General features: G+C 40.7%; 1 protein-coding gene across 1 annotated transcript; it reads right to left on the bottom strand.

Moving 5' to 3' along the window:
- Window positions 1-23852: 23852 nt before the first annotated feature.
- On the bottom strand, window positions 23853-198749 carry LOC124773404 (trypsin-1-like). The gene is made up of 8 exons (XM_047249402.1): window positions 198692-198749; window positions 136733-136774; window positions 131000-131038; window positions 128126-128253; window positions 89011-89102; window positions 65042-65151; window positions 42031-42212; window positions 23853-24014 (listed from the first exon to the last, which is right to left on the bottom strand). The coding sequence occupies exons 1-8, from the start codon at window positions 198747-198749 to the stop codon at window positions 23853-23855; spliced, it is 813 nt and encodes a 270-aa protein (XP_047105358.1).
- Between the last annotated feature and the right edge of the window lie 38122 nt (window positions 198750-236871).

Raw genomic sequence — 236871 nt, 5'->3', positions numbered from 1 at the left:
TACTGTGTCCGAAGGAGATTACTTAGAGATCTATAATGGAATCTGAATAAAAGTGAGCAGTATTTTTCACTAAATAAATAAATCCAACTATGTTTTGAGATCCCCTCATATTTCTGTCTAACAAAAATTCAAGGTTTACTAAAAAAATATCAAAGAGGCACACTGTTTATCCCGATGTGCCTTCAGCGAGAGTGCCAGTGCAGCATTCTGACAGCTGTCCAGTTCCTTCAAGAACTTCAGATCAAATTCGGAGTAACAGTCAAGTAAGTAGTGTTGAAGAAATATTATGTACTACAACAGAAGATCCTCTATATCACTGTGCAAGTGAGTCATCACCGTATTTACTAACACATTCAGATTTAAATGATTTAATGTGCGATCTATGACTGAGTAAACAAAAGGCATAACCGATTGGTTTGAAATTACAAGAGTATAATCTATTTGACCAAAGTACTAAAATCACCGGGTTTAGGCACAGGTAACATGTCTTTATTTCTTATTTTGCGGCTAACGAAGTGCTGATATTTTGTATTAATGTTACTTGCCTATTGAAATTTCACCTACAGTTCACAGGCGGTGGAAAAAATCTCAAGGGTGTTTTGCTCCACAGTGTAAATAAAATGCTCTCTGTTGCAGCTGCATATGCCAGCTTGACTAAGAGAATTATGAATTTTTGCAAAGGATGCTAAATTCATAACAATACAATGAATATAAAGGGAAAATATGTTGATTTCAAAGTAATTGCTATGATATTGGGAATGCAACAAGGCTACACAAAATATGTATACTTTCTTTGCGAGTGGGACAGTCATGACAGAAATTCTCAGTACATGAAAAAGAAATAGTAGTGGAAGTGGAAAGTGGACGAAAAGAATGTGCAATGTGAAAGTCTGGTAGCTCCTCAAGGTGAACTACTTCCACCACATCACATCAAATTTGTCCTAATGAAACAGTTCGTAAAGGCCGTGAATTCAACAGGTGGTGGATTTGCATGTCTAAAGGAAAGTGTATTTGTGGGCCCGCAAATCAATTAGCTGCAGAAAGATGCAAATTTTGAAGCATGTTTAACTGTCAAAGAAAAGAGATCATGGGAGTGTTTCAAGATTGTATCATAAACTTCGTCAGAAGAAGAGGAGCTAGCAACTACAAAGCTATGGTGAATGACATGATCAAAACAATCAAGGTCTGGGGTGCAATGTGTCTCTGAAGGTACCTACGAAGGACCCTCATCTGGACAACTTCACAGAGAGTTGTTGTGGCTTATCGGATGAACATGGCAAAAGATTCCATAAAGATATTTCTACAATAGAAAGAAATTATGAAAGGGAAGTGGGTATCTCCTATGCCAGCAGAATATTGCTGTACTATCATTTGAGAGAGCAACAATTTTCAGCACAAGAAAAAAAGTGGCATGCATTACTATATGGTGGCTCATTTTTTGTCAATTTTCTGTAACTCCCTATGTGAAATAAATGCTACAAAGCATGATTAATGTGACAGACATAATAACACCATTAAAAAATCTGAGGTCTTGAATTTCATCTAATGTGTTCTGCACTTTATCAGAAACATAAAGAAAAAGAAAATTGAGAGTACTCATAAATCATCCCTGACAGAAATAAACTAAGAACAGGTTTGAATTACACACTCAAAGTAAAACTAGGAACACAATGTATTTTTTCAGAAACAGAAAAAAAAATTCTATTTTATTTTTCAGATACAGTTCCCCACAGTCGTTTAATGAACAAAGTAAGAGCATATGGACTATCAGACCAATTGTGTGATTGGATTGAAGAGTTCCTAGATAGCAGAACGCAGCAGGTCATTCTCAATGGAGAGAAGTCTACCGAAGTAAGAGTGATTTCAGGTGTGCCGCAGGGGAGTGTCGTAGGACTGTTGCTATTCACAATATACATAAATGACCTTGTGGATGACATCGGAAGTTCACTGGGGCTTTATGCGGATGATGCTGTGGTATATCGAGAGGTTGTAACAATGGCAAATTGTACTGAAATGCAGGAGGATCTGCAGCAAATTGACGCATGGTGCAGGAAATGACAATTGAATCTCAATCTAGACAAGTGTAATGTGCTGCGAATACATAGAAAGAAAGATCCCTTATCATTTAGCTACAATTCAGCAGGTCAGCAACTGTAAGTAGTTAATTCCATAAATTATCTGGGAGTAGGCATTAGGAGTGATTTAAAATGGAATGATAATATAAAGTTGATTGTCGGTAAAGCAGATGCCAGACTGAGATTCATTGGAAGAATCCTAAGGAAATGCAATCCGTAAACAAAGGAAGTAGGATACAGTACGCTTGTTCACCCACTGCTTGAATACTGCTCAGCAGTGTGGGATCCTTACCAGATAGGGTTGATAGAAGAGATAGAGAAGATCCAACGGAGAGCAGTGCACTTCGTTACAGGATCATTTAGTAATCGCGAAAGCGTTACGGAGATGATAGATAAACTCCAGTGGGAGACTCTGCAGGAGAGATGCTCAGTAGCTCGGTACGGGCTTTTGTTGAAGTTTCGAGAACATACCTTCACCGAGGAGTCAAACAGTATATTGATCCCTCCTACGTATATCTCACGAAGAGACCATGAGGATAAAATCAGAGAGATTAGAGCCCACACAGAGGCATACCGACAATCCTTTCCACAAACAATACGAGATTGGAATAGAAGGGAGAACCGATTGAGGTACTCAAGGTACCCTCCGCCACACACCGAGAGCTGGCTTGCGGAGTATTGATGTAGATTTAGATGTAGAAGAGTATAAATGAAATCGTATTCGCAAGAAATTACCATTAAGTTGTGTTAAGTCACAATTCAGATGAGAAGTGAAATTTTTGGGACATACACACACCAAAAAAAAAAAGGTTTGCATCACCTTGGTTCTGAGAGTTCTGGAACCTGTACAGAAAATTCAAATATAAATCAACATAAACATCATTTCCAACCTTTTTATTGCTCATGAAAACCACACATTGCATGTTGTTCCACCATGCAGCAAGACCTCCAGAGGCAGTGGTCCAGATTGCTGTACACACCAGTACCTCAAATACCCAGCAGCACATCAACTTGCATTAGTGCATACCTGTATTCATCATTGCATACTATCCACAAGTTCATCAAGGCACTGTTGGTCCAGATTGTCCCATTCCTCAATGGCAATTAGGTGTAGCACCCTCAGACTGGTTGGTGGCTCACGTCGTCAACAAACTACCCTTTTCAATCTATCCCAGCCATGTTTGGTAGGGTTCATGTCTGGAGAACGTGCTGGCCACTCTAGTCGGGCGACGTTGTTCCTGAAGGGAGTCATTCGCAAGATGTGCGCGATGGGGGCGCGAATTGCCGTCCATGAAAATGAATGCGTTCCCAATATGCCAGGATGGCATTCACATATCATACAGCCGTTACCCTCCCCCCCACAAACCATAGACCTTGCCGTTGGTGGGGAGGCTTGCATGCCTCAGAGATACAGATAGCCGTACCGTAGGTGCAACCACAATACAGGGGTACCTGTTGAGAGGCCAGACAAACGTATGGTTCCTGAAGAGGGGCAGCAGCCTTTTCAGTAGTTGCAGGGGCAACAGTCTGGGTGATTGACTGATCTGGCCTTGTAACAATAACCAAAATAGCCTTGCTTTGCTGGTACTGCGAACGGCTGAAAGCAAGGAGAAACTATGGCCGTATTTTTCCCGAGGGCATGCAGCTTTACTGTATGGTTAAATGACGATGGCGTCCTCTTGGGTAAAATATTCCAGAGGTAAAATAGTCCCCCATTCGGATCTCCGGGTGGGGACTACTCAGAACATCGTTATCAGGAGAAAGAAAACTGGCATTCTACGGATCAGAGCGTGGAATGTCAGATCCCTTAATCGGGCAGGTAGGTTAGAAAATTTAAAAAGGGAAATGGGTAGGTTAAAGTTGGATATAGTGGGAATTGGTGAGGTTCGGTGGCAGGAGGAACAAGACTTCTGGTCGGGTGAATACAGGGTTATAAATACAAAATCAAATAAGGGTAATGCAGGAGTAGGTTTAATAATGAATAGGAAAATAGGAATGCGGGTAAGCTACTACAAACAGCATAGTGAATGCATTATTGTGGCCAAGATAGATACGAAGCCCACACCTACTACAGTAGTACAAGTTTATATGCCAACTGGTTCTGCAGATGACGAAGAAATTGAAGAAATGTATGATGAAATAAAAGAAATTATTCAGATTGTGAAGGGAGACGAAAATTTAATAGTCATGGGTGACTGGAATTCGAGTGTAGGAAAAGGGAGAGAAGGAAACATAGTAGGTGAATATGGATTGGGGGACAGAAATGAAAGAGGAAGCCGCCTGGTAGAATTTTGCACAGAGCACAACATAATCATAACTAACACTTGGTTTAAGAATCATGAAAGAAGGTTGTATACATGGAAGAACCCTGGAGATACTAAAAGGTATCAGATAGATTATATAATGGTAAGACAGAGATTTAGGAACCAGGTTTTAAATTGTAAGACATTTCCAGGGGCAGATGTGGACTCTGAGCACAATCTGTTGGTTATGAACTGTAGTTAAAAATGAAGAAACTGCAAAAAAGTGGGAATTTAAGAAGATGGACCTGGATAAACTGACTAAACCAGAGGTTGTACAGAGTTTCAGGGAGAGCATAAGGGAACAATTGACAAGAATGGGGGAAGGAAATACAGTAGGAGAAGAATGGGTAGCTTTGAGGGATGAAGTAGTGAAGGCAGCAGAGGATCAAGTAGGTAAAAAGACGAGGGCTAGTAGAAATCCTTGGGTAACAGAAGAAATATTGAATTTAATTGATGAAAGGAGAAAATATAAAAATGCAGTAAGTGAAACAGGCAAAAAGGAATACAAACGTCTCAAAAATGAGATCGACAGGAAGTGCAAAATGGCTAAGCAGGGATGGCTAGAGGACAAATGTAAGGATGTAGAGGCTTATCTCACTAGGGGTAAGATAGATACTGCCTACAGGAAAATTAGAGAGACCTTTGGAGAAAAGAGAAACACTTCTATGAATATCAAGACCTCAGATGGAAACCCAGTTCTAATCAAAGAAAGGAAAGCAGAAAGGTGGAAGGAGTATATAGAGTGTCTATACAAGAGCGATGTACTTGAGGACAATGTTATAGAAATGGAAGAGGATGTAGATGAAGATGAAATGGGAGATTTGATACTGCGTGAAGAGTCTGATAGAACACTGAAAGACCTGAGTCGAAACAAGGCCCCGGGGCTAGATAACATTCCATTAGAATTACTGACAGCTTTGTGAGAGCCAGTCCTGACAAGCCTCTACCATCCGGTGAGCAAAATGTATGAAAAAGGCGAAATACCCTCAGACTACAAGAAGAATACAATAATTCCAATCCCAAAGAAAGCAGGTGTTGACAGATGTGACAATTACCGACCTGTGGTGGGCGCGGACCGCAGAGGGAACATCCAGAGCCGCAGCAGATGAAAAACGGAGCGGCAACGCTCCAACAGGTCGTGGTGAGCGGGTGCGGACCGCAGGGGGAACGCCTGGTACCCCAGACCGTAGATGAAACCCCCAGGAGCGCGTTTGGTGGGCGCGGACCGCAGAGGGAACACCTAGAACCGCAGCGGACGGAAAACGGAGCAGCAACGCTCCAGCAGGTCACAGGGAATGGGCGCGGACCACAGAGGAAGCGCCTGCAGCCGTTGGTGGAGGGGGAAGTCCATAGGCATAAATACTGGACCAGGTCCACTCGAGGAGCAGTCTCAGGTCGCACCTGATGAAGGTCTCGAGCTACGTGACCGAAATATCGTGCAAGTACGACGCTGATATCCGGCAGAACACCCGACAACCCAAGATGTCATTAGATCGCCGGGAAAGCCTGAAGAGTTACAGCTTTTGAAATGTTGAAAATAATGTTAGTGGTGTAGAATCAGAAGGAGAAATAGTAGGTTGAGATGCAGACAGTATTTGTTCGGTTATGAGGAGATAGATGGCAATAGTAATCATCATCGTGAGAATTTCCTGCCAGTGAGCCAGCTAGGAACTTTGTGAATGATATGCCTCCATTGGTTTCTGACCTGGTATAGCTTTTCTCTCTCCACTACATCCCATGTTACTCCTCTGTTTTTGAGATCTTCCATAACTTGGTCTATCCATCTCTTTCTAGGCTACCCAATTGGTCTTCCTGGTACCTCTATCTCCAAATACTGGCATGGAATTTGAGTCGGGTGCATTTGCTTCACACGAGACACTTCAATCTCAAAGCACTCATTCTCTCCTCTGTAGTCAATGTCACCTGCAGGTCTCTCCTTACATAATCATTCCTGACTCTGTCTCTCCTAGTTTTTTCTAGAGCTGACCTAAGGAACTTCATTTCACATGCTTGTACTTGACTCTCTTCTCTCTTATTTATGACACAGGCCTCTAGACTATACATCATGATTGGCAGGAGATAAGTTGTATACATAGTCTGTTTGGCTCTCGAGGGACTTTCTTGTCCCAGATTAGATTTCGTACTTGGTGGGAGAAGCTAGATCCTTTTGGTATTCTGTTTAAGACTTATAGTTTGGAACTTCCATCGTGTGATATGATGCTGCCCAGTTAATTGAAGCTTTTCACACAGTCAACATTCTACCCCTCTAGTATGATGTGACAAGGTGTGGGTGTCCTGCTCATTTTCATTGCCACTGCCTTGTTCCTACTCACAGTTAACTAGAATTTTTAAAATTTTGTGTTCCAGTAATCTAGTCTCCTCCGAACCTCCATTTCTCTCTCTCCCCAAATGGTGATGTCATCAGCAAAAATAAAAGTGTTGAAATCTTCATTTTCTTCTTCCTTGATTTCTTTCATGATTGTGTCCATAAGTGTAATGAAGAGTAAAGAGGAGAGAAACTGTCGTGCTGAACACCTCTCTTTGTCTTAAACCATTTTGATCTTCCACCTCCTACTTGTACACTGCTCTCTCAACCACCGTACAGCATCTGGACTTTTTTAATTAATGAATCAGGAACATTATGTTTTTTCAAGCATTCCCATATTTTATCCCTTGGTACACTGTCATATGCTTTTTCCAAATCCACAAATACTATTATCAAGTCCTTTCCTTTTTCCCAATATTTCTCCATTAACTGACGGAGGGAGAAAATGAGATCTATTGTTCCTCTATTTCTTCTGAACCCATGCTGTTGTTCCTCTAATTGGTGTTCTAGTATTTTCTGTAGTCTTTATTCTATGACCTTTCCCATTATCTTAAGGCATGGTGATAACAGTGTGATTCCATGGTAGTTGGTGCATTTCTTTCTCCTACCTTTCTTGAACAATGGTATTATAATTACTTTTTTCCATTCATCCGGCACTTTGTTTTCTTTCCACATCACCCCCAGCACCTGATGTAACCATTGTATTCCATGGATTCCTGCGGCTTTAATCATATCCGCTGCAGCTCATCTACTCCAGCTGCCTTCCCACTTTTCATCTGTTTCAGGGAATTCTCAGTTTCTAACCAAAAGACTGGATCCTGCCCTTCCTCTAATTCAATGACTTCAGTGTCACTTTCTTGTGCACCTTCCCCATTCAGTAAGATTTCTCAAAAATTCTTCATCTCTTCTCTGATACATTCCATGTCCTTGATAATATCCCTATCCTCTGTTTCAATCACTTTTCAATAACCCATAAAGCAGTTTTTGGTTCTCTTTGCTATCCTGCTCTAGTTTCTGGGTTAATATTTCCCAACTCTTCTCCTGTTCTTCTTTCATAATTCTCTTTGCTTGGAGTTTATTTTGTCGGTATTCCTTCTCCAGTGTTGTCACCTTGTGTTCATCTTTTGGTACCAGCCTCTGGTTCTGATTTCTTTTTTCAAACTCCACGTTTTTCTTTGCCATATAGCAATTGTACACGTGCGAAACTCTTTGGGGTGAAAATAGGTAGTCAGAAACTAGGCAGCAGGATTGGGAAAAAACTTGAAAAACAGGTTAAGAAAGTAGACAAAAAGTTGGGCCAAAAATGGAAAAAACTAGATCATTTGGATAAAAACTTGGAGAGGCAAGGTCAAGCACTAAGATGTATCAGAAAAGAGTTAGATGATGTCTGAGGTAGAGAAAACTGCAGAGCCAACTGGGGGATTAGAAGTAAATTTAATGATTTTGAAACACATGTAAATGCGGAGCAGAGCAAATTTGAAACATCTATTACTTCTGTACAAGACAGAACTGAGAAGGTCGAAGACAGACTGAGTGGTGAGACAGAGAACAATGACAGCAGCTTAAAAATCATACATTCTATGATTAAAAATCAGTGTGACAGTATTAATTTGAAATTGAATGAAACCAAGAGAATATTTAACAAAGAATTGTCTAAGGTAAGAAGTGATGTTGGTGCATGTGTTGGTGACATTTCAAATATAATAGAAAAAGTAGAAGAAATTGAAGAAAATGTTACAACTAGAAATTTTTGTAGTAACAATGATAGTACTTGGGATAACATACACTTAAATAATTTTTTGGGGGGAAAAACAAAGTCCACCTAGTGGACTTCATTTACCAGCGTAAGGATAATTTTACTAACAGTATGTCAGACAGTTTGAAAAATAAATCCGTAAAGAAAGTTTTAGATGGGGAGGTACTGTCATGAGATAGTCAGAATATACAGGTAAGTACATACATGACTTTTACAGAATTTGAAAAAAATTCTTGAACAAATTTTGGCCTGAAATTGAGTGAGCTAGGATCAGATCAGAATTTTTGAATGAGCCATGTTTCAGATAAGGCAGCTTTCACATTAAAGACTGTTGTGAACAGCAGTGTAAAACACTTTTATAAACCATTAGATGAAATAATACAAATAGGAGGATGAAACCGGCGATTGCCACATAAAGTACAGTGGAGGTTAGTATATGGACCGCATAATTCTACTGAATAATTTTTAAAATATGTTGATAAGCTAGATGTGGCATGGGAAAGAAATGAGAGATGATGGGGTAGGCAGGTAGAATATAGATTTTATCAGAAAGGGGGATGGCCCACTGACCATCATGGAGACAGACATTAAAGGAACAATTACCATGATAATAGCTGCGGGAGAGATAATCATTGGAATGTCAGATGCATGAATGATGACAGGAGAAATAATAATTGGAGTGTGATTCTTGAAGTTTTCCCAGCTTACTGAATATTCGATGAGTTTTTGGGATTGCAGCTGGATCATGTTGACTTCTTGTAACAATATTTCTGCTGGCAGCTGTCCAGCCATCTTCAGGGTAGTGTCCGCCACCTGGAGAATGCAAGTTCTTGGCGTTGGCTTTATAGCAAAAATTGGCGCGGAAATGCATGTGCATTGGCGGCCGTCACAGGAGAATCCTCTATCGAAATACGCGCCCTCTGCAAATACTGTTCTATCTGTGGCGTGCAGGCGCATGCATTGAGATGAAACTACACGTCCACCCTCTGACAGAATGCATGCATGCGTTGCTAAAACCATACGTCAGATGTGTCATTATGAATAAACTGTTTTCTTCTTAGGGAAAACAGTACTGATCTGTTTTTGCTAATTGCCTAAAACTAAAGGAGGACACTGTTACATATTTGTCACAGTAGACTTATTTTCTAAATTCATTACACTTTATCCAGTAAAGAAAGCTACTAGTAGAAAAGTTGTAACCAAGATTACACAAGACTGTTTTCACACTATTGATATTCCAAATGCTATTCTTTCTGGTAATGGAAATCAGTTAATGTCATTGGCCCAGAAAGGTTTTACAGATGATTACCACTTAAAACACATAATTATTTCTGTTTATTCACCATCTTGCAATCCCACTGAAAAATATATGAGGGAGATAGTCCATCTGTGCAGAACTAACATTAGCAAAGATCACTCAAATTGGATATATTGTACTGGTTGTTTCTAAGATGTACTAAACAGTTTACAACACACCACATCTGGAGTTTCGCCATATGGGATTTTATATAATATGAAAGCTGCCTACTTCATCAGTGAATTAGGTGAATTTCCACTGTTTAAGAATATTTCTGCAGCTGAGAAAGAATGCATGGTTAGGAAGACCATGGAATGACACTATAGTGAAAGGAAACAGAGACATAACAGCAGAGTGAAACACAAAGATTTTAAGATTGGAGATCTTGTATTAACTAAGAGTTATCCCAAATCATCAAAGTTATAAAAAGTGAGAGTAAGTTTTTTTACATATGTGTTGGACCATTTGAAATTTCAGAAAAGCCACATCCAAATGCTTGTAGACTTATCTACCCACAATATAGGAAGCTTTATGGAATGTAACACATTGGAAATTGTGCAAATATACAAACTGAACTGATGACTGATGTGCACTAATTTCTTTGTTTGAAACTTCATGGTATACCATACATTGCAGTGTCTCAAAGGGATGCATACTCATGCATGTAGCAAACACTAGGGCCCGAGCCATGTCACATTTACTTCCACAGTAACATATTTCTGATATCACTTTTTTTTAGACTGTCCTTTATCTCTGACTTACACACCTAAGTACATACTCTTCTCTATTTGATTTATACACCTTGGTTTTTGAATAGGCAATTACTTCACAGAAGATGGAACTTTGATTATGAAAATGTACTTGGCTTTCTTTGTCCCTATGCACACATAGTGCTGTTATAACATTTGTACTAGGAACAAATCTGCAATGTTATGATGCGATGATTTTGCTTACACTATAATATATGAATGTGTGGTGTCAGTTCTTTTTGACATGTCCTTATTGATTTGTGGACTAGATGTACACTGCCATGTGTCTCGCAAACTACTTGTGCAACCATTTCAGACTTTAACACCTCACCGCGTGGGATTAGCCGAGCGGTCTAAGGCGCTACAGTCATGGACTGTGTGGCTGGTCCTGGTGGATGTTCGAGTTCTCCCTCGGGCATGGGTGTATGTGTTTGTCCTTAGGATAATTTAGGTTAAGTGGTGTGTAAGTTTTGGGACTGATGACCTTAGCAGTTAAGTCCCATAAGATTTCACACGCATTTGAACATTTTTTTTAACACCTCTTACCGTAATGGTATACAATATTGGTCCATGAATAGAGTCTTACTGTGTTTGTCTTGCCAAGCAATGTGTTTCAAAACTCTCTGAACTACATACTCAGGTAATTAATTATTTCCAATTGTAACTACATGTTCAGCACCTATGGCATGGCCTCTACAATACATGCCTTGAGTGCACAGTTTCTTATAAGTGGAGGTTTTACTTGGCTATGTTGAGCACAATGATACACTGATGATTATGGATATTTTTTATTACACTACAGTATGGTACTCTGATTATGTGAAGGAGGAGATGATTCTATGTTTGTTTGTACAGCTCACTATTGCATTCAGCTCTCGTACTGTCGTGAATGATGAGAATTGAAAATACTTTACATTTGGTTTTAGATTATGAATTATGGGTTACAGTATTAAGACACAGGAGAGAGATTTATAATGAGGTTGTGAATTACTCTGCTACAGTTTGAGATATGTACTGTTATGTACCAGACTATGCATTGTTTCAAATTTCATTTATTTAGATAGAGTGTGTAGGTTTTGTGCTATTGCCTGCCAACATGATGGTTCCTGATTTTTACACAATTAGAGTGAAGGACATGATTCTGGTTTGTGAACTGCAATATATCCTTTAACATAGATGACACATAGTAGTTATGTTCATTGTTGTAGTTATATTCATTGTTAATTTCATCATAAGAAAATGGGAGAATGAAACTGATATAGGCATTCTGACATTATTCTTATGATTACTTATTCTGCCCTTACTAGTGAATACAATGAATTGATGCACTTCTCACCAGAAACATGTATATACATATTTGCTTTTATGAACGGTTTTATTGTCCAGTACTGGAAGAGAAGAGTTATTGATTGTGCTGTGGTGAGAAATTTTATACATTAGGAGAAAGTTTGATACACAACCAGATGTACACGTACCAGCCAGAACATTATGACAAACTACCTAATAGCCTGCATGCACTTCAATTGGAACTCATCACTGTGTTCCTTGAACCACTCCAGTGCACTCCTGGCCTTGTAACATGGTGCATTACCTTGCTGAAAAATGGCACTGCCGTTGGGAATCATGATCATGATGAAGGGGTGTACATGAACTGCAACTAGTGTATGACACTCCTTGACTGTCATGGCGCCTTGCACGACCTCATCTGGATCCATGAATTCCCACATGAATGTTCCCCAGAGCATAATGGAGCCACCACAAGCTTGCCTCTGTCCAACTGTACAGGTGTCAAGGAGCTGTTCCCCTGGAAAACAACGGATTCGTGTTCTCCCATTGACACGATAAAGAAGGTATCAGGATTCATCAGACCATGCAATGCTTTGCCACTGCGCCAATATCCAGTTCCTATGGTCATGTGCCCATTTCAGTTGCAGTTGCTGATGCCGTGGTGTAAAAATTGGCATACACGTGGGTTGTCAGCTACAGAGGCCCTACCCCAGCATTAACGTCTGGTGTTAGCTCCGCCACAGTCTGCCGCTTGCCCTGTTTTACCAGTCTGCACAGCCTATGACGTCAGGCATCTGGAATGACAGATGACTGCCCAGCCCCACAACATCTGGATGTGGTTTCACCTTGGTTTTGCCATGTGCTGAAGACACTCACCACAGCACTCTTCAAACACCCAACAAGTCATGCAGTTTCTGAAATGCTCATGCTGACCCTCCAGACCATCACAATGTGCCCTCGGTCAAACTCAAATAGATCGCGCACCTTCCCCGTGGACCACACACTCACTTGTAATGCATGAAGTGTGTTTGTGACTAGCAGTCATTCCTTGCCAAGTGACACTGCTATCGCCTGGATGGTTTATATCAATAGCAGGTTGTCATAATGTTCTGGCTGATCAATATATAACACAATAGTATTTACACATTCTTTGATACAAAGTTGACCATTCATGTCATTCCACTTTGATTATTCAGGAGCACAGGGATAGGAAATGTAGGCTCTGCTATTTCATGACCCATGCTATTTGAGTTATGTTTTGAGGAGTGGAGAGAAGAACAGGCTTTCTTTTGGTTTTATGTTTGAATCTTTAGCTTTTATTTGTTATGTAACCTGCAGCAACATCAGTAAGATTTAGGTGTAGTTCACATTACTGAAAGATTTAAATGTAAGGGGTATTAGTTATGTATAAATGTATTTGCTTAAATTGGAGATTAATTAAATAAACTTTTTTCGTTGCTTGACACATCTGGTGTGCAGCAACTCTACTTTATTAAGAAACAGAAGTTTTACTTGGGCTAGGTATAAGACATTTGTTGAATTCAGAGTAATCATTTGCAGCTATAGTGTGCACTAGCACAACTGATATAAACACAACTGATTTACATTACTTACCTTGTGTATAAGATTAATATTAAAATTATGTGATTTAACAAATTGAGAGTGTTTATTTCATGTTTACTTACACATACTGGAATCATCAAGTTCAAACAAAATTTACTGATGATTTGGTAAATATTAGAGGCTTTGTAGGGATGTTTATTTATTTATTTATTTGTCCAAGAATCATTTTAGTACTTTGTTTGTACATGTGATATAGGACAGTGATAAACCTAGTTAACTTACAATACAGCAGTCATTTGGACTACATTCTTGACATAATCAAATGCATAATAATGTAGGTTGGTGTACTACATTTCTTCTACATGTGAGAATAGCAGTTATTAAATGAGATGACATGATAAGCACAACATAAACTATATTGTTGTTATTGTTGTGGTCTTCAGTCCTGAGACTGGTTTGATGCAGCTCTCCATGCTACTCTATCCTGTGCAAGCTTTTTCATCTCCCAGTACCTACTGCAACCTACATCCTTCTGAATCTGCTTAGTGTATTCATCTCTTGGTCTCCCTCTACGATTTTTACCCTCCACGCTGCCCTCCAATACTAAATTGGTGATCCCTTGATGCCTCAGAACATGTCCTACCAACCGATCCCTTCTTCTGGTCAAGTTGTGCCACAAACTTCTCTTCTCCCCAATCCTATTCAATACTTCCTCATTAGTTATGTGATCTACCCATCTAATCTTCAGCATTCTTCTGTAGCACCACATTTTGAAAGCTTCTATTCTCTTCTTGTCCAAACTATTTATCGTCCATGTTTCACTTCCATACATGGCTACACTCCATACAAATACTTTCAGAAATAACTTTCTGACACTTAAATCTATACTCGATGTTAACAAATTTCTCTTCTTCAGAAACGCTTTCCTTGCCATTGCCAGCCTACATTTTATATCCTCTCTACTTCGACCATCATCAGTTATTTTGCTCCCCAAATAGCAAAACTCCTTTACTACTTTAAGTGCCTCATTTCCTAATCTAATTCCCTCAGCATCACCCGACTTAATTAGACTACATTCCATTATCCTTGTTTTGCTTTTGTTGATGTTCATCTTATATCCTCCTTTCAAGACACTGTCCATTCCATTCAACTGCTCTTCCAAGTCCTTTGCTGTCTCTGACAGAATTACAATGTCATCGGCGAACCTCAAAGTTTTTATTTCTTCTCCATGAATTTTAATACCTACTCCGAATTTTTCTTTTATTTCCTTTACTGCTTGCTCAATATACAGATTGAATAACATCGGGGAGAGGCTACAACCCTGTCTTACTCCCTTCCCAACCACTGCTTCCCTTTCATGTCCCTCGACTCTTATAACTGCCATCTGGTTTCTGTACAAATTGTAAATAGCCTTTCGCTCCCTGTATTTTACCCCTGCCACCTTTAGAATTTGAAAGAGAGTATTCCAGTCAACATTGTCAAAAGCTTTCTCTAAGTCTACAAATGCTAGAAACGTAGGTTTGCCTTTCCTTAATCTTTCTTCTAAGATAAGTCGTAAGGTCAGTATTGCCTCACGTGTTCCAGTGTTTCTACGGAATCCAAACTGATCTTCCCCGAGGTTGGCTTCTACTAGTTTTTCCATTCGTCTGTAAAGAATTCGTGTTAGTATTTTGCAGCTGTGACTTATTAAGCTGATAGTTCGGTAATTTTCACATCTGTCAACACCTGCTTTCTTTGGGATTGGAATTATTATATTCTTCTTGAAGTCTGAGGGTATTTCGCCTGTTTCATACATCTTGCTCACCAGATGGTAGAGTTTTGTCAGGACTGACTCTCCCACGGCCGTCAGTAGTTCCAATGGAATATTGTCTGCTCCGGGAGCCTTGTTTCGACTCAGGTCTTTCAGTGCTCTGTCATACTCTACACGCAGTATCATATCTCCCATTTCATCTTCATCTACATCCTCTTCCATTTCCATAATATTGTCCTCAAGTACATCGCCCTTGTATAAACCCTCTATATACTCCTTCCACCTTTCTGCCTTCCCTTCTTTGCTTAGAACTGGGTTTCCATCTGAGCTCTTGATATTCATACAAGTCATTCTCTTATCTCCAAAGGCCTCTTTAATTTTCCTGTAGGCGGTATCTATCTTACCCCTAGTGAGATAGGCCTCTACATCCTTACATTTGTCCTCTAGCCATCCCTGCTTAGCCATTTTGCACTTCCTGTCGATCTCATTTTTGAGACGTTTGTATTCCTTTTTGCCTGTTTCACTTACTGCATTTTTATATTTTCTCCTTTCATCAATTAAATTCAATATTTCTTCTGTTACCCAAGGATTTCTACTAGCCCTCGTCTTTTTACCTGCTTGATCCTCTGCTGCCTTCACTACTTCATCCCTCAGAGCTACCCATTCTTCTTCTACTGTACTTCTTTCCCCCGCTGCTGTCAATTGTTCCCTTATGCTCTCCCTGAAACTCTGCACAACCTCTGGTTTAGTCAGTTTATCCAGGTCCCATCTCCTTAAATTCCCACCTTTTTGCAGTTTCTTCAGTTTTAATCTACAGGTCAAAACCAATAGATTGTGGTCAGAGTCCACATCTGCCCCTGGAAATGTCTTACAATTTAAAACCTGGTTCCTAAATCTCTGTCTTACCATTATATAATCTATCTGATACCTTTTAGTATCTCCAGGGTTCTTCCATGTATACAATCTTCTTTCATGATTCTTAAACCAAGTGTTAGTTATGATTATGTTGTGCTCTGTGCAAAATTCGACCAGGCGGCTTCCTCTTTCATTTCTGTCTATATTATAAATTGACAATTAGTAAAATTTGGTAAGTGAGGTATATTAATTATGATGTTTCATAAATTCAGACACATAATAGAAGCAGTGGTCAAGAAAGAGCTGTTTTGATTTTATTTTAAATGCATTTAATGTTGGTATGCATTTAGGTAAGAAGGTAAATGGTTATATAACGTAGCTCCAGTATGATACACTCCTCTTTTGGATAAGTTTGTGTTTACTGTGTTCATGTGTATGTTCATCTTCTGCCTAGTTTCATAATTGTGTCTGAAGGAATTTTCCCTTTTTAAGGTGCTCCCTGTTGTGAAATGTAGTATTTCGTATAAATATAAGCAAGGTAGTGGCAATGTTTTGAGACTTTTAAAAAGGTTCTACAGGAATCCTTGGCCGGCCGCGGTGGTCTCGCGGTTCTAGGCGCGCAGTCCGGAACCGCGCGACTGCTACGGTCGCAGGTTCGAATCCTGCCTCGGGTATGGATGTGTGTGATGTCCTTAGGTTAGTTAGGTTTAAGTAGTTCTAAGTTCTAGGGGACTGATGACCACAGCTGTTAAGTCCCATAGTGCTCAGAGCCTTAGGAATCCTTGCATTTACCTTTTTTTATCACCCTGATACTCTTTTTTGTATTTTAAATGTTTTTTGTAGAATTTGTGGAATTCCCCCAAAAACTTTGTCCATACATAAGTAGCAACCATATACTACAATAGTACACTGTCAGTACTGATGAGCAGCTTGTATTCTGAGTGAGGATCCTAACAGCATATGCTAGTGAATTCAGTATGTTATTTAAATTGTTCAGGTGCACCTCCCACTTCAGATCTGAGTGAAAATAAATGCCTACAAATTTTGTGTGACTGACCTTCGACACATTTTTTCCTTCGATAATGAAAACAGGGTTTGCAGGATGGAGGTTTTGTGTGGTGTGGAAGTTAACTGCCACAGTCTTTACCAGCCTCCTGCAGATTTTACTCATTCTGTGATTTAATTAGAATATTAGTGTGATTCACAAAGAGTGCACTGGTTCCATCATGTATTTTACTATCCAAGTGATTTATATACAGTAGAAATAGGACAGGTCCCAGAACTAACCCTTGTGGGACTCCATACTTCATTTTCTCCTCATCACTCTAAAAACTAGAAAATTTTTGTGTTTCTCTATCTTTGTGTTTTATTTCTGTAATCTGATGACAATTACTGAGGTATGACTGGAACCACCTTTCAGACTGGCCTCTAATTCCATAATTACTTAATTTATGCAAGAGAATGCCATGATCAATAACATCGAAGGCTTTACTTGGATCCAGAAATACCACAGATACATGTTGCTTATCATCCACTGCTTTTAATACTTCATTTAAGGGCAAAATTATCTTGCCGAGTTGACTTCTGAACCCATGTTGGGAGTCGCTTATCAGCCTCTCTTTATTTAAGAAAACTGTTAATCTTCTAAGGAACATTTTTTCCGTAATTTTGCTGAAGCTTGACGATAATGAAACTGGCCTATAATTAGCATATCACTTTTTGCACCCTTCTTATGCTAAGGTGTTACTTTTGCAGTATTCAGATTATTTGGAAACACACTACTCTCAAAAGATGAATTAACTATGTCTGTTAGTGGTTCCACAATAAATGTTGTGCTAACTTTGATCATAGAATCTGGTATCTCATCAACACCCACTGCATATTTATTAGGTAATTCTTTTAGAATTCTTGACAGTTCCTCAGATGTTGCTCGATACATGAATAATGTGTTTGGATGAATTTTTTGATCTGAGTGACTGGGTGGCTGTTCATCAACGTGTATATTTATTAACCGCTGTGCTATATTAGAGAAATAATTATTGAAATCACTGGCCACATGTTTGTGGTGTTTTAGTTTATTTTTATTCATATTCAGCTCTATATTATTGTGATTAACCGGACTGGTGCCCATTTCTTTCCTTATAATTTGCCAGGTTACTTTAGTTTTATTCTTGGAATTACACAATATTTTGTCATTTTCTAGTTCTTTTGCTTTTGAAATAACTCATGTTATTGTTCTTTAGTATCTTTTGAAATGTGTAATAAAGTCAGGATGAGTATTTTGCTTGGAGTACTCATAGTCTCGTTTTATTTGGACGTGATATCCTTATCCCTTTTGTAATCCACGTTTGTTTTTTGAGTAGAGTTAAACGTAGTTATTTTCTTGAGAAAATGTGGCCATAAACTTATCATATTTCTCTTTGGTATCATTAGTCATATACATATTTCCAACTTTCACTCTTTACGAGAGAAGAAAAATATTCCACATTTTTTGTACTGAAATTCCTTACAATGTGTCATATTCTACTGGAAACTGAGTGTCCTGAAATATTCATTGTATGAATTTGAGCATTATGATCACTAAAACTCATGTTTACAACTTGTATGTTATAGGCATATTTGCATGTATTTATCAAGATCTGATCAATTATAGATGCAGAGGTTGGTGTTTCTTGAGTTGGTTCAGTTACCATTGCACAGATGTTCAATGATTGTAATAGACTTATAGTGTTATCTCTGAATTTATTGGATTTTGAGAAATCAATATTAAAGTCACCACATATAATTATATTTTTCTTGGAAGAGTGAATTTCTTCCAAGAGTTCCTCCATGTAATTGTAAAACACTTTTCTGTCTCCATCTGGTGACCTGTATGCACAAATAATACAAATAATTACTGTATTTTGCCTTGGTAGTTCAGTTCTAGAGAGTTCTATATCTCTTTCACAAGACAGTTTATGGTCTTTATTAACACTATTGAATTCAATATTTTCTCTAACATGCACACTGGTACCCACATGACTCGATATTTTCCTACAAAACATGCTTGCAAATTTGAACTGAGGAATGCATGTTTGCTCTAACATATCTTGTTTGAGCCAATGTTCTGTAAAGCATAGTACGGAAATATCATTTAGGCTGTTTAATGTTATTTCTATTTCATTTAGTTTATTCAAGAGTGACTGAACATTTTGATAGAGTAATTTAAAATTAGTTACAAGGAGTAAATCATTTCTTGTTTGACCACTTACCTCACTATTTGAGCTAGTGTACTTAGTGGGGAAAAATCCTCATGTTTTCCAGGGATGACATTCATGGTGTTTAACATATGGCTTGCTGGTTCACCATATGTGGGTTCCTGCCTTTCTTCTGTTGAAATGTTCCCAATTTCCACCTTTTTTTCGTCCTTTTTCACTCATCTGTCCATTAACGACTGCCTTGTTACTGCATTTGATAGCTTGAAATTTAACCTAGTAAGTTTGTTATTGTGACTTTTTTTGAGCTTATTTTTTGTTATATACTTGTCCATAACAGTTTTTTTGTGGGTGGCACTTTCACTTTGAGACTGGCATTTTTTTTATCCGAGTGTCTATTTGCGTACGTTTTCCTGTACCGATACTTGGTTTTTAGTTTTCACTGTGTGTATGAAAGAAGCAAGCCCATCACAAATGAGAATCTTTCCTTGCTTATTTAGATGTAAACATGAGTTGTATATTCACTTATTTTCAGGTGTTCGATCTCAAAATTCACAGATAATCTCTTCCTACATACACCTGTGGCATGACATTATCTAACATCTGATTTTTTTCACTTAGACATTGTGCGTCATGTCTAAGCAGTATTGGATGAATTATTACATTCGTTTTGTGGATAAGTTTAAGTATATACTCCATAGAATCTATCATGTTCTTTCAAAGTTCTTCCAGAGGTCTTTCAGTGTCATCTGTGCCACCAATAACTATTAATGTGTCGCTAGTGGAGAAGTTATCAGTTAATTTGACCATGTGTTTTACAACTTCTTTAACTGGCGCACCACTGAATTTTTTACCTAATTTGCCTTGTTGTATACACCCACTACATATAATATGGAATGATCACATAGGTGATAAATCAGGTACTAAACTTCAGTTTATTGGTAAAATACTGGCGAAGTGCAATCAGTCTACAAAGGTGATTGTTTATAAATCACTTGTGCCACCAGTTCTAGAATATTGCTCAACTGCTCATAGGAGATAGGACTGACAGGGAATACTGAACATATGCAGAGAAGGGCAGCATGGATGGTCACAAGTTTGTTTAATCCGATCCGAGGGAGAGTGTCACAGAGATACTGAAGGAACTGAATGGGAAGACTCTTGAAGATAGGCGTAAAATATCCTGAGAAAGTCTGTTAACAAAGTTTCAAGAAAAGGCTTTAAATGATTACTCCAGGAATATAGTACAACCGTGTATGTGTCACTCACATATGGATCATGAAGATAAGACTAGAATAATTAATGCACGCACAGAGGCATTCATACAATCATTCTTCCCACACTCCATATGTGAATGGAACAGGAAGAAACCCTAATAACTGGTGCAGATGGACATACCCTCTGCCATGCACCTCACAGTGATTTTCAGAGTATAGATGTAGATATGGAGAGATGATATTTTACTTGGAATGCTCTGTCGCAGGGAAAATAGAAAACTTACACTGATATGCTCTGTTTGGAAAGAAAATACTTATTTGACTGTAAATGATCTATGTTGGGTAGATATTGATAGCTGATTGTATGTTACACTGAGATTAGAGTAAACATGGAGAAATGATATACAGTAAATTGACTATTTGTATAGGGAGATCACGGAACCATCACTATCTGTTATGTTCGAAGTGAAAAATTAAAATAAGTGCTGTGCTTGCTTACCACAAAAAGAAAGTTAGGAGATACGTTAGTTTTGCCTGGCTCATTCCAACACTATTGAAAAATGAGTTACGTCATGAAAAAAAAGACTAATTTTGAAGTATGTAAGAGGAAGTTGAAAAAGTTTTATTCTATACATATTATTACTATTTCACATGACCAATTGCTATTAGAGGATGATTGCTGTTTGTGGACTGTCTACAAAGGTTTTGTCAAACCTGTGATGGTACAATATCGCAGAACAATAGCCTATCAGAGGAGATAATTAACATTGGTATAATACTACAGAATAAGATACCAGAGGAAATAATAATTTCTGTGTATCCAATATTTAAAATTAAACTAAAGGCATTTCTAATAAAGAAGTTCTGAATATGTAACAAAAAGTTACTTAAAAATTAAATTTTAACAATGAGTACTTATTTCTAATTTGCCTATTATTTGCTAAAACTATGTATTGTTGCAACTTTTCTTTGACCTGTCCAATATCAATGGTACATTTTGAACTATGTTTTAAAATTGGGCCAATAATAATAATAGTAATGGTAATAGTAATAGTAATCAATCAATCAGTACTTTGGGGGGGGGGGGGGGTTAATGAAATGTAACAGCTCATTTTTCATGTGATTTCAAAGCTAATTTGAATTGCGTGATCAACTGTTGTGTTATTAGGTAGATCCCATTTAAGTAATTTTGCCTTTTGAGCTCCATAATGCATTTTTCAACAATTTCATGTCAAAGTACTCACTAATATTACTTTCATCCATTGGTTGGAGCATGTATCGTCAATTCATTTAATTGCAGTTAGAGGTTTCCATTTATGAACAATCAGCTAAGAAATGAGATACTAAATATACTGCAGTTATGTTTGAAACATGATCAACTCAGATAACCACAGCATGATTACATTTTTTCTAACCTCAGCTAATTTACTGTATGAAACAATACATCAATCTTTAGCAGGTGCATATAACACCCACGAGAAATCATGTGGGAGGCCAGGATGATGTAAGATCTTGAGCAGCATTCTGTGATGTAATAAATTGTACACCAAAAACAATAACTGACTTTTCACACCATTTGAGAACCACTGGTCCACTCAAGAAACTTACAGGAAGCATCAGCTGCAGTGGAGCAATTAAATGAATATAAATTCTGGTCACCTATAATTATTTTGAACAAAGCGAGTTACACTCACTAAATTTCAAGAATATTTATGTCTGCTATCATTGAAAAAATCAAAGACATTTGATTTGATTTTTTTTTCTGATGACAATATTTATGCCCAGTAAGGCAATTACATCACATTCTGTAGTTAGCCTGGCACAGACAGTGCCAATGTTTTCTGCAATTACACTTTGGAGCACAGTACTGAGTGTGCCACTCAAATGGTTCAGATGGCTCTGAGCACTATGGGACTTAACATCTGAGGTCATCAGTACCCTAGACTTAGAACTACTTAAACCTAACCAACCTAAGGACATCACACACATCCATGCCTGGGGCAGGATTCGAACCTGGGACCGTAGCAGCAGTGCGGTGCCGGATGTGTGCCGTTCCAAGGACAACTTAGCAGTCGCTATTCACAGAGAATTAGAACAGTCAAACAGGCATGTGCATAATTACTTTCAGTCATAGTGACAGTATTATAGACAGCGAAGTTATTTAAATTTCTTTGGATTAGGTTTAGGACATCAAGTGCCACACATCAAACTGTTACTAAAGTTAAGCAAAGTTTTGTAAGATACTCTTAATAAATGTTGTTGGTTTTTTCTTACTGTGTTGTCACACTTCTGTTCTAGTGCCATCCTGTCAAGCAATTGTTTAATTAGAAATATTAGTTTGTGTGCTGCCACCCATTGTAATGATCTATATTAGGATAAGTTTCTGCTGGCATGGATGTTTGAGCTGAATTGATCGTAATATTCAGTTACAACATCCCTACAATATCACTACGAAAAATCCGTTTGATCAGCATTCTGGCTAGTGGTTTGCAACACAAAACATCTAATGTAATGTGGCATGTGAAGTTGCTACCAGCAGATTACTGTATAATAACAGATTTTTCTTTTTTTTAAAAAAAAAAAAAAACTGTAAGGGTCCTATGGTGTTATTGGAGACGATGCGACAGGGAAATCAAACACATGCTGTACAAGACAACAACCTGATAATGAAAAAAAAAAAGAATGGGTTTAAGGCATTTTTGTATGGGAGATAAGCCATTTTCTTTATGGCCACTAACAATTTGTTGAAGATTAAAACCTCAGTGAAATCATGACTTTAACCTGCAACAATATCATTTTCTTTAAAATTCTGCATTATGAAAGTTCATTTATTGATTACATGAAACTTGTTGATTTAAATGCAACTACCACACCTTAAGACAATGTAATTTCCATCCATCAGGTGCATTTTTTCTGATCACTACGGTTATCTAAGTTGTCTTAAGAGAAAACTGTGATCCAAGAACAAATTTGAAAATAATCACAAAATCTTCATCAAATTTATTATTAAAACTTGTACCCATTGTTCTTGCACAATTTGTCATGAGAAATTCTCAGTGTATTGTGTTCATTGCTATTGCATTATTTATTTTATAACTAACCCTAATTATTTGTCCATTTTGTTTTATCATCATCCTTCAGTGTGACAAATTAGATAAACCATTAACTGAATGTCTTTGTATTAATGTAATTGGATATTTTTTGAATCCTTGTTTTGTTGTGCCATTCTGCTGCTATTTTGCTCAGATGTATAACAGCCCAACTTATCACTGCATTAGCTGCAGCAATAATAAAGGAATAGGCATGGACTCACAGTTGTAAAACAACAATGGAACAGTGCAAGACAATGTTTTTTTTGTGGTTGGTGTACATTATACATAGGTGTGCCCACTCAAGAGTTAGAGAAAATAATGCTCAGTCAATAATCAACTTTAAAAAACAATTGTAAAATGAAAAATCAGAATACAGTATTAGTGTGTTTCAGTTTTTATTGTTTGCAATCCAGCTGAGGTATGCAGCAACATTAGTATAAATTCCTGGGTAGTCCTTCCTTCCACATCCCTGTCCTGCTGCTATTATACCACAGAGAAGAGGAGTTGTTGAACCAGACTCACTACATGTCATTGGCCCACCCGAGTCTCCCTGGAAAAAATGAGACAGAAGAAAATTTAAAGATACAAATATTATGTCATTTTCAGCATAAAATGCTAATGATAGTTACTGAAGATGGCCAGCTGTTCACGGATGTTTCTTCCTTAGTACAGAATGCTTACTAAATGGAAGAATTATAACAGATGAATAAAAATTAACTTCTTGGACAAAATAAAAAAATTAATTACAGTCCAAGAATAATGGCATTCAGAGAATCACACATGAAGGACAACACACTACAGTATGAAGATGCAAATATGATTCATTTCTAGTACTACAATTTATTTTAAAAGAATTTCATACATTGTGGATGTGTGGTTAAGAAAAGTAAATAAAACTTTTTTTATAAAAATAGTGTAAATATGAAAGGAAATTTTTAAAAGATCTGAGTGGTGTGAAACATTTAAGCACATCTATTAGAATACTCCCTGGATTTATTTGTAATAGTAAATTTTTCTCGTGTATAAAGGAAATATGACAAGACTTTTGTGGCTTCATGCTAGAATTATACCAAAGCAAAGAAATCTATAACTTGAGTGAGAAATGACTATCGGAATTCTAGTACGTAGTGTCTGCCTGAAGATATACCACAGCTTCTTTGATAATGAAGATGTAGGTATACTCCCAATGATATGGAATGTCTAATCTGAATTGTTCCACTTTTAGTTCATGTATCCTCAAAGCAAGTATTGGAAGTGTAACATTACCTGTCTGATATAAAATTCCCACTACACAGCAATGGTGTTTTTTTCACCACTGTGGTGGCGGGAAGGTGGGGCGGGGAGGGGAAGGGTGTTACAGGAAGTAGGAAAGGAAAAGAAAGATTAGGAAATTAAAACTGAACAAGGCATTTTTCATTCCTTTGCATATGTATATCTGCTATCTTTATTGCGGTTAATGTTCCCACAAGTGGTGATCCAGTGAAGAAGATGAACTCTGAGCAGACCATTAAATGTGACATAATAATGCCAATTATAACAGATAATATTCTATCAGGACAATCAGTTAGTGATTTGGATAGTGCACATAGTGATACTCACTCTCAACTAGCTCTAAATGATGGAATAGCATCTGCGTTACTGGTTTCGTGTCTCCTATGTTTATTTTGCTCATCATCTATATTGCATCAATCACACCACACAACGAAGTTGAGGTACCACCTTATCTTCCATAGCCGATAGACCTCTAGTTCAGAATGTTGGAACTTTCAGTCATCACTTTTTGTGTGTGTAGCAATGAAATGCAATGCATATTTACTATTAGTGCTTGGATGCTCAAACTTTAATTTTAGTGTCAGACATTACTCATGCTAATTGTGTACAATGTAAATATCAACATCTTAAAGACAATGTGCTTTGAGGATGCAAATCACAAGAGCAATGTATCCAGCAGGTACTGAACAGTGAACAGACAGAAGTGGTTGATTTAGGTTTCAAATTACCTTTACAGCTTAGCAGAAGTTACCAAACCTATTTTGGGTGCTGTGGTTTTGCATCACTATGGCACTAAAATACACTTGTGTTCAGTACATACCCAAATTGGGTCCAAAACTGTTAGAGGATTTCTAAGCAAGGCTGCCAAAACTTGTGCCTTGGAGTAGAAGACACAGTTCAGTACAAATGAACCTAGTGATACATACTCTACCAATACATTATGTGTACAGAGAAATGAGATGGATTCATGTAACTCACTTGTCACATCTTCAACTGCACATCTCATTATCTTTCAGTTTTGCAGCACAAATGTTGCAATATGCCAGAGAAATTAACATCCATCCAAGATGACAGCAAAAAAATTTGTACAGAAAATCAAGTATTGCTACCCAAATTCTGTTGAGCAATAAATCAGTTAAGACACTGCTCATGCAGAACTTCAAAAACTACAAAAAGAGTGTGCCTGACCTCAGCTCATGTCAATGGCATGCATGATTCATGCTGCACCTGATAATGGACAACCTTTGCCTACTTATGCCAATATGCACAACACGTCACCACATTCAAAGCTCGCCTGGCCCTCCCGTCACTTATAGAGTTCACAGACTGTTTGCCTGACAAATATACAGGCGGCAAAGGAGGACACAGATTAACTAGTAAGTGCAGGAATAATCTGCAATTCAAATAGCCCTTCTGGGTCACCATTGCAGCTTGTCAAGGAAAAAGATGGCTTATGGAGGCCTGGTGGAGATTATCATGAATTAAATTCATGCACCAATCCAGTACCAAACATCCAGAATTTTACCAATGCTATTGCTGGAGCAGTAGTTTTTAGTGCACCTGACTTTAAAAATGAATATCATATTATTGTGGCAATCCAACATATTCTTTGAAATTATCGCCTTTTCAGAGTGTCTGAATATTTGCATACGCTATCCGGCTTGAAAACTGTCCCATAGATGAGGCAGAGATTTGTGCACAGCTGCATTCTGTTTTGCTTATCTAGATTATGTCTTAGTGATTTTCAGTACAATCTTGGAGTATGACAGACATTTACAGACAGTTTTCAGCAGGCCCGCCAAATATCAGCTAATAGTAAATAAGGACAAATGCGTACTTAGTCAATGAAAAGTGGAGTTTTTACAGCACGTGGTCTCATCCTTTGACATCAGTCCCCTCCAAACTACGGTTGAATAAATGCAAACCGTGCCCCAACCTGAGGATTTCCAGCAACTGAGTAGGTTTTTAGGAATCAATAATTTCTATAGACAGCATCTTCCCTGTGCAGCAGCCACACAAGCACCACTGGGTGCCACCTCACCAGGACATAATAGTAGCAGTCAATGCTCCCTCACTTGGACACTGGATATGCAATAAGTCTTCTACCAGGCGAAAGCCAGCCTCAGTAATGCATCGCTGTTAGTTCATCCTGTACATACAGTGACACTAGCAGCCTCCAACACCAGCCAATTAACTATCAGAGTGGTGCTGCACCGGAAAGTAGGTGGATCATGGCAACTGCTTGGTGTTTTCTCTTGGAAACTGACCTCCTCCTGGACCAAAAGGAGTGTATATCACAGAGAACTGCTAGTCATTTATGACACTATTCAGCACATGTAGAGGCATACTCCTTTGTTGTTTCTATGAACAAGAAACCTATAACATTTGCCTTTACAAAACCAATGAAGTCTTTCTCACCCAGACAGTTTAGGTAGCTGGAGTTTATTAAACAATTCAATACAGACATTGAACCATGGGCCTTGCCGCTGGTGGGGGGCTTGCGTGCCTCAGCGATACAGATGGCCGTACCGTAGGTGCAACCACAATGGAGGGGTATCTGTTGAGAGGCCAGACAAATGTGTGGTTCCTGAAGAGGGGCAGCAGCCTTTTCAGTAGTTGCAGGGGCAACAGTCTGGATGATTGACTGATCTGGCCTTGTAACAATAACCAAAACGGCCTTGCTGTGCTGGTACTGTGAACGGCTGAAAGCAAGGGGAAACTACAGCCATAATTTTTCCCGGGGGCATGCAGCTTTACTGTATGGTTAAATGATGATGGCGTCCTATTGGGTAAAATATTCCGGAGGTAAAATAGTCCCCCATTCGGATCTCTGGGCGGGGACTACTCAAAAGGACGTTGTTATCAGGAGAAAGAAAACTGGCGTTCTACAGATTGGAGCGTTTGTATGTCAGATTCCTTAATCGAGCAGGTAGGTTAGAAAATTTAAAAAGGGAAATGGATAGCTTAAAGTTAGATATAGTGGGAATTAGTGAAGTTCGGTGGCAGGAGGAACATGACTTCTGGTCAGGTGACTACAGAGTTATAAATACAAAATCAAATAGGGGTAATGCAGGAGTAGGTTTAATAATGAATAAAAAAAATAGGAGTGCGGGTAAGCTACTACAAACAGCATAGTGAACGCATTATTGTGGCCAAGACAGACACGAAGCCCACGCCTACTACAGTAGTACAAGTTTATATGCCAACTAACTCTGCAGATGATGAAGAAATTGATGAAATGTATGATGAGATAAAAGAAAATATTCAGATAGTGAAGGGAGACGAAAATTTAATAGTCATGGGTGACTGGAATTCGAGTGTAGGAAAAGGGAGAGAAGGAAACATAGTAGGTGAATATGGATTGGGGGTAAGAAATGAAAGAGGAAGCCTTCTGGTAGAATTTTGCACAGAGCATAACTTAATCATAGCTAACACTTGGTTCAAGAATCATAAAAGAAGGTTGTATACATGGAAGAAGCCTGGTGATACTGACAGGTTTCACATAGATTATATAATGGTAAGACAGAGATTTAGGAACCAGGTTTTAAATTGTAAGACATTTCCAGGGGCAGATGTGGACTCTGACCACAATCTATTGCTTATGAACTGCGGATTAAAATTGAAGAAACTGCAAAAAGGTGGGAATTTAAGGAGATGGGACCTGGATAAACTGACTAAACCAGAGGTTGTGCAGAGTTTCAGGGAGAGCATAAGGGAACAATTGACAGCAGCGGGGGAAAGAAGTACAGTAGAAGAAGAATGGGTAGCTCTGAGGGATGAAGTAGTGAAGGCAGCAGAGGATCAAGCAGGTAAAAAGACGAGGGCTAGTAGAAATCCTTGGGTAACAGAAGAAATATTGAATTTAATTGATGAAAGGAGGAAACATAAAAATGCAGTAAATGAAGCAGACAAAAAGGAATACAAACGTCTCAAAAATGAGATCGACAGGAGGTGCAAAATGGCTAAGCAGGGATGGCTAGAGGACAAATGTAAGGATGTAGAGGCTTATCTCACTAGGGGTAAGATAGATACTGCCTACAGCAAAATTAGAGAGACCTTTGGAGAAAAGAGAAACACTTGTATGAATTTCAAGAGCTGAGATGGAAACCCAGTCCTAACCAAAGAAGGGAAAGCAGAAAGGTGGAAGGAGTATATAGAGGGTTTATACAAGGGCGATGTACTTGAGGACAATATTATAGAAATGGAAGAGAATGTGGATGAAGATGAAATGGGAGATATGATACTGCGTGAAGAGTTTGACAGAGCACTGAAAGACCTTAGCTGAAACAAGGCCCCGGGAGTAGACAACATTCCATTAGAACTACTGAGAGCCTTGGGAGAGCCAGTCCTGACAAAACTCTACCATCTGGTAAGTAGGACGTATGAGACAGGTAAAGTACCCGCAGACTTCAAGAAGAATATAATAATTCCAATCCCAAAGAAAGCAGGTGTTGACAGATGTGAAAATTACCGAACTATCAGTTTAATAAGTCACAGCTGCAAAATACTAACGCGAATTCTTTACAGACGAATGGAAAAACTGGTAGAAGCTGACCTCGGGGAAGATCAGTTTGGATTCCGTAGAAATATTGGAACACATGAGGCACTACTGACCTTACGACTTATCTTAGAAGAAAGATTAAGGAAAGGCAAACCTACATTTCTAGCATTTGTAGACTTAGAGAAAGCTTTTGACAATGTTGACTGGAATACTCTCTTTCAAATTCTAAAGGTGGCAGGGGTAAAATACAGGGAGCAAAAGGCTATTTACAATTTGTACAGAAACCAGATGGCAGTTATAAGAGTCGAGGCGCATGAAAAGGAAGCAGTCGTTGGGAAGGGAGTGAGACAGGGTTGTAGCCTCTTCCCAATGTTATTCAATCTGTATATTGAGCAAGCAGTAAAGGAAACATAAGAAAAATTTGGAGGAGGCATTAAAATCCATGGAGAAGAAATAAAAGCTTTGAAGTTCGCCGATGACATTGCAATTCTGTCAGAGACAGCAAAGGACTTGGAAGAGCAGTTGAACGGAATGGGCAGTGTCTTGAAAGGAGGGTATAAGATGAACATCAACAAAAGCAAAATGAGGACAATGGAATGTAGTCGAAGTAAGTTGGGTAATGCTGAGGGAATTACATTAGGAAATGAGACACTTAAAGTAGTAAAGGAGTTTGGCTATTTAGGGAGCAAAATAACTGATGATGGTCGAAGTAGAGAAGATATAAAATGTAGACTGGCAATGGCAAGGAAAGCGTTTCTGAAGAAGAGAAATTTGTTGACATCGAATATAGATTTAAGTGTCAGGAGGGAGACCAAGAGATGAATACACTAAGCAGATTCAGAAGGATGTAGGTTGCAGTAGGTATTGGGAGATGAAGAAACTTGCACAGGATAGGGTAGCATGGAGAGCTGCATCAAACCTGTCTCACGACTGAAGACCACAACAACAACAGACATTAGGCATGTAAAAAGTGTGGACTACTTGGTGGAAGATTACTTTCCCTGACTCGGTGATTCTAAAATCTTGTGGTGTGATATGTCTAAAAAAAGGCTTCATCCATATGTGACCCTAGTTTCAAAAGACAAGTGTTCAATTCTGTACATGACTTTGCACAGTCTGGAAAAACTGCACAGTTAGAATGATTACCAATGGATGTGTGTGGCCTTATGTTAAATGAGATTGGTGCACATTGTCAGATAGCAAAGGTAGTGTTACGCGTGCACATACCTGTTGGCAATTTCTCTGAACCTTTGCAGCAGTCACACAAATACATGTTGATTTAGGGGACACTCTACCCCCAGCATATTGATACTGGTATGTCTTTACCATCATCAACTGCTACACACACTTTAAGGAATCCATTCCCATTGCTGAAATCTCCACAGAGACTATCACGTAAACCTTTTTCTTTTTACTTGAACTGCTTGCTTTGGATGTCTAGCACATGTTACCACAGATCATGGTAGATAGTTTGAAACAACTCTGTTCCATGAACTTACCACATTGTACAGTTAATAGCTACACCTTGAAAGTAACAGGAAGATTAAGTGGTGGTACAAAACTCTTAAAGCAGCACTAATAATTTACAACTATTCTAGGATATTGGCACTAACATTGGTACTACTTGTACTTAGCACAGTGGCAAAAACGGATATTGGCACCTCTTCGGCACAATTTGCTATGGTGAAATACAGTGACTCCCATTGGAGTTTTTGAGGCAACAACAAATGCTTTTTTAACAGAAACCCTCATTCCTTCTTCAACAAGTGAAATACTGGATTTCTGAGTTCTGTCCACATGAATACCAATATTTTTGTTCACAAAACTTGCATATTTGTTCCCATGTGATGTTGAAAATGGACACAAATAGAGTGCCATTACCGCCTTTGAACCCAGGACCTTATTCAGTTCTGACATGCAGTGAATACAGAAAAAATTCTCCAAAACAGGGAGGGTACTACAGTGCCACTGGAGTATGTACTTTGCCTACCTGCTACCAGACAACATTCCACAGAAACCACTGCCTGCTGCCTATACTATCTGGTGCAGTTGACATACAAACACCACCATCCCCAACACAATCTTCATGTCAGTTGGATATTGTTCCTGTTTCACAGAATCGACTGCCTATTTGTATGGGCTGGCCAGGTGGTGCATCACAAGTACCCAGAGGTTAGCTTCCATGTTATTTTGATACGATTGTGATCTGTGTTCTGCTCAAGTATGAAATAAGTTTTGTTTGCTCCTTTGTGTCTGTATATGTCCTATCATTATTGTGTTCGAGGTTCCCACAATATCATATATCATACTTTGTATCCACTCCATATATGTGAGTACTAATGGTGTTTATGGCATGAATGAATGTCTTATGATTTTGTCAAGTGATCTAATACAAGGGGGCAAACTGTTTTGAAGTTATATAAACACAGGGGTTACTGATGACCATTCCTGTATATAGAATGTTAATGATTCGTGTAAATGGTTTTGCATCTTTGTATGTTTGTATTTTACATCTTTAATCAAGGTTAGGTTAGTTTGTTATGAACTGAGTTGGTCAGTAGTTTTTGTAGACTTGTGATACGTTTGGCATATTAAGAATGGTCATGGGGTAAGTCAGTGGGATCATACAGTAGCTAAGGCAAATCAGAAAATAATAACAATCAGTTGCTGAATTGCAACAAAGCACTAAAAAATAATTTGCAATCAGACAAGTGAGTTATTATGATATACTTATCTGTCAGCATCTATGCAAGAAGGGTGGGTGCAACAAATGTTATGTTGTATTGAATTGTGCATAATTTGGGCTGAAAACCATGAAATATGAATGCGCTATATGTTTTCAGTCATTTGAATACCACACTCAGTTTGAGCATCAAATTTAAACTGCCCCATGACTGAAACATCATGGGCACAACTGGTATGTGGGAACGGTGTGAAAATATCAATTCTATATAGAGTAGACAACCATATCAACCCAAAAGTTAATGGTATAATGAAAAAAAAGCAACAAATGGAAGCCAATACATAAGCTTATTAAATACTCCAATATAAATATATGTATGTACTTACAGATTATGCAATTTCCATTCCATGTAGGTAAATGTTTAAGGTTGGTAATATATTAGAATTTAATTTAAAATTATTTAACCATGTATTTTTGTAATAAGGTATAAACAGCAGCAGCAGCACCACACTCACACACACACACACACACACACACACACACACACACACACACTCTGATGATACAGTCACGCCATAATAAAATACCAAGTGAGGTGGGACAGTGGCTAGCACATTGGACTCGCATTCAGGAGGACGATGGTTCAATCTCGCATCCGGCCATCAAGTTTTGCATGATTTCCCTAAATTGCTCCAGGCAAATGCCGGGATGGTTCCTTTGAACGGGCATGGCTGACTTCCTTCCCCCATCCTTCCCTAATCCAATGAGACCGATGACCTTGCTACCAGGTCTCCTCCCCCAAACAAGCCAATCTATAATAAAAGTAAGCCTGTTTCATACCAGGAAGCCCGTAGTAAGTATCAAATATTCATACACTTTTGATTATATGTTTTATGTACACTTGAGCCACCATGAAACAGTTGACTACATGATACTAGAGATCTCATTTTCCAGACAACCACTTACATCACGATAACATTCACCATTGTAATCACTGTACACAATCCAGCCTCAAGTGATGCTAGTCGCACTGTAGGTTTTAGGTTCCTTTTCCTACTGTTAACAGGGGAATCCACGGTGAAGAATAACATTGGGTCAAATACTAACCAACAGACTTCTGCTTGATGGCTTTCTGATATATCGCTGACTATGCAGGCATTATATGAACATTTACCATCTGATAACTTGTACCATAAGTATTGCTCTGAAAATGTCTATGTGTGATTTCAAGTATGCTTCAGATACTGACTATCATAAATAGTTAACAGGAACACTTAATGATTGATGATTGTGCACGTAGACTCCTACAATTCGGCATGTCAGTAAGCCAAATAATCAGAGAAATCTGCCACATGAGTGTAAGTGTCACTGATGATCTATTGTATAAAGTTAATTTTTGCTGAAGCTGGAAGCAGTGTAACACCCCCTTTTTGCCTTTGCTTTATTTTGAGTACGGTTTTCATGTATGACTGTGCACTTGTGCATAATGATCTCATTTCGTATGCTGACATACACGAAAATTAATAAGGTGGTGTCTTTGGTAACATTTATCACTGCAAGGGGCCTACATTCATCTATTGCATGAAATGAAGAACAAAGAGTTCACTTGTTTGGTTATTAAGACATTTGAGATTTTGCTGTCTGGACTTGCTGGCATGTAGAATACCCATGTAGCCTTATTAAAAATAAAATGTAAATTTCTCCAACTCCACTGTGGCCATGGATCTTATTATTTATTTAAGTTAGGTCCTCAAGAATTAACTTTTGTAAGAAATTTCAGTAGTACCTTCCAGACATCAATGGCATTACTTCCCAAACTGCAGATGGGATTACAGACAAGCACATTTTTTGAATATTTAAGATTTTTACTTTGAGATTAACAGGATGGCTCGAAGAGTGATAAAGACCTCATGATGAGCTGTGAGGCATTTTCTCACTTTATGAGGGAGCCTCTAAGAGACTCTCTAAAACTCATACGAGGTAAGTTTGAGCCATTGTTAATCAAACTCTTTGAATTCCTGTTCTTGTCATCATACTTCCCATTTGATTGAAATTATTGTGAACAGACTGACAGAGTGGTGATGGACTACCCACTCACCAGTAATGGCTAACATATTATGAAACAATGGAAAATGCGGGATGCAATGTAACAATATTATGAAAAGGAAAGTTACTACTCACCATACAGCAGAGATGCTGTCACAGATAGACAACAAAATGATTCTGATAAGCATTAATTTTGAGAGTCTTTTTGTTATGACTATCTGCGACTTAACATATTTATGGGTGTATCTGAAGAAGAAACTCTAGAGCTAACAGTCTGCAAGCCCTCATATTTTTTTCAGATATGTAGACAGTCTGTTCACAATCTGGACACATAGGCAACATAACGTACAAGATGCTTTTCTACATCTGAGATCGATGCATTAAAAACTCAGGTTCACAATGCATATAAAAGCACATAATAGTTATTTATTTCTGGACAGGCTCTTTAAGTGAAACTGCATGGCACTCTTGAACACAGCATCTACTGTAAGCCAATGCACACAGACTTATACTTGCATGTCATTCAGCTATTATGCCTTTTCAAAATGAGAAGGTGTTCTAAGCATACACATGCAGAGGGCTCACAAGATCTCTGACTAAAAGAGTTTAGCCATGGAGGTATAGCACTTGCAGGCTGTTTTATGAAAGATCAATTGCAGCAACCCCAGATGCAGCATACTAAAAATTTGATGATGTCTAAGCCACAGACTGCAGAAGGAGAATATACACTTGTCCTATCAATGTTTATTCCTCCCTTCTGAAACATGTTAGTGAAAATTTGATTAATACTCTGGAAATATAACGTCAAAAGCCCATTATGCACACTGGTCAAGACAAAGGCCTTGTTGGTGTCTGCTGAAGATAGGCCAGCCTCTATTGATAGTACAAGAAAAATGTGCAGAGCATAAGTCTAATACAAATAAGGAACAACATAGTCAGCCGTTATGGAGCACGTAAAGGGCATATCATGAATTATGAAAGTACCAAGTTGTTACAACAGGCTAGTGTGTTCGAAGGTTGTATCTTAAAAGAAATTGTAGAGGTGCAGTATATGATGAACTTATAAATAATAACAGCACTTTTCCACTAGGCTTGAGACAGAACTCTGATCATGTCTGTGGGAAAATCTGCTCACATTATGGTAATGGAAGAGTCCAAAGCAAGATGGTGGTAACACAGGGACTAAGGGGCATAGCTCATGTCCCAGCTGCATATTTCTCTCTCCACCTTGTCAGCAGAACTACACCGATTCACAGTTGGCATGTTTACTGACAGCAAGAAGGATGGGATATGAAGACAGAACAGAGGAAGGCAATGAGTTATCAACACCACATGATTCCTACACTACCACTCTCTGAATATTGTCAGCTTGTGTAGTATAGTCCGTTCAAGTACTTCCCATGGGCAAAGATATTTCAAATAGAGAATAGGTGTATGTAAAACACAGCCACCTTACATGCGCACAGTAAAGTGCTGTTCGTGGGTATGCATAAATAATTTACTATTCACAAACAGCTGAAACTGTCCTGACAATTGCAAAGTTATTGGAAACTACTACAAATGGGAGTGTTGGCTGGGTAATTGACAAACGGGAAACACCAAAGATGTCTCAGATATTTTCCTCTACCATGGATATCATCTCCTCTCCAGGAAATATGAGACCTGTCACCACTGCTGACTTAACTGTGAGTAGTGAGTCAGTGAGAGGTCTTGGGACCCTTCACAGGAAGGGCACAGAACAGCCAGACTCAGAACTGTTCCCTTTTGCCTAAGCAAAAGGTTTGAGGTTGAGGGGGAAGGAATTGCAAAAGGGCTGGGGTCTATTAATCAGCAACACATTGAACTTAACGTGAATAAAGAGGAAGTGTAGTAACCAAGTAATACACAAAACCAGTCCAAGTAACACATATATGGTTTTATTCATAAACTACGTAACAATAACAAAAATAAACCTCTTGTGACTCCACACATAACAAGACAAAAGAAAGAATCATATAAGAGGTCCAACTTAAGTGATATGCAGAACAACTGATGTGAGTGGTACAATTGGAATAAATGTAGTGACAGTGAGTTGGTGCTGCTCCGTATGTGTATATGCACAAGTTGCTGGTAGATGGCATGGCGGAAACCATGCTATATGCGCGCTGGCCATGTCCTGGCCTCTAGTGGTCAACCCACACTGACAAGTTGGTGACTAATTTAAACACACACACATGGTGACATGACACTCAGTAGACACTCACTTGCACATACTAGTAGTGTGATATAGCACACCTCTTCCTCAAGTAAAGAGGGCACCCAAGTGATGGAGGAGATGCTCGCAACCCAACAAGAGACATATCCGGAGTGGTGGCAGCTGGTGCTGATGGTGGGGGTGGAATGATGTGTCAAGTGGGCACCAGAGCATATGGCTGGAACGAGCAGAGACATGGGCATGCCCAAGGGGGATGGGCCTGCTTGGAACCCAATGACAGCAACAGGAAAGAGGATGCCATTGCCACCTCTGTGTCATCATCAGCAGACAGGCCCCAGTTCGGAATGGAGATGGGGCTGGATCTACCGGCAATGATGGTGAGGGGGCCCCTGGATGCAGCTTGACTGGAACAGCAGGCTCTGGCAACGAACCTGAAGCCTCAGAAGGACTGGCACCAGGAAGCTGGAACCCCAGGGCGCTGCATGTGGAGGCGGCAGCCAATGGGATGGGGCACCTCCACAGCAGGTGATGATGGGCTTGAAGCAGAAGGCGGCAGGGCAGACTGTGACAATGGGAGCCGCATCCATGAAGCGGCAGCTGCTTCTGGCAGGGAGTAGGAGTGCAACTGATCAATTGGTGTGGCCTTATGGATGTCACAAAGACGGTGTTCCTGGTGGTGTTCAGCAGTGGCTGGTATCCATCTGGGCCTGTGAACAAACCCTGTCACCCACAGTGGCAATCCTGGCACACAGTGGCTGGACAAACCTGACTGTGGCAGGTGTGGCTCAGGCCAAAGAAGATTGAAGAGCATGTGTGACTGCCTCTGTGAAGCAACTCAGCCAGGCTCTGCTCCCCCACATGTGTGAAGTGATAGGTGTTCAGAAAAAGAAGAAGGGCATTATTCGGTGAAGAATTCACAACAAACTTTTCCATTAGGGACTTGAACATACACACTGTCATTCTGATTCACCATTTAATTGAAGATGGAATGGTGGAGCCATAACATGACAAATGCTGTGGCAGGAACAAAACAATTGAATGGTGTGAGAAACAAACTGGGGACCATTATTGGAAACTAAGGCACAAGGCAACCCCTCAACTGGAAAAACCCTCAAAAGTGCATGAATTGTGACCTCAGCTGACATTGACATATGCTGGAGAATGTAAAGATATTGGGAAAATGCATCCACAACCAAAGCCAATAGTAATTCAAGAAGGGACCCGCAAAGCCTATATGCGTGCTTGAAGCCGCTCATGGGACAGTGCGCTCTGGGAATTTCCTGTTGTCAGGCACACTGAACAATTTCACCATCAATCCCTGGCCAAACAACATGACTTCTAGCTAACAGTTTACTGTGCAAACCTTCCCAGTGACCCTGCGCAGAATCTTGTGCCATAATGTGACAGGAATGACTACTCTCTAGGAGAGAGGTCTTCCGTGGGCAACACCAAAACACTGTCAGAAACAAAGAAGCGATACTATAAGGAAAAGTAGTTGCACAGGGAGTTCAAAACCTGACACTGCAGTTTATCTGGCCAACCCTGATGAACAAACTGAACCATCTGGCGGAGAACCAGGTCGGCGGCAACAGCAGCTGCTATGCGTGAACTCATTATTGGGAAACCCTTGACCATGGCTTGCACTTCAATATCAAGATGGAAGCAAAGCAATTCTTCACGGTCAAAGTCAGGATTAGGACCCACAGGAAGGGGGAGGGTGTGGGAGGACAAGGCACTTGCATTGAAAGACTGCATACCATGCTCTTTTCTCTTCTCACTTGAACTATGGTATTAAAATTTGGGGGGCAACAACCAAAGCTAATATAGATAAGCTACTCATTCTTCAAAAAAGGGGTGTGAGAATAATCTGTGGAGCAAAATATAGGGAATCTTGTCACAACTTGTTTCCAAAAACAGAGGTGTTAACTGTTGTAAACACATACATTCTAAAAGCCATATTGCTTGTGAAAAGACTGCACCCAAACACTTATTCAGATTTCCACCAGTACAATACTAGAAATAAAGAAAGATTTTACATTGGCAGCCACAGAACAGCACTTTACGAAAAGGGGCCTCAGTACGCAGGTATAAAATTAGCTAATGCACTGCCTAGTGCAGTCATGGCTCTTCCTACAATTAAACTGAAACATCAGCCTAAGAAATTTTTAGTAAAACACCCTTTCTACACATTAGAAGAGTACCATACTTATATGAAGAACAACAAATGCTTTGTGAAATTATGTGATTAGAAATCAGTTAACATCTTATTGTAATTTTGTTGTAAATTAATGACGTATTCAGAAGAATGTGTCTTGTGTATTGTACAAATAACTTTAATCATTACTGTTTCTTTGTACATGTGCAGTGTACCATTTGATGTTGAATAAAGCTATTATTATTATTATCATTATTATTATTATTATAAATATTTAGATGTAGGTTGAAAATATATTTTGTAATTGTGGCAAGAGAAGGATAGTGCCCAGCGTTGTAGGTGGTGTGCTATCTTGTCAGGCAAGGAAGTGTGAGGGTTAAACAAGGATAGTTTACAGTCAGTAATAAGGCAAAACTTGGATCCATACAAAAAATATGATATTTATGGAGAGCATAGACTATGACAAGAGCCTCTTTTTCCACCCTGCAAGTAAAGCTGCTGGGCTGGAATTAGGGATTTAGAGGAAAAAGCAACAGGCCGTTCAGAGCCATTGGCATATTGGTAAGCTAGAAACACACCATGGCCATACTGTGAGGCATCAGTTACCAAAACTATGTGCTGGTCCATAGAGAATGTAGCTAAACAAGGGGCCAAGAGTAGTTTGGATCTCAACATTTGAGAAGCGTGTTCGCAGTCTGGACTCCAGCAAAAAAAGGTACATTCTTGTGTAACAATGCATGCAACAGGTAGGCCAATGTGGCCACCCATGGCAAGAATTTATGTTAATAGGCATCTTTTCCTAAAGAGGCCTGAAACTCCTTCATGGACGAGGGGCAAGGCATACATGTAACAGCGAAGATGAGGTCTGGCAGAGGGTGTACCCCATCCTGCAATAACTTGAACCACAAATAAACACTGGAAGATTGAAAAAACTGAGATATGAGATACTGTGAGGTTACACCATAAGACTGCTGACTCTTAGACAGAAAATAAAGTGCACAAATTGTTCAAGTGATCGCCTCTGGAGGAGCCCGTAGCAACAATAACATCCAGTTAATTAATGCAACCTGGGACAGGCTTAGTCAGTTGCTCTAAAAATCATTTTAAAATAGCAAACACCAAAAGGAAAGCACAAATACTGACAGAGACCAAAAGGATTATTCAAAACCAGAACTCGCTGAGGCTCTTTGTCCACAGGAACCTGCAGATACACTTCAGACAAATCAATTTTAGAAAAGCACTGGCCACCTGATTTTTTTTTTCCAACAGTTCATGCAAGCTGTCTGTCATCCTAGTGGTCACATCATGTGACACTACTGCCATATCGCCCCATGCTTCAATTTGGTCCCCCTGCTGCCTGATAAACTTCAAAAGATTGTGCTACTTGCAAAACTTCTGCCAACGGGGCGTTTTCACAAAGTAAAGTCTTCTGGAGCACTTCCTTGTTCAGAGCTCAATAGGTAATTGTGTCGCGCACTTTAGTATCTGGATAAGAGTCATTATGGGCATCAGTAACAAAGTGACACAGCTAAGGCCATGATGTTTGGCTACCCTGGCCCTGTATGACTGGTTTGGTTTCTTGTGGCATCGGTGAATTCAGTTTGTACCACTATGACATGCATTCATTTGCAATGGTACTTGGACAATTAACTGAACATGTGAAAAGTAAGAGCTACTGGTTCTTGCAAAGGGGCAATCTTGACACAGTAATTGATATACCTTCAAGAGAGGAATAAGGCTTTGCACAAATTTGAGTCTGTCACACCGAAGCCCAAAAAATGCTGTCCAAGTCTTATTTTCATAAGCTTCTGAATCCTTAGATGAATCATCATATGGAGAAAAAGTGGTTGATTAGACTGGTGGAACAGTAGCCTATCTGTTAACAGAAGCCGACAAAGTGGTCGCTGTTGAAGTAAGCTGTTGAATCAGGGCCGGTAGCACAGCATCCATAATGACTAAACCTTGTGAATTCGAACTTGACGACTGCACACACAGAAACTGTTCCAAACTCATCACTAGTCATGTACAAATCAAGTAATATGTGAAACACATCCAAGTAACACAAATATGGCTTTATTCATAGCCCTCTTAACAATAATGGAAATAAGCGTCTCATCACTCCACAAGTAATGAGACAAAATAATCATACAGAAGGTGGAACATAAGCAATACACAAAACAAGCAGCACAAACTAAAAGGACATGGTGAGAGTGAGTCAGTGCTGCTTGGTACAAACATGTGCGCAAGTTGCCCATAGAAGCTGCCTGTAGACAGGCGGGCGGAAACTGTGCTGTGTGCGATTTTCCTACCTCTAGTGGTCAGCCTTCACTGATACGGTTGGTGGTTGATTTAAGTACACACACATGGCAATATTGCACTTGGCGCACTCACACTTATATGCACTTGTAGCAGGATACTGCAGGAAGCCTTGGACCATTTATTTTGATGATTCTGTGAGTAGCTAGACTGCCACTTCCTAGACTTGTGCCATATGACTGAGAACTTAAGGGACCTATTAATTGAATCATGAATGTCCTTTGTCTATGCTTTTTCTGAAACATAAATAGTCAGGTAGTTGGTGATGTGTTGTCTTTAAGATCACTTATGTGTATGTCATGCTACCAGTGAATAAATAGAGCATCTTGTTATTTTTTCATAATTGAGGGTATTATTTTATTACATGATAGTTATTTTATTAACTGATAACCTTGTAGTTGAATATTAATGAACTCGAAGTTATTGAGGTATGACCCTAGCAATAACAATGTCTTTGGCACTGAGAAGTTGAATGTTAGATGTACAGACAATATTAAACAAATACATTCCAGAATGTAATTAACCAGAACTGCTATAAAATACGAGCTGGGTTAATAAAAAGAATTGTACACTCATGTTCTGAAGGTATCAGAATTGAACTGTGAGGTTTATCATTAACTATGCCTGAATAGTTCAGGTGGTAATACCATTACCTATAAAAGGCAGTGTTCTGGGTTCATGTACCAACCTGGCATACAGTTTTAATTGACAGAAAGTTTTAAAACAAGCACTGCTTTTTGAGTTATGCTTTCCACCTTCTATTTATGTACGTTGCACACTTCACATTTATGTTAGTACACAAATAATGATTCCTGCTACACAGTTATCTATGTACTGAAAATAGATAAATACTTATTTTACAACTCCTCATTACAGGAAAGGAATTTGTAAAAGGAGGTAGCAATGAAGTATAATTTCAGTTCACTTTGGAGTATTTTTGATACTACTTGTTTCTTGCCTTACATTTATGTACAACTTGAAACATGATTTTGCACCAAAATATGCATGTTCAAAGTCAGCATAATATTTTTTATATCTTCAGTTCTGCTTTCTTCATTACAGTCAGATTCTGATTTATTTCTATTGTTGAATAAACCGACTGGTATGAAAAAGTAAAATCTCAATCCCTCCCTACAGGTGCATGTGTGTGTGTGCACATATGTATGAATATATCTGTGTGAATTTTGCATTAGTTAGCTCTGAAGAACAGCATTGTTGAAAACATAGCAATACTTCCAGTCTTATTTATGTGCCTATTGACCACTGAAGACCTCAGCTATATTGTGATTTTTTTAAACTTCTTTCATTATTTATGAACGGTCACTCCTGCATCTTCAGTTTACAGTTTCGACTATTTGGAGGCGTTACTTGTATAGAGTTCTTAAAATCTGGTATTTACCTGGCAAGAATCCTTCCCTCCATCAGGGTAACCAGCACACAGTAGGATGTTTGTATCAAAATCTTCACCGTAATACTCTAGGCACATATCTGATGTCATTATTGGTACCTGTACTTTATACAGAAATTGAGAAGGCGCTCCATCCTCTTGAGTTGCACCCCAGCCACTATCTGTTGCTATGCCTGAAATTTGTAATCATTTATCACAGTTGTTTTCCTCTTTATATTTATTGTAGGACACTTTAAAATAAATGTAAATGTGAATGAAACTAGGTTAGATAAACTGATCAAGATGCTCAAACTTAAATATGTTCTCCTACCTGATGTATTACAACCTTTTGGTAGTAAAAGTTCACAGGTAAACATTTATTTATTATTGATGAAGGTTTCTCGGGTCTCCAGCCGGGTGGTAGCGTTGATATCTCGCGACGTTTCGGGAAGTGTCACACAACCCATCTTCTGGTGAAGTGTCGAGATTCACGGAGAGTGGGCTTTTTATATGCTCAGTCACCTCCCCCTCCACTAGACCTCGGGCGGCTGCGGTGGACCAGCGGCGTGTGCGTGGTGGTGGGGATGGCGGTCGCCCTCAGTGGCCACATTCGGTTCTTGGTGTAAGCATTCTGTCTGTGTCCGCGGCAAAAGACGTTGACGGGCGCGCTCCTGATGGATTGCCACTATCGCAGGGTTCCATGCTGCGCTGAGTAGGTATCCCTCAACTATGTTGACCAGATTGTCATGAATCCCTATTTCTATGGATTCTTTGATAACGCTTTCCCAGAAGCCAGATATTCGGCACGGTACCTTCGTGTTTTCGAAGTTGAAGGTGTGTTCTTCATTTATGCTGTGTTCTGCTATGGCTGATTTTTCTGCGTGACCTAGTCACACACATCTGATATGTTCTTCGCAGCGTTTAGATATGCAGTGCTGTGTTTGCCCAATGTATTGTTTTCCACATTCGCATGGTACACTGTATACTCCTGGTGTGTTAAGGTTCAGCGCATCTCTGGCAGAACCCAGGAGCTCCCTCGTCTTCGGTGGTGGTTGAAGAATGGTTTTGATGTTGTATTTGCCCAGAAGTTGTGCAATTTTGGCCGAGAGCGGACCCACATACGGAAGAAACGCGAGTAGTTTGTCTTCTTCTTCTTCATCATCTTCGTCTGGGGTTCTCACTGCTTCCTTCTTCCTTTTAAGCACCCTGTTGATCTGTGTTTCACTGTAGCCATTTTGATGGAAGACTTCCCTCAGGTGTCACAGCTCGAATGGTAGGCTGTCTTTGTCGCAGACGGCGCGCGCCCTATGTACCAGGGTGGTCAGTACTCTTTGGCTTTGTGCTGGATGGTGGCTCTAGTACCTTCCGCCGCGGAAGTCGAACACGCGGCAGAACAAATGGACGTGGTAAGCCCATAGAGAGCTCCGCCTCCGCAGCGGCTATACCGCGCAGCAGCTCTCGTGCACCGAGGGCGCCACCGCTAACCCACGTGCAGACAGCGGCCAATAGCCTCTCCCTCCAGTTTCATATATAGGGACCTGCTCTGCCCTAGTCCAGCCAGTCTGGTACTCTCTCTGGATTTTGTTTCTATCTCGGCAGTACTGCGTTCTGGTCGTTGCTCGTTGTTGACATTTGCCTGGCTCTGGTTCCGAGTGGATTTACGTTTGGTGTTGTGGTTTCCACAAGCCTCCGTTGTTTATCTCTTCCTTGTTTTGTCGCTCATAGTCGGTCGTGGTCGGTTGTTGTCAGTTGTTGCTGGTCTGTCGTCCGACTCGTCCTGTGTTTATCCGGTGGTGCGTGCTCCACGACCAGCGGCTTCCCCGCCTGGCGGCTCCGATCCGTGGCCCAAGGCATTCCCGCTGTTGGTTGTGGTTACTACAGTGGCATCTTGTTGCATGAAGGTCTTTGTGTGTCTTCTTTCGATGTACTGCATGGCCTAGTGAACCATCTGCCTCCCTCTTAATTAAAATATCAAGGAAGCGGAGGCATCCATTTTCCTCCATTTCCATTGTAAATTTGATGTTCGGATGGATGCTGTTGAGGTGTTCAAGAAACTCATCTAGCGCCTGTTTGCCATGTCCCCACATGACAAAAGTGCCGTCAACATAGTGGAAGAAGTTCTTTGGTTTCTGTCTGGCAGTTTCTAGGGCCACCTCTTCGAAATGTTCCATATAGAGGTCTGCAATCGCAGAAGCCAATGGGGAGCCCATGGCCACACCGTCGATCTGCTCAAAGAATTCCTCATTGCACTGAAAGTAGGTGGTTGTTAGTGCGTGTTCAAAGAGGCTGACTGTTTGTGGTTCAAAGTGCTGGACTAAAAGTGCCAAGGAGTCTTGAAGGGGCACTTTTGTGAAAAGCGACATCGTATCGAAGCTCACGAGTAGGTCCTCCCTTGGTAGTCACCGCTGGTCCACCGCAGCCACCTGAGGTCTAGTAGAGGGGGGGGGGGGGACTGCACATATAAATAGCCCATTCTCCACTAATCTTGACACTTTGCCAGAAGATGGGTAGTATGACACTTTCCGAAATGCCGTGAGATATCAATGCTACCACCCGGCAGGAGACCCGAGAAACCTTCATCAATAGTTTACACCGGGAAAGCCTACAGTGACATTTATTTATTATGTTTATTCTGACTGCCACTGTTACCACTCCCAAATTAACAAAATATTTGTCTTCCATAAAATGAAAATAAGTGAAGGAAGATGATGCTACAAATACTGTGTTGTGGCAAGATTTGTCTTATTTTCTTCCACCAGCTTTCTCTTTATGGGTTTCTTTGTCAACACAGTATACTTCCACATAGTGTTGTTACTCTAAACATGCAAGAGAAGCTTACTTTACATAAAGAAAAAGACTAATTGCAGAACTCACATTAATTTAACAGTGAACAAGAAAATAGTTAAAATTATCACAACAAATGACTATTGGTGCACTTGCTACAGTCAGTATCTATTACATTTTCAGACTGATGCATCAATTCAGTATCAGTCTGACTTCATTCCATATCTGTGTCCAACATCACTATCTTCTCTGAGGAAGAATGGGGTACCATTCTTCCACAGACATTTAGACACCTCTAAAATAGACACCAGCAGAGATCATGTCATCATAAAGGCGACGGGTGGATACATCCCAATTAATGTCCACTAATAGGTGCCTGGATATTTTTGATCAGACAGTGTACTATTCAGTAATCTGTAATTGCCTGCAGTGGCAAACTTTTTAATTTATAATTTACTTTTTAACTGGTCATATATTGTTGGAAGGTTACTCTTTCATCTAGCTCTAGCTCTAACTGTAAGTAGTGGCTCACCACACATCTAGAAGCAGAACTGTTTCTTGATTTTCCATTTGTAGAAACAGTGCTTCAGCAGCATGTATATTATTTTGCTAACAGTTACTACTCATAATAATGTATTGCCCTTGCACTTACACTACTGCACTCAGTTAGGGAAGCACTTGCCATCACTTCAAAAAATGTTATGCAGCCAACCCAAACCATGGACACTAAATTATGCACCCAACTGTTCACACAAGCGCGCGCGCACACACACACACACACACACACACACACACACACACACACACACACACACACACACACATGGTTTCTCTAAATCACTTCAGGCAAATGCTGGAGTGGTTCCTTTGAAAGAGCATGGCAGATTTTCTTCCCCATCCTTCCCTAATCCGATTGGACTGATGACCTCACTGTCTGGTCCTCTTCCCCAAATCAACCAACCATTTAATTATTTCACAATTGGCTGCACCCCACTCATATACCTGTCAGTAATCTCAGGGTTACTGAATGCAGTATCAGGAACTATGAAGATTTAAATGTACACATGTTGCATCCCACAAAAGTTACTGAAAGTGCTTGAAATATAAACTATGCATATGCATGCTTGTGGACCAGTTTATTGACTATCTGGTACACCTGTTTATCACTCATATAACAATCTTTCATTAAATAAAGTGAGCAAAGCAAAAGCATGAAAACTTTTTGCTTTCCAGCAAGCAGTCACACAGAAGATGTTCTTGACTATTACAAGAGAAGCAATGAGGAAAACAGACTTTTAAGATTTGCAGGCAACTAAGTACCTATATTCAGACAGCCAACACACAACTATCTATGGTCTTTTATCAAACTTCAGGAGCTTTGCCAGTCTTATACCTCTCCATTTAATAGTCCCATAAGAAAGTAAATGACTGATGCTATCAATTGGTGAAAAAAGTTATAAGTGAATACTAAACTATGTGAGCTAGTCAAGTGGTAAGACAATGTGTTGAAGTGAAGTGTTTGTACTACTGTAATCTGTATGCAGTGTAGCATTTCTCTGTCTTTTGTTGCTATTCTAAAGTATACGTCCCTTGTTGCAACATTCATGTTGTTCATGTGCTTTATATTGTGCCCATTTTTCTTAAAGTTTCTGCAGTAGGTTGTGGGCCCAGTCCATGGTTCAGGAAACAAATTGGGTACTGTAATTTAGCATTTCATGATGCCATAAATTCTATTGTGTGTACGCAACTACTGAATATTCTCCAGTGGAATTTTTGCAGCTGTAAATCTGAAATGTCTTATATAGCTGCAATGGATTTCCATGGTAATGAGAATCTGTGTGAGGCTGAAAATTTGACCATACAGAAGTTTGCAGTACAAAATTTATTATGTGCATCAGAAAGCTGATTGTGGAAGTCAGATCACTGTCGGAACTGTCAAAGCAAAAGTTATGGCAATCTTGGTTGCATGTAAAGATGCACAAGACATGTGGGACAAGCTAAATGCCATGTCTGAACAGAAAACAGAGCAAGCTGCATATTCTGTTCAGTCAGAATTCTTCAATTTTCACATGAGTTCAGACGATCACATGATGACACATCTCACTCATTTTGAAAACTTGGTTCTTTGAATGGAGCAATTCATGTGAAACCTGATGAATTATCATTAATGGTGTGATGGCTTTACACACTGCATGACACTTATGAATGTCTGTGACAGTCATGGTGGGTAATATCTGAAGATCAACAGACACTTAAAGCCTTTAATGGATGTGTTAACATTTAATGAAATTTGTTGTGCTTATCAGAGGGAGGAATGATGAGACAAGTTAGCTGCACTGTTCACTACCAAAACCAGCATTAAACAAATGAAAAATGGAGATGAGAACAGTGGTAGGAATATTACTTCATCGAATAAACACAAAAAGTTAACAAACAAAAAGAAAGAAGCCAAAAAATTTCGGTTTTGGTGGATTTGGCCATAGTAAAAAAATGTGTGCAAATGTCAAAAACAAACAAAAAACTGTCCATGATCAAAATAAATGTGAACTGTCTGACCAGGCTTTCATTGGTGAAGCAATGAGTGCAGAATTGGATGAGGACTCACGGATCACTGATTGTGGAGTGATGAATCACATGGCTAAAAAAACTGTGTACTAAGTTTCCAAACAACTGTGAATATGCATGGGCAGTGGTTGGACTAACTAAGTAAAGGGACTAAATATTTTGACGCTTTTGTCAATGGAGAATAGAAGTTATGCCATATGGATAATGTTTTGTATACTCCAGAATGGTGAAGAAGTGTGTTTTGTGTATCATCTGCTCTGGACAATGGATTAGACTTTTATTCATTGAAAGACAACAGTTAATTCTGAAACAATAGCATTGTAAAAGTGTGTGGTATATGCTTTGGCAACTTATTGAAGAGGCTGATTTGAGTGACAAAACAAATTCATACTCGTAATCCTGAAGTAAATCTTGTGTCAAAGGAATCGCTGGAAATTTGGCAAGAATGCTTGGGTCATCAGAATAAACGCCATATGCAACAGTTATGAAGCAACATCATGTTGAAATTAAAGACTTTGTGAAGAATTTTGCAAGACATGTGTTACGGGGAAGCAGCATTGGAGCAGTAGTCAGTCATGACAGCAGCATTCCACAGAACCTGGAGAAGTGATTCATGCTGTTGTACGTGGACTTACAGAGTGTAAATTGCTGGGAGGAGCTGGATAATTTCTCTGCTTTACTTGTGATTTTTCAAGATTATGCATGCTGTATTTTCTCAAGCAGTAGTCTGAGACTCCAGAGAAGATTACGGAAATGTTGAGTATTGTGAAGAATTTTTGTGATCAGCTACCAAAAGCATTCCAGTCTAATGGCAGACAAGAATTCGATAATACTGAAATTAAAGATTTGATTAAAGTAAATGGTGTAAAACTCACCATCACAAATTCTTACACTCCAGAACAGAACGGATGTGCTAAGCATACTAACAGAACTGTTGTGGAACTAGCTTTAAACCATGTTTATGTGTTGACCAGAACTGGCACAAATCATGTGAATGGCAGAACACCCTATGAGGTATTGACTTTATAGATTATACAGCTAAATAATCCTCATATTTGTGGAGCAAAGTGTTTTGTTTGCATTCTGAAGGAAAAGTGAAAGAAATGGGAACCATAAGGAAAACCAGAAATCTTTGTTGGTTATTCTGATGGCATTGATGGCTTTTGAGAGTGGACTGGATCAGAAAATTGGGTTATTTGGAGTAAGGATGTTGTTTTTGAACACAACAAAACCAGGACAATGGTATTACTCCCCAGCAATATGGGCAATTAAAAATTGAGGAATCATGATGAAGATGATGCAAGTGTATTTAAAAGACATACAGAAGCAAGTTATAGTGAAAGAGAATTGAGAGACAAACAACAAAACTCTGTAGGCCATGATTACCGAAGAAGAGCAATGGAGGAAGAAATGGCTTCATTGGAGGAAATTCCTATGTGGACTTTGGAACCTCTATCACCCATTACAAACAGCTGGATTTATAGAATTAAGGGTGTATCTGATGAAAAAATTGATCATTATAAAGCAAGACTAGTTGTTCATGGATTTTCTCAAGAAGAAGGTATGGTATTGACTATAATGAAATGTTAAGTCCTGTTACTAGATACAATACAGTTGGATCAACTTTGAGTACTGCTGTTAGCAGGCATCTTCACTTGGTACATTCTGATGTAAAATCTCCTTTTTTGAATGGCTTCTTAAATGAAGAGTTAGATGTGGAGCAGCCTGAGATAGTGATGGGACTTCTTGAGTGTGCAAGCTTCATAGAAGTTTACACTGACTAAAACAATATCCAAGGTGCTGAAACAATGGTTCACAACTTTCTTATTAATCTTGGGTTTGTGGCAAGTAAGGCAAATCTATGTCTGATCTATTGAGAAGACGGCAAAGACAGCTTGTGGTAGTCCTGCATGATGTTGATGGATTAACGTCACCAAGTAAGAAGAAGGGTCTTAAGTTTCCCTAAGAGAAATTCAAGATGACTTTAAGATTACTGTTGATCCATAGGCTATTTCTTAAATATTAATATTCTATGTCATGAGAATAAATCAATAGAGATTAATCTAGAAAGTTATGCTTTAGACATTCTTTGATGGTTTAACATTGCAAAGACAAATCCTCTGTCAACTCCAGTCAAGTGATATCTGCAGACAGATGAATTGACCAATGATAAACCCACTAATGCTCATTATCAAGAAGCAGATGGCTGTCTTATGTAGTTGGCTGTAGGTACAAGGCCTGATATAGCAATCGTAGTGAGCTGTGTGTCGCAATTTTTGGAGAGTCCTCAAGAAAATCACTTGTCTGTGATAAAAAGGATTCTAAAGTATATAAAAGCTTCAGTTCCATTAGGTATAATGTGTGATAACCATGCAAATGGAAGATTAGAAATACATACAATGCTGATTACACCAGTGATCAAGTAAATTAAAAAAAAGAAAAGAAAAGACGCTCAGGCAGCAGAGTGATTGCAAGGTTTTGTAAGTGGCAACAGTGTATGTCACTGTCAACAACCAAGTCAGAATATATGGCTGCCAGTGAATGAGTCAGAGAAGAAATATGGCTATCCAAGCTCCATGAAGAAACTTCACTACTGGAGATTGTCCCTGTTCTTCTTGTTGCTAATGCAAGTGCCATTAAAGTAGCCAGAAATCCTGGATTTCACAAGAGATTGAAGCATATTGATGTTCACATGCACTACATCCATGAGAAAGTTCAAGAAGGCCAGATAGCCATCAAGCATGTATTGGGCAATAAGCAAGCTGCAGATCTCACAAACCTGTGCCACCTGTTTGGCTTGAATACATAAAATCATTACATGGAATGTGTTAAGTACTGTATTTAACAATATAAACTTTTAGGGGAAGTGTTTAAGTGAAATGTTTATATTACTGTAACCTCCATGCAGTGTAGTGTGCCTCTGTCTTTTGATGCTGTTCAAAAATATATGTGTCTTGTAGCAACTACATTGTGCATGTGCCCTTTTATTTTGAAGTTTCCACAATACATTGATTTCACATACAAGAGAACCTAGGTTCAATTCCCCACACGGCTACCCAGATTTAGGTTAATTCAGGCAAATTTGGGACAGTTTGTTTGAAAAGGATATGTCCAGTTTCCTTTCCCATACTGTCCAGCCCAAACTTGTGCTCTCTTCCTAACAATCCTGTTACTGAAGGGATGATAGACCCTTCTTCATAAACAATTCCATGACCAGGAACATTCTTACAGTCTACCTTTGCTAATGGGTTTTTGTTGCATAAAGGCAAGTTATAAGCCTCTTGAAGGTTAGCTGTAGCCTGTGATGATGTGCCTCATCTGTGTTTTGTTTAATGACAAAGAGGAGTTTACATTGTAGACACTCTTCTGTTTGTCTCTGTTCCCACTTCATACGTCCTTCCATTGTCACACCAAAACATTGACTAAACCAGTGATGTTTTAACACTTCACAACAGGAGTCTGTATAACGTTCCTCACAGATCTCATGCAATATGTGGTTGAAGGTGATTAATTCTTACTCTGTTCTGTCTTGAAGAAAGCTTTGTGCTCTCTGTAGCTACATTCATGTGTAGACAATGTATTTTAGTAGAAGTCCCCTCAGTGCTTTGGTACTATTCCTTTGATTAGCTAACTACAGTGTCTGTAATGTTCAAGACTGAAGTGACCCTTCATTTTTTTCTCTCTGAAATTACCCAGCCATAACATGCACTGAGTAGCTGGTGCTAGCTTCTACTTACTTGAGTTGAAAGGCAGTTACCATTTGTCTTAGCTTGTTTTAATCAGTTCAGTTTAGGGTATATATATGATCCTATGAGTTTTTATAAGTGCAGTTCATTGTTTTCAATGATGTTTCTATGTAAATAGCACTGTGGTCACTGGGTGTACCACCATAGTACAATTGCATATTCTAGGAAATACTTCTGCAGACAATAGCAATGCCAACGTTGCTGCGTCTGTTCACTCTCTCTCAGTATGTGTGAAGTGTGTTCAGCACAATCGAGGCTCTAGCCCACCAGTTCTCTCAAAGCAAGTGCTTCTGTTACCATCTGTGTATTCAGTGTCTCAAAGGATAATGTGTGCATTAATATCTGATAATATTAGGAGTTTTTAATGAGTGAAGCAGTTCAGATCCCCATGTTGCCAGTCAGATTGAGGTTTTCTGAGGTCTCCCTATATCACTTAATGCGAATGCTTGTGTTTCTTGAGAAAATAAACTCTAATCTTGCTTCTTCTTATTAGGAGATTTTTTCCCTCAGGTATAAACTGCAACTTTCAGAATCATTCAAGTGTAAGGCTCAGGATAGTGGGACTGTCCGGTGTACATAGAAGATAACATCCATGTTTCGTCTCCACACTGAACTTCAAATGTTACAACATCCTGAAAACAGAACTGAATACTCAATATAACCCACTCTCTCCACCCACTTCAGACTTAGGTATTTGTGATTGTTGTGTGTCAGTGACAGCCTAGAATACAGTATGTCAAGCAAGCAGTTGTTTCTAGTGCTGTACAAATGTAAATTCATTCTATGTGTAAATTGTTGTGTATTTTATTTTACATATATTAAGCAGTTATACATATAGAAACTTGGGAGGGTCATTATGTTTAATAGGCTGAAATGCTCCTTACAGGTTTCTCTTGGACCCATTCTTAGTATACATCTAATTGCTTTTTTTGTCATTTGAATACACAGTTTGTGCCTGTTGAAATACCACGTAACAGAATCTCATATTGTAGCTGTGACTGAAAGAATGCATAGTAGCAAAGCATCAATAAACTTTTACTGACAGAATATCTCAGTTTATACAGCAGTAATATCACACGTGCAAGTTTGCCTGTCAGATAGCTTATGTGGTCATCCCGTGAGAGCCTTTGCTCTATTTTTAGTCCCAATAGTTTGACACTGTGATTCCCTTCTTTCCATACCTTCAGATTAAAATAAATATCCTCCATTTTTGTGCTGTTTATACATAACTGGTTAGCAATACACCACATTTTACACTTTTCAAGAAGTTCATTATTTTTTTACCACCTCTTGCATACTCTCACCTGTGGAGATCATGGTCATATCATCAGCATATAAGACATTTTTGCAGGTTATATAGTTTGAGAAGTCATGAACATAGACAATAAAGAGGTAGGGTCCAAGAATGGAGCCCTGTGGAATTCCTCTCATAATTTTCATTAGTTCTGACCTTTCACTGTGCACATGCACTAACTGTTGCCTGTTATTTAGGTATGACTTAATAAAATTAAGTGATTCATCTGCAATATCATAATATTCTAATTTTTTAACAATTATCTCATGTGATACTGAATCAAATGCTTTGCATAAGTCTATGAGTGTTACAAAGGTGGTCAGTTTCCTTTCAAAACATTGTGGATTTCAGTTATCAGGCTTTCAACAGCTTTTATTGTTGATTGATTAGTTCTAAATCCAATCTGGGTGCCATTTAAGAATTTATTGCTCTCAAAATACATGTAAATCTGTGTGTATGAACATCTCTCTATGATTTTGGCCAGTACGGGACAATTAATATTGGTCTACAGTTATCTGGTATTTCTCTGTCACCCTTTTTGTATATGGGGAGTGCAACCATAATTATAAGGCAATTAGGGAAAATGCTATCATCAAGGATTTTATTTGGAAGGCAGAGTAGAGGAGCTCTAATATACTTAATTATGGCCTTTATTTCCGTTCTAGAGTTATTCAGCCTGTTTACAGAGTTATTTATATCTGTAGCAGTATTCTACTCCAGTTAAATCTTTTATCTGTTTTATTCTGTGGTTGCAGAAGAAAAGCTTCCACATCAGTTAAATTGTAACTTTTTGGTACATGGGCATTTATTGAATTTATGAAGTGTTCATTAAGAGTGTTACAATTAATTGGGTTACTGATTTCTTCCTTTCCCATGTTTATCTAACTTTGAACTATGTTACAGGCAGTGTTACATTTGTTTTTAGAATTTAAAATATACTCTTCATTTGCTTTCATTTTTGCTGCTGTAATTTCAGATTTGTGTATTTTCCTTAAGTTTATATATCTATTTTTGTTTTCTTGACTGCCTTCAATTTTTTCCTTCAGCATGAGTAAAAGGATTCTGATTTTATTGAGGTGTGGGGTGTACCACTTTTTTTGTATGTTGTGGTTTATGCATATTGCTAGGGTTACATCTCTTAGTAATAAGAGGGCAGTTACTGTCTAATGTATTTTTTATATTGGATATGAATGCAAAAAGGCTGTCATGTATACCTTTGTCAATGGTTAGTATTCTATCCCATTCTATTCTACTCAGTACATTTCTCATTATTTCAATGTTCTCTTCCTTTAGAACTCTATATATAGTTAGCATCCCAGTATCATAAAGAATCAGATTTCCAATTTTGAGCCATATGCCATCATGGTCAAATAGTCCTAATTTGATAGTATCCCACTCTACTTGATTACTACTTACATACTAATTATATTGTCAAGGTATGCCTCCATTCTGGTCAGTTTTTCATTTAAGCAGTAGTAATTCATTGATCTTAAGATATTTAGGATGTGTACCACAGTTTTTCTCTTTACTCTTACATGTATATTAATGTCTACTGTGCTAAATGTTTTATATTGCTTGTATTTGGCAGTCAGTAAGATTAATTCAGAGAGTTTTTCTGTGAATATCTCCACATCAGAAGCTGGTGATCGGTAAACTGTTGCAATAATGAGTTTCTTAGAGTGTATAACCAAGGCAGATTCTTCAAGAAGTCCTTCAACAGCCAGGTTTGTGAGGTCTATGACAGAATATTTTAGGTTCAAATTTTTGTTGATATAAATGGACACTCCACCGTGGGCATTGTTTGAACTACAGTAGCTTGTTACCAGTGAGTATCCAAATAGTACAAATAAACTTATTTTTGCACTTTTAATCCAATGCTCATTCACACAGAGAATGTCACACTTAATTTCCTCAACCCAGTACTATAGTTCAGTGACTTTGTTTCTTAGGATTTGTACATTTATATGCAACAAAAGTAGTTCATTTTTGCTGCAGGGTGGTACATTGCTTACATTGGGCTTAGTTTGATTATTTAATTTAAGTGTGTCTTTTGTATTATGTTCTGAAGCTCTTTGTTTTGACCAAGTCTAACACATTTCAGGCTTGGTCAGCCTTATACATTTCTGTGATCTGGTTCTGAGTTTTGAGATATACATTCTAAATTGCTGATACAAGATAATTTATTATTTACCATACTAAGTATTTTTTGGGCCGGCAGTGTCTTTCCTAATCCGCCTAGGCTTTGACAATGTCTTGTATGACAAGTTTCGAGCAGTTGCAATTGTCAGAGGGTTGATGGTTGCAATCACGTCATTCCTTAGTATCTAAAAGCATTAAAATTTTAAACTGTTTGCAGATTGTTTCAAAATACTTGTTAGCTTTGGTTATTTCTCTGTTTACACATGATGATCCAATTAAATTGTAGCAATGATGTATTTTAAATAATATAACATCTGTATTTGTTAACTTGCCCAGTGTTAAGTTCAGAACTGTTGTTGCTGCAGCTGTTTCATTATGGTATACATCATTGTAACCACCTGTAAGAACTGAAAAGTCACTCTTTGACAGATTACTGCAACCTTCAGTGTTGGTGAGGATCTGGTTAGATCTTGCTCCAGGTTTCACTGTGCCTTTAATTTTAATGTTTTTTTTTTTTTTTTTTTTTTTGAGTCATCAGGGTCTTTGTTTTTGTAGCCATCCCTCTTCCAAAACCATTAGAGTAGATTATGAAGTGTGTTGTTTTTTCTCTTGGTATTTCTTGACTCTGTGTTCCATCTTGTTCTTTACCTGTTGCATTTGATACATTGTTTGTTTTACTCAATTTCAAAACAGGCACCATCACATCTGGGTTGGTGCAATATTTTTTGCTGTGGTTTTTATTAGGTGATTTAAATACATCTGCACTCTGTGCCACTATCCATGTTGTTCTGTTTCTTGTGTTGAGCTTCAGATGTGATTGTGTGAATTTCATTATCTTCAGGTCCATATATACTTTAGGCCTAATAGTTTTCGACCTACATTCATCATAGTTCAAGTTTTTTAAGATTATCTCCTGTCCCTTTAGTAAGAGATCTACTTTTGCACATCAAAAATGGTATATATTTTTCCACATTTCATACACTCAACACCACTTCTCACAGTTTTCTGTCGTTTTCGACAATGTTTGTTGATCCTGTTGCCTGTATTTTTACTAGTCAAATTTTCTATTACCACATCACTGTACAATGGAGATTCGCACTGTTGTTTTTGTTGTTCAAGTTCATCAATTTTTAGCTTTAACCCATGAATTTCACCTAATAGAATCGCTATAATATCGTCTTTAGTGTCTTTGCTGTTTACATTTACGTGCATTTCATCTTTACAGCAATTCAAAAAATACCAAGTCTTTCATTTTGGACTTATGTTTGCACACTTATAATGGTAAACTGTTTCACATTTAGACACATTATTCCTTTGTTGGCACAATACCAGAGGAAGATGTCCGATTTTCTTGCATGTTCAGAGTTGATCGTTGATGCTGCACACACAAGTTCATCTTCGTATTTTTCAGTGTTCGTGCTTCTTCTTTTATCAACTTTTTAAATAATATAACACACCAGACAAGTATTATCACAATAAGTACTTCTATCAGTCATCTGATTATGATACTGTAGACCCACAAAATGTAAAGTATACTGCTATTAAACTACAGCTAGTGAGAGGTAGCATTATCATAGCTTTATTATTAAAATTGATTTTTACTGTGAATAAACAACTACATTTACTCAGCAATTCTAATGATAAACTACTTGCTGCTGAAATGATCAGATCATGAAACCTTCCACTGAGTGGTGTCATGTAGTTTTCACTGAACCAATTTTCATGTACAGAATGTTCTTAACTTCTAGTGTGTTGTGCATTTTCCTTGTCACATACTGCAAAAACTGAACAAAAAATTTTAACTGTGAGTACAAAGTATAAATTAATCTTTCTTGTTGTATAACAAATGATGAAATTTATTTTCAGTGAATAATTCTGATTTTTTGCATAAAAAATTCTAATATAATTGTTGCATACAGCGGACACATTTCACTGTTGTAAATTTTTCAATAATAGGTGCCTTGATTCCTTTAGATGTGCAAACAACATTTTCTGGATAGTTCTTTCCTTCAGCTTCACTACATGCAATTGTTGCTTGAGCCCCCTGCCCGCTTTCTCTTAATCTCAATGACGCAGTTTATATTGCTGATGATCCATGTCCTTTTCATCTAAGATGATAAGTGTATTCCTCTTGCAGTATCTACCATTTTCTTAATCTGCCTATAATCCTTCATCCTCTTGCTATGTAACTGTTGATATTGAGTAGCGGTCTTTAATTTTGATTGTTGTTATAAATTCATTTTAATTTTTTCTTTTATCTTCAATTTTCTTTCTATGGCTGTAAATGCAAACTCTTTGGTGATGTCTGCTATCTCTGAATTTGTCCAATGCTACATTCTTTCACATCCTACTGATGAAAATTGCAATTGTTTTGTAAAACTTCACCCTTATTTGTTGCTGGATTTTGTTGTTTTAAATATCTGTTTATTGTTCCACATATATTCCTGAAATCAATAGCATTTTATCTAAATCTTTATCATAGTCATAGATAATGTCACAACCTAAATAATCCAAATTATTAACTTATTATATTATTTGAGTATTCACAACACCTTCCAGGTGTTGACAGATGTGAAAATTACCGAACTATCAGTTTAATAAGTCACGGCTGCAAAATACTAACGCGAATTATTTACAGACGAATGGAAAAACTGGTAGAAGCCGACCTCGGTGAATATCAGTTTGGATTCCGTAGAAATGTTGGAACACGTGAGGCAATACTGATTTAACGACTTATCTTAGAAGAAAGATTAAGGAAAGGCAAACCTAAGTTTCTAGCATTTGTAGACTTAGAGAAAGCTTTTGACAATGTTAACTGGAATACCCTCTTTCAAATTCTGAAGGTGGCAGGGGTAAAATACAGGGAACAAAAGGCTATTTACAAATTGTACATAAAGCAGATGGCAGTTATAAGAGTCGAGGGACATGAAAGGGAAGCAGTAGTTGGGAAGGGAGTGAGACAGGGTTGTAGCCTCTCCCCGATCCTATTCAATCTGTATATTGAGCAAGCAGTAAGGGAAACAAAAGAAAAGTTCAGATTAGGTATTTAAATCGATGGAGAAGAAATAAAAACTTTGAGGTTTGCTGATGACATTGTAATTCTGTCAGAGACAGCAATGGACTTGGAAGAGCAGTTGAATGGAATTGACAGTGTCTTGAAAGGAGGATATAAGATGATCATCAACAAAAGCAAAATGAGGATAATGGAATGTAGTCGAATTAAGTCGGGTGATGCTGAGGGAATTAGATTAGGAAATGAGACACTTAAAGTAGTAAAGGAGTTTTGCTATTTGGGGAACAAAATAACTGATGATGGTCGAAGTAGAGAGGATATAAAATGTAGACTGACAATGGCAAAGAAAACTTTTCTGAAGAAGAGATGTGTTAACATCGAGTATTGATTCAAGTGTCAGGAAGTCGTTTCTGAAAGTATTTGTATGGAGTGTAGCCATGTATGAAAGTGAAACATGGATGATAAATAGTTTGGACAAGAAGAGAATAGAAACTTTCGAAATGTGGTGCTACAGAAGAATGTTGAAGATTAGATGGGTAGATCACATAACTAATGAGGAGGTATTGAATAGAATTGGGGAGAAGAGGAGTTTGTGGCATAACTTGACTAGAAGAAGGGATCGGTTGGTAGGACATGTTCTGAGGCATCAAGGGGTCACCAATTTAGTACTGGAGTGAAGCGTGGAGGGTAAAAATCGTAGAGGGAGACCAAGAGATGAATACACTAAGCAGATTCAGAAGGATGTAGCTGCATCAAACCAGTCTCAGGACTGAAGATCACAACAACAACAACAACAAGGTCCTTTTCTTTGAATATTTTCAAATAATGTTTGTTACAAGCTTTTCCACATTATAGAGTTCCTTTTTTTCTGTTAGCTGTAAGACCGTCTGCCTATAAAAGACAGTTTAAAACAATGTATGTGTGTATACGTATGCCTTCATTGGAAATTGAGTTGCGAATCATGTCATCCAAATGTGTTCAAAAGTGTAGATGATATGCTACACTCTCATTTGATACTTTTGTATAGTGTGATACTTGTGCGCATTTCCCATTTAGATCTACAACTTGCCGTGTGTCAACAGTGACAAAATAGATGGCTATATGTGTAGTATTTGCCCTTGTCAGCAGCAGTGGATAGTATTTGTGTTGCAAATGAAAAATTAACATAATTGCTAAATACCTTACATATGTATTTAGCTGTTAAAGTTATCAAGATTTTTACAAGTTATTTCAATTTCTCAGCATTCTCTGTGGGGGTGGGGGTGGGGGAGGGGGGGTGTTGGCATTTTCTGTATGGATACTCATTGTCTTTATCTATTCAATTGTCCATGTTCTAGTCATACTATCTCATGATCACAGTGATATCGCCATTTATTGATAGGGCCGGTGATATAGAACACGGCGATGAATTAAACATTATATAATGGTCAACAAAAACCTTACCAAAAGCTAATCCCATATCCATAAATGTATCTATGCCATTCGCTTCAGCTAAACAAGGGAAAATCCAGGACTGACTGCAACAATATTATAAAAAGGATAGTTGCTACTCACTATATAGCACAGAGACGCTGAGCCTTCTCTTCATTCATGTGTCTAACTGGGTGTGTGACATACATTATTGGCACATCCAATACTGGAGGTCCTGCCTATCACACTTTGTAGTATTAATAATTTCAACACAAGTGTATTCCTGCGTAGCACTGCAATAGTATTCACAGGTTGCCTAAAGGCAACAGATTCATAAAGGAAGGAAAATACAGATAGCAATAACAGCTTCCAACGTAAATTGTGTGTTGTGTGGAAAGAAAATTACTGACTATACTATTCCAGGATCAAGATGGCCACAAATAATAAAGGGTATCAGATGAGCAGTTGTAGCAGGTATTGCAAGACAAGCTAATAAAGGTAATAATACACTTTGTGTATCTGAAAAAATGTCAGTGTCATGATCCTTAACAGTTTGTTTTGGTTAGCTTAAAATTCTGAATTATGTAAAGAGTTCCAGCAATAAAACTGGAGTCTTGGTAATTAACAGAATTATTCTCTCGAACATGGGTTTTGAGTGTCTTTGAAATAAGAAAAAGAGTACCATGCTGCAATACTGTTAAAGCAGTTTTCACTGCCACACCATCATGTAACTTAAAATTTAGTTCTTACACATTTTAGAAGACTTTGTTACATTACATCACTACTCATTCATAGATCATGAATATGCCATTTCGTAATGATGCAGAATATGTTGGTTTAACATAAGTTTAATTTACACAATATAATTATTTTATTTATTTATTTTTACAGTTACAACTTCATATCTAAAAATTAATCTATTGAGTAGAAGGAGCCGTCATGCTGAAATTATGTTAATTTCTTTTCAAATTTTGGCTGGCTATCAGTGAATATGCAGAGTTCCTTAAATAAATGTCTGCAAGGTGATCGTGGGTGGGCTCCAGCTATTATTCAGATTACGTGTTCTTGTGCTATGGATATCTTTTCTCTTAATGATGAATTACCTCAAAATTTGATGCCATTATGAAAGCAGTGAATGAAACTAGGCATAGTAGGCTAATTACTGATATGTTTATCACCAAACTTATCATCAGTGTGTTTCTTCCAATTCAATTTCTCATCAATGAACACAGAAAGAAATTTTGAATTTTCTGCCTTAGCAACAGCCTTTTAATTCTGTACATAATTGTATATACTGTGTTGTCTCAAAATATAGTATGTGTCCATTTGCAGAAAGACATTATTTGCGATTTCCCTGGCTGATTCTTGTTTGTTGAGTGTGATTACTATACTTGTATTGTCAGCAAAAAGAACTAACTTTGCATCTTCATCAATACAGAGTGGCAAGTCATTACTGTACACACACATCAAAACAAGTTTTGGATCACCTCGGTTCCGAGAGTTCTGGAACCTGAACAGAAAACTGAAATAGAGAACAACATGAACATCATTTCTGTCCTTTTTATTGCTCATGAAAACCACACATTGCATGTTGTACCATCATACAGTGAGATCTTCAGAGGTAGTGGTCCAGATTGCTGTAAACACCAGTACCTCTAATACTCAGTAGCATGTTTTCTTGCATTGATACATGCCCGTATTCATCGTGGCATACTATCCACAAGTTAATCAAGGCTCTGTTGCTCCAGATTGTCCCACTCCTCAATGACGATTTGGCATAGATCCCTCACAGTGGTTGGTGTCATCCATTAACAGCCTATCCCAGGCATGTTTGATAGGGTTCATGTCTAGAGAACATGTTGGCCATTCCAGTCGAGCAGTGTCGTTATCCTGAAGGAAGTCATTCACAAGATGTGCACGATGGGGGTGCAAATCGTCATCCATGAAGACCAGTGCCTCACCAATATGCTGCTGATATGGTTGCACTATCAGTCGGAGGATGGCATTCACATATCGTACAGACATTATGGTGCCTTCCATGACCATGGCGTACATCAGCCCCACATAATGCCACCCCAAAACAGCAGGGAACCTCCACTTTGTTGCACTTGCTTGACAGTGTGTCTAAGGCATTCAGCCTGACCGGGTTGCCTCCAAACATGTCTCTGACGTTTGTCTGGTTGAAGGCGTATGCGACACTTATCGGTGATGGGAACGTGATGCCAGTAATGAGCAGTCTATTTGGCAAGTTGTTGTGCTCATCTGTACCACACTACATGGTGTCATGGTTGCAAAGATGGACTTCGCCATGTACGTCGGCAGTGAAGTTGGGCATCAATGCAGCCTATTGCGCACAGTTTGAGTCATAACACGACATCCTGTTGCTGCACAAAAAGTATTATTCAACATGGTGGCGTTGCTGTCAGGGTTCCTCCGAGCCGTAATCCATTGGCAGTGGTCATCCACTGCAGTAGTAGCCCTTGGGTGAACTGAGCGAGGCATGTCATCGACAGTTCCTCTCTGTATCTCCTCCATGTCCGAACAGCATCGCTTTGGTTCACTCCGAGTTGCCTGGACACTTCCCTTGTCGAGAGCCCTTCCTGGCACAAAGTAACAATGCAGACAAGATCGAACCACGGTATTGACCATCTAGGCATGGTTGAACTACAGACAACACGAGCGGTGTACCTCCTTCCTGGTGGAATGACTGGAACTTATCGGCTGTCGGGACCCCTCCGTCAAATAGGTACTGCTCATGCATGGTTGTTTTCATCTTTGCGTGGGTTTAGTGACATCTCTGAACAGTCAAAGGGACTGTGTCTGTGATACAACATCCACAGTCAACGTTTATCTTCAGAAGTTCTGGGAACCAGGGTGATGCAAAACTTTTTTTTATGTGTGTATTAAGAACAATAAGAGACCTATGACTGAACCATGTGGGACACCATCCAGTTAGAGGACTCCGCTGTTTTTTGCAGACTATCTGTATTGTTAATTTCAACCTTCTGCATTCTCCCAGTTAAATATGAATTAAACCATTTGTTCATTATCACACTCATACCATAATAATTGAGGTTATCTAGAAGAATTTCATGATTCACACAGTCAAAAGTCTTTGAGAGATAACAAAATATCACAATGGTGATTTTCAGTTATTCAAAGCATTTAATATTTGATCAGTGAAAGCATATATAGCATTTTCTGTTGAAAAACCTTTCTGAAAACCAAATTAACGTTTTGTAGTACTTCAGTTTTAACAAACATGTGATGCTATTCTTGAATACATTACGTTTTCAAAAATTTTGGATAAAGCTGTCAGAAGTGAGACTGGCTGTAGTTGTTAGTATCAGACCTATCCCCTTTTTTGTGCAATGGTTTAACAATAGTGTATTTCAGTCTATCTGGTAAAATGCCCTGTTTCAGTGAGCTCCTATGTATGTGGATGAGAATCTTACTTATCTGCTGCGAACAAGCTTTTAGAACCCTGCTGTAATTGCCATCAATTCCATGTGTTTCTTTAGTTTTGAGTGAGTTTATTATTTTCCTAATTTCAGTAGGATAGGTGGGTTGAATTTCAATTTTATCAAATTGAATAGATATTGCCTCTTCCATATAATGCCTTGCATTTTCTATTGACCAGCTGGATCCTATTTTCTCTACAACACTTAAAAAAGATTATTAAAAACGTTTCCTACTTCTGACTTTTTGTTAACAAACTTTTCATTGAGTTTGATAGAAATACAGTCTTCCTCGGTTGTGCTGTTTCCCTTTTAACAATATTCCACTTTGTTTAAATTTTATTATCAGATGTGCTTATCTCAGACTAATACACATACATTTGGACTTTTTAATAACTTTTCTTAATACAGTCCCATGGTTTTTATAATGTTTCACTGTTTCTGGATCATTACTCCTTCTAGTTATAAGATCATTTCCCTTTTCTGTTTACAAGATATTTTTATCCCTTTAGTAAGCCATGGCATTTTAGATGGTTTCTTACAAATGTATTTCACTATTTTCTTAGGGAAACTGTTTTCAAATATACTCACAAAGGTATCATGATATAGATTAAATTTTAAATTAGCATCAGGTCCTTGTACACCTCATCCCAGTCTAACTGTTGCAGGTTTTCCCTAAAATTTTCAATTGTTAAATTGTTAATTGACTGCACTCTTTTGCAGGACTATTTTGCATTACTGTATGGAACTATGTCATACACTGTAACTACAGTAGCTGTGCATCATGATCAGACAAACCATTCTTTGCAGAAAAAGTTTATATTTGATTTAATTTATCTTGGTCTATAAAAACATTATCTATCAGTGTGCTGCTTTCCTGTACTATACGAGTAGGAAAATCAGTAACTGACATCAAATTGAAAGAACCAAGTAACACTTCAAAGGTCAAGCTTTTTATCAGACTCTTTCAGAAAATCTACACTGAAATCCCCAAAACAATAATTTGCTTCTCTCTGTCTGACAGATACTGTAGCATAACAAGGAATTCAAGTTTTACAAAAACAGCTAAAATTTCCCAATGGGGACCTACTCATGGCTATAATTATAAAAGTACCATTACTTAGTTTAAGCTCACCTATACATGCTTCTATAGGTTGCTCCACACAACATTTTTTACTTTCTGAATTTCTCACACTATGACAGATTTTAATGTATATGGCAACTCCTCCTCTCTCCATAGTGTCTCTACTTACATGTGCTGAAAGCTTATATCTGCCTACATTTACCTTTTCCATATCTGTGACTATACGATGTCCAAACAGGCACAGTACACTTATTCCACACTCAGTTTCTAAACTTATAAACAAACAAGAAGCTCGTCTACTCTGTTTTTTAATACCCTGATATTCTGATGCAATATACTAACATTATTTTTCACTGTGCTTTTATGAGAATCTTGTGACATACTAACACTATTTTTCAATGTACTTTTATGAGAATCTTGTGATGTTTTAACATCTCTAATATGTTCCTGTCTGAGCTTCTCATTAAGCTTAATTTCATTCAATGTTGACTCACTGGACACTGATCTTAGCCTAAAAAAGAGGTACTCCCATGAGTTTCAGTACCCCCACCCCCACCTACTGAGATGCAGGTCATGTCTTGTGAAGTCTCACCTACCAATACCATCAACAGGAACAAAACCTACGCCTGAAAAAGTAACCACCCAAATTAGCTGATCTAGCTTCATACTCACCCTCCTGACAGAACTATTCAATAGGGGTCAACCATGCAACATGAAAGCACGAACCAAGCCAACATTTGTACAGTTCATAGCAGATGCTATTTTTATCAGACCACACTCAATATTGTAGCCCTGATCCCTGTAAATACTGTTTCCCACTCTACCCACTACCACAACACAATCCTGCTTTGTAAAACCCTTGCACAATGATCCTACATGCTCTATCACTTGGCTAAGACATTCACTGGGCCTGAAAAAACTTGTGACCTGGTACCTGTCACCTAATTTTTCTTGCAAGATCTGGCACACACCACTTCCATGGCTAATGCCTAACAACAGAATTTTCCTCCTACTTTCTACTTTTTTTGAAACAGTTGGTTTACTGGTGAAAGTGCATTCAGTGCTGACTACACTTACATTTACCTGAGCCTCTTCCTTAGCTAACTGAGGTAGCAAGGCAAGTGAATTGTTTCTGCCAATATACTGTTCTCTTTCTGTGGCCCCTTTTCCTTGCTGTCACTTCCAACCAGTCTTCACCCTTGTCCCCCCTTAACCTCATCAGTTCCTCCCAAGCACTATCCAGTTCAGCCTTAGGGGCTCTAATCATAATATAACAACATAAGTAATAGCTTTATCTTTGTGTTATGCTTAATTCTTAAAGAAAATGACACATAAAAGTTTAAGAGTAAAAAAAGGATCTTTTCAGTGGAAAAGTACTGTACATAAAAAGTTAGACTGTTTATATCTAACTATACATACTACTTTTAAATGAAACTGATCTGATTTCTTTACTATACCTTTGTGCTTTGTAATAGTACATTTAGTTCTGGTTCATACAGAAGACAAGTTAAATAGAAAGATGTTACTAACCTTGTGCTTTGAAAGCAGAGCTAGTTGGAAGTGAAATAGCAGATACATAGCTATTCAGTGTGAAAGGAGTGCTCAGTTTCATCAGTGCAATATCATTTGGCAATTCATTCCTATAAAATAAGCAATTCATTTTATTTGCAACAAAATTGAGAAGGGGCATGAAAAACTATATACAGGGTGGAGCTGAGGAAACTCAAGTTTTTCACTATTGAATGACTGGGACACAGTTTGATAAAACAATATAAACAAGCATTTAAGTGATAGATTTTTAATGCAGTTTTGAAATATACATACTTTAAATAGGTTGCCCCCCCCCCCCCCCCCCCCCCCCCTCCCCATGAACCATGGACATTGCCGTTGGTGGGGAGGCTTGCATGTCTCAGCGATACAGATAGCTGTACCGTAGGTGCAACCACAATGGAGGGGTATCTGTTGAGAGGCCAGACAAACGTGTGGTTCCTGAAGAGGGGCAGCAGCCTTTTCAGTAGTTTCAGTGGCAACAGTCTGGATGATTGACTGATCTGGCCTTGTAACACTAACCAAAACGGCCTTGCTGTGCTGGTACTGCAAATGGCTGAAAGCAAGGGGACACTATAGCCGTAATATTTACCAAGGGCACGCAGCTTTACTGTATGGTTAAATGATGATGGCGTATGCTTGGGTAAAATATTCTGGAGCTAAAATAGTCCCCCATTTGGATCTTTTGGCGGGGACTACTCAGCACGACGTCGTTATGCGGAGGAGAAAGAAAACTGGTATTCTTCAGATCGGAGTGTGGAATGTCAGATCCATTAATTGGGCAGGTAGGTTAGAAAAAGCAGGGATGGCTAGAGGACAAATGTAAGGATGTAGAGGCATATCTCACTAGGGGTAAGATAGATACTGCCTAAAGGAAAATTAAAGAGACCTTTGGAGAAAAGAGAACCACTTGTATGACCATCAACAGCTCAGATGGAAACCCAGTTCTAAGTAAAGAAGCAAAAGCTGAAAGGTGGAAGGAGTATATAGAGGGTATATACAAGGGCAATGTACTTGAGGACAATATTATGGAAATGGGAAATGATGTAGATGAGGATGCAATGGGACATAAGATACTGCGTGAAGAGTTTGACAGAGCACTGAAAGACTTAAGTTGAAACAAGGCCCCAGGAGTAGACAACATTCCATTAGGACTACTGATAGCCTTGGAAGAGCCAGTCCTGACAAAACTCTACCATCTGGTGAGCAAGATGTATGAGACAGGTGAAATACCCTCAGACTTCAAGAAAAATATAATAATTCCAATCACAAAAAAGCAGGTATTGACAGATGTGAAAATTACTGAACTATCAGTTTAATAAGTCACGGCTGCAAAATACTAACATGAATTCTTTACAAACAAATGGAAAAACTGATAGAAGCCGACAATGGGGAAGATAAATTTGGACTCCACGGAAATGTTAGAATATGTGAGACAATACTGACCCTACGACTTCTCTTAGAAGATAGATTAAGGAAAGGCAAACCTACGTTTCTAGCATTTGTAGACTTAGAGAAAGCTTTTGACAATGTTGACTAGAATACCCTCTTTCAAATTCTGTAGGTGGCAGGGGTAAAACACAGGGACCAACAGGCTATTTGCAATTTGTACAGAAACCAGATGGCAGTTCTAAGAGTAGAGGTACATGAAAGGGAAGCAGTGGTTGGGAAGGGAGTGAGACAGGGTTGCAGCCTATTACACCAATGTTATTCAATCTGTATATGGAGAAAGCAGTAAAGGAAACAAAAGAAAAATTTGGAGTAGGAATTAAAATCCATGGAGAAGAAATTAAAACTTTGAAGTTCGCCAGTGACATTGTAATTCTGCCAGAGACAGCAAAGGACCTGAAAAGCAGTTGAACAGAATGGAAAGTGTCTTGAAAGGAGGATATAAGATGAACATCAACAAAAGAAAAATGAGGATAATGTAGTCTAATGAATGGAGTCTAATTAAATCGGGTGACGCTGAGGGAATTATATAAGGAAATGAGACACTTAAAGTAGTAAATGAGTTTTGCTATTTGGGGAGCAAAATAATTGATGATGGCTGAAGTAGAGAGGATATGAAATGTAGACTGGCAATGGCAAGCAAAGCGTTTCTGTAGAAGAGAAATTTGTTAACATCGAGTATAGATTTAAGTGCCAGGAAGTCTGAAAGTATTATGGAGTGTAGCCATGTAAACAAGTGAAACATGGACGACAAATAGTTTAGACAAGAAGAGAATAGAAGCTTTCAAAATGTGGTGCTACAGAAGAATGCTGAAGATTAGATGGGTAGATCACATAACTGATGAGGAGGTACTGAATAGAATTGGGGAGAAGAGAAATTTGTGGCACAACTTGACTAGAAGAAGGGACTTGTTGGTAGGACATGTTCTGAGGCATCGAGGGATCACCAATTTAGTATTGGAGGGAAGTGTGGAGGGTAAAAATTGTAGAGGGAGACCAAGAGATGAAAACAGTAAGCAGATTCAAAGAATGTAGGTTGCAGTAGATACTGGGAGATGAAGGAGTTTGCACAGGATAGAGTAGTGTGGAGAGCTGCATCAAACCAGTCTCTGGACTGAACACCACAACAACAACAATTAGGTTCAAAAGATAATGTCTTGGAGATGACGTCCTTCTTGCTGGATACAAATTTGGATCCCCTCCCAAAAGTTACACATGGCTCTCTCCAACATTTCATTCAGCACTGCTTCAATTTCCTGATGAATGGAATTATTCTTCACATCATCGATTGTGCGAGGCTTGTTCATGTAGACTTTTGATTTTAAATATCCCCACAAAAAGAAGTCGCATATCGACAAATCAGGTGAGCAAGGGGACCAGTAAACATCACCATATCTTGAAATAACATGTCCTGGGAACATTCATCGAACCACTTCCATGGATGCTCTCACCGTGTGAGCTGTGGCACCATCCTGCTGAAACCATATTTCTCTCATGTTCACTTGACGCCTTTCAAGTTCTGGATGAAGAAAGTAGTTTAACATTTTAACGTAGCGTTCTGATGTCACAGTAACTGCAGTTCCTTCCTCTTCAAAAAAATAGGGTCCAACAATTCCCATCTTTGAAATGCAGCACTACACTGTTACTTTTAAACTGTGGAGAGGTCTTTGGCGTAATTCATGTGGGTTCTCTGGCGCCCAATACTGACAATTTTGAACACTGACGTAACCATCTACATGAAAATGTGCTTCATCACTCATGGAGGCTGTAGCATCTGCATCTTCCGTAAAAATTTTGTCCATTACGTGACAAAACTCTCTGCACTGCACAAAATCTCCTTCACTAAGCTGCTGGACGATCATTATCTTGTACGGGTGAAACTTAAGATCATCATGTAAGATGCAGTAAAGTGAACGACGTGACATACCCAGCACTACAGCCTGTCGTCTAGCTGATCGTTTCGTACTACCAAGAACTGCCATTCTCACTCGGTCTACATTTTCCGGAGTACGAACTGAACGGGGAAGACTAGGTGGTTTCTTTTTCATTACAGATCCAGTACTTCTAAATGCTGCAACCCATCGGAGTACAGTATTTTGATCAGGCACTGCACCTCGACGTCCAACTCTAAAATTTTGATGGATTAGACACTGTGGCTACAGAATCATTGTTTCTAAAGCACTGCTCAACAATGAACACACGATGCTCTACACTCCAACTCTCCATAGTGACTAAAACTACATTGTAAGGGCAGTCTGCCAACATTCATTCAAGGTCAACACCTTGCCACGTACTTGTGGTTCAAAAAACATGTGTTTCCTCTGCTCCACCCTGTTTTATTTACATTACCATCACCTTAGTAAGCCAAATTTCTGGTGAAATATGATGAAACTGTCTTTGTTATATTCTTATGGTAATCTCATAGTAAAAAGAAATGACCTTACATTCATCATAATCTGTAGATTCTATCAAGAAGAACTTTTATGGATTTAGGAAAGATTTAAGGGATATGCTAACAAAAGACAAGTTACTTGTAGAAACATATTATGTACATTGTATTAATAATAAGCTATCAATAATGCTACTTGACACTATCTGTGCTTAGGCCAGATAAATGTAACTTGGCAAATTAGGAAGAAAGCAGCTTCCTTGAAAGAATTTGAGGCTTCCTCAGCTACAGTGAATAACTGCTGTTCATCTTTTATCTGTAATGGAATGCTTATTTGATCACATTAATATTTTTTCAAGGAAAACAACCCTGTTTGCAGATCATTACTATTGTCATGGTGGTTATTAATGAACACAGCTATTTGCCATGTAGCTGATAGTAACTTTTATGCTTGAATGTATTCCATTTGTTGAAAGGGGTGGCTACTGAGGCATATTTTTAATTTTCTTTTATATTGGTAGAGTGTCATATTTTATTGTTTTGTGTTAAACTGGAGCTTGTTGGTATCTCTGCACCAGAATACATAATTCCCCTCTGAATCTTTCATAGTCTTAGTAGAATTTAACAAAAAATGATTTAATACAAAATGGTCATGCACAGCCTTCTCACATACTAACCGAGACACTGAAAGTAAAATTCGTGAGGACCAGTTGGAAAACAATTCAAAATGGAGTCAATACAGACATAAAGTTAATTGAGAAGCTCAGTTCAGTATGTTTTGCTTTTTGTGTTGAAAGTAGTTAGTAACAGCTATAACAACACAGACCTGTCTACATTACCACATTACTTGCTGTACTGTTTAAAAATAAAACACTGCTTTTTGCCGTGTAGCTAACAGATTTGTCTCAAGATAATTCCATAAGAACATAGGGATTGTAAATGTACAAAAGAAGCAAAAACCCTTTTACTTAGGTTGTAAGCACCACCACCGATGTAATAGAAGTGTACACTGGACATTGGTGATCATTCTATGACAAATGTCAAGCCATAATATGCTTATTCTTTGTTTTCTTGGCAGAGAGAGCTCCATTTCTTTACACTTTACTTCACTTTTCTCAGTTTGCAAAATAAAGAGTTAGGTCAACCTCAAGTTTTTTTATCTCTAAATAAGTCAAGCATAGGCTAAAGTTGTGACCCTGTAAACTAACAGTAAACAAGAAGAAGAACTATGATCGAGATTATCGAATCCAGAGGCTTTACAGAAGATCATGGAGATGCAGTTAGTCTCCAAGGGGGGGGGGGGGGGGGGCATGCACACACACACACAAAAGGGGGGGGGAGGGGAAGCAACTTGAAGAACTTAAACTGACATTAGACATGCAAACTACTTCAATGACAAACATACACACATCAGTAGACAACAGCAGCATGATGAAAAACAAGCAACAGATAAAAGATGGACATTACAGTTCATAGTGGAAAAAAGAGAACTCTGTTTCGCAATGACTAAACTCACTTTTGCTCAGAATGAGATCATCGATGAACACATGAAGTTCCCAATGACAGGGATTGCGCTTGACGCCGGAGTAACAGCAATGGGAGAGAACATGATACTCTGACCTCCAGCTCAATGCCCATATACAATGTTTTTTTTTTGTAAAAAAAAAAAAACTTAATTAACAGAATGCATAAACTGTTGAGTCACCAAATACAGGAATTGTCAAGGAGGAACATATAGGGGATAGGTCACCTTCAAAATATTGGAGACATGTTTAGGCAACAAGATGTGGTGCTAGGAGGCTGTATGGAAGTACTATGAAGTGGGAGAGAGGAAAATATGTGCCTCTCTATAGTAGTGCGGAGGGAGAGGAGGGGGGAGAGAGAGGGGGGGGGGGGCGGAGGAGTATAATGTTAAGAAAGTGGAATGGGTTCGAAAATGATAGGGGAGGAAAAGGTGAGAGCAGAGAAATGGTTAGTAGAGAGCTGAGGTCACAGGTCCATGGAAGTTGAGGTAAAGGGTGTTGTGTGTACAGAGTGTGTGCTAGAGGGACAGCTAAACAGTTCAGAGATGGTGCTTGGAGAATCTTAAACTAACATGGGTGTTGAAGCAGCTGTTCGAATCCTAAGTTAACAGCATTTTGGTGTGCAGCAAATTCAATAACCAGCTGATTCACTTAATGGTAATCCATAGTTTGGTGATGGCCATTGTATGAATCGACAACTAGTTTCTTGTAGTATCCACAATTTTTGTTCTTATTCACGCACATTATCTGTGCGAATACTGGAAGGCCTACAATGCACATACTAGCAGTTACATGAACCATGGACCTTGCTGTTGGTGGGGAGGCTTGCGGGCCTCAGCAAAACAGATAGCCTTACCGTAGGTGCAACCCCAACAGAGGGGTATCTGTTGAGAGACCAGACAAACTTGTAGTTCCTGAAGAGGAACAACAGCCTTTCCAGTAGTTGAGTCTGGATGACTGACTGATCTGGCCTTGTAACTTCAACCAAAATGGCCTTGTACTGCGAATGGATAAAAGCAAGGGGAAACTACAACCGTAATTTTTCCCGAGGACATGCAGCTTTTCTGTATGGTTAAATGATGATGGCGTCTTCTTGGGTAAAATATTCCAGAGGCAAAATAGTCCCCATTCAGATCTCTGGCCAGGGACTACTCAGAAGGATGTTGTTATCAGCAGAAACAAAACTGGCATTCTATGGATCAGAGCTTGGAATGTCAGACCCCTTAGTCGGACAGGTAGATTAGAAAATTTAAAAAAGGAAATGGATAGGTTAAAGTTAGATATAATGGGAATTAGTGAAGTTCTGTGGAAGGAAGAAAAAGATTTCTGGTCATGTGAATACAGGGTTATAAATGCCAAATCAAGTAAGGGTAATGAAGAAGTAGGTTTAATAATGAATACGAAAAATAGGATTGCAGATATGCTACTATGAACAGCATAGTGAACACATTATTGTAGCCAAGATAGACATGAAGCCCATGCCTACCACAGTAGTACAAGTTTATATGTCAACTAGCTGCGCAGATGATGAAGAGATTGAAGAAATGTATGATGCAATAAAAAAAATTATTCAGATAGTTAAGGTAGACGAAAATATAATTGTCATGGGGGACTGGAATTTGATAGTAGGAAAAGGAAGAGAAGGAAAAGTAATAGGTGAATATGGACTGGGAGTAAAGAATGAAAGAGGAAGTCGCCAGGCAGAATTTTGCACAGAGCATAACTGAATCATAGCTAACACTTCATTTAATAATCATGAGAGAATGTTGTATACATGGAAGAGGCCTGGAGACACTGGAAGGTTTCAGATAGATTATATAATGGTAAGACAGAGATTTAGGAGCCAGGTTTTAAACTGCAAGACATTTCCAAGGACAGATGTGGAGTCTGACCAAAATTTATTAGTTACGAACTGTAGGCAAAAACTGAAGAAACTGCAAAAAAGTATGAATTTAAGGAGATGCGACTTGGATAAACTGAAAGAACCAGAGGTTGTAGAGAGTTTCAGAGAGAGCATTAGGGCACAATTGACAAGAACAGAGGAAAAGAGATACAGTAGAAGAAGAATTGGTAGCTTTGAGAGATGAAATAGTAAAGGCAGCAGAGGATCAAGTAGGTAAAAAGATAAGGGCTAGTAGAAATCCATGGGTAACAGAGGATATATTGAATTTAATTGATAATAGGAGAAAATATAAAAATGCACAAAATGAAGCACGTAAAAAGGAATACAAATGTTCAGAAATGAGATTGGCAGGAAGTGCAAAATGGCAAAGCTGATATGGCTAGAGGACAAATGTAAGGATGCAGAAGCACGTTTCACAAGGGGTAAGATAGATACTGTCTGCAGGGAAATTAAAGAGACATTTGAAGAAAAGAGGAGCACCTGTATGAATATCAAGAGCTCAGATGAAAAACCAGTCCTAAGCAAAGAAGGGAAAGCATCAAGGTGGAGCCTCTGGATCACGGGGTCCTGGGTTCGATTCCCGGCCGGGTTGGAGATTTTCTCTGCCTAGGGATGTTTGTGTAGTCCTCATCACTTCATAATCATCATTTGTGACAGTGGCTAGACTGGACTGTGCACAAATTGGACTGTGAACACATTGGGACTTTTTACGGATGTCAATGACCATGCAGTTGACCGCTCCACAAACCAAACCTCATCATCATCATCATCATCATCATCATAAAGGTGGAAGGAGTATAAAGAGGGTCTATACAAGGACGATGTACTTGAGGGCAATATTATAGAAATGGAAGAGGATGTAGATGGATATGAAATGGGAGATATGATACTGCATGAAGAATTTGACAGAGCACTGAAAGACCAAAGTCGAAACAAGGCCCTGGGAGTAGACAACATTCCATTAGAACTATTGATAGCCTTGGGAGAGCCAACCACCAGAAAACTCTTCCATCTGGTGAACAAGGTTTATGAGACAGGCAAAATACCCTCACACTTCAAGAAGAATATAATTCCAATCCCAAAAGAAGAACACAATTCCAATCCCAACAAAAGCAGGTGTTGACAGTTGTGAAAATTACTGAATTATCAGTTTAATAAATCACAGTTGCAAAATACTAACATGAAATCTTTACAGATGAATGGAAAAACTGAAAGAAGCCAACCTCGGGGAAGATCAGTTTGGATTCCGTAGAAATGTTGGAACACGTGAGGCAATACTGACCTTACGACTTATCTTAGAAGAAAGATTAAGGAAAGGCAAACCTACATTTCTAGAATTTGTAGGCACAGAGGAAGCTTTTGACAATGGAGTAGGAATTAAAATACATGGAGAAGAAATAAAATCTTTGAGGTTTGCCAATGACATTGTACTTCTGCCAGAGACAGCAAAGGACCTGGAAGAGCAGCTGAACAGAAAGGACAGTGTCTTAAATGGAATAAGATCAACATCAACAAAAGCAAAATGAGAATAATGGAATGTAGTTGAATTAAATCAGGTGATGCTGAGGGAATAAGATTAGGAAGTGATACACTTAAAGAAGTAAATGAGTTTGCTACTTGGGAAGGAAATAACTGATGACTGTCAAAGTAGGGAGGATATAAAATGTAGACTGACTATGGCAAGGAAAGCGTTTTTGAAGAAGAGAAATTTGTTAACATTGAGTATAGATTTAAGGGTCAGGAAGTCTTTTTCTGAAAATATTTGTATGGAGTGTAGCCATGTAAGGACGTGAAACATGCACGATAACTAGTTTAGACAAGAAGAGAATAGAAGCTTTCGAAATTTGGTGCTACAGAAGAATGCTGAAGATTAAATGGTTAGATCATGTAACTAATGAGGAAGTACTGAATAGAATTGAGTAGAAGAGGAATCTGTGAAACAACTTGACTACATGAAGGGATCGGTTAGTAGGACACATTCTAAGGCATCAAGGGGTCACCAATTTAGTACGGGAGTGAAGTGTGTGTGTGTGGGGGGGGTTACAATCATAGAGGGAGGCTGAGAGATGAATACATTAAGCAGATTCAGAAAGATGTAGAGTGCAGTACTTACTCAGAGATGAAGAGGCTTGCACAGGATATAATAGCATGGATAGCTGCATCAAACCAGTCTCTGAACTGAAGGTCACAACAACAACAACAATGATAATGACAGTGCTAACAGTATCTGAAAGTTGTACAATAGTTTCAACTTTAATTTGAAATGGCAGATATGACAAGAACTGTACATTAATGTTGTCAGCTGATTTATGACATTTTATGAGAAAAGTTAAGGGGCATCTGCCATAGCTTCCATCAACATCTCAATGATGCTACATGAAGAAACAGAGAAGAAAACTGTAGGGGTGGAAAAAATTAGAATGTGCACAATAGATTATCATGAATGTTGAATGTAGAGATAGGAAGATTATCTCAAAACAGGAAGAGATGGTAATGATATCAAACTAGGTCAATTAATTTTTTAAGAAGCAGCTTCTCACAAACAAGGAAGAATTTATCAAGCAAAATCTTCTACAACAAAGACAATATGATATAATGTATTGACCTTGTATGTGTTAAAACCCTTTCACATTAATATGAATCCTAACTGAAATAATTCACTGTGCAGTTTGACTGCATTCTAAAGTAAACTTCTAAAATAAAAAAGAATACTTAAGGAACAAAACCGTCATGAAAACGATTGGAATGTTAATCTGGGAACATCTGTTATATTACAAAACTTGTGGCTCTCTTTGCTAAAAATCCTGAAGGACATTGAATTCACTATGTCACCTACATATCTTCTGAGAGGAGAACTATCAGCTGAGAAAAGTAGAGGTAACATCACTTGCAGATTATTTCCCTGTGGGTGTAATCTGCACATGTTTTGAAAGTTGGGAAATATGTGGCTATACCCTATATGTCTATCATAAACCAATACACAGAAAGTGTTAGTGAAAAGGTGAACAGGAGAGTTGTTGCATCTACTTTTCTCATGAATTAATCAATGGACTGAGATTGGTGGATTTAAATAAATTTGTCTCTTCAGTTTCAGGCACACAGGTAGTTTTTATATGTCCTCGGTCCCAGCATTTGTTTTCAGAGCACCGGCTTGGTGACTCCAGGGTTCTTGAGCTGAGGACTGGTAAGTGCAACCAGGTCTTTGTACCATAAGCTCTGGAAATGCTTCAGTGACCACTGTACAGCATGGCAGAGGAATGCTATGTGTCACAGGGAATGGGAATCTTGACTTGACCACCAGGATCACAAGGATCGTAAAAATCTCCCAAGGTATGTTGTGGACCTATGAGATGTGTGGATGTTGAGGTGGAACAGTTTTTAGTGGGCAACCTCTAGGGAATTTGCTGCACCTCAATTATATGATTTACTTAGGCTTGTGGGGCTCTGTCAAGGTGGACTTTTAGTCACACTGTACCAGTTATTAGGGTTTCTTCCCTTTCCATTCACTTATGGAGCATGGGAAGAATGATTGTTTGAATACCTCTGTGTGTGCTGTAATTATTCCAATCTTACTTTCATGATTCCTGTATAAGTAATACATAGGGGGTTGTAGTATATTCCTAGAGTCATCATTTAAAGCTGGTTCCTGAAAATTTGTTAACAGATTTTCTCAGGATAGTTTATGTCCATCTTCAAGACTCTGCCAGTTCAGTTCTTTCAGTATGTCTGTGTCACTTTCCCATGGATCAAACAACCGTTCATGCTGCCCTTCTCTGTATATGTTCAATATCCCCTATTAGCTCTAACTGGTATGTGTCCCACACACTTGAGCAATATTCTAGAACCAGTCATATGAGTGATCTGTAAGTCATCTCCTTTGTAGACTGCACTTCCACAGTATTCTACCAATAAACCGAAGTCTATCCCCACTTTACCCATGACTGTGCCTATGCGATGATTCCACTTCAGATCACTGCAAAGTCGTACACCCAGTTATTTCTATGAATTGGTTGACTCCAGTGGTGACTCATTGACATTAGAGTCATAGGATATTACGTTTTTTCGTTTTTTGAAGTGCACCATTTTACATTTTTGAACATTTAAAGCAAGTTGCCAGTCTTTGCAGCACTGTTAAATCTTATCTAGATCTGACTGAATATATATGCAGCTTCTTTCAGACAGTACTTCATTACAGATAACTTCATTACTGGTAAAAAGTCTGAGGTTATTATTAATGTTGTCTGCAAGGTTATTAATACACAACATGAACATCAAGGGTCCCAATATACTTCCCTGGAGCACATCTGAAATTATTTCTACATCTGATGATGACTCTCCATCCAAGATAGCATGCTGCATCCTCCTACCATTAAGCCCTCAATCCAGTCACAAATTTCGCTTGATACCATGGATAATCGTACTTTTGGCAATAAGTGTAGGTGCAGTACTGATTCAAATGCTTTTTGGACATCAAGAAATGTTGCATCTTTCTGACTTCCTTGATCTAAAGCTTTCAGTATGTCTTGTGAGAAAGGTGTGATTTGGATTTCACAAGACTTATGTTCTCAGAATCCATGCTGGTTATCATGGAGGATGTCATTCTGTTCAAGATATGCCATTATGTTTGACCTCAGTATATGTTACATGATTCTTTAACAAATCAATGTCAAGGGTACTGGACAGTAGTTTTACGGATCACTTCTACTATCCTTCTTGTAGACAGGTGTGATCTGCACTTTTTTCCAACAACTGGGCACCATTTTTTGTTCAAGGGATCTATGATAGATTATGGTTACAAGAGGAGCTAACTCAGCTGCAAAAATGTCTTCCTTGTCATAACCATTCTCTCTGAACACATCTCCAATGCTGCAGTTCATACTGTAAGTGGTTGTCATCACAAATAATCTTTGCTCTGTGTAGTAATGTGTTCAGGATTGCTTTCTTGTGTACCAGATGGTGAAAACTATAGGCATTCAAATATCGATCAGTGTTCATTGGCTTGCTGTACACCGAATGACCAAGCCAGCCTCCTGCCTTTCACTCAACTAAAACATCTAAGAATGATAACTTGCTACCCTTCCCAACTCTTTAGTAAAATTAACTAGCACGGTTGACGTGTGGTGTACCATGCACAAGCAACATATTAGACAAAGGGAGCTTGACAAGTTGGGCATAGCTGAGAATTGCCTGGAAAACAGGCACAAAATACAGTTTGATAAGGTAAGTCTTGGCTCATGCATCAAGACACTGCGATTCCATTACAAAAGTGGCAGCTGAGATTAGAATAAACAGCAACAATTTTAACAGAGACAAGTACACACTTAGTAGGGCTTGGGGATGGGCACCGGATACTGAGAGAAAGCAAAGACAGATGCTTGATGTTTGTAGGGAGGCATGAGTGGGAGTTTGAAACATGGTGCCAGCCCCTCATGCCACTTGACATCACTCAGTCTCATGGCAGGCCAGAGCTGCGAAGATTTGCTCAACTTGTCTTCTGTGTAAATGTTGTTTTCGCCCTCTCTGGTTGGTGCCATAGCCTACAATCATGCTTATATGAGTGGAAAACTGTACCAGCCCCAGCAATCAGTGCTTTTTACTCCTGATGACAATGCTGGAGATAGCCATTGAAAGCTTGGGTATTTTATTTAGATTGACATAGTTGAAAACCAAGAAGATTTTGTTTTGACATGCTGCTGTGAGGACTACAAGGTCTTGTACTATAATCATCAATAGTAACCTTAATCATGCTTTATAGATACTTTTGGCCACATTTCATTATATTTATGTGGAAAAAGTATATTTCTGATAAGTTTTGGATGCTTGCAAATGTTTATTTTTGAGAAAAATTGTAAATTATGAGTGTTGTGCATAACTTATTTCACAGTCACTATAAATAATCACAGATTATAAAAGTGAATCAGCAAGCTTAATTTAAAGTTATTTGTTTACTGTTCTGAAAAATATTGCACCTAGGGCAATACAGCCCCACTGTGTCTGCTTTTCTTGGGTACATAATGAGTTAATTGCTATTCATAAGCAGCTGGAAATTGGCCAGGCTACAGTCAAGCAATTGGAACTTGCTGTGAATGGACGTGTTGGAAAGGCTACCAAGAGTCATGTACCAGATATACCTCAAATGATAACCTGTTCCGTGGACATTGTCTCTTCTGTAGGAAATACAGGATCTAGCACTAGTCATCCACTTGACTGTGAATGGTTCATGAGTGGTAGGTCTAGACATCCTACACAAGGGAGATACAGACCAAGGAGAACTCAGGATGTTACACCCATTGTAATTGAAGCTGTACCAATGAGTCTCACTTCACATGCTGGTAAATGTGCTGCCTCTGGTCAAAGGGGAAAAAGGGGGGCGGGGGGTAGGGGTCTATTAATCATCGGCAGTTCAAATGTATGGCAAATAATGGTACTCTTAAATGAAATTGCAGATGAAAAGGAACACCATGTACATTCAATGTGTATGCCTAGGGGCCTCATTCAGTATTTTGGAGAGACTATTCCAGCAGCCATTGAGTGAACAGTGTGCAACCATTGCAGGTTGTGGCACATGCTGAGACAAACAATGCCTGCCATCTGGGCTCCGAGGTCATACTTGGATCATTCTAGTGACTGGCACAGAAGGTTGAGAATATCAGCTTGCTCATGGAGTTTCAAAAAAGCTCACAATCTGCAACATTGTCCCCTGAACAGATTGTGACCTCTGGTACTGAGTCAAGTTGAAGACTTAAACCAGACACTGCAAAGGTTCTGTGAAGAGCTAGGCAGTGACTTCCTGGACTTGTGGCATAGGATTGAGAACTACAAGGGCCCCATAAATGAGGTCAGATGTGCACTACACATCAGTGGCTGTTACCCAGATAGCTGGCTCTGTGATGGGTGGACATAAGAGATTTTTTTGGATTAAGCAACCCTCCATGGTAATGATAGCTGCAAGAGACCTCGAAGTATCAGTGAAAGATCCAAAGAAATACACCAAAGATGAGTGTATTAAAATTCTAGTGTTTAATTGCTGAAGCATTCACAAGAAAATGCCCCATTCACAAGAAAATGCCAGAGTTTGAAGTGCTCCTAAAAAACAGTGAAGTTCATATTGTACTAGGTACAGAAAGCTGGTTAAAACCTGAAGTTGACAACAAGGAGATTTCATGGAAAATTTGAGCATATGTTGAAAGGATAGGATAATGGGAAATGGATGTGGCATACTTGTCACAGTAGACAAGAAACTCAAATCCATCAAGGCAGAAATTGCAGTTGCACGCAAGATTGTTTAGGCAAGGCTTAGTATTGGGGGAGATTATAAATGGATCCTTCAATTAACCACCAGCCTCACATCCTCATGTAACCCAGAACTTCATTTTTCTTGTATGTACATTCCCCCAATCATTCTGCAAACATTGGAAAGACTTTAATTACCCAATAATCAATAGAGATAATTACAGTTTGGGATTTGTTAGTGGTACACATGACAAGACATTCTTTTAAACATTATCAAATGCCTTCTCTGAAAATTGTATACAGAAAATAGTCAGGATCCCTCTCATAATGGAAATATATTAGATCTAATGCAAAAAATACATGATGTCTGCATTGAAACTGATATCAGTGATGATGAGACAGTTATAGCAACAATGATTACCAAAGCACAAAAGGCAACTAAAACAAGTAAAATGATTTATGAAACTTCCTGGCAGATTAAAACTGTGTGCCGGACCAAGACTCGAACTCGGGACCTTTGCCTTTTGCGGGCAAGTGCTCTACGAGCTGAGCTACCCAAGCATGACTCACGCCCCATTCTCACAGCTTTACTGCAGGAGAGCTTCTGTAGAGTTTGGAACGTAGGAGACGAGGCACTAGCAGAAGTAAAGCTGTGTGAACTGGGTGTGAGTCGTGCTTGGGTAGCTCAGTTGGTAGAGCACTTGCCCGCAAAAGGCAAAGATCCCGAGTTCGAGTCTCAGTCCGGCACACAGTTTTAATATGCCAGGAAGTTTCATATCAGCGCACACTACGCTACAGAGTGAAAATCTCACTCTGGAAAATGATTTATATTTTCAGCAAACTAGATAAAGAGGTAGTAGTGTCATATCTTAAGGAGGAACTTTAAAATTTTTGCTCAAGACAGAGCATACAGAGGAATGATGACTCATGTTTACGAGAATAATTGACAATGAACAGGATAGATATGTACCCAGTAGAACAATTCCATGTTATAGAGTCACTGTAAAGAAACTTCTAAAATCAGAGAAAACTACACAATAGGTATAAAACAATGTATAGGGTTATAGATTGATGTTGAATGAAATGAATTTGGCTGTCAAGAAATCAATGTGTGAAACTATCAGTGACTACTGTAGCAGAATATTATTGAAAAGTCTTTCACAAAACCCAAAGAAATTCTCGCCATATGTAAAGGCTGTTAGTAACACCTAAATTAGTGTCTAGTCACACACGGACTGAAGTTGAGGATAGAATTTTCAACAGTTCCTTTACAAAGAAAAACCCTGGAGTACTGTCCCAGTTTAATTTTCATACCACTGAAAAGATGAGTGTCAGTGGTATTGAGAAACAGTCAAAATTATTAAAAATTAACACTTGTTGAAAGATTTCCGAGCTTTATAGAGAAGAGCCTGCCACTGAATGATGTTATCATAAAAGTCAGAATACCTCATTTTATAATTATAACAACAAAAATAATAAATTTTTGACAATATAATGTAACTGTATAAATAAAAAAAAATACTCTCCAAGGAGTGACAGGCGAACACACACATAAAAAATGGTTTTACTTACTTGAGCTTCCGGAGACAGTGGCTCCTTCTTCTGGTGGAAGGGTTGAAGGGGAAGGAAGATGGGTGAAGAAAAAGAATTGGAGATATTTAGGGAAAGGGGTAGAGTTCATAAAAGTCACCCAGAACTCTGGGTTGGGTAGTCTTACCAGATGGGGTGAGAAGGAAAGATACGTCTCATCCCATCCAGTAGGTCCCTGTTTTTTTATGCATCTGCTCGGGGAGTAGACTTTTTTATAATTTTGTAATTAAGAACACATTTTACTATTGACTGAACTATTGATACTTGTAATCTATTACATTTCCCAGACCACTGGTCATTCCTTAGAGTGAATACTCTTTCCACACTAGCATTGTGTTCGTGAACACTGAAGATGAACTGGACCGATTTAGTAATTGCAATTACTGCTCTATACACCCACACTGTTCAGAGAAATTGGTCTATGCCTCCTGACATGATTTGATGGCCAATTATCACTATTACTGCCGTCGAAGTTGAGGAAGCAAAACTGGCCAAACAATGCACTATTGTCTATCGATTACCCTTTATCTTGCAGAAATATTGCTGTCTTTATCACTTCATTCAAAACAGGCTCTGAGCCAGCAACACCCACTTGAAATTGGCAAATCCTTTCAAGTTCATTGACCATTTTTTAAAATAATCCACAAACGTTTTGTAAAACTGTTCAATATGATAATGAAATTTCTGAATTTCCCTAGCTGATGCCCCATGAACCATAGACCTTGCCGTTGGTGGGGAGGCTTGCGTGACTCACTGATACAGATAGCCGTACCGTAGGTGCAACCACAACAGAAGGGTATCTGTTGAGAGGCCAGACAAATGTGTGGTTCCTGAAGAGGGGCAGCAGCCTTTTCAGTAGTTGCAGGGGCAACAGTCTGGATGATTGACTGATCTGGCCTTGTAACATTAACCAAAACGGCCTTGCTGTGCTGGTACTGCGAACGGCTGAAAGCAAGAGGAAACTACAGCCGTAATTTTTCCCGAGGGCATGCAGCTTTACTGTATGGTTAAATGATCATGGCATCTTCTTGGGTAAAATATTCCGGAGGTAAAATAGTCCCCCATTCGGAACTCCGGGCGGGGACTACCCAAGAGGACGTCGTTATCAGGAGAAAGAAAACTGGCATTCTACGGATCGCAGTGTGGAATGTCAGATCCCTTAATCGAGCAGGTAGGTTAGAAAATTTAAAAAGGGAAATGGATAGGTTAAAGTTAGATATAGTGGGAGTTAGTGAAGTTTGATGGCAGGAGGAACAAGACTTCTGGTCAGGTGAATACAGGGCTATAAATACAAAATCAAATAGAGGTAATGCAGGAGTAGGTTTAATAATGAATAAAAAAATAGGAGTGCGGGTAAGCTACTACAAACAGCATAGTGAACGTATTATAGTGGCCAAGATAAACACAAAGCCCATGCCTACCACAGTAGTACAAGTTTATATGCCAACTAGCTCTGCAGATGATGAAGAAATTGAAGAAATGTATGATGAAATAAAAGAAATTATTCAGGTAGTGAAGGGACACGAAAATTTAATAGTCATGGGTGACTGGAATTCGACAGTAGGAAAAGAAGAGAAGGAAACATAGTAGGTGAATATGGATTGGGGCTAAGAAATGAAAGAGGAAGTCGTCTGTTAGAATTTTGCACAGAGCATAACTTAATCATAGCTAACACTTGGTTCAAGAATCATAAAAGAAGGTTGTATACATGGAAGACTCCTGGAGATACTAAAAGGTATCAGACAGATTATATAACGGTAAGACAGAGATGTAAGAACCAGGTTTTAAAATGTAGGAAATTTCCAGGGGCAGATGTGGACTCTGACCACAATCTACTAGTAGATTAAAACTGAAGAACTTGCAAAAAGGTGGGAATTTAAGGAGATGCGACCTGGATAAACTGAAAGAACCAGAGGTTGTACAGAGTTTCAGGGATAGCATAAGGGAACAATTGAAAGGAATGGGGAAAAGAAATACAGTAGAAGATGAATGGGTAGCTTTGAGGGATGAAGTAGTGAAGGCAGCAGAGGATCAAATAGGTAAAAAGACGAGGGCTAGTAGAAATCCTTGGGTAACAGAAGAAATATTGAATTTAATTGATGAAAGGAGAAAATATAAAAATGCAGTAAATGAAGCAGGCAAAAAGGAATACAAATGTCTCAAAAATGAGATCGACAGAAAGTGCAAAATGGCTAAGCAGGCATGGCTAGAGGACAAATGTAAGGATGTAGAGGCTTATCTCACTAGAGGTAAGATAGATACTGCCTACAGGAAAATTAAAGAGACCTTTGGAGAAAAGAGAGCCACTTGTATGAATATCAAGAGTTCAGATGGAAACCCAGTTCTAAGTAATGAGGGGAAAGCAGAAAGGTGGAAGGAGTATATAGAGGGTCTATACAAGGGCGATGTACTTGAAGACAATATTATGGAAATGGAAGAGGATGTAGATGAAGATGAAATGGGAGATGCGATACTGCGTGAAGAGTTTGACAGAGCACTGAAAGATCTGAGTCGAAACAAGGCCCCGGGAGTAGATAACATTCTATTAGAACTACTGACAGCCTTGGGAGAGCCAGTCCTTGACAAAACTCTACCATCTGGTGAGCAAGATGTACGAGACAGGCGAAATACCATCAGACTTCAAGAAGAATATAATAATTCCAATCCCAAAGAAAGCAGGTGTTGACAGATGTGAAAATTACCGAACTATCAGTTTAATAAGTCACAGCTGCAAAATACTAACCCGAATTATTTACAGGCGAATGGAAAAACTGGTAGAAGCCGACCTCGGGGAAGATCAGTTTGGATTCCATAGAAATGTTGGAACACGTGAGGCAATACTGACCTTACGACTTATCTTAGAAGAAAGATTAAGGAAAGGCAAACCTACATTTCTAGCATTTGTAGACTTAGAGAAAGCTTTTGACAATGTTGACTGGAATACTCTCTTTCAAATTCTAAAGGTGGCAGGGGTAAAATACAGGGAGCGAAAGGCTATTTACAATTTTTACAGAAAGCAGATGGCAGTTATAAGAGTCGAGGGGCATGAAAGGGAAGCAGTGGTTGGGAAGGGAGTGAGACAGGGTTGTAGCCTCTCCTCAATGTTATTCAATCTGTATATTGAGCAAGCAGTAAAGGCAACAAAAGAAAAAGTTGGAAGAAGGTATTAAAATCCATGGAGAAGAAATAAAAACTTTGAGGTTCGCCGATGACATTGTAATTCTGTCAGAGACAGCAAAGGACTTGGAAGAGCACTTGAACGGAATGGACAGTGGCTTGAAAGGAAGATATAAGATGAATATCAACAAAAGCAAAACAAGGATAACAGAATGTAGTCGAATTAAGTCATGTGATGCTGAGGGAATTAGATTAGGAAATGAGACACTTAAAGTAGTAAAGGAGTTTTGCTATTTGTGGAGCAAAATAACTGATGATGGTCGAAGTAGAGAGGATATAAAATGTAGACTGGCAATGGCAAGCAAAGCGTTTTTGAAGAAGAGAAATTTGTTAATATCGAGTATAGATTTAAGTGTCAGGAAGTCGTTTCTGAACGTATTTGTATGGAGTGAAGCCCTGTATGGGAGTGAAACATGGACAATAAATAGTTTGGACAAGAAGAGAATAGAAGCTTTCGAAAAGTGGTGCTACAGAAGAATGTTGAAGATTAGGTGTGTAGATCACGTAACTAATGAGGAGATATTGAATAGGATTGGGGAGAAGAGAAGTTTGTGGCACAACTTGACTAGAAGAAGGGATCGGTTGGTAGGACATGTCCTGAGGCATCAAGGGATCACAAATTTAGCATTGGAGGGCAGTATGGAGGGTAAAAATCGTAGAGGGAGACCAAGAGATGAATACACTAAGCAGATTCAGTAGGATGTAGGTTGCAGTAGGTACTGGGAGATGAAGGAGCTTGCACAGGATAGATTAGCATGGAGAGCTGCATCAAATCAGTCTCAGACTGAAGACCACAAGCCGGTCGGTGTGGCCGTGCGGTTCTAAGCGCTTCAGTTTGGAGCCGCGTGACCGCTACGGTCGCAGGTTTGAATCCTGCCTCGGGCATGGATGTGTGTGATGTCCTTAGGTTAGTTAGGTTTAAGTAGTTCTAAGTTCTAGGGGACTGATGACCTTAGAAGTTAAGTCCCATAGTGCTCAGAGCCATTTTTTTGAAGACCACAACAACACCAACAACAGATGTCATTTTGAGTGGCACAAATTTTTACTCTTTATGCCATCATATAACTCCGACATCTTCCAAAATTACAGCTAATTCTCTAATACTGCTATCTGTCTTCTTGAGTTCAAGTATTTATCTCTGAAATACACTCATATGACAGTCCAAAAGCCCATAAATGTTGTTCTTTCAGAGGATGCTGAAACAGAGTTGTCAGAAATTTAGATGCTTTTCTCTTTTGAGAGGAAGAATGGCTTAAGAACATCATATAATTTCAGTACTCTCTCTACTGCAACAAACAAAGATAACCACCTTGTTTTCGTATGTGACAACACTGCACGATACTCTGTGTCAATAAATGCACAAAATTCTTTCAGACACTCCATTCATACTGTGTATATGGAGAAGTAACTGGGAAGTTTAGCATTTCCACATCAGCACTCTCATATCAGCAGCTGCCTTTGCAGCATTAAGTAATACATGTGTGGGAAATCCAACTCCTACAAGATTTTCACTAACTTCACTTTTCAATTTTGTGAAGACGTTGTTTGTACCAGCTACTTACACTCACACAAAATTAGTGTTGGCACAGCCACCACAAAATGCTAAGCACTTACTTTTATTAATTTTGTTTTCCTCTATGGCAGTGATGCAAAACTTGCTTATTACAGAGGCAGTTTGATTTGGAAGAGAGGGAATTTCAGTAGAATGCGATTTGATGCCACAAAATACTGAATAGTTAATGAAAATATTTTCTCAGCTTTGTGATTACTAGCACCTGTAACTACACCAAAATAACAGGCCTTGGAAAGATCATTGCATATTTGTTCGACAGTAATGGGTGCTAACGCTGGTTTCATAACTGCTGTTGATTTTGTTCAGCCCAATGTCACATTTTTCGCTACTCCGGAATCATTACAAAGTTTGGAGCTTATCCTAGAAGTACAGTCCACTGATTTCAAAGACATATGTTGTATAACTGTATGATAGCATGCTGCTAATTTTGCTGTGTCACTAATTTGGCCTGTTTAAATGAATTTGAAACAAAATAAGTGTCCACTTTGTTCAAAGTGCTTGCAGAGTACAAGTCTGATTTATGCTGTATGCTAGCTTAATGATCCTTAATATCTGCTCTTCCCCCATGTAAAACTGAAGCACAGCACCTACAAATTACACATTCTACTTCATAGTCACTTCTCCCTTGTTTTATCAAAAACCATCCTCCTGAATATTTTTCTAGGAATGAACACTTTCTTTTGGCATTTTGAGTTTTCTTGTAACAACCAAATACTTTAATAACAAATTAACCATGATATGACTCAGACAGAGAAAAAGAGAACCACATTATTACAAAGTTTGAACTGAACCAAGATATGGGACAATAATGGAAATTCAGCAACACTGCCATGCAATGATACTCCTTAAGGGACTGTCAGCTTCAATAATAAAAACTTTCATTATTTAGCTAATATAGGCCCCCACAATAATTTTGAGAAAAAATAGGTATGAGAATATTTCTCTGATATCCGGAACAAACTGCCAGCTGAAAAATATTTTTTTGGGACATTGATTTCTCTAATCCGAAACTGGGACGAACACAGAAAACTGGCACATCTGGTAATCCTAATATACCTCATGCTCTTTTCTGAATTACAAATATTCTTTTTAAGTAGTTACCTTATGCATGTACCCATACATAAATTGAGCAGGACACATGTGGGAGCACAAGTCCATAGTAAATTGACCAGAGAGTTTTATTATACACAACTTTTACCATGTCGCTTATGAGGAAAATTTGTTTGTTTATCTTTTACACAGTAAAAGGCAAATGACAAATTCTTCTCAATAATAGTTCTTAAAAATGTTTTACAGTGTACTTAATTAATTACCTTTCTATTTATTTTAAAATTTAGACTGTACATTTCACTCTGTTTAGTCTGGGACTCTACATATGTTGTTTTAGACAAATTCATAATTAAAGACGGTTTTGTAGTACATATTTTCATTTTCAATACTCAGGACTGCTTCTTTTTCAAGCAATTCCTTTGTCTAAGCTGCACAGGTCATTGTTGTTTTATCAGCTTACATTGTAAGTATCTGATTTACATTGTCTGAGAAATCAGTTAAATAGAGAATAGATAGTGCTGCCCTGAGTACAGGACCTTGTGGCACACCACTTTCAACAGTTTGTAACTCAAGCATGTAACTGTTCATATTTCTTCCATTAGTATCTTCGGTTTCGGTTTCCATGCACTGTTTGCTATCCAGAATGTACAACTTTTTTATGAAATGAGATTTCCTTCAAATCTCATACTGATGCAGTTTCTCCACTGGCTTGAAATGATTCGTGCACTCAAATGCTTTAGAGAGGTCCATGAAGATCTCACAAGTTTTCTATTGCCTGCTAACCAAACTCAACACTTGTTCAATGAAATCTCTTGTGTCCCAGTAAAAGTAGCTCATCCGTTATTTATAATTCTGATTTTTGAATTTATAATACTAAATTTACAGGACAATTGTGAGCTTAGTAACACTGACATAGACTATCTGGTATCAAGTTAGAATGTTTCAAGAACAAATTTAATGAAGTTTTTAAATGTATAATTCGCTGAACATGCAGTCGCTTCAGGTGTGCTTTGTTTAATATGAGAAGCAAGAAACAACATTTTGCGCTTACTTCAATGTTTTGATATTTTTTAGGCTCATAATACCTTTTACTTAGTGCATGTTATAGAACACAATACTTGATTCAATGCTTATACATGCATTAAGACACAGAGTTTAAGAAGATTATGGACAAAAATTTTATACCATTCTTACTGCAAAATAGCAGAAAGTTCATGAAACAATGATGGAGGTGGATACTGCTCTCCAAAGTAGACCAAAAGACTCAATAATATTGAGATCTGGTGACTGTGATGGCCAAGGGAGATGCGTCATTTCATACTTGTGCTCACAAAACTGTTCTGACCTATGTGAGCTGTATGAACGGGGGCCTTGTCATTGGGAAACACACGTTGTACTATGGAATAGATCTGACCAAAAAAAATGGCTATATAATCCTTAGCAGTAATGTGATCTTGCAGAGTAACCAAGAGGCCCTTGGAATACCACTATATGGCTGCCCAATCATCATCGAACCACCGCTATGTGTCACTCTTGGGATGCAAACTTGACCAGGAGCTGGAAACAAATGGTTCAAATGGCTCTGAGCACTATGGGACTTAACATCTGAGGTCATCAGTCCCCTAGAACTTAGAACTACTTAAACCTAACTAACCTACGGACGTCACTCACATCCATGCCCGAGGCAGGATTCGAACCTGCGACCGTAGCAGTCACGCGGTTCCGGACTGAAGTGCCTAGAACCAGTCGGCCACATTGGCCGGCAGCTGGAAACAGTCTAAAATAAAACTTATCCAATCAAATGACATTCTTTCACTGCTCCATAGTCCAGGTTTTAAGGCTTCGGCACCGTGCTTTCCTGTTATGGACATTTGCATTAGTGATAAGAGGTTTGAATTCCAGCTCACCTGACATTTCCCTGCTTCTGGAGCTCCCTTCATGTTACAGTAATTATTGTAAAAAGAACTGACATCAGCTTATTTCTACAACTTCTAATTAATGATATTGTGTGACATATAACTGTTATTGAACAGAATTGTTACATTAAAAAATAATTTTACTTACATGATGTATCCCTCATGTGTGATGATTTTTGTAACACTGGAATTTTGCAGTGTACTGCCAGGATTGTTTTGGTCAATAAAACCGGCTTTTACCTGTGGAGTTAAAAATAAGCATTTTTATGATAATCAGCAGTTACACACTAAAGATACAAAATGATTATTATGGTCTTTAAATACTTTCATGGGTCAGCAATTTGATTCCAGACATTAATCTGAAAATACTAAAACTTGGATAGTTTTCATTTATTTTTCACAAGTCTAAAAAAGAACAACATGTATTAAAACCTTCTGTATTTGGCACTAGTTCAGTCTCTTCAGAAATCAAATTCAACCAAAATGTGTGTTTATCTGTTTTCCATCTTGGACAATGCTACCATCATTTATACTTAGAACATAAGTTGCTGACACTTCTTGTGTTGGTGAATATCAAAACTTTCTTTACGCTCTTCACACAGGTTCTTTGTTTCTCAGTTGTCAATAAATGTTTGTCAAATATGTCTCCACAAATTCCTCCTGTATTTTAGCATTATTTCATTATGATTAGCCAGAATCCTTAAAAGATAATGTATGAACACAAGCTTCCAACCACATGCAAATCCTTGACTTTTGTGGGCTAATTAAAGAAAAATCTGAAATTGTGGCTGTAATACTATAGTCTACAGAATACTGAGCCAATGCAGGAAGGAACTTAGTTGACCAGGTAATTTTCACCAGAGAGGCACATAGATTATTGATATCACACTCCTCTATCGTAGCCCAATATTTTGGCCATAAAACAACATACAACTTTTTAAAAAATTCCCTTTATATTTCCCTGTGGTATTGTATTTTGCTAGGTTTCTCTAGAATACTCTACACAAAAAAACTGGTACTGCTGAAATTCTTGAAGAACTCAGTCATTGAGGAATAGTGGGATTCAATTGGATTAGAACTGGAATCCAGTACCATCTTTAATCCACTCTCAAAAGTAGTGGCGAAAATACTAAGAAAATCATATAATTCTGGGAATTTTAAACCTTCCTCAACAATTATTAAATTGATGGAAAATAGTAAGGAGGTATATGTCCCATTCAGACACACAAAACTGCATTACTTCCTAACTTACCTAAGGTATCAAAAAGGAATGCCAAATTTCATTAAAATCACAGTATTATGTCAATCAGATCAGTGAATTAGTGAATTAGCAGTCTAGTTAAAAGTTGATTACTTGACTCTCTACAGTAAATTGTTAATTTCTTAGGATGGATAGGATGTGTGACTGCTGTGTATGGACACAGGAGGAGCTGGACACTGTTTGCGAACAGCTGAACATGCTGATGGCCGCAGTCAGCCACCTTCAGGCTGCTGCCTCGGAGTGTAGCGGCAGTGGAGAGTCTGGTGCGTCACATGGTACACCTCAGGTGTTACATACTTCACCCACAGTCCCTGCTGTCGAGACATATTTGTGGGTACCGGGTGTGGTTGGGCCACCCTCTCCCCAAGGGGAGTGGCGGGTTCAATGGCGTTCGTGTCGCTTGAGGCGGAGGGTCAATGTGAAGGCTGGCCATGTGACATCGCCCACTCTGCCTGTGAGTGGACATGTGGCCACTCCTTCAGCAAGGTCTGAGCAGGCACACGGGAGGAGAGGTTTATTAGTGATTGGGAGCTCCAATGTTAGGCAGGTGATGGAAATAGTGGAAAGGTCAGGGAAGAAGGCCAGGGTTCACTCTGTCTGCTTGCCAGGGGGGGGTCTCATCCGAGATGTGGAGGAGGCCCTGCCGGCAGTGAAAGAGAGCACTGGGTGCACCCGACTGAAAATTGTTGCTCGTGGCTTCTATTCTTTGTCTGAGTTTATGGAACATCATAATAAGTAAACCTCATTTACCAAATTTCACTAATTGTCAATTCATATTATAGTTTACATTGTGCTTATCATGTCGTCTCACTTAATAACTGCTTTTGTCACATGGAGAATCAATCTAGTACACCAACCTACATTATTGTGCATTTTTATTATGTCAACAGTGTAGTCAAAATGACTTCTGTATTGGAAACTAACTAGGATTACCACTGTCCTATATCACATGTACAAACCATGTATGAAACTGATTCTTGGAACAATTCTTGGACCATGTGGGCACCAGTGACTCCTGCCGTCTGGATTCAGAGGTCATCCTCAGTTCATACAGTCGGTTGGCAGAGTTGGTGAAGGCAGAAAGCCTCGCTCGTTGGGTGGAATCTGAGCTAACTATTTGTAGTGTCGTTCCCAGAACCAATCGCGGTCCTCTGGTTTCGAGCCGAGGGGGAAGGCTTAAACCAGAGGCTCAGACGATTCTGCGGAGATCTGCGGTGCAAATTTCTCGACCTTCGCTATCGGGTGGAGAACTATAGGGTCCTCCTGCATAGGTCAGGCGCGCACTACACGCAGGAAGTGGCTACAAGGGTAGCGGAGTACATGTGCAGTGCACCTGTGGGGTTTTTAGGTTAGAGAATTCCCTCCCTAGGCCCAACAAGATGCCTCCAGAGACACGACAAGGTGCTGTTGTGGTCTTCAGTCCTGAGACTGGTTTGATGCAGCTCTCCATGCTACCCTATCCTGTGCAAGTTTCTTCATCTCCCAGTACCTACTGCAACCTACATCCTTCTGAATCTACTTAGCGTATTCATCTACTGGTCTCCCTCTACAATTTTTACCCTCCACACTGCCCTCCAATGCTAAATTTGTGATCACTTGATGCCTCAGAACATGTCCTACCGACTGGTCCCTTCTTCTAGTCAAATTGTGCCACAAACTTATCTTCTAGCCCAATCCTACTCAATACCTCCTCATTAGTTATGTGATCTACCCACCTTATCTACAACATTTTTCTGTAGCACCACATTTCGAAAGCTTCTATTCTCTTCTTGTCCAAACTATTTATTGTCCATGTTTCACTTCCATACATGGCTACACTCCATACAAATACTTTCAGAAACGACTTCCTGACACTTAAACCTATACTCGATAATAACATATTTCTCTTCTTCAGAAACGCTTTCCTTGCCATTGCCAGTCTACATTTTATATCCTCTCTACTTCGACCATCATCAGTTATTTTGCTCCCCAAATAGCAAACCTCCTTCACTACTTTAAGTGTCTCATTTCCTAATCTAATTCCCTCAGCATCACCTGACTTAATTCGACTACATTCCATTATCCTCGTTTTACTTTTGTTGATGTTCATCTTATATCCTCCTTTCAAGACACTGTCCATTCCGTTCAACTGCTCTTCCAAGTCCTTTGCTGTCTCTGACAGAATTACAATGTCATCGGCGAACCTCAAAGTTTTTATTTCTTCTCCATGGATTTTAATACCTACTCCAACTTTTTCTTTTGTTTCCTTTACTGCTTGCTCAATATACAGACTGAATAACATTGGGGAGAGGCTACAACCCCGTCTCACTCCCTTCCCAACCACTGCTTCCCTTTCATGCCCCTCGACTCTTATGCCTGCTTAGCCATTTTGCACTTCCTGTCGATCTCATTTTTGAGACATTTGTATTCCTTTTTGCCTGCTTCATTTACTGCATTTTTATATTTTCTCCTTTCATCAATTAAATTCAATATTTCTTCTGTTACCCAAGGATTTCTACTAACCCTTGTCTTTTTACCTATTTGATCCTCTGCTGCCTTCACTACTTCATCCCTCAGAGCTACCCATTCGTCTTCTACTGTATTTCTTTCCCCCATTCCTGTCAATTGTTCCCTTATGCTATCCCTGAAACTCTGTACAACCTCTGGTTCTTTCAGTTTATCCAGGTCCCATCTCCTTAAATTCCCACCTTTTTGCAATTTCTTCAGTTTTAATCTACTAATAGATTGTGGTCAAAGTCCACATCTGCCCCTGGAAATGTCCTACAATTTAAAACCTGGTTCCTAAATCTCTGTCTTACCATTATATAATCTGTCTGATACCTTTTAGTATCTCCAGGAGTCTTCCATGTATACAACCTTCTTTTATGATTCTTGAACCAAGTGTTAGCTATGATTAAGTTATGCTCTGTGCAAAATTCTACGAGACGGCTTCCTCTTTCATTTCTTAGCCCCAATCCATATTCACCTACTATGTTTCCTTCTCTCCCTTTTCCTACTGTCGAATTCCAGTCGCCCATGACTATTAAATTTTCGTCTCCCTTCACTACCTGAATAATTTCTTTTATTTCATCATACATTTCTTCAATTTCTTCGTCATCTGCAGAGCTTGTTGGCATATAAACTTGTACTACTGTAGTAGGCATGGGCTTCATGTCTATCTTGGCCACTATAATACGTTCATTATGCTGTTTGTAGTAGCTTACCCGCACTCCTATTTTTTTATTCATTATTAAACCTACTCCTGCATTACCCTTATTTGATTTTGTATTTATAACCCTGTATTCACCTGACCAGAAGTCTTGTTCCTCCTGCCACCGAACTTCGCTAATTCCCACTATATCTAACTTTAACCTATCCATTTCCCTTTTTAATTTTTCTAACCTACCTGCTCGATTAAGGGATCTGACATTCCACACTCCGATCCGTAGAATGCCAGTTTTCTTTCTCCTGATAATGACATCCTCTTGGGTAGTCCCCGCCCAGAGATCCGAATGGGGGACTATTTTACCTCCGGAATATTTTACCCATGAGGACACCATCATCATTTAACCATACAGTAAAGCTGCATGCCCTCGGGAAAAATTACGGCTGTAGTTTCCCCTTGCTTTCAGCCGTTCGCAGTACCACAACAGCAAGGCCGTTTTGGTTAGTGTTACAAGGCCAGATCAGTCAATCATCCAGACTGTTGCCCCTGTAACTACTGAAAAGGCTGCTGCCCCTCTTCAGGAACCACATGTTTGTCTGGCCTCTCAACAGATACCCCTCCGTTGTGGTTGCACCTACGGTACAGCTATCTGTATCGTTGAGGCACGCAAGCCTCCCCACCAACGGCAAGGTCCATGGTTCATGGGGGGAGGAGGGAACTTCACAGCAAACATAAACACAGCCAAAGCCTTGCAGACAAACAAAAATTACACGAAGCAAATTGTAGTGTGAGGAGGGCTATGTGAGAGGCGTTCAACGAATTCGAAAGTAAAGTTCTATGTATTGACTTGGCAGAAAATCCTAAGAAATTTTGGTGTTATGTCAAAGTGGTAGGCGGATCAAAACAAAATGTCCAGACACTCTGTGACCAAAATGGTACTGAAACAGAGGATGACAGACTAAAGGCCAAAATGCTAAATGTCTTTTTCCAGAGCTGTTTCACAGAGGAAGACTGCACTGTAGTTCCTTCTCTAGATTGTCGCACAGATAACAAAATGGTAGATATCAAAATAGATGACAGAGGGATAGAAAAACAATTAAAATTACTCAAAAGAGGAAAGGCCACTGGACCTGATGGGATACCAGTTCGATTTTACACAGAGTACACGAAGGAAGTTGGCCCCCTTCTTGCAGAGGTGTACCGTAGGTCTCTAGAAGAGCATATCATTCCAAAAGATTGGAAAAGGGCACAGAACATCCCCATTTTCAAGAAAGGACGTCGAACAGGTGAGCAGAACTATAGACCTATATCCCTAACATCGATCAGTTGTAGAATTTTGGAACATGTATTATTTTCGAGTATAATGACTTTTCTGGAGACTAGAAATCTACTCTATAGGAATCAGCATGGTTTTCGAAAAAGATGATCATATGAAAACCAGCTTGCGCTATTCGTCCACGAGACTCAGAGGGCCATAGACACGGGTTTCCAGGTAGATGCTGTGTTTCTTGACTTTCGCAAGACGTTTGATACAGTTCCCCACAGTCGTTTAATGAACAAAGTAAGAGCATATGTACTATCAAACCAATAGTGTGATTGGATTGAAGAGTTTCTAGATAACAGAATGCAGTATGTCATTCTCAATGGAGAGAAGTCTTCTGAAGTAGGAGTGATTTCAGGTGTGCCGCAGGGGAGTGTTGTAGGACTGTTGCTATTCATAATATATATAAATGACCTTGTGGATAACATTGAAAGTTCACTGAGGCTTTTTGCAGATGATGCTGTAGTATATCGAGAGGTTGTAACCATGGAAAATTGTACTGAAATGCAGGAGGATCTGCAACGAATTGACGCACGGTGCAAGGAATGGCAATTGAATCTCAATGTAGACAAGTGTAATGTCCTGCAAATACATAGAAAGAAAGATCCTTTATCATTTAGCTACAATATAGCAGATCAGCAACTGGAAGCAGTTAATTCCATAAATTATCTGAGAGTAGGCATTAGGAGTGATTTAAAATGGAATGACCATATAAAATTAATTGTCGGTAAAGCAGATGCCAGACTGAGATTCATTGGAATAATTCTACGGAAATGCAATCTGAAAACAAAGGAAGTACACCTGTTCGCCCACTGCTTGAATACTGCTCACCGGTGTGGGATCCATACCAGATAGGGTTGACAGAAGAGATAGAGAAGATCCAATGGAGAGCAGCGCACTTCGTTACGGGATCATTCAGTAGTTGCAGAGATGATAGATAAACTTCAGTGGAAGACTCTGCAAGAGAGACACTCAGTAGCTTGGTATGGGTTTTTGTTGAAGTTTCGAGAACATACCTTCACCGAGGAGTCAAGTAGTATATTGCTCCTTCCTACATATATCTTGCGAAGAGACCATGAGGATAAAATCAGAGAGATTAGAGCCCACACAGAGGCATACCGACAATCTTTCTTTCCATGAACAATACAAGACTGGAATAGAAGGGAGAACCGATAGAGGCACTCAAGGTACCCTCTACCACACACCGTCAGGTGGCTTGCGGAGAATGGATGTAGATGTAGATGATTCCAGCAATGTTAGTAAAACAGTCTGGAAATGTAAATAAGAGATCTGAGAATAAATAGTATATAGGCTACAGTAGTAGGAGGAATTGGAATATTGATGACTGAGAAAAAGTATTTCCAAGAGATTTGTACAACAATTTAGTAAGACATACAAGGAGGAAGTGAATGAACCAACACCAGCAATAAACTCAACTGAAATGAGTAATTCTTTTTTCCTGAAGGCTGTTAGAAAATGTGGCATATTGAAAAATACTTCAAAGCCCAAAATAAAAACATTCCATGCCTGAAATGAAATATTATCTAGATTACTTAAAGAATATGGAAATGAATGGGCATAACTGCTGATAAATGCAATACATAGATCAGTGGGCCAGTTGACTGTGGACTTCCATGACCTTTTAAGAATCACTTATTTTTGGCCGGTACATGAAAGGGAAGTAACTACTGACTAAGAATTACAGGTCAATTTCTTTGGCCTCAAACATTGTCAATAACTGAAAGAGTAACTACTGACCAAAGGAAATCTTTTTTCCTATAAATATAACCTGCTAAATGAATTCCAGCATGAATTCTGAAAAATTCTATCCTCCATAACATCAGTAGCAACTTTTGCCCATGAAACAGATGGGACTAAAAAAACAAAGTCACTGGAAAATGACTGTGAACATACAGGTCTACTGAATACACAGTTTTTGTATGGAAGTACTCCAACATAAAATATGTTGTTTTGACCTAAGGGTACAGGTAATTATCAGACAACAGTGTAGTAGTGTGACCAGAGACTACATTAGCACAAATGATGCAATGTCACTCACAGCATCGTTGTTTCCATGACATCATATAATACAGGACATACTTCTACACAGTCTCTCTTCCATAGACTGTCCAATATAAATGCCATATCTCTATCAAATTTGCTGACACTCTTTATAACTTCCGCAGCTTCTTTGATGATTCACTGAGTTCCAGAAGCAACAGCAGATTTTTCTATATTATTTTACCCAATGTACCACTCAGTGCAATAATTCTCCCTCTCCATGGAACCATAATATTAAATTGTCATCAAAGTATCTTGAAATGTGTGCACACATAGTCAAAATTCATGTACTGAAGGAGTCGACCCAAATCTTTGGTATATCTCACAATAAAAAACTTCTAATGTATAATCTGATGCAGATGATCACATTGTAGTATATATTTCATTCAGTATATGTCGTAACTAATAGAAGAATTTATTCTGCATTATTGTTGAACATACACTGAGATGACAATGGGACAGTGATATGCACATATACAGATGGTGATAGTATTGTGTACACATGGTAAAAAAATGGGCAGTGCATTGGCAGAGCTGCCATTCGTACTCAGGTGATTCACTTGAAAAGTTTCTGACATGACTATGGCTACATGACGGGAATTAACAGACTTAGAATGCAGAATGGTATTTGGAGCAATAAGGAGCATTCAAAAAGAAATGAGCCGGAGTCTGGAATGTGCAAACCAGTGACAGGATGGTAATATCGTGGCGTGTGTAATGAGGTGTGGTTCCAATCAGAGCGTGGAAGTTCACAGCCTGTCGCTAGAGGGCAGGGGTGCACTTCACGTGACTATACAAAGCTAACAGCAACATGCATCAGTTGTCCAACGCTGCCGGTCACACTGCAAACAGTGACATGGAGGCATCAAAAGAAGAGCAAAGAAGTGTTGCTCATTTTCTGACAGTGGAAGGAGTAGGAGGAATAGAAATTCATCAACAAATGTCACAAGTGCACGGTGAACACTGCGTGTCCCTTGCAAGGGTCAAGGCATGGCACAAGCGCTTCAGGGAAGGAGTGGTGTCGTTAGCTGATGATACACAGTCTGGAGCACTACATTGCATTACCTATGACATTGTCCAGCTGATGGATGCACTAATTATCCAGGACTGCCGAGTGACAGTGAAAGCCATAGCCGCTGTGGTCGGATTGAGCATCGGAGGTGTTCACACCATCATGAAGGAATGACTGCACATGTGCAAAGTGTGTACCCAATGGGTGCCCCACAGTCTTAACCACACCAGCAAGCATGTCAAATGGCCCACTGCCTTGCTCATCTGCAGCGCTATTCTCGGGAAAGGAATGCGTTCCTGGCACGAGTGGTGGCTGGAGATGAGTCATGGTGTCACCTTCTCGAACCAGAATCAAAATGTTCAAGTCTCCAGTGGAAGCATCCAGGGTCACCACCACCAAAAAAAGCCAAAGCCATCCACATGAGTGCAGGAAAGGTTATGCTGACATTCTTCTTTGACCAAGATGACCCCCTTCTGATTCACTTCTTGCAGAATGGGACAACAGTGAATGCACAGCATTACTCGCAAACCTTGATCACCTTTCACCAAGCGATCAGATCAAAACGACCAGGCACTCTCACCCGTGGGGTCATTCTGCTCCATGACAATGCAAAGCCTCATACAGCCAACACAGTTGCAGAACACCTGCAGAAATTAAAATTGGAGGTTCTTGGCTCCCTCCATACAGTCCGGACCTCTCTCCTTGTGATTACGCCATTTTTGGTCCCCTTAAAAAGGCTCTGAGGGGCAAACAAATCACCTCAGACAATGATGTCCAGCTGTATGTGAGGAACTGGTTAACATCACAGCCCCATAAATTTTATGAGACAGCCATTCACTACCTTGTGTCACAGCGGGACAAGTGTCTCAACAGCCATGGTCAGTACTTCTAGCATACAGGTATTGGTTTTTGTAATTGTGCCTCTGGCTTCTTTTGTTTTGAATGCCCCTTATAGATGCGTGGGACATTCCATTTCAGAAATCATTAGGAATTTCATATTCAGAGATCCACCATGGCAAGAATACTGCATGTCAGGCATTACCTCTCACCAAGGGCAACACATGACCGATGCCATTCACTTAATGACAGAGAGTAGTGTTGTTCATGTAGAGTTGTCAGTGCTGATGGTAGGGTGCAAGTGCACCACAGATCCAAGCTGTTAAAAAGGCATGGTGCAGGCTGGAGGTGGCTCCATAATGGTGTGCACAGGCATTCACAAGTTTAGCTGTGGGACGGAGATGAATCTTGTAGTTCTACCAACAGAGGAACAGTGCCCAATGTTGAAGGCGATGTCAGTCTGGAGCCAGGTTTTGATCAGAATGAGTTACTATGTTTCCACATTGATAAATGCACTCAACAAACTGTTGGTTTTCCACGTCATGCAGGCTAGATCTATCAATTCGATTTTACAGAAAGTGAAACATTGCTTGTAACATGAATGGACTGAGGCACCTCCATTGCGGGCATCTGACACTCACCTTAACTTCTATGTGTTTCAGCATCATTTCTCTGCCATTGGTGGTGTTCTACTTTTTGATACAGACTATTCAGCCCCTCATGTAGTGGTTCCCCCTGCTCCCTCTTTGGAGATCCTGCAATTGCTGACTCTTATCATTGTCAGGCAACAAGGCATTAGCCCATGTAGTGGGACGAAATTAAACGTCACCCATCCACCAAGTCAGCCCAGTTTGCAGGTGACTATAAGTTTAATTTAGTTTTTGTTTATGTGTTTTCTTATTATTTGTAATAAATGTGAATTATCCAAAAGTTTTGTATTTTTTTTATGTGTTTCATGTACGGAGAGATCGGCGCAACGTACGGGGACAGCATCTTCGTTGCCGCGACCAGAGAGGAAATTGCTGGCCGCTATACGTCGCGGGTCGACAGCCAAGGAGCAACAGAAGATCCTGGAACCGAGTTGTTGCGTCGTGTTTCTAAAAATTAAAAATGAATTTTTATACTCTTTTTGTACAACAATGACGAGCTTAATCTTATTGAGAAGTCAGTCACTGTCTGTCAACGCTCAAGTTCACATCTGTATGTGTAGGAAGCTAATAAAATAGTGTATGCTATTAAAATTGAAACACGTGTCTTGAAGATTTATTTATGAAGAGTTATGTGAACGGATTAATAATATATTTTGACAAGATTATTGATTCAGACAGCGTTGGCCGAAACTTTGAGTCTAAAAAAAAGTTTATTTAATGTGTGATTCTGATATCGATTAGATCAAGATAACGTGTGTCGATATAATTTTCTGAGGAGAAACAAACGAAATTTAAATTGGGAAAAAGTTACGAAAACCAATTGGCCCAAGTGATGTAATTCTCTGCACACGACTCAACTGATGTTTTGCAGTTTCGTTCAAGAACCATTCTATGACAATTTAAAAAGAATATGAATCATTTTTGAAGTGGGTTGTAACTGACGTAGGTGACGAAGTCTGCACATGGTCATACATATATCAAACGAAAACCGAAATACGTCGTTACACCGCACCCACCGTCACATTTTCTGGCCTAGTTTGGACAGCGACATCACTCATTTGGTTATGGCATATTCTCAATGCGCATCGCAGTAAGCTGCCCCGTGGGTAATGTTGTCTCCATGACCAAAACCTTCACAGACCTGAGACCGCCTCCACATCGATTTCACCAGCCCTTTCCTTAATGCATACTGGCTAATAGTAATTGATGCATACAGTCGGTTCCCATACATTTTTAATTGCCTGTCAACTTCAGCCTCTGCCGCTGTGGCAATCCTGTCAACAATTTTTTCCATTGAAGGACTTCCAGCAATGTTGGTTCTGATAATGGCCCTCAGTTTGTGTTGCAAGAGTTTGCCTCCTTCTGCAATGCCTGTGGGATTCGCCGCACTTTTGCCGCAACCTCCCACCCACAGACCAATGGTGAGACTGAAAGGTTAGTTAGAACATTCAAAATGAAAATGAAAAAGTATTTGACTCAGTCCTTGTGTGACGTTGCCTTGGATCAATTTCTATCTTCCTATCGCCTCAGGCCATTCAGCAATGACAGCTCTGCCAAACTGCTCCATGGGCATCAACCACGGATGCTCTGCATCTCCTGCAGCCAGACCAGGGACACCAACCCATGCAGCCATTGTCCCGTTCTGGCCGGGGATGGTTGTCTGGGCAGGTGGGTTTCGTAGTCACCCAAAAGGATTCCTGTCATCTTCTCCCAGTGCTGCGGCCGCCATCTCTGTGACGTCCATATGGAGAAGGGCCTGAGTGCACATCATTATGACCAATTGTGCATGCGTCTGGACAACTGGATAACCCTAGCAAAGACACCAACATCACCATTTGAGTCAGTGTCACATGACAGATCATCTGATGAGACTGGGAACCTGCCATGGCATATGAGGGGTCGCCTGTCACCGATGACGTATCTGACACAGCTTCTCCAATACCGCTAACAGCACCAATGCAGCTGCCATCCACACCAGAGCCATCTCCTCCACCTCAGCCACCAAATGTGTGGGCCCCACCATCACCAGGCCCTGGACTTGATGTTGACATGGTACTCACACTGGCGTCAAGCATCCTACTGTATGGGTTGACACGAGACGATGGACTGCAATGCTGCCCGCACCACAAGTACTTCCAACCATACACCACAGTATCAGTATGTCATCTCAGTCAGAGAAAGACGCCAAGGACTTCTTGCAAATTTTAGCTGTTCCCCATGGGAAGAGGAGTGAGGTAATGCACTCACACCAGAAAGCTATATGCATTAGCAGTGTGACGTCATTCGTGAGGGTGTGCTCCAAAAGAGCAATACTGTGAATTCCTGATGGAGCCTGCCACAGGCGAGTGCCTATTTAAATCCTGTCGCACTACGCTTGCGCTCAGTTATCATGTTATTACTGCTTACATACTTCAGCTGTATATCTTACTGTGTTCAGTACATGTTATGGTGATTGGTGTACATGCTACAGTCTAAAAGGTTGTACTAACATTCTGCTCCATGACAATGCAAAGCCTCATACAGCCAACACAGTTGCAGAACACCTGCAGAAATTAAAATTGGAGGTTCTTGGCTCCCTCCATACAGTCCGGACCTCTCTCCTTGTGATTACGCCATTTTTGGTCCCCTTAAAAAGGCTCTGAGGGGCAAACAAATCACCTCAGACAATGATGTCCAGCTGTATGTGAGGAACTGGTTAACATCACAGCCCCATAAATTTTATGAGACAGCCATTCACTACCTTGTGTCACAGCGGGACAAGTGTCTCAACAGCCATGGTCAGTACTTCTAGCATACAGGTATTGGTTTTTGTAATTGTGCCTCTGGCTTCTTTTGTTTTGAATGCCCCTTATAGATGCGTGGGACATTCCATTTCAGAAATCATTAGGAATTTCATATTCAGAGATCCACCATGGCAAGAATACTGCATGTCAGGCATTACCTCTCACCAAGGGCAACACATGACCGATGCCATTCACTTAATGACAGAGAGTAGTGTTGTTCATGTAGAGTTGTCAGTGCTGATGGTAGGGTGCAAGTGCACCACAGATCCAAGCTGTTAAAAAGGCATGGTGCAGGCTGGAGGTGGCTCCATAATGGTGTGCACAGGCATTCACAAGTTTAGCTGTGGGACGGAGATGAATCTTGTAGTTCTACCAACAGAGGAACAGTGCCCAATGTTGAAGGCGATGTCAGTCTGGAGCCAGGTTTTGATCAGAATGAGTTACTATGTTTCCACATTGATAAATGCACTCAACAAACTGTTGGTTTTCCACGTCATGCAGGCTAGATCTATCAATTCGATTTTACAGAAAGTGAAACATTGCTTGTAACATGAATGGACTGAGGCACCTCCATTGCGGGCATCTGACACTCACCTTAACTTCTATGTGTTTCAGCATCATTTCTCTGCCATTGGTGGTGTTCTACTTTTTGATACAGACTATTCAGCCCCTCATGTAGTGGTTCCCCCTGCTCCCTCTTTGGAGATCCTGCAATTGCTGACTCTTATCATTGTCAGGCAACAAGGCATTAGCCCATGTAGTGGGACGAAATTAAACGTCACCCATCCACCAAGTCAGCCCAGTTTGCAGGTGACTATAAGTTTAATTTAGTTTTTGTTTATGTGTTTTCTTATTATTTGTAATAAATGTGAATTATCCAAAAGTTTTGTATTTTTTTTATGTGTTTCATGTACGGAGAGATCGGCGCAACGTACGGGGACAGCATCTTCGTTGCCGCGACCAGAGAGGAAATTGCTGGCCGCTATACGTCGCGGGTCGACAGCCAAGGAGCAACAGAAGATCCTGGAACCGAGTTGTTGCGTCGTGTTTCTAAAAATTAAAAATGAATTTTTATACTCTTTTTGTACAACAATGACGAGCTTAATCTTATTGAGAAGTCAGTCACTGTCTGTCAACGCTCAAGTTCACATCTGTATGTGTAGGAAGCTAATAAAATAGTGTATGCTATTAAAATTGAAACACGTGTCTTGAAGATTTATTTATGAAGAGTTATGTGAACGGATTAATAATATATTTTGACAAGATTATTGATTCAGACAGCGTTGGCCGAAACTTTGAGTCTAAAAAAAAGTTTATTTAATGTGTGATTCTGATATCGATTAGATCAAGATAACGTGTGTCGATATAATTTTCTGAGGAGAAACAAACGAAATTTAAATTGGGAAAAAGTTACGAAAACCAATTGGCCCAAGTGATGTAATTCTCTGCACACGACTCAACTGATGTTTTGCAGTTTCGTTCAAGAACCATTCTATGACAATTTAAAAAGAATATGAATCATTTTTGAAGTGGGTTGTAACTGACGTAGGTGACGAAGTCTGCACATGGTCATACATATATCAAACGAAAACCGAAATACGTCGTTACACCGCACCGTGGCGACCTTAGAAACAGGACTTGTGTGCAACTAAGGCACACAGGTACGAAACAAAACATCAAGAGTCCTTCGGAAGTCAACGCGAGTTTTCGTGGAGCCTTCACCAGCCAGCGGCGACTTCGCGGGTGTGGGCATCTGACGGAGTGCAGCCAAGCAGTACGGTCACGCAGTTGTTCCACGAGAAGGCGCGTCTGTTGGGCAGCAGCTGAACGCTGCAAAACCCCGACAACCTTTTTTCTCCCTAAACTAATAGGCCCAGTACGTCAGCTGCGGGGCGTTCCTCCGGCTGGTATTAGAGGTGTTGCTGAGGGCTTCGCCTGTCTACGGCGGTGCCGGGCGTGGTTGCAGCCAGCGACGTTTCCGGTGTTCGACTCAGCGTCCTGCCGGTTGCGGAAGCGGGGTCGCAGCATCTCAGCGGCTGCATCGACGGCTGTTACATCTGCAGCCCATAGCAGCACACTGATCATCGAGAACTACAAATTACAATATTAGTGTCCGGTGAGTTTGTTTCAAGTTGGAAGTGGAGTGTTGTACATAGGAAGTGTGCTTTTATAGGATTGTTGATTACAAGTTTGCGTGTGTAAATAGTTAATATCTTACAATAATGTCGGGAAGTGAAATGTCAGACGAAGAGCAATCTATGTCCGATAGGAGCATGAGATCCCTTTTTAGGGCGATAGCTAAATTAAAACAATCTAACGGGGATTTCCTAGCTGAATTAAAACAGTCTAACGAAGAATCTACTGCTAGATTAAAAGAGGAATTAAAACAGTCTAACGAGGAATCTACTGCTAGATTGAAACAGGAACTAAAACAGGAATTAAAACAGTCTAACGAGGAATCTACTGCTAGACTTAAAGGGGAGCTAACAAAATCAACAGACAGGTTGCAGGAATATCTTAATGAAACCAGTCGAGAATTAAGTGATAAAATAGAGTCTTCTAAAGTTGAAATGCAGGAAAAATTAGTGGGACTTAGTAATAAGATTGCTGATAATTGTAAAAGGTTAGAAGAACATATCCAGGAATCGCGCGAGGAAAAAGCTCGCATGCGACACGATATTACTGACTTATCCGAGAGACTAGATAGTGTCAATATCTTAGTTGTAAATGAAATACAGAAAAATAACGATATGTTACGAGATGAATTTTCTATGCAAACAGAAACTGTTCGCAGAGAGTTATTGAAATCTATTAAAGAGGTCTCTACCAAACCTGTAGAGATTTCTTCAATAGATAATGTAGAATTAGAAACATTAACTCATCAAGTAGAAAAGGACCATACCGAAATCGAAAACATGAAATTTTTAATTACTGAGATATGCAGTAACCTTGAGACTGCCAAAGATAATAACATTGATGGAGGTACAGAGCGTTCACATCGTGAGCACAGTGAAGAATCGATATTAGCTAATCGCGTATCCAATACAGAAATGCGGATACAGGAAATTACGAAACGGTTATCGGAATTAGATAATAACGAGAACATTTCAGGTAGCAGAGGTAATAACATAATCAGAGACAACAGTCGCATCGAATTTGCTAGCACGGATGACAACAATATGAATAAGGCAATCACGGCAAGCCAATCCGATGCAACTCCGTCTCTGCCAGCTAAACAAAATCCGACTATTTCTCTCGCAGAATGTCTGGATGACATAACAACAAATTCACATGTAGCAAGTCGATTTCCTGTATTCAAACCTGGAGGCGAACTGCATCCTATAATCTTTATAAAAGCTTTTGAAACATCATTATCTCCTAAATGGAGTAATGAAAAACGCATTCAATTTGTAATAGGACATTTAGAAGCAGAAGCTGCGGAGTGGGCAGTACTGCATAGAACTGAATTCAGGGATTGGGATGATTTTGTTAAGCAGTTTAAACAAAATTATTGGTCAAGAGGAAAACAACAACACTTAACTTTAGAGTTGTTAGACCCTCCTCCATATTCTAAACGGTGGGGAGGTTATAGGAATTATTTTGAATGGCATTTAAACCGTGCTAAATTAATTGAAAGTCATGTAATACGAGTCCTAATTAGTGGATTACCGTATTACATAAAGGAAAGAAAAATGTTATTCTACGAATTATACAAAACCTTAATAATGGGGACGAAACAGTTAACACCCGGGGTGTGTGGTTATATTTTAACGACTTGTTGTATTGGAAAGCACAGAGGGAACACCAGAGATGGAAAATCTGCATTCCGAAAACTGTTGTGGACGAGTTAATTACTTATATTCATGAAGGTTACGGGCATTTTGGAATTCATAAATGTATTAAACATCTAATGAAGTATTATTATTTCAAAAATATGTCCCGTATTGTGAGAAGTATTATTAGGGCTTGTGAAACCTGTCAAAAGGTTAAAGTTAATAACAAATCCAAGCGTTATAAATTATATGCTGTAATTCCTCGAGGTTTGTGGGATCTACTGTCATTAGATTTTTTCGGCCCTCTGCCTCGGAGTTCAGGAGGATTAACATATGTGTTTGTTGTAATGGAATGTTGGTCCAAACATGTGAAACTGTATACTTTGAAAAGAGCGAATACAGCAAGCGTTATACGCTGCCTCACCCGAAATTACTTTGTTAACTGGGGCATTCCTAAACGACTTGTGTCTGACAACGGTAGTGCCTTTATTAGTCAAAGATTTCAAGATATGATAAGACAATATGGAATCAAACATATCTTAATTTCGAAATATCATCCTCAAAGTAATTTAGTAGAAAGAGTCATGAAAGAATTAGGACGATTATGTAGAACTTATTGTGCACATAAACATACTCGGTGGGCCAAACTAATGCCTGAATTCGAAAAGATATTAAATGAATTGCCTCACCTAACGACGGGATTATCACCTATAGAAATTTTAGGCAAACGAATTATAGGTGAGCCTTTACTAGCTGCTTTACCTTGGCCACCAGTAAATGAGATCCAACAATGTATCCCAGACGAAAAAGTTTGCGAACAGATTGTAAAAAAATGCCGAACGGAGAATTAAAAGTTATAATCAACAGGCTGTAGAACCCTCATTTCAGGTAGGAGATCTGGTGCTAGTACGATCTCATCCTAAAAGTTCTAAGATCGATAAGGAATGTAGAAAATTCTTCTTTATCTTTGAAGGTCCATATGTTGTACATAAGATTGTACATCCCAAAGCATTACTTCTTATGGAACCTTCATCAGGTGTAATTAAAGGATTATATAGTGTTGATCAAATGAAACTCTTCATTCCTAAATAAGTTAATATTTAGTATATGTTACACACGGAAGAGCGTTCATAGTTTATTCATGTGAAGTTTTCGTGATAGTTACGTGTTATTTTAAATAAATGACAGAAAGCTTAAACATGCGTTCTACAATAATCTACTGGTACTTCAAAAAGAGAAAGATAACCAAAAGGGGGATTTATATGGAGGAAACTTTGCTCTTAGGTCAAAAGGAATTTTGCATATTTTAAATTTACTCGGATAGTAGGAACCAAAGGGGATGGTTAATAATTTTAGGGACCATGGGCGTCCAGAGCTATATGGCTCACGAGAACATAGCAGAGTGCCTTTAATAGAGGTTTGCAATAGTGTTAATATAGAACCCACCAAACGGGGCTCTCTCGCTTGTTTCTCCTAAATAAATGGCCATTACCCAACAAGGTGTCCGAAGGTAAAGAAAGCCGTGCCGAGAGTCTAAAGAAAGTTTTGCTTGATTTCTTCTTGACCTCAGGCATAAATAAGGCATTAGGGAAGAGGATGACGTAAAGTAAATAGTACTATTAGTTATTGTGAGAAACGTATTAGTAATATACATTCTTGGAAAGAATAACTCTAGTAAATAAATGAAACTGGAACTAATCTATCACAATTTGAACGCTCTGTCCTGATGTACAACGTTAAAGAACGTACTAAATTAGTATTTATTAGCAACTATTAACTGAAGAGGAGCAATCTCCCTATATTCGGTTACGAATTACCATAAGAGCACAATTAAGAGTAAATGACAAATAGTCACAACGGTATCGTGTTAAAAGGATTAAATCTATATAATAGCAAGGACTTGAGGTTACGTAAAATGTGAGGAAAATGTATTAACAGTTAAATATTGTATATTGAACAGTTTTAATTCCGGTTAAAACCTGACAAACTGAGCTTGTGGGTGGGGTATGTAGTGGGACGAAATTAAACGTCACCCATCCACCAAGTCAGCCCAGTTTGCAGGTGACTATAAGTTTAATTTAGTTTTTGTTTATGTGTTTTCTTATTATTTGTAATAAATGTGAATTATCCAAAAGTTTTGTATTTTTTTTATGTGTTTCATGTACGGAGAGATCGGCGCAACGTACGGGGACAGCATCTTCGTTGCCGCGACCAGAGAGGAAATTGCTGGCCGCTATACGTCGCGGGTCGACAGCCAAGGAGCAACAGAAGATCCTGGAACCGAGTTGTTGCGTCGTGTTTCTAAAAATTAAAAATGAATTTTTATACTCTTTTTGTACAACAATGACGAGCTTAATCTTATTGAGAAGTCAGTCACTGTCTGTCAACGCTCAAGTTCACATCTGTATGTGTAGGAAGCTAATAAAATAGTGTATGCTATTAAAATTGAAACACGTGTCTTGAAGATTTATTTATGAAGAGTTATGTGAACGGATTAATAATATATTTTGACAAGATTATTGATTCAGACAGCGTTGGCCGAAACTTTGAGTCTAAAAAAAAGTTTATTTAATGTGTGATTCTGATATCGATTAGATCAAGATAACGTGTGTCGATATAATTTTCTGAGGAGAAACAAACGAAATTTAAATTGGGAAAAAGTTACGAAAACCAATTGGCCCAAGTGATGTAATTCTCTGCACACGACTCAACTGATGTTTTGCAGTTTCGTTCAAGAACCATTCTATGACAATTTAAAAAGAATATGAATCATTTTTGAAGTGGGTTGTAACTGACGTAGGTGACGAAGTCTGCACATGGTCATACATATATCAAACGAAAACCGAAATACGTCGTTACACCGCACCCACCGTCACATTTTCTGGCCTAGTTTGGACAGCGACATCACTCATTTGGTTATGGCATATTCTCAATGCGCATCGCAGTAAGCTGCCCCGTGGGTAATGTTGTCTCCATGACCAAAACCTTCACAGACCTGAGACCGCCTCCACATCGATTTCACCAGCCCTTTCCTTAATGCATACTGGCTAATAGTAATTGATGCATACAGTCGGTTCCCATACATTTTTAATTGCCTGTCAACTTCAGCCTCTGCCGCTGTGGCAATCCTGTCAACAATTTTTTCCATTGAAGGACTTCCAGCAATGTTGGTTCTGATAATGGCCCTCAGTTTGTGTTGCAAGAGTTTGCCTCCTTCTGCAATGCCTGTGGGATTCGCCGCACTTTTGCCGCAACCTCCCACCCACAGACCAATGGTGAGACTGAAAGGTTAGTTAGAACATTCAAAATGAAAATGAAAAAGTATTTGACTCAGTCCTTGTGTGACGTTGCCTTGGATCAATTTCTATCTTCCTATCGCCTCAGGCCATTCAGCAATGACAGCTCTGCCAAACTGCTCCATGGGCATCAACCACGGATGCTCTGCATCTCCTGCAGCCAGACCAGGGACACCAACCCATGCAGCCATTGTCCCGTTCTGGCCGGGGATGGTTGTCTGGGCAGGCGGGTTTCGTAGTCACCCAAAAGGATTCCTGTCATCTTCTCCCAGTGCTGCGGCCGCCATCTCTGTGACGTCCATATGGAGAAGGGCCTGAGTGCACATCATTATGACCAATTGTGCATGCGTCTGGACAACTGGATAACCCTAGCAAAGACACCAACATCACCATTTGAGTCAGTGTCACATGACAGATCATCTGATGAGACTGGGAACCTGCCATGGCATATGAGGGGTCGCCTGTCACCGATGACGTATCTGACACAGCTTCTCCAATACCGCTAACAGCACCAATGCAGCTGCCATCCACACCAGAGCCATCTCCTCCACCTCAGCCACCAAATGTGTGGGCCCCACCATCACCAGGCCCTGGACTTGATGTTGACATGGTACTCACACTGGCGTCAAGCATCCTACTGTATGGGTTGACACGAGACGATGGACTGCAATGCTGCCCGCACCACAAGTACTTCCAACCATACACCACAGTATCAGTATGTCATCTCAGTCAGAGAAAGACGCCAAGGACTTCTTGCAAATTTTAGCTGTTCCCCATGGGAAGAGGAGTGAGGTAATGCACTCACACCAGAAAGCTATATGCATTAGCAGTGTGACGTCATTCGTGAGGGTGTGCTCCAAAAGAGCAATACTGTGAATTCCTGATGGAGCCTGCCACAGGCGAGTGCCTATTTAAATCCTGTCGCACTACGCTTGCGCTCAGTTATCATGTTATTACTGCTTACATACTTCAGCTGTATATCTTACTGTGTTCAGTACATGTTATGGTGATTGGTGTACATGCTACAGTCTAAAAGGTTGTACTAACATTCCTGGTTGTGTTGTGTGTCCATGTTACAATAAATATGTCGTATCGGTGAGCTTTATTAATTTTTAGAACATGTAAGGTAGGAGGAACTGAGCTGTATAGTGTTAATCTTCACATAACATTTGTGAAAGCAGTACAGAATTTAACACTGATGATATTTTTCTTTCAACTCTACTTGCAGGAATTATTTCAGTCTTGTTTCACTCCACACACAGATCCTCTTATTGTTAACATCCCCTTCAGACTAACCCAATAAAATGCAAGAATTAAAAAAATTATATATTCATGATAAGATTGTTAAAAATACAATAAATTATCATAAGAACTCACAGTGCTACATTAGTCTGCAGAATGATTATTGCTAATCCAGAAATGAAATGCTTTGAATAGTTTTAACTGAAGGAATCTGATATTTTAAAATTGTCAGATTTTAATAGGGTTTGTCATTTGTTTGTATTGCGGGTGATTTTGTAGTATCTTTTGTACTTTGAGATCTAATGGGAGTCAAGACAAGAGTAGCAGGCAAATTTCGGTAATTAAAATAGCTGATACTAGGCAAAACTCCACCTCTTACTCTAATTCTTGCAGTCCAGATGGATTTAATGAATATTTTATAAACACAGTGGAAAGCAGAGTTGGTGATATTCCTAGTTATAGAATAGATCCTACAGTTGCTGCGAAATTTGGAAATAAATTCAGCATGGTGATGCGAAAGAGAGTGTATCCAAAAGACATACTGTAAAAGTGTAAAAACACTCAGGAATCCCTGATATTTACTCAGGGAACCCTGATATTTACGGCATGCCCTGTAATATATTAAAAGTTATAATCTGTAAAGTTGCTCAACCTCTGTCAATACTAATACATAAATGCATTCATGCCATGCCAGAGAATTTTAAGACATGTTGAAAGCAGCATGCACATACCTGTTCACAAAAAAGGTAATCCACATGAAGTGCCAAGCTACAGGCCTATGTCTATAACAGTACAGTTAAGGTGATAAACTCCATAATGAAGTATCAGCTATTAAGTTAATTTCAAGGAAATAACACCATTTATGATACACAGCATGACATTTGGAAGGGAAAGTTTACTAGAAGAGTACTTGTCTCAGTTATAAATTTATGTAAGCCAGGATTTTGAAGATAAGGAGTTTATAGCAGTGGTACTCTGTGACCTTAGTAAGGCGTTTGATTGTATCCAATATAAGGCCCTGCTCAGCAAGCTAAAAGCATATGATATGGGGGGAGCTGTTCTGCAAACTCTAAAATCCTACCTAAGTAACAGGTTGTATCGGTGAGGAGCACACTCATGTGAAATGAAGTTAAAACATGATGTGCCACAGGGATCCATAATAGGGCCCCTGTTGTTCTTAATTTTCATTAATGACATAGACTGCAATGGACACATCTTGTAGTTTGCAGGTAATACAACTTTGTTCTCAAAATGGGAGGATGTATTTCAGGCTGCTCAACAAGTAGAAGGCCTATTCATGAACAAGACAAAAATTAATGAAGACAGAATACACAGGATGATTTGCAGCCTCAGTGATACTGGAGCACTGGGTGACACAGCAACTGTAAAGCTACTGGGCTTTTTCATTAATACGAAGTTAACTTGGTAACAGCACACTAAACATATATGTTCCAAACTCTTACAGGTTCTATACTTCTTAAAGAAGCTAAAGGTGTTATTTCACAACAGCAACTCCTAACAGTATCCTATGCAATGCTCCACAGCCACATCAGCTATGAGCTCTTACTGTGGGATCTTTCTGCAGACTGCAAGAATGTGCTTTTATTGCAAAATAAAGCAATAAGGCTCATTACCTCAAGGTAAATTTTTTCCAGATTATGAGTTCTAACTATTTTCAGCCAATATATTTTTAGTTGCCTTGTTCACGGAAAGACAAGTTAATTTGCAATGTGAATGTAAAATGACTCATTCCACATCATTACGATCCATCGTGCAAAATGATCCATGAAACAAGTAACTAAGTAACTGAGATCTACAGAAAGAGAAATGAAGTTCCTCAACACCGCACTCACTACAAACACAGTATAGACATGCCAAGGTGTTGATTAACTAAGATGCAGAACAGCTTCCCAATGGTGGTCCTAAAAATATTTAATGATTTATCTAAGGATATTCAGTCTTTACCAATCAAACAATTTAGAACTAAATTTTTGTGTATATTAATAGAGCAACATTTGTACAGTACTGAAGAATACTTCTCTGGTGATGGAACAATGTCTACCTGAGTTGCAGCTCACTGCCAAAGATAACAGCAGTAGCTCTTGTATTTTACTACACTGTGTTCTAATATTGATTGTCTTATTAGTGTAAGGTATACTGTAATCTAGTTCTTAACTTCACGTTTTATAGTGACCTCTTTAATATCATACTGAATTTGTTTTATACTAGTAATATTATTGTAAACTTGACACTGTCTGTCCAACCATGGCTAGTGAATGACATAGAATTGGTAATAAAGTAATAGCTAACAGGTTCTGTACTGTAATGTGTGATACAGATGATAACATATAAGTGGCGAGTGTCTATGTACTGACATGACACTTGCATGTGATGAAGTGGGTGATACATTTATCCATGCCTTCTTTGAGATATCATCAATCGGTCAGTTTTGTAATCAGTAAACGTGTTTATATTAAGTGACGTGTCTATTACGAATTATCTGTAATCACAGAAAGATTCAGAATTACATATGAATTATCTAAGTCCTTATTCCGGTGGTTTGTTTCTAAATTTTATTATCTATCTAGTTTACAGCCTGCTGAAGACAATATGTTAATTAGTTCATGCAGAACCATGTTATATAAAGAAATACTTGGAACTTATGATTAATCAAGTGCACTTCAAAATTTGACCCAACTAATAATTGTTAGTTTCAGGATTGATATACTTTCCTTGAAAGCCCGCATTTTCCCCTTTCAAAGCAACATTTTACTTTTTCCAAGAATTTTGTAATTCAGTAGTTATTCCAATTAAAAATAATCATATTCTAGAATGTCTGACTTTTAAAATGTAATGAGAATTTCAGCATTATTTTCTTCTAACCATAAATTTTCTGTTTCCAAAAATGTATATTTTTACCAAAATAATATGTTAATTAATGAAATACTCAAATCATAATGTTTAACTTTGCAGAATATTCTTGGTGGGCTTTTGTAGAACCAACTTCAAACCTTAACTTCTGTCCCATATAAATAAGTCATTATTTACACCAATTTAAGGGTTTTCATACAACAGTTAAAAAAACAGCATTTCTGCCAAATGTTTTTGTGTACTTCTTTTCTTTTCTGTATGTTATGTTGTATCTAACCATTTTGTACAGATCTACATGTGTCTTTAATTAGGCACTACAAACAAAGCCTGATTTATATTGTGTTGATAACTCTCAGGGTACAATCACTACACAATCTAGTCTTGTATTCAGTTTCTGTGGTGTACTTGCACCACCACTATCAAATTTCAAAAGCCAATAAATGTATAAAACATGCATAACTGAGCCTGAGTAGGCTTCCCCACCCTAATCTTCTTGATAACATGACTCAATATTTTGGCAACTTGTCTGCCTGGCACCTTGCATCTGAACCCAAATTTAAATATTTTAAGAGACAATATTTACAGTCATATTACATCATACCAATCACACAAACCCTACCACAAGCTTCTTTGAAGGTGACTGATACATAGCCAAAGTATTCCAACGGGACTATACATCCACAGCATGTTAAACTGTAGATATTAAGAGACACAACTGTTAAAAAATTTACAAAATTTCAGTTGAACCTGAAATACAGGCACAGTGCAAACAAACCTACTTTTCTCAAAATGACTATAAGGCAGTTGAAATTTTACTTTTTTTCTGGATATCTGTCAGACAGTTGAACAAGAATATGCTTTAATTGACTGAAAATTAATTCTAACCATAGTATAAACTGAGTTGTCCTATTTCTGAATGTGTGCAGTAGCAAGTTTCCCCTTAAAGAGTTGACCGATTAGGTATATTCTAATATAACACTAGGCAGGAGGCTGGTGAAGTGACACAGCAACTAAGAGTCAAATATTTTGTGAACAGTTTCAGTGGTTCACACGTGTCACATCAGATAATGTGGTGAAAGCTGCACAGTATTTCAATGAGACAGGTGCTCATCATCTTCAGGTGTTTACAGACTTGTTGCTGCAGTGGCTCACTGGCTTGCTAAAAAAGTGCAGGCACCAAGGGTTAGGACTGTAATGCCATCGTACATGAATCAAGGAGGATAACAACACGCAGTAACCCCTGCCAGAGGGCACTGTCTCCACATACATGACACAGAGAAAGTACAGCCACTAATCATGGCCCACTGCACATGTGGGCAGTGTGTTAGTACTTAGTCTAAGTATCTCCTGCATTGCTCATGTGAATGTAGTGGCCCATTTCTCTGAGGAGAGCATTGGATGTCGTCATCCTCCATGATTCATGTACGATGCCGTTACAGCGCTACCCCCTTGGCACCCACACTTTTCTAGTGAGCCTCACATATATTGGTGGGCCATTGCAAAAACACGTCATAGGCTCCTGAAGAAGACACGCAGCTGACTTAATGAACAGCACATATTGTGAACAATCTAAAAAGACTTTTAATGCTTTGGACATTAAATAATGCAGTGAACTGTAAAAACGTAGTTTTGTAACTTTATTCGTTTGTCATATTTTACAGATCCTATCACAAAAGGGAATCTAAGAGGATGTGAAAAGAATAAATTACACATAAACATAGAGAAATAACAGTAAGAAACTGCATTAATAATTACCTCAATAAATTGTTGTAGATTATTTGTACTTGCTCATGTCAAATCATCATAGAATAATTAGCAAAGTAGTTGCTACTTTGAAAATGCTCCAGCTTCTTGTTTGATAAGAAGTAATTGCTGTTTACCTCCAGTGTAAGCTTAACATGTACCTGACTACAATTATACAGAAGTGCCAAAGAAACTGGTATAAGCATGTGTATTGAAATACAGAGATATGTAAACAGTCAGAAGATGGCGCTGTGATCGGCTATACCTTTAAAAGATAAGTGTCTGGCGCAGTTGTTAGATTAGTTACTGCTTCTACAATGGCAGGTTATCAAGATTTAAGTGAGTTTGAACATGGTGTTATGGTTGGCGCATGAGCGATGGAACACAGCATCTCCAAGGTGGCGATGAAGTGGGGATTTTCCCATACAACCATTTCACGAGTGTACCGTGAATATCAGGCATTCGGTAAAACATCAAATCTTTGACATCGCTGCAGTCGTACAAAGATCCTGCAGGAACGGGACCAATCATGACTGAAGAGAAATGTTCAGCATGACAGAAGAGCAACCCTTCTACAAATTGCTGCAGATTTCAGTGCTAGGCCATCAGTAAGTGTCGGTGTGTGAACCATTCAATGCAACATCATCGATATGGGCTTTCAGAGCCAAAGGCCCGCTCGTATACCCTTGATGACTGCATGACACAAAGCTTTATGCCTCGCCTGGTTCTGTCAGTACTGACATTGGACTGCTGATGCCTGGAAACGTGTCACCTGGTCAGACAAGTCTCATTTCAAATTGTATCGATCAGATGGATGTGTACAGGTATGGAGAGAACCTCATGAATCCATGGACCCTACATGTCAGCAGGGGACTGTTCAAGCTGGTGGAGGCTCTGTAATGGTGTGGATTGTACACAGTTGGAGTGATATGGCACCCCTGACACATCTAGATATGATTCTGACAGGTGACAGATACATAAGCATCCTGTCTGATCACATGTATCCATTCATGTCCATTGTGCATTCCGATGGTCTTGGGCAATTCCAGCAGGACAATGCAACACACCATAAGTCTAGAATTGCTACAGAGTGGCTCCAAGAACACTCTTCTGAGTTTAAACACTCCTGCTGGCCACTGAACTCCCTAGACATGAACATTACTGAAGATATCTGGGACACCTCGCAATATGCCATTCAGAATAGATCTCCGCTTCATCATATTCTTATGGATTTAAGGACAGCCCTGCAGGATTCATGGTGTCAGTTCCCTCCAGCACTACTTCAGACATTAACTGAGTCCATGCCACGTCATGTTGCAGCACTTCTGCATGATTGCAGGGAACCTACACGATATTAGGCAGGGCACCAATTATCTATATTTGAAAAAAACATAAACCAGTTTAAAATGACAGTTCTTATTTTACAAACAACTGATGATAATTTACAGTCCTTGAGTATAGATCATCAGATAATTTGTAGGAGTTGCTGATACAATAATTTTCTATCTGTCTGGCTGAAGAAGATGGTAATAACAAATTCTTGCTTTATAATGATGGGAGCTTGATGAAAACCAGAATACTGTACCCCACAATGAGTCCAATACAAAGAAGCAAAGTCTACGTATATGAGATGCTGAGTCGCAGACAGGCACAACAAAAAGACTGTCACAAAAAAAGCTTTCGGCCAGTAAGGCCTTCATCAAAAATAGAGAACACACACACACACACACACACACACACACACACACACACACACACACCGCGCTCACACACACACACACACACACACACACACACACACACACACACACACACATACGCAAATGCAACTCTCATACATGACTGCAGTCTCAGGCAACTGAAACCCCAATGCAGTGTGGTTTCAGTTGCCTGAGACTGCAGTGTGGTTTCATTTGCCTGAAACTGCAGTCATGTGTGAGAGTTGCATTTGCATGTGTGTGTGTGTGTGTGTGTGTGTGTGTGTGTGTGTGTGTGTGTGCGTGTGTGTGTGTCTGTCATTGATTTTTGATGCAGGCCATACTGGCCGAAAGCTTTATTTGTGACATTCTTTTTGTTGTGCCTATCTGTGACTCAGCTATATGGTGAGTAGCAACTTGCTTTTCATAATATTGCTACATTCCATCCTGGATTTTCCATTGTTTGATCAAAGTCTATATGAAAATTATTCATATATCTTTCCATAACAATCATAAATCCAGAGCTTTGGAATCACTGAACAGAGATCCAGTCACATACATGTGTGACTGATGGTGAGTAACAACTTTCCTTTTCATAATATTGTTACTACATTCCATCCTGGATTTTCCATTGTTTGATCAAAGTCTATATGAAAATTATTCATATATCTTTCCATTACAATCATAAATGCAGAGCTTTGGAATCACTGAACAAGAGAGCCAGTCACATACAGGTGTGATTGATGCATTGCTCCTCATATCATCACACCACACATGGCATGATCTACATGTGGATGTTTCCAGTAAGAGGTTGCTTTGGATGACTAATTTCCAGAAGCATTCAGTGAAGCCACAGCACTGTCTGTCCAATCCCAATAATTTTTAATATTTTCAACAGGCCTTCTTCAGGTAAATGCTTCGGAAAGACAGAGCTGCTAAATAACTACACACACAGTTGCAACTTACAGTGGAGAAACAAAGAATAGTAACCTGGACAGTACAAAAAGTAAAATGATAATACATTTGAACTTTTCCATTAAAACATAAAGAGCCAATTAAATAAGAAAGACGAACTTCTCATATCAATACAAAAAAGATCCTGAGCAGTGAGAAATGAGCACTGACATGGGGGAGCGGCATTTAAAGGTAATTTTTTATGTTCTTCTCAAACAACTTAAAAACTGCTAAGCCAGAGACTGTGGTCAGGCAGTTCTAGGCACTTCAGTCCAGAACCGTGCTGCTGCTACAGTCACAGGTTCGAATCCTGCCTTGGGCATGGATGTGTGTGATGTCCTTAGGTTAGTTAGGTTTAAGTAGTTCTAAGCCTAGGGGACTGATGACCTCCGATGCTAAGTCCCATAGTGCTTAGAGCCATTTGAACCATTTTTTGAAAACTGCTGCTTCTAGCAAATATGTTTCCCAGTACAAAATTAATCTAAATTAAATTTCCTACAAAAAAAATCCTATTCATTTTTTTTTTCAAGGACTAATAGTTTCCACATTGCAGGAATGTGGAAAAATTGCATATTATTCAAAATATTGTTTTAATGGTATGAAATTAATGTATAACTTTAAATGAAGTTGTTAAAAACAATATTAAATGTGTGTATCATCTCTGATCACAGCAGAACCATATTATGGGATAAAATGTGTAACAGGCTGAAGGGGGCATGTGTGGGATAGCAGCAGAAGGAAGGTAAACCTTGCTGGTTTGTGTTCATGCACTTATGAGCCACTGGTGATGCAGTACACAGGCAACTCTGGGGACGTTTATTTTCCGCAAAATGTGTCAGCACTACGTGGAATGCAGGTATGAGGTTACTAATAACACTAACTCAAGAATCACATATAGACAGAAGCTACGTAAATATCTGTGCACTGTTCTATGCTGCTAGAGGGGAAATTGCTTCTTAAGTCATCCTGAATGGCAGCTGTGGTATTCTTCCGGGATGCCACTATGACCCCTGCATGATATTCAATTTACAGACAGATAACACATTCTGAGCATTTTGTGTCCAGTTCTCTTATGTGAGCAGACAAAACAACTTCACTGAGCTCATATTTATGTTGTGGAGTTATTTTCAGTTTATTAAATGAATAATTTTTGCAGGTGTTAAGTGAGCTTTTATGTAAAATACAGTCCTGTAAACAATGGCTGAGAAGTATGTAATCAGTAAGTGCGATGTTGTCAGTGACCTATGTAATATTGGTGGGAAAGGGACTGGACTGATAAATGTTGTGAGGGGAAGTTGCCTTTCCCATAAAAATATTATAGGTACAATACGGGATGACTAAGAAGCAATTTCACCTCTAGCAGTGTACAATAGTGAGCAGAGATTTATGTAGAAACTATCCTTACTGGTGTTAGTATTATGAGTATATATCCATATTTCATTTAATGTTAATGCAGTTTTTGTGAAATAAACATCCCTCGGCACGTCTGCACACTGCGTCACCAATGACTTATAAGGTGTGCTGTGGAGAATCGGCATATCTTTATGAGACACCCTGTAGTTGCTTCTTGTGGCATAATGGAGTAGATAGGGTGGGGGCTTACCTGCTCGATCTTCAGCTTGTAGATCTATGAAGGATGGAAGAGTGTGAGTACAATCAAGCAACCTACCTTCCCCTCATGCTTCTACCCTACACATCTTCCCCTTCACCCTCTTACAACCACGGCACACAATTTATCCATTAATATGGCTCTACTGCACTTACATGTGGTACATATACTTAACATCTGTCTTTAATACACTTCATTTAAAGATAAAAATTAATTTTACACTGTTAAAACTATATTTTTAATAATTTGCTATTTTCCATTCCCTGTGAAGTGGAACCAATGAGTCCTAGAGAAAAAATGAATAGGACCTTTGTTGTAGGAAATTTAATGTAGTTTAATTTTGTACTGGGAAACATTTTTGATAGGAGCCATGGCTTTTGAGTTAGTCAAGAAAAACATAAAAAAGTGCGCTTTAAATTACCCCCCCCCCCCCTCCCCGCCCCCTCTTCAACCCACATGGCCCAATGTTCAGGATTTTTAGTATGTTATTCAGGACCCTCTCCCCTAGCACTGTGCAAAAATTTGTGACTACACGATTTTTTCCCCTATTTTTCCTTCTTTGGCTGGACTACTAACTCTTCTGGCTACAATGCTATTTCAGCTAAAACATTAAAATTTGTGAAGATTTGGTCGTCATCCTTGATTAACTTCACAGATAATCAATGGATTGAGGTGTATTTCCTGAAAGACTGAAGTATGTGACAGTAACAACCATTTATAAAAGTGGATAAAGCAACTGACATCTAATTTTAGACCCATCTCCCTCCTTCCATGCTCTTAAACTTTTTTTGAAAAGGTAGCTTCACAACTAAATATTGAACCATATTTCTGAGATAACCTTTTAACAACACAGTTTGGCTTCTGCGAAGAGAAAGTGCTGTATGAGCTAATGAACACAATTATGCTGGAATCAAACAAGAAAAAATACTCTGTTGGCAATTTATGTTAGTGAGAGGCTGAGCCCCTGAGCCCAGAGGGCAGAGCCAGGACCCTGCGATGAGGGCCCTGATGGGCGTTCATCGAGCAGCATGAGCAGGTACAGTGGGGCGCTTTGCTGATGACCATGGAACATCTTGGCTGGTCTCCAATCCCCCACTGCTGTAAACCTGTAAGGACTCAAGAAGCATGTCAAGGTATTGTCCAAGGAGGAGTCTGTGACATACTTCTTCATTTGAACCTTGAACATGGAGATGAGACATTCCGCCTTGCCATTAGAATGGTAGTGAAAAGGAGGAGCAGTCACAACGCACAGAAATCGTGCAGGGTCTGAGACACAAACTGTGGACCATTATCTGCCACAAGCATAGAAGGAAATCCTTCAATAGAAAAAAAATTTGGAGAGGGTCTGAATCACAGACACAGCTGACATTGAAGTACAGTGGATAAGATATGCAAATTTAGACAAAGCATTGACAACCAGGAAGAATGTAGGACGGGTCCCACAAAATTAACAGGACACATTTCCATGGATGCTGCAGTGTGGGTCACAGAGAGAGCACCACCCACTGTGCCACCTATTAGGCAGCACACTAATAGTAGGCAGCAACAAAATGTCACCATCAATGCCGTGGTGAAACACAAGCTGATGGGTCAATAACTTGGTAAATGAGAACCCTCAGTGTTCCTGACGTACGAGCTGGAACACATCCCACTGCAGAATGGCTAGGCCATGATCATGACCCATCTGTAGCTAAGAGAATAACACCATCAAATACTGAAAGGTGGTGACAGAGGGCAAAATAGTCATGCAAAGGATCAGGAGCTCTGCCCTGAAGCCTGTCAGGCCACCCATGCTGATTGAGGTGAACAACTTGTTGCAAAACTGTATCAGCAGTAACAGCAAATGAGATCTGGGAGGCTGTAATAGGAAACCCATTCACTGTAAATTGCGACTCAACATCTAAGTGAAAACAAAGGAGTTCTTCCTGATCAAAAGCAGGATCCGAACCCGTCGGAAGCCGGCACAATGATTTAGCTTTAGTGAGTTGTGCAGTAGGTCGAAAATGTATTTCATAGTTGTAGCAATACAGAAAAAAGGTCAAATCTGTAGGTTATGTACTGCTTTGTCAGGCAATGAAGCAGAACGATTAAACAAGGGCTTGTGGTCAGTAACGAGGTGGAATTTAGACCCATGCAAGAACACAGGAAACTTTTTTGAGGGCACAGACATTACCAAGTGCTTCCTTTTCCAATTTGGGAATAACACTGCTGAGCAGTGTTGATTTTTTTGATGCCTAAGCTGTAAGATGTTTGGAAACATCCTCACACTGATGTCCGAGAATGGCTCCAAGTCCACACTGAGAGGCATCCGTAGCCAAAACCAGGTTGTGGCCAGGATGGAAAAGTAGCCTAGCAAGCAGTAGAACGTAATTCAGATTTCAAAAGCATGAACGTGTGCTTGCAGGCTGGCATCCACTGAAAAGGAATGTTCTTATGGAGCAACTTGTGGAAGGGATCAACCAATGTGGCCACGCCCAGGAAATATTGGTAACAGTAAGCAAATTTACCTAAAAAATGCTTGGAGTTCTTTGGCATTTGTAGGGTGAAGCAGAGTTGTGACAGCAGCAACAAACCAATGTGGCCACGTCCAGGAAAAATTTGTGACAGTAAGCAAATTTACCTAAAAAATGCTTGGAGTTCTTTGGCATTTGTAGGGTGAAGCAGAGTTGTGACAGCAGCAACATGATGATGTACAGGCTTAACACATCCCTGAGAAAACCAAAATACACAATGTATGGCTGAAAATAGTGTTACTTGGCCAAGTTTCATTTCAACCCTGCAGTATGTAAGACTGTGAACAAGGTGTATGAGTTACATAAATACTCTTTGATGGATGCAACCATCATGATGATGTCATTGAGACAGTTGATGCACCTTGAATGGACGTTTCCAATTGTTCCAAAAAATGCTAAAAAATTGCCAGGATGCTAGCTGCGCCAAACAGGAGGCACTGATATTGGTACAACCTGAAGGACTTGTTAATCACTAGGAGCCAATTAGAATCCTCATAAATGGAAACTGTAAACAGGCTTCAGGTAAATCAATTTTGGAGAAAATCTGCCCCCCCCCTCCCCCCCCTGGTAAATTTAGTGAATAACTCGTCCGGGACAAGGCAAAGGGTGAGTGTCAATGATAGATTCAGCATTAACCCCATTTAAAAGTCACCACAGAGGCGAAGCTGACCAGATTTTTTTTTTCCCCCAGTTGCAAGGGGTGTGGACTAATCACTCAATGTAATTGGCCATATGACCCCCAATGACACCAGCCTGTTCAGTTATGATTTCACCTGACCACACAAAGCCACTGGAATTGGGTGTGCCATAGGTTTCAGGATAATTGGGCTGCAAAATTAGCAGACCACTGAAGGCGGTCTCTGGCAGCCGACCTGTGTACATGCCACTGGTGGAATATTTTAAGTGTAGCGTGCCAGCAGCCTAGTGCCACGATGTGTATTCAGATATTACTACAGAATTATAACAAAAAAGATTGTTTATTCTACAGAATCACTCAATACGACTATTGTGTAAAGTTGATAACCAAATAGCTGCAGGGACTACAAATTTTTATACTTATACATCAATATATATACTCTCGAAAAGTATTTGTCATTGAAAACGAGTGAATCTAGGATAAACTCTGCTATTCACTATCACAACACTAGAAGAAAACATAATTTTCATTTAAACTTCACACTCCCTCTAGGGTTCAGAATGAAGTGTTGTACTCCAATGCAAAAAGCCATAACAGGTTGCTAGTGGATATCAGGCAAGAAATTTAAAATCCCCATATAGTCAAACCAAAAATAAAAGAATATGTTGCCGGCCACTCCCACAGTTTATCAAATTATTTAGACTCAGTAAATTTTGTATAACTCTATAAAGTTTTCATCAAACAGATATTTACTTTTCCAGGATAGAGACACCTGATAGCAGCCTGTATGAAGTTACATAAATACTTTGCTTCAAGTATTGGGTAAAAGAAGGGACAATGGCTTTGTTTCAAAGTAATTGTTTTTCATCTAACATGCACATACAAAGTAACCTAGAAATGATTCCCACAATTATTGGTAACAGTAGATTAGCACTAGTCATAAACTGAGTCTTGTGACGAGTGGTATGACACTGGACTCGTATTCTAATGGACAACTGTTCAAGTACCTGTCCAGCCATCCAGATTTAGGTTTCCCATGATCTCTATAAATTGCTTCAGGTGAATGCCAAGACGGTTCATTTGGAATGGCAGAGCCATTCACCTTCCTTATCCTTCCACAATTTGAGCTTCTGTCCCTAATGACCTCACTGTTGGCTTAAGTTAAACCCTAATCTTCCTTCTTCCTTTGCTAGTCCTAATAGAACTAGTAAGTAGAGATTGCTTTTGCCAGATAATGTATGACTTGACTCATTCAAAGTCCGTGAAGGCTCTTCTCCACGACTGGATTTACGGAACATAATATATGAATGGATGAATGAACGAATGCATGAATTGATGGAACATGGTTGTTTGAATCATAGTTCAACTAAAAATGACTTTTATTGTTAGCAACAGATACCAGTAATCCTCCAAGTGGATATTTTGAACGCAAGTACGTATGCCTCAAAGGGTAATTTCTCCTATTGCAGGTTGCTGCTGTCGTACCATGTGTCCTGCTCACTGATAAGACCTACCTGTGTTGATTTTAATTTATGAATCAAAATTAAAAATGATTGTGTCCTTTCCAGTATAAACAGTTAAGTCCTGCATATAACTAGAACAGTTTTACAGAACAAAGAATAAAAATAAATAAATAAATAAAAATTATGCCAAATCTAGTATTTCTTTGAAGGAACAAACTTTCTCCATCCAATATATTATTTTTAGAGCAAGAGAGATTTATCAAATGTAATGCCACTTGGTGGCATACAAAGCTGAACATATACCTCAGATGTTCCATAATCAACTGTACTTTGAAACCAAGCAAAATGACACTATTGTTAGCACACTGCACTCACATTCGGAAGGCTGACGGTTCAGATCCACATCCCATTTTCTGTGATTTGCCTAAATCACTCCACGCAAATGCTGGGATGCAGTTTTATATCTTGCCAGTTAAAAACCCTATAACTTCTGCTGAATTTAGGTGAGAAGCTACATAGTCATAAACAAATAAGTTCATTTGGTCAGCAGTTGTTTTTGTTTTACACAGAGCCACCTGCATAAGACAAAGTAACTGATCACACCATTCTGTACTAGTGGCGCATTTATAACACTCCTACTAGTAAACAAAAAGTAATGGTAAGCTGACGTAACAAGCATAACTTAACAAGCATAACTTCATGTTGTAGCACTTGTTGCTTTGCTGCATATTTTCATTTCCCTCTGTGTCTATGTCTTGCCAACTCTCAGATCTGACACTAAAGTTGCTGTCACTTTCTAAAAGCTGCTGACTCCAACAACTGACATTTTTTCACCACTGTTAGAGGTCATCATTAGTATACAAAAAGAAAAGTGCAATTTTTGGCTGCCACCTGCACAAAGTGCAGTCATGAGAATAATGTTAGACTAATGTCTTGACTAATGTGGCCTATTGATGCTGCAGTTTATTGTCTGACAGTACTGCTGCTCACATTGATCACAATCAAACGATTGTCATGCACAGTTGGAAAAAGCACCTGGAGCAACATTGACTGTCTGCATAGCAACAATTTTTGTTGCTTTCCTTGACTTAGCAGCAGTGAGAAGTGAACTGACATTGGTACATCTGATGACTGACAATGCTGAATACAGGGGTGGTGCCACATCATATTTTCAGATACGTGCCAGTTCTGTGTAGTGAATTACAGTGGATGTATCTGTATGTGCAGGCTCTGAGGAAAATAAAAATTGTTAGATTAAATCCGTCATTGTCACATGGTTCCAGCATCTTGTGTAATGTTATGAAGTGCTCTTGGGTATACAGTATGATCACAACTGGTTCATAGAGCTCGTTATTTGAACAGCAACCATTATGTGTCTGATTTGTTAAGCTCAATGTCTGAGCCCTATCTTCAATGTCTCCATCATGTTCTCTTTCGACAGTTAACACAAGACAACATGCTGTATGTGCTGTTCTGATCTCAGTATAGAGGGTATTCAACTTTAGCCCTGTTCATCAAATTCTCCAGATCTCTCACCATTGAAAACATCTGGTCATGAGTTGCTGAGCAACTTGTAGACCACCAATTACCAGCTACTTAACTTTGACACAGAGTTTACAAAGAGTTGAAGTGGTATAAAGTTTCATACCAATATCTGCCATCCAAGTCCAGTTTCACTCAATGTCATCGAGTTAGAGCCACTGTGACTACCAGCTTCTGTATATTGAAGTTTCCACCATGCACACTTGCAAATCAGCTATGTATTTATTCACATACTCTTTCTGGTGTACTGTATATGTACAATAAGCAAAATTTTTCTTATTTAATATATAAGACAATAACTTGGATCTCAAGACAATTGATATATAGAGTGTGCCTGGTGTCCTCAACAAATAGCATAAGCTACCTATTGTTACTACAGCTTTTCAACCACAGTGGCAGTGTCACTATCTATTAGTATTGTTGAATGTCAAGTTTCATCCCATATGCAGTCAGTAATCATGTTGTACTGGTTGAAGTAGCATTGTGCATTGGTGGGGACTGCTATTTTCACTACAGCAAATATGTCATGCACATGTAACGTGCCTTTCATAACCATTTCAAGATTCAGCTGCAACATCCAAATCCTGCTTGTGAAGTAATATTCAATTGGGTGAAAAAATTCTGTACAACTGCCAGAAAAGCAAACTGAAAGTCAACTGGCCCTAAAAAAACTGTCCAAATGCACATGAATCAAATGACTGCCTCACCCACCTGATTTCACCATGCCAGACTTTTAGCTACAGGGTTATTTGAAGGTGAGAGTGTACTCTGAGTGGCAGAGAAGCTTGCAAAATTTAAAGATCAGATTCATTGAGAAATTTCCAGAATTTTTCCAGATGTTATGAAAGACGTGATCAAAAACTGGATGAAACATCTCGAGTATTGTGTAGCTGCAATGGGTAATCATCTGTCCAATGTAGTATTTCATAATTAAATGTTGTACACTATGTAAAATGCTCAACTTTGTTTTGTGATTAGTTTGTGTGCCATTCAAATTCGAAATCATCAAAATCTTGTGAAACACACTGTATATAATGATTTTGTCTTTTTAGAATTTGTTATGTTGCAGCTGGTTTTGTTAATATCATTTTCTGTGTTTTCCTCACAATATACAAGGCATGAGGTTTTTACATCACATTTTAGTTCTGATGCTTTATGCTAATACTGGGAAGAATCTAGTGAGTATAATTTTTGTTATTATATTTATTTAATTTCTTTTTAATTGTGCACCGGAAGTTTTTGCTTTATTTTTAGTTTTTATAAATATGAATATAATTTTTAAATATTTTGTGACATGCTCATGAATTTTAAAGCACTGTCCATGTTCTTAGTTCTCAATTAAGTATAGTCTCCTTATTTCTACTGAGTTATTTCCTCTTGATAAATTGCTCCTAGATATCTGTTTAAATTGAACTTAGATATGTCTTCTACTTTTTCTTTTACAATTTAACCCTTGGGCCTGTCAGAGGAGGAAATGGGACTTAAAGTGCCACATGGGTATATGTAAGAAGGGATTAAATTTTTTGTCTACAATTTCTGCTTCAAAAATTTTTGCCACTATTTGTCTGTAACTTCTCTCCATTTGTTACGTCTTTATTTATGATTCTGTGAAAAGCATTTTTCTTATAACTATGTTTTGTTACAATTTGATTATCACTTTAAAGTGGAATTTATTAAAGCAGCTTTACTAAGGAGTGTATTGTTATGCTACCTTCTCCTGTCCTCATATGAAAAATATTAATCCTGAGAAAATGACAAAGCTCAATAATAACAATTCAAGAATTTCCAGCACTTACTCCACAACCTCTGTAATACACTGAGAAATGGCAACTAAATGACTGGATCTGAATCTTTTTCATTAATATCTTAACATTAAAGACCTGTCCCATACATCTTCCTACCACCACCTCCAGTCACTAACATTACCTGTCACATCAAAGGCATGGCTACCTGTGAAACCAGTCATGTGATCTACAAGCTCAGCTGCAACGATTGTGCTGCATTCTATGTAGGCATGACAACCAACAAGCTGTCTGTCCGCATGAACGGCCACTGACAAACTGTGGCCAAAAAACAAGTGGACCACCCTATAGCTGAACACGCTGCCAAACATGATACCCCTCATCTCAGTGACTGCTTCACAGCCTGTGCCATATGAATTCTTCCCACCAACACCAGCTTTTCTGAATTGCACAGGTGGGAACTTTCCATGCAATACATCCTATGTTCCCGTAACCCTCCTGGCCTCAACCTTTGTTAGTCACTGTCCTCACCCATCCAGCCCCCTCCCTGTTCCCATTCCAGCACTACACAGCCATCATTTCACCACCACGCCCAGTCTTTTAATTTCTTTTATTTTTATTTTTATTTCTCTCCTTTCCGCTACTTATGCCCTCCACACCTTCTCTCCAACCCTCCGTCTAAACTGCAACACTTCACTGTCTGCCACTCCCACCATACTATCGCTCCCCCTCCCTGACCCAGCCAACTCCTTACCCCCCACCCCATCACCACTCCCATCATGCACTGGTGCTGCTGCTCGCAGTGTAGTTTCAGCTCTCTGAGACTGCAGATGTGTGTGCAGGTTGTACTTGCGTGTGTGTGCGTGTGTGTGTGTGTGTGTGTGTGTGTGTGTGTGTGTGTGTGTGTGTGTGTGTGTGTGTATGTGTGTCTACTGCTGACAAAGGCCTTAATGGCTGAAAGCTATGATTGTGTGAATCTTTTTATTGTGCCTATCGCAGCTCAGCATCTCTGCTATATGGTGAGTAGCAACTTTCCTTCTCTCGTATTGTTACATTCCATAATGGATTTTTCATTGTTGAAATGTTGGTTTTTCGCACAAATGTTACTTACGAGGTATGGACTAGGGTTGTTATCCAGAAAGCAATGTGCCGCTGTCAGCACCCACTCAGAGTCCAAAATAGAGCCACCACATAGATGTCTATTGTTTTCGTGTATTGACACTTGCCACGGAATCTCTCCTGGAAGTAAAATTTAAATGTCATAATATATTACTCCAGATTTAATGACTAATTTATAGATAAACCTAAGATCTCCAGCAGATGCATTAAAGTTATTAAATAAGAAATTTGATGGATATGAGAAGTTCAACTCTCATGATATTCTATATCTTGTGTGTACCATTCCCTAGAATCTGCCTAACCTCATCACTCACTTACTGCTTCTCTAGAGCACTGAAACAAAAACATTCTGATTTCACACACACAAAATTATAAAAGGTAGCAACAATGTCTAAATTGTATAGCCAAGTTTTTATGTTTTGTTCTCAAAAGCTGTATATTTTATTCCTGTGCTATCCTACTGATGCTTATAAATGCTGCATTTAATGCAATAAAATCAGTAGAAACACCACTACTGCTGTTTCCTCAATTATATTAATCACCTGCTTTGTACCTTTTACTGTGTGACTGTACTAATATTAATCAAACAATAAGTGAGTATCATGCAAGAGCAGTACAAAACCATTCACTATGAACACTTTTACATGTCCTGCTGCTGGCAGATATCTTGAATACCTTACTTTAAACTGGATAATAAGATAATTTGCAGAAAGATGCTAATACAGTATTTTTCATAATATGAATTTCTAGGGATTTACAACTGATGATGGTTTGTTGAAGTCTTTTCCAAAAAGTACAGTGCATCTCCCTCATATGTAGGAAAGGAGGCAAAGTATAAATTAAAATTATTTTGAATCTCATATTGGTGGTGTATGAATCTTTGCTCAGCTCAAGCTTATTTTTATTATTAGCAAAACCTATAATTAAAAGTAAATAGAGTGGAAAATGAATGTAAGAATTTTGAAACGTACAGAGAAACCTTTGTAACATGTGTAGTTTTGACTTTATACAATGTTCTTACTGCTCACTTCTGTTGAATAAATACTTTAATTACTTCAGCTGCAGAGACGCAGAAGATAATTCCATAAGATAGCAGGGAGTGAGAGGATACAAATAAATTAAGTCTCATTTCCAAGCAAACAAAATCTCAAGTACTTAAAAGTGCAAAACATACCATACCAAAATAATTTTTTTGAGTAGTTTATCTATGTGTTGATTTCAGTTTAGCATGCCATTCAGTTGGACACCACAGAATTTCAGTTACATATTTAATTCAGGGTATGACCATTATATGTCTTTATCTGGTACTACTGGAAGAACTTTAGTGAGATTAAGACTTAAAATGACTGTTGTGAACTAGTTGTAGATGCATCCATCTACCATTTTCACTCTGTCTGGTATAACTGAGTTTGAGCCCTTACTTAGAATAATTTACTTGTGTGACCAATAAACATTGTAGCCTAGATTTAGACCAGTCATGTAAGTCATTGGACGGTCACTTATTCAGATTCACAACAGGCTCAACACCATGCTTCATGGAACTTCATATCTGATGTCCCCACACACAGAGCTGATGGAGTGAAGTTGTTTATCATGACTGAGCTATAAAAGTCATGCGCCCCCCCCCCCCCCCCACTGCCCCCTCCCCCACCCCACACACACACACATCTGCTGCACCCAGAGATGCCTAATGGATGAAAATGACATGGTGGCTGGTCATATGTTGGACCTTCGCAGCCTGTTCAGACAGTATTTGTTTGTTTGTCTCTTGCTTAGGTTACTGTGTATCAAGTGTGAATAAAATGAAGCTTTTCTATCTTATAAACATTCCAGTTTATGTACTTTATTAGTTTATTAGTCATATACATTTATTTATTTACTGATTTGTTTCTACCAGCTACTAAGGTTCTTCTGAATTTTTTAATGTTTCCATATTTCATATCTATGGCTGTGGTCAGATTAATTCTGCAAAAATTTACAACCAAGTAGCTCCATGGTTCATCTCTGTACTACAGAAAATTCATGAGTTGACATAGCACTGCGTAGAAAACTATTCTACAGGTCAGCAAACAGTACTTTGCCATGTACGGGTGACGTGCAGAAACTGTGGGAAGGATTTAATGCACACATCACTGTGGGACAGAAGATAATAAGCAATTCTTTTCTTGCAACTAACATTTACCTGATTTTATTTTAATAGTAGATAAGCCCTGTATAACATAATTGTTGAATATTACACTGATGAGCCACTGCTTTTCTTGTAACTAACAGTTACCTGATTTTATTTTAAGAGTACATAAGCTGTGTATAACATAATTGTCGAATATTAAACTGATTAGCCAAAACATTATGACCACTGCCCTTCGCAAGGTTGAGTGCCATCTGGCACTAGCGTCCCTTCCCTTCCACATCCATAGCCAGCAAACCAGCTGACTCCCTCCAAGCTGTGATCTACCCACCTCCAATCCCTCTTGCTGCCTCCTGCCTGTCTCTCTTTCTACCCACCTCACCTGACACAACTCCCACCCCATCCTAGTCCACCTGTCAAACTGCATTCCTGGTATTCTGGCACTGTGTGTCCAGCGGGTACTATGTAGGGGCATGTGGTGTGTGTCTGTGTGTGTTTTGAGTATGAGAACATACTCCGAAAGCTAGCAAGTTTCTTGTCTTTTTGCATGTGCCTGTTGATGATTCAATACTTCCACTTTTCAGTGAGTGGTCTCCCTTACTTCTAAACTATTTACATTCTACCAGAACTTTCCTTCTATATTACAAACCTCAATGTAATTAAAATATTTCTGCATCTGTTTCATTTCTTACAATATTGTAAAAATATTTATTTCATTAAAATTTTAGCATCACTTACCTATTTGAGCTCTACTGCCGCCTACAATTAATGGTTTAGCTGAAACAAAATAATATTAATTATCCATGTTGCATAACACAAAAGAAGGCATACAATATACTATGTAAACTGATGTCTACAAAGAAGGCATCACGAAGCATCATTTCTTTTTATTTTTGAACATGTTAAAATTATTAGTATTGTAATAACAAGAAAAATTAGAATGGTTTTAGTTTAATACCTACAGGTATTGTAAAAGATGTTTGTAAGGTTTGAATCCACCCAGTAACTTAAAATTGTGTAGCCAATCAGCTTCAATAAGTGTGTTTATCATGAAAGGCTGGATGTTTTGAATCCCAGTCCAGCATATAGTTTTAATCTGCTAAGAATTTTCAAAACAGTGCAAACTTCACTGCTGAATGAAAGGTTCATTATGCTCTTAAGTTGTGACACCATAAGCACATGTATTATTATTGGCCATCCAAAACTATAATTAAAAAAGCAATACTTCTTATCTGTAAACCACTCTCTACTATATAAGTATTAAGAATTTAGTTTTCTCAGAGACACTGAAAATTTCTGAGATAATACCAGACGTTTATTAAGTGCATAGTTAAGTTTCACAGATCTGTTAACCAATTTCATTGTCCCAATTTCCACAAAAGATATTTGAATACATGAAATACAGCCAACTATGAAACTGTCCTAAAAACCATGATCTTCTCTCCAGTAGTCAATCTGAATTGTGACAAGAAAATAATGATACCCCTACCATTGTCCTTGAAATTGATTATCAAATGCTAGTTGCATCTGGAAATAAGAATACAGTTTCTTTCATGTTATGTGATCTTAGTAAACTTTTTGAATACATTCCCAGGACATACTTCTTGAAAAACTTGGATTTATGAAATAAGTAACTCCTATTTAGCTGTAATTGTGTCTTATTTTAATAGCAGCAGGCAGCTTATTTTTGGTTAATAGTAGACGTGTTCCTGTGTAGGCAACAAAGACAGGTGAGTCACAGAGCTCAGTGCTTGGATGTTTCTACTCCAACAGCACAGTAAATGATTCATGTACTTATGTAGGACAATTGTCACTTATCTACTAGGCAGATGCGTCCAAACTAATTAAGGCATGTCATGACCCATAGAGTTCCAGCTTGCCATGCTGAACATCCTGGAAGCAACACTGAATTTGTTTGCACAATAAATGCTCTACAGGCCAGAAAAAACGCTCTGTTCAGATTAAACACAGACGCAGAAGAGAAATCAGTAAAATTTTTGAGAATTCATATTAATCCAAAACTAAACTAAATAAACATATTTACCGTGACTGCAGAGAAATGGCATAAGTGTCATGTTTCATGAGGAAACTGTGAGATTTAGTCACAAATCAATGTCTGTGACTGTCTTACTTCATTTTCTTTCAGTCTTATATGCTTTACAATGTGCTGCTATAGGGACACTCTTGGCATGGGAGGGATGTATTTGAAATACAGGAAAAGGTACCAGTAGTTATAATGATGTGCACAGCTGGAAAGCATGTCACTTTTTCATACTGCACCACATAAATACAAACAGCCTTCAAATGAAGCCTGACAATATCTTAAAATGGAATCAACAGATAAATCAAATAATGAAGAAATGTGTGGCAGGTTATAAACCAAAGAAGAAACTTACCTTCATATGATTTTCATTAAGTGCCTCACCTTATGTTAATTGAAGACAAGGGTGCTAGCTTATTTTGGATACTTTCAGGATCACCGTCAATTTAGGGACTAATCTTTGTTTATTAGCTTTTTAAGGTATACGGTCCTGTGTGTTGCAAATACCAAACTTTTCTGTTGTCGCAGCTGCTCTATTTTCATGGAGAGAAAGCCCATATACACTTATCAGCCAGAGCATTATGACCACTGACCTACCATGGATAGAAACACATCCAAGTGACAGCACTGTCACTTGGCAAGGAATGACTCCCAGTCAGACACATGTAGTATCAGTGAGCTTGCTGTCCTTGTGTAGAATAGGGAAAGTGCATGATCTATGCGAATCTGACCAAAGGTAGATTGTGATGGTGCAGAGGCTCAGCATGGGGACATTGAAAACTGTACAGCTTGCTGGGTGTTCAAGGAGTGATGTGGTAAGTGTCTTCAATATGGGGCAAATTCAAGGTGAAGCTACATCCAGATATCATGTGTTTGGGCGGCCACCCATCATTACACATGTTACATGACGTAGGCTGGGCAGACTGGTAAAACAGGACAGGTGGTGAACTGTGATGGCACTAACATGTTGGGCAGAGTGCAAGTGTGTCTGAACACAGTGCACTGAACACTCCTACTGATGGGCCTCTACAGCCGATGACCTATGTGTATTCCAATGTTAAAACCTTAACTTCGGCAGCTACAACTGAAATGGGCACATGACCATTGGCACTGGACATTGGCACAGTGGCAGTGCATTGCATGGTCTGATGAATTCTGATACCTTCTTCATCATGCCAATGGGATTGCATGAATTCGTCATCTTCCAGGGGAAAACAACTCCTTGACACCTGTACTGTGGGACGGAGACAAGCTGGCGGCAGCCCCATTACGCTCTGGGGAACATTCACGTGGACTTCCATGGGTGCAGTGAAGCTCATGCAAGGCCCATGATGGCGAAAGAGTATCGTACACAGGTTGCAGACCAAGTACACCCCTTCATAATGATCACTGTTTCCCAATGGCAGTGGCATTTTTCAACAAGGTAATGCACCATATCACAAGGCCAGGAGAGTGATGGAGTGGTTCGAGGAACACAGTGGCGAGTTCCAGTTGACGTGCTGGGCCCCCAACTTGCCAAATCTGCACCCGGTTGAACACATCTGTGGTGTGGTTGAACCTGGCACTAGAGCTCATCACCGCCCCCCTCCCCCTCCCCCCCCCCCCGCCTCCCCCCCCCCCCCCGAATTTACAAGAATTTAGTGACATGTGTGCAGATGTGGTGCCAATTGCCTCCAGTGACCCACACCAAGCCTCACTCCTTCCATGCCACAATGTGTCACCACTGTTATCTGAGCCAAAGGCGGACATACTGGCTATTAGGTAGGTGGTCATAATGTTCTGACTGATCAGTGTATATTAGTCATTTTGTGTCATCAGCCCAATATCTTTGTGGAAACACAATACAAGATTTCTGGCCTTCAATGAATCAATTAAATCCTAATTTTTTCTTCCTTTCTTTCTTTATTATTACTATTATTTTTTAAAAATGTTTCACAGTCTAGGAAGCTCTTCCCTAGCATGTAACTGAGCAAGGTGGCATAGTGGTTAGCACAATGGACTCACATTCTAAGTGTCAGTTCAATTCCCTATCCACCATCTAGCTTTAGGTTTTTCTATGATTCCTCTAAACTGCTTAAGTAAATGTTTGGATGGCACCCTTGAAATGAAACTGACAGTTTTCTTCATGTTAAATACTGATCTTCCTTTCTTTTCTTTCCTAGCATGTATCTTGTGATACATGTGCCACTGTTATCATGATTTGCCAAAACTCTTTTATTTAAATTTGTGGACAGGTTGCCCTTCCTTTGCTTCAATCATCAGTTAACCTAAGGGAGGGAAGTAGTGTGCACTGCCAGTCTGTGAACCACGTAAACTTAGTTCTGAGTTTTAAATATTTGTGTATTTGTGTTTTTGAGGAAGAGACTGGGGACCAGCTCAACATTTTCCTGAACAAGAGTGGAAAACTACATTAAAAGCAAATTCTGGTTGGCCAATGTTCCAAACCAATAGTGGTTACTTTGCCACACAGATTTAATCCATTTCTGGCTCATTTCCTTATCTCACGGGCTACTGTATTGTGCCTTAAGCTATATGAGCAGGTCTTTATTACTCCAGGGAAAATTATTTTCCATACTATAATTCTACACAAGACTATAATTAGTAAAAATATTGTGAAAATAATTGTTGCTACTCACCATATAGCGGAGATGCTGAGTCGCAGATATGCACAACAAAAAGACTGTCTGAAAGTGAGCTTTCAGCTAAGGAGACCTTTGTCGAAAATATACACACACACACACACACACACACACACACACACACACACACACAAACAACTCTCACTTACATGACCACAATCTCTGGCAGCTCGAGCCAGACTGTGAATAGCAGTGCATAATGGGACAGGCAATTGGGTGGGCATAAGGAGGAGGATGGGACAGAGAGGAGGAAGGATAGCAGGGTAAGGGTGGGGGACAGTAAAGTGCTGCTGTGGGAGTGTGCAGGGATGAAATGGAGAACAGGGCAGCTAGGTGCAGTCAAGAGGTTAGACGGAGAGAATGGGGATAGAGGGGGGCCGGGGCGGTGGAGGGGGGGGGGGGGGGAGGGAGTGGAAAAGGAAAGAAGTGAAAAGACTGGGTGTGTTAGTGGAACAGAGATCTGTGTAGCGCTGGACTGGGGAACACCGAGAGGGCTAGATGGATAAGGAGAATGACTAATGGAGGTTGAGGCCAGGAGGATTATGGGAATTTGAGGTGGAGGTCAACATCGAGGAAGGTGGCTTGTTGGGTTCATTGATGACATCTTCATGATCTGGATCATAGGTGAGGACACCCTATCCACATTCCTCCAGAACCTCAACACCACCCCCATTTGCTTCATCTTGTCCTACTTAACCCAACGAGCCACCTTCCTTGATGTTGACCTCCATCTCAAAGATGGCTACATCAGTACTTCTGTCCATATCAAACATACTAACCACCAGCAGTACTTCCACTTCGACAGCTGCCACCCATTCCATACTAAGAAATCCCTTCCATACAGCCTAGCCACCCATGGCTGTTGCATCTGTAGTGGTGAGTGGCCCATCTCAAAATATACTGAGGATCTGACTGAGGCCTTCACAGACTGACATTAACCTCCCAACCTTGTACAAAAACAGATCTCCCATCCTTATCTTTCCAGCATGACAACTAACAAGCTGTCTGTCCGCATGTATGGCCATCGACAACTGGACCACTCTGTTGTGAGCATGCCACCAACAACATGTTATTCATTTAAATGGCTGCTTCACAGCCTGCGCCATTCTCCCCACCATCACCAGCTTTTCTACAATGTGCAGGTAGGAACTCTCCCTGCAATATATTCTGCGTTCCCGTAACCTTTCTGGCCTCAACCTTCGTTAATCATTGTCCTTTCCCATCTAGCTCCTTCCCTGTTCCCATTCCAGCACTACGTAGCCCTCTGTCCCACCAGCACACCCAGTCTTTTCACTTCCTTGCTTTTCTGGAACATCCCCCCCTCTGCCCCGCCCACCGTCTAACTTCCCGACTGCACCTAGCTGCCCTACTCTCCATCTCATCCCTGCACACTCCCACAGCAGCACTTTACTGTCTCCGACCCATACCCTGTTCCCCATCTGAGTGCCTCGCTCATCATGTGCTGCTACTCACAGTCTGACCCCAGCTGCCTGAGACTGTTGTCATGTGTGTGTGGGTTGTATTTGTGTGCATATGTGTGTGTGTGTGTGTGTGTGTGTGTGTGTGTGTGTGTGTGTGTGTGTGTGTGTGTTTGGCAAAGGCCTTGTTGACCGAAAGCTCACTTTCCGAGTCTTTTTATTGTGGTTATCAGTGACTCAGCATCTCCGCTATATGGTGAGTGGCAACTGTCCTTTTCACAATATTGTTACATTCAATCCTGGATTTTCCATTGTATAATTAGTTAAAAGTTTCTAAAGACATTTATTTCACAAGTGCCTAATTGTCACTTACCCGACTGAGTGTTTCTGTTGCCACCAGCAGTAGATGGTTCAGCTGAGAAAAAAAAGAGCTATTATTTGGGATGTAGAAATATCTTAATCTGCAGAAATTTATTAATAAGATTATGCAGAATTCACTGTAGACTCATAGTTTGTGTTTAATTAATGACACAGGGAGTTTTTGATGCTCCCAATGAGGGATTCAGGTCATAATGCAAGAATCACTGACTACATGTATCTAACCTTTGCTATCTTCAGTAATTTATTTAGTTTATCAGTTACATGTTCTATGAGGCACTTGCACAATAGGCTATACCGTAAGTCATACAGCAAACATACTGGCTACTAAAATGTGTTAATATAATAGAGAAAAGTTTGTAATTTAATAAAAGAAATAACTGTATAATCATTTGCATTAAGTGGGCTACAAGTTTCTATATAAAAATTCTTCAAAGGAATTGAAGGATTTGTCTAGAAGTGACTTTTTAGCTTACCTTCAAATTTTCCTTTTTTGTGAGACTTTTGTATCATAAAGTAAATTGTCAAATATTTTGTTTGTAATGTTATTCTCCCTTTCTAAGTAATAATGAGTTTTATTGATGATTAATGAAGGAAATTTTTTGTCTAATATGGTAATTAAGAAATCTGATGGGCTATTTACAACCAATTTCACAATATAATACATGTTGTGTGTGGTTGGTGTTAAAATACCAAACTTTTTAAGTAACTGACTACAAGAACTTTATGGAAACCACTACATGTTAGTCTAACTGCATATTTCTGTGAAATGGAAACTTTGTTTTTGAATGATGATATACAAAATAATATTATTCTATAGGACATTCTCAAATGAAAATAAGTGCAGTGTCTTAATTAATTATTCATTTCTCTCCAATATTGTAGTAACAGAAGTGGCTGAACTGAATTGCTTAAAAGCTACGAAATAGGTTTATTCCAGTTAAAGTCTTCATGAATGTGTATATCAAATAACTCTTAAGATTCTCTCTTTTTTATTCACTCTCTCTTAAAAATAAAACAGAAATATTGAACGGGACACCACTTCCATAAAACCAGTCAACAAGTTTCTCACACATAATTTACGATTTACTTTGTGGCTTTATGTTTGTTCTGATTTATTATACAATTCACATCACTTGAAAAAAAAAAAAATCTGCTATGTGTATGTCAAATATATGTGGACCATATATCCACCTATATTCTCAATTCTCCACCATCCCCATGAATAACCTGCAAAGGAAAGCCCAATTCACTACCCAGTATCACTCTGGAGTGGAGCAACTTAAACCATATCCTCCACCTGGGCTTCAACTATTAACATCCTGCCTGGACATAAGAAACATCGCCTAAATCCCCCCCCCCCCTTTCAAAAAAGGTATTTCACTGCATACCCAATATACAAAATGTTCTGGTTCATTCTTATGCCACACCTAATCCCTACCCTTATTCACATGAGTCATACACCTGTGGAAAGTCCAAGTACAAAGCTTATCTTATGCACCCACCTAGCACATTCAACTCCAGACTTGTCACAGGAATGTCCCGCTCTATCAGAGGTAGGTGAAATTACGAAAGCACATCTTGACATGGGATCATTGCCATAGTCATGGCAGTGGCTTGTTTATCATAATGAGCTGTGCACTGTTAGCCAAAAATCCATTTACCTGTGAGGAAACATTAAATTGTTTACCTTAAACTTCTCTAGAAAGAAACTATCATGTATGGGAATCTTCTCTTTTTCATTCTTATCAGTTACTGAAATCAAATTTCTCTTCTCAAAATCATTTAGAAAATCCACACTGAAATTATCATAGACCAATAGCAGCTTCTATTTGTATGTCAGATAGCTTAGTCGAGAATCACAATGATTTTTTTTTTCACTGGAGAATTGTGTACAGCTATGATTTTGAAATGATATACCTAGTAGTGTCTGCTTACAAGCACATGTTTCTGTGTGCTCATCAACAAATTTTACTTGTTTTACTTTTACTAAACTCATCTGACATTATACACCTGGCAACACCCTCCTTTTTATATTCTAGTATATAATCATTTATAGTTAACTTCTCTATTCTTGTTGTTATCTGATGAACAGATAAGCAAAAGATGTATCCATGATAGTACATGTTTCATTTGACAATGAAACAGATTAATGAATGGGTTTCTGACCAAGAAGAAAATTTCTTTGAAACTCATTTGAGGTGTTCAGAGGGAACTTGAAGGAAGAAAGCTGAAATATTTTTTAGAGCCAATGCTGGTAAATAAAATATTTAAACTCTTTCTTAAAGCTGTTCTTGTTTCTCTTTGCCTCTTTGTCCATTGAAAATGACGGTACAGTTAAATAGGAGATGAGATTAAAGAATTTACTGGTAAAAAGAGAGAGACATACCTAGTTGAAAGGACGCAATAGTGTCAATAGTCAAAACTCAATTATCACCAATACTGTAAAATACTCCAGTTGGTTATCAACAAAGCAAAACACATATACTATAACCAAAAATAAAATGCTTCAAGAATAAAGCATATTTAATTGATCATCGCTTCTACAGTCTGACCGAGTACCTAAAAACCAAACGACAAAAATAAAGATGCATTATGAATATTCTACTTTGTATGTTGCCTCTAATGTTTGTTGTATATATGATTCTTTGCTAAATTACTTCAATATCTAATCCTTAGGAATGTAATACAAACTGTATTTTATCTTGTAAAGATCTAACCATGTCCAATATCCTTCTATATATTCTATACATATAGGATTTGAAGGACTAAATAAATAAATAAGCAAAAATTACCAGTTTCATCGTACCTGCTAACAAACACTCAAATACAAAAATAGTCAATTTCGGGTGGCTGAGGCCTGTTCTAGCTGGCGGGCCAATAGTCTCCAATTGTAGATATTTGTGTTTTTAGTCAGCGTTGCAGAGAGAGAGAATGCATGTGTGTGTGTGTGTGTGTGTGTGTGTGTGTGTGTGTGTGTGTGTGTGTACATGCGGTTGTTGCAGCCACAGCTGAATTTGATGGTAGATCAACTGATTCTGGCTGGCTGCAACTTGTAACATCTGATGCCTCCTATGTCCAGTGACAACGTGCTATGGTCACTCCAGAGTGTGGCCAAAATCAGTGAATGGTGGGCAAGCTGGCAAGTACTTCCTCTGATGCTGTTGTTATCATAATTTCACTCACCTGGGCTTTACATATCCTGATCCACCCCTCCACTCTTGAATGGGACACTGAGTGGAACTGAGTATTTGTCAGGTTGTGTATGCCATTGACATTGCATCTACAGGAGGACATTAGAGCTAGTGTCAGATCTATAGCGTGGGAACATCCAGCATCGTCAGATTGCTAGACAGAGCCTGTATTGCAGTATGCAGGTTTTTGTTGATATCTGAGCCACATACCAGAAATCTGAGATAGAGTTCACCGTTAAGAGCTATTTTCTCACTTCAATGGGCTTGCAAAGTTCATATACATCATTTCTATGGGTGCTTGGGCTTGGGCCAGGGCAAAAAATCATTGCTTCAGCACCGTTTTATTGACTGGATTAAAGGTTCAGACTATTCAATGTTTTCAATATTGGTATTAACTCCTATCCAGGAAGTACAACACTGTGCTAAAGACCATGTACATGTCTTTCCCCAGCAATATCAGTGAAGCAACTGGAGGATACCTGACCAGAACAAGAAAAGAATGAAAACTCTATATTACCATTCTTCCATCATCAATAACAGGATGCCTTCACACACATTGAATCTGTGGTGAATCGACAAAAGTGTGCTAAATATTGGCTCCACACATTTTCTACATCTACATTCTACAAAGCTCTCTGATGTGCATGGCAGATGCTACTTCCTATTTGATAAAAAAAATATAGTAGAACAGCACTGATTCTCACTGTAGGATACTGACAATCTTTTATTCACTAACAGGGTACAAAAATGTCACACATAATGCACACAAACATAACAAGAAAAAGGCGATCACTGTACCACAGAGCTCACTGCTTAAGTCTCAGACAGCACACAGTATAACCAACTTAAGTGCACCAGACATAAAAGTGAAAGTATAACACTGTTTATCAATATAAGAGGAACAAACAAAATAAAACATCTGTAACAGATTATCACACACCAGAGTTGTATAACATACTAGTTTCATTTTAATATGGAGCATAGGAAGAATGATAGCTTGAATACCTCTATGTACTCTGTAAACAGTCTAATCTTGTATATGTAGTCCCTATGGGAGTTATGCACAGCAAGCTGTAATATAGCTCTAGATTATTGACTTAATAATGGTTCTTGAAAGTTTATGAATAGAAAATGGTTCAAATGGCTCTGAGCACTATACGACTTAACTTCTGAGGTCATCAGTCGCCTAGAACTTAGAACTAATTAAACCTAACTAACCTAATGACATCGCACACATTCATGCCCGTGGCAGGATTCGAACCTGCGACCGTAGCGGTCGTTCGGCTCCAGACTGTAGCGCCTAGAACCGCACGGCCACTCTGGCCGGCATATGAATAGAATTTGATGCAATTTGGATATCTACCTTTAAGCGTCTGGTAGTTCAGGTTTTTCACCATCTCCATGACATTTTTCCATGGGTCAAACAAACCTGTGACCATTTGTGGTACCCTTCTTTGCATACACTTAGCACCCCTTACTAGTCCTATTTGGTATGGGTCCAACACATTTGAGCAGTATTCCAGGTTGTTGCACTAGTGCTTTGTATGCAATTTCCTTTGTAGACTGGCTGATTTTCCTACTACCCTACCAAAGACCTGAAGTCTGGCATCTGTTTTTCCTATGACTGAGCCTTTGTGATCATTCTATTTCACATCCCTACAAATTTTTACACCCAGGTAATTGTGATTCCAGTTGTGACTCAGTAATACTGTAGTCATAGGATACTACATTTTTGTGTTTTGTAAAGGGCCCAGCTTTACATTTCTGAACATTTATAGCAACCTGCCAATCTTTGCACTGTTTGAAATCTTACCAAGTTCTCTCTAAATATTTGCACACCTCTTTCAGACAGGACTTCTCAATATAGATACCGGCATCATCTGTAAGAGTCGGCATTCATATTTTCCAACAATTCATTAATACACAACACAAATTGTGTCATAACACGCTTCCCTTGCACTCATGAGGACTTACTTCTACTTTTGGCAATGACTCCTGCATCCCCTCTACCAAACAATCCTCAGACCAGTCACAATTTAAATTTTTTTTTTTTAGATAACATGACTTGGAGATCTGACAGTGATCTACTACAAATTATCAATTAATAAAACAGTCGAGATCACTATAATCATTTATTTAAAAATGATGACCGGTTTTGACCTTTATGGTTTTGACCTTTATCATCAAACCTAATGCAGTGTAAATACAGGGTGTACATAAAGTCTGGGAACACTTTCAATTATTTATTGCACAAGAACCAAACATTGTACAGATACCATATGTATGTGATTTTGAAGAGAAACCCTGAAAGTTTGTTTTTCACGTATACTGCCACAGCATAATTTGGTAATTTGCCAATAGTCAGCTCTAGTCGCAAACATGACGAGTTCAGGTGCAGAGCGAGCTTTCTGTGTGTTGGAGGTCAACAGAAACAAGTGTGCTATAGCAGTTCAACGGAACCAAGTACGGTAAGAAGCCACCAACAAGGAAGGCCATTTACCACTGGCGTAACAAATTTGTTATGACGGGTTGCTTGTGCCCTGCAAAGAGAAGCGGGCATTCCAGTGTGAGTGAAGTGAATGTGGAACGCATATGAGAGACTTTCATAAGGAGTCCAAAGAAATTGGAGCGTCGTGCATCCCGTGAACTCAAAATGGCTCCAATGACAGTGTGGAAAGTGCTGCAAACAGAAGCTGTCTATAAAACCATTCCAATTGGAGCTAGTGCAGAAGCACAACAACAAAGACAAGCATTTTGAGTTTTCTCCGCAGTTCCAAGAATTGAATGAGGATGGGGATGGCACTATTGATCGCTTAATTTTTAGCAACAAAGCCACTTTTCACACAAACGGGAAAGTGAACAGGCATAATTGTCGAATCTCAGGTACAAAGCATCCACATGAATGCACTGAATTTGAGCGTGATTGCCCATAGGTAAATGTTTTTTGTGCCTTGTCATATCGAAAACTATATGGGCCACTCTTCTTCACCAAGAGCATTGTCACAGGATATTTCTACTTGGACATGTCTCAGCAATGGCTGATGCCTCAAATGCAATCAGACTCTCTGTTCATGTTTCAGCAGGATGTGGCACCACCCCATTTTCATCGTGAAGTTCATGGGTACCTGAACATAGAGGTGTCACATCAATGGATTGGCCGTGCTACAGAAGGGGACAGCTGTTTCCTGGAATGGCCTCCCCGATAATCAGATCTCACTCCATGTGACTTTTTTCTGTGGGGACACATTAAAGATAAGGTGCACGTACTGCCTCCACCACTTGATGTAGTGGGGTTCAGTATAGAATACGGGAAGCAACTGCCACAGTCGACAATGCCAAGCTGGGATGGGTATGGCAAGAATTCGATTACCATATTGACGTCTGCTGGGTCATTCATGGTTCCTATATAGAATGTTTGTAAAAAAAACTTTCAGAGTTTCTCTTTAAAATGCAATATGTATGACATCTGTACAATGTTTAGTTCTTGTGCAATAAATAATTGAAAGTGTTCCTGGGCTTTATGTGCACCCTGTATATAAAGAGTGTCAAATTATATTGGGAAGTCAGAAAATAAAGTAGTGTGTGACAAAAGAAAAGAAAGAGCAACAAAAGTTAGAATAACATAGCATTCATCCCTATGGCTGCAGCTAGCATCGCATGGATGAGTTGTGTGAAATCACAGTCATTTACTGTTGCTGATGGCTAATCTTTGGCAGTTAAATCTTACTTAAGTCAATACCTATTGGCTCAGACTGTCATCATGCAGCCTACGTGTGTGTTTTTCACTCCATTTAACCTGTGGCAGATTAGCCATCAGCAGCAGTACACAACTGTGATTTCACACAATTGTTCCACGCACTGTCAGCTACAACCGTATGGGTAAATGCTGTGCTATTTTAACTCTTGTTGGTAAACAGCATTTCTGAAAGTACCAACCAATGTCACAAGGTGGCGATCAGTTACCATGTACCCTATCACACTGGCTCTTTTAACTTGAAATGTTTTTAATACGTTTGTTTGTTTGGTCATCTTCCGCAGCAGCTATTAACATCTGTTATTACAGGTTATCCGCCTTGAGGTGACTGCAGTCTTCTTTGTAATTAGACTGCAGTTCATCTCAAGGTGGATAACCTACAGTAACAGATGAGATGTTTTTAGCTTATACAATTATTATCAACGAACTGATACAGTTATTTGTAAGCCACTTTTCACACAATGTTATACAAATACTTTTATATTTTCTTTCATATTTTATTTGTTCATTTGAACACATCTTACTTAAGTCATTAACTGTTGCCAGAGGCTGACATCATGTGGCATAAGTCTGCGTTTTCCCTCTGTTTAATGTGTGGCAGATTAGCCATCAGCAGCAGTAAAAGACTGTGATTTCACACAACTGTTCCATGCACTGCAGGTTGCAGCCATAGGTGTAAGTGCTATACTAGTTTAACGCTTGTTGGTCTTTCTTTTCTTTTGTCACATACTGTGTTATTTTCTGACTTCCCTATTTATTTTGGCACACTTTATATCTTTCAGTGCATTAGATCTGAAGATGGAAAGCATAAAGGCCAAACCAGTCATCATTTTTAAATAAATGATTATTGCGATCTTGATTGTTTTATTAACTGATAGTGACAAATTTGGTTTGATACTGATATGATTGTACTTTTGTTAATAGGTATTAGTGTGATACCAGTTTAATTACTTTTTGGAAGCAAAGACATTTTTTGTCTTTTTGATCGATGTCTTCATAATGCCACATGAGAAAACTGTGAGTTGGGTTTCATATGGTGGATGTTTTCGGAATCCATACTGGTTGGCGTGGAAGAGGTCAATCTGTTTGAGATACTTCATTATGTTTGAGATCAGAATATGTTCTAAGATCCTACAACAGATGGATGTGAATGATGTTGAATTGCAGTTTTGGGGATTACTTTTGCTATCCTTCTTATAGACAAACTTGGGTTTTCTTCCAGCTACTACTACTGGGCACAGTTTTTTGTTCAGGAGATCTATAATGCTTAATAGAAGGGTTACCTCATCCACAAATCTGACAGTAATTCCATTAGGCCTTGATCGATGTTCAGTTTTAGCAATTTCAACTGTTTCTTGACACTAATATGTATGTCAGTTATTTGTGCAGTGATGTGAAAATTAAACCAGTGCACTATTCCTGGTTTTTACTTTGTAATGGAAACTTTCTGTTTTTCTTTTCTGTTTTTGCTTTTCTGCATTTAGTTTCACTTCTTGTGTCTGGACATTAATTTTTATAGTGCTTTGGCCACCACTGCTGAATACATAGAGAACTCATTAGAGCCTTGACATGGAAGATGGGGCTATAATTGAGGTCATACTGGTTATTACTCAAGAACTGGGTCCAGCATTGTACTGTATCTTCTGGAAGAATGGACTGGGGACTGACCAGTTATCATCAGTGGCCTGTGATCTGTAATTAAATATAGCTTCATTCCGCAGGAGTACATATGAAATTTTCTGACTCCATATTCAGTGCTGTGCAAAACTTAAGGACAAAAGATACTTTCACATGATGTGTCACTGCCAAGTAATACAGCTTGATGAAACTTCAAACATACGAATACAGAATTGCTTCAGTATAGTACAGACGGGAACTGAAAGAAATATGCAATGTGAGGAACAGAAATGACCCTTTTTTTCAAAGACAATATTTACGATGAAGTCAGCACAATTTATGATGATCCCCTGGTAAAACAAGCAGAAAAATACATACTTTCAGTAAACTAGATAAAAAATCAGTACATCAAGCTACAGATGTCAATGATAAATTTAACATATTCCTGAATGAATTTGTTACCATTTTTGAAGCTGTATTTCACAAGATAATTTCAAAAAACACCAATCTGAATGATTACAGGAGACATTGGCCCCATAAGGGAATCAAAACATTCTGTAAAACAAAGAGAATGCTTTATGTCTCACTCAGAAATTCTAACAAACCTCAGGATAGGGAGTACTACAAGCATGGTAGATGAAAGTGATGTACACTCCTGGAAATGGAAAAAAGAACACATTGACACCGGTGTGTCAGACCCACCATACTTGCTCCGGACACTGCGAGAGGGCTGTACAAGCAATGATCACACGCACGGCACAGCGGACACACCAGGAACTGCGGTGTTGGCCGTCGAATGGCGCTAGCTGCGCAGCATTTGTGCACCGCCGCCGTCAGTGTCAGCCAGTTTGCCGTGGCATACGGAGCTCCATCGCAGTCTTTAACACTGGTAGCATACAGCGACAGCGTGGACGTGAACCGTATGTGCAGTTGACGGACTTTGAGCGAGGGCGTATAGTGGGCATGCGCGAGGCCGGGTGGACGTACCGCCGAATTGCTCAACACGTGGGGCGTGAGGTCTCCACAGTACATCGATGTTGTCACCAGTGGTCGGCGGAAGGTGCACGTGCCCGTCGACCTGGGACCGGACCGCAGCGACGCACGGATGCACGCCAAGACCGTAGGATCCTACGCAGTGCCGTAGGGGACCGCACCGCCACTTCCCAGCAAATTAGGGACACTGTTGCTCCTGGGGTATCGGCGAGGACCATTTGCAACCGTCTCCATGAAGCTGGGCTACGGTCCCGCACACCGTTAGGCCGTCTTCCGCTCACGCCCCAACATCGTGCAGCCCGCCTCCAGTGGTGTCGCGACAGGCGTGAATGGAGGGACGAATGGAGACGTGTCGTCTTCAGCAATGAGAGTCGCTTCTGCCTTGGTGCCAATGATGGTCGTATGCGTGTTTGGCGCCGTGCAGGTGAGCGCCACAATCAGGACTGCATACGACCGAGGCACACAGGGCCAACATCCGTCATCATGGTGTGGGGAGCGATCTCCTACACTGGCCGTACACCACTGGTGATCGTCGAGGGGACACTGAATAGTGCACGGTACATCCAAACCGTCACCGAACCCATCGTTCTACCATTCCTAGACCGGCAAGGGAACTTGCTGTTCCAACAGGACAATGCACGTCCGCATGTATCCCGTGCCACCCAACGTGCTCTAGAAGGTGTAAGTCAACTACCCTGGCCAGCAAGATCTCCGGATCTGTCCCCCATTGAGCATGTTTGGGACTGGATGAAGCATCGTCTCACGCGGTCTGCACGTCCAGCACGAACGCTGGTCCAACTGAGGCGCCAGGTGGAAATGGCATGGCAAGCCGTTCCACAGGACTACATCCAGCATCTCTACGATTGTCTCCATGGGAGAATAGCAGCCTGCATTGCTGCGAAAGGCGGATATACACTGTACTAGTGCCGACATTGTGCATGCTCTGTTGCCTGTGTCTATGTGCCTGTGGTTCTGTCAGTGTGATCATGTGATGTATCTGACCCCAGGAATGTGTCAATAAAGTTTCCCCTTCCTGGGACAATGAATTCACGGTGTTCTTATTTCAATTTCCAGGAGTGTAGTTGCTAATATCTTCAGCAACCATTTTTTGACAGTAGCAGATCAAATTGATTGTAAAGGGTCTAGAGTTGAAGCCATGAGTCTTCTACAAAATGCAGTTCAGAAGAAAATTAGTCAAATGCATGTATCCTGTATTACAACTGAATAGATCGAGAAGGTAACAAGGCAAATGAAAAATAAAAATTCCACTGCTGTGGATAATATATATATCAAAGTACTGAAGGACTGCTGCAATTTTATTCTTGAAGTTCTCTGTCAGATATTTAATGAGTCCATAAATCAACGACTGTCCCTAATAGATGCAAAAATACAATTGTGAAACCAATGTTCAAAAAAGGTGATAAAGCTGATGTTACCAATTACCAGCCAAATTCATTATTAGGAAGTCACTCTAAAATCCTACAAAAATTAATGTTCAAGGGAATTGTGGATCATCTTAATAGAAATAAAATTCTTAATAAAAATCAGTTTGGATTCCAAAAGGGTACTTCAACTGAACATGCCATTTTCTCATTTGTCAACTAACTCCTTGAATCCATAAACAATAAAATGTCCCCAGATAGAATCTTCTGTGATTTTTCCAAAGCATTCAATTGGGTAGAACACAAAATTCTACTTATGAAGACTGAACACTATGGATTAAATGCTCTTGTACAAGAAGAGCATATGACCGAACTCCTAATTGGTCCAGTCCCAATGCTCTTGACAGCATAGCAAATGGTGACGCTGATGTGTGAGTGTCTATGGAACACAGGCAGAGAGACCACCTCTTCATGCAGTCACTGTGCCACTGTGGAGTGTGACACTGCTTGCCTTGCAGTTCTGTTAAATGTGGTTGCAATTTAATTTGCTGTTTGATGTAGATGCCTTCTTGCCTACTGCATAACGTAGCAGTCATCTGTTGCTATTGTTGGCCATGGTCAACCACATCCTCTCCATCAGGCAGCAGTGACTGTGGTTCAGAATGCTCTCCCATGCATTTATTTATTTTATTTATTTATTTATCCATCCGTAAGACAGTAAATATTGTATGGATGTTGTCCAAAAGTATATGTAAATTTATGGAAAACAGTTTGTGCAAAAGGAACACAAAAAATTTTACATTAAGTGGTACAAAGAATAATACATGCAAAATTGTACAAAAAATGTACAAAGAATAATACTTGGTCATACAAGACACAGTAATACAACTTTTTAAACATGAATACTAACAGTATTGTAACTGCATAGTCTGTTTGCCCTTAAGACTTTACTTTTGTCTTCCTTACACAGGAAGCTCTTATCTTCACTACAATAATTCAGTAAAGATTTTACCAAACTCAGCAGCTGTCCATCAGATATACAAAATTAACAGAAACTTCAGGGGATGAAGGACAGTGTTTTCAGTTTTGCTTAATATAAACATTATCAGAATTATTTATTGGCCTAAATAGTCATTTACTGAGTAGAAAACATTGTTCAAGTAGAAATTCTTTAAATTCTACTTTAAATCTGTTTTCATCTTCTAACTTTCTAATGTCGGCTGACACTATGTTGTATAGTTTTGTACCAATATGGCTCACATGCCTTTGTGTGTGTGTTCTTTTTGTTCGCCGAGTGTGGAGTGCTGTGCTATTTCAAGTATGTAGTTATGCAAGTTGGCATTTGTCTGAAAATCTGCAAGGTGGGCCCTAACATATGAAACACATTTGTGTATATATATATATATATATATATATATATATATATATATATATATATATATATATATATATATATATATATATATATATATATATATATATATATATATATATATATATATAAGGAAGGTATTGTTAGAACTTTAAGCTTGTTGAATAAGGGTTTGCATTTTGTCTGTGGATGACTGTGTGTTATTATTCAGATAGTGCTCTTCTGTAACAGAAAGATTTGTTTTAGATGGCAAGTGGTGGAACTCCAAAATATTATTCCATATGTTGCAAGAAACTGAAAATAGCCAAAATATGCCATCTTGGCACCCTCTGTAGTACAGACATTTGCAATAATTCTAAGAGTAAAACAGGCTCAGTTAAGTTTCTGCACAAGTTTCATTAGATGGTCAGTAAAATTAAGATTTTTATCTGCATGAATCCCCAGCAATTTTGTTGATGCCATTCTGTCTATGACCTTGTCACCCAACAACAGATCAAGATTTACATTTTGACATATTTTCCCAAACTGCATATAATTTGTTTTATTTGCATTTAATGTCACTTGGTTTGCATTGGACCAAGTGTGGACATTCTTTATTACTTGATCAGTAGCTGTTTGCAGCATTTGCTTTGGTGCACCTATTATCACACTAGTGTCATCTGCGAATAGTATGGCCTTTGCTGCTCCATCTGAGGTGTGAAAATCATTTATGTAGACAAGTAACAATAGGGGACCTAGAATACTGCCTCCTGGCACTCCTATTTCAACTTTTTTTTGCATCTGATACTAAATTTATTTTGTGGTTGGGGTACTCTGGCAGCAGTCCAACAATCTGTGTTGTTTTGTAGGTGTGATTCAAACCACTTTTTCCCTGTCCCATGAATACCTAATGCTTCCAGTTTTTCTAAAAGAATGCCATGATTGACAGTGTCAAATGCTTTGGAGAGATCTAAATTTATTCCTACTACACTGTTGTCTTTTTCTAGATTTTTGATTATTTGTTTAGTTTAGCACATTAGTGCTGCTTTTGTATTTTTACCTGCCTGGAAGTCATGCTGATTTCTATTTAGTAACTTATAGACATTTAGATATTTGTTGATTCTGTACTTCATTAATTTTTCTATTATTTTGGAAGATGCTGGAAGGAGGAATATTAGCCAATAGTTTTCTACGTTATGCTTGTCGCCATTTTTGAATAATGGCTTCACTTTTGACATTTTCATCCTTTCCAGAAACACTCCTTCACTAAATGAAAGGTTGGCTATGTATACCAAGGGCCTTGCAGTTTGTGCAGCTGTCATTGTTACAATATAACCAGGCACCCCATCTACTTCTGCTGACATTTTAGGTTTCAAGCTCTTTATTACTTTGAACACTTCATGTTCATCTGTTGCATCTATCCTCATGGTACAAGCAGCTTTTGGAAAGTCAGGTTTTTCTTGGTTTGTAAATTTTGAACTAAATCAAGTTGTTGAGTTTATGAAATAACTGTTGATGTAATTTGGCAAATCTTGTTTTTTAATAGACATTTTCTGTGTTTTGAGAATGAAATCCTGGTCTTCGCATCTCTCTCCTGTTTCAGTCTTCAAAATACCCCATATGCCTTTTGATTTGTCAACAGACTGTCTTATTAAGTTGTCATTACTTATAAATTTTGCCTTGGCAATTACTTTTTGATATACCCTCTTGTAATTCTTAACATATTCTATAAACTGTGCATCTGTAGATGTCTTCAATTTTGAATTTAGTCTCTTTAGAGTCCCACAAGAAGTTTTGATGCCAGCTGTGATCCAAGAACTTAAGTTTGTATTGTGATGACAACTTCTTTGGAAAGCACATTTTGAAATACCCCATGAAAATTGAAGAAAAAGTGTTATACGCTTCATTCGTATTTTTTAGGGACAGCACTTCTGCCCAGAACTCGCTAGTTAGGATATTTGTAAATTCTATACAGTTTTCAGTGGAAAATATTCTTTTGTATGTGAAGTACAATTTTTTTTTCTTGCAGTGGCATTGAAGGAATTTTAAGGATAAGAGCATTATGGTTTGATAATCCCAAACCAGTATTTGTTACTTCTATTTCTGTGGATCGTACATTTGGAAATATATTATCTATAAGACTGTTTGTATTATATGTTATTCTTTTGGGTTCGTGTATGTGTGGAAACAGATTGAAACTACATAATAGATTTAGGAATTCATTTTTTAGCCTACTTTCATTCATAAGATTTATGTTGAAATCCCACAGACAGCTACAGTGGCTCTTTCAGTAAGAACAATGTTAAGCAGTGTTTCTAATTGATTAATGAATATGTCTGTATCCCTAGTATGTGAAACAGTGCTGTGAGCAGTGATAAGCTCCTGGGTTACACTCATCATACTTTGTCCTTATTCCAATTTCCTACTGTTTCTTACCCATTTGAAGTCATCCAGATGTTGTCTCTGGACCATGTTGAAATGAAGAACACCACCACAATGCCCTGTAACTGGCCACTGATTGAAACATGCTGTCTTTTCCCATTTCTTCAACTGCCTCGTGTTGTGGGGTCAGTCCCATTTGGCGATATAGTTACCTGATCTCACACTGTGTGATGTCCGACTTACTTTGCATGACTGGGAGACCTCTAGCAATATGCTCCCACACTTTCGTTCATTTCCACCAAGTAGTTAATATGTTACATTACTTTACCTATTTCTTCCCCAAGTTTTGCAGAGCTGTGTACTATAGCTAATTCCTCTTTCTGTATTGGAAAATAGCTAATGTAAACCACTGGTAACATTTTTGACTTAGATAGTAATCAGTTGCCTCGTGCCATCACATTCTTACATGATAGTTCTGCCCTCATTTCATGGTGGGAGGTATTGGCATTAAGTGTAAGATGCTTGCTTGGTGCAGATGAAGCCAAGCAGAAACTTTTCAAGATGTAGAATAGGCTGCTAGCAGATCACCAGCCACTCAAAGTTATTGTCTTTTCTCTGAGCTGATTTAATGGGTAGGCTATTTGGGCTGTTTTGGGAATGAATTTTATGTAAAATGTTGTATGGTACTGTTGGCTAAGAAATCCCACAGGGTGGGTTTACCTGACTAGTGGAAAGGGTGTTCTTCCTCAACACATATTGGCCCCTTTCCTTGCAGATATGTAAGAGGTGTCCCATATGTGTATTTGTAAAGTGCAGGAGAGTGTAATGGATTTGTGTACAGCATAGTGTTATATTTGTGTTGTATGATGATGATGGAAGAAGGGATAAGGTGAAACCCGGTGCCATCACATAGCCTACTCCTCTAGAAGAGGACAAGGGGGCTGCTATGCTTAACGTCCCAATCTGATGGATGGATCACTGTCAACTGTGATATCTTCAGTTAATGAGACAATGAAGAGAGGTTTGGAATTTAATCCAGGGCACTGATGCAAAGACTGGTGACCAGGAACTTAATGCTATCACCTGTCTGCCCCTTGCTGGCCCAATACTGATACTTAAAATTTCATCCACAACCAGGAATACCCCCGAGTTGACCACCATTGCACAAGCATGAGTTAGTGACTTTGGCCATGGAGGTAGTTACTGTAAGGTAGGACATATCCTGGAGCATCAAAGAATAGTTAATTGGATAATTATAATTGAGGGGAAGTGTGATTTTTTTTGTGTGTGTGTGTGTGTGTGTGTGTGTGTGTGTGTGTGTGTGTGTGAGAGAGAGAGAGAGAGAGAGAGAGAGAGAGAGAGAGAGAGAGAGAGAGAGAGAGAGAGAGGGAGTAGGGGAGGGTAAAAACTAAACGGAAACCAAGGTGAGAGACAGGAAGAAAGTGAGAAAGAGATTACAATGCAAAAATCTAAATAGGTGTTACGTATCTTCCTCTTCCTTAAAATATCCCACACTGTCGAAGTGTGAGTAGGCTGCATTAATTATGCAGGATGAAGTGACTTGCACATGACAGACTATTGTGTGTAACTGGATCAACTTTTCTTCTGACTGGACTACCTGTACAATAGCAATTTAACTTATGCAGTAACATTGTGGTAAGGTACTGCTAAGTTGTTAGAGTCACAGTTTATAGAGCCTTGGACGACTTGTAATCAAATAAGGCAGAAGAGACAGATAAAACTCCTTCAGCATTTCCAAAATCATAGGAGTAAGTAACAATGAAATTATTCAAGTTAGTGTGAAGTCTTGAGCCATATCATAACGCTTCAGATAAGTGCAGGAACTATTGTACAATCAGCTTAACAGCTCATGCATCTAACTTGCTGAACAGAATAATATACAGAAGAGTTGATAACAAAATTGAGGATCTCTTAAATGATGATCAGTTTGTCTTTCAGAAAGATAAGGGCATCAGAGATGGATTTCTGGTGTTGTGTTTGATAATGGAAGCAAGACTGAAGGAAAATCAGGACATGTTCATAGGATTTGTTGACCTGCAAAAAGAGTTCAACAATGTACAATAATGCACAAAGTTGAAAATTCTAAGAAAAGTAGAGTAAGCTATAAGGAAGTATATATCTGCAACCAGGGACAGTTATTAGCTGAGGATAACATGGTGGTCAGTTGGTACAATTGGGCCTCCTGAGGCCTGTTCAGATGGAGTTTAGATTATTACAGGGAAAGATGGGTAATACACAATATGTACTAGTACAAAACGGGAACAATAAGATTGGAAGAAGAAACACAAATTGCTCAGATTAAAAAAGGGGAGATGAGGATGCAGTCTCTTGTCCCCACAGAAGCAATGATTGAATTAATACATAAAAGAAGCAATGACTAAAATAAAAGAATGGGTCAAGTATGGGATTAAAATTTTGGGTGAAAAGATATCAATGAAAAGATTTGCTGATGAATTACAGGTATGCTAAATTGAATAAACAGTATAATGAGTACAGAATACAGAATGAGAGTAAATCGAAGTGTGTAATGGAATACCATCTGAGGCACTGAAAGTCTTAGGTCCAAATTCAATAGCCAGAACGACTGAGGTAGTAAACAGAAGCTATGACACAGGAATTTGGGCCCAAGATCTATTTAAGACCATTCTAGTACCTTTACCTAAAAATGCACTTCAGAATGCAAGACTATAGAACAATTAGTTTTATCAGTCATTTTACAAAGGCTGTAATGAGAGTCATACTACACTCCTGGAAATTGAAATAAGAACACCGTGAATTCATTGTCCCAGGAAGGGGAAACTTTATTGACACATTCCTGGGGTCAGATACATCACATGATCACACTGCCAGAACCACAGGCACATAGACACAGGCAACAAAGCATGCACAATGTCGGCACTAGTACAGTGCATATCCACCTTTCGCAGCAATGCAGGCTGCTATTCTCCCATGGAGACGATCGTAGAGATGCTGGATGTAGTCCTGTGTAACGGCTTGCCATGCCATTTCCACCTGGCGCCTCAGTTGGACCAGCGTTCGTGCTGGACGTGCAGACCGCGTGAGACGACGCTTCATCCAGTCCCAAACATGCTCAATGGGGGACAGATCCGGAGATCTTGCTGGCCAGGGTAGTTGACTTACACCTTCTAGAGCATGTTGGGTGGCACGGGATACATGCGGACGTGCATTGTCCTGTTGGAACAGCAAGTTCCCTTGCTGGTCTAGGAATGGTAGAACGATGGGTTCGATGACGGTTTGGATGTACCGTGCACTATTCAGTGTCCCCTCGACGATCACCAGTGGTGTACGGCCAGTGTAGGAGATCGCTCCCCACACCATGATGCCGGGTGTTGGCCCTGTGTGCCTCGGTCGTATGCAGTCCTGATTGTGGCACTCACCTGCACGGCGCCAAACACGCATACGACCATCATTGGCACCAAGGCAGAAGCGACTCTCATCGCTAAAGACGACACGTCTCCATTCGTCCCTCCATTCACGCCTGTCGCGACACCACTGGAGGCGGGCTGCACGATGTTGGGGCGTGAGCGGAAGACGGCCTAACGGTGTGCGGGACCGTAGCCCAGCTTCATGGAGACAGTTGCGAATGGTCCTCGCCGATACCCCAGGAGCAACAGTGTCCCTAATTTGCTGGGAAGTGGCGGTGCAGTCCCCTACGGCACTGCGTAGGATCCTACGGTCTTGGCGTGCATCTGTGCATCGCTGCGGTCCGGTCCCAGGTTGACGGGCACGTGCACCTTCCGCCGACCACTGGCGACAACATCGATGTACTGTGGAGACCTCACGCCCCACGTGTTGAACAATTCGGCGGTACGTCCACCCGGCCTCCCGCATGCCCACTATACGCCCTCGCTCAAAGTCCGTCAACTGCACATACGGTTCACGTCCACGCTGTCGCGGCATGCTACCAGTGTTAAAGACTGCGATGGAGCTCCGTATGCCACGGCAAACTGGCTGACACTGACGGCGGCGGTGCACAAATGCTGCGCAGCTAGCGCCATTCGACGGCCAACACCGCGGTTCCTGGTGTGTCCGCTGTGCCGTGCGTGTGATCATTGCTTGTACAGCCCTCTTGCAGTGTCCGGAGCAAGTATGGTGGGTCTGACACACCGGTGTCAATGTGTTCTTTTTTCCATTTCCAGGAGTGTATGTAGAATTGGAAACAAAATGAAGAAAATGCTGAGGAAGACCAGTTTGGGTCGAGAATGGGCAAACGAACAAGAGATGCTGTAGGTTTTCTGAGGAAGACTAGAGAAAGAATAATAGTAATGAATAAGGAGGTGCATATTTATTTCATCAACTGGGACTTCATTTTATCAACTGTGACTTCTCCCCATTTGGCAGAGTTCAATGGTGTAGGCTATACTGCTGAGATGTTCATATACTCTGGAAAGAAAGAAGGCTAATAGAGTGGTGTACACAAAGCAAAAAGTGACAGACAAGGAAATGAGGAGACAGAAGAGGTGAGTACTGGAAGGGGTGTAAGACAAGGCTGTCACTGTCACTGAAGCTGTTCAACATACTTGGAGAAGAAATCATACATAAGGCTACAGAGGATGGAAGAAGCTTGGTGACTGGAGGAGAAAGGATAAAGGCAATAACATAGATCAATGATCAAGTAGTGTTGGTAGAATCAGAGGAGGAGCTACAGGAGATCTTGAAGAGAACTGCAAGAAGAGATGAGAAGTATGGAATGAAGATAAATGTAGTAAAGACAAAAGTGACGAGAATAAGCAAGAAGGAAGCACCAGTTAACATAGTCTTAGATGGAAAAAAGATAGAACAAGTAAAATTCTTTTTTTACTGGAGAAGTTCAATGAAATGGTATGGAAATGGTACAGAAGAAAGAAGAAGGAGGATTTATATGGAAAAGAGAGTATCTGAAATGGTGAAACAGGTACTAAAAGCTAGAAGAATTCCAATGGAGTTGAGTAAACTACTTGCTAAATGTTGTGTCTGACATATCTTGTTATTCTGCAGTGAATCATGGACAGTTACAATGAAAGAAGAAAGATATTTAGGAAGTTTTGAACAGTGACTACAGAGAAGAATGCTTAAGGTGAAGTGGAAGTAATGAAGGAAACAGGGGAAGAAAGACCAGAGGTTGAAAATACCATTACAGTTGCAGTTGTTCCTCTGTCAGGATTGTTTGTAGGGGAAGAGAGATTATTATTGGAAGTGATCAGCAACAGGAAAAAATCTTGGTTGCAACATAAGCTTTCTGCAACAAAAAATTGTAGAGGTAATAGTGAGAGATATGAGAGGAAATCATAGGAAGAGAGTTGAAATGTCGGACAATATTAGAAATGGACAAACATACAGCATGACATTTGCACATGACAACGTGATGGAAGGTGCTCACAACAGGACATGATGGAGAGCCTCCAGTTAAAAGCTGTCATGAGACAGATACACTGAAAAAGAAGGAAGAAGGCATTGGCATAGTGTGCAGCCAATTCAAATACATAACTGTAACTATTATGGACTTCACAAACTATCTACATCCACACCTACACACATAATCTGCAAGCCACTGTACAATTCATGGCAGAGGGTACTACGTATGATTGTTAGTTATTCCCTTCCCTGTACCATTTGCAAATGGAATGAGGAGAAAATGATAGACTGTGTGCGACATAATCTGCCTTATTTTATCCTTATAGGATATTTCATGCGTTATCAAAGCTGACAATTTGGTTGAGATAGGTTAACTTGGAGATAAATATGGAAAATTGTCAGCAGCCATTTTCAAGTGAAGAATCCCAATACATACTGATATGAAGCCACTTGGAATCAGTGTCCCACTTGGAAGTCAATCTAAATTTCTGAAAATGAAAACTGACTTTTGTTTAACGCGGGGAAAACAAAAGGGTGGGGTGAACAAATTCGATAGAGACTGGTCAGACTTAAATATTTTGGCATTTGAAGGTTTCAAACTTGTTTATTTGGCGTTAGATCATTTTATGATTCAGACACTTAGGGTTGTACTAATGGAGTGGCAAGATAGGCCTGCAACAGGCACTGACACGGAGGGGGTGCAAAAACTGACTCAAAATAAAACTAACGAAGAGAGGTGATTTAAAGATTAACAGAATGCCTTTGAGGGATGAGGTGTGGAGCAGGGAAGCAGTCTGCCCCTCGCTCTCATCTCTCCAGTGATTACCAATGGACTGTGTTGTTGGCAGTCTGAAAAATATTGCCTCACTCAGTTGTCATTAGTCGCCAATTATGGTCTCAGTTTCTTTAATTTTTATTCACTTCTGAACTGTCAACGTGAAAAATTCTCTACAGTCGTTAATCAATACTAAACGCAAGGCATGGACGAGAAACTCCAACCACTGACTATGTTTTAAATGAATAAAGCAAAACGTGTATTGTGAAAACCAGAAAAAAAATTTACAGGTGTTCCATATACAGCGTCAGTACCAGTATTCATAATAAATTTAGTTTGGTATCACTTCTTTCAAGTTTGACTCTGTTACAACACGTATGGTATTTGTATCCCTGCATGTTTTCTTGCTTTTTTTCTCTTTTTTACAGTGGGTCTAGACCAGGTCACCTGACTTGTAGCCACATTCCTGCCGCGCGAATTCTTCTCAACCGCGGACGGTATCGTAAACCTGGTGGTCCTATCTTCTGCTTATGAGGTCTTTCTCTTGGTCCACAACTACAAACGCATGCTGCTGTCCCAGTTTCATTTCTAAACTACCATTTCGTCCATGTAGCATAACAAACAAACAACTACAGCAAAACAGAGTCTATCGCTAACACAGCTGATGTGGAAACAGTGCCCTCTGTTCTTAGGGGTGTCTCCTCCATAACTTATTAATGTTCAACAATGGTTTTCTTGCTGCTTCTTCGGTACGATATTGTAGATTGGCAAGCGTGTGCTGAAACAAATACACTATTTGGCGGCCGACTTACGACACTAGTGAGCACTCAGCGAGACAGAGTGCTCTTAAGTATTTATAGAATAATAAGTTAAATGGAAAACAGCTCTCAAATGAATCACACCACTTCATCTGAATTTAATTTCCTGTCTGAAAACGCCGTAAACGGGAGCTCTTAAACTCATCTTGAAGAACGTGCGGTTGATTCTGGTGCTAAATAATCACAGATCTTGGTATAAAGCAATAGCTGTTTTCATGGCGGTAAGAATAGAGGGAGACTCCGTGACGTCACAGCTGTGAAGCTATGTGAAGCCGAGGGTAGCCATCTCAATCCGACCAAAACATTGCTGCTGTAAGCTTGTGTGCATAGGCTTGTCGCTCGCTTTTGGAAGGATTTTGCGCTATTATGGTGACTTGTGTGGTGTTCGGATGTACGAATCGTTCTGATTGTGATGCGAAATCGAAGGGAATAACATTTCATGTGTAAGTTGTCTCGTTAAGTGTGATTTTACACCTTCATTGTGAATGAACGTGTGCTACATCGGTACTTGTAGTATAGCGTGTTTTTCTCCTGTATGATTTTAGATTTCCTAAAAATGAAAGTCGGAAAGCTCTGTGAGAGAATGCCGTGAGGAGGAAGAATTGGCGTGCGTCTAAATGGAGCACTATATGTTCTCAGCATTTCCGAGAACAGGACATAGACCGGACTTCCCTTTCAGCAGTAAGGCTCCGAGAAAATGCTGTACCATCAGTTTTCCCTACACACCCAAAACATTTGCAAAAGGTATGTTAATTCAAAGAATTAAATTCTTAGTTTTCAAGTTCACGTTTCAGTATAATACGTACGTATCGTCGATAATGGAAGTGTTGAGTAACTTACTTTGTCTTCATCATGTACCAAATTAAAAGCTAACACTACATTAACTGGCGTAAAGTATAGGCCTAAACAGGACACTGTGTAGATTTGCCATTCTATGTACCATGTATCAGTAAATATTGGTGGTAATGAACAGTGTTTCCCAGTAGTGTAACGTAACTGAAATGTCCCAGTACGTATTACAAACAAGATGTATTTATGGGGCTTTGGAGGGAGGGTATAGCTAACTTAGTTTTCAGTTTCTATTATTTAGTTTGTGATACACGTTTATTACTGAATTAACAAAATTGTATCGTTTACATTGAAGGCTAGCTATTCGTAATATTACATTAAAAACTATTTTTAATCAGAAGAAATGCGGGATTTCGCCTTTACGAGATTTTATTTTAAACAAAAACTTTGAAACAACCAATATGATGACGTTACATGCGTATATGGTGCAATTAGCGACTGTAATACACGCAGCGCTATAGCACACAGGCAATGTTTTGGTCAGTGTGTCATGGCAGTGAGCCACGCCCCCTTGGCTTCAAAACGTAGTACGGCTGGGATACGTAGCGCCATCTCCCATTATTCTTACCTCCATGGCTGTTTTCAAGAACTGATGAAGATCATTGACACAACAAGGATATTAATGCAATTTCAGTGATTGAAGTATCTTGTGAACACAATTCTAGCAAATTAAAATGATAGTAGGCTACATAAGGTCAAGTATGGGTGATAGCAGATTGTTAAATTTAGCTATCTTGTCAAGGAATACGACACAGCTGCTAAATTTGACTTTAATGAGAGTGTGGTAGTGATGTATTTTTTGTTTATATGTCGAGAATTATCGACACATGACCTCTCTTGCATACATTTTTTTAAATTAATTTTATTGGCTTTTTGAAGCTAACAACAAATTCTGGCATGCATTTTATCTTTTTTGTAACCTTATAAGTTCAGTTCTTTGTTAATGGTCTCATATGATTCTGTGCAAATAAAAGTCATTTCTGCACGTTTAAAGACCACGTACCATTACTTATGCGGCTTATTTATCCAGCTCTCATAACTGACGATCCCCGTTACCAATTTTCGAGCTTTTCAGTGACTGATATCCTCAGCAAACAGTTCATTACATACAGAGGAAATGGACGATGACATCAGGCTGTTCCACACCATCGGCGACAAGATCAGCAAACGCCACAATGACATCTGGGTTTTGTAACGTGCTCTCTTGTCAAATCAGAGCATGGATCCTGGGCAGTGCGATGAACATGACGCTAATTTTAAAACGACTCCACAAACGCAGGCTACATGGGTGGTTCCACAACTCAGTCCAGTGAACATTCCCACCAAAATGGAAGTAGACATTTAATTGAACCGAAAAACTCTGTCACTCCCAGTAAATCCTTTCGTATTGTGGTCATATTTAATGCTGAACTCTACAACAAAGTTGTACACACAGGTGACATGGCCCTTTACACACGTGGTGCAGCATGAATTCTCCTGCTAGAACTGAGGGTGCAGTTGTATCAGACTCAGGAATTCTAAAGGTAGCAGTGACATCGCACATGTCATTACGGCGGTTTGGAGCAATGAACTATCTTTCACCATCTCCTGTTCATCCATATCATTCTCACAATTATAGGCTCTGCTTGTTCGTGATCATGCAAAACATATTCCATCAACAACAAGCAACCAGCTACCACAAATGATTTACTTTGGTGATTAGCAATCTGAACCTCTGAGCCACAGCATTTCTCAGCTTACAAAATCTGCCGACCTCAGGATCAGACAGGTGACATAACAAGAAACAAATGGTGACAAATCCTCTTCACAATTCTGGTGACACAATGTCCAATGATTTGTTGCTACACATTTGGCAGTAACAATTACTGGCACAAGTACGAACAGCATTGGTAGTACACAGTGATAAACAAATTGTGCACCTCACCAATAGCGTCTATGTAACACTCTCATTGCCTGCAGCAGTTGTCATGAGAGCATCAGCAGACTTTCCAGCCGAACCTGACTGATACCTAGACAAGCTCAACCAATGCTTACCAAGCCCCCACCGCTGTGACGACTTTGAATTGTACAATCATCACGGCACGTCCACTGATAGTTTCAAAGGAAGTTTATAAGTCTCAGTGGAGGCGATCGAAACACACCTGCGCCTGCAGCAGCAATGACAAGACACCAGTAGTCAACCACAGACCCAGTTCAAATTGGCACCACCACCACCATGAGAACTACAACAGGGTTTTATACCACCACAGGCACTGGGTAACACGCTGTAAAATGCACCTCGCCATGCAGTTACCCAAATGGTAAATATAATCTGATTTAGGTGCAAAATATTGCACATCACACAGAAAGTGCCACCCAGCACAATAACATAATGTGCAGAGTGTCAACGTACCTTTTTAGTCAGTCCACTCCACAATACCTGTATGTCCATGGTAGCAGTTCAGAGCCTATAACCTACCCTCACCAGCGACCTCCACATGTGCATTATGCTGTGTCAAAAAGACTTTCTATATGAGACAGGCATACAGGTATGGTGTTCCTCGTAGATATAAGCTCTGAAAGCAGCACACTTCCTTCCAGTTATGTAGTGGATAATAAACAAGACACTGAAGGATAGTTGGAAGCAGTTAACAACTCCACGATCAACACCTATGGCTACAAAGTGTTCACCTGCGATATCAGTCCCTCCATCTTTTTGCTTGGTATTGTTGCCAGCATTGCTGAACCTGTTTTCAGCACTGACTTCCTTGCACACTTGCCGGCCGGAGTGGCCGTGCGGTTCTAGGCGCTCAGTCTGGAACCGAGCGACCGCTACGGTCACAGGTTCGAATCCCGCCTCGGGCATGGATGTGTGTGATGTCCATAGATTAGTTAGGTTTAATTAGTTCTAAGTTCTAGGCGACTGATTACCTCAGAAGTTAAGTCGCATAGTGCTCAGAGCCATTTGAACCTTGCACACTTTGTACTAACAGCTGATCTGTGGAAGGTACACTTGTGGAACACAATCGACAATAGTGCAGTATCTGGGACCCATTGTCACCCTGTTTATAGTGCGTTTCAGAGAATTGATACTGTCTGCACCTCTGAAGAACACATCACAACTTTTGCAGTCTTTTTCACACATATATAAGTGTGTGCTGAAAAGTAATGCCACCGAATTTTTTATGTGAGAACTCTTAAAACCTTTTAAGTAAAACAAATTTTATTAACAGCCTACATCTCTATTCATCATTGAAATAAATGGTTGTAGCTTCGTCATAACTTGCAATGAGAAGTATTTATTTTTTATTTCTTGATGGTGACTAGTTCCGGACGCTTGTGTCCTGTTTCCGAACCATCCATGCTGTAAGTGTGACAAATACAGGCGATAGGCCATGTACACAAACTGCACCTGCAGTAATCAAATTCGTATATGGCCGAACAATAGCATACTACACCACATAAGATCAACATTATGTTCAAATGTGTGTGAAATCTTATGGGACTTAACTGCTAAGGTCATTAGTCCCTAAGCTTACACACTACTTAAACTAAATTATCCTAAGGACAAACACACACACCCATGCCCAAGGGAGGACTCGAACCTCTGCTGGGACCAGCCGCACAGAGATCAACATTACAGAACTTCATGTCTACATATTTATTTCTCAACATAGTCACTCAGCAATGAACACGTTTCTTCCAACAAGAAACAAGTTTATTGATACAATCACTGTTCAATATTTGACCTTGTTGACAGAGCCACAGCCTCATCTCTGTTTGCATTGTTTCATCGTTATCAAAGTGAAGTCCTTGGATGCGTTATTTAAATTTTGGAAACAAATGAAAGTCACATGCGGCCAAGTCGGCACTTTATGGAGGCTGATCGATAACAGTGACCCCATTAGCATTATCATGCTAAAGGACAAGATGCTCCATGTGCATACGAACTCTTCGAATTCGAAACTTGACTACATCACGCTGTTTATCGCGCACTGACATAGTTACGTTACAATGTTACACATAAGCGTGTTACATGCTACAATTTTGAGTCTTCTAGTGGCAGAAGAATGCAGTTTTCGTCATTTAAATGGCAAAGTGGAACAAATAATATGCATGACTTGTAACACTTCAACCGATATTGAGAACAGAATAAAAAATTCGGAGGCACTACTTTTCACCACGCCCTTGACATGGTAACATGAACCTTCTGTATGCAATATTGAGAACTCTACACAACTGACGATCAAGTGCCGATTACAAACTAAACCCTGTCCCACAACGGTGAATGCAACTATGTAATACAAAAGAAAAAAGTATTTACAGTGGAAACAATGACCTGAAAGCAAAATTATCTACCATAAATAGAGAGTAGTTATGGCCAAAATTGTGAACGAATATTGAAATGTTCCCATGCAGAGGCATTCTGATAGCCATGCAATAAAACCACCAAGCGTATTCCAGATACATGTTCACCATGATTGTGGCAAACACAATACAGTGCATCACATTCACATCACACTTGGACAACCAGCTTCACATTGTGCACATATGACTGCATGACAAATAACGAGATATATTTTTTTTCCTTTCTTTTACTACCTCGTATTTCATAAATATATTTTTGATGATGTAGAATATTTTTCATGAACCATGGACCTTGCCGTTGGTGGGGAGGCTTGCGTGCCTCAGCAATACAGATGGCCTTACCGTAGGTGCAACCACAATGGAGGGGTATCTGTTGAGAGACCAGACAAACGTGTGGTTCCTGAAGAGGAGCAGCAGCCTTTTCAGTAGTTGCAGGGGCAACAGTCTTGATGGTTGACTGATCTGGCCTTGTAACACTAACCAAAACGGCCTTGCTGTTGTGGTACTGCAAACGGCTGAAAGCAAGGAGAAACCACAGCCGTAATTTTTCCCGAGGGCATGCAGCTTTACTGTATGGTTAAATGAGGATAGCGTCCTCTTGGGTAAAGGAGCCGTTGTCATTTACAAAATCGCGTTAAGCTATTAGGATGAGATAGGCCCGCGAAAATGCTGCACCCAACCCACTGCAACTCTCAAGGATCAACTTATGCCAGCTCAACTACAGTTCTGCTGTGTCGGTATTTCTGTTTTATTTGGCACCAAAATTGCTACATATTTTTCAAAATAAGATACAGCGCTCTCATTTAATGCTTTCCTGATAGGAAATTAAATTGAGATAAAAGTGGTGTTATATGTGATATCTTTTTCCCATTTCTCTTATTTTTCTCTCAAATATTTTGCAGCAGTCTAACTTAAACAGTTTCACTCCTGTTCCGAGTTGGCAGCAATCAAGAGAAATTGGAAGCCTTCAGTTATTTGCTTGAAGACCTGGTGACATACTTTTGAGATTATACTATACTATAGGGAAGTATCAGCAAAAAGTCAATTGTTGAACAGCTGTATGCAGCAGTGGCTGTATGAACAAAACCCACTGTTGACACACAACCCAAGTGATGCAAGTCTGGCAGTAGTCATTTCTTTATGAGTATCTGGACAAAATGGCCCTGTGACAACAGAGTGCATTTTCAGTCTCGTGCCAAGGGAAAGGCTTCTTCTCACAGACAGAAGAAAGGAACATGCGGTACAGGAGAACTTGTGTGCATGCCTTTCCTGGTTAATTCTTAAATCGTCTTTCTCGTTTTTTCTTTACCTGGTTAGTCTTTGTGCCTCCTCTGCACCGTTAGTGACGACCTATCTCGTCATGGCCTAGGTATAGCCCTGACCATGCCTTAAATACAAGAAGAATCACGGGCAGATACCCAGTGCCAGACATATAGGACATTACTTACACACCGGTGCAGAGGTTTTCAGCACCCTTGACTGTCAGAAAGCATATAGTCAAACACCAACAGCGATTAGTGAAATTCCAAAGACTGCAGTGTTAATCCATTTAGCTTATTCGAATTTTTACTCATGCCTTTTGGACTGAAAAAAATGCAGCACAGATGTGATAACACTTCACGGACGATGTAGCGAAGGGACTACCACTTTGTTTTATGTTCTTATGATATCCCCTAACGCTCAAGGACATGAACTGCAGGTGTGTTAAGTATGCCAACAACCACTTACCAATGGAATAGTTTTAAACAAGGAGAAATGCGTCATTGGAAAGACACAGTTACTTTCTTCGGCCATACTACTTTGGCCAATGGCATTCGCCTGTTTACAAAGAAGACATGCAACACTGCAATCTCTGCTGTAATCAACAGAGTACGAGCAATTGAGACATTTTCTTGGTATAGTAAATTTTTACCACTGTCACCTTCTGGCAACGATGGCTGCACAGACACCTCTTACCAATGCAATCATGGGCTGCAACACCACAGGACAGTGACCCGTTAAGTGAACCCCTGAAATTGATGAGGTGTTCTGTAATTTCCAGGTGAGCTTACGTCATTCAAAGCTGCTTGCCCATCCTGTGTCTCATGCTCACTTGGCTGTCGGTATCGATGTGAGTCAGCCGAATGGACCAACAATGGCAGCCAGTCAATTTTTTCTCGAAAAATCTGCCATAAGACACAGGAAAACTGGAGTGTGTATGGCAGGGAGCTGTTGTCGATTTATGAGACTGTCACATACTTCCATTCTCAAATTGAAGCTCGCCCAGAATCTGTTTTGACAGACCAAAAGTCAATGACCTCTGTGTTCAAGAACATTAGTGACAAGTGCTCACCCAGACAGTTCTGGTATATTGAGTTCATAATCCAGTTCGTAACAAACATCTGCCAGATAAAATTACCGAAAACTGCATGGCTGACTACTTCTCTCATACCTGTGAAATGATACAGACTTAAGACTACAGAGAACTCTGTACAGAGTAGGTCATGGATCCACAGCTATGACAGCTGTTGAATGATAGGTCTACAAGATTACATCTTGAGCTAATTCCTGCGCCAAACTCAAAGTTTAAGTTGTGGTGCAATGTCTCCCAGAATAAGACACACCTATGTTTGACAGAAATTCCGCAAGACTGCCTTCAACAGTGTCTACGAGAGTAGTAGGGCGACAAGGACATGACCCCACGTTGTATTGTTGGCACATTCATTCAAGATGGTGGCTATAGATGTGGCAATGTAACAGAGATGTCATGGCGATAATTTCAAATTTGGGCGGCAAAATAGGTCAACTGTGCTACCTCCACAAACCCAACCCCTCTCCTCCCCACCACCTCCACTCTCCAAGAAGATGGTGCGAAAATTTTGACAGGAACAATTGCGAGAATAAAGGTCATTTGAGCTACTTCCGCTAACCTCAGTCATCCAACCACCACCTCTTCCTTGAAATTGGTGGGAAAAGGACTCAGTCTCTGCTTGGCTGCTGGATAGGATGGATGTAAGCCCTTATTTTGCATGCATTGTTTATTTACACAATTTGAGTTGTTGTAGGCAGTAGTTCCATCCAGTGTGTTCACCATGAGATCCAGAGTCCACCTCATCTAGTTCACAGTACCGCCACTGGAGGGTGCTGTCTTCCCTCTCCCCTCCCATGACGTAATCCAAGATGGCGGTGTGGGGAAAAATGGCGGGAGAGGGAGGCGTGTACTTTATTTATTTTCCATGGGAAGTTGGAACAATTTATTTAGGGATGCATTTCATATAGTTTATTTTATTACACTGATGAAGAACACTGGCCCTGACGTGCTTGGGGTCACAATAAATAACCTACAGACCTGCAAACTTCTCATAAATTACCGAAATAATGCAGTACATGGATGTACAGACACGCAAACAACTCATAACTTGTTAAAATAATGCACGTAAAACGCTCTGCAAACATGCTCACTAATTACAAACTGTCCAGCCTACAGACACGTCCAAAAATAATGCAGTACACCGATGTACAGACACATTCACTAAGCGTAAAATTGTCAAAATAATGCATGTATAAAGCTCTGAAAACACGCTCACAACGCTCAAACAGCCAAAATAATGCAGTGCACAAACATTCATTGCATGTAAAAACACTTTTGGACTATCGTTAAGAATTTTGAGCATGACATATCAGCGATATGTTCCGTACATAGGTCCAGTGCAGAATGATGACCGAATTTGTTGTGTGTGCCCGCCAGTTCAGCCTGTTCCACATGTGAGACACACCTGGCTGCACACGTGTTTACCTGCCACCATGGCTGACGCATCGCCTTCACACCTGCGGGTCCAGTGCCAGCCTAATTGCCAAGCGGGATGTTTGCCTAGTGACTCACCCTCGCAGATACAGCTCAAAGATTGTCAGTGTTATACTGATGTCTCATGTCTATGTAAATAATAACCAAGTTTCCCTGTGGACACACCATAGAAATCTTCTGCAACGCTTTTAGAAACTGTTTACGAAAATATCCCAGAATAACACTCGAAGCTTCTTCTTAGCGATCCTAACGGGACAGCCTGTTCACTACATATCAGCCGGCCATGGTGGCGTAACAGTTCTAGGCGCTTCAGTCCGGAACTGCACGACTGCTACAGTCGCAGGCTCGAATCCTGCCTTGTGCATGGATGTGTGTGATGTCCTTAGTTTAGTTAGGTTTAAGTAGTTCTAAGTTCTAGGGGACTGATGACTCTGATATTAAGTCTCATAGTGCTCAGAGCCATTGCAACCATTTTTTCACTACATATCAACCCTTCCCGGAACCATTATGTGCTGCAGAGATAGTTAACAGTCGCATTTGTTGTAGGAGCTGCAGAGCTAGTTAACAGTCGCATTTGTTGTAGGAGCTTTTGTGATGTCTCAGCTTGTGAGCATGGAATTTCTTGTTCTTACAGGACCTGTTTAAGAAAATGTCCCAGAATAACACAGGCTACATTCTTCCATCCATCATGTGTTACCCTTCCTGAAAATCGTGACGTCCTGCTTTCAACATACATCTCAGAAACAGTAAACGTTCACTCTTGTTCTACTGCGAGAAGCCTTCATCATGTCTGTGCATGCTTGCGAAAACACTGTTAATCATAAAAGCATTCTTGTTGTTTGGAAAGAGAACATTGTCTAAGCACAGATGGGAAAATCAAAACAATTACACAAACATAAATCGAGGCATTGTCCTACAGATAAAGAAGGGCTGGAATTTTCGGTGTCCTACAGCTGCTGGTCTGGAGATGTCCTAATGCCACAATGGCGGATGAGGGACAGCATCCCACCAGAGATGGATGGTCTGCTTAAACTTGTTTCCAAACACATGAACATAGAAGACATAACGTTAGTCTTAGAGCTTTCCGTAGATACCTTGCCCTCATATTGTCTGAACGAGTCTCTAGAGGTTCCTATGCTCTAGCACAAAGGATGTCTTGTGAATAAACAGAGCATTCTGATTGGGTCTTACTGAATTTACCCGTCAAACAGCTGCTGCTGACAGTGAGGGAGCACTGTCTGCCATTTTTTCTGCAGAGGATACTTCCAGTGGCAAAATTCTTTTGTACAAATCGACATATTGCACTGACAGTTAAACCCTGCAAAAGTGGTCTACAAATCATCAAATACAGGTAGACATTTCTTCAATTACACTGCTCTGCTATTGCCATTTTTTCCATGCATCAATTGTGTGACAAAGCCTGCGTTTGACTCATATACAACCCCATGTTCTGTGTGTGGCTTAGAGCACTGTCTACTAGCGATCGCTAAGAGCAAACCTCTCGGTTGTCAGAGGACTTCCATCTCATGTATGATGAAACATGACCATCCTGTTTTGGCACATTCCTCTAAACGAAGGAAGATTGGTCGACATACTCCATTCACCTGTCGCATCTTGGGTATAAAATCGAGCCTTCAGATTCATAACTAAGGTCTTTCTAATTTAGCGACAGGTGTTTGTGAGGCACTGCAATCTCCTTGTGTGCATCTGCTTGACAGATGTCCTGTTTACAGAGTTAGTAGTGCTTTGACATGTAATTTCACATGTTCTATGCCTCTGCTATGCGTTTATCCATTTCCTTGTAAGTTATTCTTCGTAACTAGCGATCATTTTATAGGAGTAAAGCGAGTATAGTATAATTTATGAACCATGATCGGATGTGAACAGTGGATGCTATACGTTTCTAGAAAGCTGTATTGTGCATATGTCACACAGAATCGGTGTTTTAAGGAAGTAGTTTTTTCATTTTAGAGTTTGTCACCATAGTTTATCGCAGAGAAACCTTCAATGAGGGTTTATGTCATGCACTGGAAATATATTTCTTGCATTGGAATATTAACAGCGTTCCATTCCACATGACTAATAGGTCGGAAACTGCATCTAACATTATAGCCTGTTTTAAGTGCAGAACCATGTAGCTTTAGGAGTGCATGTGTTTATGTTCTCTCGTACCACTACTTTCTTGGTACTGATCTCAGACAATAGAACAATACTTTAGGATTGATAGCATACTTGATTTGTGTAAAATGCTTCGAACTCTGTCTGTCTGAAGCTCCATTATGCATAAAAACAACCCATTCCTTGCTATTCTTAACCAAATGGTATTACATCACAACGCATTCATATCTACTGCTATACACAATTAAGGGGTGCTAACCTCCTCAACATGCCTGCATCTGGAGAAATCTTGTGCACTTGGATGGATGCAGAAGAGCAGTTATGGAGTCAGCACGTTCCATTCCTTCACGAGAATCAGAATGTAGCAGTCTACTTTTGGTCAGTTGCTGATGAAATTGGTGACAATGCAACAGGGCCAGTTGATTCAAGACAATGCGAGGAGATCTTTCGATCTCTGACTTCATCCTAAGAGTGCGAGAATGTCCTGTGACTTCCATCCACATAGAGAAATATCATAAATTACACACTATGGTCGAAGTGCTAGAAATATGTAGATCACTGTCTGGTATACTTTGATGATGTATATGTTCGAGAATTAGCAATGAATGGATGTACTGCAGAGTCATCTATCTACATTCGCAATAGTACTCGGAAAAAAGAGGAGGGGCGGTTTAGCAATGTGCAGAATATGGGAAGCATGGTGCCGCATCATTGGTCGATGTTGAAATTACATTAAAATTGCTAAAACTATTTGCACTATCAACTGTAATTCTTGTTATTACAGTACATCGACGGTGTCTTTTCCATCCCATCCATCCACTGGTGCACTGTTGATTAGCGCATAAATGACTGACTGACATCGCTTGTTTGAGATGGAGAAAGAGTCTTGGTGGATGGGGTGACACCTTCTGGGGATGGCTAGCACTGAAACAGTGATCACGTACATGACTCCAGTATGAGAAATCAATCGAAACAGAACACAGAGGCATCATCTATCCTGTCACTGTGACAGATGAGTTAAAATTTAGAGGCCATTAATCACCTTCAGACAGCAGTTTGTGAATGCTCCACAACGCCGCAAAACTCTTCCAGTTCCTTATGTTGTGACTGTCTTTTATTTCAATCATCCAGTGTGTGTGTGTGTGTGTGTGTGTGTGTGTGTGTGTGTGTGTGTGTTTGTGTGTGTTATGTGGGAGCACCAGAAAAAGCTTGATTTACACCATGTGACGTCTAGTTTTCTGTGATAGGCAATGGATCGAAACATGTTAACGTCAGTTTACCACCTGACACAGACCTCGAAGTCGGGGCGGAAAAAACAAAATGTATGGCAGTGTACAAAGTGCGTTACAGCAGAAAAAAAAACAATGTTTCAAACAATGACGCAGGGTCATTGGGAGCCTCTCTTGCGACTGATAGTCTGTGGGATATGGTCCTCCTCTTCCTACAGTATGGGCGTTGACTGTTTACAGTGGTCTGTGTAATGGATCAATATCTTTATATTTAATAGAATCGCCACATATCTCGATGCTGGCAAGCATACAGTATTTGTTTTCGATATATTGGAAGAGAGAGATGCAGTAAAAATCTTATCGAGTTCTCTATCGGATGAAGTTGGCGTAGCTTTTATTGTTCGTAAATTTTCTCTATTGGATGGTACAGAATAACGATGGTAGAATGTTGGGGTGATGGATGTGAATGGACCCTGAGGGATGCGTGTCTGCTTCGGACTGTAGTACCTGTATGATGTTGAGTCTTCCTAATTTTCCCGATAAGAAACACCACCGTAACTGTTCATACTGTCTTTTATACTACCTCATGTTGCAGGAGCGGGTTTCATTTGGTGCTGACTTTACACGTCGTACATGGCTGGTGAAGCTATGACAACATGTTCTCATTTCCACCGAATGGTCAGAACATGGTCCTGTCGCAGCACTATCTCAGCTTAGCCTGTTTCTACACGAGTTGCAGAATGTGGTGGATATAGCTCTCTCCGACTTCTGCTCAGTTCCGACTTAAATTGGAACAAACACATGCACAAAGCTGCAGGGGTGGCAGGTCAGAGTCTGAGGAGCAGTTACAAGATGCATAGGGGCAATCTAAAACCATATTGGAATTTTACTGTAACAGACAGGTTCGAAAAAGGTGACTCGTGTCGAGATATGAGAGTGCCACGAATTGGATTCACTAGTGGCTGTAATCATTAAAAGACTTTTCCATAGGATCTAATGCAGGCATGGAAAGACTTGATTCCAAATCGCAGACAGCATTTCTACCGGAAAGCATAACACTAGAGATCTGGAAAGTCTGTGTACATTTCTTATGACCTCAATCAGAAATCTGTTATATCACCGACATCGGTTTTCGCAAGTGGAATTATCAGTTTCCTCTATTTTATTCGAGTTTTCAATCAAAGATCTTCACAGACAAGAGAAGTTTGTCGTTCTCTGTGGTTTACAGCACGTTCCACCTCGCTAAAGTTTCGGGTTTCTAGAGAAATAATTTCCAGTATGTATCTTCGGAATTATGCTGTGCAAGTGATATTGCTATGTAAGCGATATTGCTATGTGCTTGATATCGAGAAGTACCGCGTAAACGTTATGATATTCTGGTAAACCATGTGAAAATACACATGTTTTTGTAATTGCAGAGTGTGGAGATGGGTGTAGAAAGCTAACAAGCAGGCAGGTCGGGGTCACAAACAGTAATGCCTTTGTGCTGAGGGAAACTGATCCAGCCTTTGTATAAGAGTTCGGAGAGTGATCTGGGTTCACTGAGGGTGCTCTGGCCATGCGTCGGGCTAGTGAGTGTGCAGATGCAGATGACTTGTGGCCACTGGCTGCGGTGGATGGGTGCCTGACCTCGTGGGAAATATCTAGTGCTGTGAGGAGTACATACAGTGCAAGTGCTTATGCTATCTGTCTTTGTGGTTTATGTATAAGTGTCTGATGATCGATAGATATATGCAGGATGCAGAAGTGGTGATTTTGTATTGCGCAGGATACGAATTGTATGCTTACTATATCGATATGGTATGTGGTGATATATAGACAGGTTGGAGATCGGCTTCATGCTGAAGTATTGAAGCTTTCCTCGACAGTAGCAGAGCAGTGTAACTGAGAAAGTATCTTTCTCTATTTCTGATCTGTAGATCACTTTTGCAGGGTTTAACTGTCAGTGCAATATGACAATCTGTGCAAAATAGTTTTGCCACTGAAAGTCACGTCTGCAGAAAAAAATGGTGGGCAGTGCTCCCTCACTGGCAGCACCAGCATTTCGATGGCTAAATTCATTAAGAGCCAATCAAAATGCTTCTTTCATTCACAAGACATTCTTTGTGCTGGGGCATAGGAGCCTCTAGAGACTGGTTCGAACAAGATGGAGACGAGGTATCTATGGAAAGTTCTGTGAGTAACGTGACATCTTCTTTGTTCAAATGTTGAAAGACAATTTGAAGCTGACCATTCATCTCTGGCGGGATGCTGCACCTCATCCGCCATAGTGGCATTAGGACATCTCCAGACCAGCAGCTGTAGGACACCGAAAATTCCAGTCCTTTTTCTCTTCTGTAGGACAGTGCTTCGATTTCTGTTTGTGTAATTGTTCTGATTTTCCCGTCTATGCTTAGACGGTGCTCTCTTTCCAAACAACAAGAATGATTTTATGATTGACGCTGTTTTCGCAAGCACTCACAGACATGATGAAGGCTTCTAGCGATGAGGCGTATGTTGAAAGCAGGATATTACGATTTCTGGGAAGGGTAACAGTGATGGACCAGATGCCTCATTAGGACCATCAGGAAGAATGCATTCGGTGTTATTCTGGGATATTTTTCTCAAACAGGTCCTGTTAGGACAAGAATTTCCATGCACACAAGCTGAGACATCACAAAAGCTCCTACAACAAAAGCGACCATTTACTATCACTGTAGCACTTTACGATTTCTGGGAAATGTTGACATGCAGTGGACAGGCTGTCCCATTAGGATCGCTAAAAAGAAAGCTTCCTGTATTATTCTGGAACATTTTCGTAAACAGTTTCTGGAAGCATTGCAAAAGCTTTCTATAGCACATCCACAGAGAGACTTGGCTGTTATTTACAAAGACATGAGAAGTCAGTATAACAGTGACAATCTTTCAGCTGCGCCTGCGAGGGTGAGTCGCTAGGCAAAAATGTCGCTCAGCAATTAGGTCGGCACTGGACCTGCAGATATGAAGGCGATGCATCAGCCATGGTGGGTAGGTAAACACGTGTGCGGCCAGGCGAGTCTCGCATGTGGGATATTCTGGACCGGCATGCGCACAGACACAACCAGACATCATTCCACCTTGGACCTGTGTAGGGAACAGATCGCTGATATATCGTGGTCGAATTTCTTAACAGTAGTTCGAAAGTGTTTTCACATGCAATGAATGTTTGTGCGCTGGATTATTTCGGCTGTTCAAGCGTTGTGAGCGTGCTTGCAGAGCATTATACATGCATTATTTTGACAGTTATACGTGTAGTGAACGTGTCTGTACATCAGTGTACTGCATTTTTTGTGAACATGTCTGCAGGCAACACAGTGCGTTATTTCGACAGTTTATGGTTAGTGGGCGTGTCTGCAGAGTGTTTTACATTTACAATTTACGAGTTGTTTGTGTGTCTGTACATCCGTGCACTGCGTTATTTCGGTAGTTGATGAGCAGTTTGCAGGTGTGTAGATTATTTTTTGTGACCACACGCACGTCAGGACCAGTGTTTTGTATCAGCCTAATAAAAAAAACTACGTGAAATCTGTCCTTAATTAAATTTTTCCAACTTCCTACAGAAAATAAATAAAGTATACGCCTCCATCTCCAGCAGCTGGACACAGACTGAATCCTTTTCCTGTCATTTTTCCCCCATACATCCATCTTTGATTACGTCATGGGAGGGGAGAGGGGTAGGGACGACAGCGCCCTCCGGTGGTGGTACTGTGACCTAGATCAGGTTGACTCTGGATCACATGGTGAACGCACTGGATGGAGTGACTGCCTATGACAACTCAATTTTTTTCCGCCAGTTCCAAGGAAGCGGGTTTGGTTGGATGACAGGTTAGTGAAGGTAGCCCAAGTGACCTTTTTCCCGCCATTTTTTCCCACCAAATTTTTCCCACCTTTTCTTTTAGTGGGTGGAGGGGAGGGCGTTAGGTTGATGGAGAAAGCCCAATTGACCTATTTTCCCACCAAAATTTGAACTTCCCGCCATGATGTGATTGTGATGTAGCCAGATCTATCGCCACCATCTTGAATGAATTTGGCAACAATGCAACGTGGGGCCATGTCCCTCTTCCCCACTACTTATGACCTGGCCAACTCTACAATCATGTTGCTTACATGCTGTTTTGCATGGTTTTTCATGTAGAAGGATGCACGTGCATGGGGATGTCCCTGCAACATTGCAAACTGGACTGTCATGTACACAGCTATATTGGCAAATTATAGGGCTTGCCAGCTAGATTTGCCCACATCCACATAGTCCTCGTCGGCCCACTTCCAACATGACATGGATACAGGTACTTGCTCACATCCATGGACAGATGTGCACAGAACTTAACCAAACAAGTCACTGACATCTGAATGGAAACTACAGCAAAAATATTTATTTCTACATGAATTACTCATTCCAGTTGCCATTCCACACTAGACCCATCGAGGCTGCCAGTTTGAATCCGCCTTGTACCACAAGCTAGCCCAACAGAACAGCTTCCATTATACAACTAGCAACCAACACTTTAATAATGGTATGATAGAGCAGGGGCACAGCATTGTAAAGGCACTGCTTATGTGTGATTGAGAGAACTGGACAAAAGTCCTTTCCTTAGCTGTCTTCAGCTTCAGATCTGAGTTCAAACCTGAGATTCATGCATCTGAGTTCGAAATGGCATATGACGAGCCTCTACACATTCCAGCAGACTATTTACTGTTAGCACTGCTACCTGCTCAATACAACATCCACAGTTAACGCAGTGGCTAAAGTACCAATGCACCAATATTTATTTTCTGCGTCCCTGCTTCTCGCCATGGCGACCATCATGTGTTTGTCCACAAAGATTTGCACAGATTTTCACACATAATGCAGCATACAGAGTAAGTCAGAACGCCCTTCCAGCCACCATACACTGGTCCTTTGCCGGTGTTGCATAGAGGGGGCCACATGACAGACGTTCCATACAATGGCAAACCCTTCATTGTCTCTATCAAATGAGTCAAACGAGCTAGGATTGTAACCTCGACTGTCCTAGATATCCCACCAACAACTCACGCCACAACTAGTCCTGAGTCACACAGTCACACTTCCCAAACAGTGGTCACCTCCACTCCACAACCTGTGGATACACCTGTGCTGCAGCTAGTAGCTTTGCTGCTGCCACGCAACCTTTCCCATACAAAAGGCTGTCAACAATTTGAGTTTAAATATTGATACATCCTTTATATAAGGGAGGAGGGTGGCAGTGACATATTTTGTGTTTGTATATTGTGAAATTATCAATACATACATGTGACCTCTCCAACAGGTATTTTTATCTTTACTATAACCTTGTAAGTTCAGTTTTTTGCTAACTCCTGTCTGAATGGTCTTGCATCCTTTTGTGTGTGAACTTGTTTCTGTACATCACAAGTCTATGTAGTATCATTTATGTGGGTTATGTATCTAATCCACAGCATAATCAATTATTTTGCTTCACTGAAAGCACGGAAATGCAAAGAAAAATTGTAATAAAAAGAAAACTCCTGGAAAATATAATTTTCTCATTTCTTAATTAGAGACCTTTTGTTTTATTTCTAATTAATAATTCAAAAAAAGTAAATAAATTCCATTCTTTATCATACAATATACTGAAACCAATGTACAGTGCTGACATAAACAATAAATTATAGATTTTGTTTTAGTTTCAAGTTATTAAAAAGGTTATACAATTAGTAATTAATTTACTTCAATAATACACTCAATTTGTTGAGTTGCAATATTTTTTTGAAATATAGTTTATTTTTGTAACATTTTCAATAATGCATTATTTTTATTAAATGAACTTAACAAATTATAAAATTGTTGAAATGGTTGAATTTTTTGGATGAGAGGGGCAGTCTTGGCAGTTCTGCCAGAAGCACAGAATTACTTTGGCACAGCTCTGTAGACATGGCAGTTTAAAGCAAACAAGAACAGGTGGGGTTTTGCGTTTCTGGACTGGTTATGATTTATACAGACATATGCACAAATGGTACAAAGTAACATTCATAGTATTTATCAATTGAAGGCATAATGTCTGTAAATGAGTCAGCAATCATGTTATGTCCCATCATTTGTAAAGGTCTGTTTTGATCATATAAGTTATAAAATTAAGAATTACCGGTTTTGGCTGTTGCTGTCTTCATATTTGTTACAAACAGAAGAGCAGTGATGTAACCAGCTAAGTTCAATTAGATGAAGCAAAATCTACATCAGAATATTTTTATGGTATAAATGTCTGGTATGCATGGCTGTTACTCAAGTAATTTTTTTTTATTTTTCTTATGTATTACTAGGCCTGCTACAGATTTTTCTTCAACTCATTGAACTCGATTGGTTACACCATTGTTTTTCTATTTGTAATAGATCTGAAGATGGCAATAGCTAAAACCAATAATCGTGAATTGTGCAATTTATGTGATCAAGACAGGCCTTTACAAATGAATTCATGTTATTTACAAAAACAAAAATTACATATATACATTTCCACCTACATATAAAGGTTGAATCAGCTGAGACGCTCTATGGAAACTGAAAGTCTTATTGTGGTTTTCACATAATAGATTGGTAGTCAGGGGCTTATATTGTTAGCCAATGAACAGATCGTAGTATTAATTATACAGTAGAATTTTTGAGCAAACGTACACTTTTTAAATGTGAAATAATACCTATTGATATTAAAAAACTAAAAGTAGGATAAATAAGAATGTCAGTGGTGTTTGTTGCAGCAGTCTAGTATGAGTCGTTTACGAGATATCTTATTTTGAAAAGTTCCCACCCCGGCACTTGTACAATACCTGTAGTATCACACACTAAACACTCACACAAGCACATACGCTAGTTGTGTTGCTTCTGACCAGTAACGAAACAACTGACCATCACAGGTTGTGTCCAAAATGACCACCAACAGAGGCAGTACATGTTTCCAGTCTGGTATGGATCAACTGCTGCACACATGCTTGCATTCCAGTGAAGCTGTCCAAGCAAGCTACAGTAATACATTGTTGCGTATCATTGGGTGGAGTTGGTGTGCCCTTGTAGACAGCGTCTTTCAACTTTCCCCATGGAAAAAAGTCTACAGATATCAAACCTGCAGAATAGGGTGGCCAAGGCACGGGTCATCTGCTTCCAATCCAATGATTTGGATACAATTCGTCAATACATGCTGTAGTACTTCGTGCACTACGGGCTGGACAGCCATCATGTTGGTACAACAGGTCTCTCCTAGCCAGCAGAGGAACCTCTTCTAGCACCAGTGGAAGATGGTCTGTTAGGAGGCTGCAATACTCACACGCATTCCATGTTTTGACTTCCACGTATTTTCTTTTTAATGGAGAATACTACACTCCTGGAAATGGAAAAAAGAACACATTGACACCGGTGTGTCAGACCCACCATACTTGCTCCGGACACTGCGAGAGGGCTGTACAAGCAATGATCACACGCACGGCACAGCGGACACACCAGGAACCGCAGTGTTGGCCGTCGAATGGCGCTAGCTGCGCAGCATTTGTGCACCGCCGCCGTCAGTGTCAGCCAGTTTGCCGTGGCATACGGAGCTCCATCGCAGTCTTTAACACTGGTAGCATGCCGCGACAGCGTGGACGTGAACCGTATGTGCAGTTGACGGACTTTGAGCGAGGGCGTATAGTGGGCATGCGGGAGGCCGGGTGGACGTACCGCCGAATTGCTCAACACGTGGGGCGTGAGGTCTCCACAGTACATCGATGTTGTCGCCAGTGGTCGGCGGAAGGTGCACGTGCCCATCGACCTGGGACCGGACCGCAGCGACGCACGGATGCACGCCAAGACCGTAGGATCCTACGCAGTGCCGTAGGGGACTGCACCGCCACTTCCCAGCAAATTAGGGACACTGTTGCTCCTGGGGTATCGGCGAGGACCAGTCGCAACCGTCTCCATGAAGCTGGGCTACGGTCCCGCACACCGTTAGGCCGTCTTCCGCTCACGCCCCAACATCGTGCAGCCCGCCTCCAGTGGTGTCGCGACAGGCGTGAATGGAGGGACGAATGGAGACGTGTCGTCTTCAGCGATGAGAGTCGCTTCTGCCTTGGTGCCAATGATGGTCGTATGCGTGATTGGCGCCGTGCAGGTGAGCGCCACAATCAGGACTGCATACGACCGAGGCACACAGGGCCAACACCCGGCATCATGGTGTGGGGAGCGATCTCCTACACTGGCCGTACACCACTGGTGATCGTCGAGGGGACACTGAATAGTGCACGGTACATCCAAACCGTCATCGAACCCATCGTTCTACCATTCCTAGACCGGCAAGGGAACTTGCTGTTCCAACAGGACAATGCACGTCCGCATGTATCCCGTGCCAGCCAACGTGCTCTAGAAGGTGTAAGTCAACTACCCTGGCCAGCAAGATCTTCGGATCTGTCCCCCATTGAGCATGTTTGGGACTGGATGAAGCGTCGTCTCACGCGGTCTGCACGTCCAGCACGAACGCTGGTCCAACTGATTCGCCAGGTGGAAATGGCATGGCAAGCCGTTCCACAGGACTACATCCAGCATCTCTACGATCGTCTCCATGGGAGAATAGCAGCCTGCATTGCTGCGAAAGGTGGATATACACTGTACTAGTGCCGACATTGTGCATGCTCTGTTGCCTGTATCTATGTGCCTGTGGTTCTGTCAGTGTGATCATGTGATGTATCTGACCCCAGGAATGTGTCAATAAAGTTTCCCCTTCCTGGGACAATGAATTCACGGTGTTCTTATTTCAATTTCCAGGAGTGTACGAACAAACGGAGGGAGTCGCCATGGTTAGCCCACTCTCACCGGTGGTAGCGAATTTGTACATGGAGAACTTCGAGGAGGAAGCCCTGTCGTCATCCGAATGGAAAGCTACTTGCTTTTTCCGTTACGTGGACGACACGTTCGTCATCTGGCCACATGGTATGGATAAACTCCTTGGCTTCCTTACACATCTAAACTCCATACACCCCAACATCAAATTCACTATAGAGACTGAAACGGAGGGTAAATTAGCTTTCCTTGACGTCTTGGTCAAGAGAAGGGCTGACGGCACCATAGGTCATGGGGTGTATCGGAAGACAACGCACACTGATCTGTATTTGCACGCAGACAGCTGCCACCACCCTTCACAGATGAATGGGGTACTTAAAACTCTAGTACATAGGGCGCGCACTATCTCTGACGCAGTCTACCCCAGGAATTGGAACATCTGAGAACTGTATTTCGAAAAAATGGGCACTCAGAGTGGCAGATTCAACGTGCTCTCCGCCCAACCACTACAGCACAATCTGTGAAGATGGATGAAATCACAAGGGAGGAGGTAGGCACTGCGTTTATTCCATATACAGGCGTACTCTCGGGGAAAATCGCCCGCATTTTGAAGAAACAGCGGGTCGGAACTGTGTTTTGTCCTCCAAATAAGACTCGTGCACTGGTGGGGAGCGCCAAAGATGACCTCGGTTTGAGGAAGGCCGGCGTGTACCAGATTCCGTGTCAATGTGGCAAGTCGTATATTGGTCAGTCGATGCGTACCGTCGAGGATCGATGCCGTTAACACCAGAGGCACACTCGACTGATAAATCTGAGCAAGTCGGCGATCGCTGAACATTGTTTGTCGGAAAATCACGCTATGGAGTATGAACGCACGAGGATTCTGGTACAGACATCGAGATACTGGGACAGCGTTGTTAGAGAGGCCATGGAAATTCGCACCAATGACGACCTCTTAAACCGTGACTGTGGCTATAATCTTAGCAAGGCTTGGGAACCAGCGATTGGGTTAATCAAGAGTAAATCGAGCAAACGTATAGTTGTGACGACCACGGCGAACAGAGCAATCACTCCCGGCGTCATCTCAGACGCCGTCGCAATCTGTTCCACCGCGCGACCGTGGCGCGGGGCGCGGACGGCGGAGGGAGCGCGCCGCGGGCGGAGGGTATTTAAACCGGCCGCCGCCGCCACCGAACCCAGTTCCCTCTGAGCAGCCATAGCGTACGGATCTCCGTGGCGGCACGTTCACAGGAGCTCAGTCCGTCAGTTCACCTGATGATCGCGACATGTATGATCGCCGAAATATTGTGCCCGTTGGACACTGCAGACTGGCAGTACACCCGTGGATATTTTGATTATTAAATACGCCGGGAGAAACTCAAGAATCACATACTTGGCTCAAGAATCATGAAAGAGGTTTGTATACATGGAAGAGGCCTGAAGACACTGGCAGGTTTCAGATAGGTTATATAATGGTAAGACAGAGATTTAGGAACCAGTTTTTAAATTGTAAGACATTTCCAACGGCATATGTGGACTCTGGCCACAATCTATTGGTTATGAACTGTAGATTAAAACCGAAGAAAACGCAAAAAGGTGGGAATTTAAGGAGATGGGACCTGGATAAACTGAAAGAACCAGAGATTGTAGAGAGTTTCAGAGAGAGCATTAAGGAACAGTTGATAAGTACAGGGGAAAGAAATACAGTAGAAGAAGAATGGGTAGCTTCGAGAGATGAAATAGTGAAGGCAGCAGAGGATCAAGTAAGTAAAAAGACGAGAGCTAGAAGAAATCCTTGGGCAGCAGAAGATATATTGAATTTAATTGAAGAAAGGAGAAAATATGAAAATGCAGTAAATGAAGCAGGCAAAAAGAAATACAAACATCTCAAAAATGAGATAGACAGGAAGTGCAAAATGGCTAAGCACGGATGGCTAGAGAACAAATGTTAGGATGTAGAGGCATATATCACTAGGGGTAAGGCAGATATTGCCTACAGGAAAATTAAAGAGACTTTTGGAGAAAAGAGAACCACTTGTATGAATATCAAGAGCTCAGATGGAAACCCAATTCTAAGCAAAGAAGAGAAAGCAGAAAGGTGGAAGGAGTATATACAGGGTCTGTACAAGGGCGACGTTCTTGAGGACAATATTATGGAAATGGAAGAGGATGTAGATGAACATGAAATGGGAGACATGATACTGCGTGAAGAGTTTGACAGAGCACTGAAAGACCTAAGTTGAAACAAGGTCCCGGGAGTAGACAACATCCCATTAGGACTACTGACAGCCTTGCCCTGACAAAACTCTATCATCTGGTGAGCAAGATGTATGAGACAGGTGAAATACCCTCAGACTTCAAGAAGAATGTAATAATTCCAATCCCAAAAAAAGCAGGTGTTGCCAGATGTGAAAATTACCAAATTATCAGTTTAATAAGTCACAGCTGCAAAATACTAATGTGAATTCTTTACAAACTAATGGAAAAACTGATACAAGCCGACCTTGGGGAAGATCAATTTGGACTCCATAGAAATGTTAGAATTTGTGAGACAATACTGACCCTATCACTTACCTTAGAAGATAAATTATGGAAAGGCAAACCTACGTTTCTAGCATTTAAAGAAAGCTTTCGACAATGTGGGCTGGAACATTCTCTTTCACATTCTGAAGGTGGCAGGGGTAAAATACAGGGAGCGAAAGGCTGTTCACAATTTGTACAGAAACCAGATGGCAGTTATAAGAGTCGAGAGGCATAAAAGGGAGGCAGTGGTTGGGAAGGGAGTGAGACAGGGTTGTAGCCTATCCCAATGTTATTCAATCTGTATACTGAACAAGCAGTAAAGGAAACAAAAGAAAAATTCGGAGTAGGAATTAAAATCCACGTAGAAAAAATAAAAACTTTGAGGTTTGCTGATGACATTGTAATTCTGTCAGAGACAGCAATGGATCTGGAAGAGCAGTTGAACGAAATGGACAGTGTCTTGAAAGGAGGATGTAAGATGAACATCAACAAAAGCAAGACGAGGATAATGTAACGCAAACGAATTAAATCGGTTGTTGCTGAGGGAATTAGTACATGAGTTTTGCTATTTGGGGAGGAAAATAACTGAGGACAGTCGAAGTAGAGAGGATATAAAATGTAGACTGGCAATGGCTAGGAAAGGGTTTCTGAGGAAGAGAAATTTGTTAACATCGAGTATAGATTTAAGTGTCAGGAAGTCGTTTCTGAAAGTATTTGTATGGAGCATAGCCATGTATGGAAGTGAAACATGGATGGTAAATAGTTTATACAAGAAGAGAATAGAAGCTTTCGAAACGTGATGCTACAGAAGAATGCTGAAGATTAGATGGGTAGATCACATAACTAATGAGGAGGAACTGAATAGAATTGGGGAGAAGAGAAATTTGTGGCACAGCTCGACTAGAAGAAGGGATCGGTGGGTAGGACACGTTCTGAGCACCAAGGAATCACCAATTTATTATTGGAGGGCAGTGTGGGGGGTAAAAATTTGTAGAGGGAGACCATGAGATAATTACACTAAGCAGGTACAGAAGGATGTAGGTTGCAGTAGATACTGGGAGTTGAAGAAGCTTGCACAGGATAGAGTAGCATGGAGAGCTGCATCAAACCAGTCTGTGGATTGAAGACCGCAACAAAAAACGGTAGGCCGCTGATGGTCAATGACTGGAAACTGTAGCGACCTTAAAATATACAAGAGTACTGTTACATATTAGCCCTCAAGCAGCAGCACCAATTATTGTGTTCAACAGTTGTGCGGTGCAAATTCGCTCGCTATCACTGCGTTTTCTCAGTTATAAACCTAGGACATAGCTACATAGTGTATGTAATCACAAAAATAGTTTTTGTAAATGTAGACATATAACTTTTAAAAGTGTCTGAATTGGTACAAAAATTATTGTAGGCCTATAAATAAATGTAATGCAACCTTATTTCGAAGTTTGACAATAGTCTTTACACATAAGATATATAAGCAACGTTAAAACACAGTGAAGTACAAAATGTAACTAAAAAGGGAATGGTCCAATAAGACATGTCGAAACCTACCCTGAAATTTTTTACGCAGGAAGAAGGCAACGAAAGAAATGCACTGGCAAAATTTTAGCTGCTAAGAGGCACTGCAAACATTTTGTAAAAAATGTTGAAGTTACACGTTTTTGTCTCGCGAAGAACAGCTTATAACAGCGGTTTGTACAGCCCTGCCCGCCTAACGCACGGCTCGGAGAATCACTCACTGGCACAACTGACGTCGTCCGAACCATAGTTCATGGAATTGTCACAGTTATTTCCTATTTCTTCTAACGTATCCACAATTTTAAACGAAACGTCGATATCATTCGAATGAATGCCAAGGAAATCAACTAACAAATGACACATATGTATGTCCTCAGGAGAAGTATGTGATTTCGGCCTGGAAACCACGTTCTTCATATTTCATCAATGCAAAATTGAGAACGTTAATTGGATTCCACATTACTGTGAAACTGTAAGAAAAAAAAGGCACTATTGGTTGGCAAGCCTCACGAAAGCACAACAAATATTAATTCAGCTTCATCTGTATTGTCAATACTTTCCAATAATGCAAAAAGCAACTGATAATTTGTAATAGAAGTTACCTCAGTGGCTAATTCGAGAGAATAATAACTAAAAATGTAAACGTCGTGTGACTAGGGCCTCCCGCCGGGTAGACCGTTCGCCGGGTACAAGTCTTTCGATTTGATGCCTCTTCGGCGACTTGCGCGTCGATGGGGATGAAATGATGATGTTTAGGACAATACAACACCCAGTCCGTGAGCGTAGAAAGTCTCCGACCCAGCCGGGAATCGAACCAGGGCCCTTAGGATTAACATTCGGTCGCGCTGATCACTCAGCTACCGGGGGCGGACAGAATAATAACAGTGCACTGTAGTGTCAGAGAAACTATCAACGATAGGCAAGCTGAAACGTCCTTTAGAAATTACGATCGGGTTGTGTCGTGTTTCCTCCTGGCGCGCTAGGAATTTGTCAGTTTTTAGCTTCTTTTTAAATACTTGCAGTGCCTCTTAGCAGCTAAAATTTTGATAGTGGATTTCTCTCGTTGTCTTTTTCCTGTGTAAAATAGTTCAGGGTAGGTTTCGATATGTCTTATTGGACCATTCCCCTGTACAGGTCGCAGTATTTACTAATAAGAAAAAGAAAATTATTACAATTTTTCGTTAGGCCTGTATGCGAGAAAACTATCTAATCTACGAACAGAATAGAGCTATATCATTTACTTGTCACATATTTTGTCATATGCAATGATTTTATTGAGAATTGTGGTATTTAGTGCCAACTTCACAATTTTGACATACAGTTACGGTTTTTGAGAGATATTCACACATGTAACAATGACAGGTAGTACATTTTATAGGTGCAGATTTGTTCTTAGCTCTTCCACAAATCGCACACCGTCCTCTCTCCCTTGCTGACGAAGGTCCTTGTTGTTCCTCGTCTTTTGGCTTATACCTCCTCAGAAACGCCTTTACGTCTGTTTGCAGTGACACAGTAGTTGATCTAATAATTAGGTATGGTTTCATCATCTGAAGAACCAAATTCTTCAAAAGTGTTCTACTGGTTGGTTCATTTTGATGACTGTTTTTGTAAATTATAAAGGTGTTTATTGCTGCTATGTTGAGTAATGCATAAAAGAAGCCCAATGGCCATCTCCTTGTCACTCAAGAAACGCTGTATCTGTCACACAACTGGTCAACTGTGTTTACTCCTCCTTTTGTCGCATTATAATCTGAAATTATCGTTGGCTTCCCTGTCTCTTCATCCACAGTTCCCTCGTCGTGCATCGTAGAGACCAACAACACAGTTTTGTTCTTTTTAGGAACATGTGAGGTAAGAGTTGTGGCTTTTTGAAAGCCAAAAATGTTAGAAGCAACTGCACGAACTTTGTGTGGTAAAAACTGTTTGGGCGCTTCTCTTTTACTCTTATGTAGTGTACCAATCGTAGTGACGCCTTTCTGTTGGAGAGATAACGCTAATGAGTAAACGATGTACCAATTATCAGTAGATTATTTCTGCTTCACCCTGACATTGGCTCTACCAATCTGTTTGCAACGTCAGTGGGCTCATTTAGTAGGCGGAAAGGTCCATTTGGTTTCTTCTCACAGTAAAGTTCTAAATTGAAAATAAACAAAAGTCTTAGTACCACACAGATCATAAATTTTCACTCTACTTACATGACAGTTAGCACGGTGCAGATCTACACCCAGCGGCGCCGACTTAGGGGGGCAAGGTACTTTGTGCACCCCCTCCCCCCCAATAGTTAAAAGTAGTGGCCTCGCCCTCCCCTCCCCCCCCCCCCCCCCCAATATTCAAACATGCATTTCTCACCGCTCTCTCCCCCTTCCTCATCCTTTACTGGGAAATTTGTTAAAACTTGCACATACATTTTTGCATAATAGTATGTAATGATTATGTAGGAAAAAAAATACCGATTTTACGAGCTATTGCGTATTCCTTTCTGCTACTCCTCCAACCTCTGCATATGACGAACTGTCGTGACAGGGTTTGTCCCCTGCATCTGTACTATTCGCACACTTTTACTGTACGGAGGTATGCGGGGAACGAAAGCTCACCATGAGCTCGCAGGGTTTGGCTGCTAGGACGAGCTCCACCTCCTCCCACAGCAACCTGCTGGCAGCTTGTAAAAGAAACTAATGAGCAATAGTGACACCGAATTTGATGGCGATCGCTAGAAGGAGTAGGTAACGTTAAAAACTCTTCATTCATTTTTGTAAATTCTGTTGACAATCACTAGGTACAACACCACACAAATCAGACCGGCTCCAGGGATTTTGTCGCCCCCGCGCGAACATGTCAAGCGCCCCCCCCCCCCCCCCCCACCCCCCTTTTTCGACATAGGCAACTTTTCCCACAATATATTTCATACATGACGCCTTTTTTCACATATCACACTCATTCGTCTCTTTGTTGTGAATATGTCTTTAAGATCAAAGCAGCAGTCAGTGATACGTTTACAGTGCAATACATTTTAAGCCATTTTTGTTGGAGGAAACGTTTCTTTCGTAAATCGGAGCACACTGTTTCTGTATCATAGATAATTTTCAATAAGACCCTTGATTTTATGAATAATTTATATTTACAATTTATTCTCACATTCCTTCATTTACGCAAGATGGATTTGCCACCCCCAAAAATCTGCCGCCCTAGGTCATGGCACAGTTCGCCCCTCCCTAGAGCCGGCCCTGACAATAATCAACACTATTGTTACATGGCTACTTCTTGTTAGGCGCACAGTACTGTTACGCAGGCCGCAGCTAATGCTGACAGCGAACGTAAATATTCCGGAGCTGGGCATCGCCGGTGGTCAGGTAGTCTTATGTGACTCGGTTCAGTTGTTAATCTTTCGTCCCTTACTGTCCAGTTTAAAATGGACAAGTTTATAATTAGGAAGAAATGTGACAATGTGGCAAGTGTTAGCGATGGTGAAGCTAGACCCAGTGTTAGTGGTGCTGTGTGTGACAACAAAAACACAGATAGTGACGAAACTGTGGCGGTGACAAAAAACACTGTTCCCGGAATAAAACGACACTGTTATCAGCCCTCTTGGAAACATCAGTTTGCATGGATTGATTACAATAAGGCAAAAGATGTTATTTTATGCAAAATTTGCAGACAAATGTTTGATGAAAATCGTTTTCAGTTTTCTCACAAAATGGAAAACCTTTCATGGAAAGTGGTTTTTCGAACTGGAAGAAAGGGGTAGAAAAGTTGAAAGCGCATGAAGCATCGGGCTGCCCCAGAGAAGCTGTATTGAAATTCAAATCCTTAAAATCGAATGTCAATGTACACTCCTGGAAATTGAAATAAGAACACCGTGAATTCATTGTCCCAGGAAGGGGAAACTTTATTGACACATTCCTGGGGTCAGATACATCACATGATCACACTGACAGAACCACAGGCACATAGACACAGGCAACAGAGCATGCACAATGTCGGCACTAGTACAGTGTATATCCACCTTTCGCAGCAATGCAGGCTGCTATTCTCCCATGGAGACGATCGTAGAGATGCTGGATGTAGTCCTGTGGAACGGCTTGCCATGCCATTTCCACCTGGCGCCTCAGTTGGACCAGCGTTCGTGCTGGACGTGCAGACCGCGTGAGACGACGCTTCATCCAGTCCCAAACATGCTCAATGGGGGACAGATCCGGAGATCTTGCTGGCCAGGGTAGTTGACTTACACCTTCTAGAGCACGTTGGCTGGCACGGGATACATGCGGACGTGCATTGTCCTGTTGGAACAGCAAGTTCCCTTGCCAGTCTAGGAATGGTAGAACGATGGGTTCGATGACGGTTTGGATGTACCGTGCACTATTCAGTGTCCCCTCGACGATCACCAGTGGTGTACGGCCAGTGTAGGAGATCGCTCCCCACACCATGATGCCGGGTGTTGGCCCTGTGTGCCTCGGTAGTATGCAGTCCTGATTGTGGCGCTCACCTGCACGGCGCCAAACACGCATACGACCATCATTGGCACCAAGGCAGAAGCGACTCTCATCGCTGAAGACGACACGTCTCCATTCGTCCCTCCATTCACGCCTGTCGCGACACCACTGGAGGCGGGCTGCACGATGTTGGGGCGTGAGCGGAAGACGGCCTAACGGTGTGCGGGACCGTAGCCCAGCTTCATGGAGACGGTTGCGAATGGTCCTCGCCGATACCCCAGAAGCAACAGTGTCCCTAATTTGCTGGGAAGTGGCGGAGCGGTCCCCTACGGCACTGCGTAGGATCCTACGGTCTTGGCGTGAATCCGTGCGTCGCTGCGGTCCGGTCCCAGGTCGACGGGCACGTGCACCTTCCGCCGACCACTGGCGACAACATCGATGTACTGTGGAGACCTCACGCCCCACGTGTTGAGCAATTCGGCGGTACGTGCACCCGGCCTCCCGCATGCCCACTATACGCCCTCGCTCAAAGTCCGTCAACTGCACATACGGTTCACGTCCACGCTGTCGCGGCATGCTACCAGTGTTAAAGACTGCGATGGAACTCCGTATGCCACGGCAAACTGGCTGACACTGACGGCGGCGGTGCACAAATGCTGCGCAGCTAGCGCCATTCGACGGCCAACACCGCGGTTCCTGGTGTGTCCGCTGTGCCGTGCGTGTGATCATTGCTTGTACAGCCCTCTCGCAGTGTCCGGAGCAAGTATGGTGGGTCTGACACACCGGTGTCAATGTGCTCTTTTTTCCATTTCCAGGAGTGTATTTAGCCAGAATTTCAAAGAAAAACTGACACAAATGAAAGAAAACCGAGCTTGTTTACTAAAAATCATATGTTCCCTCCGTTATTTAGCAGTGCAGGGGCTTGCAATACATGGGCATACTGATGAAACAAGTATGTTTGACAATTTATTACGCCTTCGATGTGAAGATAAGCAGCTACTTTTAATATGGCTACAGCGAGTAACTTACAAATGGACATCCCATGATGTGCAAAACGAAATTTTGGTCATTTTAAGTCATACAATTCTTAGAAAATTATTGGAGGATATCAAGAGTGCAGAGTATTTTGCAATAATAGCAGACGAAACAACAGACATAGCCACCAAAGAGCAATTTAGTATCTGTATAAGATTTGTTGATGCTTCGCTAGAGATAGAAGAATATTTTTAGGCCTATACTCAATACAAAGTACCACAGCTAAGGCTCTGTTTGATATTATTATCGATATTTTAAGACGATTTGATTTGCCTACATCTAACTGTAGGGGCCAATGCTTTGACGGTTCAGCTAACATGGCCGGATTATATAACGGTGTCCAGGCAAAGTTTATGGAAATGGAGAAGAGAGCTATGTTTGTGCACTGCCTTGCACACTGTTTAAATGTAACACTACAAGACACTGTGAAACCAGTTCCAGAATGTCGGAACGCATTGAATGTTATGAAGGACTTAATACATTTTGTGAGAGATTCACCTAAAAGATTAGATCTTTTTGCTCACCTGAAGGCAGATGCCTCTACAAATTTGAAACCACTCTGTCCTACAGGATGGGCCGTAAGATACTTGGCAATGTCTTCAGTTTTGTCCAACTATACAGAACTCCAGGAATTTTTTCTAACTGTTTCAAGAAATGACAGTTCAGACACTGGGGCCAAAGCAAACGGCTTTTTGATTAATATGCAGACATGATTTCTTTTTCATATTATCACTTTTGGTAAAACTGTTTGATCACATTGATACCGTAAACATAGCACTACAGAGGAAATCCCTACACTTAGAGGAGGCCAATAAGATGATTTCCACTTCTATTAAATTTATGAGAAACAATTTGGAATCATTCTGGGGTGAAGCAACTTCAAAATGTCAAGATATGGATGCTGATTCCCCAAAAGTACCCCGTAGAAGAAAAGTCCCTAATAAACACGATGACTCCATCAATTCATCTGTAGAAACATTCACTGAAGTATGTGGCAAGTATAGAAGATTGTATTATGAAACAATGGATACATCCATCAGCTTCTTTGAATAACGGTTCAAAACTCAATCTTTCATGTTTGTAAATCAAATTGAACAATTTCTTCTTGATGATAACAAACATTCATTCGATACGTTATCTTTCTACGAATCAGATACAGACGAAGAACCAAAGAACGCTTGCTTCTCCACCAAAGTATGTTTCATGAGATTATCCAAAGTAGTGATTCTGCGAATATTAGTTCGTTGGATGACATAGTGAAGTACCTAAAACAGGAAAACCACCTGTTTGACCTACTGCCTGAACTAGTGAAATTCATACGTGTAGTGCTGACGATTCCGGTAACGTCCTGCACCGCTGAGCGATCGTTTTCTTGTCTGCGGAGGGTGAAAACGTATCTTCGTTCTATAATGAGGCAGGATCGTCTTAATGCCATCGCCCTTCTCAACGCCCATAGAGATGAATCGATGAATCTCGACCTTGATGCCATATGTGACGAGTTCATATGCAGGAATGATCTGAGGAGGAGTACATTTGCCATCAAAAGTTAAGGTATGTTTCTTCAACTTTATTTATGTATTTGTTTTGTACCACTACTGACCTATACTCCGACTGAAATGACATTGTGATTGACGTTTCAGCGAGTCGAGGGGTAGGGGCTAGTCGCCAGCCAATCGTAGTTTGCATGATTTTCAGCTGTTTGTATTTTTCAGTATCCTCAAATCATTTTTGTTTCTTGAAAGTTGTTACGCTGTGAGGGGAATTTCCCAAGAATATGATCTCATAACTCAAAACGGAAAGTATGCTTGCATAATACACCTCTCTCCTTCAGCACTTGTGTTGTTCCATATAATTCTATTTCATAGGTCATTTTAGATTGCTTAGAATTTAAGAATGTGACGTGGGAATTCCATTTCAGATTGTCTTGTAAGTAAACAAAGCAATTTTGTTTCAGTGACACTTAATTTCTTGGTTTCCCAAAAAATATTTGGTTTTAATGGATTTTTAATTTTGCTGTGTGTGGAATTGTATAGTGGTTTTTTTAGGGTTAATCAGTAGCTTATTCCTCACAAACCACTGTGAAATCTTTTCATTTGTGACTTCAGCATACAGCCTAAGAACCTTTCTATTTCCACCTTCAATCAATACACTGGTATCATCTGCAGATAGGACTGGTTTGGAATGTCGAACATGTAGATGGAAACGCAAAGTTATCCGTCAAATGTAGTACCTAACAAAATGATTCATTCCCCCCGCCCCCCTCCCCCCCCCCCCCCCCAAAAAAAAAATATTTTCAAGTCGGTGCCTCTATCTACTCCAGTGATCCGCTTTCTAATAAAACTTTATTTGGATAGACACAGTTATGCGCTAGAAAGTCAGAAACTTCACTGACGCCATTGTCAAAGCTTAATAGAGGAATAGGTAAAGCGGAAATACGGCCTCTCCAATATTGCGACAACAATCAGCATTATAAAGTTCTGGTAGTACTTGCACAAGCACTGCCCCTTGAGTGATTTAACTTGTCCCATAGTGGAATAACCACACAAAACTGATTGTAGGGAAGGCAGATGTCAGAACCACACGAATATTCCTGTGGCAACGTAATCTACCCACTATTGGCAAAGTATAAAATCCTTGTTTTGCCGTCTCTTGTTTACTGCTGGCTGGCCTGGACCCAAGAGGGATCAATAGAGGGAATAGAGAGGATCCAACGAAGAGCAGCCCATTTTGACATGGGTTCGTTTAGCAAGTGCGAGTGTGTTCTGGAGACGCTCACTAAACTACAGTAGGTACATTGTGCATCACCAGGGTCGGTTTAAGGCCCAAACCACACAAGTAGCCGTTTGGGGCTCTGAGCTAGGTTCTCGCACGTCTCATAGCCTCATTTGTCAGCTTCATGATGAGCTGGCTGCCATTTTGTTAACGGCCATAGTTATTGTGATATTTGTGCATTAAGCAAGGTACTACGAGAAATTGTAATGTTTGGCAGTAAAAAGTAGGGGACGCTGTGAATTTGGGTTTGACGCATGACTACTGGCCATTAAAATTGCTACACCATGAAGATGACTTGCTACAGACGCGAAATTTAACCGACAGGAAGAAGATGCTGTGATATGCAAATGATTAGCTTTTCAGAGAATTCACACAAGGTTGGCGCCGGTGGCGACACCTACAACGTGCTGACATAGAAAAGTTTCCAACCGATTTCTTATACACAAACAGCAGTTGACCGGCATTGCTTGGTGAAACGTTGTTGTGATGCCTCATGTAAGGAGGAGAAATGCGTACCATCACGTTTCCGACTTTGATAAAGGTCGGATTGTAGCCTATCGCATTTGCGGTTTATCGTATCGCGACATTGCTGCTCGCGTTGGACGAGATCCAATGACTGTTAGCAGAATATGGAATCGGTGGGTTCAGGAGGGTAATACGGAACGCCGTGCTGGACCCCAACGGCCTCGTCGAGATAACAGGCATCTTATCCGCATGGCTGTAACGGATCGTGCAACCACGTCTCGATCCCTGAGTCAACAGACGGGGACGTTTGCAAGACAACAACCATCTGCACGATAGTTCGACGACGTTTGCAGCAGCATGGACTATCAGCTCGGAGACCGTGGCTGCGGTTACCCTTGACGCTGTATCACAGACAGGAGCGCCTGCGATGGTGTATTCAACGACGAACCTGGGTGCACGAATGGCAAAACGTCATTTTTTTTTGGATGAATCCAGGATCTGTTTACAGCATCATGATGGTCGCATTCGTGTTTGGCGACATCGCGGTGAACGCACATTGGAAGCGTGTATTCGTCATCGCCATACTGGGGTATCACCGGGCGTGATGGTATGGGGTGCCATTGGTTACACGTCCTGGTCACCTCTTGTTCGCATTGACGGCACTTTGAACAGTGGACGTTACATTTCAGATGTGTTACGACCCGTGGCTCTACCATTCATTCGATCCCTGCGAAACCCTACATTTCAGCAGGATAATGCACGACCGCATGTTGCAGGTCCTGTACGGGCCTTTCTGGATACAGGAAATGTTCGACTGCTGCCCTGGCCAGCACATTCTCCAGATCTCTTACCAATTGAAAACGTCTGGTCAATGGTGGGCGAGCAACTGGCTCGTCGCAATACACCAGTCACTACTCTTGATGAACTGTGGTATCGTGTTGAAGCTGCATGGGCAGCTGTACCTGTACACGCCATTCGAGCTCTGTTTGACTCAATGCCCAGGCGTATCAAGGCCGTTATTACGGCCAGAGGTGGTTGTTCTGGGTACTGATTTCTCGGGATCTATGCACCCAAATTGCGTGAAAATGTAATCACATGTCAGTTCTAGTATAATATGTTTGTCCAATGAATATCCGTTTATCATCTGCATTTCTTCTTGGTGTAGCAATTTTAATGACCAGTAGTGTAATACTGCGAACGAAATGGAGCTAACATATTGAATTTTTCTTTAAACTGGAAACGAGATCTGTGTTTACCGCCAATTTCGAGAAAATGGATTGTTTGTAGTGGTGTAGTTTGTAGTGTGTGCAAACGATAGAGTGCAAGTGAAATATTCACAACATCCATCATATCTCATAGACGGTTGGAAACTCTGGAATGAATTTTTGGTAGCGCAAAGCGGAGAGTATTTTGCCATATAGCTAACATTCGAACTTTCTTATATATTGCGATATATGCACAGATTTTTTCAACGAAATAATGTAATTATTTTAATAGCTATCGATAGCTAGTCAAATAACAATTGGAATGTGTTTGTATAACATAAGTGAAGGAATCATACTTCTATTATTATACTCAGTGTGGGCTGTTGACCTTATTTGTCCTCAATTGTTTAATTAATAGTCGCAATCGCAGCTGTTTAAGGGTATTAACGAGGTGAAATTGTGTAAACCCTGGTGTGTTTTGGGAAAAGAAGCTAATATAAGAGAAACAAATGAAGGTGCACAAGACAGGCGAAAATAAATCGCTCCCACTGTTGCAATTTCCGCGTAATCCTGTACTTATTGTGTTTTAATAAAGAACCGTTGATTTGTCGAATTATTTATCGTACTCACATAATATATAAATACTATCATTTGCTGACTAGGTAACTGTAGCTTACGAGTTTCATGTGATATTTGTTGCGAAGGCTTCGGCTACAGAACCACACCTTCCCCACCACTATCATTGTCTCTTCCCCAACCCCACCGTCTGCGCCGCTGGGGGCCAAGTAATATTGCACTTATTCCACCAAAAGGGATCCGTTACATTTTGGTTACACGATAAATCACACAAATCTAAGGATTGTCACTTCAGTTAAATATCAATGGATTAGAATTACAAACAAATTATAGTGTAATGATCACATTGATAACGTTGCGGGGAAGGTTTTGTTGGCAGAACTCTTAAAAGACGCAAGAAGTGTGCTAAAGAGACTGCCTACGCTATGCTCGTTCGTCCTCTGCTAGAATACTGCTGTGCGGTATTGGATCCTTTCCAGATAGGATTGTCGGAGGACAAAGATAACGTTCAAAGAAGGCAGCGGAAAGACTTAAGTGTCCGTTTCTTCCGCGCGCTGTTTGAGAGTGTAACGGTAGAGAAATAGCTTGAAAATGGTTCGATAAACCGTCTGCCAGGCACTTAAGCATGAACTGCAGGTAGTCATGTTGATGTAGATGCTTAGGATATGCTATTATTAACCTTGGGGTATTTTGACTAATAAAATGCAAGTCTGCAACCGCGGATGATGCTGTAGTATACAAAGAAGTTGCAGCATTAGAAAATTGCAGCGAAATGCAGGAAGATCTGCAGTGGATAGGCACATGGTGCAGGGAGTGGCAACTGACCCTTAACATAGACAAATGTAATGTATTGCGAATACATAGAAAGAAGGATTCTTTATTATATGATTATATGATAGCGGACCAAACACTGGTAGCAGTTACTTCTGTAAAATATCTGGGAGTATGCGTACGGAACGATTTGAAGTGGAATGATCATATAAAATTAATTGTTGGTAAGGCGGGTGCCAGGTTGAGATTCATTGGGAGAGTCCTTACAAAATGTAGTCCATCAACAAAGGAGGTGGCTTAAAAAACACTTGTTCGGCCTATACTTGAGTATTGCTCATCAATGTGGGATCTGTACCAGGTCGGGTTGATAGAGGAGATAGAGAAGATCCAAAGAAGAGCGGCGCGTTTCGTCACAGGGTTGTTTGGTAACCGTGATAGCGCTACGGAGATGTTTAACAAACTCAAGTGGCAGACTCTGCAAGAGAGGCGCTCTGCATCGCGGTGTAGCTTGCTCGCCAGGTTTCGAGAGGGTGCGTTTCTGGATGAGGTATCGAATATATTGCTTCCCCCTACTTATACCTCCCGAGGAGATCACGAATGTAAAATTAGAGAGATTCGAGAGCGGACGGAGACTTTCCGGCAGTCGTTCTTCCCGCGAACCATACGCGAGTGGAACAGGAAAGGGAGGCAATGACACTGGCACGTAAAGTGCCCTCCGCCACACACCGTTGGGTGGCTTGCGGAGTATAAATGTAGATGTAGATTTCACAGCAAAATACCGAGCGCTTCGGCAATGCTCAGCGCTGGATGATGAACTTTTTCCCGACATAGAATAAACGCCCTAAAAGCAGCGGAAAATCTTGCAAAGATGTTATTTATCCAAACACAATTACTGTGAGCTTGGGTGACGACTTTCCTGCAGCTACAGCCATCTTTTAAACAGTTACACCAATGCAGATAAAGCATATTTAATTTACTTGTTGCCAAACCTGTGAGGGCTATCCGGAAAGCAAGATCCGATCGGTACCGAAGTGGAAACCGTGGTGAACAACAAAACTGTTTTATTTGCACAGTTTGCAACACCTTCCACCTACTTCTCCACATAGTCGCGGCTTCGACTGAGACATTTGTCGTAGTGCTGTACCGACTTTCCTATACCCTCGACATAGAAGGCAGCCGCCTCCGCTTTCAGTCACTTCTCTACGCTGGTCAGCAGTTCATTGCCTGTGCCAAAATGCTGTCTTCATTGCCGGCGGTTCATGAAGGCAGAGATCAACATCACAGGGAGCCAAGTCTGGGCTGTATGGAGGGAGATGAAACACTTTCCATCGAAAATGTTGCATGGGGTCCCTCATTGCCCCTGCAGCGTGCGGCCAGGAAGACTCTTGGAGAAGGAAATGCATGACAGGTACGTTATGCGGGTTTGCATGAAATCAGGCGCAACCTCGCAGTGGGCACCTACACTTGGTGGGAGACACTATTGTTCTAGACATCGTTACGTTCTCACTGTATGCTCAGAACCGAAAAGAGCGACGTGACGTGACATATTAGAGACACTGCACAACATGTCTGTACAAAGCTTCATAGGATTTTCACTGTCGTTTCCATTTCGCGACCTATCAGTCATTAGTTTTCGAACAGCTGTCGCGATTCCTTGCTTCTAAAAAAATTATGACCTTCAAATGAAAAGTGACATTTTATTAGCGTACTTATCGTTACAATCAGTAGATAGCTTTGTAATCAAAGATGTAAAAGTAATACGATCTTTAAGAACCTCAGTTATCTGGCTCGCAGCTATCTAGCCCTCAGTACTACACAGTGTTAACAAAAACATGAAGCTTTGTGACTGCATTGCAAGAGGGCGTCTGCCTCAATCCCCCATAATACCCAGTGTGAATCTCGGTTACAGCGTTAAAAGCGCACATTTCCTTCTGAATCATTTCACATTTCGTGTAATTAACTAAGTATTAGAACATTTATCGAAAATTGTCTTACCAAAAGCCGGCCGGTGTGGCCGAGCGGTTCTAGGCGCTTCAGTCTGGGACCGCGCGACCGCTACGGTCGCAGGTTCGAATACTGCCTCGGGCATGGATGTGTGTGGTGTCTTTAGGTTAGTTAGGTTTAAGTAGTTGTAAGTTCTAGGGGACTGACGACCTCAGAGGTTAAGTCCCATAGTGCTCAGAGCCATTTGAACCATTCTTTACCAAGAATCTAACTAAAATCACTAACATCTGAGGGAGGAGAGGGCAAATGAAATGTCGCTTGTGTGGAAAAATGTTCTCGAACCTGCACTGTCCATCACGAAGAGGTTTATTGTCAAAATTCAGGCAGCGTATTACCTTCTCCCACACACACCAACTGCCTGTGACTTGCCCATTATACCTGTTGACACCGAAACCGCATCCGATTTGCTGTCGAGAGCAGGTGCCATAAAAGTGGTTTAAATGGCTCTAAGCACTATGTGACTTACCACCTGAGGTCATCAGTCCCCTAGACTTAGAACTAATTAAACCTAACTAACCTAAGGACATGGCACACATCCATTCCAGAGGCAGGATTCGAACCTGCGACCGTAGCAGTAGCGCGGTTCCGGACTGAAGCGCCTAGAACCGCTCCGGCACAGCGGCCGGTGTCATACGTCATACCTGGGGGCAAGGGGGGCCCCGCAGCCGTCTTCCCCCCCCCCCCCTGGCTCTGGCTCTAAGGGAAAGGAATAAATATAGTGAAGTCAGGTGTTTTTCTTTCAAAGAAATGATTTAAAGGTCGGTATGATGCAGGTTTTAACAGGGTTCAACTAGAACTTTTCTATGGTTAATTACAAGCCTCGTTGTGTCTTCCAAATTATTAAAAATTATTCTTATCCACCGGTTTGGCATCCCCCCACTCCCTCCCCCGCCCCTATGACCTATCGCATGGACACTCCTGAGCAGGAGTAGCCAGCCAGTGAAGGGGTGCATGTACCAGACTGGGACAGTCAGTCTTCTAGCCCGTCCGTGTGGACTAGACCTCAAGGGAGCAATGGAAAGTGTTCTGCGTTAAGCAAAACATGTAATTTCTAAAATTCCTTGCCGGTTTTAGACTGTTTCCATGCTACTTTATTCACCTAAAATCATCTAAGAAACTTTAAAGTATGTAAAAATATAAACTTTTTTTTAGCAAAATGTTCTTGTGTGTTGGGGGGGGGGTGTCACGATCCCCATAATCGCTGCAGAGAGACAGAGAGAGAGAGAGAGAGAGAGAGAGAGAGAGAGAGAGAGAGAGAGAGAGAGAGAGAAAGAGACAGAGAGAGAGAGAGAGAGAGAGAGAGAGAGAGTGAGTGAGAGAGAGGGAGGGTGAGAGAGAGAGAGAAACAGAGAGAGCATATGCGTGTTCGTGTGCAAGTGTGCACAAAAGAACTACGTGCAAAACATTTTATTTTCATTTCAGTACGCGATTTTTTTATCACTGTAAGCCATTTACTCATGCTCGAATCATTAGATTTTGGTAAAGGGGCTGAAGACCTCGACATCCAAACAGTCCTACCGTCATCATCATCGTCATCCTACATCTTTGAAAATGTCAGTCAACATAATGCGTAGTAAAACAGACGTTAAGCATGATACTACATAAGAGTGTATGGCGATGACCCAATGTCAGTAAAAGTAGAAAGCTGTCACACTCTAACATCTCACCTGCAAAAACGAACCGAGCGGCTCAGGACAAAGCCTTTTTGAAGGTGTCGCTCGTTTAGGCATCCTCCTTAATAGTAGCTGTTGTAAAAACGCAGCTTTTTCTGGTATCTGACATACTGATTTGCATTAAGAGCAAATGATATCCTGAAGCTTGACGCCTACGATTAAAACCAGAGAAAAAAGAGGAAAGAGAAGAACTGTCATGGACTTGCGAGTGAGCAGGCAGTTTACCTGAGACAGCAGCGGCCCACAGAAGGAGCAGCGGCAGGGCGGTGCGTGCAGCGGCCATCGTGTGCGACTGCGACTGCGTTCGCCGCTGACGAACGCTGTTGCTTTATAGCTGAGGAAATCCCGTTATCGTCCTATTTCGTGGAAAGCATGCACCTTTAACAGTATGCACTCCTCACACATCCAGCTCAGCTGCGGCAACCTGGAGATTCTGAGATAAGTAGATTATTTGAGACAATTTCTCTTGAAGTGCTTTATCAGTGCTCGGCGCCGGCGTTTTCTCTAGACAAACCGCTGTAAGGCCACAGACTTGAGAAACTGATGCCACTTGAGGTTATGACGCAAGTGGCTTGGCAACACTTTAGTATATGAAACGTGACAACAGCTACCCACTTTAACTACTATCCGACAGCGTTGCCAAGACTGAAGTGTGTGATATATTTCATAATTAATTGTACTTAGCACGACCTAAGCTATTCACTAGTTTTAATTTCCTGTGTGTCTGAATGTATCATAGTTCCATTCTCTCTTTATATCCAAGGATGAGAGCGTGATTACTTGGATGAAGAACTGGTATAATCTTAAGTCTGTTTCTGCTGTCTATTCAGTCATTATTTTGTAAAGCCGGTTGCAGACTTATTAGTTGTGTACCAATGTCCATTACTCGGGAAGCGACGGAAGCGTGAGTGGAGAACTGTATGATTATCACGCCCGTTCTGAAGTCAGTAAACTGATTGACGTCAAAATGACAGAACATTTAGCTTTGCTGTTATCGGTGCGACGAGATATTAAATCTTAATCTTGTGAACACTGCTTTTTCGCGTTCTTGCTTGTTATGCATGCATGTTCTCGGTAAATTATGATCTGTTTATTTTTTCACTATCCGTTTTCGATACATTTTGACAGCCAGTATTTCATACTGGAAATATAAACGCGCAGGCTGTTGGTTCGGTACTGGTTCCAGACGCTTGAGTAATGTTGTAACATATATCGCACGAGTCTTTTGTGCACTTTCCGTTGGAGAGGTACATCTTTCTGACTTTACAAGAACGGCAACAGAACGGGACGGATGCACCCTGAACTGATATGCGTTTCCTTAACAAGTACAAACGAGATATGATAGGCTTGGGCTGTCTTCATCATAACGCCCGTTACAGGCACATTATGCCACAACACACAACTACGTACCGTTTTTCCCTCCGTCTGTGTCTCTTATTGCGTTAGAGACGAGCTGCAAGCTGTATGAATCCTTGATATGGTGACCCTTGCTTTTGGTTCAACCCCTAGCAAACAAATCCTGTTGGCCCGGGCTGTCAGTCTGGGGCAGGCCGTTGTGGCCGAGCGGTTCTAGGCGCTCCAGTCCGGAACCGCCCTGCTGCTACGGTCGCAGGTTCGAATCCTGCCTCGGGTATGGATGTGTGTGCTATCCGTAGGTTAGTTAGGTTCAAGTAGTTCTAAGTCTAGGGCACTTATGGCCTCAGATGTTAAGTCCCTTAGTGTTCAGAGCCATTTGAAGCATTTGTCAGTCTGGTTGCTCCATCGTTCCTAGTTTCCGTTGCAGTCGTCGTGCGATCAACTGCGATTGGTCGCTTGATGTGGCAGTAAACGTGTAAATTGTACATAGCTGCTATCTGGAGGTAAGAGGACGAATATAGGCACAATGTCTTGAACGCCGCCACCTAAATGTACTCACGGCTGACTTCTCAGCTCGGAAGAGTAGCACAATTTTTGGGGAAGGGTGATCAAATACCCTCCCTTCCTCCCTCTCGGCAGGCTCACAATACACATTTCTTTTCTCAGAACATATTTATTGTTAAGAGCCAGAATCTGGTGACAATATTCACCAACATGTCTTGTCCATGTCCTATTTTTCTACATAGCCTCCATCACGTTCTATGACCGTACGCCAACGTTGCGGAAGAGCTTGTACTCCCTGCTGGTGAAAGCTCTTGTCCTGTAGGCGTAGCCATGTTTCCACTGCATGACTGACACTCTCGTCATCTTCAAAGTTTGTTTGGCTAATGGTTCGAATGGCTCTGAGCGCTATGCGACTTAACTTCTGACGTCATCAGTCGCCTAGAACTTAGAACTAATTAAACCTAACTAACCTAAGGACATCACACACATCCATGCCCGAGGCAGGATTCGAACCTGCGACCGCAGCGGTCGCTCGGTTCGAGACTGTAGCGCCTAGAACCGCACGGCCACTCCGGCCGGCCCCAAAGTGTGTTTCCTGTAGAGAATTTTTAAGCGGCCCAAAGAGATGGAAGTTCGAGGGTGCCAGGTCTGGACTGCAGGGTGGATGAGGCAGTGACGTCCAACCCAATTTGGCGATATATTCTTGGGTTCTCAGACTTGCGCGTGGGCGTGCGTTGTAGTGTTGGAGCAAGACCTCTGCTGGATTCTTGTCCGGTCGAACTCGTCGGAAACGTTTCTTGAGTTTATTCAGAGTCTTTCCGTATGCCTCTGAATTGATAGTTGATCCTCTTGGCATCACATCCACGAGAATGACGCCATCACAATCCCACAAGACTGTCACCATGACTTTTCCAGCAGAAGGGGTTGTTTTAAACTTCTTATTTAGTGGTGAATGTGGATGATTCCACTCCTTTTTGTTTCCAGCGCAAAGTGGTGCACCCAGTTTTCGTCCTCCGTAACGATCCGTGACAGAAAGGCCTCTCCATCGGTCTCAAAACGCTCCAACAATTCAGATGAAATGGCCTTTGTTTGAAATTTGTGGTCCGCTGTGAGCATTCGTGGAACCCATCGTGAGCAACTCTTTGAATATCCGAGAGTCTCGATCATTTCAGAAACACTTCCAATGGTGACCGACAACTGTAGAGGCAATTGTAGAGTTGCGATGCGCCGGTCGACAGGAATAATGGCATCCGCACGATTCACCGTGTTGGGGCAGTGGCTGTGACAGGGCGTCGCGAGCGGTGGCTGATCATGGAGCTCAGTTTCTCCATTTCTTGAGGCTGTAACTTTCTTTACGCATCGCCCAACTGTACTATCAACTTTAGCATCGCCACACCCTGCACACAAACGTTTACGGCTGTTCACCACGGTTTCTTTTCCTGCACACAAGAATTCAATAACAGCACGCTGGTTGCAACGTTAAGTCGTATGTAGACGCCATTTTGACGCTGCACTACGGCTCTGCCATCTGCCAGAATTGTTCGAAACTTCACCGGCGCACAGAAAAAAACACGAAATGTGAAGCACCAACAATGACGTTGTCTATGAATATTAATGGCTTTTTAAAAAAACGTGGGGCATTACTTATTGAACGACCCTCGTTCTGAACAACTTACGCAGTGCATGGTCATCCACGTCCAGTTTCAGATTGCCTATCGAACGGTTACGAAAGCCAACAATAATTTTATTTTCAATATTACGTATAATTACTTACTGAATTTAAAAATTTTAATTGCTGTCATTATGTATTCATTTTGTGTTAAAGGTTTAACACAGGAAGACTAGTATTCCAGTTAGAAACTGCCTGTCTGTCTTGAGGCAGCTTAGCTCGGTACACGCAAATACCAGACTATATCCATTCAGTACATGAGAATGGGAGCATTTCAACAGACTTTGCACACAATTTCAAACCTTTATGAAAGTTTCACTCGCTGACAGCCCCCACAAAATCACACAACGGATAAAGTTTATCGTTCACTGCTTTTTCGCTGTAAATGCAGTAGAATTTCAGCAACAGGCATGACGTTTTAATATACTACTTCTTTACTACTGCCTCTATTTGCAGTAAATTTTGCAGACAGTATTTGCATATATCAATGAATTAATCTTCAAAATTAGATCATTGTGCAACACGTAGTTCAGGAGATGAAACATCATAAAAATTGAGATGTGCAAAAAACTAGCTTCCGCTTAAAACAGAGTATAAACTACCCAGACTATACTCATCCAGTATTTGATAATGAGAGAGCTTAGCAACTTCCAACAACCTTTAAACTTAATTTCAAACTTATTTAAACCTTTTCTCACTTATATGTTTAGCGACAAATACTTAACGTTTTTCTCATTTCTTCTTCTTCTTGCGTTACGGCCTCTGTAGGACCACGGGTAGCCCCTTCGTGGACTGCATTTTCCTCCTCTTCTCCCAGAACCTCTTAATTCTTCCTCTTCTTCTCTCCCGCTCTTCTTCCGAGATCTTCAGTTTCCATTTCTCCTGTCGGCTCCACTGGTGACACTCTAATCTTCTCCTGTATTCTTCTCTGTCATTGATCTCCGGCATATTGGTCCGTGTATATTTTCTCCTCCAATTTTTCTTTCCTTCAACCTTGATCCCAAATTCCAACCAGTCCTTCCGAAGTTCAACAACCCACTTGGTTCCTGTCTTTCCCCTTGTCCTCCCTGTTGTTTCCCACACTCTCTTCGTCATTCTGTCCATACTCATCCTAACTACATGTCCAGCAAACCTTGCCCTTTTGATTCTGATTTCCCCAGATATTGTTCTCATGTTCCGGTACGATTCTTCCCTAGGTCTTCGCATCCACATCTCTCGACATCTTTTGGGACTAGTTGTTCTGCCCCATTTCTTTCTAGTGTCATCGTCTTAGCAGCGTGTAATACTGCATTCCTCACTGTAGCCTTGTAGTGGCTTATCTTTGCCTCTGTGGATACGTGCTTTTTATTGTACATCTTTCTCGTCATGCAGAAGGCTGACCTCATCTTCTTTATCCTCTCTGTTATTCCCTCCTTGCTCCTGTTCCTTCCTGTTATAAATTCTCCCAGGTATTTAAATTTGTCCACCATGTGCACAGTGCCTTCCGGAGTTTCCCAGTCTCCAGTGTTATTTAATGTCTGTGTCCTGTTATAGGCGATCCTCAGTCCCACCTTTCTGGCTACCTTACTTAAGTTGTCGAGTTGTGTCTTTGCGTCTTCTTCCGTCTATGCATGGGAGTTTGATTCTTTAAATGATTACTAAGGCAGTATGTTGGTTTAACGCGAGCTACTCTTTTTAGCAACTCAGGTACAACTGTTATCAATTTCCATCCCTACTGTGTAGTTCAGTCCTTTCCTTTATGTGCCCTTTGTGTCCGCTCCCATAGCTGAGTGGGTAAAAAAAAAAAAATGTTGTCAGCGTGACGGATTACCGTCCTACGGGTCCGGGTTCGATTCCCGGCTGGATCGGAGATTTTCTCCGCTCAGGGACTGGGTGTTGTGTTGTCTTCATCATCATTTCACCCCCATCCGCCGCGCAGGTCGCCCAGTGTGGCGTCGACTGTAATAAGTACCTGCCCTCGGCGGCCGAACTCCCCTGCATGGGGGACTCCCGGCCCACAATGCCGTAGGCTCATTTCATTTTTTGTGCCCTCTGTTAGTGCGCCAACCAAACAGTGTAGCTACGTTACGACTTAAGATCTGATTAGTTTCATTATCGACAAGTGTATAATTTTCTGAATTGCTATATATTTTCAAGACATTATTTTTGTTATAATTACCTGATAACAAATATGTACAAAAATTAGAATTAAGTGGCAAAAGTTAGAGGGCAGTGCGTTTAGCATAATTATACGAGTACTTTGGAGGAATTGGAATATGTTCACAGGGCTATATGCATGCCAAGTAGACTACCACTTTTCGCTTTATTTTCTGCAACAAGTAACACCTATACAGTTTATCGTTTCGATTTTGTATTAGCGGGAAAAATAGTACACTTGAAAAGACGACGTCGATTTTGATCTGATGACGGCATATGCCACTCAGGGGGTAGTAGATGTACTGATAATGGTCTCAACATCGTCCACCAACAGATAGCGTAGCGGCATAGCTTCTAGAGCGCCATCTGTGTCTTCCCTTTGATAGGGAATGGTCGCAGCTAGAAGGCTCAGTGTGGTGCAAACGTGTGAAGCAAGCCGGCAACCGTGCCACGGAGAAGCACTCGTGCTTCCTATAGCCAACTGAACGAGTTTGTAAGGGGCCAGCTACGGCCTTCTTACAAGGGAACCTCCCCATCGCACCCCCCTCAGATTTAGTTGTAAGTTGGCACAGTGGATAGGCCTTGAAAAACTGCACACAGATCAATCGAGAAAACAGGAAGAAGTTGTGTGGAACTACGAAAAAAATAAGGAAACCATACAAACTGAGTAGTCCATGCACAATATAGGCAACATCAAGGAGAGTGTGAGCTTCCGAGCGCCGTGGTCCCGTGGTTAGCGTGAGCAGCTACCGATAGAGAGGTCCTTGGTTCAAGTCTTCCCTCGCGTGAAAAGTTTAATTTTTTATTTTCAGACAATTATCAAAGTTCAGGCACGCACAGATAATCAACTTCGCTCTCCAAAATTCCAGGACATTTTCAGATTTGCTTGTACATATGCAGGATTTGACGGTCTACACACGGAAAAATTTGAAAACGTTAAAAACATATGTTTTGACAGAGCACAGGAAAACCTGCGCGACTGTGAAACTGTTGCATTCATTTGGTGCAGTTTATGTGACAAACTCTTATGTTTTCGTCACTTTTTGGGAGTGATTCACATCCACAAGAAAACCTAAATCGGGCAAGGTAGAAGAATCTTTTTCCCATTCGCCAAGTGTACAAGTTAGGTGGGTCGACGTCATATTCCTGTCATGTGACGCACATGCCGTCACCAGTGTCGTATAGAAATATCAGACGTGTTTTCCTGTGGAGGAATCGGTTGACCTATGACCTTGTGATCAAATGTTTTCGATTACCATTGGAGAGGCACGTCCTTTCGTCTACTAATCGCACGGTTTTGCGGTGCGGTCGCAAAACACAGACACTAAACTTATTACAGTGAACAGAGACATCAATGAACGAACGGACAGATCATAACTTTGCGAAAATAAACTTTTCACTCGAGGGAAGAATTGAACCAAGGATCTCTCGTTCTACAGCTGCTGACGCTAACCATGGGACCACGGCGCTCCTGAGCTCAGACTCTCTTTGATGTTGCCTATATTGCGCATAGATTACTCAGTTTGTATATTTTGCTTATTTTTTTCGTAGTTCCACACAACTTCTTCCTGTTTTCTCGATTGATCTGTGTTCAGTTTTTCAAGACCTATCCACTATGCCAACTTATAACTAAACCTGAGGGGGGTGCGGTGGGGAGATTCCCTTGTTAGTGTCAGGATGGCCCTTTCGAAGAACTGCCACACAAGTTGCTCGTGCTGCTTAAGCTGCGCCACGATGCTGGTCTCAGCGGTCACGTGAACAATCTCACACCCGTGGACGAGGTTCTCTACGCCCACGCATCATAGACGCCCGCCAAGATCGTTGTATTGTTAGGACAGCAGTGGCAGATCGTACAGTTATCACAGCTCAGATAAGAGGGCTTGTGAGCCCAGACGTGTCAGTACGAACTGTTGCGAACCGGTTGTTAGCAGTAGGACTAGGGGCACTCACCGCTCTATTCCGTCTCCCATTCACGCCATCGAATCGACGTGCACGGCTCGACTGATGCCGCCAGAGGATCACTTGGAAGACGTAATGGCGCGCCGGGGTCTTCAGCAACGAAAGCAGATGCTGCCTGCACGCATGTGATGGTCGTTTGCACGTACAACGTAGACCTGGTGTCTCGCAGAGGGCATGCGTCTAAAACACACTGGCCCCAACCCAGGTCTTATGGTCTGGGATGCGATAAGGTACAACTCTTGTTCATCTGTCGTGTTTCTGGAGGGGACGCTAACCAACGCTCGGTACGTGCAGAATGTTTTTAGACCTCTTCTTTTGACTTTCTTGCAACAAGCAAGTGACGTGTTGTTCCACCAGGATAATGTTCGCCGACACACTGCCTGTGAAACTCTGCGTGCTCTGCAAGACGTGCAGGAGCTTCTCTGGCTCGAGCACATATGGGATCAGTATTCTACATCTGTACGACTGACTGCATGCCAGAGTGAGCGCCTTCATGGACGCCTGTGGAAACTACACGACAACCCATATGGGTACTTCAGCATGGGCCGATATTTGGTATCTCGGAACTGCTTGTGCAATTGTTCTGTAAATGTACTAATTTCATGTGCTCCGCTTGCAGTGTTGCAACAATAAATCTTGAGTGAACTGGAAACCTCTAAAAGGGTGCAATACTTTTTATCGGGCAGTATATTTTAGTTCCACTTTGCCGTACGCCAGGAAGTCTGTGATAAGTATTAATTTGGCTTTTCCAGTAGTGAAATGTAACATATTTGGCATTAATCAGTTTACAGTGTTACTTCTGTAACTGCAATAAAACGGTTCTTCTACTTCTAAAATCATTTGTTTCTGAATGATGGATGCATTTACTATCACTAACTTATTCTGAGTACATAGCCTCCAGTTCCTCACATTTTTTCGATGCACTAACTTGTGTTCCAGACTTCTACCACATTAAAAATTTGTCGTTGGTTTCTGGGCGTCATATGTTATTGAATGGACATGCAGAACTTTCTTAACATTTTCGAAGATGCTCATTCTTGGTAGAGTGCCTTGGGTATAAAAAACTACTTGCAACACTTTATGAAAGCTATAGTGCATATTTACAGAGACATAAGGAGAGGGAGAATTCGTATTCAGAAGCTGAGTTCGTTTCCAGGAAGGAGTGAAATTTAGTCTAACGTCTCGTCTACGTCGACCTGCTAGACAAGGAGCGCAGCCATGGACGTATGCCAACCTGGTGTCTGCGTGAAGCGGCTGAGGGAAACATAAAGACTTAGGACAGCAGGTTGAGAATATGAAGCTGCGCTGACACAAATATTAGTTTGGTGCTTTAACTGCTGCGCCATCTCGTTATTCTCTATAAACTCCCAGTCAAGAGAAGTAGAAAAGCTAAAGAACAGATATCTGGCGAGACAGGCTAAATAAATAAATACACTCTTTCTTTTTTCCTTGTTCTGCCGTGCGGGATTAGCCGAGCGGTCTAAAGCGCTACAGTCATGGACTGTGCGGCTGATCCCGGCGGAGGTTCGAGTCCTCCCTCGGGCATGGGCGTGTGTGTGTTTGTCCTTAGAATAATTTATGTTAAGTAGTGTGTAAGCTTAGGGACTGATGACCTTAGCAGTTAAGTCCCATAAGATTTCACACAATTGTACTTTCCTTCTTGTCTTTAATACGTGTCTCCACGGGGTCGGTATAATAATTTGGGTTTGACAGCGTTAGTGGTAGAGTGTGGCCAAACACCCTTCTTGTGGTCACCCACTCCTTCTCCCACCCCCTCCTACGCGGAACGGAGTTTGTGTATCCCATCTGTGTACCACGCGTTGAAGTGTGTGAACGTTTTAGAGATGTAAGGTGGGACGTGGGTACCAGTCGAACGTGGAAAACACCTAAAAGCCAGATCCACGCTGACGGACGTCTCGACCCTCGATCCGATACTGACGTTCCTCCCCCAGTACCGGAAGCGGCGTACTAACGCGCTTGGCTGCACGGGTGGTTTAAATAAATAAGTACAAGACCCTGACAAAAAAAGGAAGCACCCAGAAGACACCCGGGAAGAGTCGGACAACATTTTACTTCCTCCTACATACCTCTCGCGAAATGAGCTCGACGAGAAAATTCGATAAATTACAGCTAATACAGAAGCTTACCGACAGTCATTCCTCCCATTCGCCATTCGCGAGTGGAACATGGAGTGGGTGGTAAGTTAATAGTACCAGATGTACCCTCTCCCACACACCATAAGGTCGCTTGCGGAGTACTGATGCAGAAGACATGGCCGCATCTCTATGTAACTTCGTACATGTACTGGCTGTCAGTGGACATGTATATGATTAGAGTTGCAATTGTCCGTGACAGGTAGGAAGGCCGTCAGAGTGCATTAATGTTGTACCTGTACGTGTTTAGTGTTGTTACCAGGCCTGTACGGTACACAGCAATAGATGTTGAGTGGTCCCTGTGAAGGATTTAGAGATGTCACATACGCATATGGGGCAGCATAATCAACACAGTTTCAAAGGGGCCTCATTGTGTGTGTCCATTTGGGCGTTTGGTCGCTTCGTGCAACATCCAGGTTTGGGGGGTATTCAGTTGTGACAGTGGCCTGATGTTGGACTGCATGGCAACGTGAGAGCAGGCATACTCGCTGTCAAGGTTCCGGTCGAGCACGCCTGTCCATCACAAGGGAGGATCTCTACGCTGTGCACCAAGCACACTGCAACCTTTTCACATCTATGCCGGCTATCAGGAGGAAAATAATGGATTCCCTGCAACATTCTCTGTTGTCCCACACCGTTTGCAGGGCTGGAGAACTGTCATAACATGCATAAGGTGCCGTTAACGCCAAAACAGAGGTGGATGGGTTTGGAGTGGTGCCTTGACTGGGAAGTGTGGACTGCGTTGCATTGTGTTCATTGATGAATCTCGGTTCTGCACTGCCCTGGATGATCGTCGTCGATGATTATGGCGGCGATCTGGAGAGAGGTCCCATTTATACAATGTTCTGGATAGGCACAGCGGTGTTACTCCTGTCATCATGGTGTGGAGAACCATTGGGTATGACATCAAGTTACGGTTGGCAGTTACTGAGTGACGCTCGAGGGGCACGAAGGTACTTCACGTACATCCTGCGTCGTCACGAGTCATGTCTCGTGCGGCAATATTATGGCGCCATTTTTAAGAGGACAATCCTCGCCCACACAAGGCTAATGTCTCTACGAATTATTTGCGTCATGTTGAGGTATTCCCATGACCAGCAAGACCCCCAGATACCTTCCCAATAGGACATACGTGGGACCAGCTTGGACCTGAGCTCCATCCCACTCCCAGTATCCAGGATATCAGGAGCCATTTACAACGGCTGTAGGCTAGATTGCCTCAGGCACCATTCACAATCGAATCAGCGCATGCAACAAGGACAGACGGGGTGCAACGTCGTACCTGTAAGTAGGCTCGTACTGCCTAGTTCTTTGTAAATTTCGCTCGATTTTGTTATCATTAAAGCAGCATAACATACCATCTCACCATGTGATGTTTCATTTAGTTTCCTCCTTCTCTTCTGAGTGTTTTATGTTTCTTGTCGGACAGTGTATTTCCAATTCTGAAAACAGAACCAAAGCGGGATTATCAGGTAAAACGTGCACAAATACGTAGAAACCATATCTTAATAGTTAATGTAAGAGATGCAGCCAAAGCGATTGTTGTAGAAAACAGTGCGTCACACGCAATGTTGCTAAAATGGGAGTATTTGATGGAAAAATTATTGAACCAAGTTCGAAACCATAGGGGTTACTTCGACGCTGAAATGTAAATCTTATCTGAAAGTCCTTTTTCTATTCTATACTTTTTATCAACACTTTATGCACAATCATTCAACAATACTGAATTGTTAAAGTTACAACGCAAGGACTCATCATGAGTTTGGTTGGAAAAGAATCAACGAAAATTCGAACAACCCAAAGAAAATTTATGTGAGGTGCTAGTCGTTCGTCACCTTGATTTGAATGACAACTTTTATATTGGAAGTTATAGCAGTTATAATTTACCTGCGTCAAGTTATACTTGCTAACTAAACAAAAAGGACAAGTAGAGCACAGAGTAATTGCTTTCAGGAGTTGCCCACTCGCAGCATACAGAATGACATTCACGATAACTGGGACATAGACAACTGCAATAGTTTGTTACTTCATTAAGGAAGATCGAAGTAACAATCGACTGTAAAGGCCCTGTCTTTTATCATAAACTGCCGCCTAAGATACAACCGTTCGACTGGAAAGCACCTACACTACACGATTTTGATTTTAAGATGAAATATTTCCCGGAAAAGACGATAAATGCTACACCCAGCACCTTGTGTCCGGTCTAGACACCAAAGACAAAGACCACCAGCGACGAAAGAATTGAGGACGAACTTCATGACAAGCGTGGTAGGACCAAAATTCGCCTTCAGTTACAAATCGTATTTTTCATTTAAATGCACGATGTATTTCGATCGCTGGGGCTCATCTTCAGGTTCTTGATCAATTTACATCACGTTTTTGGATTTAGGTTACTACCCGAGTGCTTTTGAGAGGACATAGTTATATTACATGTAGCTCATTATGACTACAATTTTTACAAGACTAAGAACCGAAAAATTACTTACTATTTCCAGTAGTGGCTACATAGTTTCTGAGCACAAAGCGAGTAGACATTATTTATGCATATGCACACTTTTCGTCTGAGCGCTTCTGTAAGTAAAAATTCACGCTCTCAGGAGGACCAGTAGTAACCAATATCCAAAAAAATTATGCAAATTCATCGAGAACCTGAAGATGAGCTCCCAATGCTCGAAATGCATCGTGTATTGAAATAAAAATAACGATTTGTAATAGCAGGTGGTTTGTTTTCTTTTATGCAAAAGTCTCAGGAGAAAAATCTGACAGCAGTGAACAAAATTAAGGAGCAAAATTTGTACGAAAACTATTGACATTACTAAACACGAACAGAATGGAACCAGAAATCGAAGTTTATCAAATAGGTGTATAACGATGTGAATGAAATCAAGATACAGGACGTGATATTCAAAAATCAAGATAATATTTATCGATGAGCTCAAACTTCAGCTGATAGCCAAGTTCCACTCATCTTGCAACACGCCATCGATGAATTAACACGCTGCACACATCTCAGCTGTGGGAATTCTGTACCTCGAAAATTCATAACGAAATTTTCGACACAAAGAAGAGGTGACCTATGTGCGATGATGCGGTGTGTTAATATGGATGGACTTTCAACGGACAAAGGAACACAAGCCACCTAAATGTTTTGAAAACTTACGCTGGAATATTGTGGAATCAATATGGATTTCCCAGAGAACTATCATATGAAACGCAGCACGCTCTGTTCGTCCACGTTATCTAGGAGGCAGCAGATAACAGCAGCGCCCATACTGATGCATTTTGCTTGACTTCCGGAAGGCGTTCGATATACTTCAGCACTGTCATCTTATGAACGAGATATGGGCGTAAGAAATATTCATACCAGTTTTGCAAATGAAATGAAGCGTTCCTTTCAAAAAGAACACAGCATGTCATTCTTAATGGAGAGATATATTCAGATGCAAAAGTAACCTCGAGCTACGGACCGTCAGGCGAGTATTGTAATTGGATTAAAGACCCACTAGCAAACAGAACAGAGCACGTCATTCTTAACGAAGTTTATTCCATAGAGAGTTATAGGGCAATTACAGTTCGCCATATGTACACTGGTGCCCAAAAGTAATGAACGAAGTTAAATTACGCATCATGTGTCACTGCCAAGTAACACATCTCCATAGCTCTATGAAACTTGGGCCATACATAGTAAGATCAATTACAGTATAGTACAGAAGGCGAAGAAAGTAATGCACAATGAGACGAACAAAAATTATGCTTTTGTTCAAAGACAATAGAATGAAGTCATCGCGATTTACACTACTGGCCATTAAAATTGCTACACCACGAAGATCACGTGCTACAGACGCGAAATTTAACCGACAGGAAGAAGATGTTGTGATATGCAAACGATTAGCTTTTCACAGCATTCAGGCAAGGTTGGCGCAGGTGGCGACACCTACAACGTGCTGACATGAGGAAAGTTTCCAACCGATTTCTCATACACAAACAGCAGTTGACCGGCGTTGCTTGGTGAAACGTTTTTGTGATGCCTTGTGTAAGGAGGAGAAATGCGTACCATCACGTTTCCGACTTTGATAAAGGTCGGATTGTAGCCTATCGCGATTGCGGTTTATCATATCGCGACATTGCTGCTCGTGTTGGTCGAGGTCCAAAGACTGTTAGCAGAAACGGTGGGTTCAGAAGGGTAATACGGAACGCCGTGCTGGATCCCAACGGCCTCGTATCACTAGCAGTCGAGATGACAGGCATCTTATCCGCATGGCTGTAACGGATCGTGCAACCACGTCTCGATGTTTGCAAGACAACAACCATCTGCACGAACAGTTCGACGACTGTTAGCAGAAACGGTGGGTTCAGAAGGGTAATACGGAACGCCGTGCTGGATCCCAACGGCCTCGTATCACTAGCAGTCGAGATGACAGGCATCTTATCCGCATGGCTGTAACGGATCGTGCAACCACGTCTCGATGTTTGCAAGACAACAACCATCTGCACGAACAGTTCGACGACGTTTGCAGCACGAATGGCAAAACGTCATTTTTCCGGATGAATCCAGGTTCTGTTTACAGCATCATGATGGTCGCGTCCGTGTTTGGTGACATCGCGGTGAACGCACATTGGAAGCGTGCATTCGTCATCGCCATACCGGCGTATCACCCGGCGTGATGGTATGGGGTGCCATTGGTTACACGTCTCGGTCACCTCTTGTTAGCATTGACGGCACTTTGAACAGTGGACGTTACATTTCAGAGGTGTTACGACCCGTGGCTCTACCCTTCATTCGATCCCCGCGAAACCCTACATTTCAGCAGGGTAATGCACGACGGCATGTTGCAGGTCCTGTATGGGCCTTTCTTGATACAGAAAATGTTCGACTGCTGCCCTGCCCAGCACATTCTCCAGATCTCTCACCAACTGAAAACGCCTGGTCAATGGTGGCTGAGCAACTGGCTCGTCACAATACGCCAGTCACCACTCCTGATGAACTGTGGTATCGTGTTGAAGCTGCATGGGCAGCTGTGCCTGTACACGGCATCCAGGCTCTATTTGACTCAATGCGCAGGCGTATCAAGGCCGTTATTAAGGCCAGAGGTGGTTGTTCTGGGTACTGATTTCTCAGGATTATACACCCAAATTGCGTGAAAATGTAATCACATGTCAGTTCTAGTATAATATATTTGTCCAATGAATACCCGTTTATCATCTGTATTTCTTCTTGGTGTAGCAATTTTAATGACCAGTGGTGTACGTTAGTCCCCTGGACATTACAAAAGGCGGGACATGGTACGTAAGAGGGGGTGTGATGATCACAGACGTCAGTACCAGCGCGCTCCCATGCTGACCACAAGACTGGTAACGAGTTCCTGTAAATAGGCGTTCCACACCTCAGTGAGGGCGGTGGCAACTGCTGGATGGCCGTTGGTGCTGCAATACGTCTCCCCGACGCACCCCACACGTACTCGACGGGATTTAAGTCGTGGAAAGGAGCAGGTCAGTCCACTCGCCAAATATCCTCTCGTCCAAAGAGCTCCTCCACTCTTCCATAAAAATAAAGTCTGCGTTTAAAGCAGCCCTGAAAAGAAAATGAACAATATTCTTCCTGGGTGCATTATCTGTTTACACCTCGAGTCATGTGAGGATGTTACTGTTGTGGTCTTCAGTCCAGAGACTGGTTTGATGCAGCTCTACCTGCTACTCTATCCTGTGCAAGCTTCTTCATCTCCCAGTACCTACTGCAACCTACATCCTTCTGAATATGTTTAGTGAACTCATGCCTTGGTCTCCATCTACGATTTTTACCCTCCGCGCTTCCCTCCGATACTAAATTGATGATCCCTTGATGCCTCAGAACGTGTCCTACCAACCGATCCCTTCTTCTAGTCAAGGTGTGCCACAAATTCCTCTTCTCCCCAATTCTATTCAGTACCTCGTTATTAGTTACGTGATCTACCCATCTAATCTTCAGCATTCTTCTGTAGCACCACACTTCGAAAGATTCTGTTCTCTTCTTGTCTAAACTATTTATCGTCCATGTTTCACTTCCATACATGGCTACACTCCATACAAATACTTTCAGAAACGACTTCCTAACACTTAACTCTATACTCGATGTCAGCAAATTTCTCTTCTTCAGAAACGCTTTCCTTGCCATTGCCAGTCTACATTTTATATCCTCTCTACTTCGACCATCATCAGTTGGGTAATAAGGAAGCCCTCCTGCTGGGTGAAGATTAATACTCAGCAACGCGCTTTTTGTTTCAGGAGGAAAACGATAGTTGTTCGCTCTAATTTCTGAACAATGTAGAGTTCTAGAGTTTGTGTTCACCGCAACATAAATTTGTTCGTTCGGTGTTGGCGCTGAAAACGCATCACCGCTGCTTCCGAGTACAGGATACTGATCGATATTGAATATACCGCTTCGATACTGAGTCTAGCACACCGTCTTTTGTCTAATATGGCGAGTGCAAACTTGCTCTCACTCTGATTCAACTGAGATCACACGAGCGATCGGTAAAAGGCGATCATTACGGGGTGCTGGACACCTCAACAGGTATGAGCCGACACAGGGAGAACGGTCGTCTCGAGAACAGAAGTCTAGTCTGCGCGTACAACGTCAGTTGTTAGCCGTAGACTAGTTCTAGGAAACGGGCAGTCGAGATTGCTGACATCGTATGGTCACCCAGCTTCAGCCGCGTAGCAAGAAGCTACACACGTTTACGAGTGAACACCACTGAAAGTGATATACTAGTCCACGTTTTATCAGCCAAGTGCAGAGTAATATGGCTGCACGATTTATCCAGTGGCAGCTATTCTGGAGAGTCATGACTGTTAATTATTGCCGTATACTATCTGTATGTTCTCCTTCTTCTTCTTTGGCAGGACATCTCCTGTTGGGCCTTCGCCTCCTCAATGCCCTGTCTCCACGCATCTCTTTTCTGCTTTTATCATCCATCCTTCGATCTCCATCTTGGTAAGGTCAGCCAACACACTATCCAGTCATTTTGCTCTTGGTCGGCCTTTCTTTCTGGTGAAATACAATCTGCCCGTTTTATTCGTTTGGTCATTCTGTCAACTAGCGTCTTCTTCATGTGTTATAACAAGCGTATTCTCTGAGATTTAATAAATTTTACTATACATTTCACTTGTATAAGCTGTTGTATTTCGTTGCTGTGTTTTACTCTCCAACCCTCTGCTCTCTCAAAGTTCCATACAGTAACAACCTAACAGTCGATGTGTAAGGTACTGAGTCTGCTGCAAACGTGGTGCTACACACATATGCGGCTGCTATCACCACTTCAAATTGCGCCACATAAGTTACGAGAGAGTGTGGGTTGTAAGCAAAAAATGTAACCGACACAGAAGAACAAAAATATGAATAAATGTGTATTTTTTTCATCAGCTTTGACAGTAATAAAACCACAAATGATAGCCTTACAGTGTTATTAAGATCAACACCGTTGGAATGTTTTAGAGTACATCCTGTCTAGATTTTAAATCACGGCAAAGTAAACCTAATAAAAGTTACAAATGTTTAAAGTCAGTGCAGCCTTGTTATGGAACTAAATCTGCATTATGCGACAGATCAAAATCTCGCGAACAAATAAAATTCCGTGACAGGCCTAGTTTCAGGAGTCAGCCAAAAGTAAAAAGTCCGTCACTTCTTACAAGTATCGCGAGAACAACACACGAATTTATTTCAAAGTCTATAACGTGCGACCGTGTCCGCGCTCGACTCTTGAAGTTCTACTCGAGCTATCGATTGGCACACATTTCGCCTCTGACTCACCACGACTCATAGCCACAAGCACGCCAAAATACAGTGCTTAAATACACTCCTGGAAATTGAAATAAGAACACCGTGAATTCATTGTCCCAGGAAGGGGAAACTTTATTGACACATTCCTGGGGTCAGATACATCACATGATCACACTGACAGAACCACAGGCACATAGACACAGGCAACAGAGCATGCACAATGTCGGCACTAGTACAGTGTATATCCACCTTTCGCAGCAACGCAGGCTGCTATTCTCCCATGGAGACGATCGTAGAGATGCTGGATGTAGTCCTGTGGAACGGCTTGCCATGCCATTTCCACCTGGCGCCTCAGTTGGACCAGCGTTCGTGCTGGACGTGCAGACCGCGTGAGACGACGCTTCATCCAGTCCCAAACATGCTCAATGGGGGACAGATCCGGAGATCTTGCTGGCCAGGGTAGTTGACTTACACCTTCTAGAGCACGTTGGCTGGCACGGGATACATGCGGACGTGCATTGTCCTGTTGGAACAGCAAGTTCCCTTGCCAGTCTAGGAATGGTAGAACGATGGGTTCGATGACGGTTTGGATGTACCGTGCACTATTCAGTGTCCCCTCGACGATCACCAGTGGTGTACGGCCAGTGTAGGAGATCGCTCCCCACACCATGATGCCGGGTGTTGGCCCTGTGTGCCTCGGTCGTATGCAGTCCTGATTGTGGCGCTCACCTGCACGGCGCCAAACACGCATACGACCATCATTGGCACCAAGGCAGAAGCGACTCTCATCGCTGAAGACGACACGTCTCCATTCGTCCCTCCATTCACGCCTGTCGCGACACCACTGGAGGCGGGCTGCACGATGTTGGGGCGTGAGCGGAAGACGGCCTAACGGTGTGCGGGACCGTAGCCCAGCTTCATGGAGACGGTTGCGAATGGTCCTCGCCGATGCCCCAGGAGCAACAGTGTCCCTAAATTGCTGGGAAGTGGCGGTGCGGTCCCCTACGGCACTGCGTAGGATCCTACGGTCTTGGCGTGCATCCGTGCGTCGCTGCGGTCCGGTCCCAGGTCGACGGGCACGTGCACCTTCCGCCGACCACTGGCGACAACATCGATGTACTGTGGAGACCTCACGCCCCACGTGTTGAGCAATTCGGCGGTACGTCCACCCGGCCTCCCGCATGCCCACTATACGCCCTCGCTCAAAGTCCGTCAACTGCACATACGGTTCACGTCCACGCTGTCGCGGCATGCTACCAGTGTTAAAGACTGCGATGGAGCTCCGTATGCCACGGCAAACTGGCTGACACTGACGGCAGCGGTGCACAAATGCTGCGCAGCTAGCGCCATTCGACGGCCAACACCGCGGATCCTGGTGTGTCCGCTGTGCCGTGCGTGTGATCATTGCTTGTACAGCCCTCTCGCAGTGTCCGGAGCAAGTATGGTGGGTCTGACACACCGGTGTCAATGTGTTCTTTTTTCCATTTCCAGGAGTGTAGTTACGGCTTGATCGTACCTCGCGATCTCGGCAGTTGAGCTGTGTGATCTCTGCGGTCTTCTCGGCATGTTTGCACATGTTCTGTATACAGGTTCGCCACTACAGGGGACAATAAATACTAATCAGCGTGTCATCAGTTTATTCATAATATTTTCGGTCGAAAAGGAACTATGTAGAAGTCAGAACGTGCCTAAAATGTTCCATGAATTAACCGTCAACCCTTACCGCGATTAGTACCAAGGATTCATAAAAGTGGTATTTTGGTAAAGTGGGAGACTACAGAGAAATGCCCATAATGTACTTACCCTGGAGCCGCAATTGGCAGAACATCTGGAAAACGCCGAGAGAACGTAATAACAGTCAGTCTCTGAAGAACAAACAGAAAAGAGCCTAACGGTTGCCGGGAGTCTAATTCGTCTATACACAGCTACGCGACACGTACGCTGTATTTCACAGGGTAGCTGGAGCCAAGACTCAGAGCAAACAGCACCTGAAGAGGACGACTGGATTGGTGGTCGGAAGATTGCCTATAAAAATGGTATCTGCAACTCGGCTGAACAATCCAGGGCATACCATTACTCAGGCAACTAAACTGCGCCAAGTTCAAATCAGATTGTTTCTATCGATATGCAGACAACACGTTTGTAGCATGTACACATGGAAGTAAAGGAATTGCATGGAACATTTAATCTCCATCCATCCTAACATCATCATTAAACTTGCAAAACACAGCCAGCTACCTTTCCTGGTCGTGTAAGCTAAGAGAAGAACGGATTGATCTCTAGGTCACAGTCCATGTAGAAAAAATGGGAGAAGAATCTCTTATCTGCCTTATGATGATCCAATCTCCGGAAAGATCCGTGGACTCCAACGGAAACACGGAATCCAGTGTGCCATGTTTCACGAGCAACATGACACAGGTGACTAAATCAACCAAAGTGTCTCGAATATGATCATGAAATGAAATAGACGTTGTCAGTATCGTGAAGCAACTCCAAGTTTATGGGACAAAATAATTCAAGAATCTATCAAAACAAAACAAAAAAAAACAAAAAAAATGTGGAAAAACCAAACAAACCGGGTGGAGGTTTCAACGTAAAGAAAGCATCTGGTCCGGCATTCAGTTTATTATGATAACGCTGGCGATCTCATTCACCACGCTGAGAGAACGTCCACTTCACGGAATATCAGTGTGGAACCTGAGAAACAAATGAGCATCAAAAGCCGAAGCGTGTGCTGAGACCTGGGAGGTCGTAGCATTCAGGAAGGCGACTGGGTCGATCGTCGAAAGACTGAGCATAAAAATGGAACCGATAACTCGGCAGGACACGGGAAGCACACCTTTAGTTGAGGTGCATTCTATTTAGAACATAAAGAATCGTTAAAATTTTCACACTGCTTGTTTTAGTACCACTCATGACATTATAAACATAAACACAGCGGACAAATCAAGTAATAAAAGCAGAACAGAAAATAAACTCATTTGCAAAAGCTTTTACATTTCGATCGAGAAAATGCGCGGGTTTCGGTTTAACTACGGAACAGAGCGCGAGGAGTTTACACTGCAAGCTGTACCGCGCCATATCAGGGGGTTCGCCTGATATGCTTTGTTGCGATGAATATGGAAAAACTCATTACCTGAACGTGCCGTGTAGTGGACCCATAAAAACAAACACTGCCACCACAGAAAACAAGTGTGACGCGCTTGGAAAGAAGTAGCCTAACATCGTGCTACAGATAGTAAGCACATTAGAATGAGTTCAGATGTAGTTTTCTTGCAAAAACTGAAATAATACTCGCAGTAATTACTGTATTTGATAAATTATTCGTGCATAAAGTTTATATTAATGACTACTTACATATTTTTTGAGTAGCCCCTCAGATTATCCTCGATATTCTTGAAGCACAGCTGTTTGCTGTGTCGTGGTTGAAGTTGTTGGCAAAGCGCTGATCTCCATCACGCTCTGTTCGGCACTCAGTTAAAGAGAGTCATCTCGTCCACATTTATCTATTGTTAAGCTGTGTAAAATTCTGATGCACTGGATTGTAAGGTTTGTGTATTCTGCAGATATTTCTGTTTCGTTCCCAAGAGACGTCATTTGTTAGTCATAATTCTGAACGTTCTTTCAGCCACCTTTCTAGCCCTCCGCAACCTCATTTTAAATACTCTTTATTCCACTCTGAGAGACAATTCAGGGGACGTACGCATTAAATTAACGAATAGCAGCACGCTTCATACCCAATCACTTCTATAATGGGGCTTTTAATTAAATAGAATCTAACTATTTGAGTGGTGGCGAGTTTTGCGGAACGTTCAACAATTATTGTACAGATCTGGTGCTGTGAACGTCGCACTATCTGATTGCTTGCAGTAACATCCAGTGTCACTAGTTATTGATCTACAGTCAGCGTTGGCTGCAGGAAGCGCTGTCTTTTTTTTAATAACTGTGGTGCAGTGTCCCAGAATGAAGGGGCACTGAATCAGAAGGTGCTTGTTGTTAACGCACTACACACAGTTCGGAAAACTCCATTTGGTACACAGGTGTTGAGCATTTGTTTTAACTGGTGGTAGAGAGAAGAAAGCAAGAGGCGAAGGCTGAAGTTCGCCCTTCTGTGGCAAAAGTTTCGTTTACACACGTCAGAAATAACTGTGACTGCGTGCAAATACTTCCTGGATAGCAAATATCTGAAAAAGAATAAACGAAACTGAAACGAAGCAAAGGATGAGAGCAGGCACTGATAGGTAGGTTTTGAAATTAATATTCTAATGACAATTAAGTATTTATCCAGTATAAAGTACGCTCATTTGTGAGTATATCTCAATATGTATTTCCAGGTGAGGGGGTGGAGGCGAAGTGGAAAACCTCAAAAAGGTTCGTCTTAGTGCTTGAAGGAGGTGGCTCGTGCACATTGGAATCCAGTTAGTTCTTGTAAGATCTCCTTATGTTCTTGGAAAGCCTACGAGCCGGCGAAAGAAAAAAATGGCGCTTCTCACTGAAACGTAGACCCATCACAGCACGACGATGCACAGTTGTTGCCAAGTAATGGTGTTGCGGAAAGAGGTCCTTTTATGACGAGGACAACACTTCGGCTTCAGAAGCCAGCTGGCAAAGATCTCAGAACACAAAGAGATCAACTTTTCAGTGCATCCACCTTCATTTTAATACACCCCACAAACCATAAAATGACAAACGAAAGATACAGAATACAGAACCACGGCCCAAAGGAAACCGAAGGCGGAAGCTTAAAGCGAAACTAATATATAACATAGAAATACAAAGACAAAGGAACAATAAAAATAAGAAACATCTGACATCAAAGCCTAAAGCTTTTCGAGGAGTAAATGTCTAATACAGAAATGAAAGATGTTGTTGTGGTCTTCAGTCCAAAGACTGGTTAGATGCAGCTCTCCATGCTCCTCTATCCTGTGCAAGCCTCTTCATCTCCGAGTAACTACTGCAACCTACATCCCTCGGAATCTGCTTACTATATTCATCTCTTACCCTCCCTCTAAGATTTTTATCCGTCACGCGTCACTCCAGTACTAAATTGGTGGTCCCGCGATGTCTCAGAATGTGTCCTGTCAACCGATCCCTACTTTTAGTCAGGTTCTACCACAGAGTCAGGTTCTACCACAGAGTTATCTTCTCCCCAAGTTTGTTCAGTACCTCCTCACCAGCTACATGATCTGTCCATCTAATCTTCAATATTCTTCTGTAGCACCACATTTCAAAAGCTTCTATTCTCTTCATGTCTGAACTGTTCATCGTCCACGTTTCACTTCCGTTCATGACTACACTCCATACAAATACTTTCAGAAATGACTTCCAGACTCTTAAATCTATACCAGATGTTAAAAAATTTCTCTTCTTCAGAAACGCTTTTCTTCTCATTGCCAGTTTACATTTTATATCCTCTCTACTTCGACCATCATCAGTTATTTTGCTTCCCACATGTCAAAACTCATTTACCACCTTAAGTGCCTCATTTCCTAATCTAATTCCCTCAGCATCACCTGATTTAATTCGATTGCATTCCCTTATCCTCGTTTTGCTTTCAAGATACTGTCCATTCCGTTCAACTGTTCTTCCAAGACCTTTGCTCTCTCTGACAGAACTACAATGTCATCGGCAAACCTCAAAGTTTTTATTTCTTCTCCATGGATTTTAATTCCTGCTCCAAATTTTTCTTTAGTTTCCTTTACTCCTTGCTCAATATACAGATTGAATAACATCAGGGATAGGCCACAACCCTCTCTCACTCCTTTCTCAACCGCTGCTTCTCTTTCGTACCCCTCGACTCTTATAACTGCCATTTGGTTTCTGTACAAATTGTAAATAGCCTTTTGCTCCCTGTATTTTAACGGTAGTCAAGTCAACATGGTCAAATCTTTCTCTAGGTCTATGTCTGAAACCCTTACAACCCCTGCTTCATTCAGTTTATCCGTGTCCCATCTCCTTAAATTACTGCTACTTTTTCTAATAATTTCCGGGTATGCAGCCGGATCCCGTCGACATTCTGCCACGATATTTCGGCCCAGAGACGTCCGGCCATCATCAGGTGAGTACACAACTACTGAAGAGCCCAGGTGCAGTCGCGGTATTTATGCCGAATCTCGCGCATGCGGCTGCATACCCGGAAATTATTAGAAGAAGAAATACGCCGGGAAAATTTCAGAAGTCACTGCTACTTTTGTAGTTTGTTCATGTTTAATCTGCAGTTCATAACCAATAAATTGTGGTCAGATTCCACATCTGCCCTTGGAAATGTCTTATAATTTAAAATCTGGTTCTAAATGCCTGTCTAACCATCACACAATCAATCTGAAACCTTCCGATCTCTCCAGGTCTCTTCCAAGTTTACAACCTTCTCTCATGACTCTTAAAACAAGTGTTGGCTATGATTAAATTATGCTCTGTGCAAAATTCTACCAGGCGGCTTCCTCTTTCATTACTTTTCTCTAGGCCACATTCACCTATTACTTTTCCCTCACTTCCTTTTCCTACTATCTAATTCCAGCCTGACCAGAAGTCATGTCCCTCCTGCCACCGAACTTCAGTAATTCCCCCTATATCTAACTTTAACCTATCCATTTCCCATTTTAAATGTACTAACCTACCTGCCCGATTGAGGGATCTGACATTCTACGCTCCGAGCGTAGAGCGCCAGTTTTGTTTCTTGTAATAACGACGTCCTCCTGAGTAGTGCCAGGGGCTATTTTACCTCTGGAGTACTTTACCCAAGAGAATGCCATCATCAAGGTCGTTATGGTTGATGTTACAAGTCCAGATCAGTCAATCATTCAGACTGTTGCCCTGCAACTACTGAAAAGGCTGCTGCCACTCTTCACCCATTTGTCTGGCCCCTCAACAGAAACCCATCCGTTGTGGTTGCACCTACGGTACGGCTATTCGTATCGCTGAGGCACGCAAGTCTCCCCATTAACAGGAAGACCCACGGTTCATGGGGAAGGGGGGGGGGGGGAGGGGGGAGGCGGGAGGGGGGGGAGGGGGGAGATGAAAGATGATAACAGAAAATAATGAAAGATGATAGCTATTATTTCTCTTGAGTTTGCTATACATTATGTGGAAATGACTTCCTGAAACCCATCTGGACACTAGAATTAAATTCCTGCAGGTTCTACTCGAATAACTGCAAGATTCATCAACCTCTTCTAGGATTTATTCCTTCTTGTCAACTTACGGTTCTGAACATCCTGAAACTCTTCAAGTTCCACGTAACGTTCTAGACCCTCATGAGACCTGCTGTGCGGAAAGTGGTTCTCATTAGACTCTAGCTTCGTTACAGTTTCAACTATATTAATTAATACTCTTGCTACGAAACTGATCTGTCGATTTATATAATTCACACATACGTTGGGTTTTGGGTTGCACGAGGATATTTATCGTTTGAAGTGTTCCATTTCCCAGTGATCTCACGCATTTTTAAACGGTAACTAAGGACCATGGTTTAGAATGAAAGAGAACATAAAAATAATTGTAGTTTCTATAATTTTAATTGCAAAGCGTGTCGCGTTATGGTATTGGTATAATTTCGCTGAGACGCATACTTTGATACATTTACACATGTAACTTCCATAGATTTGAGAGTGGAATTACTTGACACAGTGGCAGCAGGACGGTTGGGTTTTACATCACCGGAAAAGGAAGCACCTTTTGTAGCTTAAGGTTCACTTCCTGGACCGATATCTTTGACTGACCGCTGGTCAATTTAGCTCGTAGTGCGTGATCCCCTCGAAACCCAACATTCAACCAGCCCCTTCGAAGAAGGCAACCTGCCCCGCTGATGCGCGCCTCGTGCTGTCGAGATGGTAGGCGCGCTCATAAGTGTCAGCGGATTGTCTCTAGTTTCAATATGAAAGGTAAATATCACATATAGCAATAACTCCCAACATTTCTTGTCTCGCAACGCCCTTAATATATAGAATTTTGTTCACAGTCCGCTAACTCAAATCATTTATTTAACCAACAAATTTCAAATCTGCGGTTTGGGTGGTCAGATTAGTATAAAAATACACCGTCCGCCCAGAAGGTTCCAAGACTGATTTTATTCGTGGCATGTAAGCGACGTCATCGCAGTAAGTACGGTGACAGCCTTAACTAACAACAGACGTACATTCACTAGTCTGTTGTGAACATGCAATGTTAAGTAGAGGACGTGCAACAGTAGTGTGTCAACGTTGTTTTGTTAGAAATTGCAATGGAGCGACACCCCCAAGTCAAGTGGTCAAGGCATTCTCAAGAATGTATTGAAGAAGAGAAAAGTATGTGCGAAGTTTGTCCCACATACCGTGTCTCCCGAACAAAGACAACGTCTGCCGCGATTTGGTTGAAATGCAAAACGCGGACATTTCTTCTTTGGAAAAAATTATTACAGGTGACGAGGCTTTGTGTTATCAATGCGAACCTAGCACAAAATGACGAAGTGTAGAATTTCACACGAAGGGTCGACGCTTTGACAACATAGCCGACATTCAAGCCAACGTGACTCGCGAGCTGAACAACATCTCAAAGAAGGACTTTTGTGACCGTTTCAAATGGCTGTATGAAAGTTCTTTGCGTTGTACTCGAGTCATGGGAGACTACGTACAACATTTGAACATTAAAACCACCATCTTAGCTTTTCTCTGTTTTTTATTAATCCAGTCTACAAACTTTTTGGACTGGCGGGGTATAACAATAAAATAAACACATAATTCAAATTCACCAACAATTTATTGTACACATTTTTTATTAATATAGTGAATGAGATGAGTGGCATTACCGTTCAAGCATTTCAGATTTGGGGCTTAAACTGGCTACATGTTCCTTCTCTTCTCTCTCCCTTCCTACCGTTTCCACGTCCTAATATTTGGCTGCTTGAATGACTTGACAAATGTAATTTTATTTTTACTTCGTGTCCGGATGCCCTCTCTGTCGCCAGTCGTCAGTTAATCGAAGACTGAGGTTCTGCGTACCCACCCATCTGCAAATCTTTTTACTATGTGTTATCGTATTTTGCCTTTGTGTGTCGTCGTCTGAACAATTTGGACCGTATGACGTCAATACACCATCATAATACTAGACTTTTTTTAAAGGCAGTAAAAATACTTAAAATGCCCACTAAGAGCCCCTGAATATATTTAAAATCGTAATAACAGAGTGGGTAAACAGTAAACATAGGGATAAATTTTGTGATTATTATCACTGTTTATAGGTTATGTAGGTTCAAAGGGATTTAACGTGTTATGCTGATTCATTGTGGCCACCTGTACTTGGTTTGCTAAAAGTGTTCAATATATCCGTGTAACAATGTACCTTCCTAAGCCAGTTACTCAAATACAATCCTTGCAACATAATTGGATAAGGATCCATTTAAAATCACTGTAATATTGTAATCATAAGCGTTCATAAATTTAATACGACGACATAGATTACATGTAAACAAGTTCAAATGTGAATAAATATTCTTTGTCTTGTTCTTTGTAAAGTATCAGCCGCAGGCAATCAAACAAGTAAAGGCCCAAGAAAAAAATGAACGGAGTTTATACGAAATAAGTGAACACAATTTTCCTTCTTGGAAACAAGTCTTTATGTAATGAACGAATTAAGGTCATTTGGTTGCACACAAACAGTACTTCAGGCGGAAGGCCAGGCACTAACAAAAATAAATTCTGATGTAAAAGTTCTTGGCAAAATTACGATAGAGCAGGTCCCTTCGGAATGTCTCAGCACAGTAAGGCCAATAACTCTTCTAGCCTAAGTACAAACAGTAAATCAAGCAGAAGGTCTAGTAAAGAAGAAAACATAAGTTTTAAGTTAAAGTTCTTAACATACTTCAGATAGAAGCAAAATCCGATCAAAGTGTTGTTGTCATACGGAGTATAGAAACCAAGTCCGATTAAAGGTTCTTGACACTCACAAGTTAGAACAAGATCCGACTAAAGTTATAGACACACTCGTGTAAAACCACGTCTAAGAGAGAACAGTTTCCTACGGTGAAAGCTTCTAAGTCCAGTGAAGCCGAATTGGTTCAAATGGCTCTGAGCACTATGGGACTTAACATCTGTGGTCATCAGTCCCCTAGAACTTAGAACTACTCAAACCTAACTAACCTATGGACATCACACACATCCATGCCCGAAGCAGGATTCGAACCTGCGACCGTAGCAGTCGCGCGGTTCCGGACTGAGCGCCTAGAACCGCTAGACCACCGCGGCCGGCCAAGCCGAATTAAAAACAATCACAGGAATATTGCAGGTCTGGTGGTCGGTCACCAAGTGTTCTTCTGGATGGTAACGTTACAGGATCCAGGGCGAGAAGGCTGGCTCGGACGGAGGTGGCAGCGAAGCGACGGCTCTGGTGTAAACTCCAGATTGAAGAAACGAGTAAGCTTTCGGCGCCTGGCCCAGGAACTCCACTCATAGTGAACTGACTTCTCAGGGCGTGTGCACAACCCCTGGCGCCAGGATACATTCGGGCTTGCTTCCTGTCACGAGGCTCGGGTAGGAAAAAGATCCGAGGGACGAGCGACCTTTGCTGACACTTCGGTCGCCGTCTGGTGGTCGCAATGTAGCGAGGCAGTCCTCGAGTACTGGTTGTAGGAAAGCCGGCTGCCCGCATAACTCCGATGTAATGTGTGTTGCAGCGGAGCAGGCGTCAGTCAACGATGCTGCATATTATTGTTAGTCAGAGATTGGGGGCCAGTCCAAGATTTGCCTAAAAGTTTTGGAAACCTACCTAAAAAGCGAACTCAGTCCGTCCAGTGTGCCATTCCAACAGCAGTGGAGATTTTACCCGAGTCTTGGTACCTATCTGCTTCTAATACCAGTGTGCTGCACATAAGTTGCTTCACTCATATCCTCTTCCACTTTAATTTTTGAGTGATCTTTTTCACGGTGACAGCCGAAAACCCAGTTTCACACAAATGAGATGTGGTAGGGAAGCTAGAAAATCTGAAAAGGGAAATGCTAGGGCTCATCTAGATTAAAGTAGCGATCAGTCAAGTGAAATGGCGAGAAGACAAGCAATTCTGATCAGATGTGTGTAGGATAATATCAACAGTAGCAGTAAATGGTATAACCGGAGAAGGATTCTTTGTGAATAGTAAAGTAGGGAAGAGAATGAATCACAGTGAATAGCTCAGTGATAGGGTAATCCTTATCAGAATCGAAAGCAAATCAGCACCGACAACGATAATTCAGGTTTACATGCCGACGTCGCAAGCCGAAGATGAAGAGATAGGGAAAATATGTGAGGATATTGAACGGGTAATCCATTATGTCAAAGAAGGTCAAAATCTAAGAGTCACTGGGAACTGGAAAATAGTTGTAGATGGAGGAGTAGAAGAAAGGGTTACGGGAGAATACGGGATTGGTACTAGAAATGAGAGAGGAGGAAGACGAATTGAGTTCTTCAATAAATTTCAGCTAGTAATAACAAAAACTCTGTTCAAGAATCACAAGAGGAGAAGGTATTCTTGGAAGAGGCTAAGAGGTACAAGGAGATTTCGGTTAGGTACATCATGGTCAGACAGTGATTTCGAAATCAAATACTGGATTGTAAGGTGTACCCAGGAACAGATATAATCAGATCACAATTTAGTAGTGAAAAAGAATAGGCTGTAGATTAAGAGAGTAGTCAGGAAGATTTAGTGCACAAAGAAGTGGGATACGGAAGTACTAAGGAGGCAAGAGATAGGCTGGTTGTTCTCTGAGGTTATAGATACTATGATAAGGAATAGCTTAGTAGGCAGTTCAGTTGAAGGTGAATAGACATCTCTAAAAAAAAAAAGCAATCGTGGAAGTTGTAAAGAAAAACATAGATAAAAAAAGCTAACTGCAAGGAAAGCATGGGTAACAGAAGAAATACTTCAGGTGATCAATGAAAGAAGGAAGTACAAAAATGTTCAGGGACATTCAGGGATACAAAAATATAAGTAATATAGAAATGGAATCTCAGCATATAGGAAAGGCAAAATAACATTTGAGATGTATCTATTACTATTGAAATATGGAAGTGGAAGATAGACCAAAATAGTTATTTCAGTTTAGGGAGTTTAGAGAGAGCTCCTTTTCTTTAAGATTTAGCCGTAGGCCCACTCACTGCTTGCGTCTGATAACCATTTAAAAAGAAAGCGCAACGATGAACCCTGTGATTTGCAGAGTATCCATGTAGATGTAGATGTAGACAATTATCTTTTACATCTAACATTTTAACCAAGGAGACAGAGCAGGACGACTAATTTGCTAATGAGGTTTTCAATTCATTCTTCCACAAATACATTAGAGAAAAGCGGATAGGATTGCAATATATAAATCGTGAATTACTTTTCAACATCTGGTCCGAATGATTTGCAATTTCAGTGAACGTGGACCAAGTACAGACAAAACAGCAGCATTCAGAAAATAATAGGTTGGTGCGGTCCCCTACTTTACACGAAGATTCAATGAAATGCATCAGGGCACCAAATAAAATAATAATGTGGATTGGTTGGGAAAACAAGGGAAACAGGAATTACGAAAACGAATCTAGATCTCTTACACCCGCGTATACCGCAACGCACCAAAACAACGAAATACACGCAGCATTATCACTACCAAAACTACAGCAAAACACAATGACTACTCAGCAAGGAGTATCTTGGCTAGAGACGTGAGATAGAACGGGGGCTGATCAACTTGTGGTTGCATGTGGCACAATACATAGAAAGAAAAGTCCTCGTTATAGCTTCGACAAAATTAACAGAAATATAGTACAGCGTGCAAATGATCTACGAATCCTGAAGGTATGAAGGAACTAAAAGCGATCAGGTTCCACAAACATCGAAAGTACTCTGAAGTGCTCAACTCTTGAATCACAAAATAACTTGGGTAAACCAATACATATTCCTCACTACAGACTGAAATCAACGTACTGACTGATGATAAAGACGCACTACACTTTACACTGCTCATACGTGGTTGAGAAACCCAAATACCCACAATGAAAAGTATCGCTTTACAACAGAAAGATCAGTGGAAACCGGGAATGCATTTCATACAATACTCACGCACTGAAATTGCACACGTTTAGTGTGGGTTAACAAATAATGAAATTAGACTCTGCCATCGACCACCTGACAGTGTGTCTGCACAAAGCCACCGACTTTCAAGTTCCAAAAAACTCACGAACGATGAAGTTTAGAAATCACGAAATAGATGAAGTTAAGGAATTCTACTACTTAGGCAGCAAAATAACTAGTGACGGACGGAGCAAGAAGAACAGAAAAAGTAGACTAGCACAGGCAAAAAGGGCATTCGTGGCTAAGAGAAGTCTGCTAGTATCAAAAATATGCTTTAATTTAATTAAGAAAGAAATTTCTGAGAATGTACGTTAGGATTACAGCGTTAAATGTCAGCGAAACATGGACTGTGGAAAAACTGGAAAAGAAGAGCCACACTGGCGAAGCTGGTCAATACCACCAGCATCGCCCCGATGATGGCCAACGACAGTGCTATACCGCCCACACTTCAAGAGCCACCAGAAGACGGCGCATGCTCTCCAGAAAGCGTGCCAGGGCCAGGACGTAAGCGATAGCGAGATGAACCTCCTCCCCCCGCCGCCCCCCCCCCCCCCCTCCACGAGGAAAAACCTGCTGCCCAGTCGACACATAGGCCCTACGGTAACGTCTGATCACAATAGTTTCAGACTTGAGATGCGTACTGATTGCAATGCAAGAGAAGGGACATACATAGGTCTGTGTGTGTAAAGGGTGACAAGATATTCGAAAGCTAACTAAAACTGTGGTATTGAAAGTACTTAAGTTTTTTTACTGATATGGCCAACAGTGAAGAAGCCACGAATAATATAAATGTTGTGCAAATTCATAAACTGACACCAAAAGCTTTTGGTATTTCCGGATCCACAGTGTTCCGTATTAACAGTGAAGTAACATCGGCAAACTCTCCAGATGTGAGCATGTGTTTTGAATTTTGAAGAAAGGGATGTAAAAGATAACGAACATCTAGTCCGTAGAACTGTACCTGTTTACTATGGCAGAGGAGAGTATTCTGTGGCTGAAAAAATTCAAGGTGAACCCTCGTAAAAAATTAACTACCCTGACTCAGAGACCTTTGTCTCCTCTGGTCCTTGGTTTTCGATTCAGAAAGTGATCATGGATACAATTTTTTGATGGAATGCAGAGACATTTGCAACAGCAAGGGCGAAGTTTTTGTGTACAGTGCAGTTATTGTGTGCTTAGGAGAACAGATCTGTAATATACTTCGATAAACTTGGATTTCACAAAACCATACGGACAAATATATTTTTCTCGACTTCAACGGAAATAGTGGCCTGAAAGTTCCTACAGTTACTTTTGTATAGCGTATATCGAAGTTCTGGATGATAGACTCAGTGATAGAAAGTCTGTACTTGCTGCAAATAAAGAATTTTCTGGAGGCTGGGAATATTCTCGGTCCTATTAAGGCGAGCCGTCGGAACTAAAATCCTGGCGGAAGCATATAAGTACTCGCATGCTGCCGCACAGGGAGTCTGCCGTAAATAAATTGCGTTTAGGGGTGTCACGATTCAATAATTATGTCTCAGAGAGCAGAATTAGTTTTAAAGTTTTCTTAACAACTTTCTCTCTTGGAGTTTCTACGAAGTCCAACAAAACGCAAATCGATCAGCAACAACATTTTTTGTAACATGGAAGAAACAGTTTCACACCTTTTACGGTACTTTATTTTTTATCTCGGAAATCTTTTATGTTTTGACAATAAAGTATGTATCACATGCATCTATAAACTTAATGTTCAGATACTTTTTTTGGTCCAGACGTGCTAATGTTCCGGTATTTCCCGCAGACTGAAGCAAAAAAATAATATTTTTGTAAAAAATTTCTTGCAACATTAGATTTTATTTTTTCATAACGACTGGCAAGAATTTTCTTTTGGAATATACTCCATTATATACTAGACTAGAAATATATTTGTCTATTTTTTTCGAATTTTTACTAACATTTGAAATTATCGCTGTCAGTACTGCAAGGACGTGAGATCTGTATAGTTTCGTGAATGCCATTATAGTCGCCTTACTGCCTGTAGTCCTCGAAAATGATACAGACCTCGCTGAAACATTGCGGCAGGTGTCTAACGCCGTCATCTAAGCTGCCCGAACATCCAAACAGACTGACGCACAGCCAGCCAGCTGAAGCCGCTCCCGACGCGGTTCGCTTCCGGTGCGATGACGTCAGGCCAGCTGGTCACGATATTACTGCCAATAGATGAAAAAAGAATCTCGAAAAAGGAAATGACAACGAAATCAGTAAACTGTAATTTTCCTACAGTTTCAGATTAAGGAGACATAGTACAGTGTGCTCGAACTCTGTTCAAATCAGGGGAAGAATCATCTCCTGCAGAAGATCCTAGCGTTATAGTGTGGGCGAGCACCGCCAGCCACGTTTTGCAGAAGTGATGACAACAACTACAACTACAACCGCTGTATCTCAGATAGTTCCTGATGCCTACAGTGACATGTGTAAAGCATTTGTAGGATGATGTCGAACACCTGTTTCGATCAAATATTGAGAGATAAAGATCTGCCGAAACGAGAACTTCAGGAAATCGAGAACTCCGTTCTAGAGAAGCGAAAGACATTGAATATTCTTCCGAGAACTTCGACAAGTATAGCAGCCAGCCTTTTTTTTTTTCTTTTTTTGTGCAGTGCGATTATACCTCAAAACTGTGAAATGCAGTGGCAGTTAAATGCAGTAAATTGCAGATTATTTTCTGTAAGTACTTTCATTCGATAAAGTGAAGACATTATCTGAAATATTCCGAGAGAAGTTGAAGGTAATATCCGAGAAATTTGGAAGAAGGTTGTTCCTAGATAATAAAAGTTATGTACACCTATAAATGTACTATGTTTCGGTTCCTTATAGAAGAGTCTATGGGGTTTCTGTTTGTTTCTAAAGATTTTCAGAATGTTTTGGACTAAACTAAGGCATGTTATCACTCGCCCCAGAGACGTTAAAACTGAGTATTTGAAACACATATAGGTCGTTTTCGATACATGTAAGCCCATCTCTGCAGTCATAGCTGCGCTATCATAGTCCTCAAATATGCGTTCCAGGACAATTTTGCCGTCACAGTACTTTCGTTCTGATAATAGTAATATTCTTCAAGTCTTCCAGAGATACCCAGAAATATATATCCACACATTCGTTTTAATCTGTTCATCATTGTGAAATTACTCATCATATCCGATAAGTAATTTCTATTAATTGCAGCTCCAGCCTTCCTTCGTATTATACCAAAACTTTTCACTTGTCTTGAATGACGCTTTTCGCTGATTCCGCAATACACTTGAGGGTGAAATTTAAAAGCAGAACACTGATAACAGATGAGCAACATAATTTGAAGAAAGGCTAGAATTTACACCCTGTTTATTAGCACCTGGAGACATTTGCATCAAAATTGTTTCACATTAGAATAGCCGCTGTATCTCAGATAGTTCCTGATGCCTTCAGTGACATGTGCAAAGCATTTGTAGGATTTTATTAAAGTAGATATATGGTAGATAACGTAAATAAAGTATGCCTAATGAGATGTGAATATACATACAAATTATCACATAAACTACTTGATAATATCTGCTATGAAGTGTGTTAGAGAGCAGATATCGTGATTGTGGGAAAACGATTTTCATTTATTCGCTTAATAGATAAAAACATTTCTAAAATTACAAAAAAAATGGATCAAATGGCTCTGAGCACTATGAGACTTAACTGCTGTGGTCATCAGTCCCCTAGAACTTAGAACCACTTAAACCTAACTAACCTAAGGACATCACACACATCCATGCCCGAGGCAGGATTCAAACCTGCGACCGTAGCGGTCGCGCGGTTCCAGACTGAAGCGCCTAGAACCGCTCGGCCACTCCGGCCGGCCTAAAATTACAGCAATACATCAAAAACGTAATTGCAGCTATAATGAACGTAACCCAACACGTAAATTATTAACCTTTATCAGCATAATTAAATCAATTAAAGTAATAGAGGCATATTCGCAGTTATTTACGTCCAAGAAAAGTAATTCTGGCGTTACGTTTTTAATAAAAATTAATAAAGAGCTTATTCTTATTCACTCTATTCACGTCTGGTGGTGGAAGCATCTAATGAATTTCTTGTCTTTCTCACTATCCCAGTTGGACCTTTGATGCTTCTGCAGTCTCTGGATTTGTCTCCAATTGAGCACGTGTGGGATATGATTGGACGAGGAGTGACTCGTGCAACTCGTCAACCAACAGTTCTTACAGAACTGTGTGAATAGTTCAGGCATGTGTGGAATTACGTATCCCATGACGGTATTGTCCATCTGTAGTATCGACTGGATGTCAAAGTCAGCGCCCGCATTGCCACCGGTGGAGGCTACACCATGTATCTAATATGGGTGCTTCAGCATAGGTCGATACGTGGTACCTCAGAACAGCTTGTACTATTGATCTGTAAATGTAATCATTTCGTGTACTCCATATGCACTACAGCAACAATAAATCTTGAGCGAACTGGAAACCTCTAAAAGGGTCTCCCCATAATGCATAGACCTCGACTGAAGAGGCCTACGATAAGGGAGAGGAGAGGGAACTCAAATCTTGTCGGTACAATACGTTTCATACAATTTTATTGTTCTCCCATCGACTGGGAGAAATAGGAGATGGAGTATGACCAGTATCGAGTTATGTCATGACCTTGAATAAACGTCGCACAATGGCCGAAGGTGCGCAGCGGGGGGGGGGGGGGGGGGGGGGGAGGGTGGGAGGGGTCTCTGGGCGACCTTGATCAATTCCTGATGTTTCCTGGGGAGAGAGAAGTGGGATGACCTTGCTTGAATGTAGGTTGTCCAAGTGGGTAACCTGACACCATCCTTACACACCATTATCATATCACCAGAGATGATGCATCGCTTGATGTGTGCCTACGCCAGATGAGCCCCGTTACGCTTCTGACATCTTTCTGCAGTCAACACTAGTGATGCAGGCTGATCCCAAGTGATGGCTGGCTCACAGAGTCGTCATTCTGGACAGGTGTGCTGTGATGAAGTCATGATGTCAGCGCTTCAGCGAATAATACCCCAATGACCTTCATGAAGTATTGTCAATATGTGGTGTTTGAGTACTTGTGGATTGACCACGACGATGTGGCTGTTATCTACTTGCTGCAAGAGAGTGCTGTGAAGAGTGGACAGCTCCTTTAAGCGATCCCGATAGGTCTGAATGTTCATATGTCTTGCCGTCTGTCCATCCATTCTTCACTAATTGCGTTACTTCTCAGAGGACTGGGTCCTCTGGCGACCGTCAGGTGATGACCATGGCGTTGATGGGCGAGCTGGTCACCGCTGCCTTGATTTCGGTGTCGGCATGAAAGAAGACTTCAGGAGCCACATCAAACTCGGAGTCTTGTTCCAGTGGGAGACGTGACAGCGTGTCCACATTGGCGTGTTGTGATGTGGACCAATAATGGATATCACACTGGTACCCCTAGAGGAACAGCGCCCATCTTGCAGGTGGCAGTTGGTCAAGGTCGAAATATTAGCATGGGGTTCGAATAGTGGTAACAGAGGATTACGATATATCAACAGGATAAATCTACGTCCATACATCCAATAAAGAATTATCTTCATTGTGAACATGATAGCTGAGGCTTCTTTTGCGATCTGACTGTAATTTCGCTGCACTTGTGTTAAAATTTTGGAAACAGATGCAATTGGGCGTTCAACGCTGTCTGCTTTGTGAGAAAGATCTGTTCCCAAGCCATAGTCAGATCCATCTGTCACTACTATCAGGGGCTTGGAAGTGTTGTCTGCAAATTGAGGCACACTGTGTGCAGAATCAGCATGGGTTTCGAAAAAGACGATCGTTTGAAACCCAGCTCGCGCTATTCGTCCACGACACTCAGAGGGCCATAGACACGGGTTCCCAGGTAGATTCTGTGTTTATTGACTTCCGCAAGGCGTTTGATACAGTTCTCCACAGTCTTTTAATGAACAAAGTAAGAGCAAGTGGACTATCAGACCAATTGTGTGATTGGATTGAAGAGTTCCTTGATAACAGAACGCAGTATGTCATTCTCAATGGAGAGAAGTCTTCCGAAGTAAGAGTGATTTCAGGTGTGCTGCAGGGGAGTGTTGTAGGACCGTTGCTATTCACAATATACATAAATGACCATGCGGATAACATCGGAAGTTCACTGAGGCATTTTTTGGATGATGCTGTAGTATATCGAGAGGTTGTAACAATGGAAAATTGTACTGAAATGCGGGAGGATCTGCAACGAATTGATGCATGATGCAAGGAATGGCAATTGAATCTCAATGTAGACAAGTGTAATGTGTTGTGAATACATAGAAAGAAGGATCCTTTGTCATTTAACTACAATATAGCAGGTCAGCAACTGGAAGCAGTTAATTCCATAAATTATCTGGGAGTAGGCATTAGGAGTGATTTAAAATGGAGTGATCATATAACGTTGATCGTCGGTAAAGCAGATGCCAGACTGAGATTCACTGGAAGAATCCTAAGGAAATGCAATGCGAAAACAAAGGAAGTAGGTTACAGTACACTTGTTCGCCCACCGCTTGAATATTGCTCACCACTGTGGGATCCGTACCAGATACGGTTGATAGAAGATATAGAGAAGATCCAACGGAGAGCAGCGCGCTTCGTTACAGGATCATTTAGTAATCGCGAAAGCGTTACGGAGATGATAGATAAACTCCAGCGGAAGACTCTACAAGAGAGACGCTCGGTAGCTCGGTACGGGCTTTTGTTGAAGTTTCGAGAACATACCTTCACCGAGAAGTCAAGATTGCTCCCTCCTGCGTGTATCTCGCGAAGAGGCCATAAGAATAAAATCAGAGAGATTAGAGCCCACACAGAGGCATACCGACAATCTTTCTTTCCACGAACAAAACGAGACTGGAATAGAAGGGAGAACCGATAGAGGTACTCAAAGTACCCTCCGCCACACACCGTCAGGTGGCTTGTGGAGTATGGATGTAGATGTAGATATAGAAGAACCTGTTTGAAGCCTCGAAAATCCTTGCCGCAAGTGGAGGACCATTGCTATTTAAAGTTCTTGCGAAGGAGTTGATATAGTTTTTCAGTTAGTAGCTGCCACGCGAGGAATTAATTTTCTGTAATAGTTCAGTTGACCCAACATGGGATTTGAGTTAACATCTCTATGGGACGATAGTTTCTGTTAATCCTCAATACGATATGGACTGGTGCGTATCCCTGATGTGCTGAATACACGTAGATAATGAAAATTATGTTTATCAGAGTGAACACAAAACTCTGGCTCCCCTTATTCAGAGCGTAACTACACAACACAAGTGATAGTTTAAGATTAAGCCTCTGTCTTTGAAATGAGAATAAAAAAATGTATGTTCGATGGGCATACGCCACGGAAAACTGTATAACAATTACTAGAGTCAATGAACTGGTTCATGAGCGACTATGTCTAAGTACACAACACTTTGTTGGGTCAAGCACCACCTCCATGTTGTAGACGCGAAGTCCCGGTGTAGCTGCCTCCTGCACGTCTTGCCGGAGGCGAAAATTTCGTTTGGTAGAGTGATGTTGATTGATAGGTTACGGGATGACTATAGGAGAACTTCTGATTGAGGAATAGGAGCAGCGGCCGGCATAATTGTCCAGAGAGCTCGTTCTTGGAGAACTGGCTAGTCATAGCTGTGCCCCGGCCTAAATACTGTTGAGGCGCCAGGGTAGAGTGGGACATATTTTCGAGCACATGACGCAGCGGAAGCAAGTAGATCCGTGCCCGCCGGCACGGCATGCGCTCGGAACTGCGGTGGCGGTTTCCGCCGACTTACTC

The sequence above is a fragment of the Schistocerca piceifrons genome, chromosome 1 (genome assembly GCF_021461385.2).
Source record: "Schistocerca piceifrons isolate TAMUIC-IGC-003096 chromosome 1, iqSchPice1.1, whole genome shotgun sequence".
In the NCBI taxonomy this organism is placed as follows: Eukaryota; Metazoa; Arthropoda; class Insecta; order Orthoptera; family Acrididae; genus Schistocerca; species Schistocerca piceifrons.
This window is presented reverse-complemented; position numbering and strand designations above follow the sequence as displayed.

Coding starts and splice junctions, on each gene's coding strand:
- LOC124773404 (XM_047249402.1), bottom strand. CDS start 198,749: ATGGCCGCTGCACGCACCGCCCTGCCGCTGCTCCTTCTGTGGGCCGCT. Junction 128,254..130,999: donor CGGCAGTAGAGCTCAAATAG/GTAAGTGATGCT, acceptor TTTTACTTCCAG/GAGAGATTCCGTGGCAAGTG. Junction 42,213..65,041: donor CTCTGCTTTCAAAGCACAAG/GTTAGTAACATC, acceptor TACAAATTTCAG/GCATAGCAACAGATAGTGGC.